Genomic DNA, 288,358 nt, shown 5'->3' on the forward strand with positions numbered 1-288,358 from the left:
TTTCAAAATTGTTGGTGGTCACAAAGCTGGTTAGAACACAGGGGTGGAGGAAAAAGTACCTCAGATGAAGACCCAAGGTCTTCAGGCTGCAAAGCCTAGGATTTGGCCAAGGTGCTTGCTGTCTCAGTGGGCTCTGTTGGTGTGGTGCTGGGTAGGCAATTCTATCAAGACAGCTTTCTGGTGAAGAAAAGTAATTTTAAAAATTACTGATCCCTCCATTGCCTTAAACTTAACATTCACAGCAGTTGGGAAAGTGTATATCAAAGAGAGTTCTCATCCCTTCCCTCTGGAGCAGAAAAAAAAAGATCTAATGAATGTTATTTCATCCCGGTTCACCTGAGTTAATCGAGGAAAGCAGGAAGCATTTCTTGCTGCCAAAGACAAGGTCCAGAGGCCTCCCTCAAGTGCAGCAACACTGACACCCAGTGGCCAACTCAGCCCTCCCCAGGACCTCTCTGAATCTCCTCCCACAGCCCCTGGTGGGAGGCCCTCCAGCTCTCTCAGACTCTTGGGGCGGGTGTGCTGAGGAGGACAGAACTGTTGAGAAAGAACCAACCACTGGGTTGAGATAGCTGCCAGTAGAGTCCATTTTTGCTCCCATCAGAAGGCAAATACTGCTGCAGGTAACTGATGACAAAGCTAGTTCGTGGCCTGAGAGAACAGGACAGGAATAAAGAAGCAGACATAGAGAATGGACTTGAGGACACGGGGAGTGGGAAGGGTAAGCTGGGACAAAGCGAGAGAGAGGCATGAATATATATACACTACCAAACGTAAAATCGATAGCTAGTGGGAAGCAGCCGCATAGCACAGGGAGATCAACTCGGTGCTTTGTGACCACCTAGAGGGGTGGGATAGGGAGGGTGGGAAGGAGACACAAGAGGGAGGGGATATGGGGATATATGCATACGTATAGCTGATTTACTTTGTTATACAGCAGAAACTAACAGAACATTGTAAAGCAATTATACTCCAATAAAGATGTTAAAAAAAAAAAGAGAGAACAGGAAATTAGACTTTTCCCCCCTAATTTCTGTATTTCATTATTTAATAATTTATATATCCCTTAACTGTGTTCCAAATATAGGCAACTTAAAAAGATGCGTTGATATTTGGTTAGGTCATCCATTTTATAATTTGGTGAGCAAGATGAAACAAAGGTAAACAATGAGAGAAACAAAAACACAGGTCTAGATTGAAACCTACACAACATGCATCACTAAAAAACGCAGCCCAAAGGTATGGATGGGACATGGATTCGCCTCTGGGTCTTCTGTAAACCAGTGGAAGGATGAAGGCCTCATTGGTTACAGTCTATGAGATAAAAACAAACCATAAGCCAAAGAGAACACAACTATTCCTAATAGGGACAGCAGGGGAAAAAAACAAACCAAAAAACACCTCTCCTGATGTCTTTACAGAGAGGGCAATAAGTAAAGGGCATGAGTAAGGTCAGTACACAGATGAGCATAACTGGCCCAGATGATCTTCTTTGTGGCTCAGTAACTCAGAAAACGCTAATACTCTCACTCATCCCTCCAGTTTTGCATTCTTAAAATAGTACAAGACTTTTGCTTTTCATTATTGGGCTTGATTGTGTATGTGTGTTTAGAATGCTTTGTGCTTCCCCTTTAAGTGATTGCTGCCAATTAACTTCGTTTGTCTAAAATGCAATAAGATTTCATTTTAAGAAGTCGATGCAGGGCTTTTACTGAGAACACAATAAATTAATCATTAAATCAATTGTATTGATTGGACCTTGCAAGACATGAAAAATTGTAGTGCAAGGAATATTTCCACCAAGGGTAGGAAGAGACTTCAGCATCCTAGGGGAAGGTGGGTCAGTATTCTCTGATAGTACTGCCTCATTCCTTCCCTGGGATGTTAGCTTCATTTGTCAACTCTAAAATAAATATGGAGACCATTTAGTCTCAAACATCTACCCTAAATAATAGCTTCCATTTATTAAGTACTCACTAGGCACGCCACACTATGCTGAGTGCTTGTATACATTATCTCACACAATCCTAACAATAAGTGTGAGAAAGGCATTCCTATCCCCTATTTGTGGACAAGAATACTGAGGCTAACAGACACAGAAACTTGTTCGAGGTGACCCATTTAATGAGAAGTAACGCCAGGATTTGAACCCAGTTCTGAGTAAACCCAAAGCCTGTGCTCTTAGCACTAAATTAAACCGTAAATTAACAGAGAATATAGAGGTCGGATGGAAACTACGACACACTATTCTGCCTATTGCCTGGGCTGCTCGTCTTCCTGACAGTGTGCTAACATGAGTGCAGGGAAGTGGAATGTTGGTGCCAAGATCAGGTTTTATTTGGAGGAAACAGAGTGTTGGTTACCAAAGGCAAGACTATGAGCAAAGGTCCAGGTGACGCACCTAACAGACCCCAGTGTGAAGGCACCTAACAGACCCCAGTGTGAAGGCACCTAACAGACCCCAGTATGAAGCACTAGGATGACAGCTGGTGGAAACAACCACCAGGGAAGGCAGGGGCACTGAGGAAGGGCGGGCCACAGCTGTCTACTCGAAGTGGTATAGAGAGCCTTTGGCAGTTACCACGATTGGGAGGATATACAGATATCATTTCCAACCTTAAAGTTTACATCATGCACCATGAGGATGCACCTTAACATCGCTAAGCCTCAGTTTCCTCATCCACAAAATGGGACAGTCAGACCTCTCTCAAAGTGTTGTTGTGAAGTTTAAATGTGATATGTCTGTGAAGCCCTAAAGAGTCCATCTGGTACCAAATAGGTGGCTAGTAAAAGGATGCTTCTTTCTCCCCTCCCTTAAGTCTCCCACAGCAGAGCCTCTGCTAAGGAACCTCTGAACTGGATTTAGCTGCATAGTGTTTTTCTCCCAGGCTTTCCCAATAGTTCTAGTCAATTTATCTCTTTACACTCTAAATAGCACGCCATCAATTCATAATCTGGCTTCACCTCTTCACCCTCAAGGAGATCTCCCTTGGCCCACCACTCGGAGACCAGGTGTGAAAGGGTAATCTGCTATCAGTCCTCACAAGTGTGAGTAGGGCTGGTGATGGGGTGATGCTGTGACAGAGGTGTCCACTTTGTTGCCTGACTCTCTGCTCCTTTTCATGGGATAAAGCCATCTGGTCTCAGAAGACTTGCTTTTCAAGGAAGCAAAGACAGAAAGAAACCTATACTGATCTTTCCCACCACCTTCTCTCCCAGAAGCAGAACCTTCCCAGTTTTAGTGCCAGAGATAACCTTTTCAGGATGATTCACTCAGAAAGACAGATATGAAAGGCTGAGGAGGCACTACTGCTTGACAAAATACCAGCCACAAAGAAAACCCAAGCAAGTTTTTATTTTGCTGGGCAAATTCTTTCAACCGATGCATACCTACTGGCTGATTAAAAATAAAGGTGGTTATTTATTCTTGAAGAGGCTACAGCAAAACGAGAAAAAGAAAAGTCTTGATTATAGTTGTAGCAGCATGTAAAGGCTGGCTGAGCATTCAGCTGAGATTTGAGCTTGAAGTTCTGGTACCAGATACAGTTTAGGATTCTAGGGAGGAACAGGAAATGGCCTAGCTCAGAGTATTCCTTTCCACTTCTTGAGTCCATTTATTTTATGGGTCTGACCGCATGCCAAAGCCATTTTGGAGACTTCAAGAGTTTAAATAGCGATGTCCAATTAATAAGGTATAAAACCCTGCAGCTTCCTCACCCCCATGCATTTAGCCAGCCCCTCTCTGTTCTGACTGTCTAATTGATAGGAGACACTCGCAGGCCTGTGTCTCTGCATCCAGGCCAAGAATGGGAGCAGTCGGAGTGGTCTCCAGCATGGGTTTGTGTGTTTGGAACCATTTGAGCAGTCATGTCAAGACGAATTACTATTCCTCGTGGACATGGTGTCTATGATTGGAATAGGATGAAAGCTCTGGTAGTTTTATTTCTTTCTGAGACATTCTGGAACATTTTAGCAGTGAATTTGTTTCCTGGCTTTTTTGGACTACAAACTCCCCACATATTATTTTAATAATGAGGCATTCTGCTGAGGGATTAATGGAATAGCTTTGCGGTGTCCAAAGTGACAATTAAAGCTGTTGTTTTTTTCTCAGTGATGCATTCGTCTCTTTCGAAATGATTATTAAAAAAAAAAAAAAAGCTCATGTTTAGATTTCACCTCTGCTTGAACAGAGTCAAACTGGAAAGTATATGGGAAACAACTTGGTTCCAGGAATATTCAATCATATTTAATGGAAGGGTCTATTAAATCTTTCCTCTTCTGTTTTTTTTTTTTTTTTCCCCAACTGGTTTTAGGTTAGAGCAGGTATTCACTACCAAATTTAGAAAGGATAAAAAGCTCTCTTCTTCTGGATGAAGCTTTTTGTTTGGGGGAAGGGGAACGCAGAGACAATCTTCAATCTCTTCTCCCAATAATTTGTAGATTACACAAACCCTTGTGCTTTTAAGAGATGGTTCCTCATTAGATGGCACAACAGAATAAAATAATTGTCCTCTATTATCCTTGGGAGGCAGGGCCAAGTATCCCACCAAAGACCTTATCATATCAAACAACCACTTTAAACGCAATGCGGAATACAGGCTTTATGGGAAAACCTTGGATTTCTCCCTCCTGCCAAAGGAGGTCTAAAAGATGAGCCCTTTTGTGGCTCTGGAGTTTCTCTAAGAGGTGTACCAGATGAAAGATGACTAAAGACATCCCAGATGGAAGAGTTGGCTAACAGCACTGCCATAAATACCTGATGGATATACAAGCCTCTTGGCGTGAAATATAGTCTTTGCTCTGATTTACACTTTTAGGGCATATTTAAAAGAATGCCACATTTGCTGTGGGCGGGGAGGCATTAATAAAAAGTGTTTTAGATTTGTGGGGAGAGGGTAAAGAGAGCCTCTACTCCTTGACATATACATTATTGTTTTTCCTCACCAGAACTCCTTCTTTGTCTCTAAGGACATCTTTGCTTTTCTGGACAGGTTTTACTCTTTGTTGGTTGGTTGATTTTTGTTTTTTGCGGAGAGGGCAAACTCCATTCTTCTAGATTGATTCTGAGGATATTTTGCTGGAAGGAAAAGCTGTGATGTTATGGAAATAGTGTTGCCCTTTGAGTCCAGAGATAGGACTCTCTTTCTGTATATAACTCTGTGCTTACTTTTGTCACACTGTTGGTTACAGTGCTGTGTCTGGTACTTTGTAGGCTCTTAATAAATATTTGTTGTTTATCTGAGCCTCAATTTTCTCATCTGCAAAATGGGAGCTAGCAATATCTACACCACAAAGCTTCAACCCATATTTAACAAGAGCCTCTGTATGCCATATTCTTTGCTCAGCACTTTCTTCAAGAAACCTGTACAAGTACAGGATGGAAAGGAAATAAATAAAAAACAAACCAACATGTGAGAAGGTCATCACGTAGTGAAATCAAACAAACCTGAGTTCAAATCCCAACTCAGCCACTTGCTGGCTTAGTTACTTAGGGAAAATTACTTAGCCCATCTTGGCTTCCAGCTGTCAATTTGTAAAATGGAACATTAATAGTTCCTACCTCATAGGGTTATTGAAAAGATTAAATAAGATAATGCATTAAAACTCTTAAGAAATTGCCTGCATATAATAAGTACTCCATAAATCTCAATCAGCCATTTGGCTGGACTTAATGAAACCTAATGCCTAGAATGAACTCTTCAAAACTTTTCTCTGATCAAACCATTGCTCAGGTGATATTTTTATTTTAGGACATCACAATTTTATTTTAGGACGTCACATCCAAAAAAGAATCCCTGAGACAATGAAAGGTTTTGAAATCATTTCATATGAAAAATGATTGAATAGACTATTATCTAGATTTAAGGGGGAAAAATCCATCACTATATACATATTTGAAAAGGGATTCAAGTCCTGAGGGATTTTTAAGAGCAATACTGGAACCATCTGATGGGGAGGTTGATACCACTTCTATTTAGAAGAGGATCTCCTGATATTTAAGCCTTTCTGAAAGTGGAATTTTCTCTTTCATGTAGATGTTAATCTCCTGCCACTACAGTTAAAAGAGTAGGCCTATGCTCACTATGACATGGATCTGAATATAAGGTAGAGGAATGGACTTCCTTTCACCTTAAATGTTCTGTGACTGCACATAATGATTAGCAGGCTGACTCTCCTACTATTATACATTGAATGGCAAAAATCCAGACAGATCCTGTCTCTCCAGCTACTTAGTGGTAATGTGTGCTACAAATTCATTCTGCTAATTCCATTCTGTTTATAGAAAGTCATCACTCTACTGTGATGTGTCCTTCCTCGGGTACGAGGCCAAGCCCTTCACATTTCTTCTTGATTCTGTTCTCCCTCATAGTCTCTTGGTTTAGCTCTTAAGCCTCTTCCTCTCTAATTTTTTGTCTCCTGCGAAAAGGAGCCAAACCTCAACCTGAAAATATGCTCCAAGCTCTCCTGTGTTTCTATCTAACACTTCATTTTTCATCTTTTATCTCAGCTGATAAGGTGCTCTTGCTGTCTCCGGGTACTCAACCCCTACTTACTCCTCAATCCACCAACCTCCCTAATCTAGAACTGAAACAATTACAGCAAATTTCTCAGAGCTTCCCCATCGCCAACCCCAATAGTTATCTTTCAGATCTTTGCATGCTCTCCTTCTCTTACTCTTTTTTTTTTGAATCCTTCCAAAGTTTATTATTATTTTTCACAATCTTCTGCAATTATGTTTTCAGATAAATTCAACAGAAAAGGCCAAAAATATGTAACAGTATATATTTAGAAATCTCTAAAATATTCAACTGTGGTTTTTTCTTCTTTTTCAAAATGCATCATTTTATTTTCCTCATAAGACAGTTATAAACCTTATCAATGTGACAGTCACGTGATTTCTTTAATCTCAAAATTTCCATGAGCATTCCTGGAGCTTATAGCCGGAGTAGTCCTGAGATTTCAAATATTAAATCTTTCCTCATAGCCACAAGTTCCTTTGATGTTTGAGTTATTAAACACAAAATCACTGATAATTTGTCTTCAACCTTGTTCATTTCCTGTTCCTAAAAGTGTCAGCTATGCTGTTTTTTTTTTGTTTTTTTTTTTGATGAGCACTCTGATTCCATTTAGCACAACTTTTTTTTTCCATCAGATTTAGGTGAAAGAACAGAACATTTAGGAATGAATTAATAATACTAGGGATTCTATCCAACAATTCAACAACAAAGAAACAAACAAACAATTAAAAATGACCTTATCTTACTCTTATCTTTCCAGGCTTGTCTCTCTCTGCCCACCACAATTACCCACATAGATACACTGTGGGAACGGAGAGAGGAACACATTAGCAGTAGTATGGAGGCAGGACATTTTGAGGACATATAAGAGAAACCATGAGTGGTTCATTTTGACTCACTTTGGCCTGAGTCTGATGGTGGTGGTGGGACCTAATAGAATTTAACAAGGCCTTAAATTCTAGGATAAGGTACTGAGAATTACTTATATCTGCAACAAGAAACCATTTTTCTTAGTAGGAAATTGTCGTGATCTTTAATTTTTTTCAATTTATTTATTTTATTTATTTATTTTTGGCTGCATTGGGTCTTCATTACTGCACATGGGCTTTTTCTAGTTGTGGCGAGCGGGAACTACTCTTCCTTGCAATGAGCAGGTTTCTCATTGCAGTGGCTTCTCTTGTTGTGGAGCATGGGCTCCAGGTGCGTGGGCTTCAGTAGTTGTGGCTCATGGGCTCAGTAGTTGTGGCTCATGAGCTCTAGAGCGCAGGCTCAGCAGTTGTGGTGCACGGGCTGAGTTGCTCCGTGGCATGTAGAATCTTTCTGGACCAGGGCTCAAACCCGTGTCCCCTGCATTGGCAGGCGGATTCTTAACCACTGCACCACCAGGGAAGCCCAGATGATCTTTAATTATAACACATTGGATAGACGACTCGAGGTAGGAAAACCATTTGGAAGGATCTATTTATTTTCTGCATCCTTTTCTGCTTCCTATCTAGTAACTGTGTTGTTTCATTTGGGGAAATGGTATTCAAAGTGAGCATTTCCTTGATTTCAGAAGAGCTTATAATATTGCCACTATCATGATGAACTCCCCAAAGCATAGCTATGGAACACTGATGGTCCTAGAGATGGTGTGGGATGGGCCAGAGAAAGGGCATTAAATAGCCTTGAAACACATGACAAGAATTTCAGTTATCTTTTAATCCATTCAATGATACCAACAAGGAAAACATCATTTTGGTGATCTGTATCTTTAGCATCTAACACTTTGCTAATCTTCAGTTTTACAAAGAAATTATGCCTTAGGCACAGAGCCTTCTAGACATAAGACTCTACAGCAGGAATTTAATAATATTCTTTTTTTTGTTACTACCATCTATTATGTCAAGTGAAATTGCTTTCCATTTATGTTGGCATTATGCATCTTCCTTTTAAAATGCATTCATTTAAGTAAAATTTAAGAAGGAGGGAAGTTGATTTACAGAAAAATGTTAAACAAAAGTACAGGGCTATGCAGTTGTGGTGAAAATGAGAAAGGGAACACCACTGAATAGAATTTGGAAAACCATAATTTGGTAGAAAATGTGGAATTTGGAGTCAGACAAGATTGGCTTAATATCCAAGGCATACTGAATAATGTAAGACAATTTTCTTAAAAGCCTTAGTGTCTTCATTCGGAAAAATGAAGAAAATAATACCTTCTTAATAAGACTGTTGAAAGGAATTAAAAGAGGAAATATTTTAAAAGTGCTGAGCACAACACAGTACTTAAGACACATAGTACATTTCAGTGTCCCTTTCCTTTCCTTTACCTGCTAACCACTAGGATTGGCCATTGCTCCCTGTTCCCAGGGTCCCCCCTTTCACAGTGTACCCTGTAGGCAGGCTCTTGTGTCTGATGGCCTCGGAGTTCTCTCCTTGCTAGTTTCTCTACTGACAGGCTGGCATGGGGCAGTCTGTCCGGCTTCTAGGAGGGGGAAATGCCGGGTTGCAGGCGGCAGGAACTCCTAGACAAGCTCTTCCCGTAGGCATCCTCCTTCTGCCTCTTCACCAAGATGTAGAGTCTTTTGTTTCTCCTCCTCTCCCCTTCTATGTGCAAAGCAGCTAACAATCTGCCCTTTAATTGGTTCCCCTATGGAGGAACTCACGAGCCCAAACTGGTACAGTCAAAATACTGAGAACCAGCTGATTTCTGACTTCTTAAGGATTCTTCACCAGATATAGAGTCAGACCCTACTGCACTTCTTATAAGCTTGGGAAAAACACTCAGTTTCCCTTTCTGAGTCACAATTTCTTATCTGCAAAATGGAATTATTAAGGACCTCTTTTTAGGGTCATTGTGAGCAGGTAAAGTCTTCTAGCATAGTGCCTGGCATCTGATATGATGGCCATTCCACGGTATCAGTCCTCAACAAGTATTACCACGTTCATGGACAGAACCACCATTTCAGAGCTGAAAAGAATTTGGAGATTATTAAATTCTTTCTCTCATCAGAAACAAGAATCTTCTCCAGCTTTAAAACTGTCCACTCTCCAGCTGGAGGCTCCCTTCCTTGAAAGGTAGGTAGTTCCATTGTTTGATAGATTACCGTTGTTAGTTACAAGTTTGATTCAAATACTGAGTTTAAATTTGCCTTCATTTAATCTGCTGTTCTTTCTGGAGCAAGACTGGATAAATCTAAGATTTAATGATTTATTCATCATTATTAATCTGTTTCCAGGTGGCTTCTGATCTGTCATTTCTAGAAACTCTCTGGTTCCTGTGAAGGACTTTCCCATTGCCTTTGGTTTCTCAGTACCGTACTAGATGGTTTTCCCCTAAATTTCAGTTAGTCCCACGAGCCTCATTATGTCATTCTGATGCAAAAAGAACCCTAAGACACTCAGACAAATACCTTGCATTACTTCTGGGACTTCTAGACAGCAAACAAGAGTCCTTAATAAAGTAGCATCTAAATGGGAAGACAACACAAGTTGTCTTCAAAACCTAGAGTCACAGAAAGATTGAGGGAGGAGGGCAGCCACATCGTGGGTAGGGGAACAACCACTGCATAGAAGAGTAAATTCAGTGTAGCGTGCCCGACAGGACATGAAGAGGCCAAAATCATACCAGGTAGGAGCTGGGAGAGCCCTTGAACTTGCTAGCTATTTCTTTCTGTTATTACTAGAGAGGAAGCTGGAAGCTGCCATGGAGGAATAATATGTGCAACCACACAACACGTTAGTTAGGTCCCAGTTCTCTGATGCCTAACCCAGTACTCTTTCCCCGACACCATGTCATCTCCTGCCCACCCACTACACTCTCCCTCCTGATGACTGTCCAAAGCCTCAAAGCCTCATTAGACCACAGTCGATGGAGCCATTTTCAACTCTAAGAGTCTGCACAGTCCCCAACAAGGCTCCTAAAGCCTTTAATCCTTAGAATCAAAGGATATAAGAGTCTAGAATCTGGGAAGTATTTAGATAGTCTAGTACAAGTCTTCATTTATAGAGGGGAAAACAGAAAAGAGGAAAGGAAAGGAAAGGAAAGGAAAGGAAAGGAAAGGAAAGGAAAGGAAAGGAAAGGAAAGGAAAAAGGAAAGGAAAGGAGAAAAAAAAAGAAAAGACCTGAATTACTTTCCAAGTTTACACCTCTTGTTATGGACAGAGCTGGGATGCAAGTAATAACAATAACTAAGTTTACTGAATGGTTATTATGTGTCAGATACAGAGTGTTATGACACTTACAAACATTGCTTCATTTATTGCTCTCAACAAATGCACAATTTTGCCTGCGTTTTTCAGATGAGGAAACCAAAGCAGGTAGCACTAACCTATCTCTTGAGGGACAATGCAGTTAGTTATATGCAAGACAGTCGGGATACAGAGGTGACTAAAACCCCACCATCATCGACATGGTGTATACAGTCTGGTCATAAAGACATAGACATAAACAAGTGAGTGTTGGGCACTGTGATGAGTGCAACAGTAAGAAATTTGGATAGAGGCAGCTCAGAAAACAAAGTAACCAATTCCCCTCTGGCCTACTTTACATACAAATTAGAATCCCATTACTCTCTTTCTTAACATTAGAATAAAGGCATTTTCCATGTATAAGAACTATTTTTTATAAGATCCTCATAATATTCTATGAAATAGATAAACTATCATTTATTTAAAAAAACTTTCTTATAATATTCATTATTATAAATCAGTCTTCAAAAAACATCTTTGAATACTAAACATTTTTCCCCTTTTTCCTTTGACCACAAAATGTAACTAGTGGCTCAAGATGTTCCAATTTCTTTCCCCAAAATCACTTCCCTCATTTTACATACAGGTAGTGAAGCCCACGTCCAAAAGCATTAAGCTGTTTGACCATGTTAAAATAATTAATAAGTAGTTGATCTGAGCCTGGAACACAGGTTCATACAGTTTCCAAGGTGATGCCTAAAGGTTATAGGAGAAAAATATTTCTCTAGGTTGGGGTTTCTCCATCTTAGTACTATTGATATTCGGACCAGATAATTCTTTCTTCTGGGAGAGTATCCTGTGATTGTAGGATGTTTAGCAGCATCATTTGCCTCTACCAAATAGATGCCAATAGCACCCCGACACACATACCAGTTATGATAACCAAAAATATCTGCAGACAAATGTCCCCCGGGTCGGGGGCTGGCAAAATTGCCCTTGGTTGAGAACCACTGCTCTAAAAGTTTCCTGCTACTTTGATCTGAATGCATATCCTCATTGACAGAAATGACAGTAACAAGACAACTTTTTCAATATTGAATAGACTTTGATTCACAACTATATGTGGACAAATGAACCAAGTGTAACTTACATATTAAACCTCAACAAATTCAGGATAAGATGTCTGTAAGAGTTTTGAAGTAGGTTATTCCAAAAAACAAGAAGAAATATATTATTCTGAAAGGCTTTTAGGATTCCTGCTGGTGTCCAACAGAATATATGATCCACACAGACAATAAAATGAAGGAAAAGAACATAGAAACAGACATCAACTCCACAACTATCTTGGTCTTCCAAGCTGCTAATCTCCTAGGATTTCTCTGAAAAGACAAACCATATGGAGGGCTTGTTACCTGGCACTAGTGTTTATGAATCCTTGGGTAGTTATACAGGGCCTTGGGAAAACTCTGGGAATCAATAAGGAAGACTGTAAAGGAATCCCTTTCAGCTAACGCATAGGGGTCTGGTTTCTTAGATCACAGAATTAAAGGGGTCAAAATCTTGTAATGAGTCTACATATGTGGCCACTGATTGCATCCCCTACCATTCTGATTTCAAGAGACCATGGTTAGAGGGTGCTAGTGGATCTCCCAAAACCCATTCAGCATAAAGTAAGCAGAATTTGGCACAATTTCAGCTTTGCTTCAATTGCTCTCATATGTGTATAGAAAGTAAAGTCATAACTGGGTGGAAAAATGGCCTGGAAGTTTGCTTCAAGATAAAATGCCACCCAATGCATAGAGTCAAGGATTTCACAAAGGAGGACTGGGCCACTGTTCTTCTTCATGCATCTCTACATCCTATGTCTTCAATTTGATGACTAAATGCCTGACCAACAGCACATAGACTCCTAGGTGTAGCAGAGGGGAAAGAAGCTCTAGTAATTACTAGCTGAGAGCTCATAGGCAGCTTTCTTCACTTCTCTGAATCCCAGTTTACTTAATTGAACATATGTCCCCAGATTTTGAGGGGATTCAATGAGATATTATATAACTCATCTAGCACAGCATCTACTTCATGATAAACACTCAATAAATGTTAGTTCTTTTTCCTTTTATCACTCTTCAATAGTCAGGCTGTGGGCTAATGAACATTCTTCTTATCTTGAAGGTCTTTGGGCATTTTGCTAAATAAACTCTTCAGTTAAAATCCAGGATAGAGTTGGATGGTAACCTCCGTAAGGAAAAGGATTGTGTTTGTCTTTTTCTGTTAAATGAATGATACCTTAGTACTTGGCGTATATTAGGTGCTCAAAAAATCTTTGCTGAAAGAATAAATATATAAATAAATAAACTGATCAGACAATAACGTCTTGGTATTGAGAAAGGAAAAAATAGCATTTCTTTAGTGCCCACCTTGTGCTAATCATCTTGATATACACTCTCCAGCCATTAATTTATTTAATTTTCTCAAAGTTTAGTCCCATGTTTTAGAAGATGAAACTGTGGCTTAGGTAACTTGGCTAAGGTCACTTGGTAACTAAGTGGGTTTGGCTGAACTTCAAAGTCCTAACCCCTAGTACAGAATGTGAACTTAATTGGAAATAGAGTCATTGCAGATGTGATTAGTTAAGATAAGGTCATACTGCAGTAGGGTGGGCCCTTAATCCAATATGACTGGTGTCCTTATAAGAGGGGAGATTTGCACAGGAGGAATATGTCCATTTCATGTTGGAGGCAGAGACTGGAGTGGAGTCCAAGGAATGCCAAGAATGGCTGGCAAACAACTGAAGCTTGGAAGCCTTCAGGATACCAACACTGCTCAAAACTCATTTCTGAGTATCCTGTACCCTTGATGTGTATCTTGAATTGGCATTTTTAAAAACAGACCCTTATTTACCTGGATATAATAATAGTGCCCGCCACCACCATTGGACAGACCTGGTGCTCGAATGTCAAGTTATTACACACTAGGTAATCTCTGGCATGTCTTCATTGGCATTATAAAATGTGGCCGGAAAGACAGGCCCTCAGAGTAAGAAGTCCGTATTGGTGGTAGGAAACTCAGGTTAGGAGTACTTTTGTCACCAAGTATCGGTTATTTAGCATACAGCTCTCAAATGAGACTCGTCTGTGTTTCTGGATGAGATGATGGCACTCTGTTCAATCTGCTAAATGCCACTGTGCATAGAATAACATCTTGAGAAGCTACCTAATGCATAAGCTGTTTAATGCTATAAAATATACTACCTAAATTAAATGCCACTTACTTTTTCAGAGATGAATTAATCAACATCCTGGTCAAATTCAAAGCTTTTTGATGTATAAAACCTCATAAATTATAGGGGGGCAGGGAGGGAGGTGCACGAGGGAGGGGATATGGGGATATATGTATACATATAGCTTATTCACTTTGTTATACAGCAGAAACTAATACAACATGGTAAAGCAATTATACTCCAATTAAGATGTTTTTTAAAAAACCTTCATAAATGGAACTAGCCCATTAATAAGCAAAGTATAACGAAAACCTGCCTAGATATTTGGGGGTGGGGAGCGCATGTTATTCTGATTGTTTTTTTGCTCCTCAAATTAACAATCTCTGTAGAGGTAAACAAAGACCCCCAATAAGCACTGCTTATTGTCAGCAAGGGAGGCAGCCACTACTATAGCTTGAATTTGGCACAGACCCAAATCCAAGGCAGAAAGAGGAGTTGGAAAGCTTTATGGTGGCAAAAGGGGAAGGTGCGGGCTGATGGAAGGTTGAGGGAGTGGGGAAGCTGGAGGTGGGCTGACTAGAAGACGGGCATCCTACGTAACTGCTGAGGGAGAGCATATTTGGCTTCCCCTTATTGGTCCTAAGAGGATGGGTGTGGGCAAAAATGGCAAGCTGTCAGTTTAGTCCTGACCACTTGGGGCTGATTGCTGCAAAGGTGTGGTTTGACTCTCTGACCTGAACCCCACCTTTGTTGTCTTCAGTCAACTGAACACATGAGGCAACACCCAGAGCAGAGAGACACAGGCTTCTGGCAGGGAACTCTGGGGCCTCAGTTCGATGTCTACCAAGGTCCAAGGCTGCACAAACCCAAACGCATCTTCTGTTGAACACCCTCAGGCAGTTGTTCCTCCTGGCAGCTGCAAGGTGTCTAGAATTCATCCCAGATGTCCATGGGACTGCCTGTTCCTAGTGCCTTTCCCTGAAGAATCGCCTCAGGACATAGCTTTCGCTTTCTGACCCAGCCCAACTGCCAGCACAAATCCACTGTCCTTGCTTTGAGGCTGTGACTCCATCTGTGACATTTTGTTTGGTAGGATACTTGCATGAGTTGAATCCTGGTTACCTAGGGAACTTACAAGACTTGGAGCACTTCCTTGCACTTGACCTAAGGCATAGAAGTGGGCTAAACCAGGCTTTGCCATGCTGGGAGGTTGGAGTGAGGGGCTTGTTAAAGCTGCAGGACCACAGCTCTCAGAGGGAAGGCTGAATTCGCAGCCACACACATTCTTGGAGGGAAGGGCCTCTTCCGGGACAGGGGAGAGTCTTTGAAGTGGAAAGGAAACAAGGATGCGTGGACTCCCAGGATAGTTCTTTTGGAGGTAAATGTGATCTCAACCACTCAGGCAAGACTAGGACCTCAAGTAAGCTGAGAAAGCCCATGCCCTTTGAAGTCTGGAAGCTTGCTCTGGCTCTAGGCCAGGATATACTTTGAACAGTTTGGAAATAAGAAAGTCCCTGGGGTTTTCTACACTGCTTACCTGTGTCTCCTGGCTCTTGCTATTGGGTGGGGAGACAGCAGCCTGCTTGGGGTTCCTGGTGCCAAGCTCATTCCAAAGGGCTGGTGAGGCAGGGTGGGAGCCGCCTCTGTCTCCAACCTGCCAGGTACCATACTTCTCCTAAGGGAGGGCCTTCTGCTAGGCTGACGTCTGAACCTGAACTTGAAAAGGTCAAAGGCTCAAGAGGCTGACTGGTGTCCTAGGAATCTTCTGAAGGGAAGAGGGATTTAGTCATCAGACACAATAGAGAGGTTCTGGACTCCCTCAGTTTGGTCTCATTCTCCCGGAGTCTCCTGCTGCCCAGACCTCATCCAGGTGTCCAGGCTGGTCAAGATGTTGGGTCAAGTCTCCAAAGATCTTATGTGTCTCCTGACCTGCTCTTGGATCAGGGACTCAAAGCTGAGATGGAAGGAGTGGAGTTGGCTGTTGTAGAACCTCAGCAGCTCATCCAGGAGCTGTTTGTTCTTGGCTTCAAGGTCATCCCATACAGGCCAAAGGTCTTCTGGGCAGCACCAGCCCTGCCTTCTCCTTTTCCTCATACTTCTCCACCTTGGCCTGCAATCACCTATAGTCCTAGTATATAGGAAGGCTGCTTCCTACCACCTTCTCACCACCATGCTGAGGTTCTGGAAGACACTGCCAAACTTTTTCAGGGTTCAGTAATGGTCTTTCAGATCTGGTTCACTTTTTCCTGGTTGAAGGTATCCATCCACTTCATGGCCATGTCCAGGGTGGTCACCATGTTCAGTAAGTCCTGGTCTTGCTGGCAGAGGGGATTAGAGAGTAAGTCTAAGGACATCTTCACAGCAGATTTGATGACCAGGTCAGCACTGGGACTCTTCTTCATGTCCTTTCTCAGCCTCCTGGTCTGCTCTTCCAGCTGCTGGAGTTTTCTATACTTCCTTTCACAGTCTCTCTCCACTGCTGACCAGTCTTGGAAGGAATTCAGCTCATGTTCATGAATGTGGCCCTGCTGCCAGGATCTTCAGCTGCAACTCGGTCCTCCTTTTTTTTTTTTTTTTTTTTTTAAGGAGACTTGTTTTACTTAGAGTGGAAAATTCTGCCAAGGACAAAGTCAACACAACCATATGCATGGAACACAAATATATGTATGGAACATTACATATACAAAGGGTGCTTGTAGGGTGGTAGCAATGCAGAAGTAAGAAGTTAGGAACAGGGAAGAATTCTCCCCTACAGGTTTCAGAGGGAGCATGGCCCTGACTTGATTTCAAACTTCTGGCCTTCAGAACTGTGACACAATAAACTTCAATAGTTTTAAGCCACCTCGTTTGTGGTGTTCTGTGATGGCAACCCTAGGAATTGAATACATATCCTCTGTGCAAAGTATTGCCCAGCATGTTAGAGATTCTCTCAAAAGAATGTTCCTCTCTGTTGCTGGAGGTGCTCAAACACAAGTAGGAAGACTACTCAGTGGTGATGTTGTTGAGGAATTTAAATTATTACTTATTTTTAAGAGTCCCACGTAAGCCAGATTCTATAATCTTAAGATATGAAGAGCTTGGAGGGGAATGATTCTGGCATTACATTACAACATTTGGAGGTGACTCTGATGAGTATTACCAGGACAGTTAGATTTTTCTAAATTGGCCCAGTCTTATAAGCTACAGCCACCAATTAGAAAAATATTTTTTAAATTAAATTTATTTACTCATTTATTTTTGGCTGCATTGGGTCTTCGTTGCTGCACGCAGGCTTTCTCTAGCTGTGGTGAGTGGGGGCTACTCTTTGTTGCGGTGCACAGGCTTCTCACTGAGGTGGCTTCTCTTGTTGTGGAGCACGGGTTCTAGGCACGCGGGCTTCAGTAGTTGTGGCACGTGGGCTCAGTAGTTGTGCTTCATGGGCTCTAGAGCACAGGCTCAGTAGTTGTGGCGCACGGGCTTAGTTGCTTGGCAGCATGTGGGATCTTCCTGGACCAGGGATCGAACCTGTGTCCCTTGCATTGGCAGGCAGATTCCTAACCGCTGCACCACCAGGGAAGCCCAGAAAAAGACTTTTTTAAAGTGCTGTTAAGGTCTTTCTCAATGATTTATCCACTTTCAAAGAGTGTTCGCCCTCCATGTGCACTGTGGATTTAACTGCTTTGTCTATATCTTGCCATTTTTCAGACCTAGGAGTGAAAATGTGTTTCAGGTGTGAAATACTGTCTTGAACTAAGAAAGCAGGAGTGACTAAGACTCACCCAAGCCCTCCAACAGAGCCCCAAACTCCTTTCCTGCTCTTAGAATTTAAGTATTAGATGCCTAAGACTGTGGAAACCACCAAACCTACAAATGATTGAGTTATTTGTAGTGAGGTGGATGGACATAGAGTCTGTCATACAGAGTGAAGTAAGTCAGAAGGAGAAAAACAAATACCGTATGCTAACACATATACATGGAATCTAAAAAAAAAAAAAAAAAGGTTCTGAAGAACATAGGGGCAGGACAGGAATAAAGACACAGATGTAGAGAATGGACTTGAGGACACGGGGAGTGGGAAGGGTAAGCTGGGACGAAGTGAGAGAGGGGAGTGGGAAGGGTAAGCTGGGACGAAGTGAGAGAGTGGCAGGGACATATATACACTACCAAATGTAAAATCGATAGCTAGTGGGAAGCAGCCACATAGCACAGGGAGATCAGATTGGTGCTTTGTGACCACCTAGACGGGTGGGATAGGGAGGGTGGGAGGGAAACACAAGAGGGAGGAGATATGGGGATATATGTATACATATAGCTGATTCACTTTGTTATAAAGCAGAAACTAACATACCATTGTAAAGCAATTATACTGCAATAAAGATGTCAAAAATAAACAAACAAAAAGCAAATTTTTTTAAAAATTGCACAAATTTCAAAAGTCTCTGGCCTATGTTCCTTGTTGGAAATGGAGCCTCCTGCCTTTTTAGTGTTAAAGGAGTCTCAGTTTCCTTCTTGAGATTATCCCCCATTATTGGATATTGATTTATTATTTTCATAAAATTGCACATGGGAGCCTGTTGCCTGAGACCAGTCATAAATTATAAAAACGTGTTCAGCTCCTCTGTAGGGACTGATCGTCTTATGGGGAGAATTACCCAGAACTAAATTTAACTGCTTTGTATAGGTTTGCAAGAAGGTTTGATGTCCCTGGCCCTCTAATGAGGAAGGGAAAGTAGAAAGGGGCTAACATTTTCTAACAACCTACTAGGGACCAAATTCTTTGCATGGTACTTAATTTAATGCTCTTAACACAATGAAGCACAATCACCACCTGCTTTGATAGAAGATAAAGTAGAGGCACAGAATGATGAAAGACTTTCCCCAGGCTAGTGAAAGAGCAGAGCCAGAGTCAAACCTAACTTTGTCTGCCTCTGAAGTTAAACCTCTTTCCAATTACTGCATTGCCATTCTAAAGTGGAGTAGTAATATCTCAGCTAGAGGTGGACAGAGTGGTTTTTATTAATATCAACCTAAACCTTGTGCTCTTCAAGTTCTGAGAGATTTGCTCCAAGGCGCCATTAAGAAAGGACACTGATCCAAGGGCTATCAATTAACACGTTCTTCATACACAGCTATAAGCAGCTATTTAAAACCTGGGTAATATCTTCCTAAAAATACGTATCAGTTGTCTGGGTATTTATGCCCTATCACTCTTGGTTTTCCATCCTTGACTCCATTAATAGAATTTTCCTTAATTCCCTTTCTCTTTTTATGGCTTCGCAAGAGGCTAATTTGCAGGCAAAACTGCTAATTTTACAGTTGCTTTCTGCTTCCTCAGCACGAGACTGACTGAGGAATTATTAATAGAAGAATAGGATTCCCTTTTCATCCTTTTGCTACTGACTGTTGTAGGAGGTGGGAAAAACTCCATTATTTAATAACATTTGTTCTTCTTGAAAGGTCATCATTCCAGCCTTTCAGTTTCCACTAAAGTATAGCAGTATCAGCAGCCACAGCCACCTTCTCTTCCTGAAGGGATTCTGGAATTCCTCCAGGTTATACAGTTGGCATAAAACTGTCTTTGAGATCCTCCTTGGGAATGGGGTCCAGCTGGGAAATTCTCTCGGTATTTCTGTGCATTTTCCAAATAGTAATTTCTAGCCACAATTATTTTTAAATGTGCCAGTCACCTACATTCCTGAAAAGGATGCTGAATTTGGAATATATTAGTTGAGAATTGTATTTGGCTGCTCATAGCAGAGAATAGAAATAATAGTGGCATAAACAAGAAAACATTATTTTTCACATAAAATATGTTTTACAATAGACATTCAGGATTGGTATGGTGAGTTCACATTGTCATCAGAGACCCAAGCTCCTTCTGCCTTTCAATTTTATTGTCACTACCATGTAGTTTCCATCCTCACAGCTGACCTATGGTCTCAGATAGCCACTGGACCTATGACTATAAATTTATGATTCTAATCAGGAATCAGAACATAGAGTAAAGGGCAAAAGGGACAGATCAGCTGTCTCTCCATCACTTATGGGACTTTCCCATAGGTCCTCGCAACAGATTCTGTTTATATCTCAAGCTGTAAGGGAGACTGGGAACCATACATAGTCTTTTATCTGGGCACACTGCTGCCTCCATAGTAACTAGGGTTATCTTACTAAGAAGAAAGGGTAGGACAATATTAGAGAGGCAAATAGCATGTCTGCTACATGGAAAAAAGAGAATGACTAAATAAAATTAAGCCAATAAACCCTTACTAAGCACCTATTTTATGCCTGGAGATGAAATAGAAAGTTTAGATTAATTCCTTTAAGGAACAAAAACTTACCTACATTATATACCTCATGTCTTCTTAGCCTAGAATGCTTTTTCCTTCCTTGTTCACCTGGAGAACTTGTATTAATTATTCAAGGCTGTTCTCCAATATCACCTGCTGTCTGATGCTTCCTTGGAAGATTCTTCCCAGGAAGAATTAATCTATTGCCAGGTGCTCAGCTCTGTCCCTATAGCACCTTATCCTTCACCCTACTTCACCACTTAATTCCTCAGAGGCAGTGTGCTGAAGTGAGCGTAACATGAGAAGTAGGAAATGCTGACGTCAACTCCCAGGTCTGTTGCTTACTAGCACTGAGACAGATGCTTTTGCCCTTTGGGCTACAGTTTTCCTGCTGCAGAAGAGAGAACGCTAAGTTCCACTTCAGGGACTTTTGTGAAGATTAAATGGGATTTCTTAGGAAATACTATCCAAAAGAAATTTATATCAGTTATGTCAAAATTAAATCAAACTGATGTGAAAGTCCAAAGCATTTTTTAAAATAGAAAAGGTTATTACAAAATAGTAAGTTTTAAATTCCTGGTAATTTTAATGATTCTAAATCTATATGGACTTAAGATAACCTCAACATAATGTAATGCAAAAGAATGAAAGTGAAACTTCAGATAGAAATAGATAAACCTATGACCTATTAGAATATTATAACACAATTATCTGTGAAAAATTAAGCACAAAGGTCAGTAAAGAGCTAGAAAATTTGAACAACACAACTAACATGTTTGATTTAATGAATATCTATCTATCTATATCAGTCTTGAATCAATGTCAGAGAACACACATCCTATTTAAACACATGCAGACTCTTTATGAAAAACTGTCCTAGGCCATAATGCAATCTCAACCGATTTCAAAGAATTGTCATCATACAGACCATCCTCTCTGACCATAATGTAACTAATGCAGTGAAAAGTTACTCACAAAAATATAATTAAACACAATATAAAATTGGAAATTTTAAAATTTACTTTTAATGCCAACCCGTTAAATAAAATTCTCTACCTACTCTCCAACATCCTCACAGCAGAACTGATCAGAGAAAAATCAAAACCCTGCTGATTGGTCTCATCTTACATTCATGACCATTAAACTCAAGCAGAACTTTAAGATTGCTTGGTATTCATGCTAATTTCACTCATCCTCCTACTCTCTTATGTAACTACTCTACACCTTTTTCTCTTTCCCCAAACCACGACCCCTACTCCCATACTTCCTCTCAGCTTAGACCTTGCTTACTATTTCTCTCAGAAGAAAGAAGCAATCAGAAGATAACTTTAACAAGCTCACACAGAAAATATATTCACCTGTTTCTTCTTTAGCTTTTCTTATGACGCATAAACTCTTCATGTACCCTATGGACTTCAACCCCTCCACTTTTACACCAAGTCCCACTTTCTGTCACCCACTCAAGAATAGCTCCTGCACTTCTCCACCTTATTTCCTATGTCACAAATTTTCATAATCACACAGACATGTAAATTTTCCCATCTTATAAAGAGAACATATTTTCCTCCATGTACTTCCCTCTCCCCTTTTACAGAAAAAAATCCTTACGGTGGCTGTGAGAATCCATCTGGTGACCTCCAACTACAGGGAGTGTAACTGACCAAGAACCCAATTGCTATGCTCTAAAATCTACCTCTACACTTGCACCAAGGCCATGTTTCGCACAAGCGACTTAGTCAGTGGCCAAGTATAGCAGGAACACTAAAGCAGGTACGTTGAGTCCACTAAATAAGACTCCTCTGATGCCTTTGGCTACAACTCTCTGATAGCCTTATGGAAATGTCCTTTAGTCACGTGGTAGTCTATGACGTGTCCATCCAACCTTCAGTCCCTTTCCCCCTCATGAAGGTCAGACTTACAAGCAGTTGAAGGACTATCCCAATCTTTTTAAGCTCTCTCCCCACTTTCTCTAACACAGGTATGTTTCCTAATAAAATCCTTGCACATTTAATTTCATCTGGGAATCTGCTTCTCAGAGGATTCAAACTAATTCACTCCTCTGAAGAGTTTACTTTCCTCACTCTCCATTCCTCTCCTCTCACTTTGTCTTGAATCCATCCTAATCAAGTTTTTGAGCCACAACTCCATTGAAACTGTTCTTGTCAGCAAATTCCAAGACTGCTCAATTGAAAGATTAAACTTCTCCATATTTTAGTTGCTCCACCAGCAGTATTTGATACAGTTCATCCCTCCCTCTTCTTCAAACTGAAAGGCTGACAGGATATACTAAACTGTAACTTGTGTATTCAACTGCTACTCACCTTCTCCATTTAGATGTTTTATACGTATCTCTGATTTAACCAGCCCAAAACTGGGGATTTGATGATCTTCCCTCCAAATATTCATTCTCTCTTAATCTTCTTCAATCTGTAAATGAACATTCCATCCTGAAAGAGGGGACACTACTACATATCCTATGGACATTAAAAGGTTAAGGAGTAATACTATGGACAATTCGATGACCACAAATGTGATAACCGAGATGAAATAGACCAGTCATTTGAAAGACACAATTTTCCAAAACTCACACAAGACAATCAGAATAGGCCTATATCTATTAAGGAAATTGAGTTTGGCTAAAGCTGGTCTTTGTCTTCTCTACATTAGTGAATCACCACTTCAAACAATTGCTTACTTTCTTCCCTGAAAAGCAGTTTCTGCTTATTGGACTGGCCAATATTAATATTTTTATTGAGTAATCAATATTCCATTTATTGAGTGTTTCCTATGAGATATTATGTTGTGCTAGCTGCTTTTGATATATACTTCTTACTTCTTTTAACAACCATCCCATTTAATGGATGAGAAAATTGTAGCTCAGTGAAATTTAGTTGTTTGTCCATTATCCAACAGTTAGCTGAATGGATGACCTGGGATTTTAAAACAGCTGTCTGACTCCAAAGCCTGTGCTTTCTCTATAGCCCCATGCTAGTGCATAAGAAGGTGCCCTAGAACCTATGAATCAATGAGATATCACTGTCCATTCACTAAAGGGTTAATATTTTTGCCTGCTCCTGTTCTAGCTTCTTGGAAGAAGATGTAGGGTCTTTACCTCTACAACATCTACCATGAAGCTCACCCTGAGCATTTGATCTCCTGCTAGTATGCTTTCTGATACATACTGGAAAATAAAACTAGGAAGCCAGGCATGGTTTAGTCATACTTGTTAAACTTTTATGCTACCAGTCAGAAGTGATGTTGACCTTAAAGTTATGATTAGAAGCACACATTCTGAAAAAGAACACAGTTCAATAACAACAAAACCAGTAAGACCTGGGAGAGGCTTCTGAGAGCCCACAGATGATATGAAGCATAAACAGCTGCTATATGATATATTATTGCCTCTGGCATTCACTATTTATGGTGAAACTGTAAGGTGGTACAGTTTTTCCCTGTACACATGTTTTTCAAGAGAGAAGGAGGGAAATCATGCAATTTTTTTGTAGTTTCAAAGGGGCAAGAGAGAGGAAGTGGTTTGAGAGGGACAGAAAATATGGTCCACCCACTTCTGCTATCCATGCCTGCTTTCCAAGCATGTGAACTGAAGTGTAAGAAGTCTGGTAAACTGGAAAGTTAGAGTTGTTACAGACAGATATGCCTTTGATATCATTTCTTTACTACATTTTTATTGAGGTAAAATATAAATAACATAAAACTTACCATTTCAACAATTTGAAGTATACAGTTCAGTGGCATTAAGTACATTCACAATGTTGTACAACCATTACCACTATCTAGTTCCATAATTTTTCTTAATCATAAATGGAAACCACATATCTGTTAGTAGTCACTTCCTATTTCCCCCTTCCCCCAGCTCCTTGCAACTAATAACCTCCTCTCTGCCTCTACAGATTTTCCTATTCTGAAGGTTTTACATAAGAAACCTACATACGGAGGCAAAAGACCTATACACCAAAAACTATAAGATGCTAATGAAAGGAATGAAAGACGACACAAACAGATGAAAAAATATACCATGTTCTTGGACTGGAAGAATCAATATTGTGAAAATGACTATACTACCCAAAGCAATCTACAGATTCAATAAAATCCCTAGCAAATTACCAAAGCAATTTTTCACAAAACTAAAACAGAAAATTTTACAATTTGTATGGAAACACAAAAGACCCCAAATAGCAAAAGAAATATTGAGAAAGAAAAACAGAGCTGGAGGAATCAGGCTCCCTGACTTCAAACTATACTACAAAGCTACAGTAATCAAGACAGTATGGTACCAGCACAAAAACAGAAATATAGATCAATGGAACAGGACAGAAAGCCCAGAGAAAAACCCATGCACATATGGTTACCTAACCTATGACAAAGGAGGCAAGAATATATAATGGAGAAAAGACAGTTTCTTCAATAAGTGGTGATGGGAAAACTGGACAGCTATATGTAAAAGAATAAAATTAGAACAGTTCCTAACACCATACACAAAAATAAACTCAAAATGGATTAAAGACCTGAATGTAAGGTCAGATACTATAACATTCTTAGAGGAAAACATAGGCAGAACACTCTTTGACATAAATCACAGCAGGATCTTTTTTGACTGCCTAGAGTAATGAAAATACAACAAAAGTAAACAAATGGGACCTAATTAAATTTAAAAGCATTTGCACAGCAAAGGAAACCATAAACAAGACAAAAAGACAACCCTCAGAATGGGAGAAAATATTTGCAAACGTAGCAACTGACAAAGGATTAATCTGCAAAATGTATAAGAAACTCATGCAGCCCAATATCAAAAAAACAAACAACATCAGAAATCGGACAGAAGACCTAAATAGACATTTCTCCAAAGAAGACATACAGATAGCCAAAAAACACATGAAAAGATGCTCAACATCACTAATTATTGGAGAAATGCAAATCAAAACAACAATGAGGTATCACCTCACACCAGTCAGAATGGCCATCATTAAAAAATATACAAACAGGGGAGAGACCTTCAAGATGGTGGAGGAGTAAGACGTGGAGATCACCTTCGTCCCGACAAACACATGAGAAATACATCTACATATGAAACAACTCCTATAGAACACCACTGGCCCCTGGCAGAGACCTCAGACTTCCCAAAAGGCAAGAAACTCCCCATGGGCCTGGCCATGTGGCTGACAGAGTCTGGGTGTTCCAGCCAGCTGCCAGGCCTGTGCCTCTGAGGTGGGAGAGCGGAGTTCATGACATTAGTCCACCAGAGACCTCCTACCTCCACATAATATCAAATGGCGAAAGCTCTCCCAGAGATCTCCATCTCAACGCTAAGACCTAGTTAGTTCCACTCAAGGACCAGCAACATACAGTGCTGGACACCCTATGCCAAACAACTAGCAAGACAACAACACAACACAACCCAGTAGCAGAGAGGCTGCATGAAATCATAATAAGGTCATAGATACCCCAAAACACACCACCAGACACAGTCCCACCCACGAGAAAGACAAGATCCAGCCTCATCCACCAGAACACAGGCACCAGTCCCCTCCACCAGAAAGCCTACACAAGCCCCTGAACCAACCTTACCCACTGGGGGCAGACAACAAAAACAACGGGAACTATGAACCTGCAACCTGCAAAAAGGATATCCCCAAACACAGTAACTTAAGCAAAATGAGAACACAGAAAAACACACAGCAGATGAAGGAGCAAGGTAAAAACCCACCTGACCAAACACATGAAGAAGAAATAGGCAGTCTACCAGAAAAAGAATTCAGAGTAATGACAGTAAAGATGATCCAAAATCTCGAAATAGAATGGAGAATATACAAGAAACGTTTACAAGGATCTAGGAGAACTAAAGAGCAAACAATGAAGAACAACACAATAAATGAAATTTAAAATTCTCTACAAGGAATCAACAGCAGAATAACTGAGGCAGAAGAACGGATAGGTGACCAGGAAGATAAAATAGTGGAAATAACTACTGCAGAGCAGAATAAAAAAAAATGAATGAAAAGAATTGAGGACAGTCTCAGAGACCTCTGGGATAACAATAAACACATCAACATTCAAATTATAGGGGTCCCAGAAGCAGAAGAGAAAAAGAAAGGGACTGTGAAAATATTTGAAGAGATTGTAGCTGAAAACTTCCCTAATATGGGAAAGGAAATAGTTAATCAAGTCCAGGAAGCACAGAGAGTCCCATACAGGATAAATCCAAGGAGAAACAGGCCAAGACACATATTAATCAAACTATCAAAAATTAAATACAAAGAACAAATATTAAAAGTAGCAAGGGAAAAACAAGTAAAACATAAGGGAATCCCCATAAGGTTAACAGCTGATCTTTCAGCAGAAACTCTGCAAGTCAGAAGGGAGTGGCAGGACATATTTAAAGTGATGAAAGAGAAAAACCTACAACCAAGATTACTCTACCAGGCAAGGATCTCATTCAGATTTGACGGAGAAATTAAAAGCTTTATAGACAAGCAGAAGGAAAGACAATTCAGCACCACCAAACCAGCTTTACAACAAATGCTAAAGGAACTTCTTTATGCAGGAAACACAAGAAAAGAGAAAGACCTACAATAATAAACCCCAAACAATTAAGAAAACAGTAATAGGAACATACATATCAATAATTACCTTAAATGTAAATGGATTAAATGCTCCAACCAAAAGACATAGACTGGCTGAACAGATACAAAAACAAGACCTGTATATATGCTGTCTACAAGAGACCCACTTCAGACCTAGGGACACATACGACTGAGAGTGAGGGGATGGAAAATGATATTCCATTTAATCTCCAAAATTTACAAGCATCTCATGCAGCTCAATATCAAAAGAGCAAACAATGCAATCCAAAAATAGCAGAAGACCTAAATAGATATTTCTCCAAAGAAGATATACAGATTGCCAACAAACACATGAAACGATGCTCAACATCACTAATCATTAGAGTAATGCAAATCAAAACTACAATGAAGTATCACCTCACACTGATCAGAATACCCATCATCAAAAAATCTACAAACAGGGCTTCCCTGGTGGTGCAGTGGTTGAGAGTCCACCTGCCGATGCAGGGGACATGGGTTCGTGGCCCGATCTGGGAAGATCCCACAAGCCGCTGGGGCCGTGAGCCATGGCCGCTGAGCCTGCACGTCCGGAGCCTGTGCTCCACAAAAGGAGAGGCCACAACAGTGAGAGGCCTGTGTACCGCAAAAAAAAAAAAAAGAAAATCTACAAACAATAAATGCTGGAGAGGGTGTGGAGAAAAGGGAACCCTCATGCACTGTTGGTGGGAATGTAAATTGATACAACCACTATGGAGAACAGTATGGAGGTTCCTTAAAAAACTACAAATAGAGGCTTTCCTCATGGCACAGTGGTTGAGAGTCTGCCTGCCAATGCAGGGGACATGGGTTCGTGCCCCGGTCCAGGAAGATCCCACATGCCATGGAGCGGCTGGGTCTGTGAGCCATGGCCGCTGAGCCTGCGCGTGCGGAGCCTGTGCTGTGCAATGGGAGAGGCTACAACAGTGAGAGACCCGCGTACCACAAAACAAAAACAAAAACAAAAAAACAACTACAAATAGAACAACCATATGACCCAGCAATCCCACTACTGGGCATATAACCTGACAAAACCATAATTCAAAAAGTGTCATGTACCATGATGTTAATTGCTCTATTTACAATAGCCAGGACGTTGAAGAAACCTAAATGTCCACTGACAGATGAACAGATAAAGAAGATGTGGCCCATATATACAATGGAATACTACTCAGCCATACAAAGAAACAAAACTGAGTTATTTGTAGTGAGGTGGATGGACGTAGAGTCTGACATACAGAAGTAATTCAGAATGAGAAAAACAAATACCATATGCTAACACATATATATGGAATCTTAAAAACAAAAAAAAGGTTCTGAAGAACCTAGGGGCAGGACAGGAATAAAGATACAGATATAGAGAATGGACTTGGGGACATAGGGAGGGGAAAGGGTAAGCTGGGATGAAGTGAGAGAGTAGCAAAGACATATATACACTGCCAAATGTAAAATAGATAGCTAATGGGAAGCAGCCACATACCACAGAGAGGTCAGCTCGGTGCTTTGTGACCACCTAGAGGGGTGGCATAGGGAAAGTGGGAGGGAGATGCAAGAGGGAGGAGATATGGGGATATACTTTAATGTATAGATTCACTGTGTTATAAAGCAGAAACTAACACACCATTGTAAGGCAATTATACTCCAATAAAGATGTTAAAAGAATTGTTAAAAATAAAATACAATAGGCATAATCTACACAAAAGAAGAAATCTACAAACAAGAAGTGCTGGAGAGGGTGTGGAGAAATGGAGACCCTCTTGCACTGTTGGTAGAAGTGTAAATTGATACAGCCCTTATGGAAAACAGTATGGAGTTTCCCTAAAAAACTAAAAATAGAAGTACCATATGACCCAGCAATCCCACTACTGGGCATATACCCAGAGAAAACCATAGTTCAAAAAGACACATGCACCCCAATGTTTATTGCAGCACTATTTACAATAGACAGAACATGGAAGCAACCTAAATGTCCATCAACAGAGGAATGGATAAAGAAGATGTGGTACATATATACAATGGTATATTACTCAGTCATATAAAGGAATGAAATTGGGTCATTTGTAGAGACCTGGATGGACCTAGAGACTGTCATAGAGTGAAGTATGTCAGAAACAGAGAAACAAATATATATTAACATGCATATGCGGAATCTAGAAAATGGTATAGATGATCTTATTTGCAAAGCAGAAATAGAGACACAGACGTACAGCATGAATATAGGGATACCAAGGGGGAAAGGGGGTGAGGGTGGGAGGAATTGGGAGATTTGGATTTACATATATACACTATTGATACTATTTGTAAAATATATAACAAATGAGAACCTACTATAAACTCAGAGAACTCTACTCAGTGCTCTGTGGTGAACTAAATGGGAAGGGAATCTAAAAAAGAGTATATATATATATATAACTGATTCACTTTAGTGTACAGCAGAAACTAAAATAACATTGTAAAGCAACTATACTCAAAAAAAAATTAATAAAAAAAATAGAATCATACAATTTGTGGTATTTAATAGCTGACATCTTTCATTTAGCATCATGTTTTCCACATTAACCCACAATATACCATGAATTAGTACTTCATTCCTTTATATGGCTGAATAATGCTCCATTGTATAGATAGTCCACATTTTGTTTACCCATTCATCAGCTGATGAACATTTGGATGTTCCTACCTTTTGACTATTGTTGAATAGTGCTTCTTGGAGATCATTTTAGATGCACCCAAATCTATCTGTCAAGTGTTGAAGACAGTCGCAGTAACTCCACTCTTTTTCCAAGTGCCCTAGGCCTCACACCTTTGCACAGGCTGCCAGCTCCACTCCCACACTGGTGAATCAGTTTCAATTTCATCTTCTCCAAGTCCCTCTTCTTTTACTCTACATTAACAAGCTCTTCACCATGCAAGTCTCTACCTCATGCTCTTCCTTGTTTCCTTTTTTCATCACAATTTTTAAAAAATATCTTTATTGGAGTATAATTGCTTTACATTGTTGTGTTAGTTTCTGCTGTACAGCAAAGTGAGTCAGTTATACATATATATATTTATATATATACTCTTTTACATATCTGCTGTATAACAAAGTGAATCAGCTATATGTATACTTATATCCCCATAAACCCTCACTCTTGCATCTCCCTCCCACCCTCCCTATCCCACCCCTCTAATGGGTCACAAAGCACCGAGCTGATCTCCCTGTGCTATGCAGCTGCTTCCCACTAGCTATTTTACATTTGGTAATGTATACATGTCAATGCCACTCTCTCATTTCATCCCAGCTTAACCTTCCCCCTCTCCGTGTCCTTAATCCATTCTCTACATCTGAGTCTTTATTCCTTTCTGGCCCCTAGGTTATTCAGAACCATATTTTTTTAGATTCCACATATATGTGTTAGCATATGGTATTTGTTTTTCTGTTTCTGACTTACTTCACCGTGTATGACAGATTCTAGGTGCATCCACCTTACTACAAATAACTCAATTTTGTTTCTTTTTATGGCTGAGTAATACTCCGTTGTTATATGTGCCACATCTTCTCTACCTGTTCATGTCTCAATGGACACTTAGGTTGCTTCCATGCCCTGCTTACTGTAAATAGAGCTGCAGTGAACATTGTGGTACATGACTCTTTTCTTTCTTTTTTTTTTTTTAATGGAAGAAAATATTTTATTCAAAATAAGCTGTTTTCCCTGGCACTTTTTCAGGAGAATCATTGATCTTCTTTATATAGTATACTTTTGTATGGGATACATAAATACATTCTTTTATCTTTTTTTTGAATTTTTGAATTTTATTTATTTTTTTATACAGCAGGTTCTTCTTAGTCATCCATTTCATACACATCAGTGTATACATGTCAATCCCAATCTCCCAATTCATCACACCCCCACCCCCACCCCCCGCCGCTTCCCCCCTTGGTGTCCATATGTTTGTTCTCTACATCTGTGTCTCAATTTCTGCTCTGAAAACAGGTTCCTCTGTACCAGTTTCCTAGGTTCCACATATATGCATTAATACACGATATTTGTTTTTCTCTTTCTGACTTACTTCACTCTGTATGACAGTCTCTAGATCCATCCATGTCTCTACAAATGACCCAATTTCGTTGCTTTTTATGGCTGAGTAATATTCCATTGTATATATTATCACATCATCTTTATCCAGTCGTCTGTCGATGGGCATTTAGGTTCCTTCCATGACCTGGCTATCGTAAATAGTGCTGCAATGAACATTAGGGTGCATGTGTCTTTTTGAATTATGGTTTTCTCTGGGTATATGCCCAGTAGTGGGATTGCTAGGTCATGTGGTAGTTCTATTTGTAGTTTTTTAAGGAACCTCCATACTGTTCTCCATAGTGGCTTATCAATTTACATTCCCACCAACAGTGCAAGAGGGTTCCCTTTTCTCCACACCCTCTCCAGCATTTGTTGTTTGTAGATTTTCTGATGATGCCCATTCTCACTGGTGTAAGGTGATACCTCATTGTAGTTTTGATTTGCATTTCTCTGATAATTAGTGATGCTGAGCAGCGATTCATGTGCTTCATGGCCATCTGTATGTCTTCTTTGAAGAAATGTCTATTTAGGTCTTCTGCCCATTTTTGGATTGGGTTGTTTGTTTTTGGAATATTGAGCTGCATGAGCTGTTTATATATTTTGGAGATCAATCCTTTGTCCATTGATTCATTTGCAAATACTTTCTCCTATTCAGAGGGTCGTCTTTTCATTTGGTTTATGGTTTCCTTTGCTGTGCAAAAGCTTTGAAGTTTCATTAGGTCCCATTTGTTTACTTCTGTTTTTATTTCCATTGCTCTAGGAGGTGGATCAAAAAGATCTTGCTGTGATTAATGTCAAAGTGTGTTCTTCCTATGTTTTCCTCTAAGAGTTTGATAGTGTCTGGCCTTACATTTAGGTCTTTAATCCATTTTGAGTTTATTTTTGTGTATGGTGTTAGGGAGTGTTCTAATTTCATACTTTTACATGTACCTGTCCAGTCTTCCCAGCACCACTTATTGAAGAGGCTGTCTTTTCTCCACTGTATATTCCTGCCTCCTCTATCAAAGATAAGGTGACCATATGTACCTGGGTTTATCTCTGGGCTTTCTATCTTGTTCCATTGATCTATGTTTCTGTTTTTGTGCCAGTACCATATTGTCTTCATGACTGTAGCTTTGTTGTATAGTCTGAGGTCAGGGAGTCTGATTCCTCCACCTCCGTTTTTGTCCTGCAAGACTGCTTTGGATATACAGGGTCTTTCGTGTCTCCATACAAATTTTAAGATTTTTTGTTCTAGTTTTGTAAAAAATGCCATTGGTGTTTTGATAGAGATTGTACTGAATCTGTAGGTTGCTTTGGGTAGTATAGTCATTTTCACAATGTTGATTCTTCCAATCCAAGAACATGTTATATCTCTCTATCTGGTTGTATCATCTTTAATTTCTTTCATCAGTGTCTTATAGTTTTCTGTATACAGGTCCTTTGTCAACCTAGGTTCGTTTATTCCTAGGTATTTTATTCTTTTTGTTGCAATGGTAAATGGGAGTGTTTCCTTAATTTCTCTTTCAGATTTTTCATCATTAATATATAGGAATGTAAGAGATTTCTGTGCATTAATTTTGTATCCTGCAACTTTAAAAAATTCATTGATTAGCTCTAGTAGATTTCTGGTGGCATCTTTAGGATTCTCTATGTAGAGTATCATGTCATCTACGAACAATGACAGTTTTACTTCTTCTTTTCCAATTTGGATTCCTTTTCTTTCTTTTTCTTCTTCTTTTTCTTCTTGCCGTGGCTAGGACTTCCAAAACTATGTTGAATAATAGTGGTGAGAGTGGACATCCTTGTCTTGTTCCTGATTTTAGAGGAAATGCTTTCAGTTTTTCACCATTGAGAATGATGTTTTTGCTGTGGGTTTGTCATATATGGCCTTTATTATGTTGAGGTAGGTTCCCTCTATGCCCACTTTCTGGAGAGTTTTTATCATAAATCAGTGTTGAATTTTGTCAAAAGCTTTTTCTGCATCTATTGAGATGATCATATGATTTTTCTACTTCAATTTGTGAATATGGTGTATCACACTGATTGATTTGCATATGCTGAAGAATCCTTGCATCCCTGGGAGAAATCCCACTTGATCATGGAGTATGATCCTTCTAATATGTTGTTGGATTCTGTTTTCTAGTGTTTTGTTGAGGAGTTTTGCATCTATATTCGTCAGTGATATTGGTCCTTAATTTTCTTTTTTGTAGATTCTTTGTCTAGTTTTGGTATCAGGGTGATGGTGGCCTCACAGACTGAGTTTGGGAGATTTCCTTCCTCTGCAAGTTTTTGGAAGAGTTTGAGAAGGATGGGTGTAGCTCTTCTCTAAATATTTGATAGAATTCACCTTTGAAGCCATCTGGTCATGGACTTTTGTTTGTTGGAAGATTTTTAATCGCAGTTTCGATTTCATTACTTGTGATTGGTCTGTTCATATTTACTATTTCTTCCTGGTTCAGTCTTGGAAGGTTATACCTTTCTAAGAATTTGTCCATTTCTTCCACATTGTCCAGTTTATTGGCATAGAGTTGCTTGTAGTAGTCTCTTAGGATGCTTTGTATTTCTGCCATGTCTGTTGTAACTTCTCATTTTTCATTTCTAATTTTTTGATTTGAGTCCTCTCCCTCTTTTTCTTGATGAGTCTGGCTAATGGTTTATCAATTTTGTTTATCTTCTCAAAGAACCAGCTTTTAGTTTTATTAATCTTTGCTATTGTTTTGTTTCTGTTTCATTTATTTCTGCTCTGATTTTTATGATTTCTTTCCTTCTGTTAGCTTTGGGTTTTGTTTGTTCTTCTTTCTCTAGTTCCTTTAGGGTTCCTGTAGGGTTCCGGTAGGGTTAGATTGTTTATTTGAGATTATTTATTTGAGATTTTTCTTGTTTCTTGAGGAAGGCTTATATAGCTATAAACTTCCCTCTGAGAACTGCTTTTGCTGCATCCCATAAGTTTTGAATCTTCGTGTTTTCATTGTCATTTGTCTCCAGGTATTTTTTTTTTGATTTCCTCTGATTTCTTCAGTGATCTCTTGCTTATTTAGTAACGTATTGTTTAGCCTCCATGTTTTTGTGTTTTTTACATTTTTTCCCCCATAATTCATTTCTAATCTCATAGTGTTGTGGTCAGAAAACATGCTTGATGTGATTTCAATTTTATTAAATTTACTGTGGCTTGATTTGTGACCCAAGATGTGATCTATCCTGGAGAATGTTCTGTGTGCACTTGAGAAGAAAGTGTAATCTGCTGTTTTGGAATGGAATGTCCTATAAATGTCAATTAAATCTATCTGGCCTATTGTGTCATTTAAAGCCTCTGTTTCCTTATTTATTTTAATTTTGGATGATCTGTCCATTGGTGTAAGTGAGGTGTTAAAGTCCCCCACTATTACTGTCAATTTCCTCTTTTCTAGCTGTTAGCAGTTGCCTTATGTACTGAGGTGCTCCTATGTTGTGTGCATATATATTTATAATTGTTATATCTTCTTCTTGGATAGATCCCTTGATCATTATGTAGTGTCCTTCCTTGTCTCTTCTAACATTCTTTATTTTAAAGTCTATTTTATCTGATATGAGCATTGCTACTCCAGCTTTCTTTTGATTTCCGTTTGCATGGAATATCTTTTTCCATGCCCTCACTTTCAGTCTGTATGTGTGCTTAGGTCTGAAGTGGGTCTCTTGTAGACAGCATATATATGAGTCTTGTTTTTGTATCCATTCAGTGAGCCTGTGTCTTTTGGTTGCAGCATTTAAACCATTCATGTTTAAGGTAATTACTGATATATATGTTCCTATGACCATTTTCTTAATAGGTTTGGGTTTGTTTTTGTAGGTCCCTTTCTTCTCTTGTGTCTCCCACTTACAGAAATTCCTTTAGCATTTGTTGTACAGCTGGTTTGGTGGTGCTGAATTCTCTTAGCTTTTGCTTTCTGTAAAGCTTTTGATTTCTCCATCGAATCTGAATGATATCCTTGCCAGGTAGAGTAATCTTGATTGTAGGTTCTTCCCTTTCATCACTTTAAGTATATCATGCCACTCACTTCTGGCTTGTAGCGTTTCTGCTGAGAAATCAACTGTTAACCTTATGGGAGTTCCCTTATATGTTATTTGTCATTTTTCCCTTGCTGCTTTCAATAATTTTTCTTTGTTTTTAATTTTTGTCAATTTTTTCCTATGTGTCTCAGCATGTTTCTCCTTGGGTTTATCCTGTATGGGACTCTCTGCACTTCCTGGACTTGGGTGGCTATTTCCTTTCCCATGTTAGGGAAATTTTCGACTGTATCTCTTCAAATATTTTCTCAGGTCCTTCCTCTCTCTCTTCTCCTTCTGGGGTCACAATAATGCAAATGTTTTTGTGTTTAATGTTGTCCCAGAGATCTCTTAGGCTATCTTCATTTGTTTTCATTCTTTTTTCTTTATTCTGTTCTGCAGCAGTGAATTCCACCATTCTGTCTTCCAGGTCACTTATCTGTTCTTCTGCCTCAGTTATTCTGGTATTGATTCCTCTAGTGTAGTTTTCATTTCAGTTATTGTATTGTTCATCTCTGTTTGTTTGTTCTTTAATTCTTCTAGGTCTTTGCTAAACATTTCTTGCATCTTCTCAATCTTTGCCTGCATTCTTTTTCCAAGGTTCTGGATCATCTTCACTATCATTATTTTTTTTATTATTTTTCTGGAAGATTTCCTATCTCCACTTAATTTAGTTGTTTTTCTGGGGTTTTATCTTGTTCCTTCATCTGGTATATAGCCCTCTGCCTTTCATCTTGTCTATCTTTCTGTGAATGTGTTTTTTGTTCCACAGGCTGCAGGACTCTAGCTCTTCTTGCTTCTGCTGTCTGCCCTCTGGTGGATGAAGCTATTTACGAGGCTTGTGCAAGTTTCCTGATGGGATGGACTGGTGGTTGGTAGAGCTGGCTGTTGCTCTGGTGGGCAGAGCTAAGTAAAACTTTATTTCACTTGACTGATGATGGGTGGGGCTGGGTTCCCTCCCTGTTCTTGTTTGGTCTGAGGCAACCCAACACTGGAGCCTACCCAGGCTCTTTGGTGGGTCTAATGGCTGACTCTGGAAGGGCTCACGCCAAGGAGTGCTTCCCAGGACTTCTGCTGCTAGTGTCCTTGTTCTCACAGTGAGACAGAGCCACCCCCCGCCTCTGCAGGAGACCCTCCAACACTAGCAGGTAGGTCTGGTTTAGTCTCCTATGGGGTCACTGCTCCTTCCCCTGGGTCCTCATGCACACACTATTTTGTGTGCCCTCCAAGAGTGGAGTCTCTGTTTCCCCCAGTCCTGTCGAAGTCCTGCAATCAAATCTCACTAGGCTTCAAAGTCTGATTCTCTTGGATTTCCTCCTCCTGTTGCCAGTCCCCCAGTTTGGGAAGCCTGACGTGAGGCTCAGAACCTTCACTCCAGTGGGTGGACTTCTGTGGTAATAGTGTTCTCCAGTTTGTGAGTCACACTCAGCAGTTATGGGATTTGATTTTATTGTGATTGCGCCTCTCCTAGCATCTCATTGTGGCTTCTCCTTTGTCTTTGGATGTGGGTTATCTCTTTTGGTGAGTTCCAGTGTCTTCCTGTCAATGTTTGTTCAGGAGTTAGTTGTGATTCCTGTGTTCTTGCAGGAGGGAGTGAGAACTTGTCCTTCTACTCTACCTTCTTGAACCAATCTGTATTTAATTTTTGATAGTTTGATTAATATGTGTCTTGGTGCGTTTCTCCTTGGATTTACCCTGTATGGGACTCTCTGTGCTTCTTGGACTTGATTAACTATTTCCTTTCCCATATTAGGGAAGTTTTCAACTATAATCTCCTCAAATATTTTCTTAGGCCCTTTCTTTTTCTCTTATTCTATAATTCAAACGTTGTTGCATTTACTGTTGTCCCCGAGTCTCTGAGACTGTCCTCAATCCTTTTCATTCTGCTCTGTGGTAGTTATTTCCATTATTTTATCTTCCTGGTCACTTATCCATTCTTCTGCCTCAGTTATTCGGCTGTTGATTCCTTCTAGAGAATTTTTAATTTCATTTATTGTGTTTTTCATCATTATTTGTTTGCTCTTTAGTTCTTCTAGATCCTTGTAAATGTTTCTTGTATTTTCTCTATTCTATTTTGAAGATTTGGATCATCTTTACTATCATTACTGAATTCTTTTTCAGATAGACTATTTCCTCTTCATTTGTTTGTTCTGGTAGGTTTTTACCTTGCTCCTTCATCTGCTGCATATTTCTCTGTCTTCTCATTTTGCTTAACTTACTGTGTTTGGGGTCTCCTTTTCGCAGGCTGCAGCTTCGTAATTCCCATTGCTTTTGGTGTCTGCCCCCAGTGGGTAAGGTTGGTTCAGTAGTGGGTTGTGTAGACTTCCTGGTGGAGGGGACTAGTGCCTGTGTTCTGGTGGATGAGGCTGGATCTTGTCTTTCTGGTGGGCAGGACCACGTCTGGTGGTGTGTTTTGGGGTGACTGTGAAATTATTATGATTTTAGGCAGCTTCTCTGCCAATTGGTGCAGCTGTGTTCCTGTCTTGATAGTTGTTTGGCATGGGGTGTCCAGCACTGGAGCTTGCTAGTTGTTGAGTGGAGCTGGGTCTTAGCATTGAGACAGAGATCTCTGGGAGAGCTCTCACTGATTGATATTACATGGGGCTGGGAGGTCTTTCTTGGTCCAATGTCCTGAACTTGGCTCTCCCACCTCAGAGGCTCAGGCCTGACACCCGGCCGGAATACCAAGACCCTGTCAGCCACATGGCCAGGTATGTATGGAGTTTCTTGCCTGTTGGGAAGTCTGAGGTCTTCTGCCAGCATTCAGTAGGTGTTCTGTAGGAGTTGTTGCGCATGTAGATGTATTTTTGATGTATTTGTGGGGAGGAAGGTGATCTCCACGTCTTCCTCTTCCACCATCCTGAAGGTCCATCCTTCATCACAATTTATAATGAGGTTGTCAATTGTGTTTAATGTGCCTCCTCTACTCTCTACGGAAAGTCAACTCCTTAAGGATAGGAGACCCTATCTACTTATTAACCGAGGAGTTGTTCTCAGCACTAATGACACTGCCTGCCACATAGCAAGGGTTTAAATAACACCCAGTAATGGAGATATTTAGCTAAATGTGCTTTTGAGACCTTATCAGACATCTTGCTGGGCTCTGTTCAAACTCTGGGAGTCAAATATTGTTGTTTAAACACCTTCTTGACTGGATTGGTAAATGTTGTCTGGCCACTGTGAAAAGAGCTATCCTGATGCTATTGTTTTGCTTAGTTGGAGCCAGATCATGGCGAGCTTGTTAAGCCAGACTTCCTCTTCTTTGAGTGTGGTTTCCCCAGATATTCATCTGCCTCATCGACTGGATCTTTGCTTCATGGTCCCTCCTTTGTGAGACATACATTCACTACCCTACTTAAAACTGTGGTCTGAGGGGGGCCTCTTTTCTTACATTTCTTACCCTCCTTTTTGGACTTATTTTTTTTCCTCGGTGCTTATCACCATCTGACAAACCATCTTGTCTATTGCCTGCATCTCCCTACTAAAATAAAGTCCAAGAGGGCAGAAATTTTCATGTTTTGTTCACTGCTGTAACTCAGTACACTGTACGATTACCATGTATACAAGTGCTTAATTAATATTTGGTGAATGAATGAATGAATAAATAAATGAATTGAAAGACTTTTTCCTGGGGACATATGTTGGCACCAGTGCCGGTCTATAGATTTTTCAGTCCCATCTAGACCAGAATGTGTGGGACTCTATGGCTCCTGGCTTTGAGTCACTAAGTCTTAGCATTGACCCTAGAACTCTTGGGCTCTATTCTGGCTCCAAACTGTCAGGAGAATCATGTGCTTCACTACCCTGTATAATACTTAAATGTTACTCTTCTGAGCTCTCTCTTCCTCCCCTTCCAAAGATGTATACAGTTCTAATTCCTACAAATCATAATATCTAACATAGGCTTTTTCTATCTCTTCTGAATGGATTGCCCTGGTCAATCTTACTTCAGAGTGGGAAATAACATTTATGTTATTGTATTTATAAGCTGGGCATTGTATTTATAAGCTGTATCTCATTTAATTGTAGTAGCAGTCCCAGGAGTCAGGTGGGTATTATTCTATCCCTTTTACCGATGAGGAAATAAATATCTGAAATTAAGCCTGAAGTCACCCAGCATGTAAGAAATAATGCTCAGGATGAACCCACATGTGACTGTAAATCTGCAGTTCAAACTATTTCCACCCTTGGATTTTATATTAGTTTTCTACTGTTGAAAAAAAGCCCATCATGGTTAGCAGCTTAACACAACACCTATTCATTATCTCACAGCTCCATAGGGTAGATATCTGGTACTGTATGGCTGAGTCCTTTGCTCAAGCTGAAATTAAGATATGAGCCAGCTGTGTTCTCATCTGCAGCTCAGGGACTTCTTTCAAGCTCATTCCTGTTATGAGCAGAATTCAATTATTTCCGATTGTAGGACTAAAGTCCCCATCACTTGCTAGCTGTTAGCTCAAGCTGTACTCAGCTTCTAGAAACCATCCACATTTTTCATCATATGGCCCCCTGAAGCCAGTAGTAGGTCATGGAATCTTTCTCATACTTGTAATCTTTCTGACTTCTTCTGATACCAGCCACATAAAACTCTCTGCTTTTTAAGGGTTCATGTTTTTATATTAGACCCACCCAGATAACCTCCTTTTGCCATATAATCATGTAACATAATCATGGGAGTGATATCTCATCATATTCACAGGTTATACCCACATTCAAAGGGAAGGCACTTATTATACAGGGAGAAAGATCATTGAGTTTACTCTTAGAATTGTGCCTACCACAGATATTGCAAACCTGAAATAAGTCCTAGTGTTTCATTGGCAGCCACATGGCCTCAATGCAGGCAATGATATCCTGGTGGCTTTCCTGCAATCCACAAGCTTCCTAAAACAGCCAGAAGCAGATTTCCATCTTTTCTTATTTCAGTCTCCTCTAATTCCATGAGATGCCTTCATTCTCTCTAAGAGTTGGCTGGGCTAGGCAAGGACTGAACCAATAATAATTAATTGTCTAATGTACATGATGATGAAAAAGGGGTTGGGGGAGAAATACAAGTAAACTTTTAAACACATTCATAAGTGTAACTAGTAACTAGAAAAATATATCAAGAAAGAGCCAAAATTATTTTTCTTATCTTTATGAAAGATACATTTGGTACCACACTTCCTCCTATAATTTTTGTCTTCTTGCTGAGTTTCATGTAAACTCCAAGCTGCAAAAATGAAAGCTCCATGCTGGTGTCCACACAATGAAACCCAAAATGGTCTGAAATGGCTATGAGCAATTGGTGCTAACTATGATTCAAAACTGAGGATATGATGGTCTCTTCAACTCAAACAAAGGGCACTGCTATCTTGAGAGGCACTGGGCTCAGCTTTCCCCTGCTCACCCCAGCATACAACTTGATGAGATAACACATCTGCCTCAGATTTCAATAAATGTCCCTGTGGGAGTATGCAGATAGTAGACTTTCTTACTTGAAAGAACAGAAGGATCCTATAACACTCCGAAGTATAACAGCATGTCCTAATGGAACACTTTAACCAGTAGGAACTTTCTGTCTACCATAGGATTTCCATGTCATCTCTCAAACCTCCAACAAAGAAATGAAAATTTACAGCTGCTAGTTTTCTAAATAGCTCTCCTCTGCAGCCTTTCCTGAGACCCTGAAAAATCCCAAAATTGCTTTGTTCTCAACTCTGTTAGCGTCTGTGAATCTTTTTAGTTTATATTGCCATTATTTTTCTTATCACTTTTGCAAGACTGTTACCTTCTTGAGTGAGGAATCTGTGCCTTATTGTATATTTTTATATAATTCAATGTCTGGCACTTAATAATTGATTAATAAAATGTCTAGTCATGCACCACCAGCCAAATCAGTGTTCTGTTATTGTTCCTATTGTGCTGTTTTATCTTTAAGTCTCCTTAAGGTTATGTGTTTATGAGTTAGTGGTTTGAGTTACTTAGCTCACTGATTATTAATATGAGCTAACCAGGGAGATGTAGGTTCTGTCTCTGCTGGTAGCGAGTTGTAGTGTGAGCTTGCTGGGAGCATCTGGGATGGATCAAAAGGATCTGGTGAAAGTAACAAAAACACAGGAATGGATTAGCAAAGTTCAAACAGGGACTGGTGAATCCATCCAGAAAAACACTGAGCTCCAAAGGAAATGTTAATTTGGCCACTGACAGCCTCTTGCACCACTGAGATCCATTTGTTCTCTCCTGTCCTAAGAATCTCCAGGGCTATAATATATATCCTTTTTAAATATATATATATATATATATATATATATATATATATATATATATATATACACACACACACACATGAAGGTGTTATCACTCCTTCTCTGAGAGGAGAGGTCCAATAATTCACATTCAATATGGTGGCCAGTTGTAATATCCTGGAACATGAAAGCAAGAGAGTTTGTACAAGTTACAGCCCTACTGCTGTAGTTTGTCTAAAGGGCAAAATTGATATTCAACTCCTTTATCAATTGTCCATCCTAGATTCCCCTCACCCTTGTCTAGCATGTTAGCTGATCTGGGTCATTTGCCTAGTGGGGTGACCCAGACTTTAATACCTAAGAGATAGCAACTAAGTGCTCTGTCCTTGTTCAAGTATGTTTGCTGTAGTTGACCATAGTCATTACCAGGCATGGAAGTATGAAGAGACACCCCAGTGATTCCTCTGGATTAGTATAGCAGTCACCCTTTCTCCTGATAGTGACAGGTAGGTTAAATTGCCACAGCCAGTATAGTAATGCTCTTCTTAGCCTCCTGGTCTACTCACTTGTGAGAAGTCCAAAGTGGCTCGATGGTAGTTACAACAATCAGTTTAGTAGAACTCTATCCCCCGGAAAAGAGTGCCCCCACCACAGAACTAGATTCTGTACCTGGCAGAGACTAAGATTAAGGAAATGGAAGCACAGATCCCACAAGCAGATCACAGGGCATGAGAGTTAGGGTTGCCACGTTCACCCCTTATTTTCCAGAGCCATATATTTTAGTTAAACAGGACAAAATACCACCAGTTCAAGTTATATGCCATGTCTTGGAGGACAATTTCCCACCCTGCAAGCATTGTCCCACCACCAGTGCCTTAGCTGAGCATTCACAGGTCATTCCAATCTTTTAACAGGCTGGTTGTTGCTAGGTTTTAGGGTACACAGTAAGACCATAAACCCATAATAATGAGCCCACTGTCACACTTCCTTTGCTATAAAATAGGTTTCTTCATCAGAGGCAATGTTGTGTTGGACTCACACCAATGGATGAGACTTTTTATAAGCTTTCAGAATGCACTGATGGCAACAGCTCTATAGGACGGGAGGTCAAAACACAATCTGGAGTACATGTCCATTCCAGTAAAACATAAGTGACTTCTTCCTCCAAACTGGAAGGCCATTGATATTATGATCTGCTCCCAGATCTGCTTGGCCTCCCTGAAGAATTGTTCCTTGGTATTTTCTGCTAGCAGATTTGCATTTAGCAGTGACAATGGTTAGATCAGCCTTGGTGTGGAGGAGCTTAAGTTGTTGAGCCAGTGCACGGCCTACATATCTGCCACCATAGGCTATCTGTTAATTGCACAAGCACTGGGATACTGAGGAAAGAATATAGCTGACATCCTAAGCATAGGTCATTCTGTCCTCCTTCACTGGATGCTGTCTGGAGGCATTAAATGTGAAACACAGAGATCTGCACATCCCAACAACTATTCTCCCCTGTTACTCCTGATACACATTAGACAAATCCTGAGATTGCTTTGGCTTGAGGATTTTTCTTTTCAGAGCTATGCTTGTACTTCTCTATCAGGGCTGTGCTGAGACCTAATTCTGATCATTAGCCAAGAGGTAATGATGGGTGGTACGGGTGAGTCTTGAGATAATCACTTTATAAGGTACCTGCTCCAGGTGAAATAATTACTTGGTCTCCAAGGAAAGGGAGGCTATTCTCCTCTGGAAAAGATGAAAGTGCTGCTTTTACTGGCCAAAAAGGTCCAAGAGAATTTGAGGATTCAAGATTCTCAGATTTGCTTACTCAAATGTTACCACCCCAGGTCTCATGGTTCTATTCTTTATCTATCAAGGTCCTAGCTTTGGCATAGAACGCCTATTGAGACTAAGTACTGATCCTTTTGGTAGCTCAGTCACCCTTATAATCAGTTCCTGGACCTGATTTTCAACCCTGAAACTACAGGTGAGAAGACTGACCATTAGAGCTTTGATTAAAAACATTTTGGTTTTTACATTCGTCCTTAAGTCGAAATTGACTCTCCTTTGCTTTTCTTTTTTCTAAACTAGGTCTCTGGTGCTACCTAAAGCAGCCACCCCACTTTACAACCTTTATTAAAGAAACAAACAAACCAACACCCTGTTCCCATATCAATTAAGGGCTGCAACTTATTGGTGTGCCAATGCCTTGCCTCCAACTGCACTACCCCAATTTTCCACAGGTAAAAACTTAAGTGATTGCAATGAATAGCATCTTACTACTGGCAATGGGTTTTACTACTTCTAGACAAGTGGGCAATACAATTTTTAAATCTTGTTTTCTATAATCATTCCTGGGTTCAGCCAAGTGTCTATAAAGCAGAGCCTGGGGCAAGGATTAAAATGATGATACTTTATTTAGAAGAAGCAAGCCTAGAGAAATGAAGGTGAGAAAGAAAAGGGGAATGGGGCAAGGAAATATGAGAAGAAACGCAATGTATTTTAGGACACTGGCCACTTTTTCTGAATAAGCCAGGAAGACTTATAGCAGCTTGTTGTCACACATGTTTGCTTGACCTGCAAGACTTCTTTGGAAGGTTTACAAGGAAATTTTTCACCCTGGAGAAATCCCCCAAAAGATAAATGAGGTGGAATTATCTGACTAGCTCCCTTCTAGCTCTCATTTGTCATTGCTCTTGGTTTGCCTCATTGCACTAGATCAACTTCTATAGCAAATATGAGCCACAGGACCCTGTTTGCAAAAATATCTAATGTTGAAAGTGACTAAATGTTTGGAAGCCATATATAACAGTAAGAGTTCATGAAATAAAATAGACAGACTTATCAAGCTGACTCTTAAATAAGATATTGTGGGTAATTAACATTATGTGGAGAAGACTGGGGAAGAAAGAACCAATAGAACCAAACATTCATAGAGAATGCTTGGGAATTGTCATCTCATTGATATGTAAATATTTTAGATATCCATGATTATTTTAAAAATCAAGAAATAAAACTTACAATATATTTTACATAATTCTACCATAAAATAAATTCCTTCTTCTACAATGAAACAGCAATGACATGAAAATCAATATATCAAAAATAAAATTTATTTAAAAGCTGGTGTATATTTTTTATCTTTAAAACAAAGCCGGGGGTGGAGTCAAGATGGAGGCATGTGAAGACACAGAGTTCGTATCTCCCCACAACTAGGGCACCTGCCAGATGCTGGTGGGGGACCTCGATGCTCAAGGAGATGGGAGGAACCTGCAAGCAAACTGGTAGGACATGGGGGGACTGAGGGCAGAGGAGAAGTGGAGGCCACACAGGACTGGCACCCCTGAGGGGTGGCTGTGGGGGGGGGTTTTCCCACACCTGAAGGGACCCTCACAGGCTCAGATCAGGGGGAGCATGGCAATGTTTTCCCTTGCCCAATCAGCCGGGGAAGTTTGCCCAGCTCTCAGGCCAGGTCCTACGTCCTCAGAGGATGCTTCCAGGCCGCATGGCCCTGGGGGTATAAGAAGAAGGCCAGGGGAGAACAGGAGAGGCTGTTGAGAGGGGCCCTCCAGGACAAGAGGAGTGGGAAAGGAGCAGAGTGCATTTGCCCTGCAAACTCGGGCCCAGGAAGCCTGCTGGGCTCCCAGGCAGGGTCCCCCAATCTCTGAGACCAGAGGCATGCCTGGGCTCCCTCTGTTCATTTGAGCCTAAGCCCCACCCCTTACACTCCCCCAGGGCCTTTTCCAGCCCTGTGGGTCCTAAGCATAGGCCCCACCCACCATCCCAAAACCCACCCCTGCCTAGGCCCCGCCCTCCACAGCCAAGGTCTTTTCCACCTTCTTTTTTCCTTTTTTTTTTTTTCTCTTCTCTTTTTCACTATTGTGGTTCTGTTTTACCTTCCGGTTGTTGTTTCATCTATATTTTTATTTTTATATTCTTTCTAACATATCTGTTAGTCTAGTCTAATTTTATTTTTTACTCTTTGTTATTCACGTTTTTTTTTTTTTTTGCCACCATGCACATCTTGCAGGATCTTGGTTCATGAGCCAGGTGTGGGGTCAAAACTCCTGTGTTGGGAGCTCTGAGTCTGAACCACTGAACTAACAGAGAACTTCTGACCACAGGGAATATTCATCAGAGTGAGGTCTCCTGGAGGTCCTCATCCCAGCACCAAGACCCAGCTCTGTCCAACAACCTGCAAACTCCAGTGTTGGAAGCCTCAGGCCAAACAACCAGTACGAAAGGAACACAATCTGACCCATTAAAGAAAAAAAAAATGAGATGGCAAAAAAATATTTCACAGATGAAGGAGCAAAGTAAAAACCTACAAACCAAATAAATGAAGAGGAAATAGGCAATCTACATGAAAAAGAATTCAGAGTAATGATAGTAAAGATAATCCAGAATCTTGGAAATAGAATGGAGGCACAGATTGAAAAAATACAAGAAATGTTTAACAAAGTCTTAGAAGAACTAAAGAACAAACAAACAGGAATGAACAACACAATAACTGAAATGAAAAATACACTAGAAGGAACCAATAACAAAATAACTGAGGCAGAGAAATGAATAAGTGAGCTGGAAGACAAAATGGTGGAAATAACTGCCAAGGAGCAGAATGAAGAAAAATGAATGGGGATTCCCTGTTGGCACAGTGGTTGACAATCGCCTGCTAACATGAGGGACACAGGTTCGAGCCCTGGTCTGGGAGGATCCCACATGCCATGGAGCAGCTAAGCCTGTGCGCCGCGGCGGCTGGACCTGCCCTCTAGAGCCCATGAGCGACAACTACTGGGGCCCGCACACCTGGAGCCTGTGCTCCACAATAGGGGGGTCACCACAGAGGGAGGCCTGCATGCCACAACGAAGAGTAGCCCCTGCGCTGTGAAACTAGAGAAAGTCCACATGCAGAAACAAGCACCCAACACAGCCAAAAATAAATAAATTTTAAAAAATATTAAAAAAATAAAAAAGAATGAAAAGAATTGAAGAAAATCTCAGAGACCTTTGGGACAACACTAAACACATGAACATTCAAATTACAGGGGTCTCAGAAGAAGAAGAGAAAAGAAAGGGCCTGAAAAAATATTTGAAGAGATTATAGTGGAAAACTTCCCTAACATGGGAAAAGAAATAGTCACCCAAGTCCAGGAAGCACAGAGAGTCCCATACAGGATAAATTCCAGGAGAAACAGATAAAGACACATATTAAACAAATTTTAAAAAATTAAATTCAAATAAAAAATCTTAAAAGTAGCAGGGGAAAAACAAAAAATAACATACAAAGGAATCCCCATAAGGTTATCAGCTGATTTTTCAGCAGAAACTCTGCAGGCTAGAAGGGAGTGCCAGGATATATTTAAAGTGATGGAAGAGAAAAACCTACAACCAAGATTACTCTACCCAGCAAGGATCTCAATCAGATTTGACAGAGAAATCAAAAGCTTTTCAGACAAGCAAAAGCTAAGAGAATTCAACATCAACAAATCAGCTTTACAACAAATACTAAACAAATTTCTCTAGGCAGAAAACACAAGAGAAGAAAAAGACCCACAAAAGCAAACCCAAAGCAATTAAGAGAATGGTAATAGGAACATACATATAGATAATAACCTTAAATGTAAATGGATTAAATGCCCCAACCAAAAGACACAGACTGGCTGAATGGATACAAAAACAAGACCCATATATGTGCTGTCTATAGGAGACCCACTTTAGACCTAGGGACACATACAGACTGAAAGTGAGGGGATGGAAAAAGATATTCCATGCAAATGGAAATCTAAAGAAAGCTGGAGTATCAATACTCATAGCAGAGAAAATAGACTTTAAAATAAAGAATGTTACAAGAGACAAGGAAGAACACTACATAATTATCAAGGGATCTATCCAAGAAGAAGATATAACAATTATAAATGTTTACGCACCCAACATAGGAGCACCTCAATACATAAAGCAAATGCTAACAACCATGAAAGGGGAAATTGACAGTAACAAAATAATAGTAGGGGACTTTAACACCCCACTTATACCAATGGACAGATCATCTAAACAGAAAATAAATATGGAAACACAAGTTTTAAATGACACAATACACCAGATAGTTTTAATTAATAGTTATAGAACACTCCACCAGAAAGTGGTAGGCTACACTTTCTTCTCAAGTGCACACGGAACAGTCTCCAGGATAGATCACACCTTGGTAACAAATCAAGCCTTGGAAAATTTAAGAAAATTGAAAGTATATCAAGCATCTTTTCTGACCACAACACTATGAGATTGGAAGTCAATTACAAAAAAAAATGTAAAAAAACACAAATACATGGAGGCTAAACAGTGCATTACTAAATAACCAAAAGATCAGTGAAGAAATCAAAGAAGAAAACTAAAAATACATAAAACAAATGACAATGAAACACGACAACCCAAAACCTATGGGATGCAGCAAAAGCAGTTCTAAGGGTGAAGTTTATAGCAATTCACTCTCACCTTAGAAACAAGAAAAATCTCAAAAAATAATCTAACTCAATACCTAAAGCACCTAGAGAAAGAAGAACAAACAAAACCCAAAGTCAGTAGAAAGAAAGAAATCATAAAGATCAGAGAAGACATAAATGAAATAGAAGTGAAGAAAACAATAGCAAAGATCAAAAAACACTAAAAGCTGATTCTTTATGAAGATATACAAAATTGATAAATCATTAGCCAGACTCATCAAGAAAAAAAGGGAGAGAATGCAAATCAATAAAATTAGAAATGAAAAAGGAGAAATCACAACTGACACTGCAGAAATACAAAGGATTATAACAAACTACTACAAATAAGTATATGATAATAAAATGCACAACCATGAAGAAATGGACAAATTCTTGGAAAGGTACAATTTTCCAAGACTGAACCAGGAAGAAATAGAAAATACAAACAGACCTATCACAAGTAATGAAATTGAAACTGTAATTAAAAATTTTCCAACAAACAAAGGTTCAGGACCAGATGGCTTCACAGGTGAATTCTATCAAACATTTAGAGAAGAGCTAACACTGATCCTTCTAAAACTCTTCTAAAAAATTGAAGACAGAGGAACATTCCCAAATTCATTCTACAAAGCCACCATCACCCTGTTACAAAACCAGAAAAAGATATCACAACAAAAGAAAATTATAGACCAGTATCACTGATAAACATAGATGTAAAAATACTGAACAAATACTAGCAAACAGAATCCAACAACACATTAAAAGGATCAAACACCATGATCAAGTGGGATTTACCCCTGGGATGCAAGGATTCTTCAATATATGCAAGTCAATCAATGTGGTATACCATATTAACAGATTAAGAAATAAAAACCATATGATCATCTCAATAGACGAAGAAAAACTTTTGACAAAATTCACCACCCATTTATGATAAAAACTCTCCAGAAAATGGGCATAGAGGGCACCTACCTCAACATAATAAAGACCAGATACGACAAACCACAGCAAACATCATACTCAATGGTAAAAAACTGAAAGCATTTCCATTAAGATTGGGAAAAAGACAAGGATGTCCATTCTCACCACTCTTATTCAACATAGTTTTAAAATTCCTAGCCAAGGCAATCAGAGAAGAAAAATAAATAAAAGGAAAACAAATTGGAAAAGAAGAAGTAAACCTCTCACTCTTTTCAGATGACATGGATACTATACATACATAATCCTAAAGATGCTACCAGAAAACTACTAGAACTAATCAATGAATTTGGTAAGGTTGCAGGATACAAAATTAAAGCACAGAAATATCTTGTATTCCTATATACTAGCAACAAAAGATCAGAAAGAGAAATTAAGGAAACAATCCCATTTACCATTGCAACAAAAAGAATAAAATACCTAGGAGTAAATCCACGTAAGGAGGTGAAAGACTTCTAGTCAGGAAACTATAAAACACTGATGACAGAATTCAAAGATGACATAAACAGATGGAGAAATATACCATGTTCTCAGATTGGAAGAATCAATATTGTGAAAATGACTACATTACACAAAGCAATCTACAGATTCAATGCAACCCCTGTCAAACACCAATGCCATTTTTCACAGAATTAGAACAAAAAATTTTACAGTTCGTATGGAAACACAAAGGACCCTGAAGCCAAAGCAATCTTAAGAAAGAAAAACGGAACATTCACAGAAAGATACACAACATGAAAAGGCAGACGGCTATGTACCAGATGAAGGAACAAGATAAAACCCCAGAAAAACAACTAAATGAAGTGGAGATAGGCAACCTTCCAGATAAATATTGCAGAATAATGATAGGGAAGATGATCCAGGACCTCGGAAAAAGAATGGAGGCAAAGATCGAGAAGATGTAAGAAATGCTTAACAAAGACTTAGAAGAATTAAAGAACAAACAGAGATGAACAATACAATAACTGAAATGAAAACTACATTAGAAGGAAACAATAGCAGAATAACTGAGGCAGAAGAACAGATAAGTGACCTGGAAGACAGAATGGTGGAATTCACTGCTGCGGAACAAAATAAAGAAAAGAGAATGAAAAGAAATGAAGACAGCCTAAGAGACCTCTGGGACAACATTAAATGGAACGACATTCGCATTATAGGGGTCCTAGAAGGAGAAGAGAGAGTGAAAGGACCAGAGAAAATATTTGAAGAGATTATATTAGAAAACTTCCCTAACATGGGAAAGGAAATAGCCACCCAAGTCCAGGAAGTGCAGAGAGTCCCACAGAGAAGAAACCCAAGGAGAAACATGCCGAGACACTTAGTGATCAAACTGGCAAAAATTAAAGACAAAGAAAAATTACTGAAAGCTGCAAGGGAAAAACAACAAATAAAATACAAGGGAACTCCCATAAGGTTAACAGCTGATTTCTTGGCAGAAACTCTACAAGCCAGAAGGGAGTGGCATGATATACTTAAAGTGATGAAAGGGAAGAACCTACAACCAAGATTACTCTACGCAGCAAGGATCTCATTCAGACTCAATGGAGAAATCAAAAGCTTTACAGACAAGCAAAAGCTAAGAGAATTCAGCACCACCAAACCAGCTGTACAACAAATGCTAAAGGAATTTCTCTAAGTGGGAAACACAAGAGAAGAAAAGGACCTACAAAAAAAACCCAAGAAAATTAAGAAAATGGTCATAGGAACATACATATCAATAATTACCTTAAATGTGAATGGATTAAATGCTCCAACCAAAAGACAGAGGCTTCCTGAATGGATACAAAAACAAGACCCATATATATGCTGTCTACAAGAGACCCACTTCAGACCTAAGCACACATACAGACTGAAAGTGAGGGGATGGAAAAAGATATTCCATGCAAATGGAAATCAAAAGAAAGCTGGAGTAGTAATATTCATATCAGATAAAATAGACATTAAATAAAGAATGTTAGAAGAGACAAGGAAGCACACTACACAATGAACAAGGGATCAATCCAAAAAGAAGATATAACAAATATAAATAAATATGCACCCAACATAGGGGCAACTCAATACATAAGGCAACTGCTAACAGCTATAAAAGAGGAAATCGACAGCAACACAATAACAGTGGGGGACTTTAACACCTCACTTACACCAATTGACAGATTATTGAAACAGAAAATTAATAAGGAAACAGGAGCTTTAAATGACACAATAGACCAGATAGATTTAATTGATATTTATAGGAAATTCCATCCAAAACCAGCAGATTACACTTTCATCTCAAGTGTGCCCTGAGCATTCTCCAGGATAGATCACATCTTGGGTCACAAATCAAGCCACAGTAAATTTAAGAAAACTGAAATCATATCAAGCATCTTTTCTGACCACAACGCTATGAGATTAGAAATCAATTACAGGGGGAAAAATGTAAAAAACACAAAAACATGGAGTCTAAATAATATGTTACTAATTAACCAAGAGATCACTAAAGAAATCAAAGAGGAAATCAAAAAATACCTACAGACAAATGACAATGAAAACAGGATGACCCAAAACCTATCGGATGTAGGAAAAGCAGTTCTAAGAGGGAAGTTTATAGCTATACAAGCCTACCTCAAGAAACAAGAAAAACATCAAATAAACAATCTCACCTTACACCTAAAGGAACTAGAGAAAGAAGAACAAACAAAATCCAAAGTTAGCAGAAGGAAAGAGATCATAAAGATCAGAGCAGAAGTAAATGAAATAGAAACAAAGAAAACAATAGCAAAGATCAATAAAACTAAAAGCTGGTTCTTTGAGAAGATAAACAAAATTGATAAACCATTAGCCAGACACATCAAGAAAAAGAGGGAGAGCTTCCCTGGTGGCGCAGTGGTTGAGAGTCCGTGTGCTGATACAGGGGACATGAGTTCCTGCCCCGGTCTGGGAAGATCCCACATACCGCAGAGGGGCTAGGCCTGTGAGCCATGGACACTGAGCCTGCGCGTCTGGAGCCTGTGCTTCACAATGGGAGAGGCCACAACAGTGAGAGACCCGCGTACCACCAAAAAAATAAAAAAAAGAAAGAAAGAAAAAGAGGGAGAGGACCCAAATCCATAAAATTAGAAATGAAAAGGAGAAGTTACAGCAGACACTGAAGAAATACAAAGCATCCTAAGACACTACTACAAGCAACTCTATGCCAATAAACAGGACAACGTGGCAGAAATGGACAAATTCTTAGAAAGGTATAACCTTCCAAGACTGAACCAGGAAGAAATAGAAAATATGAACAGACTAATCACAAGTAATGAAATTGAAACTGTGATTAAAAATCTTCCAACAAACAAAAGTCCAGGACCAGATGGCTTCACAGGTGAATTTTATCAAACATTTAGAGAAGAGCTAACCCCCATCCTTCTCAAACTCTTCCAAAAAATTGCAGAGGAAGGAAAACTCCCAAACTCATTCGATGAGGCCACCATCACCCTGATACCAAAACCAGAAAAAGATACTAAAAAAATAGAAAATTACAGGCCAGTATCACTGATGAACACAGATGCAAAAATCCTCAACAAACTGCCAGCAAACAGAATCCAACAACACATTAAAAGGATCATACACCATGATCAAGTGGGATTTCTCCCAGTGATGCAAGGATTCTTCAATATACGCAAATCAATCAATGTGATACACCATATTAACAAATTGAAGGAGGAAAACCATATGATCATCTCAATAGATGCAGAAAAACTTTTGACAATATTCAACACCTATTTATGATAAAAACTCTCCAGAAAGTGGGCATAGAGGGAACCCACTTCAACATAATAAAGGCCATATATGACGAACCCACAGCAAACATCATTCTCAATGGTGAAATACTGAAAGCATTCCCTCTAAGGTCAGGAAGAAGACAAGGATGTCCACTGTCACCACTATTATTCAACACAGTTTTGGAAGTCCTAGCCACAGCAATCAGAGAAGAAAAAGAAATAAAAGGAATACAAATAGGAAAAGAAGAAGTAAAACTGTCACTGTTTGCAGATGACATGATACTATACATAGAGAATCCTAAAGATGCCACTAGAAAACTACTAGAGCTAATCAATGAATTTGGTAAAGTTGCAGGATACAAAATTAATGCACAGAAATCTTGCATTCCTATACACTAATGATGAAAACTCTCAAACAGAAATTAAGGAAAGACTCCCATTTACCATTGCAACAAAAAGAATAAAATATCTAGGAACAATCTTACCTAGGGAGACAAAAGACCTGTATGCAGAAAAGTATAAGACACTGATGAAAGAAATTAAAGATGATACAAACAAATGGAGAGATATACCATGTTCTTTGATTGGAAGAATCAATATTGTGAAAATGACTCTACTACCCAAAGCAATCTACAGATTCAATGCAATCCCTATCAAATTACGAATGGCATTTTTTACAGAACTAGAACAAAATTCTTAAAATTTGTATGGACACACAAAAGACCCCGAATAGCCAAGGCAGTCTTGAGGGAAAATAACGGAGGTGGAGGAATCAGACTCCCTGACCTCAGACTATAATACAAAGCTACAGTCATGAAGACAATATGGTACTGGCACAAAAACAGAAACATAGATCAATGGAACAAGATAGAAAGCCCAGAGATAAACCCACGCACCTACGGTCAACTAATCTATGACAATGGAGGCAAGGATATAAAATGGAGAAAAGACAGTCTCTTCAATAAGTGGTGCTGGGAAAACTGGACAGCTACATGTAGAAGAACGAAATGAAATTAGAACACTCCCTAACACCATACACAAAAATAAACTCAAAATGGATTAGAAACCTGAAAGTAAGGCTGGACATTATAAAACTCTTAAGAGGAAAACACAGGAAGAACACTCTTTGACATAACTCACAGCAAGATCTTTTTTGATCCACCTCCTAGAGTAACGGAAATAAGAACAAAAATAAACAAATGGGACCTAATGAAACTTAAAAGCTTTTGCACAGCAAAGGAAACCATAAACAAGACGAAAAGACAACCCTCAGAATGGGAGAAAATATTTGCAAACGAATCAACGGACCAAGGATTCAGCTCCAAAATATACACACAGCTCATGCAGCTCAATAACAAAAAAACAAACAACCCAATCCAAAAATGGGCAGAAGACCTAAATAGACATTTCTCCAAAGAAGACATATAGATGGCCAAGAAGCACATAGAAAGCTGCTCAACATCACTAATTATTAGAGAAATGGAAACCAAAACTACAATGAGGTACCACCTCACACCAGTTAGAATGGGTGTCATCAGAAAATCTACAAACAACAGATGCTGGAGAGGGTGTGGTAAAAAGGGAACACTCCTGGCACTGTTGGTTGGAATGTGAATTGATACAGCCACTATGGAGAACAGTATGGAGGTTCGTTAAAAACCTAAAAATAGAACTGCCATACGACCCAGCAATCCCACTACTGGGCATATACCCTGAGAAAACCATAATTCAAAAGGAGTCATGTACCACAATGTTCATTGTAGCACTGTTTACAATAGCCAGGACATGGAGGCAACCTAAATGTCCATCAACAGATGAAAGGATAAAGAATATGTGTCACGTATATACAATGGATTATTACTCAACCATAAAAAGAAACGAAATTGAATTATTTATAGTGAGGTGGATGGACCTACAATCTGTCATACAAAGTAAGTCAGAAAGAGAAGAATACGGTATGCTAACGCATATATATGAAATCTAAAAAAAAAGAAGGGCTTCTCTGGTGGCGCAGTGGTTGGGAGTCCACCTGCCGATGCAGGGAAAACGGGTTCGTGCCCCGGTCTGGAAGGATCCCACATGCCATGGAGCGGCTGGGCCCGTAAGCCATGGCCGCTGGGCCTGCACGTCTGGAGCCTGTGCTCTGCAATGGGAGAGGCTGCAGCAGTGAGAGGCCCGCGTACGGAAAAAAAAAAAAATGGTGCTGATGAACCTAGTGGCAGGGCGGGTATAAAGATGTAGACGTAGAGAATGGACTTGAGGACACAGTGGGGAGGGGGAAGCTGGGGCAAAGTGAGAGTAGTATCGACATATATACACTACCAAATGTAAAACAAATATCTAGTGGGAAGCAGCAGCATAGCACAGGGAGATCAGCTTGGTGCTTTGCCATGACCTAGAGGGGTAGGATAGGGAGGGTAGGAGGGAGGCTCAAGAGGGAGGGGATATGGGGATATATGTATGCATATGGATGATTCACTTTGTTGTACAACAGCAACTAACAGCATTGTGAAGCAATTATACTCCAATAAAGATGTATTTAAAATTTTTTTTAATTAAAAATAAAACAAAGCCAGCATTTGATGTAAACTAGAAGCAAAGGGATAGCTTAGGGAGTACCCCCTCTTGAGGGACCTCTGGGCTCATACCAAAAGTTTTTTTTTTTACCTAGAAGTATGGTCAAGAAAGCATATAGCTCCCTCATTGATATATACTTTCATACTGTTGTTACAAATGCTATCTAAAGACTACTGGATTGTGTATTCTGTAAGAGCACAGACCATATGTTTTAGTCACCCAATGGATGTAGTATATCAAACTTGGTAAGCATTCAGTTAGTATTTATTGGATGATGCAATAAGTCAATTAATTAATCAGTTCAAAAAGGTTTCATATACTTTTCCATCTGTCATTTCTCACTGCTCTTGGTTCACCCCATTTGAAGTTTGATTCTATGTCAAATACAAATTAAATTTATTAAACTGTATTTGAGTAGGCCTTCCCAATCTTTCTCATAGCTCTTCCCCGGTAGTGAATATTAATATTGAAAATTGTATAAATTCGTGGCTAAAAGATAAGCCTTCAGAATGCTATGAGTTTAATACATGAGTTGGGCATAGTTGAACTTTTACGGTCATCTAGGGTAACTTAGGTACCTTCAAAGGATTTTTTTTTTTTTTTTTTTTTTTTTTTTGCGGTACGCGGGCCTCTCACTGTTGTAGCCTCTCCCGTTGCGGAGCACAGGCTCCGGACACGCAGGCTCAGTGTCCATGGCTCACGGGCCCAGCCGCTCCGTGGCATGTGGGATCTTCCCGGACCGGGGCACGAACCCGTGTCCCCTGCGTCAGCAGGCGAACTCAACCACTGCGCCACCAGGGAAGCCCCCTTCAAAGGATTTTTGATGGTGTAGCATATCAATGTTCATAGATTTCCAGGATATATTTATTTTCCTTCTAAATGTATAAGAAGACAAATGTCAGATTGTCTTTTTGTAGGCTTATATGACAAATGACTCACACTGGATTCATTATTTACCTACCATGGGCCAAATTTCCCTATTGAAAGCAACCTTTTTTCCTGACTTTATCTTATTTGATATGCTTCAATCCTTGGTTAACAGTCATAGAAAAATAAGCCTGAACTTTGATATTCATCATGGCCTGTAGTCCAGAGCATGGATGCATGGATGATTTTCTATGTCACGAACAGAACTGGAAATGAACAGTTAACTGACATAGGCTCAAAATAAAGTGTACTAAGAAGGGCATTATTTTTCTCCCTCAAAACATAGAAATATCATTCTCTAACATCTTGAGAAACTTCCTAGCTGACCCAGAATATTTCTATAAGTTACTAATGTTTAGGCAAAATGAGAAAGAGAATAACAATCTGAAGTAGAAGGGGAGCTCACCAGTTCTCCATTCTGGCAGTATTCTTGTACCATTTCATCTGTTTCAAGATTCAACATTTCTAATATATAAGTTGGCTTTGTCAACACCAACCAACTGAAAATACATTGGGAGTGTTGAGTGTTGGAAGAATAAGTCAAGGACATTCTTGGAGAACTCCATGGGAATAGAAAATGACCCCCTGCTCAACAAAAATAACAAAATATAAAGAGCAAGATATTAGTTATCAATGAAAGGAAGTAAGTGCTTCTCATCCCTGGTGACATCAGAGAAAAAGTCCATATTATTTGTGACTCAGGTGGCAATTGATGTTAGGCAGATAACAGCTAGTAGAATCAATGGCTTCTTGGAAAGTGTGACTATATCACAGCTCAGGTAAACTCATTTGGACCAGATCCAGTTAAATGGAAAGATGGTGGTTCAAAAGAGGGCACAGCTGAATTTTCTTGTTGTATCGAAAGCTAAATTCAGATAGTGGAGTCTTGGGAAAGCTGGGAGTCTGAACACAGAAGTCTCAAGTTTTCCATGCCTGCTCAAGAAAAGGAGTAGAGCATCAGTTGTGTGGGTCAGTTGAATGACTCTTGAAGAATGAAGTTGTCCAGCAATTATCAGAGCATGGACTCCATTTATTCATTTTTCATTTAATCTAGTTTGTACAGTATGATATACTGATTAAATTTCTTAACATATTTTAGAGGTACGATCATTTGCCCACAGATAGTCTCAGAAGCGACTGCCTTGCTCACATTCCATGAAGCTAACGACCTGGTGATGTCAAACAAGATTGCGCAGGTTAAACTCTCCTTTTGAAAGTGTAGACAGATGAGACTATTTTAGGCACTTTCCTTTCTCCTATAGTTTTTCTCCAATTGAGTTCTTTAACACTGGATTTTTCCCTCTATGTTATCGGAGGAATGATAAACATTCTTTCTCTCATGGACTGAGTGAGTAAACTTCAGGGACTCTCAGACCGCTGGTCTTCCTGTCTATGTCTCTGAAAGCCAGTATAATGTAACTATAAGGACCATAGGCCCAGACACTGGACACAAAAGCTACTGATCACAACTCTGCCACTAACTCATGTTGTGACCTTGAACAAGTCATTTTCCTTTTCTAGGTTACAATTTTTTCATCTGTCAAATGAAGGCATTCAATGAATAATTTGTAAGTACAATTTACAGCTTAATAATTCTTTAATTCAAAGCATAATTTGGGGTCTAGATTTCCCTGGTATTTTTAGGTACCTCATTTACTCCAACAAGGATCAGACTTTCTGGATATTAAGTACTGGTTAATGTATGTTTGATGTCACGGATGTGGAAAAAGTCATTGTTAACTTTGTGAACTTTTCCAAGTTTACTTTGGGAAACTTTGAGGAATTCTGAAAGAACTCATTTGCATATCCAATCTTAGTGGCATGAGTGATTTGATACATGTCTCTTAGGTGGACAAATCAATTCATTCTCATAAATAGGTCAGTCCTTTTTGGTTCTCTTTGGGAATAGCCTTTCTGCTTGAGAATGTTTTAAGAAGGAAATGGGAGCTATTCAATGCCTTGTGTCTTTCACATTCTGCCTCCTAGGTCCAATGGACCTTTAACATGTACCCAATCTGAGAGAGAATCAGGGGGTAACTAAGGCATTTGCAAAACAGTATCCATTTTGATTCAGTAGTTAGTGATTCTCAGTCTTTTATGATCCTCACTATGGCTGACTGAATGTGAATTCTTCATATATACAGTTACCCAATGGTTTTTCTTTTTTGTTCTACAGACCCTAAGATATAAAACATAGAGAGATATGAAAGGATCCCTCAGGAAGTTTAACTCTTCCTATATTGATGGAAAATACTTCAAAGTTGGCAAAAAACCAACTTCTAGAATCCTTTAGAATATTGTTTAAAGGAGAGAACTTATGTGGTATCAGATGCTGCAAAATCTCAGGTCATGTCTACAACAGAGTATGCTGTCAATAAGTATGTTCTCTTATTATTAATAGTATTATATTATTCTCCTAAACAACATCAATACTAGAGAATTGGCATTCTACTTGATGTAACCCTTTTCCCCAGACTACATCCTCACCAGAGCTCTAAGGGTTGAACTGAACACATATGATGTATATGATGTATATCACCTGTTTCTCCTCCATATCCACTTTCTACTATTCTGTATCACATCATCCAGGAGGCTGATCTGTATGAATATACTAATGGAATAACCTGCTTTCTAACTTCCAGCTGGGTTTGATCAATGGGGAATACTAGCAAGAACTCAGAGGACAAGAGAAAGGAGGCTGTTTATTGCCCTCCTCCCTCCCATTATGACTGGTTAGTTGCCATCAACTAAAGGTTTCATCCCCTATCAGGCAGTTCTCTTCACACAACTATTTCTGTCCCTAGTTAGTAACCATTCCCTACCCTTGTCCATCAGGTTAGTGCTTTCCTGTTACTAACCAGAGAACACTGTACCATTCTTTCCAGTTTACCTACACCCAACCACATCTTGGTAAATAGCCCCTTTATTATATTTTCTTCAAATTATCCATTTAATGTGTGGCATGCCTTTCCTGACAGGACTCTGACAATGCACGTGGCCTGTAGGCTATCAGTTCCATGAGGACAGGGATCTTTGTTCTAAGTTATTCACTGCTGTATCAACAGCACTTTAGCACAGTGCCTGGCATGTATTAGGCATTCGAGATAAGTTTGTTGAATGAATGATGACTGTTCTCTAAATAGCTTTAGAACAGATTTTATGGAGGCAAAGACTTTTTATAATTATGGAGGCACTCTTTAAGAAAAAGAATATGCAAATATGTCAGTGTTGCAATGTTTATAAAAATATATGACCTTATTGCTAAGGCCCCAAAAGACCTTGAATGGGTCCTATGCAAATGAAGGGCCCTGAAACTTAAGTTTCTCTAGCTTCAACCTGCCTCTTCTGAAATCTCAACTCAGAGTTTCAAGGAATCTGCCAGTCGCCTTCATAGAAATGTGAAGAGAACAGCATGATGTAAAGGAAAATGCATAGCACTAGGAGTCAGATACACATGGGTGAGAATTCCAACTCCTCGGCTTATAAGTTACCTTCCAAGAGACTTGGTCTACTTCATCTATAATAGAGGGATAATATTCTTCTTTCAGAGAACTGTTGTGAGGGTTATCTGAGATAACTATGTAAAGGTTCTAGCTTACAGTAAGTGCTTAGAGATTAGTCAGTCTTTCCCTGGGAAAGGTATTTTCCCAGCAGCCTCTGTTCAAGCCTTCCCCAGGTCTGCTTCTTATCTATTATGATAGAACTGGATCTTCTCGGTGAATCCTCTGAGACCCTGTCTAATCAGGTGCTACTTCAGGACTGGACCATAGCCCTATTTACACTGTGTTCTGGAATCAATATTTGCACAATGGAAAGTCTAGCATCTAACACAATTTGCCTCCAGCCAAACATATAGCCCTGTTTGCTGGGGATTCCTTTATGTCACTGGCCATAACTCAGCCAGATCTCTAAGGAGCCATTTAGATGCTCTAAGCAAATTTTTTCATTGCTTTCTCAAAGGAAAAATTCTCCCCATATTTCATTTTCTAAGTGACCCTCAAAGGCATGTCAGCTGCCTTCTACATAAACATTTTATTATAGTTTTGAGCAAGCTACATTTTAGAGCCTGGGTTATCTTTTTTTAAAAATTCTATTTGCTCTGTTATTAATTCTCTCCTCTTCCAGTTACTCAAGTATGAATTACACCCAAATCCTTGCTTAAACAATGCAAAATCCATGAAGATAGGTATGGTATTGCTTTACTTACCATTGTATTCCCAGAATATAGTGACTGGCGTGTGATAGACACTCAATATATATTTTTGAATTAATAAATGAATGATTGAGTATATCATGCAGAATGGAATATAAGAGTATGACCTAGGGGATATTAGTTATAAGGGTAAACTAAGAAATCAAATATGGGCAATACTTTATACTGGATATCTACAAGGGTTAGATATCTTACGAGAGAGAGTTCTTCATGACTGGAGATGCTAAAATAGAAACTGGTGAACATTTTTCAGGAATTATGTAAAGAAAAATCTTGCGTTAAATTGAAGATGGAAGTTGGTTTCCTCTAATTTCAATACCAACTCAGAATTTATGATTTCCTACACTCATACTAAGTGTTAGGTAGTAGTTTGTGGTAATTTAGGGGCCTAATTGACCTTGGAGCTAATTCCAGTTCCCATATCCTAACTTTGGTACCTTGACCAAGTCAAGTTCCCTGAGCCTCAGTTTCTGTAACTGTAGAGTGAGCATAATACTGATTTCACAGGATCACTGTAGATTAAATGAAATATTAAATTTAAGAGCCCCCAAGCACCACTCTAAACATCTATTAACTGCTCAACAGGTATTAGATGCTTTTTCATCCCTCAAATTTATGCTCTTAATAAAGTTAGACTAGTTAAGGAATTCCTCAAGAATGCAATGTAAGAAAGAGGCTGGTACTGCAATTCAGAAGACCTAGTCTCTTGGTCTATAATTGGCCCTAATCACCTCCATGACTTTTAGCAAATCAGACACCTCTGATTCTTCAGTTATAACATGAAGGCCCTAGATTAAATACTGCCTTAGATTTCATCAAATGCTGAAGCTATGGTATGTCTTCAGAAAGCTCAGTTTACCTACATAATACTCAGAACAATATTAAATAGAAAAAACCACACTTCTTTGTTGATTTTTCTTACCCTTATGGGTTGAATCCTAGCACATGGCTGAATACAACTTGGTCTCATGAGTATATTATTGTGTACTCTGGGCTTTGTGAAATACAATAAGCCACATGTAATTCATTAGCCATAATGAACCTATCTTGACTAAGAGGCAGGCATCCTCTCTGAGGCAGTCCTCTTCCACAATAACTTCATTTCTTCCTGGAATGAGACTGAAGAATTAATACACTGCAGCTATTAGGATAATATTTCAATTTTTCAAAAGGAAATGTTCTTAACATGGGCCTGGTATCCCTCCTGCTGTTAACAATAGAACCCTCCACCTCCTTCTATGAGCCTTCCCTATAAAGGCCAGAAAACTCATTCTCTGCTAAACGAGTACTTACATAACCGTAGTGAGGAAGAGATCATTTTAGCTTCCTGCCCAGAAAACCTACAGTGCACTGGTGTGTCTTCCTGAAATCTGATTAGTTCTTCAAATAAAAAGCCTGATACTTTTTCATTATACTCTTCTTCCTCTGGGAATAATTTTGCAAAAAAATAATATGAATAACAAAACGTAACATTAAAATGGAGTGAGCTATTCAATGGAGATAAAGAGCAGGGGTCAAGAAAAGACTCTTTTGCCTCTAACTGGGAAATTCAACTGCCCTCTCAGTTTTGATTATAAAGGGAAGAAAAAGATTTCACTCGACTGTGAAGGCAAAAGATTTGATGGATAGAGCTGTTATCCTTGGTTAGCTTTATAATGACTTACTTTGAATGGGTTGATTTTAAGAAAAATTGATTTCAAAAATATGCCTCTGCCTCCCTGTCTTTATTTAAGTCACGGCCACCCTCCTTTCCACACCCAGAGCACATCCTCATAACATTTTCATCATTAATGAGCAGTGTTAACTTCTGGATGATTTCACGACTCGATCTGCTGATGCACTGGCGGATCCTGACTGTGTTAAGTTTTGCAATGTTCTTATCCAGAGGTTTCGATGAGAACTACATGTTTCTGTCACTTGCTCTAATTCTAGTTAGTGACAAGATCTGCTACTCTGAGACTTTTTAGGAACTCTCTACAGACCCACGTTGCCCTGGCTTGAAGGATGAGTTTGGATATGACTGGAGCTTGAGTCCAAAAGGCACAGGAATACTGTGAACTAAAGAAAGAGCAGAGAGAGTCACAATATAGACACCACCTTCTGAAAAAGGCTCTGGGAAAACAACCTCAAAGTGAAAATCAGACCACGTGAGTTTCAGAATCAGTAAATGCTGATATAAGTGCCCAGTGAAAACTGGGGCTGTTTCACATTATTTCAGCATCAAACCTACATTTTAAGGAGTCATTATTAACTCTACTTATAATGAAGGCACTGGAGCTCTGAAAAGTTACATCACTTTCTTAAGGTCCCAAGAGTTGCAGAGTTGAAATCTGAACTCAGATCTCCTAAGTCTTTGTTACTAACTGCCTCTTAGAACCAAAAGAACAGCATGAAGAATCCCTCTTTGACCAAGATTAAAACTACTAATCATTAAATTAAAAATGCCTTGTAGGGACTTCTCTGGTGGCACAGTGGTTAAGAATCTGCCTGCCAATGCAGGGGACACGGGTTCAAGTCCTGGTCCAGGAAGATTCCACATGCCACGGAGCAACTAAGTCCGCGCGCCACAACTACTGAAGCCCGCGTGCCTAGAGCCCATGCTCCGCAACAGGAGAAGCCACCACAGTGAGAAGCCCGCACAGCACAACGAAAAGTAGCCCCCGCTCACCGTTAACTAGAGAAAGCCCATGCGCAGCAATGAAGACCCAATGGAGCCAAAACAATAAAAATTTTAAAAAAAAGTGCCTTGTAATCACTACAATCTTGTTTTTCCGATGATCATGGCTGTCCATAGCTTTCAGGATAAAGTTCAACGTTCTTACCTTAACCCACAAAACCCACAAGGCTCTCCATCACCTTTCTTCCTACTCATTTGCCTTCCTCTCTCCTTAATCCCCAGAAGCTTATCTTATTCTACAGAACTGCCCTCCACCCCAGACAGTAATTACAATTTCCCAGTACACATGCCACTCCTCCACTCAGGGTGCCTTCTCTCCCTTATTTATTCAGTTAACTCAAATATATCTTTAAAAATCAGCTCTATGGTCTCCTCTTCTGGAAAGCCTGCTTTGACTCCAGCTTAATTTAGATGCCTCTGCTGTGTCCCCACACATACCATGGGGACCAAACTCCTAACTATTCTCCATAATGACTCATTGACTTGCTTTTCTCCTTTACCAGATTCAGAACTCCCTAAGAACCAGACTATGTTGAATTTATCTTGTATCCTCAGCATCTATTACAGCAACTGAGGCATAAAAAGTGATTAATGATTCTGAGTGAGTAAATGATTAAAAACAAGGTTGATCAGGAGATGACTAACAAGACATATGGGAGACAATTTCTGAGATGCCAAATTCTTTCAGCCACAGTATGGCTTTGCCTACCTGTACAATTTCACATATCACTCCCTGCTGCCCCCTTCCAACTCCTCTCATCTTACACTAGAAGGGATATTTTCTAGTATAAGAAATTTCTTATAAGTATATATTATAAGTATAATTTCTGTTGACCTAAAACAATCAGACTGCCAGTTATTTCTCAGGATCAGTAAAGAATTGCTCTTCGGGGTCTGCAACCATGGTGAGCCATGCGCAAGTCTCCAGCAAAGATGGAGAGAAGAACTGTTTCATAGAGGGGAAAAGGAAGTTGGGAGGGTTGTAGTAAACAAAGAGCCCACAGCTTTTCATTGGCTGAGTTCTGACAGTCTCTCACTGGGAGCTCTTGCCAGCAAGGAAGAGGAAGCCCTTCATTTTCCTGTTGGGCTCTGCCTATTGTCACAGGGCATGAGAGCCCCCCTTCTGGTCTCCCAACTCTATTGAATTGAAGTTTCTGTTTATTCATTTTTTTTTACCACCCATTCATGATTATCTCTGATATGTTGAAGTTTAGCTTTATGCTCTCAACTTTCACTGACAATTGCTATGAAAAATAACCCCCCAAACTCACTGCTGATTCTTATGAAACTCTATATTGGGAAGTTCTTAGAAAGTTTAGCCCTAGAAGAACTTAATTTCCCCTTAATGGATTTGGCATCCTTTTTACAATATAAGCTATGTAACCAAGTATGATTTCATATTCACTTTAGTTTCTAGGAAATTTAGAGTCAAATTTCTTGCCCAATCATAGCAACTATACAGGCCTTCTGGTTTGCAAATTTTTATTTTTATTTTACTTTCTCGTCTCTACTTCAATTCAACATTTTTTGAGAACTTACTGGATGCATGAAACTGTTCTGGGGGCTTAGTGTATATCAATTAACAAAATAGAATTAAAATTCTACCCTCATGAAACTTACCCAGTTTCAAGGTATATTATTTTTTATGTACATCATACAAACCAATTCCAAAATTAATGCTGTACATATGATCTAAAGTTGATGCTTATATGTATTCAATCCTGTTTCCTTCTTTTATAATGCATTTATTATAATTATATCTCTCATCTAAATTTTGTAAATGCTGACATTCACAGATTTGAAACCTCTAAGAAAAACATAAAATGCTGGTGGAATTAGAATAATCTCATTTCAGACTTTCTTAAATAATGGTAATTGAAAGTTTATAGGCAGCTTCAATAATTCCTAATCAGTGCTTTTTAACACATTAGCAGTTGGTGTCTGGAGTCTGACATTTGCTGTGAATGAGTGCCTGACAGCTTTTGTTGTAAGTTTGGGCTTCTTTTGCCTAGTAATTTGCTCCCTGCTGTCTAAGGGGAGGGAACTTTACTTTCCCAGATGTCCTACAAAGTGTCAGTGTCAGTCTCCCAACCCACCCCAGAGCTCACTGCTCCCCACCAATACCAGCGACCCTGACCTGAAGGTTTCCTAGCTACGGGTCAGATATGACTTGTACTGGGATTGGGGGGGGGGCTTCTCCTGAGATGCACCTGCCAGTCTTCAGAATATCTAGAGAGTTTCTTTTTATGCAAGACCTTACAGAGACATCCAGAGCATCAGTTGAGAGCTGAATCTCCTTCACGCACTAAGAATATTCAGTTTGTAATACAATTAACAAAAGCACACTTTGCATTGGATTGTATATACTATACAATGGCAACCTGATATTTATGTCCTATTCAACTTCCCCAAAGGGTTAGAGAAAACCTTTAGAGTGAAATGGCTAACCAAATGAGATCTACCGTATCTGTCATTTTTCCTATCATTGCTGAAACTCTTCTGGGCCTCATGCTGTTCTTGTCTCACACTGCCTATTCTGTCAGAGGATCTGACCAATGGGGGCCTGAGCTGAAAATGTATCCCTCATTAGGAAGAAAAGTTTAACTCCATTCACTAAACCTTACCCCACCTACCCCTTCTTTATTTAACTGTTTCACACTATCAATACCATATAGGCTACACATACAACAGTGCTATCTAATCCAGCCTAATTCATCAAGCAAGAATTTAATGAATAACTACTAAATACACAAAATAGACAGAGAATGACTATGGTAGGGACTTGGACCTCCTACAAGGTCCCTCCTGTTTGTGCGCTTGAAGGATATTGTCGCCTGCTGGCCCATAGTTCACAATTTTTCTTTGTTTTGTTTTTTGTATATTGAAAAATGTGACTTTTATACTACAATGAACCAAATCATAGCCTCCCCACTTCACCACTTATGTATATGATTCCATTTTCTTTTAATAAATATACCACATTCCCAACAGTTTATAATCATTTCCGTACAGGAAGCTGGCAAGAAAATGTGCTCCCAAGCTATGGATATGCAAAACATCATCAACAAATCATAAATGCATTTTACTGGACAAAAGAAGGCCCTCCCCAAAGACTGCATACTGTGTGAATCCATGCATACAACATTCAGGAAAAGGTGAGACTATAAATACTGAGAACAAATCAATGGTTTTCAAGGTTCGGACGGGGGTGCTGGGCTTACCTAGAAAGAAACTACATAAGGGAATTTTGGTATAGAGAGAGAGAGATGAATCTGTGTCATGATTTTAGGAGTAGTTGCATGACTCTGAGTATCAAAACCTACAGAATTGTATAGTCAGGAATAATTGTATTTTAGGTAAGAAAAAGTTAATAAATATCAAAGCCCACGTGATGAAAAGAATTCCAGCTACAAGTCTAATGAGTATAAATTTGCCACACTACCTAAGATATATATTTATATCATCTTTAGTTATTAGCCTTTAGACTTATGATGTCCAAAACAATACTAGAATTTTGATAAGATATATCCAAGTATTTAAATACCCTATAATCATAGATACATGGACTCTAAAAGTTATAAAGAATCTTGAGGGTAATTTACCATTAGATTAACAGATTAACAAGAAAAACATATAATCATCTCAGTAGATTCAGAAAAATCCTCTGATGATATCCAACATCCAATTCTGGCTAGAAAAAAAAAGACAAAATCAAACAAAAACCCTCTCGGCACTCAAGGCATAGAAAGGAACAACCACAATCTAATGAACCACATCTACAAAAACTGTGAAGCAAACATCATACTTAATAGTAGAAGACTGAATGCTTTCCCCTAAGATGAGGAGCAAATCAAGGGACTACTTTGGACCACTTCTATTTAACATTACTGGCCATTCTACACAGAGGTACAAGGGAACTATGTTTTCATGCCTATTTACCAAATTATACAATTCAAATATGTGTGTGTTTTTTGTATATCGAATATACCTCAATAAAGCTTTAAAAATTATGTGATTTAAGCACAGTCCTTTCACCTACTGCTAACCAAAGCCTAATCAAGTTCTTGGTCTCTTCACCGTCTGAGAATATTGGATCGTAGAAGTAGCCGGGAAGTCAGGAAGTCACTAGGCGGAGACAGGCCTGATGTTTGGGAAGTGGCTAAGCCTTCTCTTCTGACAAAATGGAGTAAAATAAATCAGACTTCCAGAAATTCTGTTCACTAGGAGCATACACTATGAGTTCTAACCTCACTGAGAAGTAGAAAGATAGTATAAAAGACTTAGGGTTTTGGAATCACACAGATTTCAAGTCAAATTCTGAATTAACCAAATCTTGGCTGTGTGATTTTGATATATTTATTACACTTTCTGAGCTTCAGTTCCTGCTCTGTCAAATGAGGACAATAATACTTTTTTTTCTAAAGGGTGCTTTGAGGAACAAATAAGTTATTCTATGTTAAATGACATATATTAGGCATTCAATAAATATTGTACAAGTTCCCTTTCTCTTCTCCAAAATCCTTTAAGTCTTTTCTGCTTTTATTTTGTTTCCAAAGCCTTGTAAATAATTATCCAATTATTTATTAGGTATTTTCTCAAAATCAACCCCCGTGCTGTGTAGTGAGTTATCATAGAAGAAACAGGCATGGCATTTACCTAGAAAGAGCTCACAGTCTAGTCAGGAAGACCAATGTATAGAAACAAATGCTATCCTGCAATCAAAGTAAGTACTACAAAAAGTAGGGCTACAACAAGTAGAGTGAATAATTTTGCTCAGATGACTCAAGTAAGGTTTTTCCAGAGCAAAAAGAATGTCTTAAAATATGGATGAGAGTTACTAAGTTTATGTGGATGTGGATGTAGGGAAAAGCATTTCAAGCTGAGCAAACAAAAAATATATACTACATTCACAGGCTTTACTAACAAAGTGCTTTTTGCATCTTGCTTCATGACGTAAGTCTGATCCACACACACTGAGACCAACTTCAGGTGTCACCAAGCAAAGCTCATTAACAATTCTCCAGTGCAAGCTCTCACCTCTCCATTCTTTGATCATCCTTTTCTTCTGAACCAAACTCGGTCTCGTTCTACTAGCATGAGCCACACCCAGCAGGAAGACCCTTGTTGGGGCCCAAATTGGGAGGGTCAGTAACGCATGGACTCCTATAGCAAGTGTTTAACTGCACGACAATCTGCCCGAAAACTGCATGGCACACTTATCCTATATGATCTTCACGTCCTTGGTCTACCCCAGGCTGTGGGAAAGTAAATAGAAGAGGCCCAGACCATCAACAATCTAATCTTGGAAAAAGAGGTTGTGCCTTCTAAGTTCCCCACCAAGTCTGTCTTTATCACAACATCTGTATCACTTGAAGGCTTCTCCCTCTTAGGCTATAGGAAGTAAAGAAATGGCAAACTCCTTGGGCATATCAGATATAGATATAAATACTGAATATTAGTTTTCCAAACTAATTGCAGAGGGAATGAAACAAATTACCCGCCTCGAAATTGCTGAGCACCTTAGAGAAAAGTACCAAATAACCATACCACAACCAGCAAATCTGAAACATCTGGAATCAGATCCTTTGGAATACACATCAAAAGCTATATATTGAATAGATCAAGGAAGTATTCTTCTCCTGAGCTGGACGAGTTAATTTGATTTAGAACCACAGACAGTAAACTGTCCCATTTCCCTTACCATGCCATTGCATCTCTTTCCATGAAGTGTTCTAATATGCTGCCTTGATTTGAAGTTGCCTAGATGTGAGAGGCATCATGAAATCCTACAGGTACCAAATTCTTGATTTCAAGATTTGTGCTCATTTCATTGCAATATGCTGCTTCTGAAAGAATGGGCATGCCATTCTCCCCTCCCCCACCATACCTTTTAGAAGGATCTTGAGTAATTGAAGCTCACTCAGGATTGCTCAGTTTTGATGTGGAAAAGGGAGAGATTGGAGTTTAGGTACATGAGTCCAAGGAGAGTCAAACTTGGAACACCTTACAAAGAAGAAACAATAATTAGAAGGCTCTAAAAAGAAGTAAAGGAAAAGGAACTACTTACGTGCTTTGTGCTGTGCTAAGTACTTAATCACAGCCAGTGATAGCTATTAATATCTCTATTTTAAAGATAAAGAAACTGAGGCTTGGTGAAGTGGTAAAGATGGTCACAAAGCCATCAGTCTTTTATAATCATAATAACATTATTTGAATAGTACTTGGTATTTTCCAATGTGTTGCTAAATCCATTCTTTAAATTGCTCCTATTTTCATCTGTATGAAAAGGACAAGACATATCAAGACATCTGTATGAAAAGGACAAGACATTTTCTGAATTCTATTTTATACCTGATCAAACTAAGGCACAGAGCTTTAAATCCTTTGTCTAATTGACTGCCAAAACCCCCCACTACCCCATAGCTTACAATAGTAACAATTTATTGTATCTCATGATTCTGCAGTGAAGTATCTGAGAAGGGCTCAGCTGTATGACTCTTCCAGGTAGCCCTGAAATCTCTCAGTAGTATTCACCTGGCAGATGGGCTGGTTTGGAGGACTGAAGATGGCTTCACTCATGTCTGGTGCTTTGTCAGGGATAGCTGGTAGGCTGGACTCATCTGGGACTTTTTTTCTTTTTAATTTTATTGAGATACAATTGACAAATACCATTGTTTAGATTTAAAGTGTACAACGTGATGATTTGACATACATATACATTGTGGAATGATTACCAAGATCAAGGGGACTTTTGACCAGAATGCCTACACATGGCCTCTCCAGCATGATGGTCCTAGTTTAGTTCCAAAAGAGGGTGTTCCAGCGAACAAGAAGAAACTGCATGACCTTTATAACCTAACTTTGAAAGTCACATAGTCACTTCTCCCAGATTCTATTGGCCAAAGCAGTCATAAACTCATGCAAATTCAACAGGAGGGATGGTAAACATGAAATGAAATGGCAAAGGACCCGTGATGATGTTTCAAGACTGGCATAGGTGCACAGGTACTACTGGAATCGTGATTTAAAGCCACAACTTTGTCCCATTCCCTTGATGCTCTATCTGAGGAACCACCAACGATTCACAAGCCTGCAGGGTTGGAAGGGCAGGGAAAAGGGGCTGTCAGGGAACAATGGCAGCCCAGAAGGCATAGACTCAGGGCTGTGCTGAGAATCCATTGCCAGTTGTGTTGGTCTACCATGAAAATCTAGAAATCCAGATTTTTATGTGAAATCTCCCAATTTTTAATTATTAGGAAATAATTCAAAATTTTAATATACTACATGAATTAATTTTAATCTCTAGGTTTTTTTTTTTTTTTTTGCATTACGCGGGCCTCTCACTGTTGTAGTTTCTCTCGTTGAGGAGCACAGGCTCCAGACGCACAGGCTCAGCGGCCATGGCTCACAGGCCCAGCCGCTCCATGGCATGTGGGATCTTCCTGGACCAGGGCACGAACCCGTGTCCCCTGCATCAGCAGGCAGACTCTCAACCACTGCGCCACCAGGGAAGCCCAATCTCTAGGTTTTTTTCACATCTTTATTGGAGTATAAATGCTTTACAATGTTGTTAGTTCCTATTGTACAACAAAGTGAATCAGCTATATGTATACATATACCCCCATATCCCCTTCCTCCTGAGCCTCCCTCCCATCCTCCCTATCCCATCCCTCTAGATGGTCACAAAGCACCGAGCTGATCTCCCTATGCTATGCAGCAGCTTCCTACTACCTATCTATTTTACGTTTGGTAGTGTATATATGTCAATGCTACTGTCTCACTTCATCCCAGCTTCCCCTTCCCCCACCCCGTGCCCTCAAGTCCATTCTCTACATCTGCATCTTTATTCTTGCCCTGCAACTAGGTTCATCAGTACTGCTTGTTAAAATTCCATATATATGCATTAGCATACAGTATTTGTTTTTCTTTCTGACTTACTTCCCTCTGTATGACAGATTCTAGGTCCATCCACCTCACTACAAATAACTCAATTTTGTTCCTTTTTATGGCCGAGTAATATTTCATTGTATATATGTGCCACATCTTCTTTATCCATTCATCTGTTGATGGACATTTAGGTTGCTTCCATGTCCTGGCTATTGTAAATAGTGCTGCAATGAACATTGTGGTACATGAACCCTTTTGAATTATGGTTTTCTCAGGGTATATGCCCAGTAGCGGGATTGTTGGGTCATATGGTAGTTCTATTTTTAATTTTTTAAGGAACCTCCATAGTGTTCTCCATAGCGGCTGTATCAATTTATATTCCCACCAACAGTGCAGAAGGGTTCCCTTTTCTCCACACCCTCTCCAGGATTTGTTTGTAGACTTTTTAATGATGGCCATTCTGACTGGTATGAGGTGATCCCTCATTGTGGTTTTGATTTGCGTTACTCCAATGATGCTGGATTGGAGCATACATTGGATTACAGCTTTGGATTACTCCAAAAGCTACTCCAATGTTGAGCAGCTTTTTATGTATTTGTTGGCCATCTGTATGTCTTCTTTGGAGAAATGTCTATTTAGGTCTTCTGCCCATTTTTGGATTGGGTTGTTTGCTTTTGTGATACTGAGCTGCATGAGCTGTTTGTATATTTTGGAGATTAATCCTTTGTCAGTTGCTTCGTTTGCAAATATTTTCTGCCATTCTGAGGGTTGTCTTTTCATTTTGTTTATGATTTCCCTTGCTTTGCAAAAGCTTTTAAGTTTCATTAGGTCTCATTTGTTTATTTTTGTTTTTATTTCCCTAACTCTAGGAGGTGGGTCAAAAAGGATCTTGCTGTGATTTATGTCATAGAGTATTCTGCCTATGTTTTCCTCTAAGAGTTTGATAGTGTCTGGCCTTACATTTAGGTCTTTAATCCATTTTGAGTTTATTTTTGTGTATGGTGTTAGGGAGTGTTCTAATAGCATTCTTTTACATGCAGCTGTCCATTTTTTCCAGCACCACTTATTGAAGAGGCTGTCTTTTCTCCATTGTATATTCTTGCCTTTTTCAAAGATAAGGTGACCATATGTGCGTGGGTTTAATCTCTGGGCTTTCTATCTTGTTCCATTGATCTATATTTCTGGTTTTGTGCCAGTAGCGTACTGTCTTGATTGCTGTAGCTTCGTAGTATAGTCTGAAGTCAGGGAGCCAGATTCCCCCAGCTCCGTTTTTCTTTCTTAAGATTGCTTTGGCTATTCTGGGTCTTTTGTGTTTCCATATAAATTGTAAAATTTCTTGTTCTAGTTCTGTGAAAAATTCCATTGGTAATTTGATAGGGTTAATCTCCAACTTTTATCTCTATATCACACAATTTGAACTTTTCTGTTTTGTTTTTATGTCTAGAGGAAAATGAGTTAATTATTTGTTTCTTTTGCCAACTACAAATTGGCTCATGCCATCTACCTCTGCAAGAATTAAATCATGAGTCACTGCAGCTGCTGACCTTCAACACTCCCTAAAAGGAGTTTAGGGTGGAGATCAGGAATGAGGCACTCTGTGCTCTGGGAAAAACTGGCAGAAGAGGTCTTCATATAGTTAGATATATTCAGGAGATTTTATGAGCCCAATTCTTGCCTCTCCTCATGTCTACAAAAGCACTAAAATCATTAACGGTGACATCTGCTCCTCGTGACTAGCAGCCAGCCTCTGCCAAAATGTGTGCTTGACTGCACGTACCCCATTCACTAAAATCGTATGTAACACTGACCTCCCCCACTGCCTCTTTGGAGCAGTTTCTCAGAGCCCTCTGAAATGCTATCTCCCAGGCTAGAGTCCTCATTTTGCCCCCAATAAAACTTCACTCACAACCCTCACATTGTGCATTTTTTCAGTTGACACTTTCAAAGCAAGAACTATAGGTCCCAAATACAGGTCTGGAGTCAGACAGCCACAAGTTCCAGTCCCGGTTTTGCCACCTGATAATTCTGTGCCTGATGCTAAGTCACTTATGCTCTCTGAGCCTGTGTCCTCAACTGTAAAATGGGGATAATAATAATAGTTATCTCATAGGACTTCTCAGAGTGAACATGAGGCAAGAAGGCTAGCACAGCTCATGACACATCAGTCAGTGGTACTTATTATTCTGAAGGGGAAAACATCCTCCCCCACTCTGACAAGAATCAGTGTGGAGAACTTTCACCAGGAGTTAAAAGACCTGAGTTTTATTCTGTCCTGAAGTGAGTCTAGGCTATGGATCAGTAGCCAGGGAGGTGGGAAAGTAGGAGGCCCCTGCAAAGCTAAGGTCCAAGACAGGCTATGACTTGAATAAAGTGCATGAAAAGAAAGGCCATGGTCTACACAGAGGCTGAAGGACCAGGCAAGCAGCATCGTTGAGCCCTGGCCTTGGAATCAGGTTGTTACTTAGATGACCTTGGGAATATCACAGGATTTCTGTGGAGTTTGCTTGAATTCCTCACAGGTAAAATAAATAACATAATCGCTTCTTGAAAGGGTTGATGTGAAGATCAACTGAACGAGCTCATGTGAATTATCTGTCAATGTCTCATACATAGACTTAATGAATGTTTATTGAATCTGACTCTGAGCCATTCCAAAGTCAGGCAGATGTTTCCTCTTTAAAACTCAGAACACACATGTACACACACATACACATAAACACACACACGGGTGCATCTAAAACTGTTGAAACCTGAATACACCCGGTGGATTGTACCAATGTCAACTTCCTGGTATGAATATTGTACTATAGTTATGGGAGATGTAATCGTTAGGAAAAACTAATTGAAAGCTATACATGGGACCTCTGCACGTTTTGTTTGTTAGGTTTTTGGGGTTTTTTTTTTTTTTTTTTGCTACTTCCTATGAATCTGTAATTGTTTCAAAGTAAAAAGTTTTTTAAAAGTCAGAAGAAACAGTGGAATATAAACCAAAGAGAGAGTGAGAGAAATCAGCAAGACACTCATAACAAAACACAGGGCAAAGATCAGGAAGGTGGGGAGGGTAGGGGCAGCGGCAGGAAATTCACAGGTATTGAAAAAGGCCAGATGAAGCCTGTAGGGAAACAAACAGCTGTGAAGCACTGATCCTAAAGCTTCAAATCTGAGGCCATTTTCTCTCACAGCCTAGACACTTCTTGCCTGGTTACTATTCTATTCAGAAGACTATCTTGGGACCTAGCCAGACCAATGGCTGCAGACAGAAACAGGTAAATGAGAACACAGGACCAGAACCAGAGGGTGCACTATGGAATAGAGGAGGAGACAGAGGAAGGAATAGTGGCCACCAGAAAACATACCAAAAATTGATCATTCATCATGCCACATGTGGTTTTACATGTGTCCCAGAGCTTGCTCTGAGGCAAATCTTGAATGGTGCATTTGGCTTTCAGGCAGATCGGTGATCACTTTCTTGTTTATTCAATCCACAGAAAGGTTAATTATGCTAGTGACTGTGGTTGGGAAACAATTCTTGGAAAATGCTTTGGTAACAACAGGTTGGCAGTGTATGAAAACCATCTGCTTCCCACAAATGTTAAGGTAAACTTTCAAACTTGTGGGGTTAGCAATTACAGATTGTATGGTAGTTTAGCAGAGGGAAAATACATGCTGTGTTGATGTAGACTTTTGAGATCTTCTTGACACCCAGCCGAGAAAGAACACCCTGTTATAAGAAGGATGGTCTTCGAGCATATCAAAACTTTGGGTAAGTCATCTTTGTTTGCGCGTATTAAGGCTAACAGAACAAGAACATCACACAAGGGAATATAGTATTTATACTGAATGTCTCCTAAGTAAATTAAGCCTCTCCGGTTTGCTCTTGCCTTGACCCACTAATGGGAACAGGATTATAGATGGAAGATTTGTTTCTTATAAAAATATTCAGTTTATTCTACAAAGGAACATAAAATGCTGCTCCTCTGACCCCGTGGCAGGAGCTGCTCTCAAGGGCTGCAGTTGTGGTTGTTCCAGCTGCTTTGTCATGAAGAGGTCTACTCTCCAACTCTTCTGATGGCAGCGCTTCATGGCTCCCCACCTCCACTCTGGAGGAGAGAAATGGAAAGGGCTAACGGGCTCCTAACTTAGCAAATGTTGTCAGGACCACTAATCCATCATTCTAAGGGTACTTCTCAAAGAGACAGATTCTTGTGAAAATCATTCAGCTGACGCTGAGAGGGAATATCTTAAGTAGAGTGGAGTTCAAAATTATGAATGGCAGCAGAGAATGGACACAAATCATATTTGCTAATGGAAGTGAAAAATCTAATTTGTCCCTTGTGGTTACATCTTGAATAGCAACACCTTATAATGCTTAGGCCCTAGGTGGCTTATGTCCACTACTTATTGAGGAATGGCCACATAAATACATAAATTAAAAATTTAGGCAATCTTAGATCTATAGGTGATTAACACCGTCCCCACAACATTCTCATCCTGATTGGCCATTCATGACATTTCTGCTAAGATCTGGAAAGGCAGGGTGAAGAAAATGGTGACATCTACCTCAATTTGTATATGTGAACATCTTATAGCGGCGGTTATTAAAAAAAAAGGAAACTTCTATCCTTGTCAGAAGACTGCAAGGCATTCAAAAGAACACAGAGGGGCTTCCCTGGGGGCACACATTGGCTTCCCTGGCCAATGCAGGGGACACGGGTTCAAACCCTGGTCTGGGAAGATCCCACATGCCACAGAGCAACTAAGTCCATGCGCCACAACTACTGAGCCTGCACTCTAGAGCCCGCAAGAAACAACTAATGAGCCCGTGTGCCACAACTACTGAAGCCCGTGCGTCTAGAGCCCATGCTCTGCAATATGAGAAGCCACCTCAATAAGAAGCCTGTGCACCGTAACGAAGAGTAGCCCCCGCTCGCCGCAACTAGAGAAAGCCTGTATGCAGCAAGGACCCCATGCAGCCAAAAATAAATAAATAAATTTATTTATTAATTTTAAGAAAAGGAACAAAGAATCTGGAATCAGATGATATTTATTTTAATAGAGACTCTGACACCAAATAACTGACCTTGTGCTAGGTATTCAAACTCTACAAATCACAGAATTTTCATAATTAAAACTGGATCGACAACAATAATATGCTTCTCATAGGATTGCTGTATGAGACCCAGCTATCTCTCCAAGTGACAGATACATATTATTTCCTTCTTTGTTAATCAGGTCCCAGTTTTGCTTAGGTGTTCATACTCTCCTTGGCTATATGCTCAGAGGAAGGACCCCTCCCCAGGACTCAGTGGTTACTCTTGACTAGTCTAAGTCAAACATGGCCCTTCCGTTGCTCCTGACAAAATCTGGTTTAGGCATAGGCATGTGACAAAATTCTTGCCAAAGAGGCATGAAGGGAAGACTCTGGGGGAAGGAGGCCTCCAGAAGATGGATTATTCACTCTTACACAGAGCCCCATAAAGACAACTTCACTTTCCTACCTCAGGATAGTGTTAGCTACATATGAGACCCATAAATGCAGCGACCATAAAACCATGAGAACAAAGCCAAGAGAATTTTAAAGAACCCAAGCTAGATCCGGGGTGCATTTATGAATTAGCAGCCAAAGAACCAGCCTATCTCTGAACTTCTTGTTATGTAAGATGATAAATTTATTCTGTTTAAGCTACTTTTTGTTTTACTTGCAGCATCCCAGGGAATCCTACCTGATACAATATAAGAATCAAATAAATAATGTCTATGGGGGTCTACCCTCCAGATATGGGATGGACCAGACGCAAATGGAACATTACCAAATTTGCAACCCAGCTTCAATGCATCTCAGTCTCAGACTGTATTCGTGTGACCTGCCCTCTATTGACGATCTTGAGCATATGGCAAACTCACTCTAGAGGCAAATGACATCACCAAGAGCTTCCACAAATTCCCATAAATTATGTCTGCCATTCAATTAAACATAACAGACATATCAACAAACGAGAATAACAGGAAAACCACAGACAATGGAAAAAGAACGGGAGATGACCTGGTTTGGGAACCCATCAGACATGAATTTTAAAATAACTGTCAGTAGAGGCTTCCCTGGTGGCACAGTGGTTGAGAATCCACCTGCTAATGCAGGGGACACGGGTTCGAGCCCTGGTCCGGGAAGATTCCACATGCCAAGGAGCAATTAGGCCTGTGTGCCACAGCTGCTGAGCCTGCGCTCTAGAGCCCACGAGCCACAACTACTGAGCCCACATGCCACAACTACTGGGGCCTGCACACCTGGAGCCCATGTTCTGCAATGGGAGAGGCCACCACAATGAGAAGCCTGCGCACCACAACAAAGAGTGGTCCCTACTTGCCGCAACTAGAGAAAGCCTGCGTGCAGCAACAAAGACCCAACAGCCAAAAATTTAAAAAAATAATAAAATAAATAAATAAATAAATTTTTTAAAAAGCCTTTGTCCAACTTAATTAAAAAAATAAATGTCAGTAAAATGTGGAGCTGACAAGATGGAGAATGTATCAGAGAACTGGCACTTACAAAAATCCAATTAAAAATTTAGAACTAAAAAATATAATAATCAAAATTAAGAATTCTATATGGACATAACAGTGAACCAGGAGTTAGGTCAATAGAAACTATTCAAGCTAACACAGGGAGAGCAAGAAAAGATGAAAATTTTAGGAAGTACCAAGAAAGACATGTGAGAGAGGATATAAAGCTCTATCATGTATATAATGGAATTGTGTAAAGGAAGAAGAAAAAGAAAGGATCAAAGGCAATATTTGAAAGTTGACAGTTGAAAATTATCAAAAATTGACAAGATATTAAGCCACAGATTAAAGTAGGATATACAAAAAGAAAACCACACCTAGGAATATCATAATAAGACTACTAAAAACCAAAAACAAAATCATTTTAAAAGCAGCCAGAGGAAAAAGCACATTTATCTTCAAAGGAGCAATAGTAAAACTTAATGCCTGACTTTTCAATAGAAACTTTAGAGGCTATAAAACTATAAAAATGCTTTTTAAAGTTCTTAAAGGAAATAACTATTAACTCCCAAAACTAAAACCAATGAGAAATGGTACATACTCAACAGAAATAAGTATTTATGTCCTACCAAAAGAAAGCCTGTACAATAATGTTCGTCACAGCTTTATTATTAAAAGCCCAAAATGAAAAACAACCCGTGTCCATCAATAATAGAGTGGATAAATAAATTGTAATAGAGTCAATGGGATACTACATGGCAATAAAAAGAAAACCCACTATTACACATAAAAGATGATTCCACAGACCTAATGTTGAGTCAAAGAAGCCAGAAACAAAAGTACATGTTGTATGGTACCACTTGTATGAAGTTCAAGAACAGGCAAAACTAACGTATTGTTGAAGAACACAGAATTGCAGTTACTTCTATAGCAAAAGTGGTGTCTGTAGGGAAGGATGGGAAAACGTCTTGGAGTGCTCTACATGTTCAAAACCTTGATTTGGATGGTATACATAAAACTTCATCAAGCTGAATGCTGAGATTTTGTGCTTTGAATGTAAGTAAGTTGTTCCTAAGTAAAAACAATGTCACATATAAAGAAGAAAAAAGCAAAGAGTAAATAAAAATGTTTCTATACAAGCAAACAAAAAACCCTGAGAAAATTCATTGTCAACAGAATCCCACTAAAGTAGTTAGCTCTTCAGACAGTAGGAAAATGATTCTAAGCAATAAAATCAAAATGCAGGAAAGAATTAAGGACAATTGGTAGAGGTACATCAAGTATATAAACCTAAATGAATATTATCTATAAACAATGATAATAATGTCTTGCGAACTCTAAAATGTATGTGTTACTTTGCTTGACATTAATAACCAAAAATCAGGAAAAGAATAAAAGGAGTATGAATGTTCTCAATCAGCAATATCTGGGAAGTGGTAAAAGATCTAATTTATATTAGACTGTAATTAGTTAAGTGTGCTTGTAATTTCTAGGATACCCACGAAAAGTATGGTAAAAGAATGTATAACTAACAGGTTAATAGAGGAGAAATAATGAAGCTAGACATGAGAGAAAACAGAACACACAAATACACCAGTATACACATTAAGTGTAAGTGGATTAATATTTTGATTAAAAACAAAAATTAACAGACTGAATAAAACAAAACACAACAATATGCTCCATCTTTAAATACAAAGATATTAGACAAACTGTAAGTAAAAGATAGCTTCCTAGGCTGGATTTCTTCAGAAACAGACCCTGACACAAGTATTTGAGTGCAAATAGTTTACTATTAAGTGATGACAGGATCATATGTAAGGGAATGAGAAAATAAGACAGGGAAAGGAAGGATACTGGATGCATTAATGAACAGTTTAATTCTTGGGGCAATTGTAACTGAATTCTGCTATGGACTGATGTGGGATGGTATAAAATATATATCACAGTTGTCTCAACTGAGGGGTTAGAAAACTGAGGTATTTATCCTTAAACTCCCACACCTTATTGGCAGAGGGCTCTGCCTGGAGAACTACTAACTCCCCCTACTTCCTGTCTGCCACAGGAGTCAATTAAAAATGTCAGGCAGAGAGTTGAAGGTGCTTATGGGACTCAGTAGGATGATTTAGCATTTCCTGGAAGACTGAGTGCTGAGGAGATACCAGCAGGGCATCCATAGCTTCAGCCACAAATGAAAATATATATACCATGCAAACACTAATTTAAAAAAAAGAAAAACAACTACATCAGACAATGTAGGTAAGACACATTTTTAAACAAAATTTTTGGCTGTGCCGCACAGCATGTGTTATCTTAGTTCCCTGACCAGGGATTGAACCCATGCCCCCTGCATTGGAAGCGCAGAGTCCCAACCACTGGACCGCCAGGGAAGTCCCAAGACACACTTTTAGAAATTAAAAAAAAATTTTCATAGAATAAAAGGATGATTTAACACTTATTAATATGAACTCAATTGCATAGATTCACAATACATGAAATATAAACTGACATAAGAAAAAATAAATATATAATCATAGAAATATTAGCATGCCTCTCTCAATAACCAGTATATACACTGACAAAAATATCAGTAAAAACAAACAAAAAAAGATCTGAATAGCACAAATAATACTCTGGAACTGACAGCTATAGAACACTGCAACTGAGAGCAACAGTAGCAGTACACACAGTATTTTCAAGTGTACATAAAACATTTATCAAAATTGACAATACACCTGACTATAAAGCAAGTCTCAACACCTTGCAAATAATTTAAGTCATACATAATATGCCCTCTGAACACGGTGGTTTAGAGCTAGAAAACAATAACAAAAATCTAAACAGAAAATCCCTAAAACTTAAAGTATACACACTACTATATATAAAATAGATAATCAACAAGGGCCTACTATATAGCACAGGGAACTATACAAAATATCTTGTAATAATCTATAATGAAAGAGGATGTATAGTGTGTGTGTATATATATACATATATATATATAAAACTGAGTCACTTTGCTGTACACCTGAAAATAAAACAACATTATAAATCAAATATATTTCAATAAAATTTAAAAATATAAATATATAAAAAAATACATATATAAACAGAGTGAAAAGGTAAACCACAAATTGGGAGAATATATTTGCCATATGTATACAGCAAAGAACCCGTATCCAGAATTAAAAAAAAAAAAAAAAGCCTACAAATCAAGAAGAAAAAAGACAGAAAACCTGAAGAGGCACTTCACAAAAGGAGATATTCAAATAGCCAATAAGCATATGCAAAGACACTCAACTTCATTAGGTGTTAGAGAAATGCAAATTGAAATAAAAATAATACCACTACACACCCAACAGAAAGGGTATAAATAAAAATTCTGACAATACCGATTGTTGGTAAGTATGTGGAGCTACTAGAACTCTCATTCTCTGCTGGTGGGGGAATAAATTGTTTGAATTACTCTGAGAAACCTTATGCAGTACCTAATCAAGCTGAAGATTTACACTCTACAACACAGCAATTTATCTCTTAGGTATACAACCAGCAGAAATGTGTTTCTGTTTTACCCGTATATCAAAAGACAAACAGAAGAATTCATAACAACCCAAATGTCCATTAATAGTAGAATGAATTTTAAAAAATACTATACAGCAGCAAGAAAGAATTATTGCTACAAGTAACAACATGGATGAATCTCACAAACTAATTGAAAGGAATAAACCACACGTAAGAGTATATAATTCCATCTACTAAAGTTCAAAAACAGGCAAAATTAATCTAAGTTGTTGGAAAGCAGAACAGCGGTTACCTTTGGTTAGGAAGAGGCACAGGGAGATTTGCGGGGGGGGGGGGGGTATAGGAAATCTTCACTTTTATATCTCAGTGCTGGTTACATAGGTACACATACTTTGTAAAAATTACTTGACCACTTGTGATTCATACATTTTTCTGAATATATATCATAGGTAAATAAAATGTATTGAAATAAAACAACACACATTATATAAATGTACTTTGTAAAATGAAAAATATGTAAAAGCAAAATGAATGTCCACAAGAGTACTTTGTAAAGAAGTTTGATTGCTCCGTTGTAGGAACAAAGTAAATGATCAAGAGATGTTTGACTTTAAAAATATGTGTATCACTGAGTCACTTTGCTGTATAGCAGAGACTGGCACAGCACTGCAAATCAACTATACTGCAAAAAAAAATTCTTTTTAAAGAGATGTTTGACAAAGACAGGAAGAAAGAAATATACAAAGGACTGAATAAAAACAGTGGAAAGGAAAGGAGAGAGGGAGGGAGAGTCCAACAATGCAGTACAGCCAGGGATGTTCTACCTTGAGAGAACTCTGTCCTGCTAGCTCTCGGATTCACTGATATGACTTGTACAAAAATCCAAGCAACTGCGACAGTCAGTTAACTGCTAAGTACCAAGCTCTGGGCTCTTCTTCAATCATGCCAAGGACGTACTTTATACCTATTTTATGGGTGAGTGTAATGAGGCTTGGAGAGGTTAGATACCTGTGCAAAGTCACAAAACCGGTAAAGACAGAAGCAAGGATGTGAATCCCTGTCGATGTGACTTCCAGACCATATTCTCAACAGCCACCCTCTCCTGCTAACACAGTAATCAATAGTTATCTATTTAGATATGTTTTGAAAGGCTAAGTAAGTAGCAAGGTCTAAGGATCTCCTGCATCCCAAACTGCTTTCCTAATATTTATCTTCCTTTATCTTTTTAAAAAATCTTCCTTTATCTTTGATGAACAGAGATGATGTTCCTCAGGAAAGGAAAAAGTGATGACATAGCAACAGCTTGATGTCCCACAAAGCTGTCTGGAGTTGGTCCCTGGAGGTGTTTGTGGTTTGCACACGCAGGTGACGGCAATGGGGATCTAAAGCAATGGGACTCATGTACACTGACTTCATCACTTACTAAAGGAAAGAGTCCTTTGCTCTGAAAACAAATGTGTTCCTTCCATTGCTCAGAAAGACCTCTTTATTCACAACCTGATCTTGGCCTCAGGCTGGCCTGGCACTTGCAGTATCAAAACCACACTGGAAACCCTCTGAGTGATACCTTCATTCCCCTGTGCACTTCCTCCATCCAGGCAGCACTGTCCCTCACCTCATTTTAATACTTTGGCATTCAGTGTCCTACTCTTCTGGAACATGATTCTTTAACATCTCATTAAAACATGTTTGTGGTTCACCTACTGGGTGACTTGATAGCCTTATTACAGTTAATCCTTATCACACATCTTTGGGGTAGCTTATTGGATTACCATTTTGCATCGGAGAAGAGTGAAGGTCAGAGATGTTAAGGGGTGTGTTCAAGGACACACAAATATTGAACGACAGAGCCAGGACCTATCAGATACTAGAGACTGGTCATTCCTTTCTACACACACCTATATAACACCCACAGTTGTAGACCCATATGAACAGCAAAACATGTTGGAAAAGAGGAAGGAATGTGAAAAAAAAGCAGACAAAAACCTTAGTGATCTGGGGCTAAATGAAGAACCAATCTTGCATATTTCAGTAGCCTCTTAAACATTTGTAATTGAATTGCATTAGAATTATTCAGCTCATTTTACAATTATGCCTGTTATGCATGCATTCATGACTCAGGCCTTTAGTTAACAGTAGATACCAGGTACTGGGCTAAGAACTGGGATGATGATGATGGTGATGATGATGACAGTGACAATGACAGCATACTGTCTACCCACATGGACCTTACCATCTAATTGGAAAGTTAAACAATCACATTAACAACAAAGAGTGTTGTCTGTTATGACAGGGGAAATTATGACCCTGATCATCAAGTAAAAAGTACAATCATGATTACAGTTCTGTTGTCAAAAAGGCACGAAAGTGTCAAATGTATTTAAAACAAAATATTATTAAAATAAGTCTGGGGCATTTACTTGCCTAAATAACTAGAAAAACGTTTGTTAACTTCTTGGGGATAATCAGAATAAATAAGAGATTATTGGGCTTCCCTGGTGGCGCAGTGGTTAAGAATATGCCTGCCAATACAAGGGACATGAGTTCGAGCCCTGGTCTGGGAAGATCCCACATGCCGTGGAACAACTAAGCCCGTGCGCCACAACTACTGAGCCTGAACTCTAGATTCCACGTGCCACAACTACTGAAGCCTGCAGGTGCCTAGAGCCTGTGCTCCGCAACAAGAGAAGCCACCACAAAGAGAAGCCCGTGCACCGCAACAAAGAGTAGCCCCCTCACTGCAACTAGAGAAAGCCCACGTACAGCAATGAAGACCCAACACAGCCAAAAATTAATTAATTAATTATTTTAAAAAAGAGATTGTTCTAATATGACAGATTATCTGCCTTTGTTTTACAGTAAAATCAAAGCTCATTAGCATGTCTGGTTCTACCTTCTGTGTCTAGCAGGATAGTATGGAAAACACAAGGTCTTTGGAGGCACAAACACTGAGTATAAATATCAAGTGTGTCATTAGTTTTTTTCTGGTTCTTCTTATTTCTATTAGAAAAAGCCACTCATAAGAATACAGGGAACAGAGTTGTTGGAAGAACCAAGGAAGACAATGTGTATAAACAAACTTTGTTACCTATTATATTACTCAGAAATTTTTTTGGTTGCAAATGCCAAAAATCTAATTCAATTAGCTTTAAAATTGTATTTGTTAAAAACTTTTGTCCACACAAAAACCTTCACACAGATGTTTATAGAAACTTTATTCATAATTGCCCAAACCTGGGAGCAACCAAGATGTCCTTCAGTAGGTGAATGGATCAATAAGCTGTGGTACCTCCAGACAATGGAGTATTATTCAGCTTTAAAAAGAAATGAACTATCCAGCCATGAAAAGACATGGAAGAAACGTAAATACATATTACTAGGTGAGAGAAGCCAATCTGGAAAAGTATGATTCCAACTATATGACATCTGAAAAAGGCAAAACTATGGAGACAGTGAAAGAGTCAGTGGTTGTCAGGGATGGAGAGGGAGGTCAGGGTAAATAGGCAGAACACAGAGGACTTTTAGGGCTTCCCTGATGGCGCAGTGGTTAAGAATCTGCCTACCAATGCAGGCGACATGGGTTCGAGCCCTGCTCCGAGAGCACCTAAGCCCGTGTACCACAACTACTGAGCCTGTGCTCTAGAGCCTGCGAGCCACAACTACTGAGCCTGTGTGCCACAACTACTGAAGCCTGTGAGCCTAGAGCCTGTACTCCACAAGAGAAGCCACTGCAATGAGAAGCCTGCGCACCGCAGTGAAGAGTAGCCCCCGCTCGCTGCAACTAGAGAAAGCCCACGAGCAGCAACAAAGACCCAACACAGCCAAAAGTAAATAAATTAAAAAAAATTTTATTTAGTATCATACAGAAACTACTCTGTATGATACTACAGTGGTGGAAACATGTCATCATAAATTTGTCTAAGCCCATAGAATGTATGACGCCAAGAGTGAACCATAATGTGAACTATGGACTTTGGGTGATTATGATGGGTCAATGTAAGTTTGTCAATTGTCACAAACGTACAGCTCTGGTGGGTGACGATGGGGGAGGCTAAGCATGTGTGGAGGCAGGAGGATATGGGAAATCTCTGTACCTTCCTCTCAACCTTGTTGTGAACCTAAAACTGCTCTAAAAAAAGTGTCTTTTTTTAAAAAAAAAAAAATGGTATTTACGGACTCCCATGACTGGAAAGCGTGGGGTGGATCTCACCTCAAGCACTGCTGGGCCTAGGGGCTTAAAGGATGCAGCCAGAATGCTCTCCATCTCTTGCCTCTGTTATTCTGTTGGCTTCGTTCTTTCCTATTGTAAACAGTCTTCTTGAGTCTTCTTACCTCATCCTGGCTGGCAATCCTACAGGAGAGACAGTCTCTCTCCCCACTTTTATATATATAAATCCTAGGGATCCTGGTTGGCCAGGGCTTCATCCTGTACCCAGCCCTTGAGTCAGTTAATGGGGCTAGAGTGAGAGTATTATTGTGACTGGCTAGGCCTGGTCATACTCTTACCCTGTGGTGACATGGACAGGCACGGAATACTATGGACTATGTTCTGGAGGAGTGGTGACTGCCCAAAGAAGAAGAGGGGATAGAGAAAAGCATGGAGAGTCAGATCTGCACAAGCCACCACACACAGTGACTAAGTTAAGATCTGTGGATTTCTACACGCTTCACAATACTCCAGCTGTGTGATCTAGGCCTATATATTTCACTGCCCTATGCTTCATTTTCCTCATCTATAAAATAAGGCATTTCCTTTGTAAGCATTAAATGAAATGATAAACCCCAGGTGCTTGGTACCTGGCACATATAATTGCTCTGTAGAAGGCAGCCATTACTAATAAGATTAATCCCCATCTCACAGACCTGGGAACAAAGGCTCAGAGAGGTTCTAATTTGCCCTGGGCCACATCCATGGAACACCCTATGGAGAGATCATAACAACAAGTATAAGAGCCTGGAGCCCTGCAGACATCCTTTGCGCTTAGGGAATTATACAAATGATTTCTCATTGATGACATCTGGTCCTGAGGGAGATAAGGCTCACTTTTAGCTGTGCTTAAGGACGATCGTATAGTCATCATAATGTCTTGGGCTGCATGCTGCTTTTATTTTTCAAAGTGTTTCCCATCAATTACATCATTTTACTCTTAAATATCCCTATGAGTCAGGGAAGACATTATCACCATTAGTTGTTGTTCTTATTATTGATTTTTTTTAATGCTCTGCTTGTTATAGAGCAAATACAGCCATTCCCATTCTTAAACTGTTCCTAATATATTTTTTCATGAATTCTGGTGCTTAGTTTTCTCTGACTTGAATTATTCTCTCCAAATTGAAAATGGCAAATGTCCTTGACAAATGCACAGCAAGATGGCTTAGGACGAGACTAAGGAGTGGGAGAGCTGGAAAATGGATTTTTACATACAAGCCAATGAATGACAAAATCTGTATTTCCCAGTCCTAAACTTCTGCAGAAGCTGGAGTCAAGAGGACCAGGGAATCTGTGAACTAGCTAACACCACAAGTTAGCAGCTGTTCACATGGGGCCCAGACAATTGCCAAATTAATGCATTTCTCAGTGTAAACAGAGCTGATGGAAAGTCTGGGCCTTGTGAAATCTTGTAAAGGTCGGGAGTCCCGGATTCTACCACTCAGCTCTGCCACTGACTAGCTGTCTGACAGTAGGAAAGGGACACCTGCTCTCTGAGCCCCATTCACTTCTGGAGAATGGAATACCAGGAACTTCTGAGGAAGGTAGGTCTGGGTGTGAACTCAGCTTCCTTATATTCTGAGTGCGTGGCAAGCCATATAATTATCTGAGCTCTAATTTAGTCACTCAAACTGCTTATATTTGAAGATTAAATAGCATCAATATGTACAAGGACCTAAATACAGTGCCTGCTGCAGAGCAAGTATCAATAATTACTAGTCTCTCTTTCCCTAGAGCAAAACAAACAAGTCTATATATATCTGATAGATAAATTGATATATATATATATATATGAACATAGTATAATTATATGCATATATAATTACTGTGATAAAATTAAAACTTTCAGTTATTTAAAATGATTACAATACATTTAATATGCAATATACATTAAACATTTTATACTCTGTATTATTTCAAATTATCAAATAAATATTCCATCTTCAAAAAGAGTATCATTGTGTAAAAGCCAGGGTTAGGATCACTCTATTCTCTCATACAGTAATTATTCAAGGATCTCCTATGCGTCAAGCACTTCCATGCATATAACGACAAGCAAAACAGATAAGGTCTCCACCTTGCATCTAATGGAAATTCAGGCAATGATGACAAAGAACTGTTCCTCCCTGGAGAAAGTACCTAGGAAGGATATCTGGGGAACACATCAAAGGGCCACCAAATTCATTTTCAACAGAATTTATCCAGGTGAAAACAGAAGCAGAGGATTCTAGATAGAGCAAAGCGAACGTAAGCATTAGCTCTGAGAAGGAAGCCAAAGAGATGTTCCCTAAGGCAGAATCTATCACAAATGATTGGCCAGAGACAAGATCCTTATCTAAGTATATAAAATAAGCAGTCACCATATGATGGTCTACCTTTTCAAGAAATGTCACCCTTTTCTCTAAAACAATCCGTGTGCACATCTGCAAAAAACAGAAAGAAGCTTACCTACTCAACTTGCTTTGGTATCCAAAAATTCTTGAATAGTTCTCTAACGGTAATCAGTTTCACAGCCCACCCATTGCCTTAAGGGAAACCTAGTTTCACAGTATGGTTAGATCACTCATTAGTCACATGTCTTTGGGCAAGTCACTTAACAGCTAGGCCTCAGTTTCCCCATTATCAAATGCTGATAGTCATAAACCAATTCACTTTTCTTTTCAACCACCCACATGAGACCAACACTTCAATGAAAAAGGGTATTTTGATGTCACCCCCTTCGCTATGATTTTATGCATTTATCCTAAAGCCTGACTTTATCATCAGCTGGTTACCATTTATTAGAAAAAAAATGGAAACATCCCTGCATAATAAGACTCTAGTGGGAATGGTAAGGGAATTGGACTCACTTATAAAAATCAAGTAGCAAAATGATTTAGCTGTTGGTTCACTCCAGCCTGGGCTGTGCCTTGCATGAAAAATGAGCTCATCTTTGAAGGTAGCAAATTCTGCTTGTTTGGGTAGTGCTTCTAATCGAGGCATATATATTTTCCCTCAATCACAGGAAAACAAATTGTCAGTGGCATATTGCTTTGATATTTCAACGATGTGCAGGATTCCCAGCCTCCAAAATGTCTTAAACAGAAGCATGAAGCATGAATAGGCCAAACTAGAGAAACCAGTATTTATGAGCCTATTCGAACCTTGTAAAGATTTGATCAGCAAATATGCCAATTGATACACCATAATGTTTTACAACTGCAGTTGTCTTGGTCTATAAAACTTATTATAATTCTGAAGGGATTTCTGCTTTCTTTGCAGACATTTCTGTTTTACTGCCACCTAGTGGTGAATATTAGAACTGGCAGTATTGCTGCTGGAATTTTAGGAGGCAGAAAGTGAAAGAAAAAAAAAATAAAAAAGACACAAACAAATGATCCTAAAAGGCATCTTTCTCTCTGTCTCACTCGTCTCGCCTTCCCTATCCAAGTAATCCCCTCCACTTACATACATAAACACAATATTCCAGGCAGATTCTATAAGTCTCTTGTATGGCTTACGGACTATGCGGTAGAAAAAGTCCCAAAACCATTTTTGACAAAGAGCCCTGATCTTCCTGATCTTTAATACCTACCAGACTATAAATAAAGCTGATTTTTTTACTCTCATTTGACTCCTCTTTCAAAAATCTCCACCAGTTGGAATGCAGTACTTAGAAGCTTCTAGACTTCTGACGACAGAGACCAAGACGGTGGTGGTGTTGAGGGGCCAGGATTGGCTCCTCAGGATGATACTGGGATGGTCTTGGCAGACTCACTGCTCAGGAAAAGCACATGGGGATGTCAAGCGGAGCTCCTTTCTAGGAGATTCCTAGGGCACCAACCAAAGGAAGCAAGAGGAAATCCCAGTCACCAATGTCCTGAGCATACAGAGAAAAAGGTCCCACTCTACAGAGGCTGTATGGCTTCCCACAGAAATATTGGTTCTAAGCCTGCATAGCAGTCTTGGGTCCCATTAGATCAATGATTTTCAACCTGAGGGAGTAGCATCCCCACAATAAGCATGGGGTGGTGGATATTTTTATTGCCAATAAAAATATGGAATGGAAAATGCTCTTGGAAACTAGTGCTAAATGTTCTTCACAGTCCTGCACAATGAAGAATGTTCCATCCAGAATGCCACTACTGTCCCCACAGAGAAACACAGCATTCACTTGAGGATTGGGATGATTCTTCATTCCTTCTTTTATTCTTTGATAAAGCATTTTCTGAGTTCCTTTGTGTCAGACCTTGGGTTAGAATCTATGGATCGGCTATTAAAGACAGAGCCTCCCTAAAATTTCAAAGGATCCCAGTGGGTATTCCATTCATTCTCAACAACATGGTACTTTTGTTGATTTTCCTTTTCTCCCTTGAGGATATGGTAACTGATCAGGAAGCCACTTGAGGATAGCGCAGCCTTGTCACAGTCACAGATGAGGATGCCCACCAGGTGGATATTGATTACCTCCCAAGGGTGCTGTGGTCCAGTGCACTCAAAGCATCACACTCTCAAGAGACTCTAGCAGAGCCACATTCTGATTCTTATGGTGTTCATGCCAAGGTGGAGGGAAATAGCCTTCCTTTCTCGTGTGTTACACTTTGTCACCTACTTACCAAACAAGTGCTGCTTCTGTCTCTGTGTCTCAGAGTCTCTCCACATCATCTCCTTTACCATCTACTTCTAGCTATCTACAGTCTTGGGTATGTGGTGGGATACCTAAATCTCAACAAACACCATAATGTCCATCCTATTTCAAGCTAATTCCTAGATACCCACATGAAACCACTTTATCATATTCCTTCAGTAGCTCCTCTCTACCCCTGGAAAAATCCCTCATGCAAACCCACTACCTGAGGCCTTATTCACCAGGTCAGTACATCAGTTTAGACTCAAGCTGGAACACTCCCTCCCATTGCATAAGAGCTGAATCAATGTCCTTACATATGCTGATGAGAAAGAGAGAGAGAGATGGATAGAGGATAGATGATAGATATGATGTGATAAAACATCACATGTAAAAAGTTTGACACATACCAGGCTCTTAATTAAATTTAGCTGTTATCCTTAACACCTTTTTGGAGAATTCTGTTGTTATCAATGCCATTTTAAAGATGAGAAACTGAGGCTCGAAGTCACAGAGCAATTAGTTCATAAAGTTAGGATTCTAGCTTATTGATCTCTGACTCCAAAGCTCAGGCACTTCTGACTAGGCCATACTAGCTCTACATTCCATTCTCAAAATATCTTCCTTTTATGTAGATCGTGTAACATGTTCACACCACATACAGGCGACTGTGTGTATACACATTTCATCAGTGTTCTTCTTTCCCTAAGCATGGCTTTCTCTCTCATCACATTCTGATGAGGAGGCATCCTTTGGAAGATGTGGTCTATAATGACTAGACTGCAGCTTGCAGCTGAAGCCAAGTGAGGTGTCAGCTGTGTGTCGGCAGAGCTTATGCCCCATACAACATACACCAATTTGTGCTGCCCTAGAGATAATAACAGGCAGACTACAGAAATAAGTAGCTATCTTCCTCTCATTACACGTTGTGGGTGGATAAACCGTAAACAGTATTTCCTTCATTTGAAAGTTGTAAATGCAACAGATGGGGAAATTTCTGCTAATAGAGTATTAGAAGCCTTACGTATCTCTGTTTTGTTTGTAAATACAATCTTGTTCTGAATCACAGTGATTTTCTGCCAGTCTGGGTGTGGCGGACATTACTAGGCCTCCTCAGTATCCATGTCCTCTCCATTTCCAGACACACAGAGACCATACTTCCCAGGCCCCGCTTGCACTAGGAAGGGCCGCGGTACTCGTCTGGCCAATGAGCTGTAAGCAGAAGCAGTGTGTGTGTGGCTTCTAGAACAAAGTAACTTAGTTCCAGATGGGTAACCTTTCAGAACTTTTTTCTTGCCACAGCCATTGTGGAAGCCTGTGTTAACATGAAGGTGCCACAGCGTCCACAGAGACCAGACTGCGGAGCCAACCAACACACAGAGGATAATTGTCCTGGAGAACTGCCCAAATCCACGGCAGAATTTGCATAAATAAAAATAAACTTTTGACTTTTGTTTTCTTAAGCCACTGAAATGTAAATGTTGTCTCTTAACAACGTAAGAGACATAACTTGGACCCTCCTGACTAATGCTGTGGGTGAGGTCATTTCACTCATACCATAAAATAGCATACACAACCTTCTGTCCTAATCCAAAGTAATATATGCATTTTAATCCATACTCAACATCTTCTACAAACTGGCCCAAACCTACCTTCCGAAATTACCTTCTACCATCCTCCAAGTGAAACTAAACACCATTCTTTGACCCCATCTCACAATTCCTTGCTCTTTTTTTACCTTGCCTGGCATACTGTCTCTTCCCTCCACACATATCAAATCGCCATCTTTAAAAGGCCCAACTCATGTGCTAACTCTTCCAATGAAACCTTCCCTAATCCCACTATGCTGAAGTAATTTCTCCTTCCTTCAGATTTTCATATTTCTTGCTGCTCCTTCTAACTGTATATTTTGTATTATGCTTATTTTACACATAACATTATATTAGTTTCAGATGCACAGCATAAAGATTTGAAATATGTATGTGTAGTAAAATGATTACCCCAGGCTACTTAATTTCTATCACTGCACATAGTTACGTTTTTTTTCTTGTGATGAGAACTTTTAAGATCTACTCTCTTAGCAACTTTCAAACATACAACACAGTATTATTAACTATAGTCACCATTCTGTACATTATATCCTCATGACTTATTTTATAACTGGAAGTTTGTACTTTTTGACCCCCTTCACCCATTTCACCCACCCCCGCCCACCTCCCACCTCTGGCAACCACCAATCTGTTCTCTGTATCTATGAGTTCAGAGTTTGGGTTTTTTTTTAATTTTTTATTTCTATTTTTAGATTCCACAAATAAGTGAGATCATACAGGACTTGTCTTTCTTTGTCTGATTTTTTTCACTGAACGTAATGCCCTCGAGGTCCAGCTATGTTGTAGCAAATGGCAAGATTCCCTTCTTTTTTATGACTGAGTAACATTCATACATATGTCAAATCCTTTGCCTGTTTTTTAATTGAATTAATTATATTTTTATTGTTGAATTATATACTGTAATGTTTTAATGTGTCTTGCCGGAACTCTTTTTCTATTACTAGAGTATGTTATTTTTACTATATGTTTTTAAATGGCATTTATGACACATACAATTTTGTAACTTGGTTTTTAAATTTAATATATCGTGATCATCTTTACATGTCTATGTCTAATTACGTCACTTCCAATGACTGCTCTGTGGTTCATTACATGAATGTTCCATAATCTAAAATCTAATGCTTCTTTTTTTTTAACATCTTTATTGGAGTATAAAATCTAGTACTTTAAATTAGATTTAAAGTCCATGGGACTTTCCTGGTGGTCCAGTGGCTAAGATTCTGCACTCCCAATGCAGGGGGCCTGGATTCTATCCCTAGTCAGGGAACTAGATCCCACATGCCACAACTAAGAGTTAGCATACCACAACTAAAGTTCCCACATGCTACAACGAAGGTTGTGCACATAGCAATGAAGATCTCACATGCCACAGCTAAGACCTGGCGCAGCCAAATAAATAAATATTTTTTTAAAAAAGTTTAGGGCTTCCTTGGTGGCACAGTGGTTAAGAATCCGCCTGCCAATGCAGGCGACAGGGGTTCAAGCCCTGGTCTGGGTAGATTCCACATGCCGCGGAGCAATGAAGCCCGTGTGCCACAACTACTGAGCCTGTGCTCTACAGCCCGCAAACCACAACTACTGAGACCACGAGCCACAACTATTGAGCCCATGCACCACAACTACTGAAGCCTACATGCCTAGAGCCCATGGTCTGCAATAAGAGAAGCCACCGCAATGAGAAGCCCACGCACTGCAACGAAGAGTAGCCCCGCTCACCGCAACTAGAGAAAGCCCGCACAGCAACAGACCCAGCACAGCCAAAAAAAAAAAAAAAAGATTTAGATTTAAATACAGGATTTATTTAAAAGGAAAAGAAAAAAATGCCACACTGCATCTATATCTTTGAACACTTATACAATCACTTCTTTTTTTAACTGAGGTATAATTGACATATAACATATTAGTTTCAGGTGTACAACATAATGATTCCATGTTTGTATACATTGAGAAATGATCATTGGGAGTCCAGTTAACATCCATCACCACACAGAGTTACAAAATTTTTTTTCTTGGGATGAGAACTTTTAAGATCTACTTACTCAGTAACTGTCAAATCTGCAGTATGGTATTATAAACTATAGTCAACATGCTGTATATTATATTCCCATGACTTGTTTATTTTATAACAGGAAGTTTGTACCTTTTGACCCCCTTAACCTGTTTCACCCACCCCACCCCGCCTCTGGTAGGCACCAATCTGTTCTCTGTACCTATGAGTTTGCTTTGCTTTGACTTTTTGTTTGTTTGCTTATTTGTTGTTTACATTCCACATATAATACAGTATTTTTCTCTATCTGACTTTTTTCACTTAGCATAATGCCCTCAAAGTACATCCATTTTGTTACAAATGACAAGATTTCCTTCTTTTATATGGCTGACTAATATTCCTATATCTATATAGAGAGATACAGCAATCACATTTTCTTTTTCTATCCATCCATCAATGGATACAGGTTGTTTCCCTGTCTTGGCTATTGCAACTAATGCTGCAATGAACATGGGGTGCATACATCTTTTCAAATTAGGGTTTTCATTTTCTTCACATAAATATCCAGAAATGGAATTGCTGGAAACATATGTTAGTTCCATTTTTAAGTTTTTGACGAATCTCCATACTGCTTTCCATAGTGGCTGCACCAATCTACATTCCCATTAACGGTACATAAGGGTTCCCTTTTCTCCACATCCTCACCAATACTTGTCATTTCTTGTCTTTTTGATAATAGCCATTCTAACACATGTGAGGTGATATCTCAATGAGGTTTTGACTTGCATTTTCCTGATGATCAGTGATGCTGAGCATCTTTTCATGTACCTGGCCATGTATATCTTCTTGGAAAAATGTCTAATCAGATCCTCTGCCATTTATAATTAGATTGTTTGTTTTATTTGCTATTGAGTTGTATGAATTCTTTATATATTTTGGATATTAACCCCTTATCAAATATATGATTTGCAAATATTTTCTCTCATTTAGTAGGTATCCTTTTCATTTTGTTGTTGGTTTCCTTTGCTGTACAGAGCTTTTTAATTCAATGTAGTCCCATTTGTTTATCTTTGCTTTTGTTGCCTTTACTTTCCGTGTCGAATTCAAAAAATTACTACCAAGACCAACATTAAGGAGCTTACTGCCTATATTTTATTCTAGGAGTCTTATGGTTTCAGGAGGTATGCTCAAGTCTAAACCATTCTGAGTTGATTTTTGTGTATGATGTAAGATAATACTCCAGCTTCATTCTTTTGCATGTGGCTGTCCAGTTTTCCCAACACCATTTACTGAAGATTCTGATTTTTACCATTGTATATCTTGGCTCCTTTGCTGTAAATTAACTGACCATCTATGCATGAGTTTACTTCTGGGTTCTGTATTCTATTCCATTGATCTAGACATTCATGTGCCTGTTCTTATGTTAAGACCATGCTGTTTTGATTACGACAGCTTCGTAACAGTTTGAAATCAGGAAACATGAGGCTTTCAGTTTTGTTCTTCTATCTCAAGATTGCTTTGGCTATTCAGATTTCTTTGTGGTTCCATAGAAATTTTAGAATCATTTGTTCTATTTCTGTGGAAAATGCCATTGGGATTTTGATATGGATTGCACTGAATCTGTGATTGCTTCATGTAGTATGGACACTTCAAGAATATTAATCTTTCCAGTCCTGTATTATGAATATTTATGAGCATATTTTACCTCTCCGATTGGTAATCTTGAGAGGGGCATTCAAATCTGATTCATCATCGTATCTTCAACATCTCAGTGTGGTACCTTAAAATTATGCCCTATAAATATTTAATAGATATAGATACCAGTGATACTAATATAGTAAGTTTTATCATAAAATCAACTTAGACCATTTGGGGGCTCTATCAAGAAGTGTTCCTTCTCTCAACCACTTTCTTACTTCCCACCAAAAAGAGGGAGCATTATCCCAATCAGGTCATTTTAGAAGTGGGTGGGGATACTGGGCATTGAAAAATCCTACATCTACACAAGGTCCCTCTTCTAGGCCATGAAGCAGTATTAGGAAATGAAGCAGGCTTCCTTCTTTCCCCACAAGCATTCAGGAATTGAGGAGTTTATGGCACTTGGGTTTCATAGCTGGCAGTAAGAAGATTAGAACTGGGAGGACAGTCATGGCAGCAGCATTGACATTCATTGAGAATGTAGGGTGTGTCAGGACCTGTGCTAAGCACTTTATGTATACTTTATCACTTGTTCTTCCCAAGAGCAGCAGGGAGGTGTAGAACATGGTGGTGGTGCATAAGCACTGAAGCTGGACTGCATGTGTTTGAATCCCAGCCCTACCACTAAGTAACTGTATAATCTAGGACAAGGTATTGAATTTCCCTCTGCCTCAGTTTCCTGAATTGAAAACAATATTCCCTACCTCACAGAATTATTATGATAATAAATGTGTTGGTAAATAGAAAACACTTAGAAAAGGGTCTGCACATAAGTGTGTAACAAATATTGCTTTAAAAAAAAGAATAATGTAGTTATTGTTATGATCCTCCTTTTACAGATTAGGATACCAAGGCATAAATGCTAAACCCATTGCCCAAGGACATGCAACAGTAAGTGGTGGAATTGATATTTGAACCCAACCTTCTGGTCTCAGAGTCAGTGTTCTTAATTCTACCATATACCCTCTTTGAAGCCTTCAGAATCACTGGGCATAACTTATGAGATTCCTTTCAACCTTGAAATTCTGTGATTTACAGATGTTAAAACTTAAAATCAGGTAATGTTCTTAACAATCCAGGGCAGAGGTGACCAGAATGGTCTTTCTGTGATTTAGAACTTCTAGTCTGCAGTCATTCTCTAGGACCTTTCATTAAGACCACATTTTTCTAGGACTCTTTTTTTATACTCTAGAGGTTAAAAATGTTGCTCCAAGGAGAAGATGCAATACTTTAGAGTCAGACAGATGTGAATTTGAATCACTGTTCTACCACTAATTTGCTGCAAGACCTTGGGCAAATTATTCAACCTCCTATCAGACTAACCTCTACCAGGTTCCTATACCTTGTAACTTGCTGGATACTGTCTCTTCCTTAAGGCTAAGGTCTCCTCCAACAATTTTGTTTATCTTTCTGCTATTATCTCCTTTCTCTCAGTGCAACAATTCATTGGTTCAGATGAATTGGCCTAACCCAAACTAGGCCAACCCTAGTAAATGGAACCAAGGAATTCTAGGTTTACTGGTCTCTTGAATGGAAATAATATAAACTCATGAATTGTGGGGATAACTTTTTCCCATGGTCTGGGATCAGAAAACACCAACATATAGCAGAGAAGAGAATAAATGAAGCCAATGTACACAGAGAAGCAGAGACAAAGGTTAAGAAAAAAAAAATAATCTCCATGTCCCTGACTGTGCCAGAGGCCTGAGTTCACTTCTGTACTTGAGTTTCATGAGAAATACCCCTTTCGCTATCATTGGCTTTAGTGGAATTTCTCCTATTTACCATCAAAAGTCCTGTCTAATCCAGCATTCTGAGACCAGATTCCTCAACAGAACAAAAAAATAAATAATATATCCCTTATAGGAACATTACTGAAATTAAATGAGATACCACACATAAGTGACTCATTCAGTGACTGACATATTGTAAATCTTAAATAGAAGATGCTATCTTTTGTTAAATGGTCTTTACTTATCATAATTCGTATTATGCTATTACAAATTATCCAACATATGTTTGTTTCCTTTCATATATTTAAAATATACTTATGATCACATACTACATGCCAGCACTGTGCTTAGAACTGGCCATACGATGAATAAGGCATAATATTTACCATCAACAAGAGAAACCGAGTAGGGAAAAAAGATAATAAACCAGTAATTACAATTGAGAGCAATAAGTGTTAATGTTACAAACCAGGTTCATTTTGCAGATGAACAGCAAGCCAAAATGCTGAGACTCTGAAGTTTGCAGCAAAGAGGGTTTGTTCACAAGGCAGCCAAGCAAGGAGACAGAGAAACAAATCTCAAATCTACCTCCCCGCCCAGAAGGCAAGGGGCTTGGGGGTATTTATGGGATAATGAATAATGAAGTGGTAGGCCTGAGGCATGCGGAGCGGAGAAAGGTGATTGGGAAAAGGTGCAACAATGGTTGTTCTGCGCAGGCGTAACTAAGAGCTATAAGCCCTCTGCACATTCAAAAGATCACTGAGTGGACACTCACGCATGCCCAGTTGAAGGGTCGGTGGTCTTATCGAGTCTTAACTGGCTCAGCTCAAACTAGACACAGCTGACTCCAAGTCCTAGAAAACAGCTCAGGCAAACATCTTATTGTTCAGGCTACATGCTGCTTGGAGGACATGCTGCTTGGAGAACAAGCAAATCTTAAAATAACCTTGATTAGTGAAGGCAGGTGAATTGGATTTAACCCATGGGTTCATTTAGACTGCTAGTTTACTGAAGAGAGCAGACCTACCTGCCTAGGGACACTGAGAATAGATAACTTCACAGAATTGGTAACATTCAATCTTATCTTGAAAGAAACAAGGTCATGAGGAAAACATTTCAAGCAAAAGCAACAACTTCTGCAAAGGCATGAGGGATAAAACTTCATGGGAGGTTTTTAAGGAACTGCAGGCAACTTGGTGCAGCTTCAGTTGGAGAGAAAGAGAGGGAGATGGAATTGGAGGAGTAACAGCCAAACCAAGGAGGCCATAAAAAAAACATGTGGGACTTCCCTGGTGGTGCAGTGGTTAAGAATCCACCTGCCAATGCAGGGGACTCGGGTTCGAGCCCTGGTCCGGGAAGATCCCGCATGCCAGGGAGCAACTAAGCCCGTGTGCCACAACTACTGAGCTTGTGCTCCAGAGCCCGCGAGCCACAACTACTGAGCCCATGTGCCACAACTACTGAAGCCTGCGGGCACCTAGAGCCTGTGCTCCACAACAAAAAAAGCCGCCACAATGAGAAGCCCGCACACTGCAACGAAGAGTAGCCCATGCTCTCCACAACTAGAGAAAGCCCACGTGCAGCAACAAAGACCCAACACAGTCAAAAATAAATAATAAATAAATACATTTATAAAGAAAGAAAGAAAGAACATGTATATCATCCTAAGGAGGAAGGCTAAAGACAAACCCTTACCATATACCAAATACTATCCTAAACGTTTGTTAATTCCTTTCAACCTTACATGATTGTAGGCATTGGTACTACCCATGAAGAAATAAAGTTACAGAAAGGCAAAGTACCTTGCCTGAAGTAACACCATACTAAGTGCTGAGCCAGATTTTGTATCCAAGCAGTTAGGCCTTCTTATGGATTGAATTATGCCTTAGTTAGTTGAAGTTACTATAACAAAAATACCATAGATTGAGTGGTTTAAACAACAACCATTTACTTCTCAAGTTCTGAAGTCTAGGAAGTCCAAAATCAAGGTGCCAGCCATTTCAGTTCCCGTTAAGAACCCTCTTCCTGGTTTGCAGAGGTACACTTTCCTGCTGTATTCTCACGGGATGAAGAGAAAGAGCTCTGGTCCCTTCTTTCCTCATAAGTGCACCAATCTCATGACCTCATCTAAACCTAATTACCTCCCAAAGTCCTCTCCCCAAATGCCATCACATTGGGGGTTAGGGATTCAACATATGGATGGGGGAGGAGCATGAATATTCAGTCAATAGCAAATTGTATGCCCCCCAAATTCACACATTGAAATCCTAACCCCCAATATCTCAGAATATGACCTTATATGGAAATAGAATGACTGCAGAGGTAAGATGAGGTTATATTGGAGTCGAGTGAGCACACATGTGCACACAGGGAGATGCCATATGAACATGAAGGCAGAAATTACAAGCCAAGGGAACACCAAATATTGTCAATAAACCACTAGAAGCAAGGACGCAGGCATGGAAGAGATTCTGCCTCACCGCCCTCGGAAGGCACCAACTCTGCTGACACCTTCTTGGACTTCTAGCTTCCAGAACTGTGAAACAATAATTTTCTGTTTTTAATCCACCCACTGTGTAGTACTTGTTATGGCAACACTAGTAAACTAATATAGGGTCCAAAGTCAACCCATCTACCCAAACTAATATAGGGCCCAAAGTCAACGCATGTAGTATGCTACATGACCTTGTTTTTCCAGAGCCATGAGAGCATTTTAAAGAGGAAAGAAACTTGGCCATATTTGCATTCTGTTCTAAAATCAGCCTGCCCTTATTCATCTTTTTACCTGACATCCTCCATTAGTCATAAAGATCATTGGCTTGGGTCCTGTATGTTTATTTGGCAAAAAAAAAAATAAGTATAATACCCCATATTCTTTGCAACACAGCTCATCTTACATTCGTATTTGTCCCTTCTCTTTTTGGACAGGGACTTCAATGTAAAATGCCTCAGTTTTATAGATCTTTGAATAAACTGTTCAAAAGAGCAGTGTTTTATCGCTTCCTATTTATAATCTCATTCTGTTCTGACTTATATGGGCAAAAACCAAACACTGGAGACAATTTTTTCCTCTTCCTTAGTCTGTTTGATGGTAAATGTAAAATCATGAAGTTTTAGGTGGGGGCATTCTTTGGTCCCCTTATTACAGCTATTCATCTTTATGGGGGGTGAAGGGGAGAGAGCTGACTATTGGATGGAGATGTTTCTCTGGAATCTTCCTCTGGTGACTCGTAATCTAAAGCTGTTGAATTCTAGGAAGGCAGTTTTAACTGCAGTATTTAATCTTGCAGAGACGTTTATTGCATAGCTTTTTGTTTTGTCTTGTTTAATATAAACCACCGGAGAGATGTTTCCTGGTTATGTCATTTCATAAAGCAGAGTGTGAAGTAAAAAAAAAAAAATCCCGGATAAGAAAAGGCCATTCCTTCTTAAGAATTCTGTCACAGAATCTGCTTCTCTAAGGGACTTAGAGCCTTAAAGCAATGCCAATAAAAACATTAACATTAATAGTAACAATACTAACAACAACAATGGCTAACTAACACCCACAGAGGAGGTGTGGAGTTGTGGTTATAAAGGCTACTTCTAGAGTCAAACACACCTAGATTTTCTTTGCAGCTCTGACTGTAGTTATTGCTTGTCTCTACCTTAAAGATAAAAGAGTTAAATTGTTTGTTCAAGGTCACTTGGCTAGGAAATGGCAAATCAAAGGCTCCCTGGGGTCTGAAAAAATATATCAAATTTCATCTAAATACCTCCAAACTGATAGAACAGCTGCATTATGGAAAGCCTCCCTCCAATGCCATTATGTTTCTAGTTAGCATTTATAAAACCTCTAAGTCAAGATAAGGTCAAAGGATAGTCTTTAGTAGAATATCAGATTTGATCAAGATCAATTTACTCCATCAAGCTTTATCACAGAATTTATAGTGAAACTTAAAATGTCATTCAATCTTTTAACTGCGCCCCACATATAAACCTTAGCAACATGAAGTTTAAGAGTCTCTGTATTAGTCAGAACTCTCTGGGTAAAGATTAATGAGGCCCATCTCAAAATATCCTAAGTAAAAGGGAAATTTATCTCTCCTCTGTTTGGGAATTCTAGACTCTAGCTTCAGGTATAGCTGGATCTAGGCTCTTTGTCTTGTCACCTTTCACACACTGGCTCTATTTTCAGTTCTGATCTGGCTTCCTCCTCGTCTACTGAGAAAAAGGTAGTATGTGTTGATATAGATCTCTGCCAGCAGCCTCAACACCTTATCCTCACAGGTTACTAAGCTGTGGGCAGATAGAAGACTTCTTTATCCTCTGATATCTGTGTACTAGTCATTGATGAGAACTGTTCAGCCTATTCAAGCCATAGAGTATGACCAGGTCTATAAAGAAGTAGATCCTTCAGTGGCATTGCATTCATTTCTTATGGCTGTTATAATAAATACATTATCACAAACTTGGTGGTTTATAACAACACAAATCGGAGGCCAGATGCCCAAAAGCAGTCTCACTAAAGTGAGACTAAAGTCTAGGGATCAGCAGGCTGTGGTCCCTTCTGGAGGCTCTAGAGGCGAATCTGTTTCCTTGCCTTTCCTAGCTTCTGGAGACCACCTGCATTCTTTGGCTCAGGACCTCTTCTTCAAATCACTCGAACCCTTTGCTTTCAAGGTCATATCTCCTACTTCCTCTTCTGTAGTCAAATCTCCTACTGCCTGCCTCTTTTAAGGACATTTGTGATTAAAATGGACCCACTTGGATAATCCAGGATAATCTCCTCATCTCAAGATCCTTAACTTAATCACATCCGCAGTCCCTTTTGCCACAGAAGGTAACATTAATAGCTTCCAAGGATTAGGATGTGAACATCTGGGGGGCCATTACTCAGCCTACCACAAGCGTCGTCCTGGAAGATATGATAACTGATGCAAACAGGCAAAGAAAGACACGTTTTATAAAAGAGAAACCAAATTATACAGAGAATGGAGAAATCCTTTTCAGCTTCTGGGATCTGGTTTGGCTTCTTGACAGATAATTATAATAATGATGAGAGCCAACATTTATATTGCTCTTTACGTGTCAGGCATTGTTCTAAATGCCTTATTTATATAACTCAATTAATCTTTACAAAACATCACCCTCATTTTATAGAAGATGAAACTAAGGTATAAAGACATTAAGTGACTTGAGTAAGATCACATTGAAATAGTAGAGCCAGGACTTGAACCCAAGGTATCTGATTCCCAGGCACATACTTTTGGCCATTTGAGATGGAACTTAAAGAATGGAGAGCAGGCTGACACAATGAGGAAACAGAAGGTTATTGTAGACAGAGAAAAGAGAATGAACAAAGGCACAAGGGCAGAGAAATGAAAGGCAGATTCAGGCCAGTGAGTGGACCAGGTTGAATGGAGTTTAGCAAGTCTGGGAGAAGTAGTGGGATAGCGAGTTAGGTCTAGCTTGAGGCCAGGGCACAGAAGACTTTGAAACCATGGACATCCTCCATGGCTGATGGGAGGCCTTTGAGACATTGGACTAGAGGAGGGGGCTTATCAGAGTTGTACCTTGGGAGGACTGATCTGGTGACAACGTGAAAGCTGGACTGGGGGAGTGAGAAGGGAGCTGCCCCCTCGCCTCTACTCCCTTGGCACTTTGTATATCATAGAATATGCCCGTATGTCTTGCCCACTAGAGAGTGAGCCCTAGAGGGGAGCCCAGTATATCATCCATCTCTGGCAGCATGTGCCAGTAGATGATTACAGTAAAGCACAAAACACAGCACAGCTAGAGGGCAGGAGGCAGGGGTTGTGGATGCTGGGACTGCTCCTGCTGCTAATGGAAATAACACCATTCTGGAGTCAGTTTAAAGTGCCTTTACCCACATTTGCTGAAAACTTTTAGCATAATAAAGAATGCCTAGAAATTTTGGATATATGTAGGTTTATATTCAAATCTTGCCTCTGTCAATTACCTCCGTATGGTCTTGGGTAATTTCTCAATACCCCAAGCCTTGTATTCTTAATCTTTAAAATCGAAATAAAGTTATTTTATTGGTAATTGTTAACTTATAAGGTAATATTTATCTGGCTCAAATGAAGGATGTGGCAGATGGATATCACTCGAAATTATTTTTTTTAATATTCTTATTTAATTGCATCACCAACTTACCTTTATGCCCCTGTTAGTACTTTTCCTCCATTTTGCAGTTGTGACACTGAACCTCAGGGAAAAGAAGGGATTTATCCAAAGCCATACAGTGGAAGAGCCTGGATGTGAAGCGACAAGTGTAAGATTCCCAGCTGCGTCCACACTTCATGAAGGAAAATGAAGCTTAAGGGAAAGAGCGGGACAGGCGTGACCACACAAGTGAGAGAGATGGACTTCAAGAAGGACGCTCACAGATCTTCGAGGAAGTTCCAAAGACCAGATTTGAAAAAAACATCCAGACTGTTCGCCTCTCAGCAGCCACACCCTGGGCACCCGCGGGGAAGGCCCCAGCCTCCCGCAGGTGGGCGATCTGGTCCCCGCCCAGCAACAGCCCTCTGCGTCCTTAGCGACCGGGGGCTGGTGCAGCCTCCGCCCAGGAGCGGGGCCCTGTGATTGGCCCGACTCCTGGGCTCCGGTCTCCCGCCCCACCCCCGTCCCCACAGGCTTCCGTAGGTCGGGATCCTGGGGAGAAGCACTGACCACGCACCCCTGAGCCGCCCGAGCGGTAAGGCCGCCCCCTCTGAGCTCTCCAGGGAAAGGATTGACACGCAGCTGCTGGGTAGAGAGGACCCCCATAATCACAAATTCTGGTCCTTGAAGTTTCCAGATAGCTTCAAAGAAATTGTAGGGATGGGGCTACCCTCGCAGAGCAGGTCCTATTGCTCAACACACACTAAGTGAAGCTAGGGTTTGGGGAAGAACCCTGGTCTACTTATCAGACCAGAGTACTGGAAACAGGTATGCTCTCACTCGCTGTGTGACCTTGGTCAAATAACACCCTCTCTGGGCCTTGGTTTCCCAATCTGTAGAGGGAGCATTTGGATTAGAATGATTTCTAAAAGCCTTTCAATCTCTGAGAGCCTCTGATAGGGAATGGTTAGCCTGGGACCAGGTTTATAGAAATTCTAAGTTTCTCCTGGCATCACAGCTGTTTAAACATGCAATGAATATCTAGTGCTGGATCTCAATTTTAGATCCACTGCATTGTTGCAGAAACAGATCAGTGATAACGAGAAAAATCCCCTTTTCTATGGACAGTGCTCCTTCAGATGCATGATCTCATTGGCTTATCCCTGAATCCAGAGAGCAGAACTGGAATTATTCTGGTTTCATAAATAGGGAAACTGAGCTTCAAAACTGAATTTGAGTTCTTCACACGTCCCTCTAAAGCCCTGGTTTCCTCTCTGACCTCACAAGAATCCTGTCACTTGACTTGTAGTACAGGAAGGCAGCGTCACCGAATGGCTGTCAACCAGTTTTGTAGCCCTCTTAGGTGGAATTCCCAACTCTGCTAATTACTGTTATGTGATATTGGATAAGTTACTTAGCTACATTATGCCTGTTCCCTCAACTGTAAGACAAGAATGATAATAGTAATTAAGAGTATCTTTCTCATGATTTTATTAGAAATACTGAAATAATAATATAGGTAAAGCACTTGGTCTCGCTATTATTATTGTTGTTGTTATTATTGACAAGGATGCTACAGTTGCCTAGTGGAAAATCCAGAGAAAGAGTTTTACTTATTTTCCACCCCCAAGGATTTGAAGAGGTTTTGAGAATTATGTCTTCAGTTTGGAAGACTGCCCCTGGATCAAATGCAATGCCTGAGATGATGGTGACAATCATTGGAAGTAAACACTTTCGATACCTTGTGGAGAAGCCAAAGATGTAAGTTTACTATTTGAAAAATACCTGTTTTGCTTGGATGATAATGAAGTTTTTTCTTTAATCCAGAAATTTACATTTTAAAAACACTGTCCATGGAAAATTAAGTCATTAAGATGAAACAGTAAAAGTAAAATAGTGTTGATAACTTCTATGCACAGTGTTTTCCTAAAGTTTTCATCTTTGTAATTCCCCATACTCCTTAATTACTTGGGCTGATTTTCCAAATAGATGGGAAATATAAGCATTGAGACATTTATAAATATTAATGGAGCATTGCTGCTTCTTCTCATCAGGTTTGTAATCTACCACATTTAGTCATTTTGGGGGGGTGGGGAGGGAGAGGGGAAGGTTGTTAATCAAATTGTTATGAATTAAAGGAGTGGGATTGGTAATGAGTCATCAATTGTAAGAGTTTCACTTACTTTTCTTCATAATCCATACTCCTCCAATAGGGGCTTCTTAGAACATAACTAAGAGGGCTTTCTTCCTCTAAACTCATCACAGTCACACTTGAAGGGGGACATTCATATATCGCTAAAATTCTCTAGATGTTTGGCACAGAAAAGTATGACCAGTTCTTCCTTCCAGAGTTTTGGTGGTTTGCATAAGAAAAAGAAGATACTAACCCTGCCTTTCATCTAGTAGATATTCCATAAATAGCAGCCCGTTAATAATTGCCTTTCCCTCCTAAAATGATTTCCTTAGTTCTTTCCTCTATTTCAGAAACCCACAGACCAAAAAAATAGAGAAACATAAAGATCTAACCTCATTGAACATAGGTTCAGAAAGCAGTGGACACCAAACCTGGCTATCATCAGAATCACCCAGAGAGTCCTTAAAAGTAAAGATGTGGGGTTCAACCCAAGACCTATTAAATCAGAATCCCTGAAGATGAGGCCATGAGGACTACTGTTATGGAGTATAGGCTTTAGAAGGGCAAATTTACCTCCCCACCAATCAGTACGGTTGCCCCAAGAGATTCCAAAGTGAGTACTGTAATCAATTAGTAATGTCTGTCATGGCACAGGAAGTGAGCTTTGCAGCACGTGAGTCATACATTTGAGATCCCTACAGACCTGAGAGATGTGAGTTTGAATCCTGGCTCTGTGCCTTCCTAGACTTTTGACATTGAGAAAGTGAGTTAACATCTCTGGCCTCAGATTCTATCAAGTGGGAATAAAATCCATCTATCTAGTAGGGTTGTTGTGAGGATCAAATGCGAAAAAGTATGCAAAACATCTTTCCAGTGCCTAGAAGTATATTCAACGTGCTTAATAAATGGTTCTGCTACTATTATTGAGGCAAATCTTTCCATGGATACAAGACATTAAGTAAAAAATCAAATCTCTTTCTATGAAACACTTGGCATCCCTTTTATATTCTATGCCAGGTTATCTCTGTTTTGTAGATGAAGAAACTAAGATACTGTGATAAGTGATTATTTCAAGATCTGCTGATCTTGACAAATCCCAGTCGTTGTCCAGAAAAGTAAATAAGATCAGTTGGAATGCCTTGCTCAATTCTCCTTCTACCTGGAAGACATTGCTAGTCTACTAATTTCCATTCCTCTTTGAGGTTGTTTGTTTAACCCCTTCATCCCCAACCCCTTCCTTTTTCCAGGGGTATCAGAGTCTAATACGTTCCTAATGGGGGTGGGAGGTGGGGGAAGCATCCTTGTCCTTTTATAGTAGAGAAAAATTCCATCTGTCTTATAAGAAGGTACCTGTATTTATTTCTCTTTATTCTTTAAACTTTAGATTCAGGAATTAAGAGTACATTACGTCAACTACATTAATTGGAAATAAAAGACAGTTCTGTTTCTTCTATGACACAGACAATAAAACAATTGTTATTTTTTTAATATTAAAATAAGTTTTCTCTTTCTGTTTCTATGGACTTGATGTTACTGTTGCTGGAATGACATAGGACAGTTAACAAGCTTTCCTAAAATATTTTTGTATGGTTCAAAAATAAATAACTCTCAAGAGGCTTCTTGTTGCTGAGTTAAAGACAGACCCACTGCTACCATGCCTTTGCATGTTCCAAAGTCTGACTCTAAAAAACATTTTAATCATACTACATCTACACCTTTCAGCCAGGGCTTCAAGAAGGTGTTTTCTTTGGGGTAAATCAGTTGAGCCCATAAATTAAAAATGTACATAAGAAACATAAGTAAAAGCCAAAAGAAGAAGAAGTTTCTATAAGGAAAATCTGGATTAAAAAAATTACAAATTAATAATGGATGGAAAAATAGAACTATTCTTGTGTAACCACATTTAGTTCAGATTTCTTATAGGATGTGTGGAAAAGATGGATAGTATATCAGAGAAGTGATCTTCAAGGTACAAATCAGTCTATTAGTTTGCTAGGGCTGCTGAATGAAAATGTCATAAACTGGGTAGCTTAGACCAACAGAAATGTATTGTCTCACAGTTCTGGAGACTAGTCAGCCAAAACCAAGGTGTCAGCAGAGCCCTGCTCCTTCTGAGGTGCCCAGGAAGGATCCTTCTGTTCCAGGTCTCTCTCCTTGCCTCTCCCTATATATGTGTCTGTGTACAGATTTCCTCTTTTCATAAGGGCACCAGTCAGTTGGCTTATAACTCTACTACTCTAGCATGGCTTCATCTTAACTAATTTCATCTGCAGTCACCCTATTTCCAAATAAGGTCACATTCTGAGATACTGGGGGTTAGGACTTCAACATATGAGTTGGCAGGGAGGCACATAACCCATAACAACCAGTCTCCCATTTTACAGATGAGGTGAGACAACTGAGGCCTCAGTGAACTTAAAGTCAGGCCACTTATTAAGAATTAAGACTGGAATAGCACTCCCTCCGTCTTTTTTTAGTTAAGCCTGGACACTTACTAACAGGAGATGAACGGAAAATACTCAATGCCTACTTAGAATACATATTTTTCACAAAAAAGATCAAGGTACAGGCTTAAAGAGTAAAGCAGGTGTCCCTCAGTTTGTGCCATCATCATTTTCCTCATATATCCCTACACCAGCCTTCCAACCCTGCTCCCTGTCTCTAATCTCATTCTCTCATTCACTCTCTGAATCCTTGTTCCTCAAAGGGTAGTCTATGGACCATCATCATCGACCTCACCCGGGAGTCTGTTAGAAATGCAGACTCTCAGGCCCCTCTCCAGACATACTGAGTCAGAATCTGCACTGTTGTCAATTCCCAGGTGAGGCCTATGCAACATTCGTGTTTGAGAAGCCCAATTCTCAAGTATAGCTATAGCACCGTCTTTGTAAAATGCAAATCTAATGAATTGCCACCATCACCGGCCTCAGATTTGCCTGCTTCCCTCCCTCTGTGGGCTCCCATAGCATTCGTAGGGATTATTGCACTCTGACAATTTCCTGTGCATTTCTGTGTTCCCCCCATTTACCTGTAAATTCTACGTGCACATCTGTACCCTCAGCACTGAGTGCAAAGTCTTGTACATATTGAAAGCCTAATGAATGAATTAGAGTACAATAGATGCCAAGAAAAGGAAAGATCTAGAAAGACAATTCTTAGTGCTTTAAACACAAGTCTAAAGGCCCATGTTGCTAAAATAACACGAAGATATTACTATGGAACCCTGATGAGTCATCTGATAGCTGATCCAGAAGAACATATATGCCAGTTGACTTGAGACAAATATCTCATTTTCTAAAAGGAGATAAAAGTTGGTAATGAAATCACAGAACTTGAGGCTTGTGGACAATCCCTGGCAAAATTACAGGCCAAAGAATTAAATATATTAGATGTGAGAACAAAACACAAAGGTGATGGTCACTAAGGGTTGGTGCATGTTGACTAAAAAACAGAGCATGCTAAACTGACCACATTCTCTTTATTGATGAGGTTACTGCAGTGCAGATGAAGGGAATTAACCACAGTATTGGTTAATTTCAGTGAGTCATTAGGCACATTTTTCTCACAAAGCCTTGAAATAAGGCAGAAAATTCTGGACTGAATAGTATTAAGATAGGCGACATACCAACCTGGTAGTGACTGAACAACGGATGTAAACACAATGTGTCGGAGGTGGAGAGGTTGAGAGGATTTATGTGTGACCCTGTTCTTAGTCAACATTTTTTGAAATCCCCAACTGAAGGAAGATAGACAAATCACTTTAGTAAACGGTAAGTAGTGGAATGCTGGGAAGACTTGGCAGGAAAATGAGCGAAAACCAGCAAGATAAAATCAAGAGAAATATATGTAAAGTATGTCTTTAGATAAGGGTACATGTAAGTGATTATATAGAATAAATGTTTGGGTTTTACTTGCTGTGAAGTAATAGAATACATACTGGTCTCTGAGAATTCCCTGGCAGTCCACTGGTTAGGATTCCGTGCCTTCACTGCCTAGGGCCCGGGTTCGATTCCTGGTTGGGGAACTAAGATCCCGAAAGCTGTGCGGTGCAGCCAAAAAATAAAAAATGAAAAAAATTTTTCAATTTAAAAAAAGAATACATACTGGTCTCTGCTCCCACCCAGCTCCTGGCATGGAGCTCCTAAAACTCTCACAATTTCCTAAGAGATAAGAGTACTAGGAGTATCATTTGTTCTACTATTTAATCTTTGACCCTGGCTCCTGACACAAAGCTCCTAAAGCCCTAAGAATTTCCTGAGTGATAAGGTGTCTTTTGTTCTAATGAGGATACTCTTGGTGGGATCCTGGGTGGCTCCAGGATGGAGGTTGGTCACGAGAAAGACCAAGCCATGATTAAAAGCTTGGAACTTTCAGCGCCTGACACCACCCTATCCTCCTAGAGGGAAGCGAAGCTGGAGACTGAGTGAATGATTGATCATAACTACATGATGAAGGCTCCTAAAAATCCCAAAGGTATGGGGTTCAGAGAGCATCTAGGCTGCTGAACACATCTATGTGCTGGGAGGGTGTTATGTCTGTAGAATGCATGGAAGTTCCATGCCCTTCCTCAAATACTTTGCCCTCTGCATCTCTTCCATCTGGCTGTCCCTGAGTTGTATCCTTTTACAGTAAACCAGTCATCTAGCAAGTAAATGGTTTTCCTGAGCTCTGTGAGGCACTCTAGCAAATTCATCAAACCTGAGGAGGGAATTGTGGGAATCCTAATTTATAGCCACCCTGTCAGAAATATAGGTACCAACCTGGACTTGTGACTGACACCTGAAGGGGGCAGGGCAGTCTTGTGTGACTGAGCCCTTAACCTGTGGCATCAGTGCTAACTCCAGGTAGATAGTGTCAGAACGGAATTGAAATGTAGGACCCTCAGCTGATGTCAAAGAACTGCTTGGAGTTCTTTGATGACCAGTAGTGTGTGGTAGTAGTAGAGAGTAGAGTGGAGAATAAAATGGAGGGTTTTCCCCTGTACACTTGGGTTTAAGCTCAGCATGAGCCAAAGGTGTCCAGATAGAGGAATGGGGGGTGGGGCAGGAGGCAGGCATCATACTCAGAACTAGACCTGTCACCTGGGAGTACTATGCTTCATCCTGGATGCCACATTTTAGGAGGGATCCTGGCACACTAAAGGTGCAAGCACTAAAGGGGTGGCATTATGGAAGCTCCAGGGTGTGACAAGTGGCCTAGGGGAACATTTATAGAATCTGGAAATTGAGTTGTTAAATAAAAGAGGAATTGGGTCCCTTTCAAGAAACTCCTGTGAGTAGAGATGCTTCTGGTGAATAAAGTTGGACTCTATAGTTCCTTCCCATGCCAAGAATCAATGACCCAAAGCATTTTATTCCATAGTTATATTGCTGTTGGTATAGAATTACTAAGCACAGGGGAAGCTGACTCCAAGATGTTATGGGAAAGAATAGCAAATATTTGTAATAATGTACATTGATGTTTAGAGCCAATAAATATAAAATTCTTTATTTTTCCACATGACTCTCATGGAGCCCATATTCTGTCACTTTTTAATCCCTCAAAGCCCTTCACATTAATACAATATTTTTGAGTTTCTTGAACTCTTTTAAAGTGTTAATGTTAACAGTTTTAGAAATTAATGCATGTATGGAATTGACATCTTTTCAGTTAACAAACATTAATTGAGTACTTGCTGAGTGTCAAGCCTTAGGGACACAGCAGGTTACCTAAAATCCTAGTGATGGGAGACATACAACGAACAGGTAAACAATGACCATTCGAGTGAGGATAGTGCAATGAGGAAAAATAGAGGAGGGTCATAAGGGTATATGGAATCACAAGGGACGTTTCCAGAAGGCGTCTCTAAGCAAATGGCATTTAACTGAGACTGTGTAGAGATGAGTCAGAACTACCCAATGAGACTTATCCATGGTTAACTAGCAGTGAGCTGGCTAAGACTAGACCAACTCTATCCCAGTGGGTGTGGCTCACCAGATTCCAACTTTCCATAAAACTAGTAGTTTCTTCTTCCCTCTCCTGCCCCAGAAGAAGAGGCTGCAACTTCCCACAGACCCCAAGTTCTCCAGATACTGAACATTTGGCTTTCCCCAACAACTGCTACAAATAGCACCTAAGTTGAGCATCTGGAGTCTAAGCAGATTTTTTTGGTACTAGGTTGCCTTATGCCTGCTTCATACAAAGTGCCAAAGTGTCACTTCCCAGGAGCACAGCACCCAGAGATCAGGGCAGCTGCATAGCTGCTGATTTTCCACCCATGAGAGTCAGTCTGTACCAAGCGACACCACAGGTGTTCATCACCATCCCCGTGCCTCCACAGTTCTACACAGAGAGTAAACTATGGAGCAAGGAAGCTAGAGTTGGTGGAGCTAGTGAACAAGGGGAGGGGCGTAGGAAGTGAGATCAGGGAGGCCCTCGGGGCTCAGATCATGGGCCACGTGGCCCCTGGTAGGAACTCTGGATTTGTTCTATGTAGAATGGGAAGACATTGGAAAATTGAGAGCAGTGGAGGACACAATCGAATTTATGCTTTCTAAAGGATGGTTCTGGCTGCTGAGTGGAGTATAAACTGGAAGAGGCATGAGTAAAATGAGAGAGACCGTTTAGGGAGTCATTATGGTAATCCAGGCAGGAGATGGTAGCAATAATCAATTATAGTCCCTACATAAAGCCTGGATAAACTTTGTGATTTAAAAATTCAAATACCTACTTATTCTTTTTTTTTTTAAAGAAATAACTAATTGTAATACTTTATCTTTGTTTATTGTATTTCTTGCTATATAATCTACATATTACCTTACTATCCATGAACTCAATCTGTCCCTAAAACAGAACGATATCAGAGCACGAACAATTGTCTATGTTTTCACAAGTTCAAAGAAATGAAGTAATATGCTAAAAATCATACTCCTCCTATGCCCTTTCCACTGTTTTTTTCCTTTTTTATTAACCTCCTAGAATAGGTTTTAAGTTATTATTATTATTCTAAACACTGTGAGAAGTAAAAAGGAGCATGAGATACTGTTTGGGACATAAGCCTCCAGCCCAAGACATAGGCATAGAGCTTTAAATTAGAGTATAGGGCTTTATGTGAGTAAATGTCAAATCAATGGTATAAAAAACAGGTGGCCATTGATCTTAAATCTTGAGACTGTGAGGTAAAAGTTGTTACTTTACCATTTGAAATCCTACACTTCCAAAAATATAATAAATAGTAAAAGGCAAAAACAAAACACTATTTACAACATATATGACAGGAAAAAATTAATCCTCTTAATGTATAAAGAGCCCTTACAAATCAATAGGAAAAAGATGATCAGCCCAGTTTCAAAAACTGGCAAAAGATCTAGACAGGCAATTCACAAAAGAAGAAATAAAAATGAACACTAGGTATATATGTATGGTTGGGGAAGTGGGGTGGGGAATTAACCTGAGTGGTAATGAAAGAAGTTTAAACAACAGTGAGATATTATTTTCTAACAATCAAATTGGAAATGTTTTTATAATGGAAATACCAAGGTTGACAAGGGTTTAAGAAAAAGAGTGCTCATATGCTATTGTTTTTTAGATATACTTATAAAAAGCCTTAAAAGTGTATGTACTTTGGCATCAAATCACCACCTGTGAATCAATTCTGTGGAAATAATTATGGGTAGATGTAATGGTTTGGTTTCAAAAATGTACACAAGCATATACAAGTCTGGGTCCAGTAGGAAACAGATTACATAACTCAAATTAGGATGATTCTAGGAGGATTTGTTTACAAGAGTAAAAGAATTGCAAGATATAATACAGGAATCATGGGCTAGCAGCTGCAAGGTCTGCAGAGATTGGAAAAGGGGAATGTTATTGAGATGGAAGCATTCTGTAACTCAGGCCACCTGGAGAAAATAGTGACCTTTGGGCAGAAGACACAAGTAGCTTGAGACACTCTTGCAGGGAGAACCAGTCTCCTGCCAGGGCCAGAATCAGAAGACATGGGAGCTGACCAGCTGATCAGTCCACAAAGCTCAGCTTCTCAGGGTGGATGAGGACACAAGGAAGTTGGAGAAAAGGAGAATGTCCAGCAGAGAAGCAATATTTAAACTAGTAAAAATTTGAGAACAGTAAATGTTCCCAAATAATAGAGGACTAGTTAAATAAACTCTTGTATATCTATACAATGAAATACTATCTAGACACTTTAAATGTTCTTGTGGATACATAAACATTGATGTGTAAGGTATCCACATTATATTGTCAACTGGAAAAATTTTAAAAGATCACAAAACTGTATAATCCTAGTTTGGTTTAAGGGCAAAACAAAACATAAGTTCTTGTATACATACAGGGAAACTTTCTATAAAGAGATAATACCTTGCCACATATAGTTTAACCACTTATAATTTTGAGAAAGCACAGATTTATTTTTATGCAGTACACTTTTTTTAGGACTTTATTTTTTACAGCGGTTTTAAGTTCACAGCAAAATTGAAAGGAAGGTATAGAGACATCCCATATACCTCCTGCCTCCACACATGCGTAGTTTTCCCCATTATCAACATCCCTCACCAGAGTGGTACACTGGTTATAATTGATGAACCTACACTGACACATAATAATCACTGAAAGTCCATGGTTTACTTTAAAGTTCACTCTTGGTGTTGTACATTCTATGGGTTTGGATAAATGTATAATGGCATGCATTCACCATTATAGTATCAGACAGAGTAGTATTGCCCTAAAAATCCTGTGCTCTGCCTATTCATTCCTCCCCTCCTTTCCTATAGTACACTTTTCAAATCCATGGTCTCTTTACATACCACTGATTTAGTTCAATCTAATTAAACAAAACCCCTATAGCAATCATTATTGCTCCTTGTTCCCATAGACCCTGCGGATGTATCCAGAACATGTTACAGAGAGAGAAGAACTGTAGGAGCCGTTCGAGGATCTCAGAGCATGGATGGAAAACCTGGCTCAGAGCTGTGCCTTAAAGCACGGAGGTAATTGATGAAGAGGCCAGGCAGTTGCACAATTATCTTGCTTAGAAACAGGGGAGAATGCAAGTGCAAAGAACATTCAATTTCAAGCCTATAGTTGAAATTGTTGGCTCAAAGATTTAAAAACAGCACAGTCTGCACAGCTCCTGGGTATAATTCACCTGAGGACACTTTGATACAACAATGTTTGGGGTTTTGGGGTTTTTTTTTTTCTGTAAAATTAAGGAATGTGATTCCAAAGAATTGTGCTTTATCAGAGCAGATTTTAAATATGAATTAATCTGCTTTTTTTAAAAGTGGATGATTTCTATAACTTGTATTTACTATTATTAGTAAATAACAAGGTGGTGGGAGAGATTACATGAACTCTGTCTTTTTATCTGTTTAAATAGATTTTCCTCAGTTCCTATGAACTGTGAAATGTTGATCCTTCAAACTTTAGTTTTACCTATCAACAAAGAAAGTTTGGGGATCCAAAGGAAAGAGCACCCCTTCTGTACCTGGGTGATGAGAAAGGTGTTGATAAAGGAGATAGCACTTTAACTTAGGACTAAAATAAAATTACCATTTGTCATGGGCTGACTGGGAACCCAGGCTCGGTGCTAAATATTTTATACACCTTATCTTGATAAGTATTATTTTTCTAATCTCACAGATGAGAAACTGAAAATTAGAGATGTGAAATAACTTATCAAAATCACACAAGTTATGTTTGGGGTTAGGACTCAAAACCAGGTGTCTTGGACATATAGCTCACATCCTTAGCCACTGCCTGAAATTATTTGTACATTTTGCACAACTATGGAAAAGACCTTCCTTTTTCATTGTCTATGCCATTGTTTCTCAAACTTCAGTGTACACAGGAATCATCTGAGGTGTTTGATAAGAATATAAATTTTCTTGTCCTGCTTTCAGAAATTCTGATTTAATAAGTTCAGAGTGACCCAAGTTTCTATCTTATTATCCAGCACCCTACACAATTCTTACCCGCCTCAGGTGGTCTGAAGTTCAATCACTGTCTTTTTCTCCAAGAACAAGCCCTTCATTCTATCTGGAATATTCTCCCACCTCTTACTTTCTCTTTCACCTGCTATCTTATAAATCAATTCCTTCATGGAGTCATTTCCACTCCTCTTAAGCAGATTTGGTTTGACAACCCTCTGTGATTCTATATCTTTTTTTTACATACTCTATTTTTTTCAATTATCACATTATAATTTTCTGTTTAAATGTCTGCTTTTCCCGCTTAACTGTGAGATCTTTGAAGACAACACAGCCTGAAGACAGTGAGTGGATTGGATGCTCACTGCAACCCTGACTAAGAAGGTAATAATGCATAGCTAAAAAACAAGTAAAACAGAAGAAAACATCCATGGTGTAAATATGCCTAATGCTGTAGAATTGGACTTACATGTAAAAAGGTTTCAGAAGAGTAGGTATGTTGGCATATCATCTTCTGTGAGTTAATTTATCTGAAGAATACGAAAACACTAATTGGAAAAGATATGTGCATCCCAATGTTCATAGCATTATTTACAGTAACCAAGATATGGAAGCAACCTAAGTGTTCATCAACAGATGAATGGATAAAGAACATTATATATGCAATGGAATATTACTTAGCCATAAAAAAGAATGAAATTTTGCCATTTATGACAACACGGATGGACCTGGATGCTTAGTGAAATAAGTCAGACAGAGAAAAACAAATACTGTATGTTTTCACTTATATGTGGAAGCTAAAGAATAAAACAAATGAATATAACAAGACAGAAAGGGACTCGCAGTTACAGAGAACAGACCGGTGGTTGCCAGAGGGGAGAGGGGTTGGGGGAGGAGCAAATGGGTGAAGGGGACAAAGAGGTACAAACAACTAGGTATAAAACATGTATAAAATGTACAGCACAGGGAATATAGCCAACATTTTATAATAACTTTATATGGAGTAAAATCTATAATGATAGTGAATTACTGTGCTGTAACCAGAAACTAATATAACATTGTGAGTCAACTATACCTCAATTAAAAAAGAAAAGAAAAGGGGGAGGGGAGGAGTAAATCATACCAAAGAACAATTGGTGATTGAACTGGTTACTAATTTTGCAGCCAAAATGGCCCCAATTTGAGAAACTGTTCTCATTCTGTAAAGTAGTATAGTGCAAAATGCCACGAAAAATACACTTTGGTTATTTTCATTGTTGTCAGAATGTGGCTCAATGCTATGAAGAGAGATGTGGGATACTTTGGAAATAACTTTGGGAATGTTATGAATCCCTTGTCCCTGGGAAGGTACAAATCAAAGCTGAAGGATGGCCACTTGGGTGTTCTGAGAGGGACTTTATAAGCCTAGGTTGGAAGATGGACTAGGTACTTCTATATACATTATTTTTTATTAACATTTTAAAAGAGAATCAAAATCCTCTTGTTTAACAGTAGCCATTTTGTTTATTATGGGTATGAAGTTGAGGAGAAATGTGGAGGAAGGAGTACACGCTTTGGATCCGTACAGACCTGGGTCTGAGCCCTAGATCTCTACTTATTATCAGTTTATCAATGAGCAATTTACTTAATCTCCCTTATGATTTTTTTTCTCATCTGTACAATGATGATCATAATACCTACTTTTCAGGATTATTAGAATAACATGAAATAATTTATGTGAACTTATACACAGTGGCTGACACAGAAATAAGCATGTAGGACATGTTAGCTAGCATAATTACAATGACAAAGAAATAATTTGGGCATGGGTTTGGGAATTAATGTACTTTAAAAATCTTTCTGAAGACTAAACATCAATGATAATAGTATATGGTTGGCTCCAGGGAGTAAACAAAAAAAAAAAAAAAAGAAGAGGAAAAAACCCTCACATTTCATCACAACAACATTTGCTACATTAGCACAGGCTTTACGTTTCAGCTTCCCCATGGAGTTTGGTGAGGTTTTCAGCTGCAGTCCCCTCCCCAGTCCCACTTTATTTTTTATTTTGTTGTTGTCTTTTTAAAAGAGAAAAGTCTGGTTGTGCCGATTATCTGTTATTACTTCCAAACAAGAACATGCTTTCATTTACTGAAATTAGATCCCCATTCACTGTGTTGGCACACTCTGGACTGTCTTCTCCAGAGGGTTTGAGGCCTGTTAGATGGTACGCAGTTGGAAATTGGCAGCACTGAACCTCTGCCAAGGCTGGCAGACCTTTAAGATGGCATCTGGTGACCTTTCTGCTGAGCCCCCTGGGTCCTCCATTTGCGAGTTGATGTTCTCACGAGGGGTGTAATCCAAATCAAATGTGAGATCTGGTGAGATGGAGTTGCATGGGAGGTGGGGCCAGTGTGGGATCTGTATATTGCTTTGGGCAGAGGATGCTACGAGACACCCTTGCAATGTTTCTTTCTAATCCTGAGACTCTGAGCTCTACAAAAGGGTGGCACTAAAGGGCTGATTTGCAGGAAGTGCCTAGTGTGAGAAAGGGAACAATTGGACAGTTTTCTCCTCATTTATTTATCATCCAGCATTACTGTCATCCTTCCTAATTGCCATAGTTCCCAGATGACACTAAACCCTTCACAGCATCCCTGAGAGCAGCAGCTGAGGTTAGCAGTACATATGAGGAAGCTAGCTGTGTCTTGCTTCCTAGACAGTATTGATGACATTTTTTTCCTTCCTTTGAAATGGCAAATTTCTATTTTCAATACTGCAGGTAGAGAGCACACAAGCCTAGAGGAAAGAACTGTGGGTTTGTGAACAACATAACCACAAATGCCTGTTGACGAATCGTGCTCATAGCAGACACATGCCATTTCTCAGCTAGGGAGTCTTTCTCATAATTTTAAAGTGCTATGTATGCTGTTTGTTTTAAAAAAAAAGAAAAACAGCTTTTACTTTGAACAGAGTTAACAGGTCATTTTTGATTTTACATCTACTGTGGCTGTTTTAACAGACAGTTACATTTAACATTTCTCAGGCAATTCTGTCCTGAGACTGCCCACAAAATGATTTTGAAGGTGATTAAAGCAAAGATGATTCATCCCCCTTGCCTTCATCCAGAAGAGTTAACTGTCTGCCCCAGGACCATTTTTGCTTTTTAATCCTCACTTCCTGCATGCCTCGTCCTCTAATTTCTGTTCCTCACATATTCCCTAACTTCCATGGATCCTGTCCTGACTCGGAACAATCAAGGTGCGATCAAGAAGACTTAGACCCTGTGGATGTATCTATGTAGAATTGGACAAATCGCGTGAACTGTCGGAACCTATATTTTTTCATCCTAAAATGAAAGTAATACGGGTACCTACCCATAGGGTTGATCTAAAGATTAAATAAAAGAATGTTTGTAAATGGCTATAATGTGGCTGCCATGTAGCTAAATACTCAGTAATACTATTGTTATTTTTTTTATTTTTTGCGGTACGCGGGCCTCTCACTGTTGTGGCCTCTCCCATTGCAGAGCACAGGCTCCGGACGCACAGGCCCAGCGGCCATGGCTCACGGGCCCAGCCGCTCCGTGGCATGTGGGATCCTCCCGGACCGGGGCACGAACCCGTGTCTCCTGCATCGGCAGGCGGACGCTCAACCACTGCACCACCAGGGAAGCCCAGTAATACCATTATTTTTGCAAACCATTGCAAACCATAGTTACTTATCTTTCTTAGGAACTTCAAATAGCACTGATTCGTTGTAACACTCACTTGACATTTATTTATATACAAATTAGGTAGATTTCATATTATTTATGTAAATTTTATGCCAATTTCTTTTAACACTCTATAGAAATATACCTATGTAATATATAAAAGTGCACATTACAAGTATACCACTCACTGAATTTTCACAAACCTGATTTACCCTTGCGTCAGACATCCAGATCCAGAAACAGAATGGTACCAAAATCCTAGAAGGCCCCCTGATGTTCCCTTCTGGACTTTATACCTCCCCCCAAAGATAACCACTATCCTGACTTCTAGAAGCAAGTTTATACCAGTTGTTAACATTATTTCTGTTATTTTTGGACAGCAAAATGAAATGAAATTTCTTGAGGTCAGGGACCATATGTTGTATGTCTTCTCTCATTGCAAGAACTGTGTGTTATATATACACTCTTCTTCTAGCATTCCCATCTTGCTGTATTGCCATTTGATTGCACCTGTCTGGCAAAGCCCCAGCTCTGGACGAGCCCCGCTGTCTGCCTTCCTTGCGTCTCCACGAGGACTACTGGGCATGTGCCCTCTCCAACTGATGCTGCAAAAACCCTGGTCTCCAACCTTCAGTGGCTGCTCAGTTGTGCCCAGACAACCTTCCTTATTTTTCTGATCAGCTATCTTCCGCTCTTTATAGACGCTATGTCAGGCCATATGTCCTTAATTCAGACTTCCTACCCCAGCATTTCCTTTCTTGAGACCCAACAGGTAACCATACCTTGTATGTCAAAGAGAAAATTCAAGCTGTCAGCAATTTGGTCAGTCTCCTGTCGCCAAATGTTAAAATTTGCCTGCATCTTCACCCATCTTCCTACTTCCCCACCCTGAAGTTTCATTTCTATCTCTGTTCTCTCAGAGATCTTACTTTGTCAGGGTTCACCTTATTTAATCAATGATATCCTCTCCTTTGGTCAGTTGGCTCTTCATTTATTTTTTGTTTGTTTATTTATTTTTTTATTTATTCATGGCTATGTCGGGTCTTCGTTGCTGCACACGGGCTTTCTCTAGTTGTGGTGAGCGGGAACTGCTCTTCATTGCTATGAGTGGGCTTCTCATTGCAGTGGCTTCTCTTGTTGAGAGCACGGGCTCTAGGCATGCGGGCTTCAGAGGTTTTGGCTCACAGGCTCTAGAGCACAGGCTCAGTAGTTGTGGCACACAGGCTTAGTTGCTCTGCAGCACGTGGGGTCTTCCCAGACCAGGGATCGAAACTGTGTCCCCTGCATTGGCAGGCGGGTTCCTAACAACTGTGCCACCAGGGAAGTCCCGGCTCTTCATTTAAATATGTTGAAGTCCCTACTGTCTTTAGTTTCTTTTTTATAATTTTGTTTTTTTTAATTGAAGTATAGTTGATTTACAATGTTGAGCCAATCTCTGCTGTGCAGCAAAGTGACTCAGTGATGCACATAGAGACATGCTTTTTTTTATATTCCTTTCCCTTATGGTTTAGCACAGGATATTGAATATAGTTCCCTGTGCTACACAGTAGTAGGACCTTGTTATTTATTCATTCTATATACAATAACTTACATCTGCTAATCCCAAACTCCCGGTCCTTCCCTCCTTCACGCCTCTCCCCCTTGGCAACCACAGGTCTCTTCTCTGTGTCTGTGAGTCTGTTTCTGTTTTGTAGATATGTTCACTGGTGCCATATTTTAGATTCCACATATAAGTGATATCATATGGTATTTGTCTTTCTGTTTCTGACTTACTTCACTTAGTATGATAATCTCTAGTTGCATTCATGTTGCTGCAAATGGCATTATTTCGTTCTTTTTTAAGAATGAGTAGTATTCCATTGTACATATTTACCACATCTTCTTTATCCATTCTTCTATTGATGGACATTTAGGTTGTTTCCATGTTTTGGCTGTTGTGAATAGTGCTTCTATGAACATACGTGTGCATGTATCTTGTTGAATTATAGTTTTGTCCAGGTATATACCCAGGAGTGGGGTTGCTGGACCATATGGTAATTCTATGTTTAGTTTTCTGAAGAACCTCCACATTGTTTTCCATAGTGGCTGCACCAACTTACATTCCCACCAACAGTGTAGGAGGGTTCCCTTTTCTCCACACCCTCTCCAGCATTTGTCATTTGTAGACTTTTTAATGATAGCCATTCTGACCAGTGTGAGGTGGTATCTCATTGTAGTTTTGATTTGCATTTCTCTAATAATTAGCAATGTTGAGCATCTTTTCATGTGCCTACTGGCCATCTATATGTCTTCTTTGGAGGAATGTCTATTAAGGTCTTCTGCCCATTTTTTGATTGGGTTGTTTGTTTTTTTGTTGTTGAGTTGTACAAGCTGTTTGTATATTTAGGAGATGAACATAATAATAACAAAGCCCTATCTGAAATCAACATTGCACTCCAGCACCACCCCATCGCTCTCTTCTCTTGCAGCCAAAATTCTTCACAGAGGTCTTTATACTTCCTACCTTTAGCTTTATGTCTCCCCTCTCCCCTCAACCCACTTCACTCTAGCGTCCACCTCTGTTACCTCAGGAAGCTCCCCTTATCAAGATTCCTGATGACGTACTTATGGCTTAACTCAACGGACACATTTCAGGACTCATCTTTCTCAGCAGCACATGACACTGTTGACTATGCCCTCTCTCTGGAAACATTCTCTTCACTTTGCTGCCAGACCACATTCTCCTGGTTTCCCTTCCACCTTACTTAGAATTTCTTCTAAATCTCCTTTTAGGGCTCTTCCCTCTGTAAATGTAGGTGTTCCTCAGAGTTCTTTCTTAAGCCTTCTTTGCTTCTCATGCTGCCATGACTAAGAGACTTAATGTAAAACATATACATACATCAAATCTTGGCCTTATTCAAATAAACAAGTATTGTAGCAATTGTTTTATGCTCACATAACATGACATGCTTTAAAATGGGTCCTTTCCACTGTGTCAATAACAAGAGCTAAAATGTATACAACCATCTAGGCATAAGGCATAGCTATTTTTTTAATGTTATTTATTTTTTTTAACATCTTTATTGGAGTACAATTGCTTTACAATGGTGTGTTAGTTTCTGCTATATAACAAAGTGAATCAGCTGTACATATACATATATCCCCATATCACCTCCCTTTTGCATCTCCCTCCCACCCTCCCTATCCCACCCCTCTAGGTGGTCACAAAGCACCGAGCTGATCTCCCTGTGCTATGAGGCTGCTTCCCACTAGCTATCTATTTTACATTTGGTAGTGTATATATGTCCATGCCACTCTCTCACTTCGTTCCACCTTACCCTTCCCCCTCCCCGTGTCCTCAAGTCCATTCTCTATGTCTGCGTCTTTATTCCTGTCCTGCCCTTAGGTTCTTCAGAACCTTTTTTTTTTTCTTTTTAGATTCCATATATATGTGTTAGCACAAAGTATTTGTTGTTCTCTTTCTGACTTAACTTCACTCTGTATGACAGACTCTAGGTCCACCTACCTCACTACAAATAACTCAATTTCGTTTCTTTTTATGGCTGAGTAATATTCCATTGTATATATGTGCCACCTTTTATCCATTCATCTGTCAATGGACACTTAGGTTGCTTCCATGTCCTGGCTATTGTAAATAGAGCTGCAGTGAACATTGTGGTATGTGCCTCTTTTTGAATTATGGTTTTCTCCGGGTAAATGCCCAGTAGTGGGATTGCTGGGTCATATGGTAGTTCTATTGTTAGTTTTTTATGGAACCTCCATACTGTTCTCCATAGTGGCTGTATAAATTTATATTCCCACCAACAGCACAAGAGGGTTCCCTTTTCTCCACACCCTCTCCAGCATTTACTGTTTCTACATTTTTTGATGATAACCATTCTGAGCATTGTGAGGTGATACCTCATTGTAGTTTTGATTTGCATTTCTCTAATGATTAGTGATGTTGAGCATCCTATCATGTGTTTGTTGGCAGTCTGTATATCTTCTTTGGATAAATATCTATTTAGGTCTTCTGCCCATTTTTGGATTGGGTTGTTTGGTTTTTTGATATTGAGCTGCATGAGCTGCTTGTAAATTTTGGAGATTAATCCTTTATTAGTTGCTTCATTTGCAAATATTTTCTCCCATTCTGAGTGTTGTCTTTTCATCTTGTTTATGGTTTCCTTTTCTGTGCAAAAGCTTTTAAGTTTCTTTAGGTCCCATTTGTTTATTTTTGTTTTTATTTCCATTACTCTAGGAGGTGGGTCAAAAAGGATCTTGCTGTGATTTATGTCATAGAGTGTTCTGCTTAAGGCATAGCTATTTTTAAATTTATTTTTCCTGATAATAAAATAACATTTCCTCATGTAGGAAATTTAGAATAATAGTTTTATAAGATATAATATGATATAATATAGCATAATGCAATATCCTAACTTCTATTAGGAGATACTTACTGTTTACTTCTGACATTTCCTTCTAGATATACTATGTACTCTAACACATGAACACATATACATCTATACATGAATTTATAGTTAAGATAATTATATATTTTCATTTATTTGTATAACTAGACATTTTCTTTTGTCATTAAAATTATTCATAACTATTTTAATGGCTCCATACATTCTCTCATATGAACATAGAATGAAATACTCAACACATCCATCTATTAAAAAATAGAGTTTTAAATTTTTCTTTTTCTGCATTTTTTCCTTAATATACAGTCTTAAAAATTGATTTACTAGGTTAAAAATTTCAAGTTCCTGACTCTTAACGTGTTTAGTCTGGTCATCCACTATAAGAATTATATCTATTTATGAGACCATGAGCATTTGTTTTTCTTATTTCCAAAGAAGTTTTCTATATTTAAAACAATGCCTTGGGCTTCCCTGGTGGCGCAGTGGTTAAGAATCCACCTGCCAATGCAAGGGACAGGGGACCCAGGTTCAAGCCCTGGTCTGGGAAGATCCCACATGCCGCAGAGCAACTAAGCCCATGTGCCACAACTACTGAGCCTGTGCTCTAGAGCCCGCAAGCCACAACTACTGAGACCGCATGCCACAACTACTGAAGCCTGCGTGCCTAGAGCCTGTGCTCCACAACAAGAGAAGCCACCACAATGAGAAGCCCGTGCACCACAACGAAAAGTAGCCCCTACTCACTGCAACCAGAAAAAAGCCCGCTCACAGCAACAAAGATCCAGTGCAGCCAAAAATTTTAAAAATAAATAATACTTAAAAAAATAAAATAAATTAAACAAATAAAACAATACCTTGTAATTGTTTTGACTTATGTCTTTAGTTATTAAACAACATTGAATAATTTTTAGATTTTTGTTTTTTATTTAAATTTCCTACAGGTTTTTTTTCCCTCTATATTTAATATTAAAATTAAATGGAAGACTACTGAGAGAAAAAGAAGCCTCACAGTGAGGCAATTAAGGAGAGACATAGAGCAGAACTGGAGCTGGCAAACTGCCTTGACTTTCTTCCTTTTCTAGTTGCAAACACTGAAAATACCTGTTAGACTTGTAAGTGAAAAAGATATGTGATAACCTTTACAGTTCATCTTTGACACTGCCGTTTCTTACAGTAAGGGTTTTGGAGCAGATGGACAGATTATGAGTATATGGAAGATAAAGCCTGAGAAGAGAATAACATGGTCTCTCTATGGTAAATGATCCCTAGACAACTAACCAACGTTTACTTCTTCATTATGCCATGCTAAGTTACCAATGTTCCCAACACCATGCTAATACCTTACTTTGCTTATGCCAGCCTAGTGCAGATGGAGTCTGCCCTGAGTAACAAAGTGCAAAACTGTTTCTTCCCAGCAAGGAGAATGAGAACTTGAAGGCAGAAACTCAAACCGTACTTCAGAAATCAGCGTCTGGTACTGCAAAGCAGATTAGCAGAGACCCCCCAGCTTCTACTAATCCCACAGATCATCAAATCAATCATGACCCAGATGAAGTGGAAAAGAGCAAGCACCCAGAGAAAAACCAGAAACCAGAGGACAACCAGAAACTCCTAACGGGAGCACTCAGTTGCAGATTTCTGGATGGCCAAGTGAGTAACAAATACCTGAACTTTTCTTGGTAATTGGCTAGGAAAATTGAGTTAGGTTGGAAACATAGACTCACACCAACACACGCTTCTACTAATGGTAATTAACACATTTTGCATCAGATAGAATTAGAATCATTTTTTTTCATCTGAAAATGAATTTTAAGGTCAGTTTGTGTATTGCATCTTTGCTGACCACTAACTGAATTGGTCAACCTATTCTATCTGTGACTAACTCAGTGATAGTTATACAGTGATGTCACCATACATGCAAATTTGGGGTGTGCTAGAGGGGGAGGGTTCGTCTGCTTTAACATTACAGGAAAAGATCATTTATATTCAAAATCCAATGAAAAATCCAATGATGTCTAGACATCAAAAAATTATCAGCCTTAAACTATCTTGATATAAATATATTATCACTGCACTCTGTTAAGAATCAACCAAACAATCCACAACAAACTAACTTGGTAATGATGACTCTAAATGATTATTACTTTGTAATTAAAAAGCAAGAGTAGCAGCAATTGAAAACTGGACCCAAATCAAGACAAACTAATGATTCATTGGTAACAAAGTACCATTTCCAAAAATTGCTGAAGTTGCAATTAAACCGACATATAGAGGAGTTTTGCAGTACTGCCAAGCATGAAGTAACAGCCAGACATTTTATTAGAATACTGACTTAGAGTCTGCAGTAAACTCTAACATAAGTATTTTTAGTTTATAATTTTAATAGCCCTTACTAAATCACTCAGATGCTCACTAGTTTCCAGTCATGAGAATATAAAATCCTGTGGATTTGGGATCTTTTGCTCATGAGAACTCTGCAAAGATTAAACTTTGGAGTGGTTACCAGTCCACCAATGGAACTCAGACCATGTTTTGCAAGATCTCAAACACTGGGGACTTCTCTTTTTCCTTCCTAAAATTTTTATTGATCCTTCTAATTATAAAATATTATATACTCATGTAGAAATTTTGTAAAACGGAAGAATATAAATAAAAAGAAATTAAAACTCAATCAAATAGTGGTATATTTCTTTCTCTTCTTTCTTCCATGCATGGACACTGAATATGAACCATTATGTATATACTCTTTATTATCCTGGTCTATTCACTTCATATCAAGAATTCTCCCCCAGCTTCAAAAAATTCATCCTAAGCATCATGTTTATTGTCTTTATGAGAGTCATAATCAGAACTAACACTTATATAGCATTTACTATGTGCCAGGCACTATTCTAAGCTCTTTACATATATTAACTAATTTACTACTCCCCAAGCACCCAATGAGGTAGGAACTCTTATTATCTTCAGATCATAGATGAAGGAACTGAAAAACAAAGAGGTCAAGTGCCTTGCCCTAGTCATAAGGCTGAGAAGTGGCAGAGCCACAGTTGAGGCCCAGGTTCTAGGTCCTTAATCCCCAAACTGTATTCATTCTTTTATATGGATATAACATGGGTCATTTAACTAATCCCTTATTGATGGGCATTTAAGTCACTTCTAGTTTTTCTCTTATAAATGAAATTTTGTTTCTTGGCACTCTCCCTATCACATCAAGTTACCCATTTGGGGTACAGTTTCTGGATTAGCCATTGTAAAAGGCAGAATGTTCATTGGGTAGGCTGTTCTTGGACCTCCACAATCTGGATTCTTTGCTAGCTCTGTAGTGCCAGAGGAAGATGATTTGTCCCTCCTCTCCCAGTATTCAAGGAGGTTTCTGATGGGAGGCTCAGCAGGGCTAACACCCAGCCACCAAACACAGCAATACCTCATAGGAAGTGGGGGCCTAATTGGTTCTGTCTGCCGAGTGTATGGTCCTGGCCGGCCAGTGGCAGCCACAGTTGCCTGGTACAGAGACCCTCACTACCACCTTGACTAAGTGGTAAAGGGAATCCTGCCACAGTGAAAGAAGTAAACCAATCAGAACTTCTAGATCCTTATTCCTCATACACAGATGAAAATAAGCCTTCCTGCCTGGGATGTAACAGGCAATCTGGACCAGCTGAATTTGCTCTAAAAGAAAAGTAGCTGATAGAGACTTGAGCCAACATGGGTGGGGACAGGCAAGTATGAAACTCTATTCTAAATTACAGATAAATTTAAAGATTATCGTTAGTAGGAGGTAAGTAAAGCTGAAAATGTTAAGAGAATCCGTAGTTTCATGTATCCAAGAACAGTAAGGGTAGCTTAGAAATCAACAAATACAAACTTTCATTTCACAAATGAAGAATAAGAGGCCCAGAGAGCTTAAATGATAGTTCAAGTTCTCCAGTTAGAGCCTGGCTCTTCTCACTGCCAGCCCTAGGACCTTTTGTCTCTAAGTCCTCTCCTTCCACATCTTTGAAAATACATATATGTTGTTTACACTGCTTCTCAGAAGCATCAGCTCTGCCTTCTCTCAAAAAATAAAAAAAAGAATGTATAACTAGAAACAGACTCAGTAGCACAGTTTCAAAAATAAAATTAAAGTGTGCTTTTTGCATCTGGCAGCATGAAAATGAAAGTGTTAGTGTTTTAATTTTAATAATTATCACAGTTGATTCGTAGTATGTTCTTTACAAAGTCCTTTTGCATGTTTTATCTTGTTTGTTCTCCACAACAGCCGTTGAGGTAGGTAGAGACACATGATGTTATCCTCATTTTATAGATGGATAGACAGATGTCAGGGACATTTCCACTTGACTGTGCATTGGCAGCTGAGCTCCAACAAGTTCAAAGCCAAACCTTTGATCCTGCTCTTCTTCCTGTGGTCTGTGTCTCACAGAAAGGTCCCACAACTCTCCCAGTTGCATAAGCAAGAAATCTGTGCATGCTTTCCTCTTCTCCATCCCTAACTCTGATATCCAACTAATCACTGAGCTCTTTAAATTCCATCTTTTTTATGTCTCTCAAAGTGTCCTCTTCTGTTTCTTCTGCCATCATCCTAGTCAGACTACCATTACACATCAGTGGGAAGATTTTAATTATCTTAAAACAGGACTTATTTTGTTATGCTTTCTTCTCTTTATTGGTCAGCTGTGGTAGTAATAATGCTGTGAGACAAGCAAGCCCAATACTCAGTGGTTTATAACAATAATCCTTTTTGTTCACATCACATATGTGAGTAAGACAGCTTTTACTTATTCCAGTAGGATTTTCGAGGCTTGTCTCCAGACTGCAGATTTGGTTCAGGTCTGCTCTGTTTTTCTTATTGTTCTGAATCCAATGGGCTCTTCAAGGCAAGCTCTTCTCATGGTAATGGAAACATTTCAAAAGGACAAACACAACTGCATTACTCAACCACAAGTACATTTTAAGTCTTTGCTTATGTCATATCCACTAACATCCCACTGGCCAAAGCAAGCCACATGGCAAAGCACAACACCAATGGGGCAGGGATATATATATGCTACCTTTTTTAGGAGGAATTTCAAAACCACTGATCAAGTGTAGCCCCTACTTAAAACACTTGAACACCATTGCTTAATCGTCAGTGCCCTAGTAGAAAATTCAAACTCCTTGACTTATTGTACCGACTCAACTCTGTTGTTCACTGTCTACTTCCCTTCAATCCCCACCTTTCACTAAACTGAACTTCTATGTCCCAAACAGAGTTCTGCTTCTTTTTATCTCCTATCCTTTGACCATGCAGTTACTTTTATGCGAAATTCTCTTCCCTCCTTCTCTATTTAACTCCTAATTACATCGGGGTCTCAACACAGATATCAAGTCTATCAAGAAACATCACTGTCTCACCACCAAAACTGCCTTTTCTAAGGTACATCTACATCAATCTGTGCATATGGCAGATGTTATTATACTATTAAAATAGTTTGTTTCCTTGTCTATCTCCTTCCATGAGTCTGTAAATTCCTTGAGAATATTCATTTTTGTTTCCAAAATGCATCTCTCTATATATTAACCCAAAGCCAACATATTATTTAATGGAGAAACACTAGAGGCTTTCACATTAGAGTCAGGAGAAGTCAAAGTACCCAATATCTCTGCTGGGTTTTAATATTATGTTGGAGGTATTAGCTAATATAATTAAACAAGAGAAAGCAATCCAGGCATAATAATTAAAAAGGAGGAAAAACTCTTTTCAGATGGTAAAATTATATATATAAACTGTCACAATTTCTAATGAAGAAACTATTAAAACAGTAAGAGGGACTTCCCTGATGGTCCAATAGTTAAGAATCTGCCCGCCAATGCAGGGGACACGGGTTTGATCCCCGGTCCGGGAAGATCCCACATGCCACGGAGCAACTAAGCCTGTGCGCCACAACTACTTAGCCTGTGCTCTAGAGCCCTTGAGCGACAACTACTGAAGCCCACGTGCCTAGAGCTCATGCTCTGCAACAAGAGAAGCCACCGCGATGAGAAGCCCTTGCACCGCAACGAAGAGTATCCCCCACTCGCTGCAACTAGAGAAAGCCCACGCGCAGCAACAAAGACCCAACACAGCCAAAAATAAATAAATTTATTTAAAAAAAGAACAGTAAGAGAATTTGGCAAAATAGAGTTATACCATCAATATCCACAAATCAATGGCTTTCATATATACACACACACACACACACACACACACATACGTACGTACAAAAACTAGTTAGAAAATAAAATGGAAAACACCATTTACAATAGCAAATAGATACTTAACTAAATTAACTAAATAAATAAATCAAATACATAGGTATAAACTGAACAAGAAATAGTGTCCAAACATTTATGAGGAAAAATATAAAATACTCTTGAAAAACATGAGTATATTTGAATGATGGAAAGGCATGCTATTATATTCTTGTACAGAAAAAATTAACATCATCACTTTCTATCAAAATCCCAATGACCTTTTTTGTATAAATGTAAAAACTCATCCTAAAATTCATATGGAATCTCAAGGGACCTTGAATATCCAAAACAATCCTGAAAAAGAACAAAGCTGGAGGACTTATACTTTCTGATTTCAAAACTAACTGCAAAGATACAATAATAAAAATGGTATAGTACTGGCATAAAGACAGACATATGGACCAATGGAATAGAATAGGGAGTCCAAAAATACACCTTCACATATATGCTGAAATGATTTTTTTTTAGATTTATTTATTTATTTATTTTTGGCTGCGTTGGGTCTCTGTTGCTGCGCGTGGGCTTTCTCTAGCTGCGGGGAGCGGGGGCTACTCTTCGTTGTGGTGCGCGGGCTTCTTATTGTGGTGGCTTCTCTTGTTGAAGAGCACAAGCTGTAGGGTGTGCAGGCTTTAGTAGTTGCGGCGCACGGGTTCAGTAGTTGTGGCTCGCAGGCTCTAGAGCGCAGGCTCAGTAGTTGTGGCTCACGGGCTTAGTTGCTCCGTGGCATGTGGGATCTTCCCGGACCTGGACTCGAACCCATGTCCTGCACTGGCAGGCGGATTCTTAACCACTGTGCCACCAGGGAAGCCTGAAATGATTTTTTGACAAGGATGCCAAGATGATTCAATTGGAAAAAGACAGGTTTTTTTCAACAAATCGTACTGGGAAAACTGGATATCTGCATACAAAAGTATGATCACCATATACAAAAATTAACTCAAAATGAATCTATGATTCAAATTTAAGATCTAAACCTATAAAACTCTTAAAAGGAAAAATAGGGAAAAACCTTCACATTAGATCTGGCAATGATTTCTTGGATCTGACCCCAAAGGCACAGGCACCAGAATAAAAAATTGACAAACTGGATTTCATGAAAATTTTAAAATGTTGTGCATCAAAAGACACTATCAAGAGAGTAGAAAGGCAGCCCACAGAAAGGGAGAAAATATGTGCAAAACATAAATCTGATAAGGGGATTAATGTCCAGAATATATAGAGAAATCCTAAAGCTCAACAACAGCAACAAAAACAACCTGATTCAAAAATGGGCAAAGGCCTTGCATAGATATTTCTCCAAAGAAGATACACAATGACCAATAAGCACATGAAAAGATATTCAACATCACTATCACATTAGTGAAATGCAAATCAAAACTATAATGAGGTACCACCTCACACGCATTAGGATAGCTACTAGTAAAAAAAAACGAAAGAAAGGAAAAATAAACAGAAAATAACAAATGTTGTCAAGGATGTAGAGAAATTGGAATGCTTGTGCACTGTTGGTGAGAATGTAATATGGTACAGCCGCTGTGCAGCAGTTTCTCAAAAAGTTAAAAATAGAATTACCATTAGGTCCAGCTAGTCCACTTCTGGTAATACACAAAAGAGTTGAAAGGAAGGTCTCAAGGAGATATTTGTACAGCCATGTTCATAGCAGCATTATTCACAATAGCTAAAATGGAGAAGAAACCCAAATGTCCATCACCAGATGAATGGATAAGCAAAATGTGGTGTATGCCTACAATGGAATATTATTCAGCCTTAAAAATGTAGGAAAGTCTGATACAGGCTACAACACGGATAATTTTCACATTTGCTAAGTGAAATAAGCCTGTTACAAAAAGGCAAATACTGTATGGTTCCACTTATACAAGATACTCAGAGTAGTCAAATCATAGGGACAGAAAGTAGAATGGTGGTGCCAGGGCCTGAGGGGAGGAGGGAATAGGCAGTTGTTTAATAAGTATAGAGTTTCAGTTTTGTATGATAAAAAGAGTTCTGTGGATGCATGGTGGTGATGGTTGCACAATAACATTAGTAGACTTAATACCACTGAACTGTGCACTTATAAATGGTGAAGATAATGAATTTTATGTCATGGTATTTTACCACAATTCTGAAGAATGGGAAAAAACATGAACAAAATCAAGATGTCAATCCTCTCTGAGGTAATTTATAAACTTAATGTGATTCCAGTAAAAATAGTATCAGATTTTTGTTTTGTAAATAGTCAAATTGGTTATAAAGTTAATTTGAAATAATAAACAAGCAAGAATAGTCAGTAAAACCCTGAATAGAAAAGCAGTGGGTACATGGCTAGCATTACCAGATATAAAACGTAAAATCTCTGTCTCTAAAATAGTGTTATTTTGGCACATAAATAGATGAGACTAATAGAATTGGAAAAAAAGTGAATAAATAGACCCAATGGCATATTGCAATTTTGTGTATAATAAAGATGACATCACAAATTAGTAGGGAAAACATAGACTTTTTAATAAGCAATATAGGATTATCTAGCCACAGAGAAAATTTTAAATCATGTATATTCTTCACATATTATACATGTAACGATGTATACCAGGATGTATTCCAGATGGATCAGGGATTTAATATAAAAAATAACTGCGCAGTAGTACAAGAAAATGGGCAATTTCCTCTATAATCTGAGATAAGGGAAAATTTTCTCAACTGTGACTCAACATGCAGATACAACAAGAAAAAACGTGATAATTTTGATTACACATGTGTGGCCAGAACCACCATCAGCAAAGCACATAGATACTTAACAAACTGGGGAAAATATCTGCAACTTATGTCATAGATAAATATATCCCTAACAGATAGAATTTTCCATCTAAAAATTAAGAAGAAAAAGGACAGTAAACTATTAGAAAAATGAATAAAATGTAGGAACAGACAGGTCACAGAATGATAAATATAAATGACCCTTAAACATATCAAAAGATATAGCCTTGCTCTTAATAAAAGGAATGTAAGTTAAAACCACCTTGAGATATAATTTCTCACCTATTACACTGGCAAAAGTCCAGAAAATTGACAACATACTTTGTTAGAAGGTAGAGGAAATTTAAAATGGAACAACCACTTTGGAAGGAAATTAGGCAATAATCAGCAAAACTACTTATGTATGAATTTTTTGACATGAAAATCTCACTTTCAGAAATCTATCCCAAAGGTATACTGGAAATATGTTTAACAATTTATGTAGAAGGTATTCGTTGCAGCATTACTTATTATATCAAAAACTGTAAACAACCTAAATTTCCATCAATAAGGGACAGGTTGAAAAAACTAAGGTACATCCATACATGGAGTATTACAAAAACTTTAATAAAACTGTAGAAAGTAATGAAGAATATCACTATATATATGAATCATATATATACACACATATATATAATTGTATGGCTATATCCATACTATATATCATTGTATGAAATAATATAGCTAGATATACTATTAATTAAACAAAAGCAAAGTGAAGAAAAGTATGTAGATTATGCTTCTAAATATCTATTATTGCTTATGTTTTTAAAAATGAAGGAATTAATAAAAACTTTTTTTAAAAAACATGGTTACCTATTGGGACTAGAGGGAATATAATGGAGGGATCAAGAATAGGAACCACAAATCTCTGACTAAATCTTGTTCTGTAGATTTGGCTTTGGAACTATTTAAATATTTTACATAAATATAAAACTAACTTAAATGTTTAAAAAAATCAAGCCCTAAAAATTGAAAACAAAATAAAGTAAGTCTGTTTTAGTTATCTATTGCTGCATAACAAGTTATCTGAAAAGGTGACCACTTAAACCAATAACCATATATTATCTCTCACTGTTTCTGAGGGACAAGAATCCAGGAATAGCTTAGATGAGTAGTTCTCACTCAAGGTCTCCCATGAAATTTCATGCCAAATGTCAGCAGGAATGCAGTCACCTGAAGGTTTACCCAGGGCTAGAAGATCCACTTCTAGGCCCCTTTGAGTGGCTATTGACAGAGGCCTCAGTTACTTGCTGGCTGTGGCCAGAGATCTTGTCTGTTTTCAATTTGGGCCTCTCCATAGGGCTGCTTGTGACATGGTATCTGGCTTTCCCAAGATAAGTTATCCCAGAAAGAGAGAGAGAGAGTGAGCGTGTATGTGCACAACCAAAACTGAAGCCCCAATGTCTTAATAAACTAATCTCAGAAGTGGCATACCATCACTTGTACAGTGTTCTTCTATTGGTTATCCAGACTAAATCTAATTAAGTGTGGAGGGGAAGGCCTGCACAAGAACATGAGTACTAGGAGGCAGGGATCACTGGGGCCGCCTTGGAGACTAGCTACCACATGAACCTATGTATTAATTGACAGCAAAACCAAAGAGCGTGGAACTATTGTAAATAACTTTAAAACATAATAACTTCACTGTATGTCTCTAGTGGGGTATATACTCTAAGGAAAATATTTTTGAAAAAATACCTTTAAAGGTTTTCAGTAACCATTATGTTGATACTGTTCTTCTGTATGTGTATTGGGGGATAAAGCAAATGAGTCACCATCTTGGTGGTTTCGGGACTTGGAATTTCCAGTGTAGGAGAAATGAAATATAGCTATAATATTGATGAGACAATATAAAACTCCTATACTCCTACATCTGATTTGGAAATATCAGTATGAACTCTTTTTTTAAAAAAATACATTTCCTAGCCTCGTCCATTGAAAAATGTAGAAACAATCCCATGTGAATGAGCACCCTACCGCCTGTATTGTGTTCAGTAGATTCTAAAGGCTGATTCCAGCTTTGAGCCTGTAACATCTGCTTACACCAAGAACAATGAAGATACCAAAGACCTTCCAAGACTTGTCAAGAAAAGACTCACTAAAAAAAGAAAAAAATTAAAGGCTCCCACTAGTCAAAGTGGGACATTTTGGATATCAATAAAAATAATAGGGGCTTCCCTGGTGGCGCAGTGGTTGAGAGTCCGCCTGCCGATGCAGGGGACACGGGTTCGTGCCCCGGTCCGGGAAGATCCCACATGCCGCGGAGCGGCTGGGCCCGTGAGCCACGGCCGCTGAGCCTGCTCGTCCGGAGCCTGTGCTCCGCAACGGGAGAGGCCACAACAGTGAGAGGCCCGCGTACCGCAAAAAGAAAGAAAAAAAAAGAGAGAGAATCAAGCATTTATTCAATGTGCCTTTTCTCTACAAACCGTATCTTAGATAATGGTTGATAAGGGACAGTCTCTCTTTAGAGAAACATTACTACCAATAGATGAGAAGTAATAGTAGAGTGAGAATACCACTATTTTCTAAAATCCTAACAAAAAAAAATGGACTAAAGCAATGATTATCGGTGCCTGTGAATATCACAAAAAGGAAGACAACCTGACAGCATTTGCTTCCATGGGAAAATATACCAACTATGAAATGATTGAACTTGACTGTGATCAAGATTCTAGATCTAACTGCTGTTTTACAGGAAATATATGGGACAATTTGTTAAACAGCAAAAAAATCCAGATGGTGGAAAACTTTATAGGACAGACAACTCAGCTTCTTCAACAAATAAATTGCAAAGGAAAAAATGTGAAAAGGTGGGAGGGTAGGAAGAACTAGAAATTTTTTTTTTTTTTTTTTTTGGCTGCATTGTATCTTCGCTGCTGCATGAGAGCTTTCTCTAGTTGCAGCGAGCAGAGGCTACTCTTCATTGTGGTGCACAGGCTCTAGGCTTCAGTAGTTGTGGTGCACCAGCTTATTTGCTCCGCGGCATGTGGCATCTTCCCAGCAGGGCTTGAACCCATGCCCCCTGCACTGGCAGGTAGATTCTTAACCACTGCACCACCAGGGAAGTCCAGGAAGAACTAGAAATTTTAAAAGATGTAAGGGATATTAGCCAGTTGCAATATGTGGATATTATTTGGCTCCTGATTTGAATAAACAAACTAATAATACTATTTATCAGATAACTGGGGGATTTTGAACACTCACTAGGTATTTGATGATATCAAGGAATTACTGTTAATAAGGAATTTTTTAGTGTAATAATGTAATTGTGGTTATGTTAGCAAAGAATCTTTATCCTTTGGTCAGTGGTTCACAAATTTTATTGTGCATTAGAATTACTGGAGTACTTGTTAAAACACAGATTTCTAGGCTCCCAACCCTAGAAATTCTCATTCAGTGGGTCTAGGGTGGGTCTTGAGAACTCACGTTTCTAACAAGTTTCCAGGTGATACTGAGGCTTGTGACCCAAGGACCACACTATAAAACTCACTGCTTTATAAATACATGCTAAAACAATGCAGATGAAACAATACACTGTCTGGGGTTCACATCATCTCTGGTGGGGGGTGATGTGGATATAAAAAAACAAGGTTTTCAGTTGATAACTGAAGCTTGGTGATGAGTACACGGAGTTTCATCATACTATTCTAGCTACATGTGCCTATGTGTAAAGTTTTCCATAATTAGAAGTTAAAATTTAAATAAAATATAAATTTTACAAAAACAAATAAGCCAAATGATTAACGCTAACATTTACTGTATTCATATGTTTAAAGTATATATTAAAATCATATATATATTAATTTGGAAATACTATTTTTTCAATTCTACATTTCTCAAAAACTATCAAATATTTTACATGCATCTTTCTCATGGTTGTATTTATTATCACTAGTGTGCTTTTTTGAGCCATTTAGAAGCCTTCTAGAATGCATCAAGACCTTGGCCTAAGTTATTTAAGTAATAGAACTTTTCAACTCTGCATTTAATGCTGTCTCTGTAAATTTTCACCCAAGTCACAGCTATCCATTGCCTAATACTAAGACAGTTTGTTGTGTTCACTTGTCTTGGTGCAGAGTGTTCATGTCTTCTACAATATAACCACTTAAAAATAATTTTATTTATAAGCCATCTCTTTAAAAGAATTGTTTACACTTCCAACACTTTCAAGTTCTAACGCCCAAGGACAGTTGCTGAAACTGTGTTAAATTTCTCTGCTTCATTTGTACCAATTCTCTGAGGTCAATATTACAAAACTAGCATCGCTCAAAGTCATTTCAGGCTGCTGTGTTATCCATTCCCAAGCAGTATTTTGTGATTCAAAGTAAAACAAATGAGTGTTCTGCCTATGTTTTCCTCTAAGAGTTTGATAGTTTCTGGCCTTACATTTAGGTCTTTAATCCATTTTGAGCTTATTTTTGTGTATGGTGTTAGGGATTGATCTAATCCAAAAATGGGCAGAAGACCTAAATAGACATTTCTCCAAAGAAGGTATACAGACTGCCAACAAACACATGGAAGAATGCTCAACATCATTAATCATTAGAGAAATGCAAATCAAAACTACAATGAGATATCATCTCACACCAGTCAGAATGGCCATCATCAAAAAATCTAGAAACAATAAATGCTGGAGAGGATGTTGAGAAAAGGGAACACTCTTGCACTGCTGGTGGGAATGTGAATTGGTACAGCCACTATAGACAACAGTATGGAGGTTCCTTAAAAAACTACAAATAGAACTACCATATGACCCAGCAATCCCACTATTGGGCATATACCCTGAGAAAACCATAATTCAAAAAAAGTCATGTACCAAAATGTTCATTGCAGCTCTATTTACAATAGCCAGGAGATGGAAACAACCTAAGTGTCCATCATTGGATGAATGGATAAAGAAGATGTGGCACATATATACAATGGAATATTACTCAGCCATAAAAAGAAATGAAATTGAGCTATTTGTAACGAGGTGGATGGACCTAGAGTCTGTCATACAGAGTGAAGTAAGTCAGAAAGAGAAAGACAAATACCGTATGCTAACACATATATATGGAATTTAGGGGGGAAAAATGTCATGAAGAACCTAGGGGTAAGACGGGAATAAAGACACAGACCTACTAGAGAATGGACTTGAGGATATGGGGAGAGGGAAGGGTAAGCTGTGACAAAGCGAGAGAGTGGCATGGACATATATACACTACCAAACATAAAATAGATAGCTAGTGGGAAGCAGCCGCATAGCACAGGGAGATCAGCTCGGTGCTTTGTGACCACCTAGAGGGGTGGGATAGGGAGGGTGGGAGGGAGGGAGACGCAAGAGGGAAGAGATATGGGAACATATGTATATGTATAACTGATTCACTTTGTTACAAAGCAGAAACTAGCACACCATTGTAAAGCAATTATACTCCAATAAAAATGTTAAAAAAAAAAAGTAAAACAAATGAGAGAAAGCTGTAGTATCAGAGACTTTATAGGTACTCTGACAACCCCTGAAGTCAGAAACATAGTGATTCTTGATCAGAATTTCCCATTTTATCTCCTTTGACAATTTAGGAACACTCTTTGCTTTTGAAAAACAGCCCAGGATGATTTATATCAGTGAAGGGAGAAGTCTGAGGCCTGGCGTGCCCTTGGCCTGAACAAGACATCATCATCATTCTGACACTGTCTTTCTTGGTTTCTTCTTCAAGTTCAGTGTTTTTCTTGACGCTGGGAGTCAGCAGGATACAAGAGAGTTCTGGCCCTCATAGGGTTCTAAAGAAGCATTTATCAACACATCATTCTCATGGAGTCAAGGTGTTCTTTAGTCCCCTTTATTTCCATTTATACACCAAATTTATTGAGTGCCTTTATCTTTGGCACAAGAGATACAGGTGAACAAGGCAGGTATGATTGCTGACCACCCCTCATAGATCTTTTGGAAGGAGATACACAAAAAAATAGCAAACAAATTCATAATATAGTTGTACAATACGCAAAATATTTAAAATACATTATGGCATTCATTCTTCACAGCATTCCTGGGAGCACAATATATTTTCCCCTTTCCATAGGCAAGGCCATAAAATGTAGTCTGTAATGTCTAGGCCAAAAGATCTATGAGGGGCAGTCAGCAATCATACCTGTCTTGTTCACCTGTATCTCTAGTGCCAAAGATAAAGGCACTCAATAAATTTGCTGTATAAATGGGAATAAAGGGACTAAAGAACACCTTGACTCCATGAGAATGATAAGTGTTGATAAATGCAGCTTTAGAATACTGTAATATAGAAGTGTATCAATTCTCAGAGGCAGAAAATATTTATATGTACCTGAAAATATAAATATTTTATATTACAAGTATTTATAAAGAAACGTATTGTTCTGAGAACACTATGTCTGAAATACCTAACTAAATACCTTGCAGAATGAAACTGTTCTGTGGACAGACTGTGTAATCGTTCTCATCCCAGAGGAAAGGTGAAAAGCAGGGTCCAAATCTTATCTGCATAATTTACTAGGGAGTAAATTTTGGGCAAGTCTAGCCTAGTGCTAGATCTACTAAAAACATTACCATGACTCCCCACTGCCCTCAGGATAAAACACAGATACTAACAAGAGTTAAGGCTATTCATCTCCTTTCTCCTGTCTCCCTCTCCAGCCTTGCCTTTTGCCTTTCCAAAAACTTAAGTGATGCTCTGAGAGCATCCATTACTCTCTTTTAGGCACGTGTGTGCACCTTTGAGGTTTTCTACATCCAGTTTCCTTTTCCTGTACTCTTCCTTCTTCTCTTCTCCTCTTTATTCCCCTTTATTCCCATCCCGTCTATCACAGAAGTCTCCACTCCTTAGCCTATCCAAATCTAGCTCATCTTTCAAGCCTAGATTTAAATGTCATTGCTTCCAGACCTGGACCACCAAGTCCAGGTTAGATGGACCCATGGGCTGTTCTAATAGTGTCCCTTACCATCCCATGGTGTACTGTCACAGTCGCTTGCCATGCCTCTCATCATCTGCAAGCTCTGTGAGAGCAGAGGCCATATCTGTTTTATTCACTGTGGGGCCTATCACAGTGCCTGGCCTAGCCTAGGCAAGCCATAAATATTTCTTAAATGAAGGAATACAGTTACTTAACTTCTTTAAGCCTCAGCATTCCAAATATAAAAAGGTACAAATACTACCTACCTTATAGGGTTGTTGTACGGATTAAATTGAATGATATAAACAAAGTACTCATAATGGTACCTTGTAGAGAGTATGTGCCCAATATATGTCGTGTTATTTTATTATGCCTATTTTAGAACCCTCTGCCACTCCTCACTCTGCCCACTCTAGAGACCCTCTTGATTTTTCTTTAAAATGTTTCATGACTATACAGCATCTGTAGGTTGCCATTCATACTGATAGGTTATTCAATATAACTATCAATTGAGTACAGACACTCAGTTTTCAATGAATCCTTCTGATAATGTCTCCTTTCAATTACTTGACATTAAAAATAGCCATGTGATTCAATTTGTACCCAGGATTTTGTTTTAATCAGGTATGGCAAGGTGACACATATAGAAGCAACTGCCTTTGAAAGAATGTATTATTTACATTTCCCAGTGAAAAGGGGGCATGCCACACCATGCAGGGCCACATGTGGAAGCACCAAAGTCAATCAGGGGGCAGAGGAGTGAGGGGAGAGCACAGGCCACAGCCTTTACTGGGGTTTCCATGGGAAAGGTAATGCAGGGCAGGGTAAATAGATCAGAACTGGCTGGTCTGAACAATTCCAGTGGGCTTTGGGCCCACTGGAGGCCAAAAGAGGGGCTGTCCCCTGTCTGATATCTGGACCTGGGTAGATTTAGGGTGGGGGAAATATTGGCTTGGTGTGTGAGAGTTAGATAAAGGAGGTGGTTGGAGATATGGACTTAGGATTGGTTGGTTCACATATTAAAGATGTATTAGCAGGCAAGCTGCTTACTATCTCTAGGAATTACTTAGCCCTTGAAGGGGCAGTCTCCTCCAGCCAGCAAGGCCCCCAAGATGTCAAACCATCATAAAATACAGAAAATAAAAAACATTATTAATACATCAGACACCATGGCATGAGGGAATGGGATTTTATCATTGACCCTTGTTCCATCATTTATTCTGTTGTAACCTTTAATAACATTGCTCTTGGGGTGTAATATTCTGGGTGTTTTAATCTCTTCTATTCCATTCTTGACAAAGCTCACAATTGCCTTTGCTGCCCTTCTTGAATCTGCTAATTGAAACAGCCCAAGGATAGCCCTATCTCTAATAATAGCCCTCCATTTGCCTATAAACATCTTATGGTCTACCTATTTTTTCTTTGTCACAGACACCTTCTTTATTGCATAAATGAAAAAGTGTCTAATTGTCCATTTATTTATCAAACTTCTGTTAACTGCATAATGATGAAGTTAATGTTGAGGTAACCTTTCTCTTCTGTGGGGATTCAATGACTCAATGACCACATGGGCTGAAGTCATTTGGAACTGTGAATGTGTTTTAAGTATTTGTTGACTCAGACTTCCCTGGTGGTGCAGTGGTTAAGAATCCACCTGCCAGTGCAGGGGACATGGGTTCGAGCCCTGGTCCGGGAAGATTCCACATGCTGCAGAGCAACTAAGCCTGTGCACTACAACTACTGAGCCTGCGCTCTAGAGCCCATGAGCCACAACTACTGAGCCCAAGTGCCACAACTACTGAAACCCGTGCGCCTAGAGCCTGTGATCCACAACAAGAGGAGCCACCACAATGAGAAGCCCACGCACTGCAATGAAGAGTAGCCCCCTCTTGACACAACTAGAGAAAAGCCCACGCGCAGCATCAAAGACCCCGTGCAGCCATAAATAAATAAATAAATTTATTCATTTAAAAAAAAAAAAGAATTTGTTGACTCACTCATATTCTCCCTTTTTTTCTCTTTCTCTTCACCCACCCCTTCTGATCCTTACTACCATTTGTCTTTGTTTCTTTAAGATTCCCAACCAGGAAAATGTCTACTGCAGCTCTGTACCAACTGGAGACCAGTCCCTGTCCTATATCCATGGCCTCCCCAGGAGAAACCTTAGAGACTGGTCCTTAGAACAGATGGTAAGGGGCAGCTCTGTATCCTAAGAGTTGTTGGGCTGTTTTCTATTGTGGTTGAAGGTCCTGAGACATTGTAAACTAATGAATATACCCAGACTGAATACTTACTTTCAAGTGTAAGTGTTCTTTCCTGTTCCTTTTAGGACAAGGCTTAAAAGTGGATGCTTTGATACCAGCCCAACTAGGCTTCTTCTTCCTTGCATTAGCATTTAGTCATTTTATTTTAGAGCCCTGTTAATTTGTTATTACTGTTGTTGTTTCAGGATATTGGCCAGAGGCCAAGTGGAACAACAAAAGAAGACACTTTTCTTCTTGCTGGTCAGAAGAGAACTCAAGTCATGCCTTTTGAGTTCTGGCTTATTAGACAAGCTTCAGAAAGAGCTGAAGATCCTGTCTCTTCAGGATTTCTTCTCCAGTCTCAGCTGAGCCACCTCTTCTTGAGGTTTGAGGTCCCTCTGCAGTTACCAACAGTCAAGATCCTTTGCCAGCGATTTTCTGGGAGGGGATCTCCTGAAATGGTATGACCATCTTTTTATTTTAAGTGTGGGTTCCTTTTGTTTACTTGATTTGTACCCACCAGAGTAATAGAATTAAAAGGTAAGTTTCTTTCTTGAAAATAACCTTTACTATTGACCCATAAGATACAAAGCATATTTATATGTGGAAATCTCTAGTCAGATAAGACCCATATAGAAAACAGATTTAGGTCTCAGCCTTGTTTAATTTCTCTTTAAAGGGTTTCCTGTCCAAACTTTCATTGTCTGCTCTTAACACCATTGGGATACTTACAGAATCAAGATAATGGGCCCACCTGAGTCTATTTACAAGCTGATCAGTCTATAGGCTCTGAGGTTAGAATGGAGAACTTATCGAAGATGTATCATGACAGTTCCTAGAGAGTTAAGAGGTGGGAGGTATCTTTGAAATATAATTCACCACCATCATTTCACTGAGTAGGAAACTGAAACCCAGAGGGGTTAAGGAACTTGCTCAGGGCACCCAGAGAATTAATAGTAGACCCAGGACAGAGATAAAGGCTCCCCAAAGATGAGACCAGGGTTCTTTCTCTGAGCACTGCACTTCCCAAGCTCACATTGTGAATGAATACAAAGCATAGCCCAAGTGTAACCAAATTCTGGGAGCTAAAGGAAAATATCCTAAAATAGGAAGGAATAATACCAATGGATAAATCATTTGTGAGCATGTGTTGATGGAAAATCAGGCCAAAACCAATCTCATAGGGCTAATCTGAGGATTTAGTAGTAAAATAAATGCAAATTACCTGGTCTCATGTTTAGCATTTAGTAGGTACTCAAATAAATGTTAGTTCTATCTCCTGCCCATCCCTTATCTGTGAAAATAGAATCAGTTGTATATTTATGAGATGTATTTAGCAATACAGTATCAACCTATTAGTACAAACTCTCTGAATCTTCAGTTCAAGCCAATTCTCCAGCCTGAGATCTAGTTTCTATCAGGACCTTATATGGCTTCCTGTCCCCACTGCTACCCCCTCTACTGCCGTGGAGTTGTCTGCCCACCAGAACAGAGTCCCTAGCATGTCATCCAGCCCAGCAATGGAAATGATGACATTCTTTTAGTCCTTTCCTATGTAAAAAAAAAAAAGTCTTGAGTTTTTCACCTAGGTAAATAAGGCCTTGCCCCTAAGTAATCTGACTATATCTGTTGAATATATCTATGTAAGAGATGTGTGTGTGAGAGAGAAGCTAGACACTAGGTTATGCTATTGTAACGAATTGCCCCAAAGTTTCAGTGGCTTAAAACAATAAAAGTTTATTTTTCATAATGAGTCCACCCCAGGCTCTTCTCAGTACCATCATCATCTTAGCTCCAAACCCATGCTGATGAAGCAACCACTCTGTAGGACTTTTGGATGTGATGGCAGAGGGGAAAAAGAGAGACCTGGAGGGTGGCATGTCAGCAGTTTAATCCTCAGCCCAGAAGTAGCACATGTCACTTCTGCTCACAACTCACTGGCCAGAACTGGTCATCACGCTACTCAACCACAAGACAATCAGGAAGTATTATTTTACCGTATGTCCAGAAGGGAAAATAAAAGGAACAGTTGATAAAAAAGCACGAATAATTATTATATTTTAAAACCTGTTTTTAACAGTTTTAATGCTAAAACTTTTCCAAATACATGTTATCTCAGGCATCTTCTTTCCCCTACATGTAAATTCAATGAGGATGTTCTGTTTGATATTTAATTTTCAGGTGAATTATGAAAAGCTACTCTGGTGTTTAAAAGTTGCAGCTTCAGATGATCCACAGCAAAACAAAAGAGTTGAGGACAGCAAGGTGAAAGAAGCTCAGGGTGGTAGGCATCAAAGGTACTTTTCTCCCTTTTTGTGGGCATAGTGTTTGTAGACTTCAAGAGCTGGCAGGGATTGTGGAGGTCATACACTCGAAAACTTCACCTAATGCAGAATCACTTTGCTCTTCACCAACAGTTGGCTTCTGCTTATAGTTTTTTTTTCTCTCTTGTACGCAGGCCAGCATAGAAAGTTATTTGCAACAATTACCAGCTTCTTAACGTCAAGCATGTGTCTTTTTTATGAAGTTGCCATGTGAAAATGAAAAACCTCATTATGAAATAAGAAATGAGTGTATACCGGGGCAGAGCTCCAGTTCATACAGTATGATTCCAGAAATATGTTCGGTCAGTGAACTCCTGGGTTACAGGCACTAGCAGAGAAAGGTTTGAGGTACAGAAATCAAAAATTCCTTCACATCATCTCAAAGGAAAGAAATGACTCAACGTAAAAATTAGGATGTGAGGAATAGCGTTAGAAATGAGGCACAGTAAAGCATGATAGTCTCTGTGTTCTCCACAAAAAATGACAAAGTGCAGTGGTTAGGAGCATAACTTCCATTGACAGAAGCCTGGGCTCAATTCCTGTTTCTGCCCATTAGTGGCTCTGCAACATTTGGCTGGTCACTTACCCTCTCTGTGCTTCCATTCCCCAACTGTAAAATGGGAACAATGATAGATTTCCCTTCACTTCATAGATTTGTAAGAGGAACTGAGTTAGTCAATGCAAAGTTCTTAAAAATAGTACCTGATAGATAGCAAGTGCTATATAAGTGTTTTTTACTATTTTAAACTATCCTACCAGAAGACACTCTTTCCCGTTACAAATAATGTGACATAGTGGTTAAGAGCCATGGCATTGAAGTGTATCACTTCACTCTAGGAAAAAGGCACAGTGTCCTATAAAAATATCCAAGGGCCAAGTAATAGACTTGATTCCTTTCTATGATGTGCCCTTTTTGACTGCACTACTTCAGTCAACACACATTCACTGAATGCCAGGCACACTTTGCTGAGCACAGTGAATTCAGAGATTGGCAAAGCCCAATCTCTCCCTCAGGGGCTCACAGTCCAAAGAAAGTGATGCTGCCATGTGGGTACACCAGTCAACTATCACTTGGCGCAATTGCCCTGCTGAGAGCTGTAAAGCCCTGGCAATATTTAATAATCAGCAACCACACTTCACATGGAACAGATAGTGAGATTTGCGCCCTGAAGGGTAGTAGACGATGCACCAGAACATATTGCCACTTATTGGCAGATATAGGTCTTACGAATCCTAGACAGGAAACTTTTCTTGAGCCCTAGACTAGGTTATATCTCTTTGCTATATGACCGCATATAGCAAAGGTTATAGCTCTTTGCTATATGACCGCATAGCCCTTTCTCTTTGTAACAGTCATTGTGCTTGTAATTACTTCTTTGACATTTGAGGTTAGGAATGGCATCTTTCCTGGCCAACTCAGTGTCCAGCATACTTCTAGCATAGTTCCTGGCACATGGGAGATGCTCCATAAATATCTGTGGAATGCCATTGGCACTCCAGTTATCCAGAGAGCTTGCATCACTTCACTCGCAGGGACATTCGGATATCTACTGTATAAAAAAGGTGCATAAAGACATCATTTTGAATTCATCAGAGAAGGTGCTGCTCTATATAAACCGGACAGTGTGTTTATGGAAGTGCAGGACTGATGACCTGTAATTAATCCAGGCTCTTTGTTAATTAATGTACAGCTTAGAAAAAGGTCCTCCCCGGTTCCATCAGGTAGAGCCTTATATGGGGCACTCTGTGATGTTTAAAAAGCCTCCAGCATCACCAGTGGCGGCAGGAGCGGCAACGGCTCTCATCACCTAAGTTGGACCAGATGAAGTAAACTCCTGCAGCAGGTTTTTCTACGAAATCCACCAGCTGCAGTAAATGGGTTCCATATAACACCTGCCCATTCAGTACTCTGTGTGCTGAGCCGAAGGCCAAAACCTTACGAATTCCTACCCACAGGAACTGGTGTTGCAAGAAAAGGAAAGAGGAAGGAAAACTGATTCAAATCTGGGACAGATACATCAGATTGGGAAGGCCAATCTCTACAAGATCCACATGATATAGGAGCAAAACAGACTCAGCCCACGTCTTATGGAGCAGTCTACTAGGGAGGAGGTCAGACAGGAAACAACAGCTAAAAGAATAAGGAAGCAATTGCAACTTGAGGGAGACTTATTAAGGAAAAGAACAAAGAATTATGAAAGAGTCTCTCAAGCAGGGGGTTCTGGAGCAACAGGAGGGCCGCCAGTGAGCCTCAATTCCCAGTTCCTCATTCAGGGACATCATATTGGCAGCTTGAAATCAGCCATGGTGGGAGTATTGGCACCATGAAAAATAGTACTGCTACAGGTTAGGGCTTTATCTTGGAGAGCTAGTCATTAAAGATTTACCAGCACACCACTGAAAGGAAATTGATTTACATGAGTGGAGGTTGGGGGACGTCATGGAATGTCCCTCTAGGGAAGTGGCACTTAAGTTGAGGGAGTGGAAATAAGGAAAAGCTTCACTGTGGAGAAAATAGTGCAGCTTGGATCTGGGAGGACACATACATTTGAATGTTAAATGAGTAAACATCTCAAACTAGTTTCACAAAATAAATGACTATAACATTTCATCAACCTGTTGTTTTTTGCCAATTATTTAAAGTAACAATAGTCAGTTAGATACACTATTTTAATAACTACTTACATTTGCATGCCAGGCGGTAAGTAAATAATTGTACCCAAACATTTTCTGGGTTTTCCAGATACAAAGAGCAGAGTCGAGGATAATGTAGGAAGTTCACCTGGTTCAAGATTTCCTTCTATATAGATTCCCTGGTTACGGGGATCTGGTAGGATCTGCTTTGCTTTGCTTTGCTTTGCTTGTGGCAATGGACAGTTTGGAAATTAGATTTGCTATCAATAATTATCTGGGCTTAAGAAAAGTAAGATAAAGCAGGAAAAGTAAACGACTATGGTCACTTCTAAGTTTTTCTAACCTGGAAAAAAAGAGTTAGTGGATTACAAGTTTTGGTCTATGTTGTAGTTCAATTGGTTGGTACCCCTGGGAGAACAGACTGTGGGACTCACTAGAGTGGAACAGACTTTAGTTAATCTATGCAATCTCCACATGTAGTCCCATGACGAGGTTACCCAGATTTAGAAGGCCTTACTAGGTGGGTCCTCTCATTCCACAGTATGTATTGGGGTGAGAGGTGTGGTGTGAAAACACACAGCAGCTTTTTTGTTGTTGTTGTTAACATCTTTATTGGGGTATAGTTGCTTTACAATGGTGTGTTAGTTGCTGCTGTAGAGCAAAGTGAATCGGCCATACAGATTTTTTTTTTTTTGCGGTACGCGGGCCTCTCACTGCTGTGGCCTCTCCCCTTGCGGAGCACAGGCTCTGGATGCTCAGGCTCCGGACGCGCAGGCTCAGCGGCCATGGCTCACGGGCCCAGCCGCTCCGCGGCATGTGGGATCCTCCCGGACCGGGGCACGAACCCGTGTCTCCTGCATCGGCAGGCGGACTCTCAACCACTGCGCCACCAGGGAAGCCCCGGCCATATAGCTTTGAGTGGATCATCTTTTCACAGCCTTTCTCCTGCCTCTCCAAGCAGTACTGCCCCTCAAGACTCCAACTCCCAGTCAGAAGTGAACCACCACCTGTTGGAGATCCTGAAGATGGCACTAAGGGCAACCAAGGGCAAACTCAACCTGGAGAATCTCAACCTGAGTTTTCGAAAAGAAGATCGCTCGTTCTCTGGCTACCTGCCCCCACCCAAGGTAACCGAAATTAGATTTCAGATTCAGTCATCTCTAGAAGGCTACCTCGGGGTACCAGGTTTATAGTAAGAAGGCACAGTTATATTATTCACTAAGAATAATACATACTGAGATACATAACTGGCTAGCTTTGAAAGTAGGAGTGCATATATACTATGTAGGTTCTAGGAGCATTTATATAATGTAAGTTCAATATTTATTGTGTAAGTCTAATAATCATTTCCCAAATTTCAATCAACCAGGAGGAAAGTGATGTGCTAAAGAATATAGAATGTTTACAGTAAAAGATTTCCTCTTCCTGTTTTTACATCTAATCCCTTATATGATAAATTGGCCATCCCTTTGGAAATCAGGCAATATCTTGTTTAATAGAAATTTAAAAGTGATTAGAAGACACTAAAATAAAAATTCAAATTAAAAAGATAGAAGGCACAGTTATGATCTGTGTTCTGCCTGTGGATTACATTTCACAATTGTTTGTTTTCTGTGCCCAAGAGGAGAAAAACAAGAGAGAAAAGGAATTGTGAAATGTGCAGAATTAATTACTTACACTGGGCTATGTTTTACGCTAACAATAGACAATATGACAATACCAAATAATCTTTCACAATGGAAAACAAATGTTTTTCTAAGACCAAGTGTTCATTTCTCACACCCTCTACCAGCTTCCAGTGAGGTCAGCAGGTGGTACTCTGTTCCTTAGGGACACCAAATTGTAGGGACTGATGTGATTTATTGCTAACAGAGATTAGCCTGCTGTTTGGGAGCATTAATTAACAGTGCAGATATGTTTCATGAAAGAGGATCCAGAACCATATTAATTCATGTGTTGTCTTTAGCCAGACAAACTCCAGTCATGAGGTTACCTTGGATAATGACCACTGTTACTGCAATTCCATTTTCAGCAACTTTCACCGCCAAGCTTTACTGAGTTCTTCCTACAGTGCCAAACACTGCACTAAATGCTCTACTTACATTAACTCATTTAACACTTACAAATACAAAGTACAAGGTCTAGGTAGATGTTATAATACCCATTTAATAAATGAAAAACAACAATAACAACGGAGTCTCAGAGAAGCCAACTGAATCTCTCAAGGACCACAGCCAACAAGAGGCAGAGGCAGGATTCAAACTACAGAAGAATACTGGAAATTGAGACACAATTAGAACTCCAATAGGCAGAATATATCTGGAAGGATATATTTGGAAGGAGTCCAGGACACAGGAGTTAGAATTCCAGAGGAGCAGAAGGAATTAGAATTTACAGACCCCCAAAACAAAAAAATCCTATAGGAAAGATTGGAAAATGCCTTTCATCCAGGTAAACAGGGGTTAAGAATTGAGAGAGTCAGAGAATTCAGAAGAACAAGTGATGTTTACTAAAGAAGCAAGGACACAACATGCTGAAAGTGGATTCTTATTCTAGGACAGAAGTAGCTTTCTCTGTGCTTTCATTTATATAGTCAACTAACCATGCAAAGGCAAAGTACATGATAGTGTGTACATGTGTGCGTGCATGTATATTGTATACATGAATATTAAACATGCAAGCCTGTTTCACTAGAAGAAGTAGACAACACTACAGGAGATTCCATACATCATAAATGGCCTTCATTATGTTATTGAGAAGATCAGTGGAAATTGACTAAGAAGGAGCCATTTCTTGTTAGATTGGAAAATACATAACAGCATCAGTGAAGTTTGAATGTTCTCAGATGCCCTGGTGGAATGGTACATAAATGACTTGAAAATCAAAATAAATTTACTGAAACTCTTTGAGCCTCAGATTTTCCATCTGGAAAAACTGGGTTCCAAATATCTTACCTCCTGTGTCTATTGTGAGGATTAAGCAAGATAAGTATGTAAAGGTACTTAGTATACTGTCTGATATATGAGGCACTCAGTAAATAGGTTTCCCTTCCTTATATTTAAAAAAAAAAATCTGTGTTTGGTGAAATTATCACTGCAAAATAGCCTAAGGAAGGAGAACCTTTCCCAGGGTCAAGTGATAGCCACATTGAACGCTGGCTATCAGAACGGGCCCTGAATGTCCTCCACCCTGAGCTGGCCCTGAAAGTTTAAATTTGTGGTTCATATCCAAGGAAATAGGGCACATTTTCCTTGAAGCTGGTCTGCCTCTCAGGAGCCATCTGGCATCTCTTAAGACATCTGGAACTCATTCAAAGTATATTACAGTTCTGGGAGGCATGGCAAATAGAATTCTGTTTCCCCAGAACGTGAGACAAATTGAGGCCCAACAGACACTGGACACAGCAAGCAGCAGGGATTGCACCCCAACATACTTGTTCCTGGACACAGGACTTCAGAGGAGACTGAGAAAGGCCATCTGAGTTGGAAGGGTTTCACAGACCTCCTTAAGTTTCTCACAAAATCTATGCACCCCGTGCCGAGGGGAAAAAGAGCACATCCTCACAGCCAATATTTCAGATGGTTCAGAGATCATCTGCCTCTTCTCAGATAAATAAATGCAGTTTTGAAGGGTGATCTATGGGTCTTGTCACTCGAATCAATGGCATTGTCGCCATTCTCAAAGAAGAGTATAAAAATGTATCTAATATCTGTCATCCTCATTCTGTGGACTCACTCATTCTGTTCCTCTATCACATTTTTGACGCAATGATAGCTCAGGAAGAATTCCTGAGGCAACATGGATCCACATACATTTACTTATTAACTTCCCTGACCATTATTTAAATCAGGTGTAGAGTGAATAGTGTGTAGAACCTAAGAAGTTTCCAAGCATGCAGGTTCAGTTTAACACTTTTATACATAATCCATATTCTTTCATCCTCTTTCTGCTCTACATCACAAAGACCTCCCAAACTACTTGCAGACCTTCCTGCCAGGAGGAGCTGCTACAACACAGGTTGCTCTACCTCTAATTACTCTTGCTTCATTTTCATGCAACTCCCTCATTATCATCAAGAGGGAGTCCCTTTACTTAGAGAACTGGGGCTTGTGAATGTGAGGTTCACTCCCATGGCAAGACTACAGCAATGACACTAGTTTACCAAGTGACCAGAACTGTAAGACATTCTTCTGCAGTTTGCCAGGTTCCTTTTTTGTACTTAGTTGTTTCTATATCAGTACACTCTGCCCTTAAACGATAAATGGTTTCTACTAGCTTCAAATCATTCCCTTCTCCCAAAGCAATAGCCAGATTTCTGAACAATATGGCATGTTTATTCTTACATTCAACATATTAATCACTCAATGTGTTCTGTGTGATAAGACACTAAGGACAACAAACTATTATGATTTCAGTTCCAGAGTTCTCCAGGAGCTCAGGGAAAAGGTAATGTTTTAAACATGATACAATTCTATATGTAAAATGCAGTGATGGCAGTAAATTTGAACACAGAGAAGGAACACCAACCTAGCCTCACCCAAAAACTCCAGAGGAGATGATGCAAATACTGAATCTTAGAGGACGTGTGAATTTGGCAAAGAACTGGGGGAGAGCAGAGGAAGGGACAGGAAAGATATTCCAGGTAAAAGGTGCAATGTGAAATGTCACTGAAGTAAGAGAGAACATGGCTAATTCAGGGAACTGTAAGCCATTTCATATAGGCAGAACACAGTAAATATATGGTGGCTGGGGACGGTGGGAGATGCTGCTCAAGTTGATGTTAGAATGGAAAGGAGGAACTTGTTTTTGAAGGGTCTTTCTGAGAAGTGTGAACTTTATCCTAAAGCCCCAGTGGAATCAAACAAATGAGTGATATGATCAAATTTGATATTTGAAAAGAGCACTGTAATAGAATGTGGAGAATTAGAGGCAGAGAGAACCTTTAAAAGACTGTTCCAGTAATTCAAGCAAGAAATTATGAGGGTTTAGACCAGGGTAGTAGCAGGAGGGATGGCGATATTAAGGAGATAGAAAAGTAGGTCTTGGTGACTTAATTAGACGTAGGTCCTGAATTCAGAGGAATCAAAAATGACTCCCAAGGTTCTGGCTTTGGCAACTTGGTAGGTGGTGGTACCGTTCTCTGAGATAGGAAATAGAACATCAGTAGTTGGGGAGGTAAAGGAAAGGATGATGAGTTCAGTTTTGAACATGTTGATGTAGGTTGAGAGCTTAAAGCTAAATGATTTAAGGGTCTTCAGTATGGAGTTGAACCCTTGGGAGTAATTAGGATTCCTCAAGGACATAATGGAAAGTGAGGAGGGAAGGTTGAGGAGGACGCTCATTGTTAAGGAGTAGGTAGAGGAAGACAAGCCAAGAAAGGAGACTAAAAATAATCAAAAGAAATATGGCAGTGGTCAAGAAAGTCTAGAGAATAGATTTATGGAAGTATGGCATGATCAGCCATGTCACATGCTGCGAAGAGATCATCTGTAATCAGGACTGAAAAGTATTCATTAAATTTGAAACTGTGGAGGTTACTAATGACTTGGTAAACACAATTTAAGTAGAGTGATGGGGTAAAATTCAAATGGAACCATAAATGGGAAGGGAGGAAGTTGAGAGAGCATCTGTGCATCACTGTCTCAAGGAGCATTTTGAGGAAATGAATATTTATTTTACATGTCATTTCCTAAATAACATAAATATTTTATTTACATTTGATTTTTAAAATGTCGTTATTGAACGAAGAAACTATACATAGCCAAACATTTTCTTATTGAACAAGGGACATCCTAATGAATATGGATTTTTTAAATAATCCTAGATAACACTAAATTGCCAGGATTTTCTGGTAGATGTTTCTATTGCTCTTCCACAACTGTCACTGTCAGTTCCTAGCAGCTATCAATCAATCTGCTTCTAGGAACCCTGATGTACTATTTCTAATCTGCTGTTCATTTAGCCTGGAGCAAAACTCAATGTTGCCAGAAGTAAATAAACTGTTTTTAGAATAACGTCTTAATATTGATACTTAAAAATACACTAATATGCTCTAATTATGAGGATAAGTCTATTTTTATTTATTGAGTAAAATGGCATAATGTGACTAATTTCTACCTCTCTCAATTAATTTTTTTCCAACCTATGCCCATACACATTCCACTCTTCAGGACCTTCAACTCATTCATTCATTCCTAATTCATCCATGTATTCATTTATTCAATAACTAGTTTTCAACACTGTGCTAGGAATGGTGATAGGAAAATGAAGGAGACGCAATTCCAGCCCTCAGCAAACCACTGTCTTTTAGAGAAGCTCTCATGAACAGATATTTACTGTCCAGTGAAAAGGGGTATAAAACTACAGTAGGGTGAATTATGCCAAAATACATGCAGTTTATAAAAAGCACCATGCTCTTTCTCACCCATCATTTATACATGCTTTTCTTCTGCCTGGAATTATACTCAACCCCTTTTTCTTCTGACAAACTATTATTCATTTTTTTCATGTTTTAAATAGATCTTTTTCCTTCCATGACATACTCTTCTACAGCTAGTAAGTAAATGTGCAAGTTTCTAACCCAGATTGGCTGATTCCTTGCATAAAGACAAATGAAAATTAGCTTTTTGTCACTGTATTAAAATCTAGGTTATATTATTCAAGTACGGTCAGACCAACAGATCAGGAGATGATTGCCATTGAAAAGACAGTTTGTTACTCAGTACCCAAGAGGAGGGTAATGGAACACTGCACAGGCCACATGGGGAAGCACCAGGAGGTTAGGAGGCAGAGAGGATGAGGGAAAACGTGGGCAAGAGCCTTTATTGTGGGATGGGTGAGACGAGTAAGAAGGCTTAGGATTGGCTAGTTTGAATAATTTCAGTGGGCTCAGGGACATAAGGGCCATTCCTAGTTGCCTAGCACTTGGCCCTTGAGTAATTAGGACATGGAAATAGTGGCCCAAAGAAGTAGTTGGTTTGCAGATGAAAGACACACTTGCAAGCCAGTCCTTCACTATCTCTAGGAATTGGCTAGCCCTGGGAGAGAGGCAGTCTCTCCAGGATCAGCAAGGCCCCATGATGTCAAGGCATCAGAATAAAAAGACATGCTTAATACAGTCAGTGTATGGAAATTCCTCGAAAAATAATAATAGTAGCTACAATTTTTCCAAACACTGAATTAGACGTTTCTTTTCTTTTCTTTGCCCCTGTCTTCCTTCCTTTACTCCTCCCTTCCTTCTTTTTTCTCTCTCTTCCTCTCTCTCTCTTTCTTGTTCTCTTGCTCCCCTTTCTCTCCTTTCCTTCCCTCTCTTCTCTTCTCTCTTTCTTCTATGTCCCTTCTTCTTCCTTTTCCCTCTCTTCCTTTTCTTCATTTCAACAAATATTAATCAAATGTCTACTAAAATCCAAGCATTATTCTAACTGCTTATTTTCTCTTGAGGAGTAGAAAATACTGGTCTTACTTAGTAGATGAAGTAATTGGGAATAAAAAGGTTCAGTAACTTCCTGAGATCACACAAATCACAGGCAGCATATCCGGTATTCAAAATTAGTCATGTTTTATTCTTAAGTCTCTATGTTTAAACATTATGCTAAACACAGAACACATACTATCACAACTCTAAAAGTTTGACGTGTTTGAATCTAAGTATCACTCACCCACCAACTTCAGAGATGAACTTGTTTGTCAGCTGGACTCAGAAAATATTAAGTACTTGGGAAACTGCAATGACCCTGCATTCATCCATCCCACAAACATTAATTGAGCACCTGGTTTCTAGACTAAGTTTCATCATTTATTAACTATGTGACATTGAGAAGGTCACTTAATCTCTCTAAGCCTTTATTTCCTTATATATAAAATACAGATAGTGATAGTAACCTTACTAATACAACAAGCTTCTTTGGTAAATCAAAGTAGTTGTAAAAAATTACTTTGTAATTTACTTATATAATAAGTGTGTATAATTTCTAGGTCTGGACCACCCATTCCATGGCTGACAAAAATGTAAGATCAGCATTTCAAAGTTCAGTGGCTTCTGAGTAATGAACTATATCTTTGTGTCAAGCAACTAAAAATTTGCTGGTGATGCACATTCAGTTGGACATTCTTGTCCTAAATGGTATCTTAATGGTATAATGCACTCCTGGTTATTAATTTTTTGTCCAAATTATATAAGTTCTAATTATAGGAGGGAAATTCAAATCTTAATTTCATTATATTGAAATTTTAAATCTTTTCTTATTTGCAGGTCAGGGCTATATGTGGGAAACATGGATTGTATTTGACTTTGAGCCTCCTGGAAACATTGCTTAACCATCAAGATTTGGGTTACCAGGACGAAATAAAGTAAGTTGATTTTTTATTCACACGGTCCTTTATTAGAATACCAAACACATAGATCTGTATTTAGGCTAGAAGTTTTATGTATGAAGCAATCAATTTTATCACCTAAAGACAGAGTTAAGGAATGTTTGCTTATATTAAGAACAGAGGATCTTCTTGGTCATAGAAAAACAAAAGCAGTAAACTTCCGCTTCCAGTTTACTGGTAAATGGTAAATCAGATGTACCATTTCACCCTAAAAAAATAAAAAATAGAACAAAATATATGAAGCAATATTTTTCAGACTTCGGACATCAGGCAGCATAGAACAGTGATTCCTGAGAGAAGGAAATGAAGTAAGCTCAGTTTACTGAACAAGAAGAGGGATTCCAAACTGAGCCCAGCATTCTCCTTGAGCTAAAGGGACAGGGTATGAAGTTCAGGAAGCCCAAGAAGGCTAGAATGTCCAGTACAAAGTAGCAGCAAGGGGAGATCCCCTAGGGGTACTTTCTGGAGATTTCCAAAGAGTTGCCCTCATGTCTTCATATGAAGACTTGGCTAATGCATGCATTTGAGGAAACTACACAAGGCCAGAGAAAGAAACACCAAAAGAAAAAGATGGGGAAATTTTTAGATCACACACAGATTTGGGAATAGTTCATATTTCCACCAATCAGAGAGAAACACATGTGGCATTGATTAGAGTCCCCAGAAGGGTATTGTGCTCTAGTGGAGCCTAATACATGAGAAATTGGAGTCTCAGAAGGAGAGAAGACAAATAGGGGGAAAGAAAAGAATGTTGAAAAAACAATGGCTGTAAGTTTTCTGAATTTGAAGAAAACTATAAAGACATGGACCTAAGAAGTTTAATGAAATTCAAGTATTAGAAATTTGAAGTAAGCCATACCAAGGCTCATCATAATCAGATTGCTTAAACTAGCAGTAAATAAAAAACCTTAAATGCACAAGAGAAAATGACAAATTACACATAGAGCAGCAAAGATAAGAATTACAACAGATTTATCATTAGAAAAGATGTAAGCAATAAGACAGTGGAAAAACAACCTTAAAGTATTGAAGGACAAAACTATCAATCTGGAATTCTAAATCCAGCAAAACTATCTTTCAAAAACTAATGGGGGGGGGGGAAGATGGCGGAAGAGTAGGACGCGGAGATCACCTTCCTCCCCACAGATACACCAGAAATACATCTACACGTGGAACAACTCCTACAGAACACCTACTGAACGCTGGCAGAAGACCTCAGACCTCCCAAAAGGGAAGAAACTCCCCACGTACCTGGGTAGGGCAAAAGAAAAAAGAATAAACAGAGACAAAAGGATAGGGATGGGACCTGCACCAGTGGGAGGGAGCTGTGAAGGAGGAAAGTTTTCCACACACTAGGAAGCCCCTTCGCGGGCGGAGGCTGCGGGTGGTGGAGGGGGAAAGCTTCAGATCCATGGAGGAGAGCACAGCAACAGGGGTACAAGAGGGCAAAGCAGAGAGATTCCCGCACAGAGGATCAGGGCCGACCAGCACTCACCAGCCCGAGAGGCTTGTCTGCTCACCCGCCGGGGCGGGCGGGGCTGGGAGCTGAGGCTTGGGCTTCGGTCAGGGCACAGTGAGAAGACTGGGGTTGGCGGCATGAACACAGACTGCAGGGGGTTAGTGCACCACGGCTAGCCAGGAGGGAGTCCGGGGAAAAGTCTGGACCTGCTGAAGAGGCAAGAGACTTTTTCTTCCCTCTTTGTTTCCTGGTGCGCGAGGAGAGGGGATTAAGAGCGCCACTTAAAGGAGCTCCAGAGACGGGCATGAGCCGCGGCTAAGAGCGCGGACCCCAGAGACGGGCATGAGACGCTAAGGCTGCTGCTGCCGCTACCAAGAAGCCTGTGTGCCAGCACAGGTCACTATCCACACCCCCCTCCCAGGGAGGCTGTGCAGCCCGCCACTGCCAGGGTCCCGGGATCCAGGGACAATTTCACCGGGAGAACGCATGGCGGGCCTCAGGCTGGTGCAACGTCATGCCGGCCTCCGCCGCTGCAGGCTCGCCCCGCACTCCGTGCCCCTCCCTCCTCCTGGCCTGAGTGAGCCAGAGCCCCCGAAGCAGCTGCTTCTTTAACCCCGTCCTGTCTGAGGAAGAACAGACGCCCGCCGGCGACCTACATGCTGAGGCGGACCAAATCCAAAGCTGAGCCCCGGGAACAAAGAAGAGAAAGGGAAATCTCTCCCAGCAGCCTCAGAAGCATTGATTAAAGCTTCACAATCAACTTCATGTACCCTGCATCTGTGGAATACCTGAATAGACAATGAATCATCCCAAATAGAGGAGGTGGAATTTGAGAGCAAGATTTACGATTTTTTTCCCCTTTTCCTCTTTTTGTGAGTGTGTATGTGTATGCTTCTGTGTGAGATTTTGTCTCTATAGCTTTGCTTCCACCATTTGTCCTAGGGTTCTATCCGTCCATTTTTTTTTTAATTTTTTTCTTAATAATTATTTTTTATTTTAATAACTTTATTTTATTTTATCTTACTTTATTTTATTTTACTTTATATTCTTTCTCTTTTATCCTTCCTTCCCTCCTTCCTTCCTTCCTTCCTTCCTCCCTCCCTCCCTCCTTTCTTTCTTTCTTTCTTTCTTTCTTTCTTTCTTTCTTTCTTTCTTTCTTTCTTTCTACTTCTACTGATTCTTTCTTTCTACTTTTTCACCCCTTTATTCTGAGCCGTGTGGATGAAAGGCTCTTGGTGATACAGCCAGGAGTCAGTGCTGTGCCTCTGAGGTGGGAGAGCCAACTTCAGGACACTGGTCCACAAGAGACCTCCCAGATCCACATAATATCAAATGGCGAAAATCTCCCAGAGATCTGCATCTCAACACTAGCAGCCAGCTTCACTCAACGACCAGCAAGTTACAGTGCTGGACACCCTATGCCAAACAACTAGCAAGACAGGAACACAACCCCACCCATTAGTGGAGAGGCTGCCTAAAATCATAGTAAGTCCACAGACACACCAAAACACACCAACAGATGTGGACTTGCCCACCAGAAACACAAGATCTAGACTCATCCACCAGAACACAGGCACTAGTACCCTCCACCAGGAAGCCTACACAACACACTGAACCAACCTTACCACTGAGGACAGAAACCAAAAACAAAGGGAACTATGAACCTGCAGCCTACAAAAAGGAGACGCCAAACACAGTAAGATAAGCAAAATGAGAAGACAGAAAAACACACAGCAGATGAAGGAGCAACATAAAAACCCACCAGACCTAACAAATGAAGAGGAAATAGGCAGTCTACCTGAAAAAGAATTCAGAATAATGATAGTAAAGATGATCCAAAATCTTGGAAATAGAATAGACAAAATACAAGAAACATTTAACAAGGACCTAGAAGAACTAAAGATGGAACAAACAATGATGAACAACACAATAAATGAAATTAAAAATACTCTAGATGGGATCAATAGCAGAATAACTGAGGCAGAAGAACGGATAAGTGACCTGGAGGATAAAATAGTGGAAATAACTACTGCAGAGCAGAATAAAGAAAAAAAAATGAAAAGAACTGAGGACAGTCTCAGAGACCTCTGGGACAACATTAAATGCACCAACATTCAAATTATAGGAGTTCCAGAAGAAGAAGAGAAAAAGAAAGGGACTGAGAAAATATTTGAAGAGATTATAGTTGAAAACTTCCCCAATATGGGAAAGGAAATAGTTAATCAAGTCCAAGAAGCACAGAGAGTCCCATACAGGATAAATCCAAGTAGAAATACGCCAAGACACATATTAATCAAACTGTCAAAAATTAAATACAAAGAAAACATATTAAAAGCAGCAAGGGAAAAGCAATAAATAACACACAAGGGAATCCCCATAAGGTTAACAGCTGATCTTTCAGCAGAAAGTCTGCAAGCCAGAAGGGACTGGCAGGACGTATTTAAAGTGATGAAGGAGTAAAACCTGCAACCCAGATTACTCTACCCAGCAAGGATCTCATTCAGATTTGATGGAGAAATTAAAACCTTTACAGACAAGCAAAAGGTGAAAAAGTTCAGCACCAGCAAACCAGCTTTACAACAAATGCTAAAGGAACTTCTCTAGGCAAGAAACACAAGAGAAGGAAAAGATCTACAATAATGAACCCAAAACAATTAAGAAAATGGGAATAGGAACATACATATCGATAATTACCTTAAATGTAAATGGACTAAATGCTCCCACCAAAAGACACAGATTGGCTGAATGGATACAAAAACAAGACCCGTATAAATGCTGTCTACAAGAGACCCACTTCAGACCTAGAGACACATACAGACTGGAAGTAAGCAGATGGAAAAAGATATTCCATGCAAATGGAAACCTAAAGAAAGCTGGAGTAGCATTTCTCATATCAGACAAAATAGACTTTAAAAGAAAGACTATTACAAGAGACAAAGAAGGACACTACATAATGATCAAGGGACGATCCAAGAAGAAGATTTAACAATTGTAAATATTTATGCACCCAACATAGGAGCACCTCAATACATAAGGCAAATACTAACAGCCATAAAAGGGGAAATCGACAGTAACACATTCATTGTAGGGGACTTTAACACCCCACTTTCACCAATGGACAGATCATCCAAAATGAAAATAAATAAACACAAGCTTTAAATGATACATTAAACAAGATGGACTTAATTGATATTTATAGGACATTCCATCCAAAAACAACAGAATACACATTTTTCTCAACTGCTCATGGAACATTCTCCAGGATAGATCATATCGTAGGTCACAAGTCAAGCCTTGGTAAATTGAAGAAAATTGAAATTGTATCAAGTATCTTTTCTGACCACAACGCTATGAGACTATATATCAATTACAGGAAAACATCTGTAAAAAATACAGATACATGGAGGCTAAACAGTACACTGCTTAATAATGAAGTGATCGCTGAAGAAATCAAAGAGAAAATTTAAAAATACTTAGAAACAAATGACACTGGAGACACGATGACCCAAAACCTATGGGATGCAGCAAAAGCAGTTCTAAGAGGGAAGTTTATAGCAATAAAATCCTACCTTAAGAAACAAGAAACATACAAAATAAACAACAAAACCTTACACCTAAAACAATTAGAGAAAGAACAAAAGAAACCCCAAAGTTACCAGAAGGAAAGAAATCATAAAGATCAGATCAGAAATAAATGAAACAGAAATGGAGGAAACAATAGCAAAGATCAAGAAACCTAAAAGCTGGTTCTGTGAGAAGATAAAAAATATTGATAAACCATTAGCCAGACTCATCAAGAAATAAAGGGAGAAGATTCAAAACAATAGAATTAGAAATGAAAAAGGAGAAGTAACAACTGACACTGCAGAAATACAAAGGATCATAAGAGATTACTACAAGCAACTATATGCCAATAAAATGGACAACCTGGAAGAAATGGACAAATTCTTAGAAATGCACAACCTTCCGAGACTGAACCAGGAAGAAACAGAAAATATGAAAAGACCAATCACAAGTACTGAAATTGAAACTGTGATTAAAAATCTTCCAACAAAAAAAACGCAGGACCAGATGGCTTCACAGGCAAATTCTATCAAACATTTAGAGAAGAGCTAACACCTATTCTTCTCAAACTCTTCCAAAATGTAGCAGAGGGAGGAACACTCCCAAATTCGTTCTAAAAGCCCACCATCTCCCTGTTACCAAAACCAGACAAAGATGTCACAAAGAAAGAAAACTACAGGCCAATATCACTGATGAACATAAATGCAAAAATCCTCAATGAAATACTAGCAAACAAAATCCAACAGCACATTAAAAGGATCATACACCATGATCAAATGGGGTTTATTCCAGGAATGCAAGGATTCTTCAATATACGCAAATCAATCAATGTGATACACCATATTAAAAAATTGAAGGAGAAAACCCATATGATCATCTGAGTAGATGCAGGGAAAGCCTTTGGCAAAATTCAAGACCCATTTATGATAAAAACCCTCCAGAAAATAGGCATAGAGGGAACTTTCCTCAACATATTAAAGGCCATATGTGACAAACCCACAGCCAACATCGTCCTCAATGGTGAAAAACTGTAACCAATTCCACTTAGAACAAGAACAAGACAAGGTTGCCCACTCTCACCACTATTATTCAACATAGTTTTGGAATTTTTAGCCACAGCAGTCAGAGAAGAAAAAGAAATAAAAAGAATCAAAATCAGAGAAGAAGAAATAAAGCTGTCACTGTTAGCAGATGACATCATACTATACAAAGAATATCTTAAGGATGCTACCAGAAAAGTACTAGAGCTAATCAATGAATTTGGTAAAGTAGAAGGATACAAAATTAATGCACAGAAATCTCTGGCATTCCTATACACTAATGATGAAAAGTCTCAAAGAGAAATTAAGGAAACACTCCCATTTACCATTGCAACAAAAAGAATAAAATACCTAGGAATAAACCTACCTAAGGAGACAAAAGACCGGTATGCAGAAAACTATAAGCCACTGATAAAAGAAATTAAAGATGATACAAACAGATGGAGAGATATACCATGTTCTTGGATTGGAAGAATCAACATTGTGAAAATGACTATACTACCCAAAGCAAACTACAGATTCAGTGTAATCCCTATCAAACTACCAATGGGGTTTTTCAGAGAACTAGAAAAATATTTTTCACAATTTGTATGGAAACTAAAAGACCCCAAATAGCCAAAGCAATTTGAGAACAAAAAACGGAGCAGAAGGAATCAGGCTCCCTGACTTCAGACTATACTACAAAGCTACAGTAATCAAGACAGTATGGTATTGGCACACAAAAGAAATATAGGTCAATGGAACAGGATAGAAAGCCCAGTCATAAACCCATGTACATATGGTCACCTTATCTTTGATAAAGGGGGCAAGAATATACAGTGGAGAAAAGACAGCCTCTTCAATAAGGGGTGCTGGGAAAACTGGACAGCTACATCTATAAGAATGAAATTAGAACACTCCTTAACACCATACACAAAAATAAACTCAAAATGGATTAAAGACGTAAATGTAAGGCCAGACACTATCAAACTCTTAGAGGAAAACATAGGCAGAACACTCTCTGATGACCTAAATCATGGCAAGATCCTTTTTGACCCACCTCCTAGAGAAATGGAAATAAAAACAAAAATTAAAAAATGGGACCTAATGAAACTTCAAAACTTTTGCACAGGAAAGGAAACCCTAAAGAAGACCAAAGACAACCCTCAGAATGTGAGAATATATTTGCAAATGAAGCAACTGACAAAGGATTAATCTCCAAAATTTACAAGCAGCTCATGCAGCTCAATACCAAATAAACAAACAACCCAATCCAAAAATGGGCAGAATACCTAAATAGACATTTCTCCAAAGAAGATATACAGATTGCCAACAAACACATGATAGGATACTCAACATCACTAATCATTAGAGAAATGCAAATCAAAAGTACAATGAGATATCATCTCACACCACTCAGAATGGACAGCATCAAAAAATGTACAAAAATTAAATGCTGGAGAGGGTGTGGAGAAAAGAGAACCCTCTTGCATTGTTGTTGGGAATGTAAATTGATACAGCCACTATGGAGAACTGTAAGGAGGTTCCTTAAAAAACTAAAAATAGAACTACCATATGACCCAGCAGTCCCACTAGTGGGTATATACCCTGAGAAAACCATATTTCAAAAAGAGTCATGTATCACAATGTTAATTGCAGGTCTATTTACAATAGCCAGGACATGGAAGCAACTTAAGTGTCCATTGACAGGTGAATGGATAAAGAAGATGTGGCACATATATACAATGGAATATTACTCAGCCATAAAAAGAAATGAAATTGAGTTATTTGTAGTGAGGTGGATGGACCTAGAGTCTGTTATACAGAGTGAAGTAAGTCAGAAGGAGAAAAAAAATACTGTATGCTAACACATATATATGTAATCTAAAAAAAAAAAATGGTCATGAAGAACCTGGGTGCAAGATGGGAATAAAGATGCAGACCTACTAGAGAATGGACTTGAGGACACGGGGAGGGGGAAGGGTAAGCTGGGACAAAGTGAGAGAGTGGCATGAACATATATACACTACCAAATGTAAAATAGATAGCTGGTGGGAAGCAGCTGCATAGCACAGGGAGATTGGCTCAGTGCTTTGTGACCAGCTAGAGGGGTGGGATAGAGACAGTGGGAGGGAGGGAGACACAAGAGGGAAGATATATGGGGATATATGTATATGTATAACTGATTCACTTTGTTATAAAGCAGAAACTAACACACCATTCTAAAGCAATTATACTCCAATAAAGATGTTAAAGTAAATAAATAAATAAATAAAATAAACTCAAAATTAATTAAAGACCTAAATATAAGGCCAGACAGTATAAAACTTTTAGAGGAAAACAAAGGCAGCACACTCTTTGACATAAATCACAAGATGTTTTTTGACCCATCTCCTAGATTCATGAAAATAAAAACAAAAATAAACAAATAGAATCTAAGTAAACTTAAAAGCTTTTGCACAGCAAGGAAACCATAAACAGCATGAAAAGACAACCCTCAGAATGGAAGAAAATAATTTGCAAACAAAGCAACCAACAAGGGATCCATGTCCAAAATATACAAACAGCTCATGCAGCTCAATATCAGAATAAATAAATCAAATAACAATCAAAAAATGAGCAGAACATCTATATTGACATTTCTCCAAAGAAGATGTATGGATGACCAAAAAGCACATGAAAAGATGCTCAACGTCACTAATTATTAGAGAAATGCAAATCAAAATTACAGTGAGGTATCATCTCACACCAGTCAGAATGGCCATCATCAAAAAATCTACAAAAAATAAATGCTGGAGAGGGTGTGGAGAAAAGGGAATGCTCTTACAGTGTTGGTGGGAATGTAAATTGATGCAGCCACTATGGAGAACAGTATGGAGGTTCCTTAAAAAACTAAAAAGAGAATTAACATATGGCCCAGCAATCCCACTACTGGATATACCCCCAGAAAACCATAATTCAAAAGGATACATGTGGGAGTTCCCTGGTGCACAGTGGTTAAGAATCTGCCTGCCAGTGCAGGGGACACAGGTTCGAGCCCTGGTCCAGGAAGATCCCACATTTCACGGAGCAACTAAGCCCATGAGCCACAACTACTGAGCCCACGTGCCACAACTATTGAAGCTCGCACACCTAGAGCCCATGCTCCACGACAAGAGAAGACACCACAATGAGAAACCCACACACCGCAACAAAGAGTAGCCCCCTCTCACTGCAACTAGAGCAAGCCTGCATGCAGCAATGAAGACAAATGCAGCCAAAAATAAATAAATACATTTTTAAAAAGATACATGCACCCCAATGTTCATTGCAACACTATTTACAATAGCCAGGACATGGAAGCAACCTAAATGTCTATCAACAGAGGAATGGATAAAGAAGATGTGGTACATATACACAATGAAATATTACTCAGCCATAAAAAAGAGCAAAATAATGCCATTTGCAGCAACATGGATGGACCTAGAGATTGTCATACTGAGTGAAGTAAGTCAAACATAGAAGGACAAATATCATATGATACTGCTTATATGTGGGATCTAAAAAAGGGGTACAAATGAATTTATTTACAAAACAGAAGTAGAGTCATAAATGTGGAAAACAAACTTATGGGGACTTCCCTGGTGGCACAGTGGTTAAGAATCCGCCTGCCAATGGAGGGAACACGGGTTCAATCCCTGGTCCAGGAAGATCCCACATGCTGCAGAGCAACTAAGCCCATGTGCCTCAACTACTGAGCCTGTGCTCTAGAGCCTGTGAGCCACAACTACTGAGCCTGTGCATCACAACTACTGAAGCCTGCATGCCCTAGAGACCACATGCCACAACTACTGAGCCCATGTGCTGCAAGTACTGAAGCCTGTGCACCTAGAGTTCTGTGCTCCACAACAAGAGAAGCCATCACAATGAGAAACTCACACACCACAATGAAGAGTAGCCCCCGCTCACCCCAACTAGAGAAAGCCCATGTGCAGCAACAAAGACCCAAGGCAGCCAAAAAAAGAAAGAAAGAAAACAAACTTATAGTCATCAGGGGATAAGTGAGGTGAAGGATAAATTGGGAGATTGGGATTGACATATACATACTACTATATATAAAATAGATAACTAATAAGAACCTGCTGTATAGTCTAGGGAAGTCTACTCAATACTCTACAGTGGCCTATATGGGAAAAGAATCTTAAAAAAAAGAGTGGATAGATCTATATGTATAACTGATTCACTTTGCTGTACACCTGAAACTAACACAACATTTAAAATCAACTATACTCCAATAAAAACTTTTAAAAATACAAAACAATATTTCTTTGAAAGGTATTGTTTGAAATTCAAATTGAACAACCAACAGAAAGAAGAAAAAAACCCTCTGTGGAAGACATTAACATCTCATAAAATCTCTTGAATTATCCATACAAAATGTTCAGTTAGAAATGGTCATGAATGATACAAAACAGGACATGGATTTTCAAATAACTGTAATTAATATGTTTAAGGAAATGAATAAGATGAAGAATTTTCAGCCATTAATTTGAATCTATAAAAGGAATCAAATGGAATATCTAGAACTAAAAAGTACAAAAATTAAATTTAAAAACTCAACAGATGGGTATAATAGAAGACAGCTGAAGAGAGAATTAGTGAACTGGAATATCATTCAATAGGAAATATCCAGATTGAAGCATAAATGAGAAAAGATGATGGGATATACAAAAAAGAATGTATAAGAGACATATAGGAAATGGTGACACTATCCAACATATGTGTAATTATGTTGCAGAAGGAGAGGAGGAAGAGAGTATAGATGAAGCAATATCTGAAGAAATTATGACTGAAAACCTTCCAAAAGTGATAAAAATATCTCAAGCCACAGATCCAAGAAATGATACAAACTCCCATGAAGACAAACACAAAAGAGCTTAGACTCCTCCAAACATGGTTTGTTCTAAGATCTAAAGTAGTATTTTACAAAAATGAAATATGACCCCAACTTTGAATCTCTTCACAGTGGAGCCTGTGAAGTGAGGGAAGGAAAGAAGGAGAGCAGGAAGCATCGAGCAGGGCTATAGCATGACTACTGATGGGGGGAAATTAGGAGGGAATGATGGTAGCCTCAGAGGTTCATTGATCCCCTCAAACATTTTCTGATGGCCCATCACTCAAGATAGCACAGAAAAATGGCTAAGAGCTTAACCTCCCTTTTATTAAGGAAAAAAAATCCATAGTAATTCCTAGTTAGAACTACTTATACTGAAGGGACAGAAAAGCCAACTCAGTTTGTTTAGACAATAATGAGATTTCGTTTATGTAACTTAAAAGTCTTGCCGCAGCAAGAGCTATAGACATGGTTTGATCTAGCCATTCAAGTGTCAGATCAAGGATCTGCTCCTTTCTGGCTCTCTGCTTGCTTTACCTGGTGTTGGCATCATCTTCAGCCTCTAAATGTTGGTGTCCCAACTGCTCTGGGCACTCCTGTAATAGCAAAATAGCTCTGGCAGCTATGTTCATCATATACTCACAGCACTCTCTTTTGGGAGGTCCTGCCAAGAAGGAGAGAACTTTACTAGCTAAGAAACTGTAACAGATATCTCCTCTCATCTCAGAGACTCAGACTGAGTTTCATGTCCGTCTTTGAACCAAGACTGTGATTGGGATACCAAAATAGTCTTCAACGAATCACAAACCAAGATTGGAGTTGGAACTAAGGATTATTCCCACCAAACCACAGCACTGGGATGAGGGAGGGGTGGCCAGCAAGATATCACTAGAAGGGCAAAATGAAGGGTCACATGCATGGCCCATAAGGCCCTTTAGTTCTGCAAATATCTAACCCACTTCTCTTCTCTTTTCATCCCGTGTCAGCTAGGCTCTTCTCTCAGTTATTGCTTGAATGCACCAAATACTCCCTTCCTTGAGGCCTTTGCCCTTGTGATAGCTTCTTCCTGGAATGATCTTTCCCCAGACATTTGCATGGCTTTCTCCCTTGTTTCTCCACTCAGGACTCTATTTAAATGTCACTTCATAGAGGCCTTTGGTGAATTCTCTATCTAAAATAGCAACTGCAATTACTTTCTACCCCCATCATTGGCTTTAGTTGTGTTTCTGGCACTTATCACTACTTGACGTTATTTTTCACACCTACTTGTTTGCCCTCACCACTGGGATGTACACTCCATGAGAAGATTCTGCCTTGTTCATTGTCGTATCATAATAAGCATTTAACAAATGTTTATTGAGTGAGTGAATGGGTTAGAATCCCAACCTAACCCTACCTCTGTCATCTCAAGCAGATAACTGAAACTTTCATTGCTCAGTCTCCTCACCTGTCAAATGGAGATATTTCTACCTCACAGAGTTATTCTTCAGATTAAGTAAGAAAACATGTGGGAAATGTCTGACATATATAGATATTCAAGATATATATGTTTTCTTCTCACAAAAGCTTCATCCAGTAGGTCCAATGAGGCCATATTCTATCTTTCTTTCTTTCTTTCTTTCTTTCTTTCTTTCTTTCTTAGAAAGTATAGTTGATTTACAATTTTTCAGGTATACAGCAAAGTGATTCAGTTATTCATATATATATATATAATGTTTTTCAGATTCCTTTACACTATAGGTTGTTACAAGACATTGAATATAGTTCCCTGTGCTATACAGTAGATCCTTGTTTATCTATTTTATATATAGTAGTGTATATCTGTTAATCCCAAATTACCAATTTATTCCTCCCTTTCCCATTGCCCCTTTCCCCTTTGGTAACCATAAGTTTGTTTTCTATGTCTGTGAGTCTATTTCTGTTTTATAAAGAAATTCATTTGTATCATTTTTTAGATTCCACATATAAATGATATCATATTATATTTGTCTTTCTCTACCTGACTTACTTGACTTAGTATGATAATCTCTGGGTCCATCCATGTTGCTGCAAATGGCATTATTTCATTCTTTTAAGTCAATTGTTATCTATTATGGCTTTACTTTAGTATAACCTGGGAATTTTTTAGAATTCCCAAAGGGTTCTCACCCCTAGAGATTCTGATATAATTGGTCTGTGTGACACCTAGGCATTGGTAATTTTTAAAGCTCCCCAGGTGGGAGCATTTTAGCAGCCAGTGCTGAAGACCGTTGATTTCAAGTCATTAGTTGGGGTGGGGGAGAGATGGTATGGCTGGCTGTGTAACTCAGAATCCACTGGAAGCCCTGTGAAACCTGGTCCTTCCAATACCTGGAAATCTCTAGAAGCCAGCTTGACCTATTTCCTCCAGCACAAATCTTCAACTGGCAGTCTAGACAGATGGTTATTATTTATCCTTCCTGCTGTGTTAGAAAGAAAAAAAATCACCTCTGCCTCAGGTTTCTCAATTTTCACATGTGCAAAACATTACTTTTTAAAATATGCTTATAGGCATTAGGAGGGAGAAAGGGAAGCTTAAAAGAGACCAGGGAGATGAACATGCATCTTCTTCTAATAGAACTTTGACAAGTGCAGACAGTAGAGAAACTGGACCAGGACAAACTCTAGGTTCTAGATCTTACACTAAAAGGGATAATGCATGTGAACAGTGCCCACAAAAATGCCTGGCACATCATAATTAATGTAAAGTCCTCTTTTCTGGAGAAACTAGATTGCTTAAGATCACATAAAATAACACAATAACAAATAATACTACCTTGTATTGGGCATCTTCCCTATGTTAAGCATTTTATTAGGTAATTTTTTTAATCTCCACAATATTATTGCAGAAAGCTATTATCATTCCCTTTTCACAACTGACAAAATTAGGATCTGAAAGCTTGCAGCTGGTAAAGGGAAGCAGCCAGATTATAGCATGAGATCTGACACCAAAGTTCATCTATAGCATCTGGGTTAGGTATAGAAGGATAAAGAGAGAAATCCTTCCTCCCATAGGGCCTGAAAAGGACTGGGAGACACAGAACTATATATTCAGTGACTGTATTTTCCAAACCTCAGATTAGGCCACATGATCATCCATTTAGTCAACCAACATGCAATGAGTATTTATTCTAATGCTGGGTGCTGGGACTTCAGAGAAGATTATGAAATCACATTGCCTTCTCCATTAAGAAACTGTGGGAGAAGATTCATAATGAGTTGTAGGTGCAGTGTTAAAAGTCTAACAAAAGGCTTTTTAATTCAATATGTGAATTTATTTATATAAACATCCTTATACAGATAACACTATTAGTTAACATTTATTGAGTACTTGCTATGCTCCAAGTATTTGCTTTACATTTTCTAGTTCATTTAATCCTCACAATAACCTATAGATGGCATTATCCCCATTTTACAGAAAGGGAAACTGAGACACAAAGAGGACAAGTCCCTTGCCCTAGGTCATGCAGCTAATAGAGAAAGGAGCCAAGACTCAAACCCAAGGCATCTGACTTCAGAGCCTCTATTCTCCACCACTGTGTTATACTGTCACCCTCTACCTTTTGTTTAAAACTCATTGATTGAACCATTTTATTGAAAACAGCAACACCCAACTCAGAAACAATATGTATTTGTTAATGGCATATTTGAATTACACATTAAATATTGAAGCTGAAGCTCCCAGAAGTCTATGCTGTGTCGTTGTCATACTGATTTATACAGTAAATGAATGTTGCCAAGTCTGATGACAGGTGCTGAATGATGAATGAATGATGCCCACAATAAGCCTTAGAGGATTTAAACTGAAGGTCTTTATGTCTCTTTCCTGCATCCTAAGGAAATTTCTTCTATTCATGAAAGCAGCACCCTGAGCAGCTAGCACCTGGACAGTAAAATCTCCTGGGTTAGGGATGCCATTCAAACCTCTTCCCATATAGGACTTCTGACCATTGAAAGGAACAAGGAAGGGAGAAGACAAAGGTTTTACACAATCCTTCAAGTACAAACTTGGGTGGTAAGGGAGGCAGAAGTGCCTGCTTCTCTAAGAGGCAGGACCACAGGAAGAGGTCCCATGCCACTTCCCAAACTGTAAAAGCCCTCCTGATTCAGGACAGTTCTACAGGCTGATGTCTCTGCTTATCTGGAACTCTCTGCTCTATGCACATGCCCACAATCACCTTTGCCTGGAAACTCCTATTCATCCTTCAGGTCCCCACTTGAAGTGTCACTTCCTCCAAGAAGCCTTCTCTGATCCTTCACCACTCCTATCCCTAGCCCAAAAGGAATTTATTTTCACATATTCCTGTGTTGTGTTTATGGTCGTTTGTAATTAAATAATAATCTTGAGTGATTACTTAGCATTTACCTCCCCTTTGTGAGCTTCATCAGGGCAGGAACTAGATCTTTCTTATCCACCAGTGTATCCCCATCACCATTTACAATGCCAATCGTATAGCAGAGCCTCCACATTTTCTTTGCCTGGGTGTATATGTGTATGTGTTAAAATAAAGAGACCAAACTAAAACCATTTTTTTCTTTCTCATCCAGGAAAGAAAGGAAAGGAAACCTCTGCTACTCCAGTGCATCCTGAAGTTAATGAGATATCTCAGGGAAAAACTGAACATATGGTATGCAGCTGGGTATACAGACCTCAGCGAAGGGCTTCACCAATCCTTCGCCTTCTATTCACTGATGCTGGGTGAGGCCCTCCCTTCTGAATTTTTGATTTCCACCCAGTTCCTTGACTATCAGACTATCTTTGACTTCAAGACTCTACTCCAGCAGAGAAGGAATACAGACAAACTCCTAAAGTGTGGTTGGTTTCTCTCCTAGCTGGTATGCATGCAGAAACCACTTATCACCACTCAGTGATGGGCTTGCCATTGGCCCCTGAAAGTTGAACTTGTAGCATGTGGACAGGTGTCCTTCCAGAGCCTGTGACCAGTCCACCAACTGCCAAAAGGATGGTTGTAAGACCTATTTTAACATCTTAACTCCAGCTTCCAGAAACTTAGGGTGACCTTTTCCCCAGACATCCCATTTTAAAATGTAATGGGCTCTTTGATTTAAAAAAAAAATCTGGCAAGCATTTAAAATTCATTTTAATATTCCCAGCACTTAACCAGGAGAAGATGCAGACAGAATTGAAAAACTGCCTGAGTTTCTCTGTTGTTGTTGTTTTTAAATGCCCGGATTAGAACATAATTCATCTTCAGATGACGGGAGGGCTCTTCATGCACTTCACACTTCGAAATATTTTAGAAAATAGTATCCATTTTGGCAAGCCTCTTTCCATGCAAGAAACAACAGCAAATGCTTTTCTCCTTGAGTGTTAAGTCTGCTGTGAATAAGATTATAAAAAATATATACTTTGCTCTTTTATTTTGCCTCTTGTTTGAGGATTTTACTGCCTCTCTGCAATAATCGATTCTTCTCATATTCCTGTATAAGCAGCATCCGTTGTCCCACTTTTTAGAAAGGCGACTTGAAGCAGAAGTTTGGTAAAGCAACTTTCCTATTGTTCCAGGAAAATCACTCATTTATTCATTCACTTATTCATCCTGTAAACATATCTTGAGAACCAACTATGTGACAGTCACTAACCAGAACTTGAAGATACATAAATGATTATCTCACAGGCCCAGGCTCAAGATCTTTAGCAGATGGGAGAGATACTCTAACAGACAATTACACTATCCCATAATAAGTGCTATGATGGATAAAGGGGCTACAAAGAATTGCCCCTCCCCTAGGCTGGGGCTATCAGGGAAGGCTTCCCCCAAGAAGTGAAATATGATTTGGGCCTTGGAGGATGCGTAGGAGCCTAACGTATCAAGGCGTAGGTAGCAAGAAGGAGTTTTACAACAGAGGAAACAGCGTATATAAGGCATAAGGGCATCAAACAGCTGTATTTTTTTTTCTGGTTTTATGTGGCTGGAGAAAATGATGTATATATTGAAAGAAGAGAAGGAAGAACAAGAACTTGAATGGTCTTATGAGCCAAGCAACGAATTTGGACTTCATCCTGACACAGTGGGACCAAAACAGTATAGGGTGTGTTAGTTAGTTAGTTATCTACTTACGTACTTACTTCCTAGGTTTAGCTTAATTCAGGCCCATACAAATTCCCCCATTCCCTGTCTTTAGTGGTCAAAGAGAGTGTTAATTATCTGAAGAAATATATAATTATTTAAAGTCAGTTTCTCAGCTTTAAGGACCTCTTTGAATTTTCTAAAATCATCCACCAAACTGTAGGCAAATGTGCATCCATCTGGGTAGATTATCTAAAGTTTTCATTGGATTTCTAAAGTGGTCCAAAGCTCTAAAAAGTATGAGAATCACTATTCTATTTACTTTATAAAAACTTTCAGCTTCTCCCAAAATAAACTTTATCAAAGTAGAATTCTTATATATTAATCTCTCAAAATGTACTGGTCACTAGTCATCCGTATGGGTACAGTTTTGTATAGCATTATATTATTTTAAACAAGACAATTCTTCACATTCCCCAGTAGTAGCTGAATCCATGTTTGTTAACTTGGCCTCTTATTTAAATTACTATTCTTTAGAGCAAGGGGATTTCCACAGCTTATATGTGAGAGGTTTGAGACAAGGTACAAAATTCGAGAAATTCAGGTATTTGGAATTTGGGAGAAGCGCAGATGGTATACAAATTGGAAAGCCTAATTCTATGAAAAATTAGTTAAGAATATTTGAATTACAATTAATATAACCAACTCTACCAACTTAATTTATTAGAAGGATAAGGAAGGAGCATAATATATATATTTATATATATTATATTTTATTTATTTATTTATATGTATGTATACATATATCTCCCCAAGGATAGAAACATAACAATAAAATCAAAGACTTGAACCTTGAACATCATCATGACTTCTTATATCTTCTCTCTTCTCGCTGTCAGTTTCATATCCTCTCTGTCTCTCTCTTCTTACCTCTCATCCAGAATGATCTCTGTTTTCCTATCTCTGGCTTTAACTCTCACAAATGGTTCCAAAATCACTGGAAAATGTGTTTACTGAACATTTTGCATTAGATGCCCAGTCCTGCACTATGTGCTTAGACACATGACGGTTCTCTCTATAGCCATATGGATTGAAAGGAGGGGCAATTCCTGGAAAACTGGGGTTGGGCAGATCAAACAATAGATGCTCACTCTCTCTACATGACAGGTGACAGAATGTCTTACATGGCTCTACTGACACTCATGTGTCTATTTATTCTAAAAAGATCTCTATTTTGTACTGGACGTGGGGTTAGGATACAAAGATGAGCTAGGTATAACCTCTATACCCTCGATCTAGTTTTGTGTCTACCATTCACTATATGATCTTAGTAAGTCACTTCCCCACTCTGGACTTCAGCTTCCTTTGTTAAATGAATAGGACAGACAGAACTAGTGCCTTATGCTTCATTATAGTGAGCCCACAAGCCAAAGCTAACACCATTATTGTTTCAATCACTTTTTGTCAAGAATCTCATACTCACGATCCAGAGGTTTTCCCAAGAAATTATATGCATTGCCTATTGATCCCACTAGTATAAAACAGAGTAGAACATCATGAAAGTCTCAGTCAGTTACAAAAACCTCTGTTTGTGTAAATCAGAAATGCAAACTGAATAAAAGTCACAATTTTATCCTTCTCTTAAAGAAAAAAGAGAGTATTCAACATAGTAGTTCTTTACAAAGCCAGACCTACAATAAATCTTGCTAGTTGTGTAGCCTCATGTTGGCCAAGATACTGGGGGAGCTCTGGGTTATGAATATGTTGCCAGTGAAATGTTTGTGTTGTTTTGGTAGAAAACTCCAGAAAAGGATTTGCAGCCAGAAAACCCTCCTGCTGAGACTTCAGCCCCCAAAGATCTCCTGAGCACTTTGAAGATCAGGCCAGTCTCACAGCCTTTTGTCAGTCCAGTGATGAAAAACACGTCTGAAGAATGTGAGACATGGATCAACAGACTCAGGAAGCTAGAAAATGCCCTCTACCTGTGTGATCTGAGTACAGGTGAAGTGTGCAGCTTACAGTTCATATGTCTCTTTTTTTTTTTTCATTTTGTACTGGGCTCCACAAATTTTTTTTAATTAGTTTTTATTGGAGTATAGTTGCTTTACAATGTTGTATTAGTTTCTGCTGTACAGCAAAGTGAATCAGCTGTACAGCAAAGTGAATCAGCCATATATATATATATATGTATATGTATATATATGTGTATATATATGTGTGTATATATATGTATATATATGTGTATATATATGTGTGTGTGTGTGTGTGTGTATATATATATATATATATATATATTTTTAGATTCCCTTCCCATTTAGGTCACCACAGAGCACCAAGTAGAATTCCATGTGCTATACAGTAGGTTCTCATTAGTTATCTATTTTATATATAGTACTGTATACATGTCAATCCCAATCTCTCAATTCATCCCACCTCCTCTTCCCCCCTTGGTAACCATAAGTTTGTTTTCTACATCTGTTACTCTATTTCTGCCCTGCAAATAAGTTTATCTGTGCCATTTTTCTAGATTCCATATATAAGCAATATTATATATTTGTCTTTCTCTTTCTGACTTACTTCACTCTGTATGACAATCTCTAGGCCCATCCATGTCACTGCAAATGGCATTATTTCGTCCCTTTTTATGGTTGAGTAATATTCCATTGTATATATGTACCACATCTTCTTTGCCCATTCAGAACGACCCTCAGAATGGGAGAAAATATTTGCAAACAAAGAAATTGACTAGGGATTAATCTCCAAAATATACAAACAGCTCATGCAGCTCAGTATCAAAAAAACCAAACAACTCAATCGAAAAATGGGCAGAAGATCTAAATAGACATTCCTCCAAAGAAGACATACAGATGGCCAAAAAACACATGAAAAGATGTTCAACATCACTATTAGAGAAATGCAGATCAAAACTACAATGAGGTTCCACCTCACAGCAGTCAGAATGGCCATCAGCAAAAAATCTACAAACAGTAAATGCTGGAGAGGGTGTGGAGAAAAGGGAACCCTCTTACACTGTTGGTGGGAATGTAAATTGGTACAGCCGCTATGGAAAACAGTATGGAGGTTCCTTAAAAAATTAAAAATAGAGCTACCATATGATCCTGCAATCCCACTCCTGGACATATATCCAAAGAAAACCATAGTTTGAAAGGATGCATACACCCCGATGTTCATTGCAGCACTATTTACAATAGCCAGGACATGGAAGCAGTCACACACCTTTCCATTTGTGTTGCAGTCTAAGAGTGGACACATCCCTTTCTTTCACTTCTTAACAAATACAATTTGTACATAAACCATGTGCCTGGCACTATGCTGAGCACAATCAGGAAACACAAAGATGAATCAGACATGAATCCCCCACCAGGTTGCTTACAGTTTCTCTGAGTCTAACCTACAATCCAACCTTGTAATTCCCCTGATTGAAATCATCAGCATGACTGCTAACAGGCTGAACTCTAAACTGTTTAGCAAGGCAAAAGCTGGTCTCTATCCACCTGACCAGTATCTTCTCCTTCTATTGTAATTCTCTCAGCATATCCTACCCCATCATAATGAATAACTTGCCTTCCTCAACTGTGCCTTGCTTTCTACTGTGGCTGTGCCTTTTCTTTTTCAAAAAAAAAATTATTTATTTTTGGCTGCATTGGGTCTTCGTTGCTGCCATGGGCTTTCTCTAGTTGTGGCAAGCGGGGGATACTCTTCGTTGCGGTGCACAGGCTTCTCATTACTGTGGCTTCTCTTGTTGTGGAGCACGGGCTCCAGGTGCGTGGGCTTCGGTAGTTGTGGCACACAGGCTCAGTAGTTGTAATGCACGGGCTTAGCTGCTCCGCGGCATGTGGGATCTTCCCAGACCAGGGCTCGAACCCGTGTCCCCTGCATTGGCAGGTGGATTCTTAACCACTGAGCCACCAGAGAAGCCCATGGCTGTGCCTTTTCTAACCCTACACCCTCTACCTGAGCTGTCTGCCTCTCCTCTGTCCCCACCAACTCCCCACACTGTCCACCTGGCTAATTAATACCTAAACACCTTTTATGTCGGAACTCAAGCTCTACTCCTCTGAGACTCCCATGATTTCCCCAGACAGATTTAGGCCAACCTTTATCTGGCCTCTTACAGTTCTTTAACATCCATTATCATATTTGATATATTGTATTTTTCTATTTGGGACTTAGTACTACCTAAGTACTAAGATACTTTTTTATCCTGAGTACCTTGCACAATTCTGTTCAACCTTTTTTTTAGGAAACAAATAAATGAATGTACATAAATAACTAAATCCAAAATAGAAGGTGATAAATGCCATTAGAGGGTGCTATGTGGGCATTCAGACAAAGGAGAATTCATTCCTAGTGAGGTGATAAGGTTATGTTAGTGTGAAATTGATCATTAAGGGAAAGTGCAGTTTGTATACAAAGGACTGAAATAGAGGGCCCTTCCTGGCAAACATGCAAGTTAGCCAAGCAAAGCATTATGTATGAAGCTCAATACAAGGAATTTGGTTTGAATAGAATACAAGGGCTATTAAGAAGAATATTAAATGAAAAAGGTGAAAATATAGGATAGGATCAGATCTAGGACGGTCTTAGATGACCGACCAAACAACTTGGATTTAATTCAAAGATAGTGAGCACATTGTGTTTCTAAGCAGGAGAGTGGTATGATGAAGTTGTATTTCAGAAAGGTCCTTGATGGCTATGTGAAGAATGAAGGAGAAATTTAAATTATAAAAAGGATAAAGGATGTTATTGCAATGCTTAAGTGAGATAATGAAATTCAGAACTAGGTCGGAGACCTGTGAAATGGAAAAGAGGCAGCACATACAAAAACACATGCACTGAAATCGTTGTACTTAACTACATACTGTTGTTCATGAAGACTTAGCATTATATGTGGAGTCTAAAAATATGGAACACATAGAAATGGTTGTTGCCAGGAAATGTGTGGAAATGTTGGTCAAAGGGAAGAAACTTTCAGTTATAAGAAATTCCAAGGATTTAACGTACAACATGGTGACTCTCATTAACAATACTGTGTTGTGTACTTGAAAGTTATTATGAGTAGAGCTTTAATGTACTCACCATAACAACAACAACAAAATGGTAATTATGGGAGGTAAAGGATTTGTTAACTAACCTTATTACAGTAAACATTTCATAATATATATGTGTATCAAATCATCCCATTGTATATCTTAAACTTACACAATGTGATATATCAATTACATCTCAATAAAAAAGTTAGTGTACACATTAGTACTTTCTAGAAGTAATCATATAACAGCACTAATGCCTTTTCATTCTCTGTATGTTTTTGTTTCATTTTGCTTTGAATTTCCAATGCAAGTTAATTCTAGACCACATGAAGTATGAATACCATATAATACCCAAGGACTTCTAATAACTATACCAAAGAGAGGGGGAAATGAAAATTTTAGGTAAAAAATTCATCTAGATGAATTAGAAACTCATTTATTAAACATTTGTTATGAGCCCAGCCCTGTGCTAGAGGCTGGACCAGGAGGGAAACCAGAAAGGATGAGACATGGTCTCTGGCCTCAAGGAACTTTTAGGTAAGACACAGAGGCTGCCAATAGTTCAAAGCCAATAAAAGAAAAATTTTTAAGACAGAATAAAGTATTATAATTAAAGACACAAACTAGACTTAAGGAGTCCAAAGAAAAGACAGAAGAGATGAAAAAAGCTCAGTGAGTACTCAGAGAGGGCTTCTTGGAAGAGAGAACTTGAGCTGAGCCCAGAGGAGAGGTAGACTTTGAATAGCTGGGTAGGGCATTCTGAGTGTGAAACCATCTTCTGCAAAGGTTAGAAGGTGAGAATGAGTATGATGGGGAAGAGAGTGAGAAAGACAGGACTGACTGTCACGTTGGATTGAATAGTAAAGTTGAGACCCTATTGTGAATCCTGAAGGCTGGAATGAGGCTTCATTCTCTACGCAGTGTCCACCAAAGGTTCAACCAGAGGAGAACACAGGGAAAGCTGAAATGGGTCATTTAGGGAAGATACTGGGAAAAAAGGAGATCAAAAGTTTACTGAAATAACCTTTATTTCATGAGTCTGTGTATACATATCAAGACTGTGAGAGTGTTGATGGGGTTACAAACAAAAACAAAACAAAACCGAAAATCAGGTAGAGAGAAAAGACGTTTCCAAAGAAACAAATGCTGAGTTTTGATGATGGATGATGGATCATAAATTTAGTTACTAAGAGACTCCCAAAGACTGGGACCTTTCTCATACTTCTGAACTGCTCTGGGGAAAAATGGAGTTTTGTTGACTTTGGGGCAGATTCTGGCAGATTTGAAATGACTTTCTCATGGCCTTTTCACTATTTATGCCTGTTTTCTCTGTTTCTATGAAATTCATTAGTTCCTCAATAGCCAAGGAATGTGTCAGCCAAATCTGGAAACATCTATAACTATCTTTAATGAGGAAAGAGGATTAACTGAGGTCATCTTGTTGGTTTATTAGCCACAGTATTTAGCAGACCACCATGGCCCTCCTCTAGACACTGAGCAGATCATCCCTATTCTGCCCAATGATGAATCAGTGCTCTTTATTATGTGCAAGGAAATATGTAGGCCAGGGCGTTCCTCATCCAGGGTGAAGGCAGAACATCCATCATCAAATTAGCATTTCTGGGAACCTACTCTGAGCTTATTCTTTAATGGGGGTTGTCAAGAAAATATCCTTGAAGAGAAAGAAATAAGGAATGACTATGAATAACTGGTCATGCTTTCTAAAGAAAGATGGGTGGTTGGGATAAATATTTGAGTGACTGGTAATTGGGAATTTTCCCAGTGAACTGAAGGCTAGACAGAAAATATTTTAGAGTTCAAGGAGGCATAGTGCAATGAGAGCCCTCAAGGACACGGGTCTGGACTTAACATACGCTGCATCACTAACTCCTCACATCAACCACATGCTGAAGGGATTAATGTCCTTATTTACAGAGGAGAAAGCCACACTCAAAGTGATAAAATATGAGCAGGTGGGAAGTTGAGGCATAATTCTAACCCAGTTCTATTGGACTTCCCGCTACACCAATCTCCCATGACACACCAGAAAGTTCATGAGATTCTGTTTGTTGGTTTGTTTCTTTGTGTGTTTTTAACCAGATTCAAGTCCAGACTTCACCAAGTCTGGAGTCACTTGCTGAGTCACTTATATTCGCCAAGCCTGTTTCCTTGTCTATAAAATAGGACTGATAATAATAAAACATACCTCCCAGATTTGAGAAAGGATCCAATGAGATTTAAAAGTTCTTTGTAAACTGAACATGAAGTGGAGAGTAAAGAGGTTCTTATTTCATTCTGGTTCTGGTGGGACAAGGACAAGCTTCCCAACACTAAGATGGATTGTAAGGTTATTTTATGCAGCTGTCTTGGGCATCCCCTAATGACAGCAAATTAGACAGAGATAAATTTCAGTCAATGGACTTTTGTCTGATGCGCGAATCCTCTACCAACGGTAAAACTTAGAAGATACAAGAAAAGGCCCCCCCACACACCAGTGGTAATTCTTATATGCATTTTTTAATATTAATTCTAATTTTTAATTAAAATATAAACTAAATTATATATATAAATAATGTCTTCTAATTAAAATATTTTCTTGTGTATTTTAAGTAATATTGATGATATAACCATTATAACTATCCTATAAAAATACCTACATTAATGAGTGCTTAATAGTTCTGGGTATTGTGCTAAGCACTTACTATTTTATTAATTTTCAAACAATTTGATTATCCCTATTTTAGAGTCAAGGAAACTGAGGCTCGAAAATTAAAGTAACTTCCTCAGTCAGACACTTACTCCAAAGTCCATGACTTATATTTCCAGAGGTGGAATATGAGGAAATGTCTTGAGGGATCCAACCTAGACCAGGTCAAGAGCCTCCACCCAATCCAGAAAATTGTAAAGATGCAACTGACCAAAGCAAAGGAAGATATTTCTGCAGAGGAAACGACCAACATTCTAATAGGAGAAAGAGACAGTAAATAAACCTGAATAGAACAGACAATTAAAAAACAGTGGATTGGATAGGACGGGATGGGGTGAGATGGGATAGGATGGTATGGAATGAGATGGGATGGGATGGGATGGGATGGGATGGGTTGGCTTGGGAAGGGACAGGACAGGACTGAACTGAATAGAACTGAATGGAATAAATCACATTAGGACCCCAGCTGTCTGTAGTCCACTGTTAAACACACTCATTAGAGAGCAGTTCAGAGAGGAGCATCATGCTCAACTGTCCTTGCACGTTTAAATCCAAACAGAGCTCAAACAGAGATGACAGGTATCCACTATAGCCCAAATCTAATAGACTGGTCGTGGCTTTCTGCAAAATGACCAGGGACCACTCCTTCTGGATTCTTTGAGGAAGAATTTCACAATCATTATTATAGTCTGCACAAGTACAGGAGACTAGAAGAGCCACATGCAAGGGATGTATCTCACCCCTATAAAAGATATTTAAAAGCTTGACACCTGTAGCGTAGATCTTTACAATTCATGGAAAATATTTAGAAAACAATCTGAGCCCTGATTGAAACAGTCTCTTTCCCCTCATTCTATAATACAATATGGTGGTTAAATGCATGGACTAGAACAACCTTGGGCAAGTGACTGTCCATCTCTATGCCTCAGTTTCTCTCTCTGTAAAATGGGTTGTTGGGTTAAGTGAGTTAATGTTGGTAAATTGTTTGGAGGGGTGCCTGAAACATGGTAAATGTTATATATGAGTATCAGTCGTTATTGTTATTGTTGTTGCACTCTAGTTAATTTTCTGCATCTCTTATCACCTCAACTGGTTGGTGATCTTCCTAAGGTAACAGACCACTTCTCAAAATCCTCTCTATTCCCAAGCACAGTATCTGACATATATAAGCTCACAATTAAGAGCTTATGAATGAGTCACTGACCTTTGCTGTTGTTGTGTTCTACCCTTAAACTCCTCTCTGCAGTTATCAAAATCTACTTACCCTTAGCATGGACAACACATTGGTATTGGTACATATAACATGTGGGTACCAGAGTATGTCCTGTGATAAGCACCACCATCTCTATTATACAGATCTAGACTCTAAGCCACAAGAAGTTAGGTGATTTACCTGTGATCACACAGCAAGCTGGAGGGAGTCACAGTAAATATATTTCCAGAAATGCATAAAAATGAGCTGTTTAAATCCTGCATGTCTAGGAACATGTTTGGATATTTCAGTAAGATAAACATAAACTAGAGCAATTAGGAATTGCTTTTAGCGGGCACCCCACCATTTTCAAAACTTGGTCTTTTAAAGTTTTATGGCTACGAAGAACAAGCTAAAATCGCTTTAGAGTCTACCTATGGATTATATTGGACCCCATCTCCTCCCCAAAATCACCCTCAGATTCCTCTCAACATCTATTATGCATAGCCAGGATTGTAAATATCTTTTAAGGGTGTCACTTGGTTTTTAAGAAGCTTAAAATTTCAAAATATTAGCATTTAATTCTTGCTCAGAAGTCATTCAAGCTAATGAATTTTCCTCTTTCTTGTTTTTTCTTTTAAAAATACTCTAAAAAAAATACTCTTTTAAAAATCTCCCACCCACCCAACCCAATGGCAGGAGTTCTGGAGAATGAACGAGCCAGATGCCTCATTCACAACTACAATCTCATTTACAACCTGTCCCTGAGCCCTCAGAAAATTGACCAAGCCTTGCGGAGATTCCATGCTGGAGAAATATGCTCTTGGAGCCAGCGCTTCAGTACTTAAAGGAGCTATGATAACAAGCCCATATTGTGAGAACAGATGTTCCCTTTGTCTCCCTTTTTACCGGGACACATGTTTCTCCTCAGCCCGAGCGCAGTGGTGGAGGCACTGTCAGAGTTGAGGCCGATGCAGCTATTGTCAACACTTTGAGCTTGGACTTGGTTTCTGGCTATGATGCTCACTCATAAGCAGCTCAAAGTGATACAAGGAAACCAGGTTTTCTCTTCTGAGGTGGCAAAAACCCAATTTCTTAAAATCCCCTTCTATTCTTATAAAGCTGGTGATGAATATTCAATGATTTTTTTTCTGTATTGCTGATCAAACTGTTTTTTTGCAAACCCTGCAATTCCATATAGTAAAAAACATGCTAGATGTTGTCAACTCCCAAAAATGCCTGTTAAATAATAGACCTAAATATATCTTATTTGGATGAGTAAGTCAGCCTTTCCTCTAGTCACTATTCTAGGATTTCCACATTGTAAGAAAAATAAAAGTATTAACAATATACTATCTTAATACTAAGCAGCAGAAGCAGAATTTCAAGTGAAGTTTTCTGAACAAGTTCAATATTTTCTCTAGTACAAAACTAGATGATGTTACACTGTCTCCAAGGATATTTTCCCAGAGTATTGAATACAACTTCGGAGGAGGGACTCCTGGAACAAAGGATTGTGGAAATAGGTAACATCTTCTTTGCTTCCTCTGGCAGGAAAACCAAGTAAAACTTTCCATCAGTTCCCAAAGTTCTTCTAGTCTTAACATCCACCCCCCTGCAATTTGCACCACCCTGGCCACAACATACATACTTACATTCACATCACACCACTCAGGCAGTATGAGCTCACTGAAGGAAGCCCAGGACTTCAGAGACAGAAGTATTCCCAGTACCATCATTAATGCTGAATGACCTGGATCCTGATTTTCCAATCTCTGTGCGTGGAAGACAGGATGAAGGAGTTAGGTCAAGGGAAAAAGCAAAGAGAAAGGTCTCTGAGCATCCCCTTTAATACATTTTACATAGTGGGGTATCTCCTAAAATCTTATAAATTAAACCTTAAGAACAAAATAATTTGGATCCACCAACATAAATGATCTCTGAGGGCCTTCTAGTCTCTCCTGCTCTAGTTTTTATAATCCTTGAGTTGCCCAGAAAAATGCCCCTCTAACACTCTAGAGCCCTTGGGCTTCCTAGCTGCCTTTTAGAACAGAGAAGTAAGCAGAAAAACATGGCTTTCTCATGCTACCAAAGTACCAAATGAGGGAAATTAGAATATTAGATCAGACAATGTAATATGCATTGGGCAACTACTGTGTCAGGAACTTGACGTATTCTGTTTCATCCAACTCTGACAACTCGATGTGGCAGCTTTCACAGCTCCTTACAGTTGAGGAAACAGAGGCTCAGAGAAGTGAAGCAGAAGAAAGCTGCTGGGTTGTGCCTATGGATAATTGGCTGGAGGGATACACTGCAGCTCTATTTACAATAGCCAGGACATGGAAGCAACCTAAGTGTCCATCGACAGATGAATGGATAAAGAAGATGTGGCACATATATAGAATGGAATATTACTCAGTCAAAAAAAGAAATGAAATTGAGTTATTTGTACTGAGGTGGATGGACCTAGAGACTGTCATACAGAGTGAAGTAAGTCATAAAGAGAAAAACATATACCGTATGCTATCACATATATATGGAATCTAAAAAAAAAAAAAGGGTTCTGAAGAACTTAGGAGCAGGATAGGAATAAAGACGCAGACATAGAGAATGGACTTGAGGACATGAGGAGGGGGAAGGGCAAGCTAGGACGAAGTGAGAGAGTGGCATGGACATATATACACTACCAAATGTAAAATAGATAGCTAGTGGGAAGCAGCCTCATAGCACAGGGAGATCAGCTCGGTGCTTGGTGACCACCTAGAGGGGTGGGATAGGGAGGGTGGGAGGGAGACGCAAGAGGGAGGAGATATGGGAACATATGTATATGTATAACTGATTCACTTTGTTATAAAGCAGAAACTAACACACCATTGTAAAGCAATTATACTCCAATAGAGATGTTAAAAAAATAAAATAAAATAGACTAATTAATTAATTTAAAAAACCAGCCAAAATCCAGTTCAGGCACTTAGTAGGTGGCAGCCTTGGCAAATGTTAAATCTCCCTGAGCTTCAGTTCCTTCACCTGTAAAACGGGAGTAATTGTACTTTTCAGGGGAGTTTTATAAACACTGAAAGCCATGTCATGCAGACACATCGTAGAGATGTGGGCCTTTCTTATGTCCCTTCTCTTAGCTGCTGAGCCTCAGGAAGCTTGAACAATGGTCTGTGTGAAATGGCAGAGAGCAATAATGCTACTGCTACAGCACAAACAAATTTTGAGATACATCTGCTTTCTAGAACCAAGGGCCAGTTGCTCTTAGATCATCTCCGGTCTGGAATTCTCCACTGCTTTACCCCAGGATGTATGTGGTATATAGGTGGGAGGGTGTGTATTTGTAAGACTTGCCCTTGTAAAAGTAAATACTCATTAGATTTTCTCTGAGTAAAGCATTAAAAAAAAAACAAAAAATCAACTTAAGCCATAGAGAACAGCTTAGATATCTCGGTGACAAAGTGACAGCAGAGGTTAAATGAGGCCGGGCTGTGAAGCAAACCACTGGACACAAACAGCAAAATGCTATGAGGTCATTATGCTTCAGAATATTTTTTAGTGACCACTATGCTAAAGCTTTTGCATGGTTTGCTTATGGACAATGTTACCCTTCTCTCTCTTTTTTTTTTTCTCAGATCAGAGTTGTTTCGTATACTCCCTGTGACTGTGTCATTGTGAACTTCTAGTAAACACTGGGTAGAGGGAGTCTGGTGTCTGTGATCTTGACCAGCTTTCTCTAGCAGAATCTTTCTAAATGGGTGTCTGTGTGCAGTGGCCCGGTTAACCTCCAGGATTCCCTGGAGGGACTTGGTGTCGACTGCATCTGCCCCAACTCTCCAAAAACCTCAGCCTCTAAAGATGGAAAGAGCACTGAAGACATAGCAGAGGCTGGATCTCACCACCTGGGCAGACTCTTTCCCAGATGTGTGACCCTGAGCAATCCACTACCTCCCCATAGAGTCATTCACATTGAAGGGGGTAATGTATACAAATCGCCTGACACTGGCACAGAGATGTGCTCCACAGTGTTTCCTTTTACACCATTCAATGGGCCAAATCATTATGCGCCCTTTCCAGATACAGACACCTTATAAGCCAACGGTTGGCTCACTGGTCGTGTGGTCCTAGAGTGCAGAGACCATGTCCTCCACATTTCTATTCTTCATTCTCTCTGCTCTCCTTACTCCTCACCATAACCCAACCAGGTGGGCATTCCTATGCCCATTGTACAGATGAGACACTGAGGCTCGGATGGTAAATGGACTTGCCAAAGGAGTAACAGCTAGTGAGTGACAAAGTCAGGACCAGAACCCAGTGCACAACTTCCAGTCCAGCAGTGCCCTGCAGGTCACAGTTAGAGCAAATAACCCACAGAATTCCCGTTAGTGTGTGTGGTCTGACTCCCCAGCAAGTCTAGTGGACACGCCAAGCCAGGACCAAGGTCTTCCTGGTCTTTGTCCCCAGCACAGAGCCCAGATTCACCATCCAATGGGAACCTGGAACACGTTTGTGGAATGGCACCTCCACATGAACATTTGGAAAAGCCAGCAACGTTTTGCCCTCTTCCAGTACCCCCAGCTCAACACCACCTTCTGGAGACAGGAATAAAGGGTGTTTTCAGGACTCTGGACGTGATCGGTTCACAAAAGCGGAAGCACAACTGTACAGATCGCGCCATCCAAACAGTTTGCTAAGTGCCCACTAACTCTTCAGAGGAATTTCCCGAGATCATTAAGAGAAACAATAACGGGATTTTATATTCTAATTGAGATCAGAAACTGGACAGCTTTGGAGCTGGCTGGAGAACTGTGTGGCTCTGAAAATAAACACTCGCCTTTCTGCTCCCCCCTCCTCGCCCCCCACCCCTTGTGAGAGCCTTTCAGCTCTGCTTCCAAGTCTCCTTAGCAACAAAGGTAGGGGTTCCCAGAGCTGGTGCCTCTGGAATGCCAGCCATTCCCCTCATTAGCATTCAGGGCCGCTCATCTGCCTGCACATTTGGCCATGGGGCTGTGCAAAAGGCAAAGTGGCTTGGGGGAAGCCCAGCATTTAGCGTGATTGGTTGGGACATGGGAAGCCTCCACAAAGAGTTTCCAAACAAAAGGCATCAATATTACTTGTGGAGCCATCAGTCTGCCTGGGGCACAATATGGCTCTGGCTCAGCCACACGCTCCCTCCCCAGGTCCTGTGTGAAGGCGTGGTGGGCTCTTGGCCCTGAACACCAGTGTGTTGGATGGTCTCCCTCCTCCTCCCTCTCTGTGCTGCCAGGTCTCTCCTCAGACTCAGTTTATCCAGGTTGGACAATGGGTGGACTCTTACTGGTGGTGGGAGTGCCCACGGGAGGGGGGTTGACAGAGGGTAAACAGTCAGATGGTAGGACAATCACAAGCAGATGGTGCTGCTGGGAATGGATTCCAGACAAATTCACGGGCAGATTGAGCTCTGACAAAGACTTATCTGGTGGAGAGCAATTGGCACCTTATACTAAGCCCTTGCTCAAAACACACATCCTGCTCTCCCACACAATCTCTGACAGTTCCGTGAGGTTCCATATCACCAGAATTCCAAAATATTGATCAATAGGCCAATCCCTGGGAGATTCCAACCAGCAAAACACTTTCTCAGCATTCTCATAGAACCAGTCCTTAGCAGAGTTTCCTTCAGCCTCCCTGTGTTTGAACACCTTCAGAGATGTGGCTCTCACTACTTGTCATCTTCTCCTCTCCACACAGCTCTGATTTGTTCTTCTAAAATTTGTTATCCTTTTAATCCCTTTTCTACCCTCCCTTGGAGCCAAAGGAGAAGGAGGGGGAAGAGGAAGGGGCTGAGGAGGAAAAGGGGGGAGGGGGGAGGGAAAAGGAGGAAGGGGGAGGGAAGGGGAAGAGGAAGAAGAAGAAAGAAAGCTTTGTTTCTTTCCTCCAGAATGGACTCAAGTTGGGGAGGGTGTCAAGACTGGGAGGAAATTGGGGGAACAGATGTGTAAGCAAGTATATCAGCTCGCTAGAACTGCTGTGTCCAAGCACTACCAACTGGGTAGCTTAAACAACAGAAATGTGCTGCCTCACAGTTCTGGAAGCTAGAAGTCCAAAATCAAGGTGTCTGCAGGGTTGGTTCCTTGGACTGTGAGGGAGAATCTGTTTTGTGCTTCTTTCCTAGCTTCATGTGGTTTGCTGGCAATCTTTGGTGTCCCTCAGCTTATAGACGTAAATATAACCAAGATCTCTGCCTTTATCTTCATATGGTGTTCTCCTTGTAAGCATGTCAGTCTCTGTGCCCAAATCTCCCCCTTTTATAAGGACACATCATATTAAATGAAAGCCCACCATAATGACCTTATTTTAAGGTCATTACCTTAAAATGGATTACCTCTGTAAAATCCCTAGTTCCAAATAAAGTCACATTCTGAGGCACTAGGGGTTAGGACTCCAACCTGTCTTTAAGCAGGTATACAATTCAACCCATAATAGCAAGAAAATAAATAATTGTATGTATGTGACAAGCACTTTGTTAGGTTTCTCCTGGGAATGAGGAAGGCAAACAGAGCGTATAAATGCTCCACTTAAGCAGATCAGTGAGAGCTTCCTGTGATAAGACACTTGTGCTCACCCTGAGATGTTGAGTGGAATTTTTCCAGGTGAGTAAAGGGAGATTTTCTTTCCAGGAAAGGGAAGAGCATACGCAAGCCACATCTAATCTCTTTTCCACCTATTTTTCAGAATTCGCCATCCTCTCATCCCCAACACATACACACACACACCAGGTTGTATACCTTCTTCCCTTAACTCCATAAGCCAGGATTTGGGGTCCTTCCCTCATCACGTGTGTTGAGGAGAGAGTATTGAACACAGGACTCCAGGGATGCTGAGAGCAGCCCAAGTGAGGAAGACATTACCTCTGACATTCACAAGACTGGAAATCTAAATCCTCTTTTTAATGCTGAGTGACTGCCAACAACGGAAGGTGTGACTCTCCCCTGAAATTGGTGGGCAATTCCACAGGAACTTCCAGTGCCCTAACTCCAAAGGGTGGGAATTCTGGGTCCCCTGTAGGGTGTATTATATTATTTTTCAAAATATCTAGTGTTACAAACTTGTATCCTCTCCCTAGGGGGTGATACATTCCCACCTCATTGATGTTAAGTTTGGCCTGTGACTCGTGACTCCCTTTCCAGCAAGAGAATTGTCAACCCCACCCTGTTGATCCCAATCACTTACTGGTCAATAAAGATGGGTAGAAGAAACATGTCACTCCTAACAGTAGCTTTAAAAGACATTGTATGATTCTTCCACCTTCTCTTTTTCTTCTACCACAATTCAGAAAGCTGTCTGAGAGCAGCCTGGGACCAGGAGCAAAGGCCAATGTGGAACAGAGTGGAAATCAGTATTATAGACATATACATAAAGAAAAGTCAACCTTGGAGCATGAACAAAAATTAAGCCACTAAGAATTTGGGATTGTTTGTTATCATGGCAAAACTTGGCTAAGCTTACTGATACACCTTTGAAAGTCAGAGAAAAGGGGACATAATTCCAGCCCTTGGAACTCTGCAGTGTAAAGCTGCACATTCAGACTCTTTTGAGTTTTCTCTCTTTAACTCAGTCATGGAGTGTTTCTTTCAGACACTGTGGCAGAGATAGCTACCTGTCTACCAAAATTTTTACTCCCTCTTCCATAATGGGGAGTTGAAGATGAAAAAAGTAGCTGTCCAGCAGATTCCATTTCCCAGCACCCTTTGCATTGAGGCATGGCCTTGTGATTAGTTCTCATCAGTGGAAGGTGAACTGAAGTTATATGTGTTCCTTCTCAGTCAGATATTTTAAGAAGTAGCTGGGTCTTCTCCACTTTGTTCTTCTACCATGCTCTTAATGATTAAAACCAGTCTGCTTCTTAATCAAAACTACAATGAAGTATCACCTCACTGGTCAGAATGGCCATCATCAGAAAGTCTACAAATAATAAATGCTAGAGAGTGTGTGGATAGAAGGGAACCCTCCTACATTGTTGGTGGGGATGTAAATTGGTGCAGCCACTATGGAAAAACAGTATGGGGTTCCCTAAAAAAATAAAAATAGACTTACCATATGATCTAGCAATCCCACTCCTGGGCATATATCCTGAAAAAATGAAAACTCTAATTCAAAAAGATACATGCACCTCAATGTTCATAGCAGCTCTATCTACAATAGCCAAGACATAGAAACAACCCAAGTGCCAATCAACAGATGAAATGATAAAGAAGATGTGGTATACACACACATACACACACACAATGGAATATTATTCAGCCATAGAAAAGAATGAAATATTGCCATTTACAGCAATAAGGATGGACCTAGAGATTATCACACTAAGTGAAGTAAGTCAGACAGAGAAAGACAAATATTATATAATATCATTTATATGTGGAATCTAAAAAATAATACAAATTAATCTATGTACAAAACAGAAACAGACTCACAGGCATAGAAAACAAACGTAGGGTTACCAAAGGGGAAAGGGTTGGGGGGAGGGATAAATAAGGAGTACGGGATTAACAGATGCAAACTACTATACATAAAATAGACAAGCAACAAGGATTTACTGTATAGCACAGGGAACTATATTCAGTATCTTATAAGAACCTATAATGGAAAAAATGTATATATGACTGAATCACTTTGCTGTACACCTGAAACTAACACAGTAATGTAAATCAACTATACTTCAATAATAAAAAAAATAACATTCTTATTCTTTACTTACTTTCTGATACCTATAGGTCTGTATTTATCAGACTGTGTTTCCTGGAACACTAAGACCGAGTGGTGCTCCTCCAGACAGGTGTTCCATGTTCAAGTAAGTTTGGGGAGCACCCTAGGCTATCTCTCTTCCCCCTTGGTGAGTCTAAATGCCTAATGCACATGCAACTGAGACAAAACAAGACAAGAGGGCTTCCCTGGTGGCGCAGTGGTTGAGAGTCCGCCTGCCGGTGCAGGGGACATGGGTTCATGCCCCGGTCTGGGAAGATCCCACATGCCGCGGAGCAGCTGGGCCCGTGAGCCATGGAGGCTGAGCCTGCACGTCCGGAGCCTGTGCTCCACAACGGGAGAGGCCACAGCAGTGAGAGGCCCGCGTACCACAAAAAAAACAAACAAACAAAAAAAACAAGACAAATTCTCTTACCCTTATTTAATCCAAACTTATTTGACCAAAGTACTGTTTATTTTCAAATAATATTTTAACATTCCTCAGAACTAGTGTTCTATGCAAGATACTAAGAAATTCTGTCCTAAGTAAAGTTCCAGCACCTTACATCTTACAAGCCATCCGCCACGCTTATTTATTCAGAAAATACAGGTAAAGCATATACTACATCCTGGGCCCTGCACTGCTGAAGTGTCAGGGCCCTGAATAGGGTCTGGCCTATAAGACGCTATACTTCCGAATAAATAAAAAAGTGTCATAAAACTGCATACTAACTGAACAGCTATCTATTACCTACCAAATAAGACCAACTACAGCTCAGCTAATATCTTGCTGGAGATAAGCATTGCACTGCGTTCCTGTGTCTCACCACTGCCTCTCTCTCCTGCCTCACTTGCCACTCTGTCCCCATTTTTATTTCAGCCACGTGGACCATTCACTGCTTCCTAACGATACTATGCACGTTTGTGATTTCTTACCGCTTGCAATACCCTTTTCACTTATTTTTAATTGTTGGATGCCTTTTTATCCTGCAAGATCAAAATCATATGTCCCTCACTATATAAAACTTTCCATAACGCAAACCCTGACCTACAGCCTCCATTTTTAAGCTCCACATGTGCACACCTCTGAATAATCAGCCCATCCCCAATAAGCCATCTCAAGCTCAGAATACTCCCACCAGGGCTGATCTTGGTTAATGACACGTCCGACTCCTTACTCAACTGTGGCACCACCGACCCTCATAGTCAGCAAGTGGGAGAGACAGCAAAGGAACAAAAAGACAGTTGGGAGAGGTGTTCTGTTCCCTTCTGGGTCCAAGAGTGGGATGAGAAATGAGGAAAGTTATTAGGGAGACTTTGGTTCAACCTGAGAGAAGAGACATACTAACAGTCAGAACTGGTGAACAGTGAAGTGGGCTGTTCTCTAAGGTAGGTAGTTTTCTGTCCTCAGAAGCATTCAAAAAGGACGGAAGGGCTTCCCTGGTGGCGCAGTGGTTGAGACTCCGCCTGCCGATGCAGGGGACGTGGGTTCGTGCCCCGGTCCGGGAGGATCCCACGTGCCGCGGAGCGGCTGGGCCCGTGAGCCATGGCCACTGAGCCTGCGTGTCCGGAGCCTGTGCTCCGCAACGGGAGGGACCACAACAGTGAGAGGCCTGTGTACCGCCAAAAAAAAAAAAAAAAAAAAAAGATGGAAACCTGTCAGTAATGGGAAAGATGAGTGGTCCCTCCCAAGTATAGGACACTATGAATGACAGAATTGTTGGGTTATGAAGCATCTGAGAGGTTGCCAGGTCTTGGCCACCTTATCCCAATGCCAGATAAAGAGAGCAAAGGTACCACTACCCCTAAACTGGATTCATCTTCTCTACTCTTTGTAACTATTACCACACTTGTAATCACATCAACATCTTCCTCAGTTGACTTGAGGTCCAGAAGATCCCTGCTATTTCTCAGGCAGACCTAGAACAAAGTCCTGTGCACAGTGGCAGCTTCCAGAGCCTGATATCCAATCTACACCTGCCTCTGGAAGGAGCACTGGTGGCTGGTTATTCCCCCACCTCCTGGAGGGAGTGGTTTCTGACCAGGTCCACTGCAATGGCCTATGCATTGTCTAGGGCACATGTATGCCCTCTATCCTCAGAACAAAACACAAGGCTGGGCCAGGGATGGAGTGGAATGCAAGAAGAATGGCGAGCATTTTACAGATGAGGATGCTGAGACTCAGAGATGTTCTGTGACTTTGCTAAAGGCGCAGGAGGAATTGGAGACAGAGATGATGATCTGCCTTCCCTCAGCACAGTCCTTACTGGCCATTACTTGTCAGACCTGCCAGTCCTCCTCCATCCTGGCTTATTATCCAGCTGCCAGCCGCTGGTCTGCCCCATTCCGAGAACCAGGTCTGCCAGGGTGCAAAGAACTGCGTTTCCACACACCAGGGTGGCTTGGATTTTGTCTCCTGCTGCCTCATGCCAAGGTTCCCTGACCCAAGAGAAGGAGAAGGAAACTCTCAGTATTGAATACATGCTGTGGCCAGGTACTATAATCTCACCTAATACCCATGACAGCCTTCAGAGGTGGGAACCATTTATACTTTATGAATAAAGAGAGCTGAGGTTTAGAGGCTCAGCAGGAGAGTGGTAGAGTCATGATATATACACAGACTTTTCCAGCGCCAAGGTCTGTGTTAACCTCCATTCCGCACTGCCCACGGGGGGCCAGTTGCCTGGGTGCTGCTTCCTCCTGGAATTTCTAATTACCCTGGATCTCTTGTATCTAGGGAGGGAAAAGAAGAGCTCAGCCCTGTATAGTTCTCTCTGTTTTACTTAACAAGTATTTACTGAGCACCTACTGTGATCAGACCTCAGTAAACCGTGTGAATGGATTTCCCAACAGACAGAACGTTTTCCAGACATCCTAGGTAAGGCCTATAGCCAAATACCACTGACTAACTTGGACTTCTTTCCTTCCATTATTGACCCTTGCCTGAAATTGGTCTGTCGGTAGCTTCCTTCACTGGCACTTAACAGGTCAGGAAATGCATGTCCACTCCCATCTACCTGTCTCCCAGCTCAACCCTTCCCACTCAGAGAACAGCACTCAGGCGGCACTATGATTTCCTTCATCCCTCTCTGGGATCTCTGTGAGGCATTAGTGACTTACTCCTATACAGATAACTTATTTATTTGTTGATCTGAGGCCATTATGAATACCACAGACATACTACATGGATGCTTTAGCAGGGAGCTTTTCTCATTCTCGTCCATCCATCCATTCATTTATTTACTCATCGGTTCAAGGAACACTCCACTGTGCTTGGAGCGGTGCTGGGTACCAGGCATACAGAGACGAGTAAGGCAGGACTCACCTGTCAGTGACGGCAGACACTAGAGCTGCTAAGTCCCACAGAGGATAAGTGCTAGGTGAGAGGAAAGCCAGGAGTACTCCACCACAACAGAGGGGCACTCAGCTCAGCCCGATGATAGGGGTGTCATTGTCGTCAGGCAAGGCCTCCTAGACTATTTATGAGTGACCTGAGTCCTGGCAGAGGAGAAGTAATTGCCAGAACAGGGCCAGACGTGGGGTACTTGGGTGGCAGGGCTGAGTTTTCCAGGTAGGCCAAACAAAATGAGCAAAACCCCCGAGATATGAACGCTCTGTTCTAGGAACTGGGAACTGGAGCATGATGCTCCAGGTGAAAGTGAAGGAGGCAAAGCTGGAGAAGGAAGGATCAGATCTTGAAGACCCTTGGTGCCCAGCTAAGACTCCATACAGAGGGCAAAGGGCTGTGATGAGATGGGGTGAACATTTTGATTGCTCAGGGGCCACTTAGGGGAAAGCTCTGACACACAAGAACAGAAGCAGGAAAAACTCTTCCATACTACAGTGTGACTTGGGTACATCACTTAACATCATTGAATTTCAGTTTCTTCATCTGTAAAGCAGGCTTTAAAGTACCTACTTTGCAGGACCATCATAAGGGCTGGATATAAGGTATGGGAAAACCACATACAGTGCTTAACCCTACACAGGTCTCATAAAATGACAGCTATGTATTTATAGTGTTCATGTTCTATAATAACCTGATCACAAAGACAAAGGACCTTGCAATGAGAATGGCCTTTCTTAGGAAGGGCGTGAGGGATAATGTCATCAGCAGAAGAGCTTCAGGGAGTCATTGACACTGATGCACACGCAAGTAAATAATTTATGTGTTTGGACCATTTTTTAAAAGCCCCATTATTATTCCTTCTCCCTGCCTCACAGTGATGCTGGGAGTTGCAGTGCATTAGTTAATTTCATGGCCCTGTTTTGAATCTTACAATATTTCATCCTCCTGATTCAAAATATTCATTCCAAGTGGTTCCAACTTCACAAATAAATAATTCCTGTTGGAAAATGGAGTTTTCCCATCTGCACAGCCCATTTTCCATCTGTTCCTACAAGCTCATGGTAGGATGGGTCTGGGTCTTGAGGCCCTGTTGATTAGTCCTGATTTAAGGAGGAATGGCTTTCTCCCAGATGAATTGTGCATTAGTGATAAAGATTAGTTTCCACTGTTATTAGTTACTATGTTAGGAGACAGTTTTAGAGATCTGGAAGTGGATCAAAAAGTACACGCTAGACAGGAGGAAGGAGAGAAAAGTCACATTGACTTAGCTTCCACCATGCACTTAACATTCTTCTAGGCACTACCCACACCATACACAGGTAATTTGACCATTGCAGCAACCCAACAGGTAGATGTGATTATGTCCATCTGACAGATGAGGGAACAGAGGATCAAAGGGCCTTAAAAACTTGCCTAAAATAACATAATGTGTAATTAAGGGAGCTAGGATTGATTCCAAAACTCAGGCTTTCTGTGTAACACCAGAGGTTCAAAAGAGCACTGTGCTTTTTGAATGGAAAGTATGTTGACCAAAGGATTGTGATTTTGTTTCTTTCAATAACCATGTCATATTGTAATAAAAGAGCATCCCGTGAAGTAAAGGTAATTCGAGTCCTTAAAACGACATGGAACTTAACAGAAGAAGAGAGCCACTTATTGGTATGATCAGAATATAGTCCTGTCTTAGAAAGAACAGTAGACTCTGAGTTAGAAAACTTAGACTTATATTTTGGATCCCCAACTTATTATCTTAAGGACAAATCACTTAATTGCCTGAGTCTTGTTCTCTTCAACTGGAGAGTGACAGTCTATCTTTTTATTTTATTTTATTTTGGCTGCATTGGGTCTTCGTTGCTGTATGCAGGCTTTCTCTAGCTGCGGCGAGTGGAGGCTACTCTTCATTGCAGAGCGCGGGCTTCTCATGGTGGTGGATTCTCTTGTTGCGGAGCACGGGCTCTAGGCATGCGGATTTCAGTAGTTGTGTCACGCGGGCTCAGTAGTTGTGGCTCACGGGCTCTAGAGTGCTGGCTCAGTAGTTGTGGTGCACAGGCTTAGTTGCTCCGCGGCATGTGGGATCTTCCCGGACCAGGGCTCAAACCCGTGTCCCCTGCATTGGCCAGCAGATTCTTAACCACTGTGCCACCAGGGAAGTCCTGCAACTGGAGCATTATAACAAATTGTTCCGATCCAGCAATTACTTTGTAACGTGACTGTTTTCAAGGTAAACTCATTTGTCTTGCTGAACAGATGGGAAAAAAAAAAATAGCTCTCTGTCTTCGCATTTCTGAGTCCCTTCAAAAGACTCTATCCCAGATTCAGAGGTGAGCAAACAGGCTTTATACACAGATGGGTCCCACAGCCTGAGTAAAGTAGGACGGGGTGTTCCTATTTCCTAGGAAGGAGGCTAGCGCTCATTGAAAACCTATCTTCGTACCAGTCTTGCTAGCTAAAATTTACCTTGCCCAGTTATAGATGCAGGAACCGAGGCTCTGAGAATTTTAGGAATGTGGGTGGGAGGCTACGTGACCGCTAAGTGCTAGAGCCAAGGATTTGAGCTTTTTTCCACTATCCATGCTGTCTCCCAGAGGCTCCAAATCATTCTGGGAAAATTGGCCTGCAAGTTGGTGACACAGCACCAAAAGTAACCATGGAAGAGGAACCCTCCATGTGTGGTTTGGAGAAAGTGTTTCCCCTATTCCTCTAACAGGCCTGAGGTGGGACACCCCTTCAAACCTTCCCCAGGAAAGACCCTCAGTTATCTGGGAGCTGCCTAGAATATGAAAAACCTTCAAAACGATGGAGTCTACTGGAAAATTTGACCAAACATTTAAGGGAGAAATAATATCCACACGAACTCTCCCAGAATATGGAAGAGGAGGGAACATTATCCAATTCAGTTGGGATGCTCAGATACCAAAACCAAAGACATTACAAGCAAAGATATCAGCAGATCAATCTCCCTCTTGAGCATGGACTCAAAACTCCTTAACAAAATACTGGCCAATCAAATCCAACAATACGTGAAAAGTTAAGTACTAAGTGAGGTTTATCCTGGGAATGCAAGGTTGAACAATCAAAAACCGATCAATACAATTCACTTTATCAACAGACTAAAGAAGAAAAACCGTATGATCTCCTGAATAGACACAGAAAATGATGGAGTCCGATCCTGGTGTTTTCCAGGTGAGAAGCTTGAGGCCCAGAATGGAGAAAATACATTCTCAGTGTTACAAATTACTGACAAATCAAGATTTAGAATCCAGCTCTTCAGACCTGAAGGCTGTGTGTGGCTGTCACCCAATGCCGGGGGGCCAGAGCAGTCTATGAAGTATAGAGAGGCAATAACCCAGAGACTTCCTTCACAGCTCTCACATGGCAGCTGAAGTGAGGGAGTGGGAACAAGCTAACTCCAGCCAGAGCCATGCTAGAAAATACCTGAGCTCCAGTTCATAAGCATAGAATCAAGGGAGCACTGGGTTGGAGGGGAGGGATTATGTGTTTCCTGTAACTTTCCCAAGGAGGTGGAAATTGCAACTGTTGAAAACGTGATATAAAAAAAATCCACTTCATAATTTGAAAACTATGAGCCACAGCTATAGTTCTTTTGAAATAGAGTTTTTGAAAATCACAGAATTTTCATTAAGATGGGGAAAAATAGGCTACGAACACTTTGGTGTAACTGAAATGGCAGGGACCTCTCAATCCTACCACCCAGCTGGGGATCAGCTCAGTGACATTCACTAACATTCACTTTTGTCAACGCCCTACATCAAACCACTAGGTAAAAGATTTCTTTACTAATTTAAGGTCTTGGTCACAATCACAGAGCTGGTAGTTTCTTTACTCTTAGTTGTGATGATTGGAAAATAAAGTCAAACGAAAGTATCTCTTTCTTCTCCAGACAAATTCTCAGTGGTTCTGTCTCTGGAAAACCCTCTCTCTATCCTCCATTTCCCTCCCCCCCCCCACACACACACACCACTCCCTTCTCTGACTCTTCCTTTACCTGGTTCAGAACTCGTGGGTGAGTTGAATACAAACCACGTGTGTCACCAAGGCAATAATTGACTATAAACGAGCCCCAGCATCTTCAAAGTGAAGCAGAAGTTGGATGTGACTTTGCTCCCTGCGTTTCCTCTCATCTGGTTCTTTTAAGTTGACTCAGGTTGTTTTTGAGCTTACAGTTTAACAGGAACTCATATATTTATCTCTCCAGATTGTCTTGTAACCGCAATTTACAGACAAGGAAAGCGGAGCTCAGCAGGGCGGGCAAGTTTCCTCCACTCACCCAGTTGTAGGTGACAGGTTTCATGGCACCAGACCTCAACGAGGGCACAGTCTCCTTGGGAGTGTCAGGCAAACATGTAATCAGTGACTTAATAATAGCAGCCATTTAATGAGCTCTTACTGTTTCCACGTACTGAGCTGCGTATTTTCTCTTCAGTACCTCATTCGATCCACATGGCTCCCCAGTGGAGTGGGTGTGATTATACCCATTCCAATAAATGGGCAAATGCAGCTGGGAGGTCATTTAATATGTCCAAAATTATACATAACAAGTAAATGGCAGACTCAGGACATGAACTTGGGCCTGAGGCCAAAGTCTGGGCTCTCCACTGCACTTGGCTGCATCTTGGAAAGTCGAGGGTATCAAAAGAAATGCAAACAGTATGTTCTGGTGTTAAGTATGCAGTGGAAGTAGGGTGATGGGGAAGGGGTCCGTGGTTGAGAAGCAATCATATTTGCTTGGAAAAGGGGTATATCAGAGAAGATTACATGGCAGTTGAAAGCTGTCTTGATTGATGGACAGGATTTGAAAAGGTAGAGATGAATAAGGGAAACACTAGATTCCTAGATGGAGGCAATGCTGCAAACACAGGCTCAGAGGTACTTCGTATGCAGATAATAATAATCCTGTTTAGAAAGAGGACATGGGCACTTGCTGTCATGACCAATTGTGAGGTGTTTTTGCAAGGAATGCGATACTAATGGTAAAAGATGGAAGTTTTATTTCATGTGATTTTTATATAAATTAGAGTCAAAATTATTCCTGTAAACATCATGGTACCTGCACTCAAAAACCTTGCCTTCTACTGGGAAGATAAACAATTAAACAAGCAATTACTGCCCAGCAGTAAGTTCTATGAAAGGGTAGGCACAGGGTGACCCTGCCAACTCAGCCTTCAGGAGGGCATGCTAGAGAGCCAAGCCCAGAACTGAGGGACAGGTGGGCAACGTGGGATGGGATTCTGGATGGAAGCAACTGCTTGTGAGACCCAGACAGGAGACAGACCATAGCTTATTTGGGAGGCTACAGGTGTTGAGCAGGAGAGAGGTGAGCAGGTGGGAACTGGTAACACGTGAGGCCAGAGGGGTCAGCTCTTGACGAGGCCGCATGCTGTGTAAGAGAGAGGATGTGGGAAGGTGCCTGGGCCCAGCGCGGCACGGGCTGGCTTCCCATCGCAGTCAGCAAATCAATTACTCCCTCCACCGCCTTTTGCCTTGTGTATTTAGAATGCATGGAGTTAGCCTGCCAAACATCTGCTCTCGCTATTAAGCATGCCATGGTAACCATTGCACTCCCGTGCGTCAGCGCCACCAGGATTGGTAATAATCACAAGTGTCAAAAATGGGAAAGAATGGAGAAGGAAAGCTGTGCAAAACCCAGGGGCGGGATGATGGGGCCCCGCCAGCTGCACCTTCTGCTGCCCCTGTTAGAGGCAGGGGAGTTGATGCGACTCTGGCCTCCTCTTGCCCCTTCTGTGGGTCCCTCTCCCTGTATTATTCATCCGCTGCTTCAACTGACACTGGAAAAGGCGCATTGCCTTTGCCAGAACAACATATGTGCCCCTGCATCATTGTGTGTGATACATAAACCCGCCAACAGCTCCCAGACCCAGGGGCCCTCGGGGTGAAGACACCACATTGACACAGGCAGGCAGCATGGTGTCCTGGCAGGAGCACAGCTCTGCAGACAGACAGACCCGGCTTAGGATTTCAGCGTCGCAAAAGTTCACAGGCTTGAGACCTTGGGCAAATCTCTTACACCCTCTGAACCCGCCTGCCTCTTTTGTAAAATACAAGTAGGAACGTTTACCTCATAGGGTTGTTTGGGGGCTTAGAGACAATGGATGGGAGATGGCACAGCAATTTCCACAGAATAAGGAATCAAGCTTAGCTACTATGATGTTTTTAATTGAGCCCCCCCAAAAAATGCTAGGCACGATGCTGTGCACTTTATTCAAATTACTGACTCTCCACAACCAGCCTATAAAGTAGACAACATGTTCCCTATTTTACAGGTAAAAGGACTGAGGTTAAGGGAGATCAGGTGATGAGTCATAGAGCTGGTCAGGGCGGGTCAGAAGGTGAACTCCGGCTTCCTCCACAGCCCACGCCCTTCCTGCTTAAACCACACTACCTTCCACACGTTCAAAATTCTTCATATGTTGAGCTGAAATCTCTTTCTTGATAAAGATTATTCATAGGTCCCCGTTCTGCAACCAGAGCCACATAAAATAAGCCTAGTCTCTCTTCCAAACAAAAGCTTTTTAGGACTAAAAATAGAACTACCCTATGACCCAGCAATCCCACTACTGGACATATACCCTGAGAAAACCATAATTCAGAAAGAGTCATGTCCCACAGTGTTCATGGCAGCTCTATTTACAAGAGCCAGGACATGGAAGCAACCTAAGTGTCCGTCATCAGATGAATGGATAAAGAAGATGTGGCACATATATACAATGGAATATTACTCAGCCATAAAAAGAAATGAAATTGAGTTATTTGTAGTGAGGTGGATGGACCTAGAATCTGTCATACAGAGTGAAGTAAATCAGAAAGAGAAAAACAAATACCATATGCTAACACATATATATGGAATCTAAAAAAAAATGGGTCTGATGAACCTAGGGGCAGGACAGGAATGAAGATGCCGACGTAGAGAATGGACTTGAGGACACGGGGACGGGGAAGGGTAAGCTGGGACGAAGTGAAAGAGTGACATGGACATATATACACTACCAAATGTAAAATAGCTAGTGGGAAGCAGCCGCACAGCACAGGGAGATCAGCTCGGTGCTTTGTGACCACCTAGAGGGGTGAGATAGGGAGGGTGGGAAGCAGACACAAGAGGGAGAGGATACAGGGATATACGTATGCATATAGCTGATTCACTTTGTTATATAGCAGAAAATAACACAACATTGTAAAGCAATTACACTCCAATAAAGATGTTTAAAAAAAAATTTTTTAGGACTGCAGAGGCAGTTCCCATCCCCCCGACCCCCACCCAACCATCAATCTTCTTTTCTCTGAACTAAAAGGTCCCAAGCCTGGTTCACATAGTCACTTTCTGCAGGATACCCTCCAAGCTAGGCAATGCCTCTCTCAGACGTGTGCCCAGAACTCCTTGCTCCTGGATGCCTGGGTGAGGTTTACATCCTCCCTCCCAGCGCTACGAGTCACTGCATCTCGGGGTACACACACAGTACCTGAACCTCCAGCTGGCAGAGCTAGTGCCATCAACTGGAACACAGCCAGACGGCTTTTCCGCCTTTCCCTGGATCCTCTTCTCCAAGCCAAGAGTGCAGTACCTTGGGCTCCAGCGCCCTCTTGTGTAAAGGGAGAGAAATCTGCAGGAAATAGACACAGCATCAGGATGGAAGATCCACCTGAGGAGGAGAAATCTGATTGTCTCTGTTTTTTTTAAAAAAAAAAAAAAGCCCAGCCAGCCTACCCTCACAGCTGCTGTAAGTTTACGTCTCTGCCTTGAATGTCCCACCAAGTCGTTGTGAGCTGGGGGATTAGCCTGCAGTCATTAAGCCTGACTCCTCTGTTGATGTCAGTCTATCAGGAAAGAGACAGTTGTGTCCCCACGTGTCCACCTTTAGTAAAATCTCATTCAAGCCGCCACCCCCAGAGTTCTCTCAGCTTTGCTAAGGACACAAGGAGAAGGACATGTAGCCATACCTGGGTCCAAGCATCTGAAGTGGAGAGACCCTCCTACCTCTGCCCCATAGAGCCAGAGAGGTGACAGCAGTAAGGGATATGGGAACAAGAAAGGATACAACCCGAGGCAGTAATTGGGGGATAATTAAGAGGAAACTGAGGTCAGATGGCTCCTTGCATTGGCTCTCAGGGTTGCTGAAATTCTCAATGCTGTTCCCACCCTCCAGCTTTGTGCAAATGTTATCTGGGAGGGTTTGCCCAGTAAAGCAAGCAACCATTCCTTTCTCTACCAAAGATTCACTGGGGGTCGCTGAACAAGTCACTTCACATCTTCTGGGCAAGGTGGTGTGAGAGGTCCCTTCCATTGTCATAATCAGTGAGCTCTAACATAGAGTCATCCCCAGGTCCATTTCAGCCATCTAGAAGACTCTAGAGGGACTGAGCCCCAGGATTGCTAGGATTTTATAATGAACTAAATAATACAGAACACATTTCCATGGAACACGAACTATCATCAAATCTTTGTTGAGCATCTAAAGTACTCAACAGATACATTGTTGATGCCATGGTTTTCTTCCTTCCTGGTAACAGGTCAGTCTCCCACAAGCCGAGAATGAACAAAAACATGAAGGTTTTTTATTGCTTATGTGCAGAAATCAAACTCAGCAATTACAATTTTCTTATCCCTCACACAGAGAGTTATACAACATCAGCTTTTTCTGATTAAAACTCTGCAATGGTTTCAAAACTTTATGAACATAGCATGAGCCACCGAGTTACAACTTTGGACACAGCAGCTGGGAGAGGCACAAGTCCATCACGAAGATGGCACAGAACTGCTGTTTTAGTCGTCTGTGTGCTCTGGTCCCCCCAGTGCCCACCAACCCCACAGCTTCCTCCTCTGGCTGGTGTTGTCCCTGTCCCTGGAACCACACACACTGTTCTTGGCCAAGCAGCCAGGGGCAATGAACAGAACTGGGGTGCCCCCTGGCTCTGCTGGACTGACTGTGGAGAAGACCTCTAGGGCGGCGGTCCCCAACTTTTTGGTACCAGGGACTGGTTTTGTGGAAGACAATTTTTCCACGGATGGGGGTCATGGGGGGATGGTTCAAGCAGTAAAGCAAATGATGGGTCAGGCGGTAATGAGAGTGTTGGGGAGCAATGGGGAGCGGCAGATGAAATTTCACTCTCTCGCCCGCCACTCACCTCCTGCTGCGCAAGCCAGGTCCTAACAGGCAGCAGACACATAGCGGTCTGCAGCCTGGGGGTTGGGGACCCCTGCTCCAGAGTGAGCGCCAGCAGCCAGCTGCCCTGTTCCAACTGTGTCTCTTCCCCCCACACCTCTCCTCCCTGGGACTTTGGTCTCTCCTAGAACCCCAGCAGCTAGCCTCTGCTAGGAGGGTCCAGTCACTTATTTGTGGGGGACAACTGGAGCCAAGAGGGGAAAGGAGTGAAGTGTGAGTGTCAAGACAGAAAAAAAAAAAAAGACAAGAGAAGGATAAGTAACGAGGGAGAGAAGGAAGAGAATAATGAAACTGCTATAAAATAAATTCCAGATATTTTCATCTGACTCCACTCAATCCCATCTCTTGTTTGGTAACTTCGGAGATCTTTTTCAAACAAACATTTTTTGGGGGAGGGAGAGGCAGATACCACAAGGTTTTTATTGAGAGCTATAATATTGCTTTCAAATAAGCCATTTCTGATTCATCTCTGTTTCATTTAGTGTTATCATCTACAGATGGAGATCCCAGAGAGGGAAGAATTACCTGCATCGCTTTCAGGTCACATTCCACTCCTTCAGGAGAGCAGAGAAGAATTATTCTAGCAATAGAAGCTCTGTGAACTGGGGGCTTACTGAGAATGTGAGACCCACAGCCCTGACCAGGCTGGGAGACTACCCAGCAATCTGTCTTTCCACATGCGTTGAAAAGTTGTGTCTTTGATCTTGATCTCAAGATGTAAATGATTCTGATTTCAGATTCATAAAAATACTAAGAAAACAGTACTATACTACCCAAAAAGGCCAATAGATCAGTCCTTAAAAATAGCACGTTACAGCATAATCCTACCATGTCTGCGTCCAATGCGGTTCCATTTTTCTCACGCGATAGGAAGATGAAATGAACTTTGCCCCAAGACTTAGACACAGGACGCAGTGGCTGTGCTGAGTGTGTTTTCCATCTCATTCAAAATTAAAGCCCAGAAAGCTGAGCCTTGCTCACAAATACACGCTCAGAGATGGCACACACAAAGGCAAGTCTAGTCTGCAGGAGGCAGATAACAAGGCAGGTGCAGGCGAGCAGGGGCTGCTGCAGCCTGGAATGGAAATGCCAGCCCAGAGGACGCCTTGCTAACAGAATAACCGAATCCCCTTGCCTGCTGCTCCTGGTGGGCCATGTTAATGCAGCTTAAGGGTTATTTTCTTCTCTAAAGAATAGGTCGAGTTTTAAAACCGCATCTTCTTCCAGCCAACAGGCTCATACTTTGCCAAGCTCTGTTAAACACTGACTCATTGGAAAGGAACAGCCCTTTCTAAAGGGGAAATGGGATGTATATTTGGAGAAACCTCCTTTAAGAGGTTTGCATAAACCCCTTGTGATTACATGGCCTGGAGATTTGTTCCTGGCTTTGTGACTCCTCCAGCAAGCGCTTTCTTTCACAGTTATCTCAGCTCGTTCTTAAAATTTGTGTAAGCTTTTGTATCTGGAGTTTCCAACCTAAACCATAAAACTACATCTGTTCAAAGGCTGGCTGGTTCAGAGACAGAGGCCAAGGTCACATTTCAATGGGAGGGAAAAAAGGGGAAGCTCGGATGTACACTGTAAATGCAAAATGATTGGTTTGTGGCATAGCGTTGCCTGAAGCGCTTAGATTTCTTTGATCTTGTCCCTTTCCACCACCCTCCACCAACACTGAGACATAAATGCCATGACTTCACAATGCATAAACAACCACTCAGAAAGTAAAACATTCAATCAGAGGTGCTAGCTTTGGCGATATGGATGAAAATGTACACTGTTTACCTCTTTCCTCCAAAGTAAATTCAGCCAACCTAGTTGGTATGTGAAGACAGTCACAACTGAAGCCTTTGTCTGCTTTCATGGCCACTCACCCTTTTGCAAAGATGTTTCTATAAAGAAATCCAGCTGTTTTTGTGGGTTTTTTTATCAGTCCCACCTGCATTTTTTTCCTGGGAAAACCTGCTTAGTCCTCACCAGCAACCATGAGAAGTTCTGTTATGTGTTTATGCTTCATGCATTAGATATGTCATTAGTGTGTAAAGCAGGAAGAACACGGCCTTGGGAGTCCAGCAGGCATGTGTTTGGTTCTCAGTTTTGCCATTTACCATCTGCGTGACCTACCTGAGCCTCAGTTTTCTCATCTGTAAACTGGGAATGGTAGGAATAAAAAAAATCTACATCATAGGGTTGCTGTGATGATTCAATCAAATGAAAATAAATATCTTTAAGGTATCCTGGATAAAGTAGGCCTTTCATAAATGTCTCCATGAAGGACTATAAGTAAAGACTGCCCTGCAAGTCTCTGGACGCAGGTAAAGATGATGAAGGAGAAGAGTGCTGTGGTGAAAGGTTGAGGCACTATAATAAGAAGACTGGGCTGAGCTTACGTTACTACCTGGCCAAGGGTCAGGCTTAATCAATATTACTTCTATGTGCCACAGTCTTGCTTCTGGGCCAACTAATGACAGGACAAGTAAGGAACCACAATACATGTCAGAAAGTAGCATCAGATCTTGAACACCACAACTCTTCCAAAATACCCTACCACACACCAAAGGCATGGGAGGTTACCCATGAGTTTACAACTTATCCAACCAACACAAAATCTTAATACCTTGTGTCATCAGAGTAATACTATAATATCATTCACCACAGCTCACTGTTATCATTCCACTGAGATGCGGATCCCAGTACAGCCACACAGCAGACACAGGAAAAGGGTGTGTAGGAGTCCATGCGGCCACACAGACAGAAACTGGACCACTCTGACAGTGGGTGAACACTCATAGTATCTCTTACATTCTGTCTTTTCTCAAAAACATAATAAATTGCTTCTCGTGTTAGTGGCACAGTGTTGGACTAGCCCTAACCCTCTGGACTCTGTTCTTCTCTATCCATACACACTCTCCAGTTGATTTCATCTAATCCATGGCTTATATACCACCTACATCCACTATTTCTAATTTATATCTCCAGCCTGGCCCTCTCCTCTGAACTACAGGCATCTAACTCACTACTCATATCTTCACTTGGATATCTAAGTTATCTCAAATTTGACAGTTCCAAAAATGAACTCCTAACTCTCCACCACCATCACAACTCCAAACCTGCTCCAACCTCTTTCAGAAAATGACAACTCAATTGATCAAACCAAAATCTTAGAATCATTCTTGACTCCTTTATTTTCCATGTACTCCATATTCACGTTTTCAGCAAATCCTATAATCTCTCATCTCAAAATACATCCTCAATCTGACCTATTCTTGTGAACTTTCAAATATTATTCTGGCCAAAGCTCCCACCATCTCTCACCTAGATTGTTGCAATAGACTCTTATCAGGTCCCATATTTCAATCGTGCCCCTTCCCAATATAAATTTTTTTTCACATAGCATAAAGAGTTATTCTTTTAACACGTAAGCCAAATCATGTCAACATAGTTTCTGTTTGAGGTAATGAAAACTTTCGGAACAAAATTGTGGTGATGTTTGCACAACACTGTGAATGTAGTTAATGCCACTGAACTGTATACTTTAAAATAGTTAAAATGGCAAGTTTTCTGTTATATATATATTTTACCTACTCCCTTAAAAATGTGTTAATGTAATAACAAAACCCATTGAATTGTATGCTTTAAATGGGGAATGTATCTGTCAATGTGAGATTATACATATATAGGTAAGTTAATTATATCTCAACAAAGCTGTTTAAAAAACAAAATATCCTGGATAAAATAGAACAATTTTTTAAATTATCGAAACATTTTAATAAAAAGATAGTGTCTCATCACTTCTCATTCATTGGAGCCACTTTTGTGTTCATTGGGAAAAACAAAATATTCAAAAGCTGAATATTTGCAAAGAGCTGAAAAGGGCTCTTCTCAGAGATTGATGGGATAATTGGTCTGCTTAAACACCCCAGAGTGAAACCAAATTCACCTTTAAACTTGCGAAATACAGTGTCAATATGGTGTTCTGGCAGACATTGAACTCAGAGATACCCAAACTCATCCCCAACACTACCATTTTCTTGGTGGGTTGCATTGTTTATTGACAATGGGGCAACACCAACTGTATCAATATTCAATTATAACATTATGACCATTTAAGTGTTGTTCACTGCTAGCCTAGTAGTTCACTCTAATTATACTTCTTATTCAATTTTTTGTCCTTCCAGGATTAACAATTACATCTTTTTCTGTTTGTTTAGTTGTTTCTATCACCAGCTCTAATTTTTCCCTAACTCTCCAACAGTCAATTCTGAATAATATTTTTCACAAGGTCAAATCCACCACATCACCCACAAGATTTTTTTTTTTCCCCTGGGGACATCCTTATTGAAGCTCTTCTCCTCCAGCTCCTGTTAGAACGGTTGTTCTCAGACCTGCCTCATGGCTGCCATCCTGGGATTTCCTTTGCCGCTGTATTGCTATAGTCCCAGTATTATGAGATGTGTAGATGATAGGTTTTCAGCTTTCTAGGTTTATCCCATTGACTCAATGTAACATGTCCTTCAGAACTTGCCACACAGGGATTTGGGGGAGGTAAATGTTTTGAAAACATGCATTTCTAAAAAGGCTACATTTTGTCTTCACTCTTTTTGATAGAACAATGTTACTGAGATATAATTCACATGCCATAAAATTTACCCATTTAAAGTATACAATTCAATGGTTTTTAGTGTATGCACAAAGTTGTATGACCTGTGCCATAATCAATTTTTAGAACATTTCATCACTGTAGAAAGAAACCTCATGCCCATCAGCCTCACTCCCTATTCTCCACCTCACCCCACCCCAGTCTCTAAAGATTTGCATATTCTGGACATTTCATATAAAAGCAATCATACAATATGTGGTCTTTTGTCTGGCTTCCTTCAGAAAGCATAACGTTTTTGAGATTTATCCATTTCTGTAGCCTGTATCAGTACTTCATTGCCACTTTTTGATTATTATGAATAAAGCCTCTATGAACATTCATGTACTAGTTTTTGTGCAGACCTGTGTTTTCATTTCTCGTGGATATATATATATATATATATATATATATATATATATATATATATATATATATACCTAGGAGAGGAACTGCTGGGTTATGTGACAACTTTATGTTTAAGATTTTTAGGAACTTCCAGACTGTTTCCCAAAATTGCTGCACCATTCTTTATTCCCACCAGCAATGTATGAGGATTTCATTTGGTCCACATCCTCAGCAATACTTCAACTGTATGTCTTTTTTATTACAACTATTCTAGTGTGTGTAAAGTAATATTTCACTGTGGTTTTGATCTATATTTCCCTAATGACTAATGATGTTGAGCATTTTTTCATGTGCTAACGGCCATTCATATATCTTCTTTGGAGAAATAATTATTTAAATCCTTTGCTCATTTTTAATTGGGTTATTTGCCTTTTTATTATTGAACTCTAAGAGTTCTTTATGAACAGGAATCCCTTATCAGATATACAGATAAATATTTTCTCCTATTCTGTAGATTGTCATATCACTTTCTTGGTGTCATTTGAAACACAAAGTTTTTAATTTGGATGAGGTCCAATTACCATTATTCTATTTGATTCTCTGAATATTACCTAATTCCCATCCTATGAAACATTTTAGGGTCATATCTTTACCTGGTGCTCTGAAATTTTAAGATAACGTACATTCATATGGGTCTTTTCCATGCATTGTGTTGAATACTGAGTAAGCCTGTTTAGTCTGGAGACTAATGTCCTATAATCTGCGAAAGTGTGTATCTGTGTGTGTGTGTGTGTGTGTGTGTGTGTGTGTGTGTGTTGTAATCCCTCTCACAATGGAATTTTCCTTATTTGTTCATCACAGTTAAGAAGGATACATGCAAAAACTGATTGTAAGATCCATGTGCAAGAGTAGAAGGGAACTCAGGATTTCTCCAGAGACTTTTACTAAATCCTCCAGGTTTCAGTGTCGAGCCTCTCCTTCATGGTCTGCTATGCCTGGTGTTGCCAAGTTTAGAGCCTTTTTTGGTTCAATTTCTCCACAGAGTAAACATCCTGCATCCTGCCAGGATAAAGAAGGGGTAAATGCCTGCCTGCAAAGGATAATAGAAGGACTTTATTACAATATAGAAATAGAAAGAATACAATATTCTTTCTAGCCTCATGCATCACCCCCATCTTCCTTGGTTCCTGGTCCTTCAGTTTCTAGAGCTTTCCAAGATCCTGCAGTGTAAGTTGAACTTGCTTTTTGCTGCATTTCCCCGGTGTTCAACTCTCATCTTTCTGCTAATACCTCCATCTTCTTTCCCCTAGAGGATTAAAACTAGAGCAATCATTTTATTTTCTCCCACCATTTCTAAGGGCCAAGAATTCTGAAAGCACCTAAGTTAGGGGCTTCTGGCTTGGGGTGACTCATGCAGTTTGAGTCAGTGTTTACGCAGGAATGATGGGAGTCTGGAACAGCTGTGGGAAGGCCAGCTCTCTCTCCCCATGTAGTCTCAGGGCCTCTCCGTCTGGTCTCTCCACATGGGTCACTTTGGTGGCCTGAACATGACAGGACTTCTTAACCTCGTGGCTCAGGGCTAAAGACCAAATGGTGTGAGAGCAAAGCAGAAGTTGCATTGCCTCTCAGGACCTGGCTTCAGAAGTCACCAAGCGCTACTTCAGCTTCCTCTGTGGTTCTACCAATTACCAGACCCAAGAGGGGGGATAGAGACACTCCACCCATCAATGGAGGGAGATCAGAGAATTTGCAGTCACATTTTGAACTGCTACATTCCTTTGAAAATTATTATCTTTATTTTCTTATTTCTTTTCAAAAAGAGGAGATAAGAAACAGCTGTCATTCAGACGATGATGACAAGCTGCCAGCCTTTGAAACAGCAGGTAAAGTGAAGTTGGAATTAATTAGCATTTAGAAAACCTGTGCAGTGTGTCACTCCAATGCAGAAGAAATACATGTTGTTCCTTGCAAATTATACCACCTATTAAAATTAGTTTAAATAAAAAGACAGAAACACAGCTAAAAGTTTGAAACAAAAAATTCAAAAAACAATAGTTCCCTGCTCTTTCTTTCTCTTAATACTAAACTCATCTGTGTAAATTCAAACACAGTATAGGTGAAAAACACGTCTGTGCTATTGCATTCAGGAACACACAATAATTTCATGTGGGGTGTTCTATATAAAATTGCACATGACCATGTCCAGTGGTAACCCACACAATGGCTCTGCAGGAATTTGCGATTTTTTTCTTATTTTTTCCTTTCCTTTTTGCTTTTTATTTGGAAATAATTTCAAACCTACAGAAAAGCTGTAAGAATAAAGATAGTACATACATAGAGTGATCAGTGAAGAGATAGTTTAAGACCATGAAAATATCCTGCTCCTCATTAAAATATCCCCTTTAGCACCATGGATGATTCTTGCCTGAACCATTCTTTATTATGATGATGTTGCAAAATGATGATTTCCCACTCCCTTATGTCTACCAGTTGGCACTGAACCTTCTATTGTAAGCAAGAGCCCTTCCTTCTCCCCCATCTATACATAATGAGTGCATATATACACATCTATATACACACACACTATATATATATATCCATATATATAATGTGTACTATATATATGCCATATTATAGATGTACTATTATATATACTAGAAAGATAAAACATATATTTACACATTATGTGGATAATGTATTTATATGTATATGTATATATACATATTAGAAACCATAAGGCCAAATTGATACGTCTAATTCTAATCCATGGGATTTCACATAAGGAATACTGTGAGTGTCAATAATTCTGTTCACAAATATTCTGGCTGTCTTCCTATGGTCACATGGTAGGATTACACTTTCTAGCCCACTTTTAAGTTAGACATGACCAATAGAATGTGACCAGAAGTGATATACGCCACTTTTGAGTAAAAGCTTTAAGAGAAGATCAGTGCCTGATCACATTATATTACTGCAGCACAACTAAGACTTTTCTGAGAAATATAATTTAATTCACATGTTTCAAGATCACTTTGATTCAGTTAATATGGTGGATTAAATCTGCCTATCAATCTCTGTCCCTAAAACTCCACTAAAATATGAGAGCAAAGTAATAAAAAAAGAATATAGTTGGAAAAGGAGACAAAAGCAGACAATAGGTGACAAAACAAAAAAAGAATGAAGAGCAAACAAAGAAACCCACCTTATTTCAAATGAATAAAATATGCTGAAAGGGGGAAATAACTAAGTAATGAAAGAATATAATATTCAACTATATAACCTCAGTCTTGGGTGAAGTGGGTAGTAGGAAAATAAAAAAAGAAATCCTAGTAGTAGTTTTATTTTTTGTAGTGATGTGGACTATTTCAATTCTCCAAACTTTTTTTTTTTTTGGCTGTGTTGGGTCTTCGTTGCTGCACGCAGGCTTCCTCTAGTTGCAGCGAGCGGGGGCTACTCTTCATTGCGATGCATGGGCTTCTCATTGCGATGGCTTCTCTTCTTGCGGAGTACAGGCTCTACACACGCAGGCTTCAGGAATTGCAGCCATGGGCTCAGTAGTTGCTGTGCGTGGGCTCTGGGGCACACAGACTTCAGTAGTTGTGGCGCGTGGACTCAGTACTTGTGGCACATGGGCTTAGTTGCTCCACAGCATGTGAGATCTTCCTGGACCAGGGATCAAACCCGTGTCCCCTGCATTGGCAGGTGGATTCTTAACCACTGCGCCACCAGGGAAGTCCCCAAACATTTTAATTGCATTATAAGATTAAGCCAATGTGTAAATATATTGATGATTTGGGGAACCAAGAGTCTCACGGTGAAAGAAGAGACGTACAAATATGAAATGGAGAGAGGACATGAAAGAATTCTGTGGAGGTGGATTAGAATTAGCATTCCTTTCCCCCTATCTTGGTGTTCCTGGAAGTGTGTGTCAGGCTCCTCCATCAGCCTGAACCCTGAGTGACTATGGTAAGCCAGCTCACCACACAGTACATGTAGAGTGGATGAGAAATGAAATCTATGCAAAGGTGGAAATTTGTGAAACCTTCCAACATCTCCCTGTTACTCCTATAATAAAATCTATGCCCCTTACTCTGGCCTACATCTCTCTACATGATATGACCTTGACCATTCATCCAAACTCATCTCCTACTACTCTCTCCCTTGGATTGTACTCTGGCTACACTGGCCTCCTTGCTAGTTTTCAAACTTTCCAAATGTTCACCACATCAGAAACATTTTGCACCATGCTTTCCCCACCTAGAATGCTTTCCCCACGACCTTGCCATGGCCTACTGCCTCAGTCCATGGAGGTCTCCATTCAAATGCCACTTTCTCAATGAGGCCAGCCCCCCTGCACACACTGCTGTCTCTATCCACTTACTCTACTTAATTTTCTTTCATAGCAAGTATCATTGCCAGAAATTTATACCATGTATTTATTTGTTACTTGTTTTCCTCTAGAATGGAGGCAATCTATTCTTATTGTATCTATATAACTCATCACTGCAGCCCCAGGACCTAGAACAGTGTCTAACACAGAGAAGATGTTCAACAAGCATTTGCTGAATGCATGACTGAATGCTTCCCACACCCATCAGTAGTCCATAAGCCCCATGAAGACAGGGCTGGGGGCTTGGTGAGCATCAGGTAGAGAAGGTGCCTGGACCCTGACACAGAGGACAGCCACCCACTGTTGTAAACAGTTTGACTTGTTCACACATGACACATCATTTGTACTCTCACATCCAGGAAGAGCAACCAGGACCAACCAGTGGAGAGCTTTTCCTGGACTACCCTAGGTTTTCTCCAATTCTATGGCCTTGCTTATTTCTCTCAGTCCTCTGGCTACACAAAATTTGAGCCTCTTCCAGTTGCCGAATACCCTTTCCATGCCACTGTACTGTCTACCTGAACCTCTTCCTCTAAAGCAAAGTGAACCATTTGTTTGCTTATTGTACCACCTGAATGCACTTAATCATTTTCATGCAAATCAATGACAGATACAAGAGGGACCATATCTTGTTCACTGCTTTAACTCTAGTGCCTGGGGGCACTGGATGGGGCCCAATGCACAGTTAGGACCTCAACACACATTTGTTGGATGAATGAATATGTGAATAAATGGTGGGTCCCAGTTTACATACCCTATATATTGATTGACTGCATACCTGTATGCATAATACTTGCTGCTACATAATGAGTACTCAGAAAAGAACTGGTCTCTCTTCCGGAGTTGCTCCTGGTTTCCACTGCCATTGTCATCTCTAGTTGTGCTTGGCTCTCTGAGCAGCAGTCTCCCCCTCCCAGGAAGGGTTCTGCCTAATACCCCTCTCATCTGTCCTCACTGCCTCCAACACCAATTAAACAACGCCTGATAACTTCACCTGGCATTCTGCATGTTAGCATCTGGATTCCCCCACCCCTAACAAGTCCCATGCCTCCTCTTGAATCTGCCATTGCTAAGCACCAGCTGATGATTGCCCAGACAGAAGCCATCTGCTAGTTATTAAGGAAAGTTAAATAAGCAAAGGAGCTCCAGGGAAGTTCAACAAAAAAAGATCAACATATGTGTAGAGAATTGGCAACGGGTTGGCTCCTGTGACACCAGGTTCGTTATGGCTATGTTAAGCATGCCTCACTCAAGATTGCTCATCTTATTGGCTCATGGGAAGCCCTCCTGATGCAGGAGGGCTTCATGCTCCTCCCTAAGGCAAAGCAGCCCACAGCACTTCATTATAACACATCTGTCACTCATTCTGTCTGAGCCACGATCTCCTTAGGGACTAGGGTGGGTCTGGTTAAGGGCACCAGTTATTTCAATCTATATAATACTTTTTAAACTTTGTATTGATGGGGTCAGTCAATGATGAGCAAAACATTGTTCCTGTTCTCAGGAAGATTATAACGGAGTAAAGACATGGTCTGGATGACAAAGATGGGAAGCAGGGTATAAGATCCAATCCGATGTTGTTCTCAGAAGTCAATAAGGGTCAAAACCAAGAATGTCAAAACCAACACTTAAAAGCTGAGCCGAAGCCATGACGCTAAGCCAAGGGCCAGAAGTTACCTGGACACGGCACGGAAAGAGCAAAGTCAGCAGAGAAGCCAGGAGGGGGTCCTAAGTGATGACGGGTAGGGCTGAGGCTCTTCGAGCTTACGTTTAATGGCTATGCATTTCCTGGTATACAGGGAGGTCAGAATGGTTCTGAAGGAACAGAGTGGGGCTCATTCACGTGTTCATTTATTCGGTATTTGTTCATTAACTGCTGTGCACTAGACTTTATGCTATATGATCTAAGAGGTAAGGGAGATATATAGGACCCAAGCCTATTTACAGGATTCTAGCAGGCTTATGGGAAAGATAAAACCCTATACACGAACTGAAATATGAAGACACTATGGGAAGCTTCTGATTTAGTTATCTGAAATAGAGACATTTTGGCTTTATTTTTTAACGTGAAGGACCTCAAGAAAAATGCCATAGAAGGGTAAGTTGGAGGACTGTTTATTTCAAGCTTGGAAAAATTGGAAAGGTAGAATTTTTTCTGGGCCTTGAAGCCATGTGGAAATTGGACATACAAACATGTAGTCAGGAAAAGCTTTAGAGAGAAATGAAAAGGAAGTCTTAAAGCAGTGTAGTGTGGTGGGAAAGAACACGAACATGGCAGTCAGATTAATCAGAGTCAAATCTGGGCCCTGTCACTTAGCCGTTGAGTGACCTTGAGCAAGTTATTTAACCTCTCCATGCTTCCATTTCCTCAGCTGGTGTGGAAATTGTTTGCAAAAGTGGCTGCAACATTCCTTCCCATACTCCTTGTAAAGTGACTTCACCACTCTTCCCTTCAAAAGGAGGACTCTGGTGCCTCCCTTCAATTTGGGCTGGTTACCTGCTTTGGCCAATAGAATATCACAAAGTGATGCTGTGCCAATCAAGCCTTGGGCCTTAAGAAGCCTTGCAGTGCCTGCTTTCCCCCTCTTGGAAGCCAGCCACCATAGAAAGAAACTCAAGCCAGACTACTGAGTGGTGGCAGACCACGTGGAGAGAGAGGCCACGTGGTGGAGAATCAAGGCGTCTCAGCAGAGAGCCAGCACAAGGCCTCAGACGTTACACGAAACCACTTTGGATCTCCCAGTCTCTATCAAGCCCCTGCAGGCAGGACCGCAAGGAACTGTGATGAACATCCTTGCTGAGCTCTGGAAGTCCAAAGTCCTGACCCATAGAATTGAGAGCAATGAAATGGCTGTTGTTCTAAACCCCTACATTGGAGGATGATTTAGATACCTGCTACAGATGGCCAACAGCCCAACTATCTAACTCATTCTGTATATACCTCACAGAGTTTCGCTAGCAAAACAGAAACAACTCCATGAATTCCAAGGGTAAGGAGTTGGATATAGGAGTTGAGGAACTACACGTCATTGGAATAGCTGGGGGAGCAAATGTCAGGGAAGCCAACACTGAAGACTGAGCCCAAGGAACTGAAATGGGTAGTTCAAAATAGCTTGCCAGAAAGATGATGAAGATCTCTGAAGAGTTTCCACCAATAGTGTCAGTCTATAGCAGAAAAGTAAATGGTCTCGAGAGCTTGTAAGAAAACCTCTGAGAATCCCTTACCTGCCTTTGCTCATGGCTTCAGCTGACTCTTGCTTTTCCTTCCCTCCCACTTTCCCAATCTCCTACTAGCGATGCTCAGTGGCCAGCTCTAAGCTGAAACCCCATAGGACGGGGATTCTAGTACATGGAGCCCATGGCTTCTCAGAGTCCTTAGGTAGAATGCTAGTGATGTCAAGTTGACAACAGAACATGCAGCCCAAGGAGCAATTTATTCATGGTTAGAAAGTCTTGATTCTCCCAGTCAGTTTCTTGAATTGGACCATGTCTCCTCCCTACCCCCCAAAATCTAGTCAGGTCAGATGATAGAGAACAAGGTTTAAAAAAGCAAACAAACCTGGGTATCCAAGAATGTCCAAGGGATGTTCTCCTCTTTCTCTGCTGAGCATAGCACACATAATAGCAGCAATCCTACATAATCTGGAGAATAATCCCAGGTGACTAAGGTCATTATGAAAAGTCCCTGGTAAGAAGTCTCCCGCAAAGGAAAAGTAATAAAGGCTTCCAGCCATAGGAGATCAAGGTGTCTCACTATAGAGATTAGGACCTGCCATCTAGTAATTGGAGGTGACTGGTGTTTTATTCATGATTGAATTGTCTGGGGGACATGTGCAGACTTACTGGTAGTTATTGGCATTCACTTATCACTTCACAAACACTTTTTGAACTCCTCCCATGAACTGAGGAGGTTGTCAGAGATAAACAGTTGCTTCCCACAAGTCTTGCAGAAAATTGGGACAAATAAATCAAAAATCTACAATTCACTGAAAAAAAATATAGTTGGAGAGAATGTAAAGATTTTATCTAAGCACCAAACAAGGAAACAACTGAGTCTAGGGTTATGGGTGGAATTTGGAAAATCTCAAAGATTTGAGAAAGGCTTTTATATGCATACTTTTATGCATATAAAAGCCTTATATGCAAAGGCTTTTATATGCATACTTTTGAAAGATGATTAGAACTTCATAGCAGACAAAGGAAGTCAAGTACATTCCATGCACATGCAAAAGCAAAGAAATGTGGAAGTGTATGGTGCAGCCTTGGACTCAAAGTTGTGCAGTTGATCTGAGATCAAGTACGCCAGGGTACAGGAGACAATGCTCAGAGCCACTGTGGAAGCATAGATTGGGCCAGGTTTTAAAGACTCCTGAATGCCATTTTGGAGTTGGAATCCTGTTCTTTAAGTCAGTATTTTCCAGATACACTTGCATTTTCACCGAAGGTTTCACAAGGCTCTCCATTGAGATGCTGAAAAAAATTCTGAACTTCTATTACTATGGCTACAGCAGCCATGAAAATGAAGCACCCAAGTAAACTGAAATAGAGTAACTCAGTGTTGAACAAAGAGTTTCAAAAACAATCAAGTACATCCAATCATATGGCTCGCACCATAAAATATGATTACTAGTGCAATAAGATTTTCATGTTTACAAAAATATTGTAAGAATTATTCTTATTTTTAACCTCTAATTTTATTATTATGTGTTTTATAACATACTTGATTCATGACTATAGTAGTACATCTATATGATTTATAAATACCTAAATAAATCTATGTTGTGGGTACACGCTGAGAAGTATTTTACTAATAAATGTACATAATCAAAATATTTGAAGGTCACTCCAGCAAGTAATGGAAAGCCAGCAGAGGGATTTTTTGTAAAATAGTAGCCTATTAATGTAGATTTTTGGACATTTTGCTCTGGCAACTGTTTGGAGAATAAGTGAAGGAGAAAAAGAATGGAGGCAGGCAGGGAAACCATTTAAGAGGATGTTTCAATAGTCAAGGTGGGAAATAAGGATGCCTGAACTAGCTGTTTTCTATTGTTTAAAACTCGAGATAAAACGCAATTAAGAATATTTGAAAGCAAGAGGTACCAGCTTGCTAGTGGGTTTCACGGTCCTAGGGTCTGGGGGATGCAAAGTCAAGAAAAGCATGACGTTCCTCCCAAAATAACTCAGGCTCTTGGAGGCAGAAATACAGGGGTCACACAGAATTTTTTAGTCGGGTCTTATGGGGGTTTCTTGTAGTACAAATGGAGGCAAAGGGTATTCCAGGCCATGGGATTGTGTATGCAGAATCCCAGAAGGAAGAGAATGCCTGTCGTGTGCAGGAAATAGAGAGAAGAACCTTAGATGGAACCAAAGATGGATAGGTTATCGGGCCCCAGATTACCAAGGGCTAGGAATGCCATGGTCCCAACAGAATTTTAGCCTGTGATCAGTTCAAACTATGAATGTTCTCTAGAAAAATGCTGGCATGGCTAGAGTCTCATCAATGGCTTTACATCAAGTGACGTAGTGCTTGGAAGAAAACAAGGATATAACAGAGTTCTGAAAACTAAGAGGGCGGGCTTGCTTCTACAATGTCACTTTGTGACCACATGGGGGCAGCCTCAACCCATTGCATCCAAGGAGCGGCTCAGAACTTCAGATTTCACCTGAGCTTTCCAAATAACCCCACTCTCAGGTACTGTTCTGTGTTGCCTGTCTTTGGGAGAATGACCTTTTCAGAAATTAATGGTGTTTTATGGGTTTTTACTAAATAGCCTTGGAATTTCCCAGGTCAAATTCTAATCTGTTCTTTTAGTTTTCAAACTTCAGAGGTGACATTCCACAGGACCTGGCAATGCAGCCCCTGACATACTTTGCAAACACTCTTCACTTTACAAAATTCAGTACACTACGTAGCCTAACCTCATATCATGCATTTTATAGATAAGAAAAATAAGTCCCAAGGAGGGTCATGGCCAGAGAAACAGTACAATTGGGGAATTAAAGTACCTAGAAAAATTAAAAACAAGAGGAGTGGTTAGGGGCACAGACAACCTGTGTCTGAGTCCTGTCTTCGTCACTTAATGGATGAATAACTTCAGGCAAGTTCCTCCTCTTCTGTGCCTCAGTTTTCCCATCTCACCTTCCTCAGATTAAATTAGTCTCTAAAATATTTTTTAAATGCTTTAAATGTTACCAGTACTTAACAAGTACTACATGCATTGTGTGATCATTATAATTTCAAAGATTAAATTTTTATATTTAGAAATTCTATTGATGCTAACATAAATATGTCATTTTGTTATGTGTAAAATAACCCATTTTTACTTTATAAAATCTAATCTCTTCATTAACTTTTTGAATATTTGACCCACTTAATCTTAATGTCTTTTTCAGATTGCTTTATTTTCTGTACTTCCTAGAATGTGAATTTTATTATTCTTCTTTCCTTTCCTTTTTTTATCATCTGCTGACATAGTCAACAAATACTTATTGAGCATCTTTTTATGTGCTAGTCATTGACGATATCACAGTGAACAAAACAGAGTTTTATAAACTCTGTGCTCCTCATGGATCTTACATTCCACTGGGGGGCAGAGGGAGAGAGAATAAACAAAAATCAGAGCATATGGTATGCTAAGTGAGAATTCGTGCTATAAAGAAAAATAAAACGGGACTTCCCTGGTGGTGCAGTGATTAAGAATCCGCCTGCCAATGCAGGGGACACAGGTTCGATCCCTGGTCCGGGAAGATCCCACACGCCGCAGAGCAGCTAAGCCTGTGCGCCACAACTACTAAGCTTGCGCTCTAGAGCCCGCAAGCCACAACTACTGAGCCTGCGTGCCACAACTACTGAAACCCGCATGCCTAGAGCCCGTGCTCTGCAACAAGAGAAGCCACCGCAATGAGAAGCCCGTGCACTGCAATGAAGAGTAGCCCCCGCTTGCCGCAACTAGAGAAAGCCTGTGCGCAGCAACGGAGACCCAATGCAACCAAAAATAAATAAAATTTTAAAAAGAAAGAAAAAGAAAACAGGAAGGGGGAGGAGTTGCAGTTTTACATAAGGTAGTCAGAAACATCCTTCTTGAGACCACAATTTCTGAGCAAAGACCAGAAGGAGGGTAGGGAAAGAGCCATGTAGACATCTTGGGGAGGGGCTTTGTAGGCAGAGAAAAGAGCAGGGGCAAAGGCTCTGAGTCAGGAGTGTGCATGGCACATTCAAAGATGGCGGCATGGGGACTGCAGTAGACTGGACGATCCCCTGGGAGAGTACTAGATAAAGTCAGAGAAACCACAAGAGCCAGACAGTAAGGCCTGCCAGGACATCATGAGGACTGAAGTTGTTGGACAGCTATCTGAGCAGCTGAATGGCATGATCTGATTTTGTATTTTAAAGAACCGCCCTGCCATAAATATGCGTGCATGAATGTGTATGAATGTTCCAAAGGCAACCACAGAAGCAGGGAGACCAGGCTTTTGCAATAATCCAGATGAGAGATGAGGATACTTGTGAAAGGGTGTCAGCAGAGGAGGCAGTGAGAAGTGCTGGATATATTTTGAAGATAGACAACTCGATTTGCGAATTTACATTTGAAGTGTAAGAAACAGAGGAAATGAGTATGATTCAAAAGTTCTTTGCCTGAGACACTAGAAGGATGAACTACTCATTTCTGAGATCTGGAAGACACATCCTGAATCCCAGGTGCTTCTCTCCATCTTTACTCTCGCTGCTGAGTCATTATCCACCAGCCTATCTGCTACAATAGTTTCCTAACCATTCTCCCTTCCTCTGTTCTTACACCTGCAAACCATTTTCTTCAAGGAAAGAGGGTCATTTAACAGAAAAATAAAAGCAGATTATGTCACTCTTTGATTAAAAATCTCCAGTGGCGGGCTTCTCTGGTGGCGCAGTGGTTAAGAATCCGCCTTCCAAGGCAGGGGACATGGGTTCAAGCCCTAGTCCAGGAAGATCCCACATGCCGCGGAGCAACTCAGTCCGTGCACCACAACTACTGAGCCTGTGCTCTACAGCCCGCGAGCCACAACTACTGAAGCCCACGCTCCTAGAGCCCGTGCTCTGCAACAAAGAGAAGCCAACACAATAGAAGCCCACACACCACAAAGAAGAGTAGCCCCCGCTCGCCGCAACTAGAGAAAGCCCGCGCAGCAACAAAGACCCAACACAGCCAAAAATAAATTAATTAATTAAAAAAAAAACCTCCAGTGGCTTCTAATCAAAATTAAAATAGACTCCGAACTCCTTACTGTGGCTTACAAATCCCTTGTCTGACATGATTTCTATTCTCCTACCTCTGGAGCATTCCCGTACCCCTGCCCTGCCACATGAATACACCAAGATTCTTCCCCAATAGGGTCACTATTAGTCCTTCTGCATGATTCTGCCCTCTCCTCTCAACCACACTTTTTTTTTTCTTTTTTTTTTTTTGCTCCTTCTTAGCATTTAGATATGAGTTAACTGTTCCTACTCAGGCAGACCTTCCTAGACCACCAACCCTTAAGAAACAACTTGTCACTTTCTTTCAACCAGCTCCATTTTACTTTCCTGAATAGCACTTAGGGTCATCTGATTATTTTTGTAATTGGTTTATTATCAGCTGTCTCCAATCAGAACGTAAGTTCCACTAGACCTGGGGCCTTGTCTTCTTCCCCACTGTATCTCCAGTGCCTAGAACAGAGCCTGACCCACAGTAAGTGCTCGGTAAGTGGTTATTGAACAACAATGAATAAAATTCCTCATCGTTGCAGTGTACACACTTCTCACCTGTACATTTTCATTAATCATGGAGGGTCAAAAGGGCTTTAGTATCTGGTCAACGTCAGTGGCTTGTAACAAGTTTCATCCGAAACCATTCCATCGGGCTTAACTTTGTCAAAAATCCAGAAAGAGAAAAATTAAAGCCAGACCAATGAAGTAGTATTTAGTAAGGGTTTATTATGCACATAAGAACAGTTCACAGACTGGGAGCTTTCAAACTCAAAACTGTTAGGAAGCTCAGAGACATGACTCCTCAGGGTGACGTATAAAATGAAAATTAGGAAGCTGTTCAACCTTTCCTATGATTGGTTATTATAATGGAAGTTTCCAGATGGCAGGGGATTGATAATAGTGATTATTTTATAGCATTTTAGGAAGATGACTTAAATTTCTTGTATGATTATCAGAGGCAGTTACAAGAAGCAATCTAAGTTAAGCTTCACTTATATTCGTGAAAGAAGCTAGATTTAGTGTTTATGTGGCTTCAATGGTATTGTCTGCTCAGGGAATTTTCAAATTTGGTCTTCATTTTGTATTTTACTTTGACAAACTTTCAGTGTTCTAACCTCTTCTGGACCAACGTTAGGGTAAAATTGGCATTAAACGTTGATGTCAATCCTCTATTTACAACCACCTGTTTCCTTTTTTTTTTTTTTTTTTGCAGTACACGGGCCTCTCACTGTTGTGGCCTCTCCTGTTGCGGAGCACAGGCTCCGGACGCGTAGGCTCAGCGGCCATGGCTCACGGGCCCAGCCGCTCCGCGGCATGTGGGACCTTCCCGGACCGGGGCATGAACCCGTGTCCCCTGCATCGGCAGGCGGACTCTCAACCACTGCACCACCAGAGAAGCCTTGCTTCCTTTTTTTAAAAATTATATCCATCACTCTTCCCCATCCCTGTTGATTCTCGCCACCTCTAAACATTTGTCACATGTTGTATGATGTAATGTGTGTGTATAGTAATATGTGTGTATAGATATGTGTGTGTATCTGTGTGCATATACATATCTTTTTCATGTATTAGTCATGTTTACATAGGTATATGCATTTGTGTATGTGTGTGTGTGTGTGTGTGTGTGTATACATGTATATGTACACCATTTGAACATTTAGCATCCATTGTCACTTATATGTTAATAGTACCCTGATTTTCTTTTGGGAAATTAAATCTTCCCCTCTGGGTGACATCATGATAGGATAGTAAATCAAGGCAGCTGAATTTCCTAGCAGAGGAACAAGCACATGACTTAAGCCAAGCCAGCAGGAATCTCTCCCCTCAAGTTTTGGAACAGTAAAAGACTGGAGGGAAAGGAGGTAGAGTCCCTCTTTCCAGCAGCAGCATCAGATGGGATAGTGGAATGGGACCTGCAGCCTAGATGCCTGGAGATGTATTTAATCCAGTCCTGGATCTTGTCCTATTTCTAAGTCTCACCTCTTAGTCTCCAGTTAGTCATGCAATCATGTCTCTTTCTAAGTTATGTAGAGTTGATTTTTTTTTTGCATACATGATTTTATCTTTATTCTCAAGAATCAAATATTTCGTTCTATTTATATGTGCAATACACAGCATTTTCTTATCACCTTCAATTTTTATCTCTAATAGCCACTGAAATAATACCTTTATCTTACTAGCAATCCTATCACTCTCACTACTTTTTTCTGCACTTATTTGATATGTACAAAACAAAAGGACAGCGAAATAATAAAACAAAGGTAGGTAAGAGCTTGAAAGTATATACGATCAATAACCATTGTGCATGTGTATGTGTGACAGAGTGAGTTGATACAGTTGTTCTGGAGCATGGCATTATTTGAATTTGTAAAAGTTATTAAGTTAAAAGTTATAAGATAGAGTAATTTTAGGGTGTAGAGAATGTCAATTGATACAGGGAGTAAATGCTAAACAAAGAGAGAGAAACTTCTTAAAGAATATAAGATATAATAATAAAAACACTTCACAAATCATTCTGACACTCATTATCTCACTGGTATTGCCCTACAATTTTGAGGAAGATAAATACAAATTGTTGGTCTCCATTTTAATGCTAAAAAAGTGAAGTTCAGAAAGGCTAAATGATTTCCTGAAAGTCCTTTAGCTATTAGAAACAAAACCCAGAACAGAATGTAAGAGTTTTGAGGGTGATTTTTTAGTTCATGGCTGACGACCTGACCCTAACTAGCTTTAAAACAAAGTGGAATGTTTTGGTGATGACACATATATATTTCTGCAGCATCATGGGAATAAAATCCCCACCAGAAAATAATGACAGTATAATGTGCAACATTACAGCATACTTGGGACTGGTGAGCAAAATGGCCAGTCCATAATGGACTTCCAGCTATGAGAAGCTAAGAGACAACAGGGACTGTCTCAGGGCGTGAGTAACAGTGACATATATACGGCCTACAGTGCATAAGGAGGAAACATCTAAAACATATAAAGACCTGGGAACTCACGTTCCTTTAGGCACAGCATCTAGACTGTAAGCTCCATGAGAACATGGACTGATATATATTTACCTAACATTGTATCTCCTTTACTAGCAGGAGAGATGATGCCTGCCACATTGGAGGTATACAAAATTTGTTGCATGAACCTCCACTATAGCAGCCAGCTATATTGACCTTTAGTTACTTCTCTACATCACTCATGTGCCTCATTGCAAGAAAACTACAAAGCTCCGCTGCTCTCTCTGTGACTTCCCAGATAGATTCAGTTAGAAACAGTACTCATTGGCTTTTAAAGAGTGAGGGGGTGGGATCCTTAGAATTAGAGTCCAAGGATGATTCAGTGAGCAGTGTTAGAGACTCATCACTTACATTTGCAAGCCCTTGCCCAGGTGAATGATGCAGAGGAGGAACGGAATAACAGAGGGCAGTTACTGCCAAAGTAAGCCTCTTGCTCTTTACCCTCCTGAGAATAAGCTACACCCCACCCCCATACTTTGTGTTTATTGGAGTGTCAGATTAAGAAATTAAAAGGAGCATGCCCTTAATCCCAAAAAGGTACATGAAGGTAACACTTGTTAAATAAAGCAAAAAAGAGTTTTCTGGAAGGAAAAAGAGCACAAGAAGTAGAGAGTCAAGGGGAAGGAATCTTGCTATGAGACTGGCAGAGGGATGAAACCTCTGGGAGCAGAAACGGATGCATATCAGAGGGTGGCACCTTTAGACACAAGGCATTGCACTCAGTCTTCATGATTAATGTGCAAAAAGTGGAAGAGATAGGGCAAGACAAGGACGCTTTGCTACCACTGATTCCTGGGACTAAGCAAAGTGGAGCCCACAGAGTCTTGTAACTTTGATCCAAGGCAACCTACTTGAATTCCAACTCTGATCCACAAGATAGATATGTTTTCAGGGGGTTCCCAATGAACTTGGCACACAACTTATCACTAACACTAACTGCTCTCCTATAATACTAATGATCCCCTTTTCTCTTTTAGCAAGAGAACCCCACCCCAGGTTTTAGATAGACACATGGCTGCCAGCTCAAGGCTTCGTTTACCAGCTTCTCCTGCAAATTAGTTGTTGCCATGTTGCTGGGTTCCTGCTTATCATGTTCCTGGTGAACTTAAGGTTCTTGCCTCATCGTGGAAAAAATTTGGAAATGAGACAGGGAGGTTAAGAAAGTAAAATGAAGATTTATTTAAACAAGAATACACTCTCAGAGGGAGAGCGGGCAGACAGGTGAGTAGCTGCTGCCCTGGGTTTCTTTAGCAAGCCAGTTATGAGGGGCACACAAATGAAGGGCATACAAATTGGGGAAGAAATTTAGGGGTCATATTACCTGATTTTCATCCCAGCTCCATCTTCCCAAGGGGAGGAGGGATTTTTGTTCTTTTCTAGCTTAGATCAGAAGTGCCATGGTGAGACAAACCAGCCAAGCTTGTCTACAGCGAGCAAGCAGACTCCCGGCAACAAACATCTCACCCTTTGGGAAACTTTAAGTCTTTGTTGCAACAAGCGGAATGAAATTTCTGTTTTCTCATCCTTTCTCATACCTTTAACCTACAAAACTATAGATTGATATGCTGATTCTTTCGATAATTCTAACTGCTAGATATGTGGTCCGCATCCTATTTGCGGGTCTTCAGGATTGCCTTGATGGGTTTCCCCCTTATAGGGAATGGCTTGAAAAAAACTAGCTACAACAAGTCTCTCCAAAGTGCCAGGTCCAGATCAGGTTTCAGGCTTATTCCTAAGGGGCTGAAATCTTAATCGTATAAGACTCCGATCCAGGACTTGGAACTCAAATATTTCTAATTCGGTAACTACTCCCCCAAACTTAGGCAGGACCATGCCCCATCTCAGCAGGAAGTAGAGCAGCCATTGCCCCAATCCCCAAAAGATTTGGGGAAAGATAAAACATTGCCCCATTCCCTAAAAGATTTGGGGAAAGATAAAACCGAAGTGGGGATTAAAACTGAGTCCCCTTAAAACTGAGTTCCGAGGGCTTCCGGGAAGATGGCGGAAGAGTAAGACGCGGAGATCACGTTCCTCCCCACAGATACACCAGAAATACATCTACACGTGGAACAACTCCTACAGAACACCTACTGAACACTGGCAGAAGACCTCAGACCTCCCAAAAGGCAAGAAACCCCCCACGTACCTGGGTAGGGCAAAAGAAAAAAGAATAAACAGAGACAAAAGGATAGGGACGGGACCTGCACCAGTGGGAGGGAGCTGTGAAGGAGGAAAGGTTGCCACACACTAGGAAGCCCCTTCGCGGGCGGAGACTGCGGGTGGCGGAAGGGGAAGCTTCGGTGCCGCAAAGGAGAGCACAGCAACAGGCGTGCAGAGGGCAAAGCGAAGAGATTCCCGCACAGAGGATCAGGGCCAACCGGCACTCACCAGCCTGAGAGGCTTGTTGGCTCACTCGCCGTGTCGGGCAGGGCTGGCAGCTGAGGCTTGGGGTTCGGTCGGAGCGCAGGGAGAGGACTGGTGTTGGCGGCGTGAACACAGCCTGCAGGGGGTTAGTGCGCCATGGCTAGCTGGGAGGGAGTCCGGGAAAAGTCTGCACCTGCCGAAGAGGCAAGAGACTTTTTCTTCTCTCTTTGTTTCCGGGTGCGCGAGGAGAGGGGATTAAGAGCGCTGCTTAAAGGAGCTCCAGAGACGGGCGCGAGCCATGGCTAAAGGCGCGGACTCCAGAGACGGGCATGAGACGCTAAGGCTGCTGCTGCCGCCACCAAGACGCCTGTGTGCGAGCACAGGTCACTATCCACCCCTCCCCTCCCGGGAGCCTGTGCAGCCCACCACTGCCAGGGTCCCAGAATCCAGGGACAACTTCCCCAGGAGAACGCACGGCGCGCCTCAGGCTAGTGCAACGTCACGCCGGCTTCTGCCGCCGCGCTCGCTCGCCCCGCACTCCGTGCCCCTCCCTCCCCCCCGGCCTGAGTGAGCCTGCGCCACCGAATCAGCTGCTTCTTTAACCCCGTCCTGTCTGAGCGAAGAACAGACGCCCTCCCGCCACCTACACACAGAGGCGGAGCCAAATCCAAAGCTGAGCCCCTGGGAGCTGTGAGAACAAAGAAGAGAAAGGGAAATCTCTCCCAGCAGCCTCAGAAGCAGCAGATTAAAGCTGCACAATCAACTTCATGTACCCTGCATCTGTGGAATACCTGAATAGACAACGAATCATCCCAAATTGAGGAGGTGGACTTTGAGAGCAAGATTTATGATTTTTTTCCCCCTTTTCCTCTTTTTCTGAGTGTGTATGTGTATGCTTCTGTGTGAGATTTTGTCTGTATAGCTTTGCTTCCACCATTTGTCCTAGGGTTCTATCCGTCCATTTTTTTCTTTTTTTCTTCTTAATAATTATTTTTTATTTTAATAACTTTATTTTGTTTTATCTTATTTTATTTTACTTTATCTTCTTTCTTTTTTTCCTTCCGTCTCTCCTTCCTTCCTTCCTTACTTCGTCCCTCCCTCCCTCCTTTCTTTCTTTCTTTCTACTTCTACTAATTCTTTCTTTCTACTTTTTCTCCCTTTTATTCTGAGTCGTGTGGATGAAAGGCTCTTGTTGCTGCAGCCAGGAGTCAGTGCTGTGCCTCTGAGGTGGGAGAGCCAACTTCAGGGCACTGGTCCACAAGAGACCTCCCAGCTCCACATAATATCAAATGGTGAAAATCTCCCAGAGATCTCCATCTCAACACCAGCACCCAGCTTCACTCAACGACCAGCAAGCTACAGTGTTGGACATCCTATGCCAAACAACTAGCAAGACAGGAACACAACCCCACCCAGAGAGGCTGCCTAAAATCATAATAAGTCCACAGACACCCCAAAACACACCGCCAGACGTGGACCTGCCCACCAGAAAGACAAGATCCAGCCTCATCCACCAGAACACAGGCACTAGTCCCCTCCACCAGGAATCCTACACAACCCACTGACCCAACCTTAGCCACTGGGGACAGACACCAAAAACAATGGGAACTATGAACCTGCAGCCTTCAAAAATGAGACCCCAAACACAGTAAGATAAGCAAAATGAGAAAACAGAAAAACACACAGCAGATGAAGGAACAAGATAAAAACCCACCAGACCTAACAAATGAAGAGGAAATGGGCAGTCTACCTGAAATAGAATTCAGAATAATGATAGTAAAGATAATTCAAAATCTTGGAAATAGAATAGACAAAATGCAAGAAACATTTAACAAGGACCTAGAAGAACTAATGATGAAACAAACAACAATGAACACCACAATAGATGAAATTAAAAATACTCTAGATGAGATCAATAGCAGAATAACTGAGGCAGAAGAACAGATAAGTGACCTGGAAGATAAAATAGTGGAAATAACTACTGCAGAGCAGAATAAAGAAAAAAGAATGAAAGGAACTGAGGACAGTCTCAGAGACCTCTGGAACAACATTAAACGCACCAACATTCGAATTATAGGGGTTCCAGAAGAAGAAGAGAAAAAGAAAGGGACTGAGAAAATATTTGAAGAGATTATAGTTGAAAACTTCCCTAATATGGGAAAGGAAATAGTTAACCAAGTCCAGGAAGCTCAGAGAGTCCCAAACAGGATAAATCCAAGGAGAAATATGCCAAGACATATATTAATCAAACTGTCAAAAATTAAATACAAAGAAAACATATTAAAAGCAGCAAGGGAAAAACAACAAATAACACAGAAGGGAATCCCCATAAGGTTAACAGCTGATCTTTCAGCAGAAAGTCTGCAAGCCAGAAGGGAGTAGCATGACGTATTTAAAGTGATGAAGGAGAAAAACCTGCAACCAAGATTACTCTACACAGCAAGGATATCATTCAGATTTGATGGAGAAATTAAAATCTTTACAGACAAGCAAAAGCTGAGAGAGTACAGCAACACCAAACCACCTTTACAACAAATGCTAAAGGAACTTCTCTAGGCAAGAAACACAAGAGAAGGAAAAGACCTACAATAATGAACCCAAAACAATTAAGAAAATGGGAATAGGAACATACATATCGATAATTACCTTAAATGTAAATGGACTAAATGCTCCCACCAAAAGACACAGATTGGCTGAATGGTTACAAAAACAAGACCCATATATTTGCTGTCTACAAGAGACCCACTTCAGAACTAGAGACACATACAGACTTAACGTAAGGGGATGGAAAAAGATATTTCATGCAAATGGAAACCAAAAGAAAGCTGGAGTAGCAATTCTCATATCAGACAAAATAGGCTTTAAAATAAGGACTATTAAAAGAGACAAAGAAGGACACTACATAATGATCGAGGGATTGATCCAAGAAGAAGATATAACAATTGTAAATATTTATACACCCAGCATAGGAGCATCTCAATACATAAGGCAAATACTAACAGCCATAAAAGGGGAAATCGACAGTAACACATTCATAGTAGGGGACTTTAACACCCCACTTTCACCCATGGACAGATCATCCAAAATAAAAATAAATAAGGAAACACAAGCTTTAAATGATACATTAAACAAGATGGACTTAATTTATATTTATAGGACACTCCATCCAAAAACAACAGAGTACACATTTTTCTCAAGTGCTCATGGAACATTCTCCAGGATAGATCATATCTTGGGTCACAAATCAAGCCTTGGTAAATTTAAGAAAATTGAAATTGTATCAAGTATCTTTTCCGACCACAATGCCATGAGACTAGATATCAATTACAGGAAAAGATCTGTAAAAAATACAAACACATGGAGGCTAAACAATACACTACTTAATAATGAAGTGATCACTGAAGAAATCAAAGTGGAAATAAAAAAATACCTAAAAACAAATGACAATGGAGACACTATGACCCAAAACCTATGGAATGCAGCAAAAGCAGTTCTAAGGGGGAAGTTTATAGCAATACAAGCCCACCTTAAGAAGCAGGAAACATCTCGAATAAACAACCTAACCTTGCACCTCAAGCAATTAGAGAAAGAAGAACAAAAAAAGAACCCCAAAGCTAGCAGAAGGAAAGAAATCATAAAAATCAGATCAGAAATAAATGAAAAAGAAATGAAGGAAACATGGCAAAGATCAATAAAACTAAAAGCTGGTTCTTTGAGAACATAAACAAAATTGATAAACCATTAGCCAGACACATCAAGAAAAAAAGGGAGAAGACTCAAATCAAGAGAATTAGAAATGAAAAAGGAGAAGTAACAACTGACACTGCAGAAATACAAAAGATCATGAGAGATTACTACAAGCAACTCTATGCCAATAAAATGGACAACCTGGAAGAAATGGACAAATTCTTAGAAATGCACAGCCTGCCAAGACTGAATCAGGAAGAAATAGAAAATATGAACAGCACTGAAATTGAAACTGTGCTTAAATATCTTCCAACAAACAAGAGCCCAGGACCAGATGACTTCACAGGTGAATTCTATCAAACATTTAGAGAAGAGCTAACACCTATCCTTCTCAAACTCTTCCAAAATATAGCAGAGGTAGGAACACTCCCAAACTCATTCTATGAGGCCACCATCACCTTGATACCAAAACCAGACAGGGATGTCACAAAGAAAGAAAACTACAGACCAAAATCACTGATGAACATAGATGAAAAAATCCTCAACAAAATACTAGCAAACAGAATCCAACAGCACATTAAACAGATCATACACCATGATCAAGTGGGGTTTATTCCAGGAATGCAAGGATTCTTCAATATACGCAAATCAATCAATGTGATAAACCATATTAACTAATTGAAGGAGAAAAACCATATGATCATCTCAATAGATGCAGAGAAACCTTTCAACAAAATTCAACACCCATTTATGATAAAAAAAAAAAACCCCTGCAGAAAGTAGGCATAGAGGGAACTTTCCTCAACATAATAAAGGCCATATATGACAAACCCACAGCCAACATCGTCCTCAATGGTGAAACACTGAAAGCATTTCCACTAAGATCAGAAACAAGACAAGGTTGCCCCCTCTCACCACTCTTATTCAACATAGTTGTGGAAGTTTTAGCCACAGCAATCAGAGAAGAAAAGGAAATAAAAGGAATCCAAGTCGGAAAAGAAGAAGTAAAGCTGTCACTTTTTGCAGATGACATGATACTATACATACAGAATCCTAAACACTCTGCCAGAAAACTACTAGAGCTAATCAATGAATTTGGTAAAGTAGCAGGATACAAAATTAATGCACAGAAATCTCTGGCATTCGTATACACTAATGATGAAAAATCTGAAAGTGAAATCAAGAAAACACTCCCATTTACCTTTGCAACAAAAAGAATAAAATATCTAAGAATAAACCTACCTAAGGAGACAAAAGACCTGTATGCAGAAAATTATAAGACACTGATGAAAGAAATTAAAGATGATACAAATACATGGAAAGATATACCATGTTTTTGGATCGGAAGAATCAACATTGTGAAAATTACTCTACTACCCAAAGCAATCTACAGATTCAATGCAATCCCTATCAAACTACCACTGGCATTTTTCACAGAACTAGAACAAAAAATTTCACAATTTGTATGGAAACACAAAAGACCCCGAATAGCCAAAGCAATCTTGAGAACGAAAAACGGAGCTGGAGTAATCAGGCTCCCTGACTTCAGACTATACTACAAAGCTACAGTAATCAAGACAGTATGGTACTGGCACAAAAACAGAAATACAGATCTATGGAACAGGATAGAAAGCCCAGAGATAAACCCACACACATATGGTCACCTTATCTTTGATAAAGGAGTCAGGAATGTACAGTGGAGAAAGGACAGCCTCTTCAATAAGTGGTGCTGGGAAAACTGGACAGGTACATGTAAAAGTATGAGATTAGATCACTCCCTAACACCATACACAAAAATAAGCTCAAAATGGATTAAAGACCTAAATGTAAGGCCAGAAACTATCATACTCTTAGAGGAAAGCATAGGCAGAACACTCTATGACATAAATCACAGCAGGATCCTTTTTGACCCACCTCCTAGAGAAATGGAAATAAAAACAAAAATAAACAAAAGGGACCTAATGAAACTTCAAAGCTTTTGCACAGGAAAGGAAACTATCAACAAGACCAAAAGACAACCCCCAGAATGGGAGAAAATATTTGCAAATAAAGCAACTGACAAAGGATTAATCTCCAAAATTTATAAGCAGCTCATGCAGCTCAATAACAAAAAAACAAAAAACTCAATCCAAAAATGGGCAGAAGACCTAGATAGACACTTCTCCAAACAAGATATACAGACTGCCAACAAACACATGAAAGAATGCTCAACATCATTAATCATTAGAGAAATGCAAATCAAAACTACAATGAGATATCATCTCACACCGGTCAGAATGGCCATCATCAAAAAATCTAGAAACAAAAAATGCTGGAGAGGGTGTGGAGAAAAGGGAACCCTCTTGCACTGTTGGTGGGAATGTCAATTGATACAGCCACTGTGTAGAACAGTATGGAGGTTCCTTAAAAAACTACAAATAGAAGTACCATATGACCCAGCAATCCCACTACTGCGCATATACCCTGAGAAAACCATAATTCATAAAGAGTCATGTACCAAAATGTTCATTGCAGCTTTGGGGGCTATCAGAGGAGAGTGCAGCAACTGGTCTGTGGCAGGCAGGACAGAGTGAGACCGACACAGATGGTCCTTACCACAGCCTTGCATGCCCCAGCCTGAGAGGTGTGTCCACTTGTGCAGAGGGGGCTAGATGCTGGAACATGGGGTTTGGAGAACAGACCCAGGGAGAGGACTGTTGTTGGCTGTGAGGAGACAGCCTGATGGGACAGGAGTAAGGAAATCTGCACCCGGGAATGCTTGTGGAGGAAACTCAGAATGCTATAGAAGTGAAGCACCATTGTTGAGTGATGTGCAAGGGGCAGGGCCGCCATTGCAACCTCCCTCCCCACGCGCTGGACCCTGACGCCTGGGGAATAGGAAGGGCTCCCACAACCTGGAAGCCACCGCCTTCTCCTCCGCACCATGTCTCCACTGCGGCAGGCACTCTCACAACCCCAACTGCTGCCACCTTTGTGCCCCCTCCTCACTGGGGCAGACTTGTGCGCTCTAGGGCAGCCTTGGGAGCAGACCCCTGCGGGTGGCCCACATGCAGAGGTGGGGCTGAAACCACAGCTGAGCCCCAGGGGCCATTCAACTAAGGAAGAAAAGCTGAAATTTCTCCTTGCAGCTGTGCAAAACACAGATTGACACCCCCACGACCTGCTTTGTAAACTCAGTGCCTGCAGAACATCTGAACAAACAAGTGCTCCTGCAGCCAAGATGGGTCTAGCTTTAGCAGCTATAGACTTTGTGGGCACGTACATGCAGGGGTTGGACCAGGCTAGAGTTGAGCTGCCCCCATAGCGACCAGAGCAGGTCCAAATCCAGGACTACTGCAATCCTGGGACCTGACTTCAGTGGATCTACATTGGTGACTTAGTGAAAACAACATCTGAGAGACATCAGGGCAAACTGCCAGTGTACCCATGGTTAAGGTGTGGCTGAGAACAGTGCCAACAACAGTGTAATCTGATGTAATCTGAGAGCTCACAGAACAGGTGAAATCTGACACAACAGAGCACACCCACAGGTGAACAGCTCTAGAGGAGGAATACTCAGTGACTTCTCTCCTAGTGGGAATGCTCCAATCCTGCCTACATTTCACCACAGATCAGAAACACAGCTAAGAAACAGATCTGAGGGCTTCTACTCCAACAACTAGGGAACAGACCCCCCTCTGACAGGGCAGTGACAACCACAGAGAAAAGGGAAGTCCCTGGTCAATATTCAGTGCAGGCTCTGGCCACCACAACATCAGTCACACCTCCTATCAAGAGGATGATGGCCAGCATGCACTGAGGAAAGAGGTTGCCGACATCTATACTAAAAACAACCTTCACACCAAAAAATATTAAACCCATGCAGGTTACACAGGGATAGTCCCACACAAAGATAGCCCTCCAAGACAGTCTGAGGGTCTGGCATTGGGAGGACGAACCTCCAGAACATTTAGCCTTGAAGGCCAGCAGAGCTTGAGTGCAGGAGCTCCACAGGACTGGGGGAAACAGAGACTACTCTTGGAGGGCATATACAAGGTCTCATATGCACTGGGACCCAGGGCAAAGCAGTGACTCCATAGGAACCTGGGCTAGACCTAACTAGGGGTCCTAGAGGGTCTCCTGGGATGGCAAAGATCAACTCACTCACTGTGGGAGCAAGGATACTGGTAGCAGGAGCCCCAAGGAATATTGATCGGAGTAGCGCTCCCAGCGGTGCACATTTTGGCAAGTACTGAAATTGAAACTATGATTTAAAAATTTCCAACAAACAAAAGCCCAGGACCAGATGGCTTCACAGGAGAATTCTATCAAATATTTAGAGAAGAGTTAACACCAATCCTTCTCAAACTATTGCAAAAAACTGCAGAGGAAGGAATATTCCCAAGCTCATTCTATGAAGCCACCATCACCCTGATACCAAAACCAGACAAATATACCACAAAAAAAGAAAATTTACAGGCCAATATCACTGATGAACACAGACGCAAAAAACTTCAACAAAATACTAGCAAACCGAATCCAGCAACACATTAAAAGGATCATACACTATGATCAAGTGGGATTTATCCCAGGGATGCAAGGATTCTTCAATATACATAAACCAATCAATGTGATACACCACATTAACAAACTGAAGAATAAAAACCACATGATCACCTCAATAGATGCAGAAAAAGCTTTTGACAAAATTCAACACCCATTTATGATAAAAACTCCCCAGAAAGTGGGCATAGATGGAACCTACGTCAACATAATAAAGCTCATGTATGACAAACCCACAACAAACATTCTCAACAGTGAAAAACTGAAAGTGTTTCCTCTAAGATCAGGAACAAGGATGTCCACTCTCTCCACTTTTATTCAATATAGTTTTTAGAAGTCCTAGCCATGGCAATCAGAGAAATAAAAGAAATCCAAATTGGAAAAGAAGAAATAAAAATGTCACTGTTTGCAGATGACATGATACTATACATAGAAAATCCTAAAGATGCTTCCAGAAAACTAACTAGAGCTCATCAATGAATTTGGTGAAGTTGCAGAATACAAAATTAATACACAGAAATCTTGTGTATTCCTACACAGTAACAATGAAGATCACAAAGAGTAAATAAGGGAACAATCTCATTTACCATAGCATCAAAAATCATAAAATATCTAGGAATAAACCTACTTAAGGAGGCAAAAGACCTGTATTCAGAAAACTATAAGACACTGATGAAAGAAATCAAAGATGACAAAAACTGATGGAGAGATATACCATGTTCTTGGATTGAAAGAATCAATATTGTCAGAATGACTACACTACCCAAAGCAGTCTGCAGGTTCAATGCAATCCCTATCAAATTAGCAGTGGTATTTTTCACAGAATTAGAATAAAAATTTTAAATTTGTATGGAAACACAAAAGACCTTGAATAGCCAAAGCAATCTTGAGAAAGAAAAATGGAGCTGGAAGAATCAGGCTCCCTGACTTCAAACTATACTACAAAGCTACAGTAATCAAAACAGTATGGTATTGGCACAGAAACAGAAATATTGATCAGTGGAACAGAATAGAAGGTCCAGAGATAAACCCACACACCTATGGTCACCTAATCTATGACAAAGGAGACAAGAATATACAATGGAGAAAAGACAGTCTCTTCAATAAGTGGTGCTGAGAAAACTGGACATCTACACATAAAAGAATGAAATTAGAACATTCTTTTTTTTTTTTTTTGTGGTACGAGGGCGTCTCACTGTTGTGGCCTCTCCCATTGCAGAGCACAGGCTCCGGACGCGCAGGCTCAGCAGCCATGGCTTATGGGCGTAGCCGCTCCACGGCATGTGGGATCTTCCCAGACCGGGGCATGAACCCGTGTCCCCTGCATCGGCAGGCAGACTCTCAACCACTGTGCCACTAGGGAAGCCCTAGAACATTCTTTATTACCATAAACAAAAATAAACTCAAAACGGATTAAAGACCTAAATGTAAGGCTGGATACTATAAAACTCTTAGAGGAAAACATAGGCAGAACACTCTCTGACATAAATCACAGAAAGATCTTTTTGGATCCACCACCTAGGGAGTGATGAAAATAAAACCAAAAATAAACAAATGAGATCTAATTAAACTTAAAAGCTTTTGCACAGCAAAGGAAACCATAAACAAAATGAAAAGACAACCCATAGAATGAGAAAAAAATATTTGCAAACTAAGCAATCGACTAGCAATTAATCTCCAAAATATACAAACAGCTCACGCAGCTCAATATGAAAAAGACAAACAACCCAATCAAAAAGTAGGTGGAAGATCTAAATAGACATTCAGACATTTCTTCAAAGGAGACATACAGATGGCCAAGAAGCACATGAAAAGATGCTCAACATCACTAATTGTTAGAGAAATGCAATCAAAACTACAATGAAATATCACCTCACACTGGTCAGAATAGTCATCATCAAAAAAATCTACAAAAAATAAATGCTGGAGAGGGTGTGGAGAAAAGGAAACCCTCTTACAATGTTGGTAGGATGTTAATTGGTATAACTGCTATGGAGAACAGTATAGAGGTTCCTTAAAAACTAAAAAAACCTATCATATGATCCAGCAATCCTATTCCTTGGCATATATCTGGAGAAAACCATAATTCAAAAAGATACATGCACCCCAATGTTCACTGCAGCACCATTTACAATAGCCAGGACATGGAAGCAACCTAACTGATGGAAGCAACCTAACTGTCTTCTCTGGTTTTAACTGAGTCTTTTATATAATTCCATTTTGTCTTCTGTCTTAGCATATTGATTTAGTTTTTCTTTTTCTAAATTTGTCCAGCAGTTGCCCTAGAGTTCATGATACACATTTTCTAGTGACCCAAATCCACTTTTCAGGTAATATCAAACTGCCTCATCAGCAGGGAAAGTATATTTTATAACAGAGTATTCCTAATTCCTTCCTTCTGTCCCTTACAACATTGATATCACTTATTTATAAGCTATAATCACTGAATACATGGTTAATATTTTTATTTTGAACAAACTTATTTATCAGATCAAGAAAAAGAAAACAAAATATTTATTTTACTTTATTTTTTCTAATGCTTTTTTTTTCTTTATACAGTTCTGATTTTCTGACCTGTATCTTTTTCCTTCTTTCTGAAGAACTACTTTTTACCTTTCTTGTAAGGCAGACCTACTAGCAACAGATTCCCTCAATGTTTGTTTGAGAAAATCTTTACTTCTCCTTAACTTAAAAAAAAAAATTAGATATTTAGGATTTCTTCTACAAAACCATTTTGGCAAATATTAAAATGTTATACAGTTCTGCATCTGTGGATTCAACCATCCGTGGATTCAACCATCCATGGATTCAACCAACCAAAGATTGTGTAATGCTGTAGTATTTACTATTGAAAAAAATCTGTGTATAAGCAGACCCTTACAATTCAAACCCATGTTGTTGTTCAAGGGTCAGCTGTACTTGCAATTTGAATATAATAATATAAACACAAAAGACAAAATATCCACTGTTAAACAGTGATCCTCCACGACTAACTCTATTTAAATATTGTGGGTTTTATAGAAAAGGTTTTTCAGATTTTTATCAATACTTGTAGTACGTACTTTTATTCTTCACCAAAATCTTCAAGAAATCTAAAAGGCTGATATAAAAAGCAGTTTTTTTTTTTCTTCTTGGATATTCTAAAACATGTTAGCTTAGATTACCCTTTAGATTTTCAGGTCATTAAAGATATACAAATAAAGTACAGAATATTTGTTAACACATTTAGATTAAGTTTGTTCACAATTATTACAGGAAGCCCTTCAACTCTCAGATAATGAGAAAAAAAAATCCTGATGGGCCAAGTTATTTCTTTCTAAAAATAATATACCACATCAATTTTTAAAATAAATCCTTGGACTTCCCTGGTGGCCCAGTGGTTAAGAATCCGCCTGCCAATGCAGGGGATGCGGGTTCAATCCCGGGTCCGGGAAGATCCCACATGCTGCAGAGCAACTAAGCCTGTGTACCACAACTACTGAGCCCATGTGCCACAACTACTGAAGCCTGTGCACCATGACGAAGAGTAGCTCCTGCTTGCAACAACTAGAGAGAAAGCCCGTGCACAGCAACGAAGACCCAGCGCACCCAAAAATAAATAAAGTTAAATAAATAAAATAAAATAAAATAAATACTTAAAAACATTCAGAAAACATTTGTCTTTTAATTGTCAAACAATGTATTTATGTGGTGGAAGAAGATATAAAAGACAACTAATAGAATTTTAAAATTTCAAAATAAGAAATTTTCAAATTAATAATTTATTATTGTCGTTTAGGAAATATGCCTTACTTTTAAACTCAAATTCACTTCAAGTACTTGACATATAATTTAATACCAAAAATAATCTAGCTAAAGTACTTCTTAATATTTATACAGTGTAACTTCTCTGGATAGACAGGTTTCACATAACAGTTTTCAATTAATGCTGAAAAAAATCACTTTATAGTAGTAATCACAATTCACTCATAATGAATTACTAATTTATCTAGGAATTCATGTGGCATAAGAACCAATGAAGGGACTAATCTGATAATTTCCCAGCATACAATTAATATTCCACTTAGTTGCTTTACATGCTTTCATGTGTGTGACTTGATCGACAAAAAATATGTACACAATATTAACATTTTTCTTTTTCTTTCTTTCTTTTTTTAAGAGCAACTCAGTGATTTGGGGGATTAGTTGGTACAAGACAGAGAACATAAAAGGAAAAGTATAAAGTACAAAATAACAGTGAACACCAATACCAGTAATCACCTCATTATTGTTATAACTAAGGATATTATTAATTTTGTGTTATTCACTTTTCTTTAGAACATAAAGTCAGTAACTTGAACCTGAGGTATAGACAGAGTACACACACAACCTTATACAAAATACTTTTTAAAGTCATACTACATTTTAAAATATTAGGAACCAAATACCTGTGCTGACTTGTATTTTAACTTAATGGAACAAGAAGAGAACAATATTCAACCAGGGAAGGTCATACTGATCATGGTAAAAGCTCTTAAGGTGGAAAATGTCTTTTTTTCCCTTTGTACTTACCACAGGCTATACAATGTCCTAAGAGTATTCATTATATGAAAAAATATTAATCACAGCTTTGAGACCTTACTTCAGAAGGAACCAAGGAGAAAGCAAATTAGGTGAAGCTTCATCTTTGTTTTCAAAGAAGTGTTCTTAATTTTTCTTCTTGTAGAAGAAGTTTAAATCAGTTTATTATAAATATATCAAAACCATTACCATTTTAGGTAAAGTCCAGCACTTGATTTATACAAAGTCCATGAAAAGAAGTCAATAGAGATCATCTAATCTTAAATGTTACATCATCCATTCCAGCCCATGGCACAATCTCTCACTTGCAGCATTGTTTAAACGCAAACAAAACAAAACAAGACAAACAACCCCGCCAAAAAAACCCCACAGAAGACAAAAACAAACAAACAAAAAAGGGATGGAGGGAGATAACAAACCTAAATGTTCATTGATATGGAAATGGGTAAATAAATTGTGGTGTAAAAATAGAACTAGCATGTGATCCAGGAATTCCACTTCTGGGTATTTATCTGAATAAAATGAAAACACAGAAGTTGATGGCATCCCCATATTGCTTGCAGCATTATTTACAATATCCGAAATATGGAAACAATCTAACACCCATCAATGATTGAATGAATAAGAAAAATGTGAGATCTATATATATTTTGAAGGAAATCTTACCATTTGCAACAATGTGGTTGGACCTCAAGGGTATTATGCTATGTGAAATGTCAGACAGAGAAAGACAAATATTATATGACCTCACTTATATGTAGAATCTGAAAACAGAGACAAAAACAAAAACAGAGCTCATAGATACAGACTGGTGGTTGCCAAAGGCCAGGAGAAGGGGATGGGTGAAATGGATGAAGGGGGTCAAAAGGTACAAGCTTCCAGTAATAAAATAATCATCTGTATGTAAAGTACCGCCCGGTGACTGTAGTTAATACCATATTGCAAATTTGAAAGTCGCTAAGAGAGTATATCTCAAAAGCGCTCATCACAAGAAAAAAATATTGTAACTGTGTATAGTATTGGTTGTTAGCTAGACCTTTTGGGTGATCATTTTGCTCAGATGAATCATTGTGCTGTACACCCAAAACTAATACAATGTTATGTGTCAATTATACTCCCCCCAAAAAATTGTGGCGTAGTGATAGAACTACATAGCTGTTAAAGTGAATAAACTAAAGCCACATGTATCAACCCAGATAGATCTCAAACACAAAGTACTGAGAAAAAAAATCTATTGTAGAATTATTTTAAAAACAGCATTTATATAAATATTAGAAACACTGCATGGATGCATAACAACTATAGTTAAACAGGAAGATGTGGACTGGAAGGATAAAAACTTAAAAACTAAGCTCTGACTAGTATCTCCCTATAGACTTTGGAAGATAGAAAAGAGACTTGAATGCTCTTTTCTTTTTAAAGAAAGATTTTAATCAGGTTGTCTATATATATGTTGAGAATCTGAGTGTGTGCTATACTATTCCAGTACTACGCTTCACGTTTTGAGTACCTTACAAATGGTGAGACACAGGTAGGCACACAGGATAGCACAAAAGGTTGGAACCTGGGCTCCTACACCATCTTGAGGCTTCAGAGGAAGAATCTCACTAAGCAAACCAAAAAGGACAAGGACTAAGACACCTATCTTCAATGTTCATTAAGCACCTATTAAAGACTAGCCTCAGTGCTAGAGCTTTGATGTAATGCTTCTTAAACTTCGAAACAGTTACAAATACAGGGCCTCCTTTAAATGTGCTGCAGACCGGTGGATTCATTTATTTACCACGTATTTGATATTAACCTCTGTCTCAGTTTCTGCAACTGCAAGATGGAACGAAGTGTATCTGCATAAATTTGTCAGAATTAAGCAATTCATCTAAAGAAGTCTGGCATATAGTAAGCGCCCAGAAAATATCAGGTGCTGCTGTCTTCCTATTTTATTACCAGGCGCGGTTCCAGTCCTTTGGTGAGACGGTGATGATAGAAAAACACAGAGCTCAAGTGTCCGCGGCCCTCTCTGAGATGCGATGACATAAACCCAAGAGCCCCGATGGTCTCACAGAGAGACAGGCTCTCTAACTAGCTAATAAAAACGCTTGTAGCCAGGCCTTTTCCGAGACCCTTGCTGTTCTCCCAGGAATCCGGCCACAGGCATCTGGTGGGCGGCAGGCGGGCTGGGAGAAGGCAGAGGGGAGTAGAGGACCGGGTGGAGGCGGGTTGGGGGCGCGGCAGGAGGCGCGGTCTGAGGAAGAGCCCAGACGGGTCATGCAGACCAGGCTTCGCGGGAGCCTAGCGGGCCAGGGTAGGGGCGCGGCGGAGTGAGGGTTGGAGAGGGGGGGCGGGGCGGGGCGGGGCCGGGGGCAGGCGGGGAAGGAGGGCAGTGCTGGCAGCTTAGAGGCTGAGAGCCTCCGGGACCTTCGCTGGATCAGACCGCGGAAGAGCGAGCCGAGGTCGCCGCCATGCTCGCGGCGGTGGGCTCCCTGGCGGCTGCTTTCTGGACCGTTCTCCGTCCCCGCACTGTCCTGTTGGGGGCCGTCGCCTTTCTCTTCTTTGCTGATTTCCTCAAAAGGCGGCGCCCGAAGAACTACCCGCCGGGACCCCCGCGCCTGCCCTTCGTAGGCAACTTCTTCCATCTGGACTTTGAGAAGGGGCACCTGTCGCTTCAGAGGGTAGGAGTGGGCGAAGGTGCCAGGGCCGCGTCCTGACCCTGATCTGCAGGACAAGGGCCATTCCGGGTACCGAGGGCGGGAGGCTGGGGCGGGGGGGTGTGGGCTCTGAGGCTAAAGCGGGCACCCGGGTAGCTTTGAGCCTCGCTCTCCTCACCAGCAACCAGCATGATTCCACTTCTAGGGATGAAATTTTGTTAACTGTTTACTATTTAAGTGTGCCAGACACGATATGTTCTTTAAGTCATTTAATTGTGTGTCTTGTTACATATTATTGGGACATTGTATTTATACTATAATCACTTTGTATTTTTAATATTATTTTCCTTGGGGGGGAAAAATCCGGTACTTTTCCTCTCAGAGGCTCCGTTTCCCATGTGTGAAATGGTGATACTTCTACCTAAATCCTCACCACTTTTCAAATGAATTGCTCCCATCCCCACAAGGACTGAGCCCCTCACATTCAGCCTCCTCGCCCTGCAATCCACTCTCACTAAAGTAATCATTTTAAAATGTCACTCCTCTGCTTAGGCTTTCTCAAGGCTTCTTGCTGCTTCCCAGCTTTCAGACTCCTTAGGGAGCCACTTGGAAATCTTGCTGTAACCTCTTTCCACTTCTTTATAATCATCTTCCATCAGGGCTGCCTAACTGTGGCCACTCTGAATTCCTTAGAATTCCCTCCAACATCCAGCACTTTCTCAAGCATTTTCAGCTGCTTCCCTGCCTCTCAGCACAGGTACCTTGCTGACAGACAACACTGTGATAGGTGGGTGTGAACATTAAATAAAACAGTGAATGGTCAATATTAATACAGCTTATTGTAGGTGCCCAACAAATAATAGTTCCCGTTTCCCTAGAAATGCCTGGAGCACTTTAAACACAAGCCTATAATACAAACTCAGATTCCGATGGAGAAGGTTTTTATCACTTTCTGGGAGAAACACACATTTGGTACAGGATTAGTCTACAGAATTTTAAAACTAGGCTCCTAAACCTGTACCCTTCTTTAATGAATGTGTTGTTTAATTTCCAATATTGGGAGATTTTCCTGTTTTCTTTCTGTTAGTGATTTCCAGTTGGAGTACATTATGGTTAGAGGTCATATTTTGCATAATTTCAATTTTTAAAAAATATGTTATGGTTGGTTTTATGACCCAAGATACAGCACCATGCATACTTGAAAAAAATGTGAATTCTGCCGTTGTTGGGTGGAGTGTTCTATATTGTATGTCAATTAGATATAATTAAATGACTGCGTTCTTTAGTTCTTCTGAACCCTTGTTGACTTCTTGTCTACTGATTCTATCAGTTACTAGGAGAGGGTTGTCGAAGTCTTCAACTATAATTACTTGTTTTTCTATGTCTCTAGTCAGTTCTGGTAGTTTTCATTTTGCAGCTCTTTTAGATGGTGTATACACATTAAAATTGTCATGTCATCTTGGTGAATTTGCTCTTTATTATGTAATGTCCCTCTTTATCTCTGGTAATTTTCTTTGCCTGAATTTTACTTCATCTGATATAATATAGCCACACCAGTTCTCTTCTGATTAGTATTTGCAGAATATATGCTTCTTTATTCTTTTACTTTTAATCTACTTATACCATTTTATTTGAAATGAATTTCTTGTAGATAACATATAGGTGGGTAATTTTTTTCATTCTGCCAATATCAGACATTTGATTGGTGAATTTAGATCATTTATATTTAATGTAATTATTGATTTGTTAAAACAAAAGTCTGCCTATTTGTTTCCTATTTTTCACTTTGTTTTTTACTCCTCTGTTTCTCCTTTCCTGTCTTCCTGTGGGTCACTTGAACATTTTTTGAGAATTCCATTTTAATTTATCTATAGTGTTTTTGAGTATATCTCTTTGTATTGTTTTTAAGTGCTTGCTGTAAAGATTACATGCTGTGAGTACATAACTTATTGCAATAAGTATCAACAGTTTACCACTTTAGGTGGAATACAGACACCTTAAAACTCTTTAAGTCCTTTTACCTTCCCCTACTTTATAATATATAATTTGTCTTAAATATTACCTCTACAGACATTGAGAACCACCTCAGACAGTATTATAATTTTTCTTTTAACTGTCAAACATGATTTGTTAAATTCAAGAAGAGAAGATTAGTCTACAGTATTTACCCATTTATTTACCCTTTCTGTTGCTCTCTCTTTCCTAACTGAAGAACTTTCTTTAGCTATTCTTTTAGAACTGGTCTGCTGGCAAAAAAATTCTCTTAGCTTTCCTTCATCTAAGAATGTTTTATTTCACCTTCTTTTCTGAAGTATATTATCACTGGATATAGAATTCTAGGTTGACAGTTTCTTTTATTAAACCCTTGAAAATGTTGTGCTACTTCTTTCTGGCCTTTCTAGTTCCTGTTGAGAAATCTGCTGTAATTTGAATTGTTGTTCCCCATGAGTAATGAGTTGTTTTCCTCTGCATGCTTTCAAGAAGTTTTCTTTGTTTTTATTGGTTTCAGAGATTTGATTGTATGTCTTGGTGTTGAATTCTTTGGATTTATTGGGTTCACTCACAACTTCTTGAATCTGTAGGTTTTTCTAGTACCAAATTTGAGAAGTTTTCAGCCATTATTTCTTCAAATATTTTTTCAAGTCCATGTTTTTTTCCTTTCCTTCTGGTACTCTTTGGCACTGATTGCACAACTGACAGATCTTTTGTTATTCTAATATCAGTCCCTGAAGCTCAGTTGTTTTATCTTTTCTCAATCTATTTTCTCTGTGTTGTTCAGATTGGATACTTTCTATTGATGTCTTCAATTTCACTGATTATCCTGTCATTACCACCCTGCTACTGAGTTGCTCTATTGAGTTTTTTGTTTACATTATTGTATTTTTCAGTTCTAAAATTTCTCTTTGGTTCTTATATATATTTTCTAGTTCTTTGTTAAGATTTTCTGTTTAAAATTTTTTTTGAGAGTATAATTGTTTATCAAAACATTTTCAATAGCTGTTTTAAAATCTTTATCCTATAATTCCAACATCTTTATCATCTCAGTATTAGTTTCAACTCATTCAATTTGAGATTTCTTTGGTTCTTGGTAACATGAGTAATTTTGGACTATATTCTGGACATTTGGTGTATTTTGTTATGTGACTCTGGACTCTATGTAAATCTTTTATTTTAGCAGATAGTCAATCTGTTGATATTCAGAATGTTCACTTTTGTGGATTGTGGTTCAAATGTCAATTTAGGTTATAAAGTCTTTGCAATACTATACTGGTCTACCCCACTTATGTGTTGTCCACCCCCATAGGACTCCAACCCACATTCTCATCAGTGCAGGCTGGAGAGAATGAGGATGGGGACAAAAGATTGGGGCCCCTCTGAGTAGGGTAGCCTCTTTCTTACTGGGAGTGGGGGGAAGTCAGTGATCTAACCATATCATCTCCATGGGATACAGGTGCCTCCTTATTTCTGTGGAGTGGTAGAAATCAGAATTTTGCCCACTGACTACTTCAAGGAGTCTCTTTACTGCTGTTCAGGGGTGATAGTCACAATTCAGCTCATAGAATCAGCAGGGAAGGGGCACCGCCTTATTGCAAAGGTAGGATGAAGGCAAGTTTCCATGCATCTTCTTCACAGCTCATAGAATCAGCAGGGAAGGGGCACCGCCTTATTGCAAAGGTAGGATGAAGGCAAGTTTCCATGCATCTTCTTCACTGCTGTAGCCCCTCATTAGGATGTGGGAGGGTCACATCTCTTATGGTATTTGTCTCCAGAAAAGGAAGGTAGAAAGGTTGAAATGTTCTGTCCTGGTGGACCACCCTTTATCTGGTCCTTTGACTACAGAGAACAGGGTTTTATTGGTGTTACTTTTTGTATGTGTCAGTATCATGATGATGAGGAGGAGTAAAATGAGATGCTTTTACTCACTCTTGTCTGGAATCAGAAACTTTGTCTGTGCCCTTGTTTTACCATTAAGATAGATATGACTAAAGAGGTTACATGATTTGCCTCATGTCATAAAACTGGCCAGGGATGAAACTGAGGCTAGGGTCTTATCTCTGGCCCAAAGATTTTTCACCAGAAGTGTTAAATTTTATTTTATATAGGTTTGCAATGAAATATTTTTGGCTGTAAAAAAAATGGAGTTAAATGGTGTGATTTAGTGGTAATTAAATTTACATCCCAGCAATTTGGAAACATTAAGTACCTATCATTAACTACCTATCATTGCCTATTTATCTATCTTTACTTACCTATCTATCATTACCTATCAGCTATAACATTAAACAAGGACTTGGACGCAGGACTATTTGACTCATATACCTATTCTCTGACTTATGCTACCTGACTTTTCAAGATGTAGTTAGAGGATAATTGACTTATCCAGGGGTTCATTTATCCAATAGACATTTATGAAGTGCTTATTATATGACAGGCACAGTACAAGACAGTGTATGCTGAAATGTGTGTATAAACTTTTGGTAACCAAATGAGATATCATGAGGTGGGATCACTGTGAATGGGAAGCCCTGGGGATAACCTCTGTAGAATGTTGAAATAAATTTGGCTGAACTGGAAAGAAATGTTAGGCAAATGGTTATATGGAGTAAAGTGGACAGGAGGTTTTTAAATGGGAGGAAGTGACATGAGCTAAAACAAAGTGAGAGGGCCGTGAAGAAACTGGCCTATTTGTATGGCATGATGGGAACCATGAACCATTCTTGTTTTTCCCCTTTTTTTCTAAACTTCCTCTACCACAGCTATATGTGCATGTATTTAAATAAGAGAAAATCTTATTGGACTAAAGTGGGAGAATGGTAGATAAGGTGGATAAATGTATTATGAGGATATACATTAAGCTGCTTGTAATAAAAAGGCCCCAAAATACAGTGGTGTAAAAAAAGAGTGAAATTTATTTCTGTCTCAGAAGTGAGTTCAGATGTAGGCAGGAAGACCAGGGTAGGAAGGCTGCTTTGTAACACAAGGTCATCCAGAAACCCCAGTTCCTTCTATCATGTTGCTCTCGTCCTACAACATCTTCATGTATGAGTTCCAGTCCATGGAAAGGGGAAAGGAGCAGGTGGTGAGAAGCAACTTTCCTTTAAGGACATGACCCAGAAGATGCACACATCACCACTACTTACGTCCCATTGGCCACACCTGGAGAAGCTGAGAAATGTGGTTTTGATTGGAAAGTCATGTGGCCAGCTAATATTTAGGGAGCTTCATCACTCAGAAGGAGAGAGAGAGAATATCTTCATGCTTTCAGTTAAGGATGAGACATACAGAGAGAGTTAGGAAGAGCCCAAATTTATGACCACCGGCTAGGCACTAAATCTCTGTGCTTCTTTTTCTGAAAACAAAGAATACATTGTAGGGTTATTATAAGAATCAAACAAGTTCATGAATATCAGTTTACTGCCAGGGTGCCTAGCACATAGTTGATGCTTCTTTCTATATCTACCACCCTCCTCCTTTCTTCAAAAATTTATAGTAACAAACTCAAGGAAAAGCCAGTTGAGGTTGCATACCTTGTCTGGCCTGATTGCTGCATTAATGGGCTGCATTAATCCACTCTCTGGCCACTTCCCCTCCATTCCTTTGTCCAGATCTAACCAGAGTCCTTTTGCTAAAATATACTCCCAAATATATCAATAACAATAAATAATTTTATTATTTATTTTAGTATTATGGTTACTTATCACCACCATCCCAACGATGGGAATTAGTAATATCCCCCATTTTATAGATTTGGAAACTGGGACACAGAGAAGTTAAATAACTTGACCAAAAATCACATAGAAAGTGAAAGCAGAAGCTGGATATAAATGGATTTGTATGACTTCAAAAATCCAAGTTCTTAAGCACTCACTGCCCTTACCTCTCCTATTCAGTTTTCTAGTTGCAAACAAAACAAGATCCAAAATATTTCACTTGACATTTGTATATCCTTGGTCTAGCTCACATTACCTTGCCAGGCTTGTTTCCCCTCTCTGTACACAAATGAGAAGGTATTTTTTTCCCAGAAACCTATCCTAGCCTTTGGTGTCCTTATGTGCTTCCTGCTTTCCCCCATTTAATAATTTATTGTACAGAATGGTAATAATAAGAACTGGTTACTTATCTGTATGCTCCATTAGATTGGGGGCATCTTAAGATTAAGGACCTGTACCTCCAGCACCCAGCCTTGACCAACCACAGGGTTAGTGCTCTCTAATGAACCTGTACTGCCGTCAGAAAACAGAGCTCACTTGTTCCTGAAAGCCCACATTTTCCTGTCTTTGCATTGGTGTATGCTATTCCCACAGCCTAAAATCTTTGCCTTCACAACACATATCCTTTTGCAGGTACCCACACCTTCATTTACAATCTGGCCCAAATATCAGCTCCTCTTAGAAGCTTTCTCCCGTACCTGGAGTGGAATTCTTCTCTTCTTTCAATAGCGTCATGCCCCTTGCTTCAGCATTATAACATATATCGTCTTCCACTGTGCGTTAGTTTTTTTCTGTAGTCAGCCTTCCCCGAGAGGCTTTGACACTTCAGGAAAACACCATAGCATATTGATCTCTGTATTGCCCTCACATATAACATAGCAATGTCAGAAGGTGCCTGACAACTGAATTTGATTTCCACAGGCTGTTCCCAGAAACCTAACATAACCCCAAGAACTACCAGTGAGAGCAGTATTCTTAGCAGGAGTTCAGAGACCCCAGGGGACTGGTGAACTGCATCTATGCATAAATGTATTCATGTGTACAGGGTTTTGCTTTACCAGATCCATGACATACTAGATTTTTGAAGGATTTTATGACTTAAAAAGTGTAAGAAGTGTTATGAAACTTTATTCCCTATGTCCTTAGGTTTCTTTTTGGTGCTTTATTGGATAGAAATGCTTTGTAACTATAAAAGCAATACAAATGCATTGAGTGACATATTTTAAAATACAGTTTAGCAAGTGAGAGAGAATCTTAGCTCCTTGAGCACAGAGCTCAGTGCTGGTGAGTGTTCAGAGGAACAGACCCTCTCACCTACTGCTAGTGGGAATAAGAATTGATACACTCTTCCTTTTTTCCTTTTTATGTTTTCCTGTCTTTGTTCTGTTGGCTTTTGAGTTTAAGAACTTAAATTAAGTAGAATCTTCCTCAACTTTATATCTCATGGTTCAGTCTCTTGTCTCACTAACTCACCACTTCTAATTTTTTTTATTCTAAACATTTATTTTGCTCTACTTTATTATTTAAGTGCTTCATCTTACATTTGGAATACTTATCGTTCATATGAAATTTCCTGTAACCTATTACTTTTATTTGCCTTTTATAGCTACTGTGCTATTCCTTTTCTCTTGATCTTTCTATTTTCATTTCTGATTTTAAGCCTGTTTTAGCCTCTTGAACCACCTTTTTTTTAATTGAAGCATAGTTGATTTACAATGCTATGTTAATTTCTACTGTACAGCAAAGTGATTCAGTTATACATATATACAGATTCTTTGTTATATTATTTTCCATTATGGTTTATCACAGGATATTGAATATTGTTCCCTGTGCTATACAGTAGGACCTTGTTGTCTATGCATCCTATTCATAATAGCTTGCATCTGCTAACCCCAAACTCCCATACCATCCCTCTCCCACACCCTGCCTTAGCAACATGTCTGTTCTCTATGTCCGTGAGTCTGTTTCTGTTTCGTAGATAAGTTCGTTGTGTCAATAGTGTCATATTTTAGATTCCACAAGTAATATCATATGGTATTTGTCATTCTCTTTCTGACTTACTTCACTTAGTACGATAATCTCTAGTTCCATCCATGTTGCCACAAATGGCATTATTTCATTCTTTTTATGGCTAATACTCCATCGTACATACGCACCATATCTTCTTTATCCATTCATCTGTTGGTGGACATTTAGGTTGTTTCCATGTCTTGGCAATTGTGAATAGAGCTGCTATGAACATAGGGGTACGTGCATCTTTCTGAATTATAGTTTCGTCCAGGTATATGCCCAGGAGTGGGATTGTTGGGTCATATGGCAACACTATTTTTAGTTTTTTTGAGGAACCTCCATACTGTTTTCCATAGTGGCTGTACCTTCTTACATCCCCACCAATAGTGTAGGAGGCTGAACAACCTTATTTTTAACCTCTTTTTTTCCCCTTACACTGTCTTTTTCTTAAGAACTTGTTTGTTTTTGTACATCGAAATGTATTCTCTACCTTACAAAGTCTTCTCAGATGACACTGGGACTTACATTTACCTCCAAGTAAAGCCATTGGCACAGTGACTGGCATGGTTACTTAAGAATTGGTAGACATCACCACCGTTGATACCAGGGCTGCAGGAGGTCCTTTGATGTATCCATGTTTACGCAGTTGATCATGCCATAAAAATGTTTGATGTAGCTCTGTCGGACTAGAAATATACGTGGGCAGAGAGTTGGTAAGAGGTGAAACTCTGTAGAAGTTCATTTCAGTAAACACTACTGGAGGGCCAAGTCCCCTCCAAGAGCAAGCTGAGATTCCAGGTCGTATACATTGTCGGTTAGGAGTCCTTTAGCTTGACCTGAGATTTTCAGCCATTCCAAAAATATTTTTACTGTACATTCTGAAATAGTCAAGAAATCCTTTCTGTAAAACCTAAGAAGTTCGTCCAGGCATTCAGCGTGAGGAAATAAAAAGTCTTGATTTATATAGACCCATTCCTGCCATTTGTTAGAACAGGATGTGCACTTTTAGAGGCAGACTAGACGAAGATGGAATCTTGGCTCTGCTCTTTCTAACAAGACAGACTTACTATGCTAGTGATGAACAAACATGGATGGAAGACTGTAGACCAACAAAACAATGGAAGGATGGAGTTCAGGCTTGGTCTTTAATATGGGAGCAGGGTGGTGGAATGAGACTAAATCAATAGTATTTGCTCTGAAGGGGTGACACAGTCCAGAGAGCTTGAGGCAACATGGGCGAGCGTAAGTGCATGGCAGCTGGGGAGGTGGGGCCACAGATACCTGGAGGAAATGAGCACTTCTGTTTGATACCACAGCCTTAGTAAGACACAGCCCTGCAGTCTGCAGGAATGGGCAGGTCTACTTAGATTCCTCTCTTGAGTAAGCATGTCAGGGAAGACTTTGATTTATGACCCTTGACTGCGGTCCAAGCCGTATTTGCACATACCTGAACATTTGTGTACACTCCTGACACACCCGCACACTCTTCCATTCTCTCTGTCTCACTCTTCCTCTCCCAGCTCCCTCACCCTCATTCTCACATTCATTCTGTCACATCCACTAAACTCTAAAGTCCAAGCACCATCTCAGCTTCATGGCTTTGTTCTTAAATCTTACATAATGCTTGGCAAATTTCACCAACACCCAATAGCTTTGTCACCTTGGCTAAGTTACTTCTGCTAGGACTCATTTTTCTTACTGAAAGACAAGGAAAATCATTATTACCATAGGGTAGTTGTGAGGTTAATGAAATAAAATGTGAAAGGTGCTTATCATGGCACCCAGTAGACGTGGTTGTCTGTGACCACCAGCTCCTGTCTCTCGCACATCATCCCTGTGCTCTTGTCCTGTCTGTCACATGAGCAAGTGCTTCCATATCCCTTTGCACACAGAGCCCATTCATTCCCCAGAGGCTCGAGTGGCTGTCTGCCAGGTACCAGGGAACAAAGTGCCTTTCACATCACTGCTCTCATTCTTCTTCACAGAACCCTTTGAGGGAAGAATAATTTTCTCCTTTTATAGCTGAGGCTCCAAACAAGTGAGGCGACTTTCCCTGGAGCTCACAGCTAGTCAACCATAGAGTTAAGATTTGCACATGGCTCCAGAACTAGTGTGCTCTTCTCCATACCCGGTCCCAGCCCTATAATGAATTTTCTGTCACCTAGAACATGTTGAGGAAGGGGACATTCTCTCCTGGTTAAACAGATATGATTTACTAAGAAGTCCATGTTCACTAAACATATCTCAGACTTCTCTGGTGAGTCACGTGTATGAATTCTCTCCCTTCACTAGATTTTAAGATGCTTGCAGCTAAAGACCTTGTTTATTTTGTTAAGCCTTTAGGCCTTATTCTCAGGACTAAGGGTGGATACTCACTCAATTCAAGGAAGTTGAACATATGAATGAATGTTTATAAGGAATGTCTATGTCCTGTAGTGGATTCAGCCCGAGTCTAGTGGAGAGGAGGAGAAATGGAAACAGGTAGAAACATCCCCATCAGACCATCAGACCTAAGTGCACACACAGGTGTGCAAACACACTCCCTCCCCCCATCCAAGCTCCCACAGCTACACAAACCCTCTATTCCTGGACACACAGACATATGCATATTCTGTGACTATTTTACTATCTTTCAGTTTGTGAAGAAATATGGGAACCTTTTTAGCCTGGAATTTGGTGACTTGCCTTCAGTTATTATAACTGGATTGCCCTTAATCAAAGAAGTCCTTGTCCACCAGGAGCAAAAGTTTGTGAACCGCCCTATAACCCCTATTCGAGAACGTGTTTTTAAGAAAAATGGTAAGTTTCTTGACTAATATAAGATGTGTGCGTTTGATATTCTTGTAGTCTGTGAAAGGTACCTTTGTGACTGTAATTCTCCAACACTCCCAGGGACCAGGCCCATCATAAAATTCCTGCCCCTAAAAGAAGATGAGTGGGGCTTCCCTGGTGGCGTAGTGGTTGAGAGTCCGCCTGCCGATGCAGGGGACGCGGGTTCGTGCCCCAGTCCGGGAGGATCCCACGTGCTGCTGAGCGTCTGGGCCCGTGGGCCGTGGCCGCTGGGCCTGCGCGTCCGGAGCCTGTGCTCCGCGGCGGGAGAGGCCACGGCAGTGAGAGGCCCGCGTACTGCAAAAAAAAAAAAGTATTTAAAAGAAGCTGAGTGGCCACATTTCCCTGTTACAGACACCCCCTCAGGGAACCTGGCAGGGTTAGCCCTAACGTCAGGGGTTTGAGAGAAGCTGCATCACCTGCATGAACCCACTCTGGCAGCTCTAATTAGTAAGTATTCACATCACTCAGTGATGTGATGTGTTTTTTGAGAAAGGCAATGCGTTCTCGCTCTCTTTCTGCTGTCCCATTCAGGTCTCTTCCCTAGGAAAATGGACGTGGATCTGCTTCCTCCTGCTGATGATGTAATCCCTTCTTGCCTCTAGTTCCTTATGCTCTATTATTAAGGCTGTGCCCCACAAGGTATCTTAACCCTTCCATCTGTATTAGAAGAGTTTGGCATGAACACTTAAAATGATCATTAAATAAACGAACACATTTAAAAATCTAAATGAAAAACTCAGATTTATTCTTCTACCAAAGCACCATATTTTTCAGGTGCTTCTCAATTCCTCTTTGAAATATTTCATCCATTAACTCTACATCCATTCACTCTATTTATTATCAGCCATGTGAAGCCCAGTGCTAGGCACCAGTGCCAGAGCAGTGAGGAGAATGACAAAATCCTGTTCTTCTGTAACTTACATTCCATTCATGAAAACAATATCAATTACTCTAATAATTTCAGGCCTTAACTGTTATGAAGATAAGAGCAGGGTGCACTTCTTAGGTGTATCTAATCTAATTCAGAGACTCAGGAAAAGCTAATGTAAGTAAATGACAAGTGTGAAGAAGCAGTCAGTCAGAGGGAATAGAGTATGAAAAGTCTCTGAGGTGGCAAGAATGACAGTGAATTGAGGAATTGAAAGGTGGCCAGTGTGGGAAGCACAGGGATTAAATGGAGATAATTAAATGGAGATGAAGGTGCTGAGTTTGGCCAGGAGTAGTTCATGCATCTCCTTGTTAAGGATGTTGCTTTTTATTCCTAATAATAGTGAAAGCTCTTGAACGGTTTCAGTAGAGAAAGGAATCATCGTACTTACGTGGTACATTTTAAAGACTTCTTCAGGCTGCAATGTCAAGAATGGAATAAAGGGAGCAAGAGACTGTTGCAGCATTTTAGGTTAGAGAAGGTGGTGGCTTGAACTAGGGAGATGGCAAGAAATGACAGTACAGTAGGTTAGACCAGGAGAGTGGCCGTGAAGATATATGGATTTAAGATATTCAGGAGGCAAATCCAATAAGACATGATGACCTAGACAGAGAGAGAATGAGGTATTGAGGTAGATACCCAAATGGGTAGGTAAAGGAAAGGAGGAATATTTGGAGGAGGGCAAGGTGTTGGCTGGGCTGGGTGGGGAGTTGTATATGGAGCAATCATGAATTCAGTTGTAGAAATCCTGAGTTTGAAATGCCTTTAAATCAGCAGAGTCAAGCAGACACTTGTATGTATGTCTGGAGCTGAGGGACAGAAAGAGCTAATGAGATTTTCCCAAAAATGGAGCATAGATAAGGGGAGAAGTGGCTTGCAGAACTTGAATGGAGAACTAGATCATTTTGAAATATAATAGAAGATGAATTAACAAAAGATATGGTAAGTTCTCTGCAGTCAGAGAATTAGGAGGAAAATTGGAGAGTGTCACGTCCTGGGAAAAGAGAGAAGAAAGAAGTGCCTCATGCTGCTGACACATCAAGATGACGTTGAAAAGGATCCTGAACTGGACAGCAGGGAAGGCCATGTCCTTGAGGTGGTAGAGGCCAAAGGCAGATATTAGAAGGAGTTGAAGAGTGCTCTGGAAGTGAAGAAATGAAGGAAGTGTGGCCTCACCTGTGTTGTGAAATAAATGATCATCTATTGAACACACCAAGATGTGTTTTTTTTCCCTTTGCCTGTGTTGTTCTTTCTGCATAGATTTTTCACTCTTCCATGCTCTTGAATGATTCATTTATTTATTTATTTATTTTGCGGTACGCGGGCCTCTCACTGTTGCAGCCTCTCCCCTTGCGGAGCACAGGCTCCGGACGCGCAGGCTCAGCGGCCATGGCTCACGGGCCTAGCCGCTCCGCGACATGTGGGATCTTCCCGGACCGGGGCACGAACCCGCGTCCCCTGCATCAGCAGGCGGACTCTCAACCACTGCGCCACTAGGGAAGCCCCTGATTCATTTATTTTTTAAGGTCCAGCTTAGACAGGACGTCTCCTAAAGGCCTTGCCTCCTTATGAGTATGGATTTTTGTCTAATCCCTAAGTGCATTCTTAGTATGTTGCATAACATAAATACTTACAGTTACTTATGTGACAAGTAATCACAACATGGGCTTTGGAGTTAGGCAGAACTGAATTTGAATGCCTGTTCAGCTGCTTACTAACTCTGAGACCTTGCGGAGTTTCCTTTTATCCCTTGTGCCTCAGTTTCCTTATCAACAAAATTGTTGGGAGGGTTGGCAGTTATGATAGGACCTACCTCAGAGAGGTTCTGTGAGTGCTAAATTACACAATGCATTAAAAATGTTTAAGTGTCCGGCATTAGAAGCAGTCAGTAAATGCTAGCCACTATATCTATTGCTTTGGGATTATTTCTCTGAATAGTTTTCAAGCGCCTTAATGCCCTTCTCCTTCCTTCCATCTGATGCATTACCCCCATGGCTCTTGTTGGCTTTCTTTTCATAATGTTGGCTTTCTTTTTCCCAGGCTTGATCATGTCCATAGGCCAGGTGTGGAAGGAACAAAAAAGGTTTGCCCTGACAACACTGAAGAGCTTTGGTTTAGGAAGGAAGAGCTTAGAGGAGCGCATTCAGGAAGAGACCCACTTCCTCATCCAGGCAATAGGAGAGGAGGACGGTGAGTGTATCATAGGACAGGTGCAGGGAACTGTGGCTCATGATTAATAAGAGTCTACGTGCCTGTCCTGCACCCAGCACTATGTAGGGCACTGAGGGGATAACAGTGAACGGCTAACCATGACCTGCCCTCATGGAGCTCAAGAATTAAGAATAAGATGGGTATTAAACTTATTATTGTTTTTTTGGGGGGTTTTTTGGGGTTTTTTTGTGGTACGCGGGCCTCTCACTGTTGTGGCCTCTCCTATTGCGGAGCACAGGCTCCGGACGCGCAGGCTCAGCGGCCACGGCTCACGGGCCCAGCCGCTCCGTGGCATGTGGGATCTTCCCGGACCGGGGCACGAACCCGCGTCCCCCGCATCAGCAGGCAGACTCTCAACCACTGCGCCACCAGGGAAGCCCTTATTATTGGTTTTAAATCCTGGTCATCAGTTTGACTTCCCAGGCATTGACTGAATGCTTGCTGTATGTTAGACCCTGTGTAGGTTGCTGGGGCCACAGTCTCAGAGGTGGTTCTGTAGTCAGTATGTCATATGTCATGTAGAGTAGACTCTCAGGGAAAGAGAAGGAAACCAATCTGAAGGATCCATCGCTTCTTCTGCCTCTAGGACAGCCTTTCGACCCTCACTTCAAAATCAACAATGCAGTTTCCAATATTATTTGCTCCATCACATTTGGGGAGCGCTTTGACTACGAGGACACTCAGTTCCAGGAGCTGCTGAGGCTGCTGGATGAGGTCACATATCTCGAGACATCAATGTGGTGCCAGGTGAGGCAGTCCTCACTTCCTATCTTGGATAAGGATATTGGGCTGATGTCGGACACAGATGAGCTCTTCCTTTTTTTTTTTTAAGCTAGCATATAACCTTTTAAAATTTACTTTAACACAAACATGTTTGTAGTCAATCTGTTGAATTTAGTATTTTACATCATATTGTTAAATATTGACTATAGACAAAGAACGTTTCTAACATTTGTGTAAGGTAAAAAACTACATGAAGTGTGCCTACGGACCTATGTTCTTTTCTTTACAAAGCACAATATTGCCATCACCTTTGTGTCTCTCCTCTCCATGTCCCTCCCTAGCCCTCCGTGTCCATCCTCCCTCAGAAGTACTGTTCTTTGCCTGACTCTCCCTTGGCACATTGTTTTCAGATTCATATGTTAGTTGCACTTTTAAAAAAATATCTGCTTACTTTGCTATTTTATGAATATGCCCATTTGTTATTCTGTTCCCTATTAATAAACACTTGGGGGACTTCCAGTTTGGGGATCTGGAATGAACATTCTTGTCAATCCTTCATGTGGACACATCCACTCATTTCTCTTGCATTTACACCTGTAAAAACTACTTAAAGTTTTCCCAGGTGGTTGCACTACTTACATGTCCATCCACACTTGATATTATCAGTCTTTTAACTTTGTAGGGTATAGATTTAGAGGGGTCAAACTCACCCCTTCCTTGGTGGGCCCTGCTCTCCACTTTTGTCCTGCCAGTGCTGTGAGTCTGTCAAAACCTCTACTCAGCTTCTTGGCCTCTCAGCCACATTTCTGGATTTGGAAGACACTTCTAGGGGAAAATCAGCCCCAAGGGTTTTATTTATTCTTAACAAGTATCCTTAGCTGGAGACTTGTGGATCCATCACACCAATCCTGATAAAGTAGTTAGCGTGATTCCTGGCACATTAAAGGGGCATAATGAATGTGAGCTATTATGATCTATTGTCAGTGTTATTTTTGAATAATGTTCCTTGTTCTCACTTCTAACCGTGGTAGCTGCCCATCCAGTTATTCCAGTTTCTTCCCTCCTGTTAAGACAGAACCTAGGAAGTCATGGGAGTTCAGTGGGTACCCGGCTGACTGTTCCCAGGAAACAGAAATCCTGGGAGGGTAGGATGGGGCAGTAGGGCAGGGGTAAGAAGCATTTCTTAGAGACCCAAAGTAGACCAGGCACTTTGATGGACAACTCTTCATACTTTATCTCAAATAAGTTTTTACAGCAGTCCTTTAAAGATGAAATGGATCATCCTGATGTGTGCAAGCAGATATGGGAATATGTAAGCACATCCCATAGTAGTCTACTGGCTCTGTGTCAAGTGCAGTATAGATCTCATGTCATTTAGTCATGAAAATAACCATCAGGCCCCACTGGCAGCTACAGTAGCCACAAATCACATCATTACTACTATTATTATTATTATTACTATTATTACCGAAGTATTACAGCTAGAAAGAAACAGAGCTAATTGTCAAACCCATGCCTGTTTCACTTAAAATCTAGGCAACTTTCTATTACCTTATGCTATCTATTTTCTACTATGTATTATTAGAGAAAATATATTCAAAGACCACTTTATTTCAGTAAAAAATATCTTAGCCACATGGAGATTACATCATAGTGGGGGCAGACAAATAAATACATGTACATATTTAACATACATACATACATAGGTATGTAGATATATAGATAAATACATAGATTATACATAGATACATACATAGATACATACATAGATAGACATTTTGCACGCACACACACACACACACACACACACCCCCAAATATATATACATACACATACTAATGATAATTGTCACAGAAAAAAATAAAACAAAATAAAGGAATGGAAAGAGAGTACCAGAAGTGCTACTAACTGTAAGATTATCAGGTAAGACAGGTCCAAGTAGGTGACATTTGAGCAGCACATTAATGAATTAAAGGAACTGGGGTTATACAGATTTCAGAGGAAAACCATTCTAGATGGAAGGAACAGCAAATGCAGTGTCCTAAACAAGAATATTTTTTATGTTTTCACAGAGGCCAATGGGGCTGGACTTGAAAGAGTAAAAGAGAGTAAGATGGCAGGGAGTGATAGCAGAGGAGGTGGCAAGAGGGTGAGGGGCCAGCTCACGTAGAGCTCCAGGCTAGGAGAATGGTGTAGAATTTTGTCTAAATGTCATGGAAAGTCATTGGAAGAGCCAAAAAGTGAAATAATCAATTAAACAGCTAAATGGTCCCTCTGGCAGCTCAGTGGAAAATGGACTGGGAATGGGGTTAAGGATAGAATCAGGAAACCTGTTGGAGGCTTTACAGCATCCAGGTAAGTAATGTTGGTGGTTTGTACAAGGAAGACAAAGCACATGGAGTGGTGAGAAGTGGTCCGAGACTGGTTATATTTTGGATGGAGAGCTGAAATGCTTTGCCCGAGGGGAAAGAAGAGGGTTGAGAGAGAGAAGAGTCAGGGGTGACTCCAAGCGTTAAATTTAAGTAAATAAAAGAGATGGAAAGAGAATGTGGTTTCATTGTCTTCAAAAGTAGAAAACTGGCACTCCCTTGTCTCCATGACTGTTTTGTTTTCTCCATCAGCTCTACAATGTCTTTCCAAGGATAATGAATTTCCTTCCTGGACCCCACCAAATGCTCTTCAGGAACTGGGAGAAACTGAAAATGTTTGTTGCCCGTGTGATTGAAAACCACAAGAGAGGTTGGAATCCTGCAGAAGCAAGAGACTTCATTGATGCTTACCTCAAGGAAATAGAAAAGGTGAGGAAACCAGAGCTGTTACCTGAGTTTTACTCTTAAAGAGCAAATGAGGGGATTCTGGTTTCTTATTGCTGCTGTACCAAATCACCACAAACATGGGGCTTAAAACAACACACATGGGGCTTCCCTGGTGGCTCAGTGGTTGAGAGTCCGCCTGCCAATGCAGGGGACATGGGTTCGTGCCCTGATCCGGGAAGATCCCACATGCTGCGGAGTGGCTGGGCCCGTGAGCCATGGCCGCTGGGCCTGCGCATCCGGAGCCTGTGCTCCGCAACAGGAGAGGCCACAGCAGTGAGAGGCCCGTGTATCACAAAAAAAACCCAAAAAAAACCCAAACAAACACACATTTGTTCCCTTACAGTTCTAGAGGTCAGAAGGCTGAAACCAGTTTCACTGGGCTGAAGTCAAGTTGCGGGAGGGACTGGCTCCTACTTGAGGCTTTAGGACAGAATCCACTGATTGACTTTTCCAGTATCTAGAGGCTGCCTGTACTCCCTGCCGCAGGACCCCAACTTCAAAGCCATCAGTGTAGCATCTTTTCTGCCACCATCCTCACATCTTCTCTTTATGACTTTCTTGCCTCCCTCTTATAAAGACTCTTGTGATTATATTGGGCCCACTGGGATAATCCAGGATAATCTTCCCATATCAGTATCGTTAATTCACTCTATCTACAAAGTCCCTTCTGCCGTGTAACATTCACGGGTTCTAGAGATTAAGACATGGACCTCTTTGTGGGTCATTATTCAGCCTACCACAGGGGAGGAAAATAGAGGCAATACTTCATAGAGTGTAGGAATAACATTAACTCAGAATTGATTTATGAGTTAATTGATGAGACAATTAGAAATAAAGATAGAGGTTTAACAGTATTGGGCCTAAGGGCTTTGGAAAGCCCAAATACTGCCTTCTCATGATCTAGTCTCTGTCCTCGGCATATATCTGAGGGAGATACAGACAAAAGGAAGAATAAGTGCTGTTTCATCATTAGTCAGACTGGTGCCAGTTACCTACCCCTTCCCCCAGCTCCCAGTGCAGAGCACAAGTGAATCTGTGTCAGTTGCCAGAGATTAGTCTCAAATGGGACGGACATTCGCCTTCCTCCCTCATCGCCATGTCATCCGCTTTTTAATATTACTACAGGAAAAAAGCAAAATGGGATGTATATCCTTTACCATAGTAACACCCCTGGTTAGCACACATCACTGCGTCTGTGTCATTATCTTTGACTCATCAGATTACTCATTCGTTCTCCTAGAGTTGGCAGAAATGTGGATTTCTTTCCAACTCCACTCTTGTTTCACCTGATTGGCATAACATTAATAGAAGCATTGATTACTCCCCAGAGGGGGAGACGTCACTTGCTATATGGTGTGCAGGTGTGGGACCACAGAGGGAGGAATGTTGATGCATTGAAGCTTCTGGAGGAATGTGGCAAAGCTGCTGGAGTGCCATGAGGAATGGCTGTTGGAACCAGAGAAGTTTAACCTAAAAAGGAAAAGATTAACAGGGAGATATGAGAATTATTGTACTTTAGAGAAATTCAGTTATTCTTTCTGGTATCAGTACAAACATTTGTTGAGAATTTGCTATGTGTCCTTTCCATCTCGCATAATTCAGAATGCCATCTTAAGGGGTGAGTATTGTTATTTCTATTTTGTGAAATAGCATATAAGCACAGAAAGGTTTATTCACTTGCTCAAGTCATACAGATAGTGAATGGTGTGGCTACTATTGGAACCCAAGGCTGTTTTTCCAGTGTAATGCTAGATTCTCCAAAATTATGGGTGTACAAAAATTAGTTGTGTTGTTTCATCCACCAAAGCTAATAAAAGCTTCCAGCACTTGGGGCAGGAGGACTCTAGTGATGTTGCAGTAATAAGCCTCTGCCTCCTGAGATGACCAAAGGGAAAGTCATTTCTCCTGGGCTCTCTCCTTCCACGTTTTCTCTAGGATGAGGGCCCCTGTGTTGTGGCAACTAAGAACCATCTGAATAATCCAATAATCATTGTGCTTTCTAGCATAAGGGCAGTGCTACTTCAAGTTTCCACGAGGAAAACCTCATCTACAGCACCCTGGACCTCTTCTTTGCTGGAACGGAGACAACTTCGACCACCCTGCGCTGGGGTCTGCTCTACATGGCCCTCTACCCCGAAATCCAAGGTGAGCATGTCAGTGGATGGGCCTGGGCCAGGTCAGAATGGCGCCTCCTGGAACACACTGTCCCAAGGTGGGACCAGAAGGTAGCATGGTAGGATGAAGAGATAGGTAGGACAGTTACCGGGCCAGGTGGACTTGAGAACGGGAACCTTCTTCGGTTTTTCTGTGAGGATTGTGATGGGTCCATGTAACACAACTATAACAGAGAGTCCCAGCCCTCAGGAAACTCCCAGTCCAGTGGGAAAAACAGTGAAGTCCACTGACATTGTGGTGAGTTCCAGGAAAGAGTTCCATTCCACTCACATATGAAATCTGGTCGCAGCCCTCCCTCCTTCGAAGTAATGTCTTCCATTGCCCTGTGGACAATGCTCATACTCCCTAATCTGGTATATCATGCCCTCTGCTGGGCCTCTTTCTGCCCATCCAGCCTCGACTCTACCCACCCTGCATGGGGGCGTCATTAAGTCATATGTCACTTAATTTCACTGTCCTTATTTGTACCTCTGGGCCGTAACACCTGCTCTTCCCTAGAAGAATAATACCAAAATGTATTTCCCTAATTTCTCTGCACGGTAAACTCCTAGCTATGCTTGAAGAGTTTACTCAACCACAGCCCCTCCAAGATGTCTCCCCACACTTCTGGGAAAATACTAGCATTTCCTTCCTTTAGAGGTTGCCTAACTGCACCTCCATCACTTTGCTTACCACACATTATTTATATACCTTCCCCACAGACTGTAATCCTTTCAACGACAGTGACTGTTACAATCATTTTTCCTTTTCTAGGCCCCAAAACAGTTTAAGCACATGAAGGATAAAAACTGTTGGGATACAGTTCTGCAAACTGTGGGTAAAAGTTTATTAACAGGACATAAAGTCAATTTAGTGGATCGAGACTAACTTTTTTCCCTAAATTAAAAAAAATAGATTAGGGAAATCAGAATGCTTTCTGTGTATTAAGGATAAGGCTTTTTCGTGAAACTTTCTTTCCTTATACATATGAATAAATATTTGTTTTATATGTGTGTATATTTATGCTTATGTGTCCTGAGTCATGCACTTAAAAAATGCACTTGTAACTGTGAATTACAGGGTTTTATTTAAATTTATTTATTTATAAATTCTCTGTGTTTTTATTTATCAGATACTTTTTTCATAAATTTTATTTATTTATTTATTTATTTTTGGCTGCATTGGGTCTTCTTTGCTGTGCGCGGGCTTTCTCTAGTTGCGGCGAGAGGGGGCTACTCTTCGTTGCGGTGCTCAGGCTTCTTGTTGCGGTGGCTTCTGTTGTTGCGGAGCACGGGCTCTAGGCACGCGGGGTTCAGTAGTTGTGGTGCGTGGGCTCAATAGTTGTGGCTTGCGGGCTCTAGAGCACAGGCTCAGTAGTTGTGGTGCACAGGCTTAGTTGCTCCGTGGCATGTGGGATCTTCCCGGGTCGGGGATTGAACCCGTGTCTCCTGCATTGGCAGGTGGATTCTTAACCACTGCATCGCCAAGGAAGTCCTTTTTAAATTTAAAAGCCACCTAGTTAGCGTATTGATACAGTTTCCCTATTAGAGGCTCCAAAATAACAGTGGCTTAAAATGGCATAAAAAAGTAGATGCAGCCCAAGTTACTATCGATGGATGAATGGATAAGCAAAATGTGGAATGCAATGGAATATTAATCAGCCTTAAAAAGAAAACATTCTGGGCTGCCCTGGTGGCGCAGTGATTGAGAGTCCGCCTGCTGATGCAGGGGACGCGGGTTCGTGCCCCAGTCCGGGAGATCCCACAGGCCGCGGAGCGCCTGGGCCCGTGAGCCATGGCTGCTGAGCCTGCGCGTCTGGAGCCTGTGCCCCGCACCGGGAGAGGCCACAACAGTGAGAGGCCCGCGTACCACACACACACACAAAAAAACAAAGAAAACATTCTGACACATGCTACGACATGGATGAACCTTGAAGACATTATGCTAAACTAAGTAATCCAGTCAAAAAAGGCATATTCTGTGTGATTCTATTCATATAATGTATCTAGAGTGGTTGAATTCATAGAAAGCAAAAATAAAATGGTGGTTGTCAGAGCCTGGGGAAAGTGCAAAATGGCATCCTCTTCAATGGATGTAGAGTTTCAGTTTTGCAAGATAAAAATTTCTGGAGATTGGTAGCACAATAATGTGAATAAACTGCACACTTAAAATGATTAAGATAGTAAATTATATATGATATTTATTTTACCACAATTTTAAAGTTTTTAAATATTCAGTTTTAAAAAAAGGAGTTTTATTTTTCTTTGAAATGAGAAACTCTAAGCTGGACTCTGCAGAACCCTTTTGGGGTCCAAGCTCTTTCCATTGTGTTGCTCTGCTGTATCTAGAATGGTGCCCTTGTTGGCACTCTCAAAGATGGCTCACCTCTAAGGTTGCCTTTCCACCAGTAGGAAGGGAAGAAGGAGGAGGAAGCACACACCCTTCCTTTAAGGGCCTCTTCCAAGTATTAAACATCCCCTCTACTTACATTCTATTGGTCAGAACTTAGTCACAGGGGAATCTGGGAAATGTAGTCTTTAGCTGTGCAACCAGGTATCCAGCTAAAATATCTATTTTTGTAGAAAAAGAAGAAAACAGATATTGGGGCACAATTAATGGGATTTTTTTTCATTTGTTGGTTGCTTCCCTAAATCAGTTCGTGTATATCTCAAAACATCCTAAAGCGGAAGTGGATTTATTCTAATGAATAAGAAGAGCAAACTGAGGCTCAAATGATTTCAGTAAAGTGCAGCAGGAATGTTGTAGAGCAAGAGTTTGCCACCAGATTTGTCTCACACCAGGGCCCACTTTCCACTCACATACCTCCCTGAGGAGCTAGTCTAGAGAGCCTACGATAACTTTAGCCATTTTGATCCTGGTTATTCCATTCCTTAACGAGGCTCAAGGAAAGTTATGGAATAATAGAATAATAGAACCTCCTCTGCTTTTCCAGAAAAAGTCCAAGCTGAGATCGACAGGGTGCTTGGCCAATCACAGCAGCCGAGCACGGCAGCTCGAGAGTCCATGCCCTACACCAATGCTGTCATCCACGAGGTGCAGAGAATGGGAAACATCATCCCCATGAATGTGCCCAGAGAGGTGACAGTGGACACCACCTTGGGTGGATACCACCTGCCCAAGGTAATTAGGGGCTCATTCACAGCCTCAGATCTCCAAGTTCATATTTGTAAATGGTGGGAATCTCAACTGGAAAAGTAACATGTGTTCTTGTCCTAGAGAATCACTTCAACAGGGAGAGAGATATATTATGCCAGATGAAATACTAGTTTTGTTCCCTGGGTATGATCTTAGAAAATTAGTTCAACTGGTTGTTAATAGGAGTTATGGAGGGGAAGGGGGATTCCTAGGTTAGCTGTGTTTAGGCAAAGCCTGGCTTTTCTTTGCTGTGAGATTTCTTACTACGTGACATGCATTGTGAATATTTCTGGGGATAGAGCAAGAAGCAATTCTCAGTCAGACTTTGCCATGAGGTCCATTTCTTTGCCTTGGGAGAGCTTCTTACAGGATAGGGACCTGCCAGACTTACTTTAGAAAATTCTGCTTCATAATCCTGGGTTATAGAATGTTGAAATATGAAGGGACACTTGAGACCTCCTGGGCCAACATCACATTGATGCTGGTGTTTCTAACATAATATCCCCACTGGTGTTTTTCCAGCTTTGACTTACAGCCCCTTAATGGGACTGTCTCACAAGGGAAAGCAATACAATTGTGTGCAGTATTAAATATCAGAAAAGGAACCAATGCTTTTTAAATAGGATTATGTTCCATGGACTATATAGGTTATTTAAAATGTCTTAGTCCTCAGAATAATTCTGTTATCCTCATTTTATAAATTTGGAAGCTGAGGCTCAGAGAGTAATTAATCTTGCATAAGATCTCTCAGCTACAGTGACAAGAGTTGGGCTCCAGGAACGGAACTGTTCTGATTCCCAGGCTCATCTTTTTTGTACTACACCATGTTCTCTCCACAGGAGTTGCTTTACTTTGACTTTAAAAGAGTCTCCCTGAAATATTCCTCAGTGGGTCCCTGTTAAATTCCCGGTCCTCACAAAGGAAATTCTGCTCTCACTCTGCACACCACTCTTAGGATCTCAGCAGGCAGCTCTCCTATGCCCCCTAGTGTCCTCTCTGCACACTGCACGTTTACAGTTCTTTCCTTTCTCCACCTTGGTGGGCCTCTGTGGATTCATTAGATCCAGTTTGTCTAAGTTGCTCTGTTTGTTGTACCTGGGGATGATCTCAAGGCAAAGCCAGAGGAGCTTCCGCATTGGATACCCCTTCGTCACCATCCCTGCAGAGCCAGGAAAAGCAGCTATTCCTGCAGCAATTGCTTTTACTATTTTCTTGCTGATGGATCATCTTGTGGGTGAAGGCTGAGGTAAATTATCTCACAGGTGATCTTTGCATTTTTATAGCAATTCATTTAGCTCCAGGGAATCATCCCAGCTCAACAGACTTGTTCTAACATTGATCTTTAATATTGACTGGAATTATCATCCTAGGAACTGTGAGATCCCATTGACTATACATTGTAGAGGCTAGGAGCCATAACTCTGATGTCAAACGTCCTAATACAAATCATTGTTCTACTTCCTCCCACCCTGTGACTTTGGGCATCTTATTCAACCTCTCAGAGCTTCAAATTCTTTATCTGTAAAAGTGCATTTAAATCCACCTCACAGGTGAACATGTAATGAGATCATGCATGTATACTATTTAACCTTGTGCTGACTATAGAAAGTGCTCAAAATAGCAGTTATTATTCTTTATTAATTCATCAGATGTTCATTAAGCACCTAAAACGTTTAGGGCTCAGAAAACAACTCAGAGGAAAATAATCATGCAAGTTTATAAGTATAAACCATGGTAACCGCCCAAGGGAAAAAACTCACTGGCTTTTAGAAAGACGCAAGCTAGCTGCAATGAGGAATGGGAGCAAGCGCAGGCAGAGAAGACTTCCCAAAGGAAGTGAGGTTTGAGCTGAGGATTAAAGGATGATTAAGAGGACTTCCCTGGTGGCGCAGTGGTTGAGAGTCCACCTGCCGATGCAGGGGACACGGGTTCGTGCCCTGGTCCGGGAAGATCCCACATGCCGGGGAGCGGCTGGGCCCATGAGCCATGGCCTCTGAGCCTGCGCGTCTGGAGCCTGTTGCTCCGCAACGGGGGAGGCCACAACAGTGAGAGGCCCGCGTACTGCAAAAAAAAAAAGGATGATTAAGAGTCAACTCGATGACAGAGTGGGGAGGAAGGATATTTCAGGCAATGTGAACAGCATGTAAAAAGGCACAGAAATGAGTGGGAACATGTGGCATGTTTGAGAAACTGAAGGAAGCTTGGTATAGTGGGAGTGCAGGCAGAAGGAGGGTCGCTCAGACAGGGAGCAGGTGATGTGTCCTTAATCTAAGAGTGTTGGGAGCTATTGAAGAGTATCTATCAGGTTCCAGGTGTGGTGGGTGGACGGGTGTGGAATGATTAAATTATGTTCAAAGCTAGTGTGGAGCACATTGAAGGGGAAGAGAGGAAATGGACATAGTTAGGGCTATTATAGGAGTATAGCCAAGCAAGGTGATAGCCTGGACCAGAGGGCAGTGGTGGACATAAAATGGAGGGGACAGAATCAAGAGAAATTTCAAGTACAGTTGACCAGCCTAGCTTAAGGACTGGATGAGGGCAGAATGAGGGAAAGGGAGGCACTAAGGAGGACTCCTGGGTTTCTTGTTATGTATCTGGAAGGATAGTGGTTCCTTTCACTGGGTGACCTCATTCTATTATGAAACTCTCTGTAGAACGGACTAGACATTGGAGGGAAGAGAGTGGGAGATGTCACATTTTTCTCTTATTGACGCATACGTGTTCCCTCCCAAATTATACACTGACAAGTCCCTGCAGAGATCCATTCTGCAGTCGAGTAGTCACACTTCCCCAGGTAAAATTCCCAGCAGACAGTTCCAGTCCATCATGGTAAGCTGTCCCATGGCAAAGAGCAGGGTCCTAGGGGTTGGGCTCAGAGGGAGTGGACTGGGGAGGCTGAGGGAGTTCAGGGTGCTATCAGCCTTGCTGTGGGAGCCGGGGAGACTGCCGCCCCTCTGCATATGTGTGTTGTGTGGGTCAAGTCTTACCTGAGTCCTTGCTGCCTTCTCCAGGGGACCATGGTCCTGACTAACCTGACTGCACTGCACAGGGACCCCGCAGAGTGGGCCACCCCCGACGTTTTCAATCCGGAGCATTTTCTGGAGAATGGACAGTTTAAGAAAAGGGAAGCCTTTCTGCCTTTCTCAGTAGGTGAGTAGCAAGAAATAAGAGTGTGGGAACTCAGACTCTCAGCCCTTCCCTACTTTTCTCCCTGATGTGCTTTGCTTTAGTTGGAATGGCTCCAGGTCCAACAGGAAGAAATAACTCACAACCTAAAAGTTGAGAATGTTTTATTAGGGGCATTACTGAGGACTCTACCCTGGGAAGGCAGCCTCTCAGATAGCTCTTAGGGACTGTTCCCAAAAGATAAGGAAAGAATGAGGATATATAGGAGTTTTTGATGGAAAAAAACCATGTAGTCAAACATCAAAAGATTACTGCTAGTCACAAAAAAAAAAAACCAGACATCTCAAATTTATGATTTTAGTGCCTTTCTTTTTATGGGAAGATGCAAGAGTTTGGACTCATAGAAATTATTCCTTTATATGCATCCTAACACTCTAGGGCCAGTATCCTCTTTTTCTCCAGCCTGAATTCCACTCAGAGCACACCACTGGGGTCAGCTGCAGTGACCGACGGCTCATGGAGGGCAGCCTTCACTGTTTAACCGGAATGGCAAGCAGCAGTGTTCAGTCCACACCAGATAGTCCACTCCAGCATGACTCACTCTTTTTTTTTTTCTTAAAGCATGTTTTGTTTGTTTGTTTGTTTATTTATTTATTTATTTTTGGCGGCACTGGGTCTTTGTTGCTGCACGTGGGCTTTCTCTAGTTGCAGAGAGCGGGGCTACTCTTCCTTGCGGTGCGCGGGCTTCTCATTGCAGTGTCTTCTCTTGCTGCGGAGCACGGGCTCTAGGCACACAGGCTTCAGTAGTTGTGGCATGTGGGCTCAGTAGTTGCGGCTCGCAGGCTCTAGAGCACAGGCTCAGCAGTTGTGGCGCACAGGCTTAGTTGCTCTGTGGCATGTGGGATCTTCCCAGACCAGGGCTCGAACCCGAGTCCCCTGCATTGGCAGGCGGATTCTTAACCACTGTGCCACCAGGGAAGTCCCAGCATGACTCACTCTTGCCGTTGGTTGTAACTCAGGATTCCCTGGGTGGAGCATCACCAGGACTTATGCCCTTAATTCCCAAGTCCTGGCTTGACTCTGATGGAGATTTCAGCTCCACGTTGTGCTGTCCCCCAGAACACTGGAACAAGAGCTCAGACACTTCCTGTCTCCCAGAGAGAAGGTTGAACACTTGCCTTCTTTATAGAGTTTTAAATGTTCCAAGATCTTTTTAGGGCAACCCATTCACACAGAACTAGAGCCAATTGCTAAGAAGAGGCTGGGGGAGGGGCAAGGAAAAGGGCTACTTGCTTCTCATTATGGGCATCACAAGTGACTCTAAGTGCCACAGGCTTAACTAGATGAGATTCTACTCTATAACAGGTCCCTGAAGAGGTCCTTTTGCTGTTTCACATTCTAATGACCTTTTAAAAACCTAATTAATACATTTACATGGTATACAACTTGAAATGTACAAAAGCAGATGCAGTGAAAACTCTCATGTTTCCAAGCCAGCCAGTTCCAAAAGGGTGTTTTAATTTATAACAATGTAAAATTAGTAAGAAAAAATTTAGTATATTCCATGTATTGAGTTAGGTATGTTGCAGAGATCAATTCAACTAATTTCCCAATTTCTTAATTTTATAAATATTTCCTGAGCATCTATCATGTGTCAGGCATTCAGCCCTGAGGATATGACAATGAATGAAGTAGAAAAAAATATCTCTTAAGGAGCATGTGTTCTAGTGTAAACTTACAAGTTTCAAATTCCTATTATCACCACATTGGAGATAAGCCCTGAGGCTTGACAGGGCCGTTTATAGCATCTAAAAAGCTATAAATCTCACAAGGCAGAGCTAGAACTCAATGTTAACCAGGTTTATCAAACACTAAAGCCTGTGCTCTTCCTAGCAGTGTCTCCTAAAAAAGGTAACTATGCTACAGAGTTGACACTCAGAAATTCATGATAGGTTTCTTATCATTAAATTAAATATAGATTGATTTGCTGAGACAGTGTCATTTTGTTGATCATGCCACCAAAGTACAGAAAGGGAGACCCTTGAATTTGAATCCATGTATGCGTGATCCGGAGCCCAGATTTTCCTGCTATAGGACACTGTCCTGAGTGTATCTGGACTGATTCTGATTAGATCTTCTGTGTCTTTCTTCCTCTGGTCTATGCCACTTTTCCTCACGTTGGCCAAGTCACTTCCTAACATGAAAGCAGACATGAGATATGGGAATACCTTCCAGTCTTCCTGTCTACAAGAGCTTCAGATTTCCTATTATAATGCAAAGTTTCACCTGTGTATTTTAAGTATTATAATTATTCTTGACTCACTGTTGTTTTTGCTATTGAGAGTTATAACACACCCTTTTAATTACAGGTTTCATTTGCAAGCAAATTATCTCATTTAATCCTTACAGCAACCCAGTTATTAATAGTTAGACAGGCAATCGATCAGTATGCCGTTTCTTAATGTAAGGAAACTAAGAATAAGAGAGAATTGTTTCTTATTCAAGATCACATGCCCAAAGAATTGGCTGAACAGGGCCTAAGACTCAAGTTCCCTCGTTCTCATCTAGTGCTCCTTCCTGCATAATTACAATGTAACTCATTTCCCCACTTAAAGGCCCTTCCATTTTAAGATTCAGCAAGTTCATATCCTATGTATCCATTATTACATTGCTGCATAACAAAGGTGGAAAACTCAGTGACTTAAAACCATAAGTGTGTATTATTGCTCAGGAGTCTGTAGTTGAGCTGGGAGCTCAACTGATCTTAGCTGGCCTCTCTGGCCTTTTTGGGAGGTCAGCAGGCTGAAGGCGGATCTAGGATGACCTCAGCTGGGACAATGGGGCTCTTTTCCAAGTTTCATCCTCCAGCAAGCTAGCCGGGCTGGTGTTCATGTGGAAGATAAAGACCCCAAGAGGGAGAACAGGAAGCACACAATGCCTCCTAAGGGCCAGGCTGGGAACTGGCAACCATCACTCCCCCCTGCATTCTGTTGCCAGTACAAGTCATAAGGTGAGACCTGGTGCAAGGGGAAGGGAAAATAGCACAATTGTTATGGGAAGAGCTATGAAATCACATTGCAAATGATGGGGATACAGGGCGAGAGGGGAAATTGGAGCCATTTTTGCAAGCAGTTGGTCTCACTATCTGTCTTTCTGCCTGAGAAGAATGAAATTCTTAGAAGGCAAGCAATTTGGGGATTCCCTCAGCTGTGACAGAATGAGGCCTAGCTAAACAGTTTTCAAGACATAGAAACCTGAAAGATGCACTGACTTAAGAAGTCAACACCACCGTCTGGCTTTCCCCCGCCACACTCCCGGCTTTGGTGCACAGCTGCTTTGCCTCATTCTTGATCCAGCACTTTCTAAAAACAGCCTCCCTGAAGGGATGGGGTGTGGACAGCTCCTGCCCTTCTCTTGCAAAAGATGATCAGGTGTGGAATTAGGATACGTACACAATCAGGGCAAATGGCAAAGCTATTACTGCAAATTTATATTTTCTTTTCCTCATTTAAGTTTTTCCCACTTGATCCAACAAAGCAGCAGACAGCTTCATGAAAGGCAAGAGGCTGAGTCCTCATTTTTCAAACAAATGTTTAAAAAGTCACTGGATCGTGGGAGATAAGGTTAGGAAGAACTTTTCCCAAAAACCCTGGGTCAGTGTTCTCATTTTACTAATGAGGTAATTGACCTGGTTAGTTAGTGGAAGCGTCAAGGAGAAGGTCCATGTTTCCCGTGGTCAAGGATGAAGCTTTGAAATCAAGTAGCCCTTGTTTTCATAATTTTAAAAGCAAATTCATATCTCCTGTCTTACTGGTATCCTTGCCCATCCACATAATGTAGTTAGGAGAGAGATTATCTCATATGTTTGACAAGTTTGACATGTTTAGGTCTGTAAGAATAAAGGGTTTACTCATAGCTCAGAGCTGGTTACTGGCAGAACCTGTACTTTAACCCTGGTTCCTGACTCCCTAGGTCCAGTTTTGTCACAATATCTGGATTCTTCTAGGAAAATCTTGGGTATTTACAATACATCTGATCTGGTACTATTTTAACAGATTTCCTCATTGTACTATTTGTGATGGGTAAAGAGATAAGGATGAGGGGAACAGAGATAAATAGGCACACGCTGGTGGGAAACAGGCACAAAACAATATAAGTATGATATAATTCTGAAGCATATTTCAATTTACTAAACACTTTTGCAGATACTCTCTAATTTTATTTCCTCAACAGCTCATTACAGGCAAGAACAAAATAGAGGCATGTGTATATAAACTGTTTCCAGGAAAGTTTCATGACATGGGGAAACACAAAGTAGTAAAAGCAGCACACAGAATTAGCTACAGAGAGTAATCCCAGTGATGGTGTGCTGGAGCATCCTTACAAGGACCATGAGGAAATATGTCAAAACGTTAACAAGGGTTCTGTCTGGATTATGAGATCTTCTATTGTGTTTATACTTTCCACAATTTTTTTTCTTTTTGTAGTGAATATATATTACTTAGGGAGAAAGTAAGTTATTAAAACACCCACAAGAGGGCTGGTGGTAGAGACCAGCGTGGGGTGCTGTTACACAAGTCAGGCGAGCAGCGCGTTCATGAGGGGGAGGGCGTGGCGGAAACCCAGAAGACGTGAAGCACAGGTGGGATGAGATGGCGTCTGCCCTGCGCAGGTAGCCATGGCAGAGAGGTTTCCAGTCATTAAGGAGGGAAACGTGATAAAGAGAAAAGATGCCTCATTCTTGAGAAACCTTGCTCTGATGTTTACTTGCTTATACTTTTCAACAATTTTCTTTTAACAATTGAGAAAAATTACCTAGAATTTTGTTCTTTGTCTGCTTTTGTCATTATTGTTTGCTAATGGATTTTTGAAAGGCCTTAGGCTAGACTTCACTTGCTCGATCAACCCAGGCCTCTGACTTCTTTCATCTACACCCTGTGCCTCACCTGTGCCTCATCTGCCTGATTCCTGAAGGCATCGGAGTGTGTGATTGTGGATTTAGCTCGCTGGGCTTTGGTTAACTCAGGTGGCTGCGATCAAATAAGCCGAGTACATAAAGCCCCAGGGCCTAGCAGGCCCTCCGTTTGCTCAGGTTTCACAAGACGTGGTAGAAGGTTTCAGTCCTTGCTGGGCACAGACGCCGCCCGAACAGGTAACTCACCTTATATTTTTGTCTTTCAGGTAAGCGGATGTGCCTTGGAGAACAGTTGGCGAGAACTGAGTTGTTTATTTTCTTTACTTCCCTTGTGCAAAAATTTACCTTCAGGCCTCCAAACAATGAGAAGCTGAGTCTGAACTTCAGAATGAGCCTGACCATCTCTCCAGTCAGCCACCGCCTCTGTGCCGTTCCTCGGGCATGACGTTGTCAGGGAGGGAGAGGGGAAGGAAAGCAGGAAGAATGGCCGTGTCCCCCCAAGGCAGGAGGGAACAGCATGCAGTGCCTCTGAGGACAGGCCATAGGAACTGGACTCAGAGGAAACAGGATCCAAACCCCAGCTTTGCCATCTCCCGTGGAGCCTTGAGCAAATCAGGTATGTTGTGAGTGATTTGCCTCTCCAGCCAGGAAATGAAAAGAGAATAGTGATTCCTTCTCTAAAGGAAGAATTGCTGTAAAAACCAGAGTGATTTGGAAACCATAAAGCACATCATGAAAGTCATAGCTGTGATCTGCCTCCTTCCTGCTTCCTTCCTTAAACGGGGACTTGCTTCTGGCCTGTTGAGATGGCCCGGGTCAGAGTGGTGCGAAATGGTGGATAGGAGAAGTCGGGCCCTGGGGCAGCCACAGAGGTCAGCTAGAAAGGCCCTCACACTTGGTAGCACTGGGCAAGCTCATCCTGTTTCTGCCTCCGAATGGCCCCTGGGAAGTCAGTAGGGCAGGTAGGATTCCTGATTTATAGGCAGGTTTCTATGGAGAAGAAATTTCTCTGATTTTCCTAAGGATACACTCCTTGGCCTTGGACCCCAGGACCAAGAAGAATGTGACCACTTTAACCAAACCTGGAAAGCAGGTTTGGGGGGAAAAATGTGGAAATATTTTCTGCTTTCAAGGTGCCTCCTCACCTTAAATCCCTTCTCAGGCATTATTTATTCCCAAGCCATTTCATACTGGATTTGACAATGTGGTGGGTGTGATCATTTCTCACAAATTGATGTTGGCTTTTGGTTGGCAAGTATTCCCTGCCTAAACACAACAGCTGAGCCTTGGTAGACTATTTTGTGGCAGGAACTAGAAATGTCAGAATCCTGCTCAACCCTCCTCCATGTAGTCACTGAGGGGAGAAAATGGCATCAACTGGAAGGCCAGGTACCCCTGATAGTCCATGGGGTTTTGATGCCAACACCCATGCAGACCAACACAAACAAACCTGGTAAACAGGCCTAACCCATACAGAAGGTCTTTTTTTCCAAGGTGGTTAGACTTAAGTAATTAGGTCAGAACAAAACGAGCCATGAGGATCTGGGGCTTTTCATTCCTGTTGCTTGGGATTCAGAGAAAAGCCAATTCAGTGAAGACCATTAGAAAGGGAAACAGGGAGGGAGGGAGGAGAGAGAGAATTAGAATGAGGTGGGGTGGGGGAGGGAGGGAGGAGAGAGAATTAGAATGAGGTGGGGTGGGGGAGGGAAGAAGCAAGAGAGAGAAAATTGGTGGTCGGAGGGTGGCAGGCAAGAGAGAGACAGAGACTGAGTCTAGCTGGTGCTCGCCTGAGTCTGTCTGAGAGAGCCGAGAATATGTCTAGATGCAGTGGTAACCTTTCCTAATATGTAGGAGTTAGATTTGATCTTTCCTGGCTGCTAGAAGAACAGAAAGGGAGAACCAAAGCCACCCACCAGAGGGAGGGAGGCCATTTCTTTGTAACCTCCTGGAAAGTTGCATCTCTAGAAAACAACCCAAATGCTCTTTCTATAATAAAACCAATCAAACAGAACACCTGAGATCTTGCCTTCCACTTCTTTTTTTCCCTCAGTCAGATCATCCACGTAGAAGACTGAGAAATTGGCCAAAAGACTTTCCATTATGTGCTCAGTCTCCTCAGCTGTTAAATGAAGGGCTTTGTTGAGTGATCTCTGAATTCCATTCCTGCGCTGCTGTTCATTTTCCATGATTCTAAGTGGGCAGGCGTTTACCTACTCCCTGTGGAGTCAACAGAAAACCCCTGGACACTCATCCTGACCTAATAGATGCAATGGGACCCAGAGCCAAGTAGAGTGTGACCACAATTAACCAGAAAGCTTGGGGACACATGACTGAGAGTCGTTGAATTTTCTGGCCATGTAAAATGTCTCCTTCTTTCCCCAAAGCTCATTGGAGAAACTCTAAAATATGAATTCTCTTCCTGTCCAAGCATGACACAAAGATTTTATTTTCTTCCTTTTGTAACTCTCTTGTTGCTGGTCCATTTTGGAAGCTCCTGCTCCCCTGTCCCTCTTCCTTTGTATCTGTGTCTGACACATAGGAGGCCCCCAGTCCACCAGGGCCCTCCATGTGCATTGCCCTTGAGGGGGTCATGCTTTTCCTCTACCTAATGTCTCTCTCCCAATCCTGGGCATCTGCAAATTCACCTCCTTTTATCCCATATTACCAGTGCAGGCAGTCCTCTTGCTAGGATCCAAGATGACCCCGAGCTGGCTGTGCAACAGGGTCCACAATATGTCACATTATGACAAAGATGACATTATGTGGAGGTCCCTCCCAAAACAGCCCTCTCAAGAGAGCCACTGCAGTCGCCCTCACTGAGCCTATTGCCTATAGGAAGTTTCAAACCTCCATGTGGCACTCGTTCTTGTACTCCAGGAACTCCACACAGCACAGGTAAATCCCTCCTGGCTTGAAGCCTCCTCCCTGGTGAGGAGTAACTATGTCCCTCTCTCCTTTGTGGGAGATGGGTGGGAAGTAGGGAGGACCCTCCTGTTAAAGAAAACCAGAGCTGAACAGTAGTAAAGTGTCAAAACCAGATTTCATTCACGACTATTGCAATAGGAGAGAGTCTTCAGTATAGAACTGGGCTCAATTCTGCATACAGCATGGACAGTGGGGCTTTACAGCCAAGGAGCAGGGTGGGGTCAGTGGATGGAAAAGGACAAGGTTAAACTGACTCCACAGGAGTCTGGCTGAAGGCAGGCCCAGGTGATCAGATATTGAGGGTAAGGGTTGCCCTCTAATCTGGCTGAGCAAGAATCTTGCTGCAACTTGCAAGCCCGACAAGGACAGTCACCAAGGTCAACACCTAGAGAGTTTAGAGGAGGCTGACTAAAGTTTACTCCAGGAGAGTCCTTTCCTCACCTTACCACCTATTATATACCCTCTTTCCAGGCAGGGGGCTACAAGGTTTCAAAGGCTGTTTCTGCGTACCCGTGGCAGGGCCCGTACAGGGAGGGTCCCAGTGCCTTACTTTAGACCTGGGGCCTCACCAGCACTTGGCAGGGCCCACTTGACTGGCAGCAACTGGGACTCCAGCTGAAACTGAGAAAGAAAGAAGCCCTTTTTCACATTCCTTTACAAATGTGCTATCCGGGCCACAATCAGACCGTGAAAAATGCTATTTCTCTTTTTATGTTGAATGAAAGTGCAGATGAATGACACAAGACTCCTCAGGACATTGCTGTCTCCCAAGGTCAGCACCGTGAATGGCAGGAACAGGCCAGGACTATAAATGTAGCAGAAATTGGACCAATGCTGTACAATTCCTTTACAAGGGATTCTTTGCCTAGTTTTAACTTTTACTCTGTCACACGTATTCCCTGGTGTTTCTGCCATTAAGTCTCTGAAAGTAAAGTTCCAAATATATTTGTAATGGAAGATGAGCCTTCATTTTATTCTGATTAGCTTTGGGTGAAAAGTCCACAATAATTCATATATATTTTTTTCCTATTCATTATGAGTCTTTTGTTCTCTGGCTGTTTTGTAGGTTTTGTTCTCTTATTGTTACTCCTTAGCAGTTTGGTTATAAAGTGTCTTCGTAGAATTTTCTTTTTGTTTATCCTAATTGCAGTTCGTTGACGTTACTGCATCAATGACTTTAATATTTTGAGAACATTTGGATACATTTTGGTCTTCAAATTATTTTTCAATAAATAAATCAATTATTTCTTAAAATATTATTTATGAACTCACACCTTGCCCCCATATACATAGGATTCAATTGCACATATGTTAGACCCCTTGATATTGACTTACTGGATCCTGAAGTTATGTTAATTTTTTTCAGCCTCTTTTCCTTCTGTACTTCAGTTTGGATAAATTCCATTGCCCTATCTTTTTTTTTTAATTGAAGTATAGCTGATTTACAATGTTGTGTTAATTTCTGCTGCACAGCAAAGTGATTCAGTTATATCTCTCTATATATATTCTTTTTCACATTCTCTTCCATTATGATTTATTACAGGACATTGAATATAGTTTCCCTGTGCTATACAGTAGGACCTTGTTGTTTATCCATTCTATATATAATAGATTGCACCTGCTAATCCCAAATTCCCAATCCATCCCTTCCCCACCCGCCCTCCCCCTTGGCAACCACAAGTCTGTTCTCTCTATCTGTGAGTCTGCCTCTGTTTTGTAGATAATTTCATTTGTGTCATATTTTAGATTCCATGTATAAGTGATATCCTATTTGTCTTTCTCTGACTTAAGTCACTTAATATGATAATCTCTAGGCCCATCCATGTAGCTGCAAATGGCATTATTTCACTCTTTTTTGTGGCTGGGTAGGATTCCATTGTACTTATATACACCACATCTTTTTTATCCTTCCAGCTGTTGATGAACATTTAGGTTGCTTCCATGTCTCAACTATTGTAAATAGTGCTGCTATGAACATAGGGGTGCATGTATCTTTTTGAATTATAGTTTTGCCAGGATATGTGCCCAGAAGTGGGATTGCTGGATCATTTACTTTTAGTTTTTGAGGAACCTCCATGTTGTTTTGCATAGTGGCTGCATCAATTTACAGTCCCACCGCACTGTAGGAGTGTTCCCTTTTTTCCACATCCTCTCTAGCATTTATTTGTAGACTTTTTGATGATGGCCATTCTGATGGGTGTGAGGTGACACCTCATTGTACTTTTGATTTGCATTTCTCTAATAACTAGTGGTGTTGAGCATTTTTTCATGTGCCTAGTGACCATCTGTATGTCTACTTTGGAGAAATGTCTATTTAGGTCTTCTGCACATTTTTTGATTGACTTGTTTGTTTTTTTGTTGTTGAATTGTAAGAGCTGTTTGTATATTTTGGAAATTAAGTGCTTGTTGGTGGCATCATTTGCAAATATTTTCTCCCATTCAGTACGTTGTTTGTTTTGTTTATGGTTTCCTTTGCTGTGCAAAAGCTTGTAAGTTTGATTAGGTCCTATTTGTTTAGTTTTGGTTTTATTTCTATTGCCTTGGGAGACTGGGCTAAGAAAACATTGGTGCAATTTATGTCAGAGAATGTTTTGCCTATGATCTCTTGTAGGAGTTTTTTTGTTTTGTTTTGTTTTTTGCAGTATGCGGGCCTCTCACTGTTGTGGCCTCTCCCGCTGCGGAGCACAGGCTCCGGATGCGCAGGCTCAGTGGCCATGGCTCACGGGCCCAGCCGCTCTGTGGCATATGAGATCTTCCCGGACCGGGGCATGAACCCATGTCCCCTGCATTGGCAGGTGGACTCTCAACCACTGCGCCACCAGGGAAGCCCTCTTGTAGGAGTTTTATGGTGTCATATCTTATATTAAAGTCTTTAAGCCATTTTGAGGTTATTTTTGTGTATGGTGTGAGGGTGTATTCTAACTTCATTGATTTACATACAGCTGTCCAACTTTCCCAGCAATAATTGCTGAAGAGACTGTCTTTTTCCCATTTTATATTCTTGCCTCCTTTGCCAAAGATTAATTGACTGTAACTGTGTGGTTTTTTTTCTGGGCTCTCTATTTTGTTCCATTGATCCATATGTCTGTTTTTGTGCCAAGACCACACTGTTTTCATCACTGTAGGTTTGTAGTATTGTCTGAAGTCTGAGAGGATTATGCCTCCTGCTTTGTTCATTTTCCTCAATATTTCTTTGGCAATACTGGGTCTTTCATGGTTCCATATAAATTTTAGGATTATTTGTTCTGGTTCTGTGAAAACATGGGTAATTTGATGGGGATCTCATTGAATCTGTAGATTGCTTTGGGTAGTATGGCCATTTTAACAATGTTAATTCTTCCAATCCAAGAGCATGGGATTTCTTTCCATTTCTTTGAATCATCTTCAATTTCCTTTATTAATGTTTTGTAGTTCTCAGCATATAAGTCTTTCACCTCCTTGGTGAGGCTTATTCCTAAGTCTTTTTTTTTTTTGGATGCAATTTTAAAAGGGATTGTTTGTTTACATCCCCTTTCTGGATGCAATTTTAAAAGAGATTATTTGTTTACATCCTCTTTCTGATACTGCCTTGTTAGTGTAAAGAAATGCCACCAATTTCTGTATGTTAATCTTTTATCCTGCTACCTTGCTGAATTCGTTTATTAGATCTAGAAGTTTTTGTGTGGAGTATTTAGGGTTTCAACATATAGTATCAATATCATGTTATCTGCATGTAATAACAGTTTTACCTCTTCCTTCTACTTTGGATACCTTTTATTTCTTTTTCTTGCCTGATTGCTGTAGCTAGGATTTCCAATACCATGTTGAATAAAAAGGGTGAGAGTGGATATCCTTGTCTTGTTCCAGATTTTAGCAGGAAGGTTTTCATCTTTTCACTGTTGAGTACTATATTGGCTCTGGGTTTGTCGTAAATAACTTTCATTATGTTGTGATATGTTCCTTTTAATCCCACTTTGGTAAGCATTTTTATCATGAATGGATGTTGAATTTTATCAAATTCTTTTTCTGCATCTATGGAGATGATCATGTGGTTCTTGGCTTTTCTTTTGTTGACGTGCTCCATCCCATTGATTGATTTGCAAATGTTAAACCATCCTTGTGACCCTGGAATGAATCCGGCTTGGTCATGGTGCAAGATCTTCTTTATGTGTTGTTGGATTTGGTTTGCTGATATTTTGCTGAGAATTTTTGCAGCTATATTCATCAAAGATATTGGCCTGTAATTTTATTTTTTGGTAGTGTGTTTTTCTGGTTTTAGTATCAGGGTGTTGGGGGCTTCATAGAATGTCTTTGGGACTATTTCCTCCTCCTCAATCTTTTGGAAGGGTTGGAGAAGGATCAGTATAAGTTCTTCCTTTTATGTTTGGTAGAATTTACCTGTGAAGCCATCTGGTCCTGGACTTTTGTTTGTAGGGAGTTGGGTTTTTTTTTTTTTCTTACAGATTCTGTTTCACTTCTAGTGATTGATCTCTTCAAATAATCTATAACTTCTTGATTCAGTTTTGGTGGGCTGTGTGTTTCTAGAAAGTTGTCCATTTCTTTAAGGTTGTCCTATTTGTTGACATATAATTATTCATAGTATTCTCTTATGGTTTTTGTATTTCTGCAATATTGGTTGTAATTTCTCCTCTCTCATTTCTTATTTTGTTTATTTGGGTCCTCTCTCTTTTCTTGGTGAGCCTGGCCAGAGGTTTGTCAATTTTGTTTAACCTCTTAAAGAACCAGCTCTTGGGACTTCCCTGGTGGCACAGTGGTTAAGAATCTGCTGCCAATACAGGGGACATGGGTTCGAGCCCTGTTCCAGGAAGATCCCACATGCCGCGGAGCAACTAAGCCCGTGCGCCACAACTACTGAGCCTGCACTCTAGAGTCCGCGAGCCATAACTGCTGAAGCCTGCGCACCTAGAGCCCATGCTCCGCAACAAGAGAAGCCACCACAATGAGAAGCCCATGCACCGCAATGAAGAGCAGTGCCCGCTCGCTGCAACTAGAGGAAGCCCATGCTCAGCAACGAAGACCAAACGCAGCCAAAAATAAATAAATTTTTTTTTTTGAAAAAAGGGCTTCCTTGGTGGTACAGTGGTTGAGAGTCCGCCTGCCGATGCAGGGGACACGGGTTCGTGCCCCAGTCCGGGAAGATCCCACATGCCGCAGAGTGGCTGGACCCGTGAGCCATGGCCTCTGAGCCTGCGCGTCTGGAGCCTGTGCTCCACAATGGGAAAGGCCACAACAGTAAGACACCCACGAACCACAAACAAAACAAACAAACAACAACAAAAAAAGAACTAGCTCTTGGTTTTACTGCTTTTTTATATTAATTTTTTAATCTCTTTTTTTATTTCGTCTCCGAATTTTATTATTTCCTTCCTTCTGCTGACTTTAGTTTTTGTTCTTTTTTTCTAATTCTCTTAGGTGGTGGGTTAGGTGGTTTAATTGAGATTTTACTTGTTTCTTAAAGAAGGCTTGTATCTCTATGAACTTCCCTCTAAGAACTGCTTTTGCTGAATCCTATAGATTTTGTATGGTTGTGGTATCATTGTCATTTGTCTCAAGATTTTTTTTTTCCTCTTTGATTTCATCATTGACCCATTGGTTTTTTAGTGGCATGTTATTTAGTCTCCATGTGATTGTTTTTTTCTTGTTTCTTTTTCTGTGGTTGATTTCTAGTTTCACCCAATTTTGGTCAAAAAAGATACTTGAAATAATTTCTATACTCTTAAATTTGTTGAGGCTTGTTTTGTGCCCTAGTATGTAGTTAGTCCTAGAGAATGTTCCATGTGCTCTTGAAAAGAAACGTGTATTCTGTTTTGGGGTTTTTTTTTTTTTTTGGACGTAATGTCCTGAAAATGTCAATTAAGTCTAACTGTTCTATTGTATCATTTAGGATCTCTTTTGCCTTATTGATTTTCTGTCTAGAAGATCTGTTTATTGATGTAAGTGGGGTGTTAAAGTCTCCTACTATTATTGTATTCCTGTCAATTTCTCCTTTTATGTCTGTATTTGTTTTACGTATTTGGGTGCTCCTATATTGGGTGCATAATGTTGATGAGTGTAATATCCTCTTCTTGTATTGATCCTTTTATCATTATATAGTGTCCTTCTTTATCTTTCTTTAGAGCTTTTGTTTTAAACTCTATTTTGTCTGACATGAGTAATGCTACAAGTGCTTTCTTGTCACTTCTCTTTGCATGAAATATCTTTTTCCATCCCCTCACTTTCAATCTATGTGTGTCCTTTGCCCTCAAGTAGATCTCTTTTGGGCATCATATTGTAGCTTCTTTTTTTGTTTTGTTTTGTTTTTTTAATCCAATCTGCCAGTTTGTCTTTCGATTGGGGCATTTAGTCCATTGACCATTAAGGTAATTTTTGATAGGTATATATTTATTTCTGTTTTAAACCTTGTTTTCCTGTTGCTTTTCTATTTCTTATATGATCCTTTTTCTTTTTGTTTTTCCTTTTGTAGTTTGAAGATTTTCTTTTGTGTTGTGCTTGTGTTCTCTTCTTTTTGGTTTTTGTGAATCTAGTGTATGTTTTTGATTTGTGGTTACCCTGTTTTTCAAGTATGTTAACCCCTTCCTATATCTACTTGCTTTAGACTAGTAGTCATATAGGCTCAAACACATTCTGAAAAAAAAAAAAAAGTATGTTTTCTTACTCTCCTCCCCCGCATTTTATTATTTTGTTGTCCTTTTTTACATCTTCATGTTTTACCTTTTGCTGTTCATTGTGGTTATCATCACTTTCACAGAATTTTTTTAATTTTTATTTTTCTTAAATTGATGTACTGGCTTATTTAAGTGATTTACTTTCCATTTGTGATTTTTCTCTTTCCTGTAGATTCTTGCTTCTTTTCTATTTAGAGAAGACCTTTCAATATTCCTTTAGGACAGATTTAGTAGTGCTGTATTCTTTTAGTTTTTGCTTGTCTGAGAATTCTTTATCTCTCCTTCTATTCTAAATGATAATCTTGCTGGGTAGACTATCCTAGGTTGCAGATTTTTCCTTTTCAGAATTTTGAATATATCTAGGCACTCCCTTCTGGCCTGCAACATTTCTGTGTAGAAATCAACTGATAGTCTTATGGGGGTTCCCTTGTAATCAACTCTTTTCTTGCTGCCTTTAGAATCTTCTCTTTATCTTTAATTTTTGCCATTGTAATTATGATATGTCTTGGTGTAGTTCTGTTTGGGTTCATCTTGTTTGGGGCCCTCTGTGCTTCTTGTACCTGGATATCTGTTTCCTTCTTTAGGTTTGAGAAGTTTTCAACCATAATTTCTTCAAATATATTTTTGATCTCCTTTTCTCTTTCTTCTCCTTCTGGAATCCCTATTATGCAAGGGTTCCTATTATCCCATGGGTCCCTTTTATTGCTTTGATTTTTTTTCTATTTGGCTTTTTTTCTTCTGTTCTGATTTCGATTATCCTATCTTCCAGATCACTTATTCATTCTTCTGCATTATTCAATCTGCTATTTATTCCCTTAAGCTCAGCTTTCGTCTTGGCAAATGAATTTTCTAATTTTTCTTGGTTCTTCTTTATTGTTTCTAGTTCATTTTACAGTAATCTGCATTTCTATCAGCCCTTCTTTTTTTTTTTTTGCGGTACATGGGCCTCTCACTGTTGTGGCCTCTCCTGTTGCAGAGCACAGGCTCTGGACGTGCAGGCTCAGTGGCCATGGCTCACAGGTCTAGGCACTCCATAGCATGTGGGATCTTCCTGGACCAGGGCACGAAACCGTGTCCGCTGCATCGGCAGGTGGACTCTCAACAACTGCGCCACCAGGGAAGCCCAGTAGCCCTTTTTAATTCCTTCAATATTCTCATTATCTCCTTTTTGAACTCGATGTCTATTAGACTAAAGAGGTCTCTTTCATTGTTTGTTCTTTCAAGGGAATTCTCTTGATTTTTTAAATTGAGAGTGGTTCCTCTGCTTCTTCATTTTACTTACATTTCTCTTACTTTATGAATTTAGGAGAAACAATTATCTATTGTAGTCTTGGAGGGCTATTTTTTTGTGGAAGGACCCCTGTGTAGCTTGCATGGGTTTAATATTTTTGGTGCAAGGGCTGTTTTAGTATTTTTGCCTGCCGCCTCTTTCCTCAGTGTGTGCTGGCCATTATCCCCTTGATGGGGGTATGACTGGTGTTGTGGTGACCAGAGCCTGCACTGGATGTTGAATGGGGCCTCCTCTTTGTGGTTGTCAGGGTCTGCTCCCTAGTTGTTGGACTAGAAGCCCTAGATCCATTTCTAAGCTGCAGTATTAAGTAGGCAGGATTGGAACACTCCCTCTGGAAGAGGAGCCACTGATTATTCCTTTGCTGGAGCTGTCCACCAGGGAGTGCACTCTATGGTGTCATCTGTCACCCATTGTGTGGACTTACAAAGTATACTGTTGTTCGCACTACCCTTGGCCCTGCCTCCACTGTGGGAATGCAGGCAATCATCCCCGGTGTCCTTCAGGCTCTGTGTTCACAGAGCCACCAGAGTAGATCCATAGGCACCCATCCACTGAAATCAGGTACCAGGACTGCTGTAGTTGCTTGCCTGGTCCTACCATGGGAGCTATGGAAGCAGCCCAAACCTTGGTCCCGCTTTCATGTGCATGTGCCCACAAAGACTATAGCTGCTAAGGCTGGACCAGTCCCAGCCACAGGAGTACCCATTGTCCACTCCGGTGTCCTGCAGGTGCTGAGTTTACAAAGTCAGTCATGGTGGTGTGGATCACACAGCTGTGGGGAAAGAGCTCTGCTTTCAGCCCCACATCCACACGTGGGCAGTCCTCTGACACTGGCGCTTGCATGCTCCCAGAGCTTGTAGAGGCAGCTCCGAGAAAGGGGCTGTTATGGCAGGCCCCACCTCTCCCTTCACTCACGCATTAACAATGGGGTGTCAGTGGCAGTGCATGGTGGCTGTGAGCACACCAAGAGTGAGGCTGCTATGGTGGACCCCACCCTTCCCTTCATATGCCTCTTAATGGTGCTTTGCTTCTATGGTGGGCTGGGCTTCTTCTGCAGACACCCCTGGTTGCAGCCCATGCCACACTTCAGCCCCTTCAGGCCGTCTCCACACAGCTAACCCCAGTCCTCTCCCTGGGTCTGTCCTCTGAAGTTTGTTTCAGCACTCAGCCCCTGCATGTACTAGCAGGCACACATCTTAGGCTGGGGACTGCAGCAAAGTAGCATGGATCCTCTGTGCTGTTCTCTCTCTGTTCAACCTGAGACAAACAGGCTGCTTGAACTCTCCAAGCCTCTGAATTTTCCTTTCTGTCCTGGCTGATCTCTCCTCTGGTAAGGGAGGTTCCCAGGGTGTGGGAACCTTTCCTCTTTCACAGCTCCATCCCAGGGGCACAGGTCCTGTCTTGCTTCTATCTTTTACTTTTTCCCCTTTCATCCTACCCAGTTATGAGGGAGATCTTTCTTGCATTTCTGGGCATCTGAGATTTTCTATCAGTGTTTAATAGGTATTCTGTGAGAATTGTTCCACCTGTAGATGTATTTTTTATGTATTTGTGGGAGGAGTTGAGCTCTACGTCCTTCTATTCTGCCATCTTGATTCTTGCTCCTATTGCCCTGTCTTTAAGTTCCTTTTTTAAAAATTTTTATTGGAGTATAGTTGATTTTCAATGTTTGTTAGTTTCAGGTGTACAGCAAAGTGAATCAGTTGTATATTTATCCACTCTTTTTTAGATTCTTTTCCTATATAGGCCATTATGAGTATTGAATTAAGCTCCCTGTCCTATACAGTAGGTCCTTATTAGTTATCTCTTTTATATATATATATAGTAATGTGTATATGTCAATCCCAATCTCCCAATTTATCCATCCCCCCCCCTTACCCCCTGGTAGCCATAAGTTTGTTTTCTATATCTAATTCTATTTCTGTTTTGTAGATAAGTTCATTTGTACCCTTTTTTTAGATTCCACATATAAGTGATATCATATATTTGTCTTTCTCTGTCTGACTTCACTCAGTATGACAATCTCTAGGTCTATCCATGTTGCTACAGATGGCATTATTTCATTCTTTTTTATGACCGAGTAATATTCCATTGTATATATGTACCGCATCTTCTTTATCCATTCATCTATTGATGGACACTTAGGTTGCTTCCATGTCTTGGCTATTGTAAATAGTGCTGCAGTCAACATTGGGGTGCCTGTATCTTTGCAAATCATGGTTTTCTCTGGATATATGCCCAGGAGTGGGATTGCTGGATCATATGATAGCTCTATGTTTAGTTTTATAAGGAACCTCCATACTATTCTCCATAGTGGCTGTACCAGTTGACATTCCCACCATCAGTGCAAGAGTGTTCCCTTTTCTCCACACCATCTCCAGCATTTATTGTTTGTAGACTTTTTGATGATGGCCATTCTGATTGGCGTGAGGTGACACCTCATTGTACTTTTGATTTGCATTTCTCTAATAATTAACAATATTCAGCATCTTTTAACCTCTTTTGACCATCTGTATGTCTTCTTTGGAGAAATGTCTATTTAGGTCTTCTGCCCCTTTTTTAATTGGGTTGTTTGTTTTTTGAAATTAAACTGCATGAGCTGTTTTTAGATTTTGGAAATTAATCCCTTGCCTGTTGCATCCTTTGCAAATACTTTCTCCCATTCTATGGGTTGTCTTTTTGTTTATTTTATCCATTGCTGTGCAGAAGCTTTTAGGTTTAATTAAGTCCCATTCATCTATTTTTTAAAAATTTTCATTGCTCTAGGAGGTGGGTCCAAAAAGATATTCGTGTCATGTATGTCAAAGAGTGTTCTGCCTATGCTATATTGTAAGAGTTTTATAGTATCCAGGCTTACATTTAGGTCTTTACTCCATTTTTTTTCTTTTTCTTTTTTTTGTTGCAGTATGGTTGATTTATAATGTGCCAATCTCTGCTGTGTGAGTCACAGCAGAGTGACTCAGTTATTCACATATATACTTTTTTTAGGTCTTTAATCCATTTTGAGTTTATTTTTGTATATGGTGTTAGAGAATGTTCTAATTTCATTCTTTTACATGTAGCAGTCCAGTTTTCTCAGCACTACTTATTGAAGAGACTTTCTATTCTCCATTGTATATTCTTGCCTCTTTTGTTGTAGATTAATTGACCATAAGTGTGTGGGTTTATTTCTGGGCCTTCTATCGTGTTCCAATGATCTATAAGTCTTCTTTGTGCCAGTACCATACTGTTTTGATTACTGTAGTTTTATACTGTAGCCTGAAGTCAGGGAGCCTGATTGCTCCAGCTCCATTCTTCTTTCTGAAGATTTCTGTGGCTATTCAGGATGTTCTGTGTTTCCATAGGAATTTTAAGATCTGTTTGTTCTAGATCTGCAAAAAAATACCATTGGTAATTTGATAGGGGTTGCATGGAATCTATAGATGCAAATTTACCAAATTTATTGATGAACCCAAGTAAGTTTTTGGTAGCATCTTTAGGATTTTCTATGTATAGTATCATGTCATCTGCAAACAGTGACAGTTTTACTTCTTTTCCAATTTGGATTCTTTTTGTTTACTTTTCTTCTCTAATTGCCATGGCTAGGACTTCCAAAACTATGTTGAATAAAAGTGGTGAGAGTGGACACCCTTGTCTTGTTCCTGTTCTTAGAGGAGATGCTTTCAGCTTTTCACTGTTGAGTATGATGTTAGCTATGTCATATATGGCCTTTATTATGTTGAGGAAGGTTCCCTCTATGCCCACTTTCTGGAGAGTTTTTAATCATAAATCAGTGTTGAATTTTGTCAAAACCTTTTCTGTATCTATTGACAATCATGGTTGTTATTTTTCAATTTGTTAATGTGGTGTATCACATGGATTGATTTACAGATATTGAAAAATTCTTGCATCCCTGTGATAAATCCCAGTTGATTATGGTGTATGACCCTTTTAATGTACTGTTGGGTTCAGTTTGCTAGTATTTTGTTGAGGATTTTTGTGTCTATGTTCATCAGTGATATTGGCCTGTAATTTTCTTTTTATGTGATATCTTTGACTGGTGTTGTTACCAAGGTGATGGTGGCCTCATAGAATGCATTTGGGAGTGTTCCTCCCTCTGTAATTTTTTGGAATAGTTTTAGAAGGATAGATGTTAACTCTTCTCTAAATGTTTGGTAGAATTTACCTGTGAAGCCATCTGGTCCAGGACTTTGTTTGTTGGGAGTTTTAAAATCACAGTTTCAATTTCTCTGCTTGTGATTGGTCTGTTCATATTTTCTGTTTCTTCCTGGTTCAGTTTTGGGAGATTGTACCTTTCTAAGAATTTGTCTATTTCTTCTAGGTTGTCAATTTTATTGGCATATGTTTGCTTGTAGTAGTCTCTTATGATCCTTTGTACTTCTGTGGTATCTGTTATAACTTCTCCTTTTTCATTTCTAATTTTATTGATTTGAGCCCTCTTCCTTTTTTTCTTGATGAATCTGGCTAGAGGTTTATCAGTTTTGTTTATCTTTTCAAAGAACCAACTTTTAGTTTCATTAATCTCTTCTATTGTTTTCTTTGTCTCTCTTTCATTTATTTCTGCTCTGATCTTCATGATTTCTTTCTTTCTAGTAATTTTGGGTTTTTTTGTTATTTCTCTAGTTGATTTAGGTGTAAGGTTAGGTTGTTTATTTGGGATTTTTCTTGTTTCCTGAGGTAAGATTGTATTGCTACAAACTTTACTCTTAGAACTGGATTTGCTGCATCCCATAGCTTTTGGATTGTCATGTTTTCTTTTTCATTTGTCTCTTAGGTATTTTTTCTCTTTGGTTTCTTCAGTGATCCATTGGTTTTTTAGTAGCATATTGTCTAACCTGCACATATTTGTGTTCTTTGCAGTATTATTCTTGTAGTTGATTTCTAATCTCATAGCATTGTGGTCAGAAAAGATGCTTGATATCATTTCAATGTTCTTAAATTTACCAAGACTTGCTTTGTGCCCCAAAATGTGATCTATCCTGGAGAATGTTCTGTGTGCACTTGAGAAGAATGTGCATTCTGATGCTTTTGGATGGAATGTCCTCTAAATTTCAATTAAGTTCATCTGGTCTAATATGTCATTTAAGGCCTGTATTTCCTTACTGATTTTCTGTCTCGATCTGTCCATTGATGTAAGTGGGGTGTTAAAGTCCCCCAATATTATTGTGTTACTGTCGATTACTCCCTTTATGGCTGTTAGCACTTGCCTGATATAGTGAGGTCCTCCTGTGTTCTGGGCATATATATTTACAATTGTTATATCTTCTTCTTGGATTGATCCCTTGATCATTATATAGTGTCTTTCTTTGTTTCTTGTAGCAGACTTTATTTTAAAGTTTATTTTGTCTGATGTGAGTATTGCTACTCCAGCTTTCTTTTGATTTCCATTTGCATGGGATACCTTTTTCCATACCCTCACTTTCAGTCTGTACATGTCCCTAAATCTGAAGTGAGTCTCTTATAGACAGCATATATATGGGTCCTGTTTCTGTATCCATTTAGCCAGTGTATGGCTTTTGGTTGGAACATTTAGTCTATTTACACTTAAGGTAATTATTGATATGTATATTCTTATTGCCATTCTGTTAATTGTTTTGGATTTGTTTTTGTAGGTCTTTTCTTCTTCCCTTCCTCTTTTGTTTTCTTCTCTTATGATTTGATGACTATCTTTAGTGTTGGCTTTGGATTTCTTTTTCTTTTTTGTGTGTATATTATTGTAGATTTTTGGTTTGCAGTTCCCATGAGATTTTAATATAGCAGTCTATATATATACAAGGTTGTTTTCAGTTTCTGGTCTCTTAATTTCAAATGCATTTCCTGTATCCTGCATTTGTACTCTCTTCTTCTCATCATTGCTGGTTTTGATATCATGTTTGTGTACAGATGATTTCCTAACTTTACTGTATGTTTGCCTTTACTGGTGAACTTCCCCATTTGTAACTTTATTGTTTCTAGTTTTGGCCTTTCTTTTTCTGCCTAGAGAAGTTTCTTTAGCATTTGTTGTAAAACTGGCTTGGTGGTGCTAAATTCTCTTAGCTTTTGTTTGTCTGTAAAGTTTTTGATTTCTCTGTCAAATCTGAAAGAGAGCCCTGCTGGGTAGAGTATTCTTGGTTGTAGGATTTTCATTTTTATCACTTTAAATATATCATGCCCCTCTCTTCTGGCCTGCAGAGTTTCTGCTGAAAAATCAGCTGATAAGGTTATGGATATTCCCTTGTATGTAGTTTGTTGCTTTTCCCTTGTGGCTTTTAATATTTTCTCTTTGTCTTTAATTTTTGTCAGTTTGTGTCAATGTGACTCAGCATGTTCCTCCTTGGGTTTATCCTGTATGGGACTCTCCGAACTTCCTGGACTTGGGGGACTGTTTCTCTTCCCAGGTTAGGGAAGTTTTCAGCTATTATCTCTTCCAGTATTTTCTCAGACCCTTTCTCTGTCTCTTCTCCTTCTTGGACCCCTATAATGCAAATGTTGTTGTGTTTAATATTGTCCCAGAGGTCTCTTAAACTCATTTGAGAGACTCAAAGTTCTCTTAAACTCTGAAATGAGTTTACGAGACCTCAGGTCCTCATTTCTTTTCATTCTTTTCTCTTTATTCTGTTCTGTGGCAGTGATTTCCACCATTCTGTTTTCCAGCTCACTTATGTGTTCTTCTGCCTCAGTTGTTCTGCTATTGATTCCTTGTAGTGTATTTCTCATTTCAGTTATTGTATCGTTCATCTATGTTTTGTTGTTGTTGTTCTTTATATCTTCTGGCTTTTTGTTAAACATTTATTGTATCATCTCAGTCTGTGCCTCCATTCTTTTCCCAAGATCTTGGATCATCTTTACTATCATTACTCTGAATTCTTTTTCAGGGAGATTGCCTATCTCTGCTTCACTTAGTTGTTCTTTTAGGATTCTATGTAGTTCCTTCCTCTGGAATATATTCCTCTGCCATTTCATTTTGTCTAACTTTCTGTGTTTGTGGTCCCACAGGTGTTTGCCCTCTAGTGGGTGAGGCTGGTCTAAGAGTCTTGTGAAGGCTTCCTGGTGGGAGGGACTAGTGCCTGCCCTCCGGTGAGTGGTGCTGGGT

The 288,358-nt window shown here is 40.2% G+C and overlaps 2 protein-coding genes and 1 pseudogene across 4 annotated transcripts; 2 read left to right on the top strand and 1 right to left on the bottom strand.

Annotated features, from left to right (window-relative positions):
- Nucleotides 1-15,690: 15,690 nt before the first annotated feature.
- LOC115860480 (bridging integrator 3-like) lies at nt 15,691-103,200 on the bottom strand (annotated as a pseudogene).
- A 988-nt stretch (nt 103,201-104,188) lies between these two features.
- C1H1orf87 (chromosome 1 C1orf87 homolog) lies at nt 104,189-181,005 on the top strand. Its single transcript, XM_030870386.2, is given in 14 exon segments — nt 104,189-104,295; nt 124,101-124,335; nt 140,730-140,858; nt 141,104-141,153; nt 141,155-141,222; nt 141,225-141,358; nt 143,079-143,194; nt 146,817-146,982; nt 154,107-154,204; nt 154,344-154,405; nt 169,710-169,789; nt 172,990-173,194; nt 180,846-180,956; nt 180,959-181,005. Coding segments are annotated over 14 exon segments (1,608 nt in total).
- A 58,550-nt stretch (nt 181,006-239,555) lies between these two features.
- CYP2J2 (cytochrome P450 family 2 subfamily J member 2) lies at nt 239,556-271,147 on the top strand. Of its 3 annotated transcripts, none has more exons than XM_030870330.2 (9): nt 239,558-239,847; nt 250,181-250,343; nt 253,345-253,494; nt 254,102-254,262; nt 256,860-257,036; nt 259,058-259,199; nt 262,162-262,349; nt 265,376-265,514; nt 270,672-271,147. In XM_030870330.2, the coding sequence occupies exons 1-9, from the start codon at nt 239,638-239,640 to the stop codon at nt 270,848-270,850; spliced, it is 1,509 nt and encodes a 502-aa protein (XP_030726190.1). In that variant the 5' UTR covers nt 239,558-239,637; the 3' UTR covers nt 270,851-271,147. The 3 variants fall into 3 exon arrangements, with proteins under 3 accessions (XP_030726191.1, XP_030726190.1, XP_030726193.1); XM_030870333.2 differs by having other exon boundaries at nt 270,757-271,147; XM_030870331.3 differs by lacking the exon at nt 253,345-253,494 and having other exon boundaries at nt 239,556-239,847.
- Nucleotides 271,148-288,358: the final 17,211 nt, after the last annotated feature.

The sequence above is a fragment of the Globicephala melas genome, chromosome 1 (assembly GCF_963455315.2).
Source record: "Globicephala melas chromosome 1, mGloMel1.2, whole genome shotgun sequence".
NCBI lineage: Eukaryota > Metazoa > Chordata > Mammalia > Artiodactyla > Delphinidae > Globicephala > Globicephala melas.

Bases quoted from the DNA above. Each gene is read 5' to 3' on its own strand.
- CYP2J2 (XM_030870330.2), top strand. From the start codon at position 239,638: ATGCTCGCGGCGGTGGGCTCCCTGGCGGCTGCTTTCTGGACCGTTCTC. The intron at 239,848-250,180 runs GTAGGAGTGGGC...ACTATCTTTCAG, and splicing joins GGCACCTGTCGCTTCAGAGG to TTTGTGAAGAAATATGGGAA. The intron at 257,037-259,057 runs GTGAGGAAACCA...TGTGCTTTCTAG, and splicing joins ACCTCAAGGAAATAGAAAAG to CATAAGGGCAGTGCTACTTC.